This window comes from Loxodonta africana, chromosome 16 (genome assembly GCF_030014295.1).
Source record: "Loxodonta africana isolate mLoxAfr1 chromosome 16, mLoxAfr1.hap2, whole genome shotgun sequence".
NCBI lineage: Eukaryota > Metazoa > Chordata > Mammalia > Proboscidea > Elephantidae > Loxodonta > Loxodonta africana.
Genome location: NC_087357.1, coordinates 76,447,197 through 76,684,754, shown reverse-complemented (window position 1 = coordinate 76,684,754; position 237,558 = coordinate 76,447,197). Strand labels below are relative to the sequence as shown.

At 47.2% G+C, this 237,558-nt stretch overlaps 1 protein-coding gene across 2 annotated transcripts; it reads left to right on the top strand.

The window, feature by feature from the left end:
* Positions 1–55,235: 55,235 nt before the first annotated feature.
* DLG5 (discs large MAGUK scaffold protein 5) lies at positions 55,236–237,043 on the top strand. 2 transcript variants are annotated; one of them, XM_010589261.3, is made up of 32 exons: positions 55,236–55,539; positions 137,987–138,055; positions 149,136–149,298; positions 153,907–154,050; positions 154,741–154,924; positions 171,948–172,207; positions 173,927–174,239; positions 179,494–179,678; positions 180,848–180,973; positions 183,753–183,885; positions 184,352–184,479; positions 185,318–185,493; positions 185,833–185,936; positions 189,739–189,831; positions 191,474–192,493; positions 193,558–193,681; positions 194,058–194,202; positions 195,537–195,649; positions 196,258–196,347; positions 197,282–197,432; positions 201,314–201,476; positions 201,667–201,800; positions 215,373–215,519; positions 217,400–217,583; positions 218,213–218,361; positions 219,175–219,345; positions 219,862–220,055; positions 230,796–230,939; positions 231,265–231,392; positions 232,685–232,794; positions 233,436–233,545; positions 235,322–237,043. In XM_010589261.3, the coding sequence occupies exons 1-32, from the start codon at positions 55,236–55,238 to the stop codon at positions 235,423–235,425; spliced, it is 5,763 nt and encodes a 1,920-aa protein (XP_010587563.2). In that variant the 3' UTR covers positions 235,426–237,043. The 2 variants fall into 2 exon arrangements, with proteins under 2 accessions (XP_010587563.2, XP_064125836.1); XM_064269766.1 differs by lacking the exons at positions 55,236–55,539; positions 137,987–138,055; positions 149,136–149,298; positions 153,907–154,050; positions 154,741–154,924 and adding an exon at positions 164,554–164,657 and having other exon boundaries at positions 184,328–184,479; positions 235,322–237,039.
* Positions 237,044–237,558: the final 515 nt, after the last annotated feature.

Here is a 237,558-nt window from a genome sequence, read left to right as displayed (position 1 = left end):
GTAACCTAATCTTTAAAATGAAAATTAAACTCCCGGCCATGTCTGTGCTTCAGAGGGTCTTGTGAGGTATCTGGGAAGCCAGAAGGCCGGCTGCCAGTACACGTGGAAGGAGCCGGCTGCTGACAGGGCCTCAGTCTTCCAATTCCCTTCATACCTCACCCTCCTCTCGGGAATTGACCTGAGGCCTGGAGCCAGCCCCACACTGTGCCCAGGGGCCCCAGCAGCCACTGTGAGCGTGTGTGCTATACAGTCTCTCCTGACCTTCCGTAGCTCCCTGGCCTGGTTGATTTTCTCTGTAACACAGACCATCATGGAAGTCATTTATCTCACGATCTGCATGTTCCCCAGCAGTGAGCTCCATGAGGACAGGGCTTTCTGTTTGTTCAGTCACTGCTTTGCCCCAGTGCTTCGCACAGTGCCTGGCGTGCAGTAAACCAAAAAAGCCGGTTGCCATCGAGTCACCTCCCACTTGTGACCAATTGTGTCAGAGTAGGGTTGTGCTCTACAGGGTTTTCAGGGGCTGATTCTTTGGATGTAGCTAGAGGTGCTTGAAAAATACTAGTTATATAAATATGTAAATAAAAGACTGAGTTCCTTAAGTTCCCTTTTAAAAATTAGTGGCAGAAGCGGCCATCTAAGACGCGTCAATGAGTCTCAACCCATCTAGATCAAAGGAGAATGAACACCAAGCTCACAAGGTAATTATGAGCCCAAGAGACAGAAAGGGCCACATGAACTAGAGACTTACATCATCCTGAGACCAGAAGAACTAGATGGTGCCCGGCCACAATCGATGACTGCCCTGACAGGGAGCACAACAGAGAACCCCTGAGGGAGCAGGAGAACAATGGGATGCGGACCCCAAATTCTCATAAAAAGACCAGATTTAATGGTCTGACTGAGACTAGAGGAATCCCTTCTGTTGGCCCAGGACAGGAACCATTCCCGAAGCCAACTCATCAGACATGGAAGGGACTGGACCATGGGTTGGAGAGAGATGCTGATAAGGAGTGAGCTACTTGTATCAGGTGGACACTTGAGACTATGTTGGCATCTCCTGTCTGGAGGGGAGATGGGAGGGTAGAGGGCGTTAGAAACTGGCAAAATGGTCACGAAAGGAGAGACTGGAAAGAGGGAGTGGGCTGACTCATTAGGGGGAGAGTAAATGGGAGTATGTAGGCAGGTGTATATAAGTTTATATGTGAGAGACTGACTTGATTTGTAAACTTACACTTAAAGCACAATAAAAATTATTTAAAAATTAGTAGCAGAGAGAAGAGTAAGGGTTCAATCCCTGCTCAGTCTTGTTTGTTCTAGACTCACAGCCCCCCTTGTCCTGGCTCACAGCCTGTTGAGGGCATCCTTGTTGCAGGGTCTCTCTTCAAGGATTGCACAGCCTGACTGCTGCTTCTTGCACCCCCTCGCAAAAGGCAGAAGGCCCAGTGAAGGCCCTCACAGGGCCAGACCCTGCACGACCGGGCCGTGACCGCCCCTTCCCGTCTCCCCCGACTCCTGCCTGCCGGCCTGGTCCCAACCCTGGCTCCTGACAGGAGAGCCGGAGCCAAGCGCTCATAGCATATACCACCATGGCTGATTCATTTAAGGGTTTCCAAATAATCACTTAAGTGTAACCATGGCAACCTGAAGAGTTGCCATGGAGACTGGTGCAGGAAACGTCCCCATGGAGACCCCTGGGAAACTCTCTAGGAAATCATTACCAGGTGGACGGGGCTTGGGAAGGGGGAGCTGGACAAACAAGGGAGCCCCGCAGTTGTGTGTGCTGGCAAGGAGGGGGGCTGAAGGAACAAAGTGGGAGAGCAGCTTAGAAAGGCAGGCAGGTTAATGATCACAAACCAAGGACCAGCATGATAACCAGCTCCAGTGACATACATACACTGTGTGGGAGGAAAGACAGGAACCGAGTAACAGTGGTGCCCTGGGGAGAGGGGAGCTGGAGAGAGGCCTATTTTCCCCTGTATGCTCCTTTGTACTGTTTGCATTTCTTTTATCATAGCTATGTAAATACTAATTATTTCAAAATTTAAAATGAAGTTATTTACTGAGCATTTACTATGCTATCCTCAAAATAACCCCATGAGATAGGTATTGTCCCCATTATGCAGATGGGTAAACTGAGGTTCGGAAAGGCCCAGGAACTGACCCACAGTCACACAGCATTGGAAATCAGACCCAGGGCTCTGCGGCTCCCCTGAGCAGGCCTGGGCTCTCTGACTTCAGCCGGGCCCTGCCGCTAACAGCAAGCACCTTAGCTACCCTCATCCCTCTGGATCTCAGCTTCCTCACTTATGAATAGTTTGGTAGTTTGGGCTGGAAGAAGACAAAAGGTCTTCCAGTCTGACATCCTGTGACTGCGCCTCTTGAGAAGAATTTCTGAGGGCCGTGCTCATCCCCCTGCTCTTCCTCCTAATGACCGTCACCCACTCCATAATGCCCACCCGCAGCATAGACCTCCCTGGTTCTGAGGAAAACCCTTGAGGAACTCAGAGGCTAGAGGGGCCTTTGGACAACCTCTAGATGCTGTCTTAGCAGGGGAAGAGAATGTGGCAGGAGGGAGGAGAGGCGAGCCCTCAGGAAAATGCAGATCAAGACCACAAAGAGACACCTCTTCACACCCACTGAACAAGCTGTGTACGGTCACTTCTTCAGACTCATGGTGACCCCGTGTGTATCAGAGTAGAACTGTGCTCCATAGGGTTTTCTTTTTTTTCTCCATACGATTTTCTTTTTTCTCTCTCTCTATCCCCCTCCCCATAGGGTTTTCAGTGGCTGTTTTTGTTTTTTTTTTCCTTCAGATCACTAGGCCTTTCTTTCAAGGTACCACTGGGTGGACTCGAACTCCCAACCTTTTGGTTACCAGCTGGCGTGTTAACCATTTGCACTACCCAGGGATTCCTCACATTCATTAGGATGCCTGTCTTCAAAAAGACAGATAATAACAAGTATTGGCAAGGAGGTGGAGAAATTGACTCATACTCCGCTGGTGGGACTGTTAAATGGCGCAGTCACTTTGGAAAACAGTCTGGCAGTTCCTCAAATGATTAACAGAGAATTACCATGTGACCCAACAATTCCCAGTATATACCCAAGAGACATGAAATCCTGTCCACACAAAAACTCATACATAAAGGTTCATAGCAGCAGTATTGTTATGAATAGAATCATGAATAAATTGTTTCCCAAAACAATTAGGGAACATTTGGTTCGGAAGCAAGCAAAATGTCTATCAACTGAAGAGTCGATAAATGAAATGTGGGGTAGCCATACAGTGGAGTATTATCTGGCAGTAAAAAGGACTGAAGCACTGATACGTGCTGTGTGTAATACCGATGAACCTTGAAAATACGCTGAATGGAAGAAGCCATCACAAAGGACCACATACTGTACGCTTCCATTTACACGAAATGCCCAAACAGGCAAATCTGTAGAAACAGAAAGCGGTTGCCAAGGGTGGGGGAGGACGGTGAGGGGTTGAGGGCTAAGGAACGCAGAGCTTCTTTTTGAGGTGATGAAAATGTTCAAAGCAATCGTGGGGATGGTTGCATGACGTTTGTGAGTAAAGGCCGTATAATTGTATACTCAAAATGAGTGAATTCTGTGGTATGTGAATTATGTCTCAATAAAGCTGTTTAGAGAGAGAGGAGAGGATACTAGTCCAGGGTCACTCACCACTGCGTCGCTGCTCTAGGGGTCCGGCCTCCCAGCCGGCCTACTTTGATCACCTTCTGCACTCTACGAGGCCAGAAGTGTTTCTGCAGGGCCAACTCAGAGGCTGCCGCTGAAAATGAGGGGGTGCCAAGCGGTGGAGGCTTTGTGTTGTGCCCCTTGCCACTCCCTTCATGTTCAGCGGTATTCTTTAACAACTCAGGCTGCCCCGAGATTTTGTTTGGAGAAGGGTCCACTGCCAAAGTGAAAGAAAAAATAAAAGCTTGAAAGCCATCGTCCAGAGAATTATTGAGAAAGGATGACAGAGTGACTTGTGAGGCTCTGGTCTCATTCTGCCTGGTTCCAAGCTCACCCTAGCCCCAAGGCCAGGGGTCCTTTCCCCCTGTACTTCACCTTCCTCAGAGTCATGATATACGACTGTGCAGGCTATGCCTTGCCAAGCAAGGGCCAAAGTACAGCTACAACCCAGCCCTGTGCTGCTTCCCAAGCTGTAGGCCTGCTGGTAGGAACGGGCATCTTCTCCTCAGCTGATGTTGTTAGCTGCTGTCGAGTTGCCTCCAACTCATGGCGACCCCATGCACAACTGAACAAAACACCGCCCAGTCCTGCTTCGTCCCCATGATCGATTGTGGATGGGACCACTGTGATCTATAGGGCTTCTTTTTTCATGATTATGGGATTTATTAGGGAAGTAATAGGTTACAATTTAGGATCAGGATGAATTGGAAGTAACGGGAACAACTCAGGATACAGTTCTTTAATCAAAACAGCATCTTCTCTACCGTGCCCGTAGGCAGGCCTCTGCCAGTGGTCCTTGCTTGGCCCTGGCCTCTGCCCTCTCAGGCAAGTATTACAGCACTTTAGCTCCACTAAATAAGTGTCTAGAGGCACCCTACTTCACCAGGAAGAGCTCAACCCTTGCTCTGTGAGTCAGCAAGCCACACTGCAGCCACCTGGCTCCATGGACCAGGAAGCCCACCACAGCCGTCTGGTGCCAGCCTCCTGGTTCTCACCACTCATGCGGTCTTACGCTGTGTGTCTCCAGTGTTACAGCTTTCTTTGTCTCCTGAGTATAGGAGGTTCTTAATGCAGGGACTCCAGGTCCAAAGGATGCACTCTGCTCCTGGCTCTTCTTTCTTGATGGTAGTGAGGTCCCCCTCCATAGGGTTTTCGTTGGCTGATTTCTGGAAGTAGATCAACAGCCCTTTCTTCCTGGTCCATCTGAGTCTAGAATCTCCTGCTGAAACCTGCTCAGATCAAAGCCTCATGCAAGCCTCCACGGACAGATGGGTGGTAGCTGCACGGGAGGCACATTGGCAGGGAACCAAACCCAGGTCTTACACAGGGAAGGCAAGAATTCTATCACTGAACCATCAATGTGAAAAGGCTCAACTGGGCCAGCAGCAGCCCTCATCCACCTTTTCAGGCTGCTGTGAGGATTAAAAGAGGTATAAGAGTCAAAGTGTACTTGGTATATAGCACCAAGCACCCCAGAATGTAGTCGTCATTGTCTCCAGAAGGCAGGAGGTGGGGCTCACAGATACTGTGACAACTTCGAGTAAAGCTTCAGTTCTTCATTGCTGGGGGGAGGATGTGCACATCAAGTCAGTTTTATTTAAGCCTCAAAAGAAGGTGACCTGAACTGACACCAGGCTACAAAGGAGTGAATGCCTCACTTTTAGAAAAATTAATTTTCCAGATAATTAAAGAATACCTTTTTTAATTAAGTTTTTCTTATAATAAAACTAGTAAATGTTCCAGTATATAATTTAGAAAACATGGCTAAATAAAAAAGAGGAAATTAAAATTGCCCATAATCCCACCACCCAACAATAGCCATTAATAGTTTCATATATAATCTTCTAAGCTTTTCTCTCTATAAATGCACATATTTGTTTTATCAAAGTAAGAACGTGTTATGTATACCATTTGATGGTTTAACAAAACAATGAGTCACAAGCATCACTCAGTGTCTTCAAATAGTCCTCCACAAACCCATTGCTAATGTATGCAGTGGTCCCTTCTATTGGGTGTACCACCTTTTTTTTAGTTTGTTTATATTTAGGTATTGCCCAGTTTTTTCCTATTAGAAGGCTGCAACAAGCATCCCTGTAGTTGTTCTTTGTGCACATTTATATCGATTTCCCAGAATGTGTTGCCTGGACAAGGGGTATACACAACTGTAGCAAGGAAGAGCTTTGATTCTCGAATGAGACACCAGCGATTTCCCAAACATGCTGAATCATAAGAATTCCCTGAAGCAATTGTCAAAAATACCAGTTTTCAGCCTCAGCCCAAACCTAGTGAATCAGGGTGGCTTGGAGAGGCGTGTGGGAATTGGAGCATCTAGCAAGCAGCCCAGGGCTCCCTCAAAGCCAGATGAGGTCTTCACAGGCGGGCATTCACACCCCGTTCTTGTCCAGCGTCAGGACAGTTCCTCAGGACCATCCGTCAATGGTGTCTTGGCACCACGCTTCTTTAGTCCTTTCCAGAATTCTGTGGGCATCCCAGGGCAGGTTAGGTCACATGGGAGCAGAAGAGGAGAAGGAAGCCGGGTGGGGGGAAGCAGGAGTGGAAGGGGTGGGAGCATGGAAGCTCTGTAGACGATATTCCAAATGGTTCATGGCGTTCTAGCTGGCTGGTGGGATTATTGGGGAATTTTACTCTTTAAATTGTACATTTCTGCAGTGTTTTGTTTCTTTAACACTTTGTATGACGACTTCTGGAGTCCCCGGATGGTGCACAGTTAACACGCTCAGCTGCTGAGTGTTGGCGGTTTGAGCCCACCCAGACGCCTCAGAAGAAAGGCCTGGCAACCTGCTTCTAAAAAACCAGCCACTGAAAACCCTACAGAACGGTATGCGTGGAGAGTGTTGGGATGGCAGGTTTTTGTTTAACCGATCTATTTACTACGCTCTTAAAAAAAGTTTTTTTTTTAATCCTGTGGAGCAGAGTTATACTCTGACACAGATGGTGTCTCCAGGAGCTGGGATCAACTCCACCACAACTGGTTTGGTTTTTGGTTACAACAACTTGTGCCAGATGTCAGAAGCTGACTAGCACACTGCCATCGGGTGCAAACAGGGCCCCTGCTCTCTGGGAAAATTGTCCGGAGGGGAAGACACATTAATCCTACAACTGACCACGTGTGCATACAATGAGATGGATGCTTTGAAGAAACAGAACCGGACGCAGCACGGAAGGTCAAGGCCTCTTCCCCGGGATCTGAGGGCGGAGCAGATATTACCTAGAGGGAGAGCCTGAGAGGAGGAGACATTCCAACCAGACGGGGCAGCCCTGAGGTGGGAGAGGGGCTGAAAAAGGGTTTGCGTGTCTGAGGCTCGAGGAGTGTGCTGCAAGATAATAGCAACGGTCCTTTACGAGAATCTCTCAGGGTGCCAGGAGCAGTTTTGGTTCCTTGGAGTCATTATGTCATTTAGTACAAGCACCCTTTGAGGTAAGCCCCAGGAAGGTCCTCCAGTTTACAAAGGGGCCCAATGATGCAGGGTCATTTTCCTGTGGGCCAGCATCTTTCAAACTGCAAGTTAGGATCTGCTAGTGGGCTGTGAAAGCCGTTTAGTGGGTTTGAAACCAGCAATTTAAAAAAGTTTTTATTTTGTAATAGGAGTCCCTGGGTGCTGCAAACAGTTGAAGCTCTCAGCTGCTAATGGAAAGGTTGGAGGTTCGAGTCCACGCGGGGATGCCTTGGAAGAGAGGCCTGGCAAGCTAGTCCAAAAACCAGCCTTGGAAAACCTTAGAGAGCACAGTTCTCTGACACACGTGGGCTCATCGTGAGTCGAGAGTCAACTCAAGGGCAACTTGTTTTTCATCTATTTTGAAATAATATTGAAGTTATAACAACGTTACAGCAACAGTACAGAGAATTCCTGTAAGCGCTTCACCCGGCTTCCCCTAATGTTAACGTTTTACCTCGGCACAATACAATGAACTAAACCACAGGCTAGTAATGTCACTAATGTCCTTTTTCTGGTTCAGGGTCCAATTCAGGTACCACATTGCATTTAGTTGTCATATTTCCCTAATCCCCTCAATCTGTGACACCTCCTTAGTCTTTTCTTGTCTTTTGTGACCTTAGCAACTTGAAACCAGCATTAAAAAAAAAAATGGAATAGAATAGAAAATATCAGAGTGCAGCCATTTAGCAGATACTGTAACAAAAGCTTTTGTTTCAGTTATGTGAGTGTGCGTTCTGGATCTCAGTGTCAAATGTATTTTTGCCCAGTTACAGTTTGGAAAAAAAAGTGAAAATGCACCCATGTAGTCCATGGAAAGGCCTTAATCGTAAAAGCAGTGGAACATTATTGAATGATTTTAAGCAAGGCAGTAACATGAGTAGGCTTAAAATTTAAAAGCCCGCTTGGTGCCATGGGGAAAAGAACTGGGACTCTGGAAAGAATGAGGGTGTGCTGTCCAAAAGGAAGGAAGGACCTTGGCAGAGAGTGAGAACGGGGGGCAGGTGAGGGAGGTCTGAGGAGGAAAGACAGGGTGTGAGCTAGCCGTCTGGAGTTGGGCCTGTGGGCTGTGAGACGGAATGAACCAAAGAAGCACTTTATGCCGACCGGGCAGCACTGAGGGTTCACGGGAGGTTCGTACTCACAGGTCTAAAGGGCGACCAGTCAAGGTGACTGTGGGGTTTGTACCAGGGCAGCTGTCAGTGCAGGTACAGAGTGGAGGAGAGCTGGGTTGAGCCACACAGGTGACTTGTCCAGACAGTATGCTGAAGTTTTATACCCTACTTTTATCACTTAGTTTTACGTCAGGGCTTTTTCCCGTGTCATTAATAATACATGGTTATTAGCGTACATGCGGATATTTACAATAATTTGCTGAACTGTTTCCCAACTGTTGAACTATTAAATTGTTATCAGTTTTCGCCTGCATTCCATACTGCAATAAACATATGAAACAGTAAATAATAACTTAATGTTATATTAATAATGGATGTCTGGACACGTGTTAGTGTAGGTAAGAAATGATGGTGACTGTGTTCCAGGGTAATCCGAGTGCAGAAGAGAGTCTCCAAAAATACTCAAAAAAACTTCAGTATGGGAGATGACAGAGAACCCACGATGACTCCCAAGTTCCTGGTTCAACCACACCGGTTGGATTCTGATGCCATTCACTAAACTGGGGAATAAGGGGAGAAGACCAGATGTGTGGGGGACGGGGGCCAGCCATGAGCTTATTTTAAGACCCACGGATTTTGAAGTACTAAGTGGATATGTAGAGTAGGCAGAAGTATACACAGGTGTATAGGTGGAGTTCAAAGAAGGCTAGACTGGAGATAAAAAATTAGAGAAGCAACCCATGTGGCCAGGGATTAGAATGCCTAGTAAGAGGCTACAGAGAGCTAGAAGACGAGGACAGGGACTTGAGGGGCTCTAAAACTGGCTGAATAGAAGAGACAGAAAGAGAATGGCCCAAGAAGGAGGTGGAAAAACCAGCGTGCTAGCACAGAACCAGATGGAGAGCAGGACCACATACTGCTGAGAGGGCAAGTAGTTGGTGGGCTTAACAAGAGACACGTCCACGTCCGTGTATGGACAGAAACCAGACAGAACTGAGTTGAGGCGTGAGAGAGGTATTATTTTTGCAGCAGGCAGAAAGTTTGCGTTTTTGTAATCATTAATGAGCAATAATTAAATGAAATGTAAATCTCTTAATGACAAAAACATGTTAGATGATGGTATACGTATTATCCTACCATTTTATTAAAAATATTTCTATTTATAATGACATGGAACAGAGTCTGCAATAATGTGTGTGTGCAAATGACTAATAATCTTTGGTTGTAGAGTCATGGGTGATTTTTTAAAAATTTTTATTGTGCTTTAAGTGAAAGTTTACAAATCAAGTTGAACTCATACAAAAATTTATAAACACCTTGCTATATACTCCTAATTGCTCTCCCCCTAATGAGACAACACACTCCTTCCCGCCTCTATTTCTTTTCGTGTCAATTTGGCCAGCTTCTGACCCCCTCTACCCTCTCAACTCCCCTTCAGACAGGAGATGCCAACATAGTCTCATGTGTCTACTTGATCCGAAAAGCTCATTCTTCACCAGTATTGTTGTCTATTCCATAGTCAAATCCAATTCCTGTCTGAAGAGCTGGCTTTGGGAATGGTTCTTGTCTTGGGCTAACGGAAGGTCTGGGGACCATGACCTCCAGGGTCATTCTAGTGTCAGTCAGATCATTAAGTCTGGTCTTTTTACTAGAATTTGGGGTCTGCATCCTACTGCTCTCCTGCTCCCTCAGGGGTTCTCTGTTGTGCTCCCTGTCAGGGCAGTCATTGGTTGTAGGTGGGCACCATCTAGTCCTTCTGGTCTCAGGCTGATGTGGTCTCTGGTTTATGTGGCCCTTTCTGTCTCTTGGGCTCATAATTACCTTGTGTCTTTGGTGTTCTTCATTCTCCTTTGCTCCGGATGGGTTGAGACCAATTGATGCATCTTAGATGGCCGCTTGCTGGCGTTTAAGACCCAGACGCCACTCTCCAAAGTGGGTTGCAGAATGTTTTCTTAATAGATTTTACTGTGTCAATTGACTTAGGTGTCACGGGTGATTTTTATATTTACATTTGCCTGTAGCTTCTAATTTTCCTCTGATAAGTCTGGATTATTGGGTAGAGCATAAATAAACTTTAAAGATAAAATAGAATCTTAGATCCTGTCCACAGGGCACTTTTTAGACTGTACCTCTGGCATATAAAGGTCAGAATGATATGTACATTTTAGGAAATGAAAACAACAGAATTCTACACTGACTATTGTGTCATATGATTTTTAAGTTTTTGTCATTGCATATGCTTTACAGCATCGCTCTTGGTGGTTGCATGGTATTCTGTTATGTGCATGTGTTGTAATTTATTTATCTACAGGTTGGATAAGACTTTAAGAAGCAGGGCGAAGGTCATTGCCATCTTTGCTTTTCTTCATTTTGCACCATTTACTCTTGGTTCTTTCATCTCTACCCTCCCTAAATGACTTCATCCAGTGATGACTCCTACTTTTCTCTCTCTAGTCTCAACCACCTCACCGAGCTCCAGAATTTTGTATCCAAGTGCCCCCGCAATATTTCACACAAATGTTTAGAAGACAGCTCACACTCAACGTGTCCAAATCTGTATCTTGATTTCCAACACTCCTACCTGCCCGTCTCAGTCGTTCCCATCTCTCTAAGTGGTCACTCCAGTCTACCACTTGCTCAGGCCAAAACCTCGGAGTCATCTTTGACTCTTCTTTCTCCCACATTCACATCTCATCCATTAGTAAATTCTATCATCTCAACCATCACGATACGAGGGTAAGTCAAAAAGCATTACTACAAAATCCCTTTATTAAACAAAAATATCAAAATGTGAAGCTATTGTTTCTCCACGTACCCTCCATCTAGGTCTCTACACTTCTGAAGGCGGCCTTTCCCCCTCTCTAACCTTTCCCCGAAGAATTCTGCGCTCTTCAAATTACACCACGTCAGAACGGCAGTTTTGGCGTCCTCACAGGATTCAAATTCTGTTTGTTTTAAATGGTCTTTGAGTTTTGGGAACAAAAAGAAGCCTGAAGGAGCAAGATCAGGGCAGTAGGGTGGATGGAATAAGGCTTCCCAACCAAATTCTCCAACCAGCCCTTGCTGTCCTCGAAGAATGAGGAGCTGTGTTGTCATGATGGAAAACAAATTCCTCAGAGCAGCTTTCCTGGCCTTTTTCTCACCAACGCAGTTTTCAATTTTCTCAAAACTCCTTCATAATAAGTCCCCCAAGGTCGTTCTGTGTCCTTCGAGAAAATCTGTCAAGATTACGCCTTTGGAGTCCCCCAAACAGCTGCCATAACCTCCTGAGTTGTCTTCCTTCTCTTGGCTCATCTTGAGTTCTTCCTGACCTTCCTTAAAATGCTCGCTTCGTCTAAAAACTGTCATTTTATGTGGGGCAGCATTCCCATAAACTTATTGGAAAGCGTCAGTGATTTGGAAAGATGTCCACTTGAGTTTTGCTGAAAATTCTATATTAGCCCTGACCTCAAAATTGTTTTTTTTTTCCGTGGCTCAAAAGGTATCCTTTTTTTTTTTTGAAGGCACCCTAACAAGACTAAGACAAGTGCGTAACTGTGAGGACTTGTCCGTAGCCACCCACTGATTACAGGCTCATGTTAAAACACATTTTGTTTGGAAGAAACATGTGTGTGTACGAACTGGAACTCTAGTAGCGATACTTTTTGACTTACCCTCTTCCAGCCACAATCCATCCACTTCCAGCACCTCCACCTTCGCCATCCTAACCCAAGGCAGCATCATCTCCGGCCTAGGTTGTTGCAACCAGGCTCTGTCTTCCACCCTTGTGCCCCTCCTATAGTCTATTCTCTACACAGTCCCAAGAGAGAGCTTTCTAAAATGTAAGCCAGAAGACATCCCTCTTCTGCTCAAAACTCTCCAGTGGCTCCCATCTCATTGGGATTAAAAGCCAAAGGCCTCACCAGGGCCTACAAGGCCCTGTGTGGTTGACCTCCATGCCCTGAGCTCATCTCCTCCCTCTCTCCGCTTTGCTCTCTTTGCTCCAGTCCCCCAGCCTCCTTACTGACCTGAATATTCAGAGTAGTCACACGCCTCAGGGCCTTTCCACCTGCTGTTCCCTCTGCTTAGAACTTTCCCTCCTCAGATATCCTGATGGCTCTCTCCTTCATTTTCTTTAGTTTTCTGATCAAATGTGGCCTTCTCAGAGAAGCCTCTGCTGCAGTCCCCACCTTCACTTATTCTATCCCCTTTCATATCACTGACTGAAAAATGGTGGTAGTAGGAACCTGTCTAAATTCACGAGGGAGAATGATAAGAATCACTATCAGCACAAAGCCGATTCCTATGAGGTGGAGATCATTGTCCAACCTTTTTACCAATCCTGACACCAGCCGCGGTGTGATGGATTGCTTTTGTGTGGCCTTTCTCTCCGTGGTCTTGCCACTCCCACCCAAGTGATTAGGAGGGACTGTGCAAATAAGATAAATGTGGCCCACCTAAGGGGAATGGATAGCTTGCTAGTAATACAGATAAAGTTGGTGGCGCCCGTGGGCCCATGCAAAAAAATCTATGGAACCCCAATGAAGGGAATGGTCAACTTTGCCAACCTGCTAAGTTTAAAATAAGCCATCCCAGAGGCGGGAAGGAGAGGATCTCACCACCCCCAAGGAAGGAGAGCCAAGAGTGGAGTGCATCTTTGGACCTAGGATCCCTGAACTGAGAAGCTTCTGGAACCAGGAAAGAGAGCTGTAACACTGAAGACTGCTAGAAGCAGTGGCAGAGAAAGGGTAGCAGGAGAGACCGAAAGGAGATAGTGCTGTGGTCTGCCAGCCCACTGAGTGAGAAAGGAGGCTTGCTGGCAGAGTAGGACGCCTCCAGGCACTTGATGGAGCTAAATTTGCCAACCCAGGGAGCTAGCGCTGAATGCCTTCAGGCTGAGATTTACCGGCAGAGTGGGGTGCCCTGGGGCACTTATTGGCAAAGCTAAAAGACCTTTGTAAAACTTGCCCCAGCAGGGCAGAGATCGAGGAGCCAGAGAGAAGTGTGCCTGCAGGCACGGCTGAGAAGAGGCTGTCCGGATGGAAGAACTGTATCCTGGACATTCCTCAACCTGAACTGTATGTAGCCTGTTACTTCCCTAATAAACCCTGTAATCACGAGTATGGTCTCTGAGTTCTGCGTGGCAGTTACAATGTGTTATAGAGATGAGATGGATTAACACAGTGGCTGCAACAGTGGGCTCAAGCATAACAACGATTGTGAGTATGGCGCAGGACCGGGCAGTGTTTTGTTCTGTTGTGCATAGGTTTGTATGAGTTGGAACCAACTCGATGGCACCTAACAACAACAACAACATGGAACCCAGCAGAGAAGTAGAAAGTGACATGGGAGGGACAGTTGGTGTTAGAACTGGTAAAGATGGCAGAGACAGAAGACATATCTGACCTTCTTCTCATAGGAATCAGCCTTGGGCTGTTGATCTTGATCCTCCTCCCCCTTGTGAAGTTAGAGAAGGTCAGATGGCTCCACCACACCATTTTTACGATTGGTGTCAGGAGAGGGATTCTTAGCAATGGCTCCACACTCATGGAAGCATGGGACTTTGTAAAAGAAGAATGAAGGGGCTTAGGAAGTGAAACTTTCGATTCTTAAGATGGTTATTTTGATGTTATTATCTGTATTGTCTGAAAAGAAAGTAAGAAATGTTATCCTGCGGCTGAGGGGAGAAAAGTCCCATCTGGAGTGGCCTGGGGCAAAACCAGGACAGATAAGCAGGATAATTGATAACGGGCCACGATCTACTGGTTCCACCCAGCCAAAGGCCCAAGGCCACATGCATAGGAAGATAGTCCAGAGGTGGAAAAGATGAAATTGGAATGTTTTTTAAAAAGGCTATGTGTTTAGGATTAGGTGTTCAATTGAATGTACTATTGATATTGAATGTTTCTCCAATCCAGTGTTGTAAAACAAACCTAAATGTGTGATAGTAATGAATATTGGGTATTGTAGATTACAGAGAGTGTGTACTACACCTCCAGCCAAAACTTGATTGGATATGCTAAAAGGGGAAGTAGAATTTGCCCAAAAGAAATACACGCTGTTGATTTGAATGCAGTAGCCCTGTGTATGCCTGAGCCCTCCTTGAGCCCTTTGAGAGTCAGGAGATTTGCATTTGGAAACAGACGCAGAACCACCCAGAACTGCTGAGAGAACAGGAGATTTGCATTTGAAGGAAGGACCTGCACACAAAAAATATGACTGTTTTGCTTTTTAAGTTTTGAGCAAGCAATCGGTTTGCCTTTGGGTGCATTGAAACAGAAAATGTCAGCTTCCATCAGAACCCCCTTCCAGGACTGGAAATGAAAGGGAGCGAGTGAGTAGACAGGCTGGTATGCTCAGTATGCTCCCTTGTGGTGACCACCTGGGTCCACTCATGAGTGGAAGAGAGGAAAGTGCAGCAATGAAGCAATGGGCTGAGCTTGGACATGCTCCATTGGCACTCACTGACCTAGCCCACGGAGACTAGGGGTGAGAGAGAGAGAGAGAGAAAGGGCTGGTTGATCAGAAGTGCAGGGAGTTGTGTGGACTCCTGAGCTTATGGGTGGATGCCCGTTGACTTAGTCCTTGGAGGCTAGGGATAAGAGAGAAGGGGCTGGCTGGTCTGAAGTGCCAGGAGGTGTGGGTGAACTTTGAGTCTTCAGGGCTGATACCCACCATGAACTAGTTTGGACGGCTAGAGATGAGCCAACCATAACCCAACCAAATGAAGAGAAAAGTGTTTGACACCATCAGCTGGTGTAGATTGCTGCAATTTGATGGCTTGCACTGAACTGGACTTTGCTTATGGATACAGACGCTCAAAGCTCCAACTAAAACAGAAGATTCTTCAGATCAAAGAACGTGCTTGTCACAACTGGACTATACCAAAAGCAAAGAAGTTTCCTGAAGAAACTGAACACTTCGAAGGCTAGAGTAGCAGGGGCTGGGGTTTGGGGACCATGGTTTCAGGGGACATCTAGGTCAATGGGCATAATAAAAACTATTAAGAAAACATTCTGCATCCCATTTTGGAGAGTGGCGTCCAGGGTCTTAAATGCTAGCAAGCGGCCATCTAAGATGCAACAGTTGGTCTCAGCCCACCTGGAGCAAAGGAGAATGAAGAACACCAAAGACACAAGGTAAATATGAGCCCAAGAGTCAGAATGGGCCACATAAATCAAAGACTACATCAGCCTGAGACCAGAAGAACTAGATAGTGCCCAGCTACAACCAATGACTTCCATGACAGGGAGCACAACAGAGAATCCCTGAAGGAGCAGGTGAGCAGTAGGATGCAGACCCCAAATTCTAGTAAAAAGACCAGACTTAATGGCCTGACTGAGACCAGAGGGATCCTGAAGGTCATGGTCCCCAGACCTTCTTTTAGCCCAAGACAGGAACCATTCTTGAAGCCACCTCTCCAGAAAAGGATTGGACTGGACTACAAGACAGAAAATAATACTGATGAGGAGTGGGCTTCTTGGATCAAGTAGACACATGAGACTATCTGGGCAGCTCCTGTGTGGAGGTGAGATGTGAAGTCTAAGGAGGGCAGAAGCTGGCTGAATGGACACGGAAACACAGGGTGGAGGGAAGGAATGTGCTGTCTCAGTAGGGGGATAGCAACTAGGAGTATATTAAAAAAAAAAAAAAAAACCCACTGCCGTCAAGTCGATTCTGACTCATAGTGACCCTATAGGACACGGTAGAACTGCCCCATAGAGTTTCCAAGGAGCACCTGGCGGGTTGGAACTGCCGACCTCTTGGTTAACAGCTATGGCACTTAACCACTATGCCACCAGGGTTTCCAGAAGTATGTAAGCAGCAAGGCGTATATAAGGTTTTGTAGGAGAGACTGACTTGATCTGTAAACTTTCTCACTTAAAAAAAAAAAGAACATGCTTTTCTCCTCATGGTCCTGGTTTGATAGGGACATCACTGTTGTTAGGTACCGTCGAGTCGGCTCCAACTCGTGGTGACCCTATGTACTACAGGTCAAACACTGCATGGTGACCCTATGTACTACAGATCAAAACACTGCATGGGCATGGTGACCCTATGTACTACAGATCAAACACTGCGTGGTGACCCTATGTACTACAGATCAGACACTGCATGGTGACCCTATGTACTACAGATCAAAACACTGCATGGGCATGGTGACCCTATGTACTACAGATCAAACACTGCGTGGTGACCCTATGTACTACAGATCAGACACTGCATGGTGACCCTATGTACTACAGATCAGACACTGCATGGTGACCCTATGTACTACAGATCAGACACTGCGTGGTGACCCTATGTACTACAGATCAGACACTGCGTGGTGACCCTATGTACTACGGATCAAAACACTGCGTGGTGACCCTATGTACTACGGATCAGACACTGCGTGGTGACCCTATGTACTACGGATCAGACACTGCGTGGTGACCCTATGTACTACGGATCAGACACTGCGTGGTGACCCTATGTACTACGGATCAGACACTGCGTGGTGACCCTATGTACTACGGATCAGACACTGCGTGGTGACCCTATGTACTACGGATCAGACACTGCGTGGTGACCCTATGTACTACGGATCAGACACTGCGTGGTGACCCTATGTACTACGGATCAGACACTGCGTGGTGACCCTATGTACTACGGATCAGACACTGCGTGGTGACCCTATGTACTACAGCTCAAACACTGCCCTGTCCTGCACCATGATCACAGTTGTTGCAGCCACCATGTCAGTGCCTCTCATTGAGGATCGTACTCTTTTTCGCTGACCCTGTACTTTACCAAACATGATGTCCTTCTCCAGGGACTGATCCCTCCTGGTAGCATGTCTAAAGTACGTAAGACGCAGTCTCGCTGTCCTTGCTTCTAAGGAGCATTCTAGTTGTACTTCTTCCAAGACAGATTTGTTCTTTTGGCAGTCCATGGTATGTATAGTCAATATTCTTCACCAGCACCACATTGAAAGGTGTCAATTCTCTTCGTTCTGTCATAGTCATTGTCCAGCTTTTACATGGATAGGAGGCGACTGAAAATTTAAACATTGGCTATCTAAAATGGGGGAGATAAAGACATGAAGTAGCTGGCTTCCATGCTTTCATGGATGGGCTTACACTCAGAATGAGGGAGACAAGGGAGGATCCTCACTGAAGAGGTCCCTGTTTTCCTGATGAGTCTGGGGAAGGGTGGGTGGGGAGGACGCTGATACGGTTACGTGATTCAGGTGTGAGTGTTGATTGTTAACAGGGTTAATTGTGATTGTGAAAACTGTAATTGTAGAAGCTGTAACTGTGAAAGAGTGGACTAAGGGAGAGGTACTACCGGACTGCAGTACAGTGGCTGAAGCCAAGTCCCTTAAAGGTTTTATATGCTGACGCCTCATGAGACTCAGAGCAAGGGAATAATCTTCTCTCAGTTAAATTTTATCGGGCACCGGAAAGGACGAAGCCGGAATGACTTTTGGAGAGCCTGACCAGACCAGATGAATAGCTGCAGCAGACCTGAATGGCTGGTATCTAGCTCGTACCTGGTAACCTCATCCTTACGACTCTTTGGCCTATAGAAAGATTAATAGTTAATGAATGTTTTGGGGCTGGTAAAATGATTGGGACAGGGAAGTTTTCCTCCCAGTATGAAAGAACCATGGCTAGAAAAACCAGGGGTGGCCTGTGGTACATTGAATCACTTTTGTGTCTTTTAACTTTTAACTCCCACCCAAGTGATTGGGTGAGACCATGCAAATAAGGTCTCTGGAACTCTAACGATGGAATTGGTCAGTTTTGCCATCCCACTATGCATAAAATGAGCCATTCTAGAGGTGATAAAGAGAGGATTTCACCACTGACCAGGAAGAACAGCCAGGAGTGGAGTGCGTCCCTTGGACCCAGGATCCCTGTACTGAGAAGTGCCTTTGGGCAGGACACTTGCTGGTGGAATTGGGAGCCTCTGGACGCTTGGTGGAGCTAGTTTTGCCTACCAGCAGAGCTGGAGCTGAGCACCTTCAGGCCCAGGCTTATTGGCAGAGTGGGGTGCCTTTTAGCAGAGCTAAAAGAACTTTGTAACACTTGCCCGAGCAGAGCAGAGATCTAGGACCAGAGAGAGGTGTGTGCCTGCAAGTATGGCTAAGAGGCCGTCCTGATGGAAGAATACTACCCTGAGCATTCCTCAGCCTGAACTGTAAATTGTTACTTCCCTAAACCCCATAATCATGAGTACGGTCTATGAGTTCTGTGTGGCAATTACAATGTATCATGGAACTCAGCAGAGAAGTAGAGGGTGCTGTGGGAAAGACAGTTGGTGTCAGAACTGGTAAAGATGGTGGAGAGAGGAGACATGTCTGACCTCTGCCTCATAGGAATCAGCCTTGGGCTGTTGATCTTGATCCCCTTCTCCCTCGTAAATTTAGAGATGGTCAGACGTCTCCACCACACCATTTTTATACCAGCCATCCCTCCCATGGCACTATCTACTTCTTTTCTGGGCTTGATCGTCTGTTACAATGACCACACAGAACTACCAGACCATAACTACAGTTAAATGGTTTATTAAGGAAGTAAAAGGGTACAACTTGGGGTCAGGATCAACAGGCTACAACTCAGGATCAGGATCGGGAAGCATGTAGACAAGGTCTGGAATGCTCCCCCGAAGTGGAAAGTACGCCCCTCCTTTTTTCAGTGCAGGACACTTCTCTCAGGTCCTCTCAGCCATTCAAGCATGCAGACCCTTCTCTCTGCTGTGCACACCCTCTCTCAGCCGAGCAGAGCTTCTCTCAGCCCCCTCAGGACAGACTTCCCTGCCATCAACTCTGTTACAGGGCCCCTTCTGGGCCTGTCACCACCGGCTCTGCTGCTGGGCCACTTCCAGACCTGTTGCCACCTTCAGTGTTACAGCCCTTAAGCCATGTTACAGGTTTTTTAGGAGGTTTCTTGCCTCCTTGCTCTCTGCATCTTCTCTCTTCTTTCTTTCTTCTGCTTCTGTCTGCTTCCTATCTGAAAAACCTCTGTGGGGTTGGCTGTATATATACGCAAACTCCTCACCAATTTCAAGTCACGGCCCTCCCACCAGGGCCACAAACTGACCGATCGCCTCTTGGTAGGCCACAGGCCCTTCATTTACATAGTAGGTATAGTAACTTCATTTGCGTAGTCTATAGTCACTTCACTTGACTAGTCTATTGATCAGTTCCTGCAAGGTACATACCAATCACAGGGCGGGCTGCAGCCCAGGGCCACACAAAAAGTATCAAAACATCCTTGTTTATAGGTTACTGAAGAACTGTCAATCAACCTGGACAAAAGTAACAGATCTTTAGGGTAGAAAACTAGGGCAAAGGTAACTCTGCAGGGCTTAGGGAAAAAAATCTCTCAAGCTTTTTTTCCCAAAGAACCAAGGCGAAAGGCCACATAAAGGAACTCATTTCACCACGCTGACACTATTAGATATCTCATTGTTGTGGATTGAATTGTGTCCCCCCAAAATGCTTGTCAACTTGGCTATGCCTTGATTCCCAGTACTGTGTGATTGTCCACCATTTTGTCATCTGATGTGATTTTCCTGTGTGTTGTAAATCCTGCCTCTATGATGTTAATGAGGCAGGATTAGAGGCAGTTATGTTAATGAGGCAGGACTCAATCTACAATATTAGATTGTGTTTTAAGCCAATCTCTTTTGAGATATAAAAGAGAGAAGCAAGAAGAGAGACATGGGCAACTCATACCACCAAGAAACAAGAGCCAGGAGAAGAGCATGTCCTTTGGACCCAGGGTCCCTGTGCTGAGAAGCCCCTCAACCAGGGACAATTGATGACAAGGACCTTCCTCCAGAGCCAACAGAGAGAGAAAGCCTTCCTCTGGAGCTGGCGCCCTGAATTCAGACTTTTAGCCTACCGCCCTGTGAGAGAATAAATTTCTCTTTTTAAAGCGATCCACTTGTAGTATTTCTGTTATAGCAGCACTAGATAACTAAGACACTCCTTATTGATGTATTGACAATCTTTCTCCTCTAAAGTACAAGCTCCTTGAGTTGTGTTCACTGCTGTATCCACAGTGGCTAGAACAGTGCCTGGCACGTAAATTTTTGTTGAATGGATGAATGAATGAAGGGAGAGAGAGAGGAAGGGAGGGAGGAAGGAGGCATCATGAAAAAGGGCAAGGAAATGGAACACTGCATGCAGGTTAGCTGAATTGTACCTGCCCAGTCCTCGGGCCAAAAGGCAAAAAAGGTACCTGCAAAGTGAGTAGCCTTTTGATTTTTTGTTGATTTTTATTTTCCTTAAAAAGCACAGCCAAGCCATACTTCTCAACAAATCCATGCACAAGGGAATAATTAATGTTCCCAGAAAAATTGCTCAAGGCAGTGAGAAGCAAGCTTTGAAGGACTTTTCCAATAATGAGATCCTGACACTTCCACACCCTTGGGATTGGCCAAGGCTGAGAACTCTGTCTGTGACTTGTGTCACTTTGCTCCCTTGCCAACACCAGCTTTATAATATGGTTATACACACACACATAAATGTATATATGTATGTATGTAAATTATATGTACACATGTATGTATGTGTATATATGCAAAGATGTAAGTATGTATATGTATGTATGCTGAAAGTGAAGAAAACTTGAAGCAGTTATTGATGAAGATCAAAGACTACAGCCTTCAGTATGGATTACACCTCAACATAAAGAAAACAAAAATCCTCACGACTAGACCAGTAAGCAACGTCATGATAAACAGAGAAAATACTGAACTTGTCAAGGGTGGATCCACAATCAATGTCAATGGTGGCAGCAGTCAAGAAGTCAAACAACGCATTGCACTGGGCAGATCTGCTGCCAAAGACCTCTTTAAAGTGTCCAAAAGCAAAGATGTCACTTTGAGGACTAAGGTGCACCTGACCAAAACCATGGTATTTTCAATTGCTTCATATGCATGTGAAAGCTGGACAATGAATAAGGAAGACTGAAGAAGAATTGATGCCTTTCAATTATGGCATTGGTGAAGAATATTGAATATACCATTGGCTGCCAGAAGAACAAACAAATTTGTCTCAGAAGGAGTGCAAGCTAGAATGCTCCTTAGAAACGAAGATAACGAGACTTTGTCTCACGTACTTTGGACATGTTATCAGGAGGAACCAGTCCCTGGAGAAGGACATCATGCTTGGTAAAGTAGAGGGTCAGCAAAAAAGAGGAAGCTACTCAACGAGATGGATTGACATAGTGGCTGTGGACTCAAACATAGCAACGACTGTGAGGATGGCGCAGGACTGGGCAGTGTTTTGTTCTGTTGCACATAGGGGCGCTATGAGTCGGAACATACAACAACATGTATGTATAGTTGCTTATGTCACAGGAGAAAATGTTACCTCTTTCATTTGTATTTCTTTACTTACTCTTCAGGTTCAACTTTTTGTGGCCGTTTGTTTCTTCTTTCGTGGTCTCCCCGTTCTTAAAGCTGAGAGCATGACGAGGAGATGAAGTGAGCTAGCTTTGCTTTCTCAGCCCCACTGGCATAGCTCGCCCTGTCTTCAGTACCAGATGTATTAGCCGGAGCTCCTGGTAACAAGAAATACAAACCAAATCTGGCTAAAGAAGCAGAAAAGGTTCTGTTTTGTCCTGGTTTTGGAAACCCATCAAGCAGCTTGCAGAATCACCATGAAGGCTGGAGACCCAGGATGAGAACATGGGTAAAAACAAAGGGCAACTGGCAGCAGCAAACCAAGTTGGGTCAGAGACCTAGGCGTGGTTTGGCTGGGATACTGGGCACCATGCCACTGGACCTGGCACTGTCTCAGCCCCCATGGCCAAAATGAGGTTCTCCATCTCCCCCTGCTCCGCCCTGGCAGAAGCACCCAGGCAGCCATGCTGGCCACCAGGGATCAGGGGACAGGAATAGGACATATTTGTCATTTTGGGAATGGGAAAGAGGATGTCTTTACATCATGTACGAAGGGCGAAATTCAGATGCTGGGCTGCCCAGTAGATGGCAAATGTCCCCACGTTTTTGAAGTTCTTAGCAGGGCACAAAGCATCTTCATGTCCATAAAAATAACTAGTAATGGCCGCCATTTACTGGGTTTTGCTGTGTAGCAAGCACCCTGCTGAGCATGTTAAATGTTATATCTTGTGTGCAGTAGCTCTTATATCTAAGATCTTCTAAGGCTGTATTGCTCTCCTTGTTTTGTAAGTGAGAAAACCAAGCCCTGAGTAATTCTATCAGTTTCCCAAGGGCACCCCATAAATATCAGAACCAGAATACACACTTGGCTCCATCTGACTGTAAGGTCTCCTCCCTGTAGGGCCTCCCAAGGGATTGATTTGACAGTCACAACACACACAACACCCCTTGCACCCTTCCAGGTCCACTGACTCTATGTCCATTCTATAAGGACCTTTGGATTCTCTTCAAGACTCAGGTGGATTCCAAACACAATGACCCAACTGACGATCATAAGCAAAGACTCTGGTGATATAATTTTCGGCATGTTCCCTGTTTTAGCCAGCATATCAAGAAAATATATGTTTAGAAAAATACTTTAAAACCCCTGGTTCTAATACCATTTCACACACTCTAGGATGGCTATTATCAGAAAGATGGAAAACAAGTGTTGGCGAGGACATGGAGAAATTGGAACCCTCGTGTATTACTGGTGGGCGTGTAAAATGGTGCAGCTGCTATGGAAAGCAGTTTGGCAGCTCCTCAAAAAGTTAAACACGGAATTACCACGTGATCCAGCAATTCCACTCCTGGGTATATGCCCAAAAGACTTGAAAGCGAGCATTTAGACAGATACTTGTACACCAGTGTTCACTGCAACATTATTCACAAGATCCAAAAGGTGGAAACAACCCGGGTGTCCCCCAACTGATGGATGGATAAACAACATGTGGTACATACATACCGTGGAATGTTATAGGGTCATAAAGAGAAAAGATGTTCTGGTATATGATGTAATATGGATGAACCTTGAAAACGTTATGCTGAGTGAAATACGTTAGACACAGAAGGACAAATATTGCATGAGCCCACTTACATGAAATATGTATAATGCATAAAGACCAGAGTTTATTAGGGTTACTAGGAGTTTGGGGAATGGGGAAATGGGGAAGCTATTGCTTAATGGGTACTGAGTTTGTTTGGGGTGATGAAAAACTTATGGAAATGGTGGTGATGGTTCCACGACGTGGTGAATGTAACTAATGTCACTGAATCGTACACTTAAATGGTTAAATGGTGATTTTGTTGTTATATATATTTTACCACAATAAAATTTAAAAAAAAGAAAAAGGCTTTCTGGTTCCATGTGTAATAGAGTAGCTGGCATCAGACTTATATTTTCTTGACCCCTGCTGTAATACATATATTAAATAACTGCTTGTAAATGGAACATCCATCAGTAGTGGGCGACAATCATGGAGAGAAAGTCCACCTTGACTTTCATCCTGAGGGCGTTTTCTAAACTGTGGGAAATAGTGTCCAAGGGGAGAATGGGAGCCTTATTGGGTGGGGGAAGCAGCTTGAAGGGCAAGGCTCCCAAGGCAGCTGGAGTGGGAGAGGGGCAGGGTATAAAGGGGAAGAAGCCCCCAGAGAAAAGAGGCCCCAAAAACCTACTTAAAATTCCCCTTGAGGGCACAAGGAACCTTTTAGAGTGATGGAATTGTTTTACATTTTCATTGTGGTGACGGTTACACGCATGTTTACATTTGTCAAAGCTCACTGAACTGAACTTTAAAACTGGACAATCACGAAGTAGTAGTAAAACCATATTATTTGGAGAAATGGAGGGAAATGTCAAAAAAATGACCCATAAGAATGGAAGGTGTTTATCACTGATGAGGAGGTGGGAGAGGACTCTCTCATAGTGAGTCTTGTACCATTATTGGACGCTTCAAGCCGTGCAAGTGTGCAACTTTAGGAAAAGTGAAGACTTTGGTCTGATTTCTACCAGAAGCGACAAGCTGAAGCAGGCAAAATCAGGAAGCAGTGCAGAGGATGTGCAGACAAAGGATCCAAGGTCCTAAGAGGAAAGTTTAGGTGTCAACAGGCAAGAAGAGAGTACAAACAGGCAAGAGGAGCAATGGAACTTCCGAAAATGGGCAGGCCTGGCTGAGGATGGTGGTAGACCTCCACGGACTCATCCAGAACCACACACAACTCAGCCTCGGAACACGACCTTCCAGGATGCAGCCTCTTCTCCCAGGGATGGAAGTCTCTGGGGCCCAAAGCTGCCATTCCTCCCACCCTCTCCTGTTCCTCTCCACCCTCTGCCCTCCCCTGCAGCCCCTTCCCCACCATGACTCCTGTTTAGGGGTATTGACCAGGGCTTGTGCTTGCAGAGATCAAACTGGCTGAGGAAATTAGGGTGCACTTAAGAACCAGCTGGCCAGCCTGGCTTTGCTTTTGCCCCAGCATCCTCTATCCGGCCATGTTTACAATGTCTGGGCAGACAGTCAGCCAACCCACCTGCACAGCTTCCCCAGACATTCCACACCCAGACAGTGGTGCCCAGAGTAAAGCTGCAGAGAAAGGGACGGTATTAGGGGAGAATTAAGGTGAGGAAGTGACTCAACCCAGCATAAGCCTGCAGGCATCCGGAGGCTCTCTCAGGAGGCCCCAGCACTGCTTGTGTTTCAGCTTTCAAGGCTGCCTGAATGGGACTCGCTCCGCCCCTCTGAATACTGATAGGGAGGGCAGAGCTGGCTGGGCTGCTGCCCCCAGAGCCCCAGAGCGTCCCTGGCAAGCCTGGCGGGGTTGGTGATCCTTGGGTTGTGCATGTCAGTGGGTTGCTTTCTCCTGGATCTGTGCCTTGGGCCATGGATCCGGTGAGAGAAGTGACCCCTATGGAGGAACAGGCTCCCCACCGCAGAGCAGCCCACGTAGAACAGAGGTGGGTCTTGGGGCCTGGCAGGCAGGAACAAATCCCTGGGGCTCAAAGGAAAGCCATGTTCCCCAGAGCATGTGTGGCCTTGCAGTCAGACAGTTCAACTTCCGACTCTGGACCTTGGACAAGACACCTACTTCTTGGAGATTGTTTCTTTATTGAACAGACCCTGGAAAACAAAACTGCCTCATTTATTTGTGGTTGAATTCATTCATTCCTTCGCTCAATAAACACTTTGATATGCCAGACTCTGGGCTAGGCATAGCAAGAATTTTAAAAAGGCAAAAAGACAGGCTTTCTTCTACCAACATACCCAGCTCTAGCTGGGGAGAGAAACAGGAACACAGCTCAGCAACACGAGGCCTGGCACATAACAGGCGCCCGGTTACGATCCATTGAACACACATTGCAAAGCACCGTAAGTAAGAATGGACACGATACAAGGAAGCACAGAGAAGGAAGCATTTATTTTTGCTTGGGGGCGGGGGATGTCAGGAGTTATGGGAGAAAGGCATTTGAGCTGCACCTTGAAGGATGAGTAGAGTTTGACCAGACTAGAGAATTCTGGTTCTGACTCTTACCAGCTTGGAAAAATTTCCTGACTTTTTTGAGCCTCGGTTTTCTCATCTGTAAAATGGCAATAATACCAACATTAAAGGGTTGCACTTTGCATTGCAGGATGTAATGTATATCAATAGCCTAACACAGGGACTGGCACATAATACAGATTCATTTAATGTTAACTTCCAGTATCATTATTACTATAATCATTAATACCCCCACACCTTCCCCCAAAAAAGGTTGCCGTTGAGTTGTTCTAGTTCATGGTGAACTCAAAAGTTTCAGAGCAGAACTGCTCCGTAAGGTTTTCAATGGCCGTGATCTTTCAGAAGCAGATCTCCAGGCTTTCCTTCCAAGACGCCTTTGGGTGGCTTTGAACCACTAACCTTTCAGTTTGTAGCCAAGCACTTTTTGCACCACCCAGGGGCTCTATAATCACTAACATTATTTCTATATTTTGGTTCATGTTGGGCAATGGTTGTAGCTAAAGTTGAACAGGTAAGTCGTGGTCAGATTACAAAGGGTCTGAAGTGAAACTAGCAAGAGCTTGGTCACATTTTTTGGGCATTTAGGAGTCTTGGAAGGTTTTTGAGGCAGGGAGTTGCGGGGACGTTAGAAATGGGTTTTCTTGCAGTTAAGTTTATATAATTACTTGAGCTGGATGTGTGGGCTTTTTCGGCCATTCCATCGAATTTCAGCATAGTGTTTACATAGCTAAGGGACTTTAAGCACCAGTCCTTAGGAAAGGTCCGGGAGAAAAGCCCTAACCTTAAAAATCAAGAGTAGAGGACCCAGAGAAGAGAGTAACAAGGCTATTACCGGGTAAAACCCTTACTTTACAATTGGCCATGTAGGCACCACAGCTTCTAGGTGAACAGTGTGATGCTACGGATTGAACCGGGTCCCCTAAAAAGTTACGTTGAACTCCTAACCCCCAGTACCTGTGAACGTGACACTTCTTGGAAATAGGATCTTTGAAGATGTTTTCAGTTATGTTAACATGAGGTCATCCTGGAGTGGGATGGGTCCTAATCCAATATGAATGGTGTCCTTCTAAAAGAGAAGAGACTCTGTATGAAAAAGCAGAAATATAGACAGTGGAAAGATCAGTGGATGTCAGGGGAGAAGGGCGGATGGTGCATAGGGCATTTTTAGGGCAGTGAAAATATTTTGTATGATACCGTAATGGTGCACAGATGACATTAAGGCTTTGTCAAAACCCATAGGACTGTAGAACACAAAGAGTGAACCCTCAGGTAAACTATGGACTTTAGTTAATAATAATGTATCTGTCATGGATGGAATTGTGTCCACCAAAATTATGTGTCAACTTGGCAAGGCCGTGATTCCCAGTTTTGTGTGATTGTTCACCATTTGTCATCCGATGTAATTTTCCTCTGTGTTGTAAATCCCGCCGCTATGATGCTAATGAAACAAGATTAGAGGCAGTTATGTTAATGAGGCAGAACTCAATCTACAAGATCACGTTGTGCCTTAAACCATTTTCTTTTGAGGTATAAAAGAAAGAAGCCAGCAGAGAGACAGGGGAACCTCATACCACCAAGAAAGCAATGCTGGGAGCATCGTGTGTCCTTTGGACCAGGGGTCCCTGTGCTGAGAAGCTCCTCAACCAGGGGAAGATTGATGGCAAGGACCGTCCTCCAGAGCTCACAGAGGGAGAAAGCGTCCCCCAGACCTGGCGCCCTGCATTTGGACTTTTAGCCTACTACACTATGAGAGAATACTCTTCTCTCGGTTAAAGCCACCCACTTGTGGTATTTCTGTTACAGCAGCACTAGATGACTAAGACAGTATCAATATTGCTTCATCAATTGTAACAAATGTCCCACTCGAATGCAAGGTATAAGAGAAATGACATGCAGAGGCGTGTGGGAACTCTCTACTTTCTGCACAATATTTCTGTTAACTTAAAACTGCTCTCAAAACGAAGCCTATTAAAGACTTAAAAAAAAAAAAAAGAGTTTGTGAAGGGAGGCAGAGTACAAGCACAGTTTGAAGGCGGAGGGCAGAGAGGATGAGCGCCTTCCTCCATCTCCCTCCCTGTCAGCACTGATGACTCACTCCCTTCTGCCTGAATTACTATTAGCTGTTAACAGATCTGTCTCTCTCTGTCATTCATTTATTCATTCAGCTGACAATTACTCAAAGTCCCCAAAGTGTCAGGCTCGAGGAAGGGGGCGCCTGGAGGGAGTTGACAAATAAGGGGAACAAACCTGGTCTCTTTGCTCCAGCAGCTCACAGTCCAGTGGGGAAGGGTGACAAGTTCACAGCAACGTGGCCTTATTGGGCCCTGTCCTATCAGGGCCTGGGTTCTAATACAGGCGATGCCACAGGAGCTTAAGGAGTGAGTTACCTGAGGGACCCCACCGGGCTTCCTGCAGCTCCACATCCCTCACCGCCTAGCAAGGAGACAGACAGAGGCACTCAGGAGTATCACCGATTAGGGTTCACGTGCAAGTCAGCAAGCAGCTCTCCAAGTTTAAAGCGCAAGCCACTCCACTCTCCCTAGAAAGGTACTAAGAGAGGCCTGGCTCACGGTTTCCCAGACTTGCTGATAGAAGTCAGCTGGGATGCTAGTTTAAAACTCAGATTCTCAGGCCTCAGCTGCGGAAGGCCTAGGATGTAGGTGGAACCCCGGAATCTGGATGTTAAATTGGTCTCTCCCGTGTTACATACATTCTGAGGCATTGGTGGTTGCGTGGTAAAATTCTTACCTACCCTGCCGGAGACCTGGGTTTGATTCCCGGTCAACGCACTTCATGTGCAGCCAACACCCATGGAAACTTGCGACCTGGCGATCTACTTCCGAAAGTCAGCCGGTGAAAACCCTACGAGTCACAAAGTTCGATCTGCAACTGATCACTCACAAAGTTCGATCTGCAACTGATCACAGGAAGGATGCAGGACTGGGCAGTATTTTGTTCCCTAGGACATGGGGTTGCCAAGAGGCGGGCTGACTCAACGGCCACTACCCGCGACAACACACGTTCTGCTCTCCTCTGAATGGAAGGTACATTTATCATTTGGGAACCAGTGAAGGGATTGGTGGCGGATTAACAAGGCGGCCTCAGTCCAGAAAGTGCTAGACCTGAGAGGTGGAGAAGGCCTTATTCATCACTCTCTTCCCAGTACTTCTTCTTTTTTAAAAAATAACATTTTATTGCATTTTCGGTGAAAATTAACACAGCAAATTAGATTCCCCTTGAACAACTTTCATACAAATTGTCCCGGGCCATTCGTTACAATTTTTATAACACGTCAGCGTTGTCATTATTTCCATTCTGATTGTTCTGTTCCATTGATCTAGCTTCCCTTCCTCCCCTTGCCTTCTCCCCTTTGCTTTTGGGTAAATGTTGACTGTTTGGTCTCATATAGTTCATTGTTTAAGGGAGCACACTACTCACGGGTGATATTGTTTATTTTATAAGCCAATCTATTATTTGGCTGAAGGGCGGCCTGCAGAAATAGCTTCAATTCCGTGTTCAAAGGCTGTCTTAGGGCAGTAGTCTCGAGGGATTCCTGCAGTTTCTATCAGTCCTGTAGGTCTGCCCTTCTTAAGGAATTTGAGTTTTGTTCTACATTTTTCTTCCATCTTATCGGGGACCTTCTATCATGCCCCTGGTCAGAACAGTTTGTATTGGTAGCTGGGCCCCATCTAGCTCTTCTGGTCTCAGGTTTCAAGAGGTTGTAGTTCATGTGGGCTATTAGTTCTGTGGATTGGATTCTTCTTTGATCCTTTGATTTCCAGCATTCTCTTTTGGTCCATACAAGTAGAGACCAATAGCTGTATCTTAGAGCTTCCAAGTACTTCTCTTGAAAGTTGATGAATGTTTGTAGAACTAAACTAAGAATAAACGAGGGAGAATCCAGCATTTCTCCAAAATGTAAATAATTGTAGCTCCAAGTTCGGAACCCCCCAAAGATGCTTTCATTAACATTTGTGTTCATTTGTAAGCGTTCAGAGGTGGTATCCTGGGGTGGTTAAGAGCTCATCTCTGGACCTGGGCTTTAATCCCTGCTTCTCTACTTGCTAGTTGTGACTTTGGGCACTTCACTTGACTACTCTGTGACTCAATTTCCCCATCTGTGAAATGGGAATGCCAATAAAGGTATATAAGCCAGAGACTTGGTTTGAGGATTCAAAGAGCTGTTACGTGTAAAGCTGTCAACTTAGTGCAGGGAACATAATTGTGTTGCAGTAACCTGCCAGTGAGTTGATCCTGACTCATAGCAGCCCTCTAGGACAGAGCAAAGCTGCCCCACAGGGTTTCCTAGGCTGCAATCTCTACAGAAGCAGCTTACCAGCTATTTTCTCCTGCAGAGCGGCTGGTGGGTTGGAACCTCTGACCTTTCAGTTAGCGGCCAAGTGCTTAAGCACAGCATCACCAGGGCTTCTCAGGGCACATAGTAAGTGCTGAAAAAAAATTGTTGTCAGGTGCTGTCGAGTCGGTTCCAACTCATAGCAACCCTATGCACAACAGAAACACTGCCCTGTCCTGCGCCATCCTCACAATCGTTGCTATGTTTGAGCCCATTGCTACAGCCGCTGTGTCAATCCCTCTTGTCAAGGGTCTCCCTCTTTTTCACTGAACCTCTACCCTATCGAGCATGATGTCTTTCTCCAGTGACCAGTCCCTCCTGACAACACGTCCAAAGTACATGAGACCAAGTCTCCCGATAACATGTCCAAAGTGCATGAGACCAAGTCTCACCATCCTTGCTTTCAAGGAGCGTCCTGGTTGTACTTCCTCCAAGACAGACTCCTTCGTTCTTCTGGCAGCCCATGGTATATTTAGTATTCTTCACCGATGCCATAATTCAAATACATCAATTTTTCTTCAGCCTTCCTTGTTCATTGTCCAGGTTTTGCATGCATAGGAGGTGATTGCAAATACTATGGCTTGGGTCAGGTGCACCCTAATCCTTAAAGTGACATCTTTGCTTTTTAACACTTTAAAGAGGTCTTTTGCAGCAGATTTACCCAATGCAATGGGTCTTCTGATTTCTTGACTGCTGCTTCCACGGGTGTTGATTGTGGATTCAGGTAAAATCAAATCCTTAACAACTTCAATGTTTTCTCTGTTTATCATGATGTTGCTTATTGGTCCAGTTGTGAGGATTTTTGTTTTCTTTATGTTGAGGTGTAATCCATACTGAAGGCTGTGGTCTTTGATCTTCATTAGTAAGGGCTTCAAGTCCTCTTCACTTTCAGCAAGCAAGATAGTGTCCTCTGCATATAGCAGGCTGTTAATAAGTCTTCCTCTAATCCTGATGCCCCGTTCTTCTTCATATAGTCCAGCTTCTCAGATTATTTGCTCAGCATACAGACTGAATAGATATGGTAAAAGGATACAACCCTGATGCACACCTTTCCTGACTTTAAACCACACAGTCTCCCCTTGTTCTGTTTGAACAACAGCCTTTTGATCTATGTACAGGTTCCACATGAGCACAATTAAGTGTTCTGTAATTCCCATTCTTTGCAATGTTATCCATAATTTGTTATGATCCACACAGTTGAAAGCATTTTAATAGTCAATAAAAGACAGGTAAACATCTTTCTGGTATTCTCTGCTGTCAGCCAAGATCCACCGACATCAGTAATGATACCTCTTCTTCCACGTCCTCTTCTGAATCTAGCTTGAATTTCCGGCCGTTCCTTTTTGATGTATTGCTGCAACTGTTTTTGAACGATCTTCCACAAAATTTTACTTGCAGGGAATATTAATGACATTGTTCGATAATTTCCGCGTTCTGTTGGATCACCTTTCTTTGGAATGGGCACAAATATAGATCTCTTCCAGTCAGTTGGCCAGGTAGCTATCTTCCAAATTTCTTGGCATGGACGAGTAGGCACCTCCAGCACTGCATCTGTTTGTTGAAACATCTCAAGTGGTATTCCGCCAATTCCTGGAGCCTTGTTTTTTGCCAACGACTTCAGTGCAGCTTGGACTTCTTGCTTCAATACCAGCGATTCTCGATCATATGCTACCTCCTGAAATGGCTGAAGGTCGACCAATTCTTTTTGGTATAGTGACTCTGTATATTCCTTCTACCTTCTTTTGATGCTTCCTGCATTGTTCAATATTTTCCCCATAGTGTCTTTCAAGATTGTAACCTGAGGCTTGAATTTTTTCTTCAGTTCATTCAGCTTGAGAAATGTTGAGCGTGTTCTTCCCTTTTGGTCTTCTAACTTCAGGTCTTTGCACATTTCATTATAATACTTTACTTCGCCTTCTTGAGCTGCCCTTTGAAATCTTCTGTTCAGCTCTGTTACTTCATCATTTCTTCCGTTTGCTTTAGCTGCCCTACGTTCAAGAGCAAGTTTCAGAGTCCTCATTTTAGTCTTTTCTCTCCTGTCTTTTTAATGACCTTTTTTCTTTCTTCATTTATGATATTTTTTATGTCATTCCACAACTCATCTGGTCTTCAATCATTCATGTTCAATGTGTAAAAATCTATTCTTCAGATGGCCTCCAAATTCAGGTGGAATGTACTCAAGGTGGTATTTTGGTTCTCCTGGACTTGTTTTAATTTTCCTCAACTTCAACTTGTACTTGCATGTGAACAGTTGACAGTCTGTTCCACAGCTGGAAACCCTGGTGGTGTAGTCATTAAGTGCTACGGCTGCTAACCAAAGAGTCGGCGGTTCGAATCCACCAGGGACTCCTTGGAAACTCTATGGGGCAGTTCTACTCTGTCCTACAGGGTTGCTATGAGTCGGAATCGACTCGACGGCACTGGGTTTGGTTTTTTTGGTTTGGTTCCACAGTCAGCCCCTGGCCTCGTTCTGACTGAGCTTTTCCATTGTCTCTTTGCGCAGGTTTAATCAATCTAATTCCTGTGAGGCCCACATGCACGGTCACTGTTCATGTTGTTGAAAAAAAGGTATTTGCAGTGAAGAAGTCACTGCCCTTGCAAAATTCTATTATCTGGTTTCCAGAGTCATTTCTGTCACCAAGGCCGTATTTCCCAACTAAGGATCCTTCTTCTTTTTTTCTAACTTTTGCATTCCAATCACTAGTAATTATCAATGCATCTTGATCGCATGTTTGATCAATTTCAGACTGCAGAAGTTGGTAAAAACCTTCAGTTTCTTCATCTTTGGCACTAGTGGTTGGTGCATAAATTTGAATAACACAAACTGACAGATAAGTAGGGGGAGAAAAAGAATAGTAAGCGTTATTATTTGTGTTCCATTGATCTTTGTCCTGTGGCAGGAAGGTGGGGCCAGCCTTGGGTGAGTCATCCTCAGGAAAGGAGAAGACACTCCTTGGGAGCCAGTCGGCCACTGAAATAGGCCTGGAGAGGCTGGTGGGGCTTGTGCTCCCCTAAACCCAGGTGGAAAAATCCCTGTGGATGGCTGAGTGCCATGTGCAGGGCACAACTGGCCTCTCTGACTGGACTTGTCTGTGACTCCAGGTATCTCACTCCTGTGTGCATTTTTGCTCAGCTTAGACTTCTTCGGCCTCTCCACAGATGTCAGCTGAAACCTGTGGAGCCCCTGAGAAGGCCGATATGCTTGCTTTCAGAGTCTGGAGAGTTGGGGGGAAGAAATAGGAGCCCAAGAGCAGTTTCTCAGTAGCCTCTGGAGAAGAGGACCTTGGGCAGCTAAGCACTCCTCTGTCTGGACTTTAGGTTCTTCCCCTGAGAAAATGAGAGACCTGGACATAGGAACAGGCAGTGGTAACCTGATGTATTCAGAGCAGAGGGAAGTGGGTTATACGGGAGCTGAATTGAGATCAGAGATGTCCCGGGGAGTGGGGAAGTACAGGAGGCACTCCCATAATTTTTCTTCCCGAAAGATTTTACGCCAGAGTTATGACCCCATTTCACAGGTAAGAAAACTGAATCGCAAAGCGATTAGACAATTAGGCCTTCACGGGCTTGCACTCAAGCAGCTACCTCTGCTGATGCTGATGAGGGAACGTCTCCTGTGAGTGTGCTTGCCTAAGCCAGGCCTCCCATGGAGGTGCTTTCCCACCAAGGAGACAACATCCGGCAGGAAAACCACGCAGAGCTGGATGGTTCCCGCTACCAGATGAAGCCCAGCTGTGTCTCCAGCTGCTCCTTCTCCACACGGGAGGTCCGCTTAGAGAAGGCGGCCTCGCTGACACCTTTGGGGGTTGTTCCTAAGGTCGTGGATGTGGACCAGGATTCCTTCACTTTCCAGCTTCCTGATCCGGAGCAGGCTGACTTGCTTCCGAGCCTCAGGGTGGACACTGTTACAGCTACTCGGTGGAAAGGACGGGCAATCAAGGGAATGTGTGTGAAAGGACAGAGCCAGGTCAGTTGCTGAATGCCCTGTGAGGGCCCAGGCCCGGGGGGCTCTGACTGACCCCAGCCAGAATGCCTTGGTGCGCTACTCCTTCCAGCAAGCAGTGTCTGGCTCTAGGAAATGCTCACCACCCCCAAGAGTCTGCAGCTCTGGTTTCCTTTGCATCTGATTTACATACGTCTACATGGACATGTTGTTGGTTTCTAGTTTGCTCCCAAGGAATGGATTGGTTTCTTTGAAGCCAGGAGCAGTTTTGATTGCATTTTCAAAAGCTCTTTTGCAACTTCTAGGCCCCTCTACTCTGTTGTGTAAGGTCACTATGAGTCAGAATGGACTAGAAGGCAGTGGGTTTTCAGGCCCCTCCCTGGCACAGAGATTCACTCCCCTGTAAGATGGGAGATGCCCACAGCTGGGAGGGGTTCGCCAGGCAGGAATGCTGATCATCAGTCCCTCACCTGTGACGTGGAGCTGATCACAGGGCCTAACTAGGGGCTGGCTGCAGGGGGAGGATTTGGCAGGGTGCCGGGCATGTGCTCTGTGGTCGGTAAGGGGAACCTTGTTATTATTTGCTCTGTGACTGGGGTCACATTTCTCCCAGACCTGATCTTCTCAGACTGTTAGTCTCTGGGTCTAGGCTAGAGAAACGGGAGTGCCTGTGTTGGGGAGTGGCGGGGAGTGGCTGAGTAGAGTAACGGGGGAACCGGAAGCAGTAATCTCTCCTCCCTCCCTAGTTCATTCTTTCCACAAACCGTTCTGAGCCACTATCCTGCATCACAGGAGGCAGGGGGAAGCTTATACTCCAGTGGGAAGCAGTTGCTCAACAAAGAGTCACAAACAAAATAGTGTAAAATGCGACGAGTGCCAGCAAGGAAAATTACTGCTTGAAGAGAACGGAACCCAGTTTTGATAATTTGAGGGGAAGGCAGGGACGACAAGGGCCTCTGAGAAAGCGACTTTTAAACTGAGACCTAAAGGATGAAAAGATGCTAGCTCCCTTTGCCCCACTGTTCCTTGCCTGGGTTCTTTCTATCTTTTTTGAAATTTTATTTATTTTGTTGTTATTGTTGTTGAGACTATACACAGCAAAACAAACACCAATTCAACAGTTTCTATGTGTGCAATTTGGTGACATTGATTACATTCTTGGAGTTGTACAACCACCCTCACCCTCCTTTTCTGAGTTGTTCTCTCAACATTAACGTGAACTCACTGCTCCCTAAGGTTCCTATCTCATTTTTCAAGCTGCTGTCAATTTGATCCCATATTAAAAAAAAAAACCAAACCCAGTGCCGTCGAGTCGATTCTGACTCATAGCGACCCTATAGGACAGAGTAGAACTGCCCCACAGAGTTTCCAAGGAGCGCCTGGTAGATTCGAACAGCCGACCCTTTGGTTAGCAGCCGTAGCACTTCACCACTAGGCCCCCAAGGTTTCGTTTAGATCTTAAAGAGCATAACGCTCAGTTGCCTAGGTTCTTTCAACCCCCAAGTATTTCAGAAGCATCTACTACAGGCCCCACCATCTAAGGCACATGAGGGGTATTAAAGCAAAAGAAAACAACAACAACAGCGCACGGTCCCTGTCCCTTGGGGTTTGGGTGGCAAACACATCCTGGGGAAAAACCATGAACAACGCACGGCAAAAGGGGAGAAAGCAATTCTAAGCACAAGCCCATTTGGAGTTCTGGGGATGAATAGGTGGCGTCAGCTGGAGGGTTTCCTGGCCCTAAAGGATAGGATAGGAGCCCCGGTGGCGCAACGGTTAAGCACTTGGCTGCTAACCAAAAGGTTGGCAGTTCGAACCCACCCAATGGCTCCATAGGGGAAAGACCTGGCTATCTGCTCCCATAAAGATTACAGGCTAGAAACCCTACGGGCAGTTCTACTCTGTCCTGTGGGGTCGCTATAAGCAGGAATTGACTCCGTGGCACCTGACCACCACCACCAAAGTGTGAGAGTGGTTTGCACAGGCAACGAGGAACCGGAAGGTAGGGCTCTAAGAAGGAGGAGCACATTGTACTGGCTGAGGTCAGGCAGGGTCGGCCACCGGAGCATTTGGGGGAATAATCGGAGGTGAAGGTAGATGACAGCAAGGCTTGGGTGTTCAGCTGTGACTGCATTTGTCTGTAGGCAACGGGGAGCTACTGAAGACTCTTGAGCAAGTGAGGGGGGAACACAGGGCACTGAAGAGGTGATTCCTGCAACGCAGAAGCATGACTAGGAGGCTGCCCGGGAGATGATTGGCGGGATCCACTTGGATTTGCGGAGAAGGCTGCTCAGATCTTGGGCCCTTAATTCTGTAGGTTCCGCTCCGTTGTTACTAAACTGCCAATCCTCTGGGAGGGGTAAACCAAAAGATGTTATCACGTACTATCAGATTCTTTGCAGGTGTGACTTCAAGCTGGTTTCTACAGAAGAGACACACCTTGGGAGTGTTTTAACAGGAAGGAGAGACATGGGGAGAGGAGCCAGGGGGTCCGCCTGGCTGGATTGCTGAAGAAAGTTGTGTGGATTCCAAACTAAAACCAAACCAAATCCATTGCCGTTGAGTCGATTACAACTCACAGCAACCCCATAGGACAGAGGAGACCTGCCCCATAGAGTTTCCAAGGAGCAGCGGGTGGCTCCAAACTGCCCACGTTTTGGTTAGCGGCCGTAGCTCGCTGAAGCTCTTAACCACTGCATCTCCAGGGCTCCTTGTGTGGGTGCCGGGAGGAACTAAAAACTGAAGCTGAGGATCCTCAAGGAGGACAGGGGTTTGAGTAGAAAAAGCAATGAATTTAGGTGATGACCTTAAATTCTTGCCCCGGTTCTGACAGTTATTGGCTGTACGGTTTTGGGTAAGCAGTTTCTCAGTTCTTCATTTGCAAAGTGGACGAGCAGCCTTAGGGCCTAGCCCAGTGTCTGGCACACAATAAACACTTAATAAATACTTATTAATTAATTAACCATTAATTGATTGTTTCTAAGACTCTTTAAATGCTTTGATTCTCTGTTCTAAAAATTTTGCCCTGTCCCTGGTTCTCTGGGCAAGATTTATTACTGAGTATGGCCACTCCCACATTTCCAATTTAAAAATCGTAGGGCATTTTACTCTGTAATTCCTGAAGTAAGAACAAAATCAGCCTTGGAGAAATATATGTCTTCACGATTTGAGAAGCTATCAAGAGCCAAGTTTAAACTAATTTTTTTTTTCCTAAACAGGTACGATTCATGTCATAGTCATAACTAATAAACCTAACCCATTGTTATCCAATCGATTCTGACTCACAGTGACAGTGACAGTGACCCTGTAGGATGGAGTAGAACTGCCCTATAGAGTTTCCAAGGCTGCAAATCTTTACAGAAGCCGACAGCCCAAAGTGCCACCTTTCAGTTAGTAGCCAAGCGCTTAACCACTGTACCGCCGGGGTTCCTTTTACAGTCATAGCATTCCTGAAATGTTGTGCGAAATACGGCATTTTTATAAATAGAATTCCATTTTGAGCGCCCTGGGGGATTCATTATTTTAAGGAACTCTGCAAGGGAATCCTTTTAAATAGCTCGTGTTAGATGTTGGGCTGCTTGCAGTTCCCAGTGGGGTGGGGAAACCATTCTAGAAAGACAGCTTCTCCACCTGCACACCTCCGTGTTCACACTCTTTCCTCCACACCGTTTGTACTCACAGACACCCACTCACACCAGAGCTGTTCTACTCATATCCACAGTGCCCTGAGGCCCCTGTCATTGTGCACGCACATGCATGCACACACAACATGCACACACATGCCTATACCACACACTCTCCCAGGCATACTTGTTTGCTTCCAAGGGAGTTGGACCCATGGAGCCGAGCGCTAGGATCGCTTTCTGCAGGGAACAGCTGTAGCTTATCTATTAGGACATAAAATCCAGGGTCAGCAGTCCCCGGGGCCTCAGCTTGCAGAGAAAGCCCTGGTTTCTAGGTGTCTTTGTTTTAAAAAACTTCCCCTCCAACCACTGGTAGAGAACTAGATTCTGTTTTTCAAAAATACCATAAATAATTACCCTAAAAGCAAGGTCTGGGTGGAAGGGCAGGTTTCCATTCATTCATTCAAACAGGTTTTTTTTTTTTTTGAGCGCCTGGGCAGTGCAAACGGTTAATGCTTTTGGCTGCTACTCAAAAGGTTGGAGGATCGAGTCCAGCCAGAGGTGCCTCAGAAGAAAGGCCTGGCTATCTATTTCCAAAAAAATCAGCCATCGAAAACCCTGTGGAGGACAGTTCTACCCCGACACACGTTGGGTTGTCAGGAGTTGGAGGCCACTCCACGGCAACTGGAACCGTTTTCGTTAGGTGCTGTCTAGTCAGTTCTAACTCACAGCGACCCTATACACAACTGCGCCACCCTCACAATCGTTGCTATGTTTGAGCCCATTCGCTGCAGCCACTGTGTCGATTCATCTCGTCAAGGATCTCCCCTTCTTCGCTGGCCCTTTCCCAAGCCTGATGCCCTTCTCCGGGAACCAGTCCTTCCTGATAACGTGTACTCGAGATGAAGTCTTACCATCGTCAGTTCCAAGGAGCACTCCGGCTGTACTTCCAGGACAAACCTGTTCGTCCTTCTGGCAGTCCACCGTCTATTCAGCATTCTTTGTCAACACCGTAATTCAAATGCATCAATTCTTCTTCAGTCTTTCTTACTTGTTGTCCAGCTTTTGCATGCGTGTGAGGCGACTGACAATATCATGGCTGGAGTCAAGCGTACTTTAGTCCTCAAAGTGACATCTTTGCTTTTCAACATTTTGGAGAAGTCTTTGGCACCAGATTTTTCCCATGCAATATGTCCTTTGTTTTCTTGCCTGCTGATTCCATGGGTGTTGATTGTGGATTGAAGCAAAATGAAATCCTTGACCACTTCAATCTTTTCTCCGTTTATCATGATGTTGTTTATTTGTCCAGTTGTGAGGATGTTTCCCTTATGTTGAGGTGTAATCCATACTGAAGGCTGTAGTCTTTGATCTTCATCAGTAAGTGCTTCAAGTCCTCTTCGTTTTCACCAAGCAAAGTTGTGTCATCTGCATATTGCAGGTTGTTAATAAGTCTTCCTCCAATCCTGATCCTGTATTCTTCTTCATATAGTCCAGCTTCTCAGATTATTGGCTCAGTGTGCAGATTGAATAAGTATGGTGAAAGGATACAACCCTGATGCACATCTAATTTGGAGCCATGAAGTATCCCCTTGTTCTATTTGAACTACTGCCTCTTGGTCTATGTACAGGTTCCCCATGAGCACAATTAAGTGTTCTGGAATTCCCATTCTTTGTAATGTTATCCATATGATCCACACAGTTGAGTGCCTTTGCACAGTCAATAAAAACACAGGTAAACATGTTTCTGGTATTCTCTGCCTTCGGCCAGGATCCATCTGACACCAGCAATGATACCCCTCATTCCATGTCCTCTTCTGAATCCGGCTGGACTTCCTGACACTTCCCTGTGGATGTATTGCTGCAACCATTTTTGAATGATCTTCACCAAAATTTCACTTGCGTGTGATATTAATTATATTTTTTGATAATTTCCACACTCTGTTGGATTACCTTTCTTTGTAAAGGGCGCACATATGGGTCTCTTCTAGTCAGTTGGCCAGGTAGCTGTCTTCCAAATTTCCTGACATAGACAAGTGAGTGCCTACAGGGCTGCATCAGGTTGTTGAAACATCTCAGTTGGTGTTCCGTCAATTCCTGAAGCCTTGCTATTGGTCATTGCCTTTAGTGCAGCTTGGACTTCTTCCTTCAATACCGTCGGTTCTTGATTTTATGCTACCTCCTGAAATGGTTGAAAGCCTACCAGTTCTTTTTGGTACAGTGATACTGTGTATAGCTTCCACCTTTTTCTGATGCTTCCTGCGTCGTTCAATATTTTGCTCAGTAATAAAAAAAAAAAACAACCTACTGCCGTTGAGTCTATTTCAACTCATAGTGACCTTATAGGACAGAGTAGAACTGCCCCATACGGTTTCCAAGGAGCACCTGGTGGATTTAAACTCCAAAGTTTTTGATCAGCAGCTGAGCTTGCCTTCAAAATTGCAACTCAGCGCTTGGATTTTTTCTTCATTTTTTTCAGCTTGAGAAACGCCGGGTGTATACTTCTCTTTTGGTTTTCTAACTTCAAGTCTTTGCACGTGTCATTATAATACTTTATTTTGCCTTCTTGAGCTGCCCTTTGAAATAATATTCTGTTCAGCTCTTTTATTTCATCATTTCTTCCTTTTGCTTTAGCTGCTCGATGTTCAAGACCAAGTTTCAGAGTCTCTTCTGACATCCATTTTGGTCTTTTCATTCTGTCTTTTTTTTTTTTAAATAATTTTTATTGTGTTTTAAGTGAAAGTTTACAAAACTTATGTACACCTTGCTACACACTCCCAATTACGCTCCCCCTAGTGAGGCAGTCTGCTCCCTCCCTCCACTCTCTCTTTTTGTGTCCATTTCACCAGCTTCTAACCCCCTCTACCCTCTCATCTCCCCTCCAGGCAGGAGATGCCAACATAGTCTCAAGGGTCCACCTGATCCAGAAACTCACTCCTCACCTGCATCCTTCTCCAACCCATTGTCCAGTCCAATCCCTGTCTGAAGAGTTGGCTTCGGGAATGGTTCCTGTCCTGGGCCAACAGAAGGTCTGGGGACCATGACCACTGGGGTCCTTCTGGTCTCAGTCAGACCACTAAGTCTGATCTTTTTATGAGAATTTGGGGTCTGCATCCCACTGCTCTCCTGCTCCCTCAGGAGTTCTCTGTTGTGTTCCCTGTCATGGCAGTCATCGGTTGTGGCCAGGCATCATCTAGTTCTTCTGGTCTCAGGATGATGTGGTCTATGGTTCATGTGGCTCTTTCTGTCTCTTAGGCTCGTAATTACCTTGTGTCCTTGGTGTTCTTCATTCTCCTTTGATCCAGGTGGGTTGAGACTCATTGATGCATCTTAGACGGCTGCTTGCTAGCGTTTAAGACCCCAGATGCCACTCTTCAAAGTGGGATGCAGAATGTTTTCTTAATAGATTTTATTATGCCAACTGACTTAGATGTCCCCTGAAACCGTCGTCCTCAAACCCCTGCCCCTGCTACACGCTACACGGGCCTTCGAAGCATTCAGGTTATTCAAGAAACTTCTTTGCTTTTGGTTTAGTCCAGTTGTGCTGACCTCCCCTGTATTGTGTGTTGTCTTTCCCTTCACCTAAAGTAGTTCTTACCTACTATCTAATTAGTGAATACCCCTCTCCCACCCTCCCTCCCTCCCCCATCTCTTAACCACAAAAGAGTGTTTTCTTCTCAGTTTAAACTGTTTCTCAAGTTCTTATAATAGAGGTCTTATATAATATTTGTCCTTTCGCAACTGACTAATTTCACTCAGCATAATGCCCTCCAGTTTGCTCCATGTTATGAAATGTTTCACAGATTCCTCTGTTCTTTAGGTATGCGTAGTATTCCATTGTGTGAATATACCATAATTTATTTATCCATTCATCCATTGATGAGCACCTTGGTTGCTTCCATCTTTTTGCTCTTGTAAACAGTGCTGCAATAAACATGGGTGTGCATATATCTGTTCGTATAAAGGCTCTTATTTCTCTAGGATATATTCCGAGGAGTGGGATTGCTGGATCATATGGTAGTTCTATTTCTAGCTTGTTAAGGAAGAGCCAAATCGATTTCCAAAGTTGTTGTACCATTTTACATTCCCACCAGAGGTGTATAAGTGTTCCAGTCTCTCCACATCCTCTCCAGCATTTATTATTTTGTGTTTTTTTGATTAATGCCAGCCTCGTTGGCGTGAGATGAAATCTCATTGTAGTTTTGATCTCCATTTCTCTAATGGCTAATGATTGAGGACATTTCCTCATGTATCTGTTAGCTACCTGAATGTCTTCTTTAGTGAAGTGTCTATTCATATCTTTTGCCCATTTTTAAATTGGGTTATTTGTCTTTTTATAGTTGAGTTTTTGCAGTATCATGTAGATTTTAGAGATCAGGCACTGATCGGAAATGTCATAGCTAAAAACTTTTTCCCAGTCTGTGGGTAGTCCTTTTACTCTTTTGGTGTAGTCTTTGGATGAGCATAGGTGTTTAATTTTTAGGAGCTCCCAGTAATCTAGTTTTTCTTCAGCATTCTTAATAATGTTTTGTATACTGTTTATGCCATGTATTAGGGCTCCTAATGTTGTCCCTATTTTTTCTTCCATGATCTTTATTGTTTTAGATTTTATATTTAGGTCTGCGACCCATTTTGAGCTTGTTTTTGTGCATGGAGTGAGGTATGGGTCTTGTTTTATTTTTCTGTAGATGGATATCCAGTTATGCCAGCACCACTTGTTAAAAAGACTGTCTTTTCCCCATTTAGCTGTTTTGGGGCCTCTGTCAAATATCAACTGCTCATATGTGGATGGGTTTATGTCTGGATTCTCAATTCTGTTCCATTGGTCTATGTATCTGTTGTTGCACCAGTACCAGGCCGTTTTGACTACTGTGGTGGTATAATAGGTTCTAAAATCGGGTAAAGTAAGGCCTCCCACTTTGTTCTTCTTTTTCAGTAATGCCTTATTTTTCTGGGACCTCTTTCCCTTCCATATGAAGTTGGTGATTTGTTTCTCCATCTCATTAAAGAGTGTCATTGGGATTTGGATCAGAATTGCATTAAATGTATAGATTGCTTTTGGTAGAACAGACGTTTTTATAATGTTAAGTCTTCCTATCCACGAGCAAGGTATGTTTTTCCACTTATGTAAGTCTGTTTTGGTTTCTTGCAGAAGTGTACTGTCTTTTACATCTCTGGTAAGATTTATTCCTAAATATATTTTATCTTCTTGGGGGCTACTGTAATTGGCATTGATTTGGTGGTTTCCTCCTCGATGTTCTTTTTGTTGTTGTAGAGGAATCCAACTGATTTTTGTATGTTTATCTTGTATCCCAATACTCTGCTGAACTCTTCTATTAGTTTCAGCAGTTTTCTGGAGGATTCCTTAGGGTTTTCTGTGTATAAGATCATGTCATCTGCAAATAGAGATACTTTTACTTCTTCCTTGCCAATCTGGATGCACTTTATTTCTTTACCTAGCCTAATTGCTCTGGCTAGGACCTCCAACACAATGTCGAATAAGAGTCGTGATAAAGGGCATCCTTGTCTGGTTCCCGATCTCAGTGGGAAGGCTTTCAGGCTCTCTCCATTTAGGATGATGTTGGCTGCTGGGTTTATATAAATGCCCTTTATTATGCTGAGGAATTTTCCTTCTATTCCTATTTTGCTGAGAGTTTTTATCATGAATGGGTGTTAAACTTTGTCAAATGCCTTTTCTTCATCAGTTGATAAAATCATGTGATTCTTGTCTTTTGTTTTATTTATGTGGTGGATTGCATTAATTGTTTTTCTAATGTCGAACCGTCCCTGCATACCTGGTGTGAATCCCACTTGGTCTTGGTGAATTATTTTTTTGATATGTTGTTGAATTCTATTGGCTAGAATTTTGTTGAGGATTTTTACATCTAAGTTCTTGAGGGATACAGGTCTATAATTTTCTTTTCTTGTGGTGTCTTTAACTGGTTTGGTATCAGGGATATGGTGGCTTCATAGAATGAGTTCGGTAGTATTCTGTTCTTTTATATGCTCTGAAATACCTTTAGTAGTAGTGGTGTTAACTCTTCTCTGAAAGTTTGGTAGAACTCTGCAGTGAAGCTGCTCGTGCCAGGGCTTTTTTTGGTTGGGAGTTTTTTGATTACCTTTACAATCTCTTCTTTTGTTATGGGTCTATTTAGTTGTTCTACCTCTGTTTGTGTTAGTTTAGGTAGGTAGTGTGTTTCTAGGAATTCATCCATTTCTTCTAGGTTTTCAAATTTGTTTGAGTATAGTTTCTCATAGTAATCTGATATGATTCTTTTAATTTGAGTTGGGTCTGTTGTAATATCGCCCATCTCATTTCTTATTTGGGTTATTTGCTTCCTCTCCTGTTTTTCTTTTGTCAGTTTGGCCAGTGGTTTATCAATTTTGTTGATTTTTTTTAAAAAAAACAGCTTTTGGTCTTCTTAATTCTTTCATTTGTTTTTCTATTTTCCATTTCATTTAGTTCTGCTCTAATTTTTATTATTTGTTTTCTTCTGGTGCCTGTGGGTTTCTTTTGTTGGTCTCTTTCTATTTGTTCAAGTTGTAGGAATAATTCTTTGATTTTGGCCCTTCTTTTTGTATGTGTGCATTTATTGACATAAATTGGCCTCTGAGCACTGCCTTTGCTGTGTCCCAAAGGTTCTGATAGGAAGTGTTTTCATTCTCACTGGATTCTATGAATGTCTTTATCCCATCCTTAATGTCTTCTATAATCCAGACTTTTTTGAGCAGGGTATGTTCAGTTTCCAAGTGTTAGATTTCTTTTGCCTGCTTTTCCTGTTATTGATTTCCATTTTTATGGCCTTATGGTCAGAGAAGATGCTTTATAATATTTCAATGTTTTGGATTCTGCTAAGGCTTGCTTTATGACCTAATATGTGGTCTACTCTAGAGAATGTTCCATGTGCACTAGAAAGTATATTTGGTTGCTTTTGGGTGGATTGTTCCGTACATGTCTACGAGGTCAAGTTGGTTGATTGCGGCATTTAGATCTTCCGTGTCTTTATTGAGCTTCTTTCTGGATGTCCTGTCCTTTCACCGAAAGTGGTGTGTTGAAGTCTCCTACTATTACTGTGGAGCCGTCTATCTCACTTTTCAATGCTGATAGAGTTTGTTTTATGTATCTTGCAGCCCTGTCATTGGGTGCATAAATATTTAATATGGTTATATCTTCTTGGTGTATTGCCCCTTTAATCATTTTATAGTGTCCTCCCTTATCCTTTCTGATGGATTTAACTTTAAAGTCTATTTTGTCAGAAATTAATATTGCCACTCCTGCTCTTTTTTGATTGTTGTTTGCTTGATATATTTTTTTCCATTCTTTGAGTTTTAATTTGTTTGTGTCTCTAAGTCTAAGGCGTGTCTCTTGCAGGCAGTATATAGACGGATCTTGTTTTTTAATCCATTCTGCCACTCTCTGTCTCTTTATTGGTGCATTTAGTCTGTTTACATTCAGGGTAATTATGGACAGGTATGAATTTAGTGCTATCACTTTGATTTTTTTTGTGTGTGTTGTTGACAGTTTCTTTTTCTCACTTAATTGTATGTGCTGAGTAGATTATCTTTATATATTGTCCTTTCCTCATATTTGTTGTTGTTGATTTTGTTTTTGCTGAGCCTCTATTTTTTTCTTGTATTTTATTTTGATGAGTAGGATAGTTTGTCTCCTTTGTGGTTACCTTATTGTTTACCCCTATTTTTCTAAATTTAAACCTAGCTTTTATTTCTTTGTATTGCTGTGTCTTCCTCGCCATATGGAAGGTGTATGATTACATTTCTTAGTTCCTCTTGATTATTTTAATGTTGTCTTTTTTTATATAATAACATCGCTGTTAACTTACCCTGTTTTGAGCTTTTTTTTTTTTTATATAATCTTGCTTTGTTTTTTTGGATTTTTCTGTCTGGGTTGACTTCTGGTTGCTCTGCCCAGTGTTCTAGTTTTGGGTTGATACCTGATATTATTGATTTTCTAACCAAAGAACTCCCTTTAGTATTTCTTGTAGTTTTGGTTTGGTTTTTACAAATTCCCTTTACTTGTGTTTATCTGGAAATGTGTTAATTTCACCTTCATGTTTAAGAGACAGTTTTGCTGGATACATGATTCTTGGCAGGCAATTTTTTTCTTTCAATTTTTTAAATATGTCATCCCATTGCCTTCTTGCCTGCATGGTTTCTGCTGAGTAGTCCGAGCTTATTCTTACTGGCTCTCCTTTGTAGGTGACTTTTCATGTATCCCTTGCTTTATCTTTGGTTTTGGAAAGTTTGATTATAATATGTCTTGGTGACCTTCTTTTAAGAACTACCTTTTATGGAGTTCGATGAGCATCTTGGATAGATATCTTCTCATCTTTCACGATATCAGGGAAGTTTTCTGCCAACAAATCTTTAACAATTCTCTCTGTATTTTCTGTTATCCCTCCCTGTTCTGGTACTCCAATCAGTCATAGGTTATTTCTCTTGATAGAGCCCCACATGATTCTAAGGTTTCTTCATTTTTTAAAAATTCTTTTATCTGATTTTTCTTCAAATATATTAGTACCAAGTGATTTATCTTCGAGTTCAGAAATTCTAGCTTCTACTTGCTCAATTCTGCTCCTCTGACTTTCTGTTGAGTTATCTGCTTCTATAATTTTATTGTTAATCTTCTGAATTTCTGATTGCTGTCTATGGGTTTTTCCAGCTTATTAAACTTTTCATTATGTTCCTGAATAATCTTTCTAACTCTTTCAATTACTTTATTTGTGTGTTCCTTGGCTTGTTCTGCATATTGTCTCATATCCTTCCTGATGTCTTGAAGGGTTCTGTATATTAACCTTTTCTATTCTGGTTCTGGTAATTCCAGGAATGCACTTTCATCTAGAAGATCCCTGGATTCTTTGTTTTGAGAGCCTGTAGATGTGATCATGGCCTGTTTCTTTATGTCACTTGATACTGACTGTTGTCTCCGAGTCATCTATAAGTTATTGTATTAGTTTATGCTTGCTTACTGTGTCATAGCTTCTTGCTTTGTTTCATTTAGGTATACCCCTTTGGGTTGCTTGAGTGAGCTAGCTTGATTATTTTTGCCTTTGGAGCTCTGGTGTCCTGTCCCCAGCTGGCTAGAGCTGTTACCAGGTATATCAGTCTAGGAGTCCATTCAGTTTTCTTTCAGCTCAGGTTTCTAGGTAGCTGATCACCAAGTGTGTGGTACAGGCTCTGCCCTACAGTCTTAGAGGGGCAGGGGTACTTGGCATATATAGTGGTATCTGATTGCAGCAGGGGTCACACTCTGAACAAGGCAGGGGGGTGAGAACCGATCCCCGAGTGTCTCTGAGGAAAGCGCGTCCCTGTTCCCTAGAGCGTGCAGGTGGGTGGGCTCTGCAGATGGACCATGGGCACCCAAAGTTTTTGGTTGTAAGGACTGGGAGGTACCAGTTATCTTTGGACCCCTGTTGCAGGTGGCTGGGTGATCTGAGTGGACCTACCAGGCCTCAGGTCCCTGATGTGGGTAGGCGAGGACCCTGTTTAATAGGCAAAGTGGTGTCAAACAGCAAACACCCACCTCTCCACTGCACAGCTGAAATGGTTGGAGTCTGCCAACAAGGGCCTATTCTCCCGAAATAGGCCCACACAGGTCCATGCAGAAGGGAAAGTTGCTCAGAGTCCACATACTGTTTATGCCTGGACAGGAGCTGCTTCTGTCCTGAGCTCCCCCAGTTAGTGGAGCTGGCAAATGATCTTTTTCCCCAAATACAAATTTTTTCCTTCCTCAAGGCTGGGAGGATGGCTCTAGGTGCTAAACAGTGCCTATCTCAGGCCCAGGGAATTCAGCCTCTGAAGCTGGCTTGGGGGTGGGGAGGTGGGGTGCGGTAAAATACACGCCAGTACATAGCTTTTGCCGAGAGCGCCCATTCTTCCCTGGTTCTGGAGGTGTGAGTAGGCTGTGTGGCTGGTTGCTCCTCCCTGAGGAAACTGCAGCCGAACGCTAGGACCCGCCTGCCATTGCTGCCACCACCGTCGCTCAGGGAATGGTGTCTGAGGGCTCCCCGCGGTTCGGATCCAGTAACTCCTCTCTGCTTCTGAACAGTCTCTTCCTTCCCCTGCCGCTCAGCTCGTTTTTTAAGCTTGCCTTTGAAGCTCAGGGCTCCCAGCTTGTCACAAACGTATTTGTTTCACTTGTTTTTTCGGGTCTTTGCTGTAAAGAGGGTTCGCGGGAAGCGTCTGTCTATTCCACCATCTTGGCTGTGCCTTGTCTTTCCTGTCTTTTTAATGACCTTTTGCTTTCTTCATGTATAATGCCTTGATGTCATCCCACAACTTGCCTGGTCTTGGTTCATTAGTGTTCAACGTGTCAAATCTAGAGACGGTCTCTAAATTCAGGTGGAATATATTCAAGGTCATATTTTGGTTCTTGTAGACTTGTTTTAATTTTCCTCCATTTCAACTTAAACTTCCATAAGAGCAATTGATGGTTTTTTCCGCAGTCGGCCCCTGGCCTTGTTCAGACTGATGATATTGAGTTTTCCATTGTCTCTTTCCACAGATTTAGTCGATTTGATTCCTGTGTTTTCCATCTGGTGAGGTCTATGTGTATAGTCATCGTTTATGTTGGTGAGGAAAGGTATTTTCTATGAAGAAGTCATTGGTCTAGCAAAATTCTATTATGCAACCACCTGGGTCATTTCTATCCCCAAGGCCATATTTTCCAACTACAGATCCTTCTTCTTTGTTTCCGTCTTTTGCATTCCCATCACCAGTAATTATCAATGCATCTTGATTGCATGTTCCATCAATTTCAGACTGCAGAAGTTGGTAAAAACCTTCAATTTCTTCATCTTTGGCATTAGTGGTAAATCTGCATAACAGTTGCATTAACTGCTCTTTTTTGTAGGCCTATGAATATCCTATCACCGACAGAGTAGTACTTCAGGATAAATCTTGAAATGTTCCTTCTGACAAGGAATTCGAAACTGTTCCTCTTTAATTTGTCATTCCCGGCATCGTAGACCACATGATTATCTGATTCAAAATGGTCAATACCAGTCCATTTCAGCTCACTAATTCCTAGGATATCGATCTTTATGTGTTCCATTTCATTTTTGATGATTTCCAATTTTCCTAGAGTCACATTTCATACATTCCACGTTTTGATTATTAATGGATGTTTGAAGCTGTTTCTTCTCATTTTGAGTCATGCCACATCAGCAAATGAAGGTCCCAAAAGATTTACTCATTTATGTCATTAAGGTTGACTCTACCTTGAGGAGGCAGCTCTTTCCCAGTCATCTTTCGAGAGGCTTCCAACCTGAGGGGTTCATCTTCTGGCACTGTATCAATGTTTTGCTGCTATTCATAAGGTTTTCACTGGCCAAGTGTCTTAGAGGTAGACCTCCAGGTCCTTCTTCTTACTCTGTCTTAGCCTGGAAGCTCTGCTGAAACCTCGGCACCATGGGTGACCCTGCCGGCATTTGAAATACTGATGACATAGCTTCCAGCATCACAGCAACATGCAAGCCACCACAGCACGGCAAACTGACAGATGAGTGGTGGTATTGGTCCTGTTAACCTTAGTTACAAAACAGTGATGGTTCAGTGGTAGAAATCTCATCTTCCACGTGGGAGACCTGGGTTCAAATCCCAGCCAATATATCTCATGGGCAGCCGCCATCTGTCTGTCAGTAGAAGCTTGTGTGTTATGATGCTGAAGAAGTTTCAGTGGAAATGCCAGGCTAAGATAGACTAGGAGAAAAGTCCCGGTGATCTACTTCCAAAAGTCAGTCAATGAACACCCTGTGAATCACAACGGTCCGATCTGCAACCGACCATGGGGACGGCACGGAACGGAGCAGCGTTTGGTCTGTTGGGCATGGTGTCACTGTGAGTCGGGGCTAACTCTTCGGCAGCTAACAACAACCACCTTAATTCTATCTGCACAGTCTCTTTAGCCATGTGACAACATATTCACAGGTTCCAGGGACTAGGGTGTGGACACCTTGGAGGGGCCACTCTGCCCACCACAGAGATATAGAGAAGTAAACTGGCAACTCTAATAATAAACTTTGATGAATGTTAATAACGGAGAAGTGAAAGTGGCGATGCGAACCAACAACAGAGGCATCAGCCCCGTTTGTGAGGGGTTGGTCAGGCATGTATGGCTTCCTAAAGCGGGTGGCCCCCAAGCTGAATGTGAAGATTGAGCTCTGAGTTAATGCTCCCCGGGGCTGTGCCTGCAGGACTGCAGGTGCTCTGGTGCTTCTAGCTGGGGCATGGATTTCTGGGGCAGGGGTGACTTCAGCAGGGTCTGGAGGCCGAGCTTGTATGCAAGGTAAGGCAGGAAAGAGTGAGGCTCCCTGGTGCTTAGCCCCACTGGTGGCCACAGTGGCCAGAGTCCCGGGTGCCTGCAGCGAGCTCCCAACCAAACTCTGTGCAGTTTTCACTCTTCCTGCTACCCATTTCCTAGGGCATCACAGGGAGTTTCTGAGCCTTCCTCACTTTGCTTGTGTGGTCTCTCCTTCTTGAGGTGTTCTCCCTCCCCATATTCCCAGTTTTTAGCACATATTCTTTTTCTTTTTTAATTGTTATAAAAATATATTTAACACAGCATTTGCCAGTTCAACATTTTTCAGGTGTACAATTTCGGGGAGAGAAGGAGAAAAGGAGTCGACCCTGGGGAGAAAGGAGCCAGTGGAGCAGACGGGGGAGAGAGAACAAGAGGATGTTCTGAGGATGGGATGAAGCAGCCCAGAGGTGATGCTGGAGTTATGAAGGCAAGGCTTCAGGAGGCTAATGTGGAGAACCAGCTTTCTGTGGGGAGTTATGTTGAGAAGCTAGATATCAAAGCACCAACCAAGGAGTGAGAAGTCTGTGAACTTCTAGAGGTCCCCTAAGCGTCACACCGTGTTTCTCTCCTAAGTAAATGCGAGAGGGAAGGCTTTTGAGAAAGGGGAAGCCCCAAGCCTTCTGGTTGACATGAGTCAGAGCAGAGGGAAACTTGGACAGTGGGAGAAAGTAGGATAGCATATGACGGTGGAGGGTTCTGGAAAAGGGGTACGTGTGTGTCTTTGCGTGTGTGTAGCGTGCAGGGATTGCATCCAGAGCATGGAAGAGGCTGTTCTCTAAGGTGCACCTGACTCAAGCCATGGTACTTTCAATCACCTCATATGTATGCGAAAGGTGGACAATGAATAAAGAAGACCAAAGAATCGGTGTCTTTGAATTATGGTGTTGGCAAAGCATATTGAATATATCATGGGCTGCCAGAAGAATGAACAGATCTGTCTTGGAAGAAGTACAGCCAGAGTGCTCCTTAGAAGTGAAGTTGGCGGGACTCTGTCTCATGTATTTTGGACATGTTATCAGGAGGGACCAGTCCCTGGAGAAGCACATCATGCTTGGTAGGGTAGAGGGTCAGTGAAAAAGAGGAAGACTCTTGATGAGATGGGTTGGCATTGTGGCTGCAACATGGGCTCAAACAGAGCAACAACTGTGAGTATGGTGCAGGCCTGGGCAGTGTTTCGTTCTGCTGTACATAGGGTTGCTGTGAGTTGGAATTGACCCAGTGGTACCTAACAACAACATGGAAGAGGCTGTTCTCAAGGAGGAGACACCCTCTTTTTCTAAGACCAGAGAAAGGTGGAAAGGTGAGTAAATCTTCAGAAAAATACTTAGGCAGTTGAAGAGTGCGACGATAGTTTGATTTGTCCAATGGGGACACCCATCTTTGTCCTTCATACCTCCCCAATTGTGATGGGGCCCAAAGTAGATAGTGTGGGGGAAGGTGCCTGTCTTAGTGATCTAGTGCTGCTGTAACAGAAATGCCACAAGTGGACGGCTTTAACACACAGAAGTTGATTCTCTCCCAGGTCAGGAGGCTGGAAGTCTGAATTCAGGGCACTGGCTCTAGGGAAAGGGCTTTTTTTTTTTTTTGTGGCTCTGGGAGAAGGTCTTATTCCTCGGTTCCTTGATGATCTTCCTGTGGTGTAGTGTATCTCTTTTCCCACCTCTCTCTACTTGCTTGTTTAATCTCTTTTATATCTCTAAAGAGATTGACTCAGATACACCCTACACTAATCCTTCCATTAACATAACAAAGACAGCCCAATTCCAAATGGGATTGTAACTGAAGGCATAGAATTTAGGACTTACAACATGTATTTCTGGGGGACACAATTCAATCTGTAACAGTGCCCCAAAGGGTGTCAAGTGCTACAGAAATACAAGATCATACCAAGGTCACTGATGAAAGGAATCCTAAAGTAAATGTTTTTATAAAGTAAATTGTCTTCTCTAAACTGTATAATTTGCATAAAATCCTAGAGTTTCTATAAAGAAGGGTTTACTGAAAGTAGTTTCCAGCCTACTGAGAAAGTACTCTTAGCAAATGGGCCTGTTCACTGCTCCCATTAAGACTCACAGGGGAAAAAAAAACATACATGCTCCCCACCATCCTTTCAGGGGTCCTGGGAGACTGTGCCTCCCTCCTGCCCCTTCCTGTCTCGGGCACCCTTTGGATATCTGAGACTTATTCACAGTCAATTTTAACCATAAACCAAATTCGTGTCTGACTTCTTTCTCCCTATTTCCACCTTCCTCCCACTCCCTACACTTCTAGCTAATCCAGCTGAGAACAGAGGCTCCAGGTGTGTTCTGAAAGGTGGATGCCTTTGAGGATGGTTTAGGCTGTGCACTTGCTGTAAGGGAAGTCAGGGGAACCATCTCTCAGGTGGGGCAGGAGGGGGAGGAGAAGAGAGGGAGCTTGTCTAGAGTCCTGGCAATGTGCAACAGGCGATTTTCCTTCCCCTGAAAACTTGCTCAGGCATAGAAACTGAGACTGAGTAGAAAGGTATATTAACATAACTTAGTTTCATTTTGGAGTCCATTTAGGAGTCCATCTTGGGTTATGGAGGCCTTAAAGAACTTGATGAAAGTCAATATGGTTGGCTGGAAGGCTGGAGGCTTGAGTCCACCCAGAGGCGCCTTGGGAGAAAGGCCTGACAATCTATTCTGAAAAATCAGTCACTGAAAACCACGTGGAGCACAGTTCTACTCTGGCAGACGTGAGGTTGCCATGAGTTGGCGTCCACTCCATGGCAACTGTTAATATTTTTTTAATGGAAGCTTCATCCCAGAAAAATACATAAATGTCCACAAAAAAAGTTTCAGATAAAATCAAAAGCTTCATGGACACCTTCAGGCTTATCCACGGACCCAAGGTTAAGAACACCTGATCTAATAAACTCTCTCTGCCCCATTTTCCTGATGAGAAAAACAAGATCAGCAAGGATAACTGATTTGCCCCACAGCACTGAAGCCCAAAGGTCAAAGGGCAAAGATGTCACCCTGCAGACTAAGGTGCGCCTGACCCAAGCCATGGTATTTTCAGTCGCATCATATGCATGTGAAAGCTGGACAATGAATAAGGAAGACCGAAGAAGAACTGATGCCTTTGAATTGTGGTGTTGGCGAAGAATATTTAATATACCATGGACTGCCAAAAGAATGAACAAATCTGTCCTAGAAGAAGTATTTCCAGAATGCTCCTTAAAGGCAAGGATGGCGAGACTGCATCTTACATACTTTGGACATGTCATCAGGAGGGATCAGTCCCTGGAGAAGGACATCATGCTTGGCAGAGTACGGGGTCAGCGGAAAAGAGGAAGACCCTGAACGAGATGGATTGACACAGTGGCTCCAACAATGAGCTCAAGCATAACAACGACTGTAAGGATGGTGCAGGACCAGGCAGTGTTTCATTCTGTTGTGCATAGGGTCGCTATGAGTCGGAACCGACTGGAAAGCACCTAACAACAACAACAACAGCTGAAGCCCTGGTGACGTAGTGGCTAAGAGCTCGGCTGCTAACCAAAAAGTCTGCAGCCGCTCCATGGAAACCCTAACGGGCAGTTCTATTCTGTCCTAAAAGGTCGCTAGAGTTGGAATCTATCCCACTGCTAGACTTTTGGTGTTTTCTTTCTTTTTTTGGGGGGGGGGATATGCAGCTATTTAGAGGGAAAGTCAAAACCTAAGTGTAAATTCTGACACTCTTGCTCTAAGCACTATATAAAGAGTTTGCATCCATTAAATGAAAGACCACTCCCTGTCAATGAAGCAGGACGCTTAAGAAAACTTCTTTTTTGCTGGACTTGGCAAATGGTGATGGTGGGAGTGATGGTGTTAGTAAAAAAATCACGTGTGTCCCCAGCGTTTGTAAGTGAGATTCACTCTAATACAGACAAGTAGAAGGGGACCTGGAATCCCAGTCTAGAGCAGTGTGGTGGAGGTTACAGACAGCAATCATTTGGGATTCTACCTTTTAAGGAGCTTGTCCTCCAGGCAGGGCATTGCTGCGGTAATGGAAGGCAGAAAATCTTCTGGGGCTTGGAAATCGCAGAGGAGATTCTCAGTGAGATCTTCGGGAATGCAGGTTTCCACAGCCCATTGATTTGGCCCCTCCCGAGGCCAGCTAGACTCTGGGGTGACATCTAAGGGGGAGTGCACCTCTCTCGCGGAAAAGACGAACCATTCCACTAGAAATCCACCTTCTTCCTCGCCCAGCAACATTACTCTCCCCACCCCCACCTCCGCATCCGAACCCCTTTAGACTCCGAGACCAGCCCATCCTAAATAGGGGTGAAGGGTAAGGGAAGAGACCGGGAAAAATCCTGATTAACCGAGTCTCAGTTTAGGGGACTTCACTGGGAAATTCTCTAAAGAGCTTCTTGGAGTGGAGACCTCAGAGATAGGAGGGAGGTCCTAACTGGAGATGTCCCAGTTTAGGGGACTCCCCCCAGTTGTCTCCTGGCTTTACTCTGGAGTTGTCATGTTAGGAGACCCCGCCGAGCGCGCGCGGCGGCCCGCCTCCTCCAAGGGCCGGGAGCGGGGAGGCGGGGACCCCTTTCCTTCGCCCGTCCCCTCGGTCACCGCCTCCTCTGGGGGCAGACCTCACGGGCGCTCGGAGGGACGGCCGGGGGAGGGGAGGGCGCGGAGGCACCGGCTGGCGGCGGCGGCGGCCGGGGGGCCCCGGGGAGCCGGACCGGGACGCAGGGGCCGGGCAGGCCCGAGGCGGCCGCCGAGCCCGGGCCGGGGCTGTCGGGGGCCCTGCAAACGCCTCCCTGGCCACTTTTCCCTGGGAGTTGGAGTCTGTTTCGGGCCCCGGGGTTTCGGGGCGCGTTTTCGCGCGGAGCCGGGGAGGGAGCGCGCGCGGAGGGGGAGGGGAGCATGCCCGGCCGCAGCCCGGCCTCGGGGCGCGCCCCGGCCGCCGTCCCCACCTCCTCCGCCTCCTTCTCCTCCTCCGTCTCCTCCTCCTCCTCTCCCAGTCCCGCCGCCGCCGCAGCCAACATGGCTGCGCTCCTGAGCCCGGGAGGCGGCCGCTGCTGAGCGCCGCTCGGCTCCCCGGGCCGCAGCCGCCCAGGCCCCGGCCCATGGCCCCCGCGGCCTCGCGGCTCCCGGCGCGCTAGGGCTGCAGCCGGCGCTCGCCCGCCCGGCCGGAGGCGCCGCGGGCCCCCTGCGCGCCCCCTGCGCGCCCCCTGCGCGCCCCCTGCGCGCCCCCTGCGCGCCCCCTGCGCGCCCCCCGCCGCCCTCTGCGCGCCCGCCGCCCGCCGCCCCCCGCCGCCCCCTGCGCGCCCCCCGCCGCCCCCTGCGCGCCCGCCGGCCACCATGGAGCCCCAGCGCCGGGAGCTGCTCGCTCAGTGTCAGCAGAGCCTGGCCCAGGCCATGACGGAGGTGGAAGCCGTGCTCGGGCTGCTGGAGGCCGCGGGCGCGCTGAGCCCCGGCGAGCGGCGGCAGCTGGACGAGGAGGCGGGAGGCGCCAAGGCGGAGCTGCTGCTCAAGCTGCTCCTGGCCAAGGAGCGGGACCACTTCCAGGACCTGCGGGCGGCGCTGGAGAAGACGCAGCCTCACCTGCTGCCCATCCTCTACCTGAACGGCGTGGTCGGGCCGCCGCAGCCCGCCGAGGGCGCGGGTGAGTGTCGGACCCCCGCTCCCGGCCTCTGGCACTTGCCTTCCACGCCTTGTCTCCCCAGCTTCCCAGGTGGAGGGCCACCGATCTACCTGGCGCTGGCCTCGGGTAGAACCTTCCCGCCTTATCCCATCTGCGGGAGGGGACGATAGGTGGATCCCCCATGCACACCTGGTCCCCCAGTGCCACCGCTCGCTGTGATCAGTGCCCCGCACAGAAGGTCTTGAACCTCCTAGGTGCTACAGAAGCGGGTCCGTCGGAGGCCGCCAGATCCAGCCACCGGGGGACCTCAGACGGATGTCTGTCTGTCTGTCAGCCTCTTTCCTAATCTCTTCACCATCCGCTAGTCCCTGGGGAGCCTGTGCGAGCCTTTGATCAAGTCTGGAAGGCTGGGGAGGCCGGGCTAGGACTGGCGCTCCTGGATTTTGAGCCCTTCCACCCCGTCGCAGGATCACTTGTGCCTTTTCACTCTCCGGCTGTCTCAGCTCCCTTCCTCCCCCAGAGCTGTGGCTGATTGTGCACAATGCCGGCTAGGTTTCTGTGGGCCGGGAAAAGTTGGGGAAGTTGCACTGCACCATGGGAAAATCCTGGTAGTTGCTGCTGCGGCTCAGCTCTCTCCCTGACGGGACTGAGTTGCCTGAGCAGGAAAGGCTGGTGGGCCGGTTCCCTTGCTGGTGTCTTCAGGGCCCCCTGTGTCCTTGGTCTTAGGGGTGACCGTTTGGAGAGTGTGCCTGGCATCCGTGAGGGAGGGTGTGCGTGTGGGGGAGCTGCTGGGAGTTTGCCGCAAGCGAAAGGCTTGGCCTGGCCTAGTTGGGGGGTGTGTAGCCAGCCTCCTAAACGGGGGAGAGAGAGAACTAGCATTTATTAGGCACCTACTGTGTAGCAGGCATCTGCTTTGTCATTTCTTATTTAATTGTTACTGCTCTATGAACTTTATTAGTTCTACTTTGCTGGAAAGAAAACTCCGGCTCGGAGTCGTTAAAATGCTCATATTGGGCACCATGAGTTTTGAATGATGATTTCTTGCTTCATTTAACACATTTGAAGTCAGGGAACAGTGAGTGCCACCTTTTCCAGGTCTTGCCCCTGTTTTACGAGTGAACCAAGAGGGCTGAGAAATTGCTCTTAGCACTTACATGCAGAAGGCTGATCGGACCCATTTATTTGGCTGTTAAAAGCCTCACTTGTTAAGGGAATGATTTTATAAGCTGTTCCTCGTAGCGGCTCTGATGTGTATTGGCCATCCCAACCTCAACTTTTATAACTGAAGGAAACTGACATGCAGAGAGACTAAACTCTCTTGGCCACAGAGCAGGCTGTTTCATCGGCAGCCCTTCCGTCTCCAGTTTGGGCTTTCAACTCTTGTATTTCTGTCCCTCCAACCTGCATTCTGCCTGCTCAACTGTGGTTGGCATCTGGGTTGCTGGGCAAACCCAGTTCTCCCCTGGGATGGTGCTTTGAAAGATGCTGAGACTGTCAGATGTGGCCATGGGAGAGGACAGAGGAAGACATCATCCGGGTAATTTTTTCTTTTTAATTGCTCTTATTTATTTGCCTAAAAAAAAAAAAAAAAAAACACATATAACGTATAACAAATTATAGCTAACATTGTGGAGAATGGGAATTTTGGAACACTTAATTGTGCTTATGAGAAATCTGTACATGGATAAGAGGCAGCCATTCAAACAGAGCAAGGGGATACTGCGTGGTTTAAAGCCAGGAGAGCTGTGTGTCAGGGTCATATCCTTTCACCATACCTATTCAATCTGTATGCTGAACAAATAATCTGAGAAGCTGGACTACATGAAGAAGAACGTGGCATCAGGATTGGAGGAAGACTCATTAACAACCTGCGATACGCAGATGACACAACCTTGCTTGCTGAAAGTGAAGAGGACTTGAAGCCCTTACTAATGAAGATCAAAGACCAAAGCCTTCAGTATGGATTACACCTCAACATAAAGAAAACAGAAATCCTCACAACTGGACCAATAAGCAACATCATGATAAACGGAGAAAAGATTGAGGTTGTCAGGGATTTCATTTTACTTGGATTCACAATCAACAGCCACGGAAGCAGCAGTCAAGAAATCAAAAGACACATTGCATTGGGCAAACCAGCTGCAAAAGACCTCTTTAAAGTGATGAAAAGCAAAGATGTCACCTTGAGGACTAAGGTGCGTCTGACCCAAGCCATGGTGTTTTCAATTGCCTCAGATGCACGCGAAAGCTGGACAGTGAATAAGGAAGACCGAAGAAGAATTGATGCCTTTGAATTGTGGTGTTGGCGAAGAATACTGAATTGAATATACCGTGAACTGCCAAAAGAATGACCAAATCTGTCTTGGAAGAAGTACAGCCAGCATGCTCCTTAGAAGCGAGGATGATGAGACTTCGTCTCATATACTTCAGAAATGTTACCAGGAGGGATAAGTCCCTAGAGAAGGACATCATGCTTGGTGAAGCAGAGGGTCAGCGAAAAAGGAGAAGACCCTCGATGAGATGGACTGATACAGTGGCTACAACAGTGGGCTCAACCATAGCAACAATTGTGAGGATGGGGCAGGACTGGGCAGTGTTTCGCTCTGTTGTGCGTAGGGTTACTATGAGTCAGAACCAACTCCACGCCGGCACCTAACAATAACAGTAACATCTGTCTGCCTACCTATTTATAACCCCTGAGTGATGTAGTTTGTGCTCAGCTACTAACCCAAAGGTTGGCAGTTCGAACCCATCTAGGGGTGCCATGGGAGAAAGACCTGGTGATCTGCTTTCGTTAAGATTACAGCCAAGAAAACCCTATGGATCAGTGTGTAACACGTGGGGTCGCCATGAGTCGGCATTGACTTGATGGCAGTGGGTTTTTTGGTTCAATCTATCATTTTATGTATCTGCCTATCTATTTTTGAAGGAGGAAGTTTATCAGAGACCTATTTCCAGAACGCTTTCAGAGGAAGAATAGAAGTTAGAGTGCAGAATGGAAAATCTCCTTGGAATGTGTATGGATCCGCGCTAGTTTTAACCACTGCAAATCCGTGAATAAATTGCCATTAACAAGGTCCCATCTTTCCATGCCTGGTGGAGAAAGTGGGGCCTTCCTGGGTCAGAGTTCTAGGAACTAGTCCTGACCTTTAAGAAAAGGATGGAATAGGGTCTGGATTTTATCCCCTGGGGCAGTGAGTTCAGATCCTAGTTTTACCACAGTGCAGTTTTCTGGCTTCACAGAGGGTTATGAAATCCTCAGAAAGGTAATTTTCAAGGTGAAGTTAAGTCAATTTTAGTTAATGCATTAAAAAAAAAAAATTAGAATAGAATTCACTATGTCAGGATGCCACCTAGAGGTTCTAGGGGAGGGAGTGGCGTGGTGTGAAGGTTAGTAGTAGAGTTTTGGGTGCTTGTAAAGTTTGAATGGTTGTGCAGTGGTTTTCCAACTTTTTTTCCCTTTAGCCAGGGAACCCTACTTTTGGGCAAAAGCTCAGTGCGTAAACGAGCTTCTCTGGTTGAAGAGGTGGAGGCTCCTGCCTTGTCCTCAGGAGCCAAAGTCAAGGAAACCCAGTACTGCCTTCTGCCTCATTCCTCTCCCCAGCAGTGTCTGCTCTGCACGTGGGTCCGCATCTCTTAGTGTGAGCTGGCCTCGGTACAAGACCCTTGTGGGATCTCGAGAGAAGAACCAGCTTGCCTCCCCAGGATCCATCTTAGCAAGAGTAGGCCTCCGTCTTAACCATCCCTTCACATTGGAGGTGCCGTCATTGCCCAGTTAGGGTCCCCCTTGGTGGATTGCACACCTGTGTGGGCTCCTGGACTGCAGTGCCCAGTCCCCTGGAAGTCTGTGGTGCCCCAGGCCAAGGATGGCTGGCAGCCTGCCCATGGAGCCTGGAACCAGAAGGAAACTGGGGAGAACACGTGACCTAGGTGTTGGGCAGGTAGGTAAACCAAATCCATCTGGGCAGCTCCTGCTCAGTGAGGTCCCCAGACATTTATAGACCACCGTGCTCAGCTCCTGGGGGTGTAGAATGGAGTAAGAAACATCAGTGTTGTTGGTTTATTTTGGGGGTGGGGTGGGTGGGGACCCCTGTTCCAGGATTGATACTGTGTTGCCGTTAAGCATTTTGTGTCTTCTGATGCATGTTCATATCTGGCTTAATTCTTCTGGCAACCCTAGTGAGATGGGCTAGGTCCCTGGGTGGCACACATGGTTTGTGCTTGAATACTAACCGAAAGGTAGGCAGTTCAGAACCACCCAGCAGCAATGTGGAAGAAAGGCCTGGCAATCTGTTTCTGTAAAGATTATCGCCAAGATTACCCTGTAGAGCTCAGTTCTACTATGTAACACATGGAATCGGCATGAGTTGGAATCGACTCAGTGGCAACGGCTTTGGTTTTGGGTTAGTGTCTTAGTTATCTAATGCTACTCTAACAGAAATACCACAGGTGGATGGCTTTAACAAAGAGAAATTCATTCTTTCAGTCTAGTAGGCTACAAGCCCAAATTCAGGGTGCCAGCTCCAGGGGAAGGCTTTCTCTGTCTGTTGGCTCTGGAGGAAGGTCCTTGTCATCAATCTTCCCCTGGTTGAGGAGCTTCTCAGCCCAGAGACCCTGGGTCTAAAGAACATGCTGTTCGCCTGGCTCTTGTTTCTTGGTTGTATGAGGTCCCCCTGTCTCTCTGCTCATTTTTCTCTTTTATGTCTCAAAAGAGATTGGCTTAAATCACAATCTAATCTTGTGGATTGATTTCTCACCTCATTAACAGAGCTGCCTCTAATCCCATCTCATTAACATCGTAGAGATAGGATTTCAACTCACAGGAAAATCACACCAGATGACAAAATGGTGGACAATCACACAATACTGGGAATCATGGTCTAGCCAAATTGATATGCATGTTTTTGAGAGACACAATTCAATCCATGACAGTTAGCGAGATGAGTGTTGTTCAGTATCTGCATTACATTGGGTTCTGGGCTCTAACCTGAAAGATGGGAAGTCCTGCCAGCTGTCAAGGGCAGAAAGGTATCAGAGTTCAGGCTTAAATCTGGGGCTAAGCCTAGCGCTACTCATTCCTTGTCTGGGGCGGTCTGTCCTCTTAGCTGGTTAGACCCTCCCGCTACAATTTCAGGTCGCATCTTGATGTTGGGAACTCTGGGGTTGTGTAGCCTCTCCTTGTCCCGATGCATGGATCTGTAGGGAAGAAGTGGTCACCTTTGTCCCAGCTGGCAGTAGGGAGAGGAGAGAACTCTTGGCTTGAGTCTAGTGGTTTTTTCACAGTTGGACCAGAATCTTTTGTGGCACCAGAACCCATGCTGCCTTTTGTTTTTTCTCTTCGATTCTGTTAATAACGTCTGGGTTTTCTTACTTGAAGATCTTAACTCCCTGCCTGTGGAGCAGGGGCCTTTTCCTGGCATGAACCTCGGTGTCTTTATCTGTAAAATGGGGCTAAGAGTGCTTGGCTGCCTGCCTCAGAGTTACCAGGAGGGCGTCATGAGACTGGGAGAGTACGTAAGTGCCTGGTCCTGGGCTTGACCTGGATGGGGCTGGGGTGGAGACGGAGACAGAACTGTGTAAGATCTAATTCCAGACCCCAGCTTGCCACCTAGTTGGGGGAATGAGACTCTCAGGAGAGGGTACCATTATGAGGCGGATCATTTGAGTGGCACAAATGAAAGCAGGCCTTTTCCTTGTTTTAAAAACTCTGTATGCTACATAAGGAGCCCTGGTGGCACAGTGGTTAAGTGCTTGGCTGCTAACTGAAAGGTCAGTGGTTCAAACCCACCAGCTGCTCTATGGGAGAAAGATGTGGCAGTCTGCTTCCATAAAGATTAACAATCTTGAAAGGGCCACATAAGCCAGAGACTCCATCAGCCTGAGACCAGAAGAACTAGATGGTGCCCGGTTACCACCAATGACTGCCCTGACGGGGAACACCACAGAGAATCCCTGATGGAGCAGGAGAAAAGTGGGATGAAGAACTCAAATATAGGGTGGAGAGGAGGAGTGTGCTCTCACATTGCAGGGAGAGCAACTAGGGTCACATAACAATGTGTGTGTAAGTTTTTGAATGAGAAACTGACTTGAATTGTAAACTTTCATTTAAAGCACAATTTAAAAAAAGAGGGGGGGGGGAAAAAGATTAACAATCTTGGAAACCCTACGGGGCAGTTCTGATCTGTCCTGCAGGGTCACTATGAGTTGGAATCAACTCAGTGGCACTGGGTTTTGTTTGGTATACTACATACTTTACCCAGACACTCTTATTCATACCCATTGGCTCTAATTACTGTTTAAATGTGGAGAGTACCCCAAACCATTTCACCCCTAGGCCTCCCTTCTGAGGCAGAAAGGCAGAACTTGGTGACTGCTCACTGGACTTCTCTCCTGGTGTGCTCAGAGCTGAATATTTTCTTCCCTTTCCTTGGGCCTCCTGTCTAGCTTCCTAGCAGCTGGCTGACCTGGCCTTTCCAAAGTGAAGGGAGTGGAGATAGCAGCATCTGTTGAAAGCCGCGGAAGGCTCATGGAGGCCCTGGGACTTGAGCTGGGTGTTGAGGGGGAGCTGAATGCGCAGAGCGAGAGAGGGAAGACGTTTTAGGCCCTAGCACAGCCAGAGCTGAGGCCAAGTGGCGGAGGGGAGCAGTGTGTTTTTGGGGTGCAGTCATTAGACCAGTCTGAGGAGAACAGAGGGTTTGCATTTGCTCTGGGTGGAAGGAAGGTGGGGTTGGAGTGGAGGACCGCAAGGCTGCACTGAGGGAGGGGCTTAGCTGTTACTTGGCATTTTAGCAGTATGTACTGTTGGAAGTTCAAGTTGGAAAATTATTATTGTTTTTTTTATTGTGCTTTAGGTGAAAGTTTACAGCTCAAGTTAATTTCTCATACAAAAATTTATACACGTATTGTTTTGTGACTTCAGCTGCAATTCCCACAATGTGACAGCATACTTCCCCTTTCCACCCCTGGTTCCCTGTGTCCATTCGACCAGCTCCTGTCCCTTCCTGCCTTCTCATCCTGCTCTCAGACCAGAGCCGCCCATTTGGTCTCGTGTCCCGTAGTGGGGCAGTGGATCTGATTGAAGTAAGGAGCACAGTCCTCACGTGTGTTGTGTTTGTTTGCTAGTCCTGTCTAATCTTTTTCCAAAGGGTGGGCTTCGGGAATGGTTTCAGTTCTGGGTTAAAACTACGTCTGGGGGCCATAGTTTTGGGGATGGAAAATTCTTCTTCTTTTTTTAAGGAAATAAATCTGCCAGGCTTTTTCAGCAGGATAAGTGCAGGTGGGCTGCTGATTATCGGGTGTGGGTTATTTATTATTCAGAGGAGGTTACCTAGGAGCCCTGGTGGTGCAGTGGTTAAGAGCTGTGGCCTCTAACCAAAAGGTCAGCAGTTCGAATACACCAGCCGCTCCTTGGAAACCCTGTGGGGTGGTTCTGCCTGGTCCTATAGGGTCACCATGAGTCGGAATTGACAGTACCAGGTTTGGTTTTTTGGCTTTAGAGGTTACCTGGGCCTTTTGTTCTCGCTCTCTCTTCTTTGGGTACAGCCACATTTTCTTTATTCCGGAGGGTCAGCAGGGGAAGGGCCAGCAGTAAAAGGTCCAACTATTATAGTTTTCCTTTTGGTTCTTTTAACTGTGCTGTTTGAGAGGAATGGGTGGAGGAACTTGACACCAAGGGCTGAGAAGAGGTTTCCTAGTGAAGGGTGGATTTTATTTAGCCTTGTGTGTTTTCTTTCAAAAGTTCCTTGGTATGCAAATGGCTAAAACACGTGGCTGCTAACTGAAAGGTTGGAGGTTTGAGTCCACCCGGAGGCTTCTCAGAAGAAAGGCCTGTTGAAGGCAGTCTGCTTCTGAAAAATCAGCCGCCGAAAGCCCCATAGAGCACAGTTCTGCTCTGACACACGTGGGCTTTGCCATGAGCTGAAGTTGACTTGATGACAGTTGGTTTTGTTTTGATTTTGATATTCACTCAGGACACCTTCATTCTTAGCGACAGAAACTTAGCTCAGACTGGCTTAGGCAGAAAAGAGAGATTTATTATCTTATGTTACATTTGGGATGGCTGACCCCTGAGTGCTACAGGCTTTTCCCCTGGGCCTGGAGCGTGGCCTTATGCTCTGAGGTCTGGGCTTCCCTCCTCACAGCCGCTGACCTGAGAATAAGGGAGCTCTATCCCATCCGCTCCAGGCAGTGAAGTCTTCTGGGGTATTCTGATTGGTCTGGCTAGGGTTGTGTGTCCACCTGAGGCCAGCTTTTTGCAGTGAGACCAATCATTACGGTGAGGTGATGGGATGCGGTGATGGGCAGCCCGGGACAGTACTGCATGGATTTTTAGAGTAGGGCAGAAGCAGTTCTCCAGAAGAAGAAAAGCGGAAGGGATATTGAGCAGGCAAAGACAGTAGATGAATGTCCATTACACGTGGCCCCATCTTTGTGTGGTAACGCAGTCAGCAGATGAGGCCATTACAGGGGTGGAGTGGTGGGAAGAGGGGGTGGTGGTCAGGCCTTACAAAGTTTTAGACCTAGAGCAAGGCAGTTAGCCTCTCTGAGTTTGTCTCCTACTCTGCAAAACAATTACAGGCATACTTCATTTTGTTGTGCTTTGCTTTATTGCAGGGCCCCGGTGGTGCAGTGCTTAAGAGATTGGCTGCTAACCAAAAGGTTGGCAGTTCGAATCTACCAGCTGCTCCTTGGAAATCCTATGGGGCAGTTCCACTCTGTCTTATGGGGTTGCTATGAGTAGGAATTGACTCGATAAAGCAATGAGTTTTGCTTTATTACGCTTCGCAGATACAGTATTTTTTACAAAATGAAGGTTGGTGGCAACCCTGCGTCTACCAATTCTATCGGTGCCATTTGTCCAACAGCATGTGCTCATTTCATGTCTCTGTGTCACATTTTGGTAACTTTCACAATATTTCACACTTTTTCATGATTGTATCTGTTACGGTGATCTGTGATGTTACGAGGTGCCACGAGCCCTGCCCATATAAGATGGCAAACTTAATTGGTAAATGTTCTCTGTGTTCTGACTGCCCCACTGAACAGCCGTTCCCCCATCTCTCTCCCTCTCCTTGGACCTTCCTATTCCCTGAGGCATGATGATATTCAAATTAGGCCAGTTAATAACTGTACAGGGGCCTTTAAATATTCAAGTGAAAGGAAGAGTTGCATGTCAAAAGCTAGAAATGACTAAGCTTAGTGAAGAAGGCATGTTGAAAGCTGAGATAGGCCAAATCCTAGGCCTCTTGCACCAGACAGTCAGCTAAGCTGTGAATGCAAAGGAAAAGTTCTTGCAAAGTACTACTCCAGTGAACACATGGGTGATAAGAAAGCAAAACAGTCTTATTGCTAGTATGGAGAAAGTTTTACTTGTCTGAATCGATGATCAGACCAGCCACAAGATTCCCTTAAACCAAAGCCTCCTCCAGAGCAAGGCCTGAAGGCTGAGAGAAGTGAGGAAGCTGCAGAAGAAAGGTTTGAAGCTAGCAGTGGTTGATGGACGAGGTTTGAGGAAAGAAGCCATCTCCATAACATGGAAGTGCAGGGCGAAGCGGCAAGTGCTGCTGTAGAGCTGCAGCAGGTTATCCAGGAGATCCAGCTAAGGAAATTGGTGAAGGCAGCTGCACTAAACAACGGATTTTCAGTGTAGAAGAAACAGCCTTACATTGGAAGAAGATACTGTCTGGGACTTTCATAGCTAGAGAGGAGAAGTCAGTGCCTGCCTTCAGAGCTTCAAAGGACAGGCTGACTCCCCTGTTAGGGGCTAATGCAGCTGGTGACTTTAAGTTGAAGCCAGTGCTCATTTACCATTCTGAAAATCCTAAGGCTCTCAAGAATTATGCCAAATCTATTCTGCCTGGGTTCTATAAATGGAACAACAAAGCTGGATGACAGCACATCTGTTTACAACATAGTTTGCTGAATATTTTAAGCCCACTGTTGAGACCTACTGCTCAGAAAAAAAGATTCCTTTCAAAATATTACCGCTCATTGACAATGCACCTCATCGCCCAAGAGCTCCGATGGAGATGTATAAGGAGATTAATGTTGTTTTCATGCCTGCTTTTTTTTTTTTTTTTTAACATGACATCCATTCTGCAGCCATGGATCAAGGAGTAATTTTGACTTTCAAGTCTTATTATTTAATAGTACATTTTGTATGATTATAGCTGCCAAAAAAAGTGATTTCTCTGATGGTTCTGGACAAAGTAAATTGAAAACCTTCTGGAAAGGATTCACCATTCTAAATGCCATTAAGAACATTGATGATTCATGGGAGGAGGTCAAAATATCAACATTAACAGGAGTTTGGAAGAAGTTAGTTCCAACCCTCATGGATGACTTTGAGGGGTTGAAGTCTTCAGTGGAGGAAGTAACTACAGATGTGGTGGAAACAGCAAGAGAACTAGAATTAGACGTGGAGCCTGAAGATGTGACTGAATTGTCACAATCTCCTGCGAAAACTTTTGACTGATGAGGAGTTGCTTGTTGAGCAGAGAAAGTGGTTTCTTGAGATGGAACCTACTCCTGGAGAAGATGCTGTGAACGTTGCTGAAATGACAAGAAGGGATTTAGAATATCACATTAGCTTAGTAGAACAGGGGGAGGGTCTGAGAGGATTGACTCCAATTTTGAAAGAAGTTCTATTGTGGGTAAAATGCTATCAAACAGCATCACATGCTATAGAGAAATCTTTCATGAAAGGAAGAGTCAATCAATGCGGCATACTTCATTGTTGTCTCATTTTAAGAAATTGCCACAGCCACCCTAATCTTTAGCAGACACCACCCTGATCAGTCAGCAGCCATAAGCATTGAGGCAAGACCTTCCACCAACAAAAAGAATTATGACTCACTGAAAGCTCAGACGATGGTTAGCATTTTTTAAGAGCCAAGTATTTTTTAATTAAGATATGTACCTTGTTTATTTTAGATATAATGCTGTTGCACACTTAATATACTACAGTGCAGTATGAACAGAACTTTTGTATGCACTGGGAAACCAAAAAATTCGTGACTTGCTTTGTTAAGATAGTTGCTTTATTGCGGTAGCCTAGAACCGAACCTGCAATATCTCTGAGGTAGGCCTCAGGAGCAGTAACTGCTTCACTAGGCCGTTTGACAATCAGTTGTAAATAAAAAGGAGGGGCGTTTTGTTAGTGTGGTTAACAGCATGGCATAAACGTGGCAGGGGTGACTGGAAAGAGCATGGCCTTAAAAGCAGAGCGCTTGGGTTCTCCGGATATCCCAGAGGGTTATCGTGAAGATCATAATATGTAAGTGCTTCTTCTAAACTATTGTGAGTAGATGTCAGATGTCAGGTGTCGTGCTCACTGTGGCTGTAGGTCACTAGGAGTAGAATATAATGTCTGTGAGATTTTTGTCTGCCAGATTCACTGCTATACTCTTAATGCCTAGAATAGCACTTGGCCCAAGGTGGATGTTCAGTAAATATTTGTTGAATGGATGGATAGTCAGCTGTGTGTACAATGAGTTGTGTGTCCCCAGATCCTCTTCAGAAATATACATGGATTCCCACATGGTAACTTAAAAGTGGCAGGAAGGCTGTGGGAGAGGAGGAAGGCTGAGTAAGTCGCAGAGGCACACGCGGATGTCACCACCCCCAGTATGTCTGTGACGGAAGCAGGTGGTATGACACTGGTGTCTAAATTCTCCAAGGTCACCCATCAGGTTACCGGCAGTGTGAGGCTGGGTGCCAGGAGCCATGTGGAGCACCCACATTGCCTGTTTAGGTTTGAAGAGACTTTTCCTTTTTACACTGAGAATTTGAATGTCAGCTCGGTGCCTTGAAAAAGAACCCCGGGTGGGGACCTGGCCCCAACTGTGCAACATCTTGACCTTGGACAAGCTCTAAATTAACTTAGTCTTGGGTTTTTTCATTTCCACAGTAAAAATAGAAGAGGTTTAGCATTTACTGGGGACTGCTCAGTCTGGCGGGTTCTCAGCATTGCCAGGGTGACATGTGATCCAAAGAATCATGGCAATTGGGTTGGTCTAGATTTCTGAGGCCCCTTCTGGCTCTGCACCAAGATTACTATTATCCAATGTCATGTTAGTGTTGAGTGATTTTCGATGCTCTGTTTTTCTATTTCTTTGGGAATTAAGCAGAGTAGGAGAAATATTTCTTCTCAGTTTTTTGTCCCACCCCCTTCCAGCTGTCTGCACCTTCTGCAGGCCAGTGGGAGGGGCTCTTCAGGAGTTCCCAGAATCCTGGAAGATGTGAGCCACAGAGGCAGCAGGCATAGAACGAGGGGCTGAGCTGCGTATCCGCCTGTGAGGTGGGGATGCTGAGTACGTTCAGCAGGGAAGAATTGTAAATGGAATTGAGCTGGGGGAATTGGATCTTTTTTTCCCACTTTTTTTCCGGGGACAGATTGTCCCTGAATTGTGTGTCTCCATGGATCTTTTTGAGACAGATTTCCACTAAAGTGCAGCAGAAACATTTTAAACTAAACAGACGTGTTTGGAGTGTCCCATGTTGGTGCTCCAACCCTCCAAAATCTTGTGTAGATAATTGCAAGTCGACTGTTGACCTAGACGTTCATCTAACGCTAGAGGTCATAACTCAACTGCTTTGAGTTTTGGTTAAGGAAATCCATACTGCCTGTAGGACCGTAGCTCAAGGCTGGAGTCTTCTTTCCTTTTTTCGTTTAAACATTGTGTATTTTTATTTTTCCAAACATATTTTGCAAAGCACTATGGACTTTAAAGAAAGATTTTAACTTCGATAGTCACGTGTGGGTCTTTTGAGGCCATAAATTGTTAACCAGCACAATCACTGTGGCTTTCATATCTGGTAGCCAGGGGATGTTCACAGATTTCCTTGGTGTTTCCAGTACGACATCTTCAACCCCCAAAGGCGTTCAAGTACAGTCACGCACCCCATAATGTCTGTTCGGGCGACGTCCAGCCGCATGTATGTCCGTGATTTCATAAGATTACAATAGAGTTCAGAAATCCTAATCGCAGAACAGCACGTAGTAGATGCAACTGAATGTAGCGAACGCAACAGCTTCCCGCATCCAACAGGTGTATTTCACGTCTCTTGTATACAGAGTGATTGTGCTGTCAGGCATATAATAGTATAGCACATATACAACCTATAATACGTATATCTTGATAGGCATAGTCAACATCTGTGTTACTGGGTTATGTATGGACTGTACTGTACTTTCTATCATTATTTTAATGGAAACTTTCCCTACTTACAAATAAATAGTTTACCATATGTCTTAGTCATCTAGTGCTGCTATAACAGAAATACCACAAGTGGATAGCTTTTACAAAGAGAAGTTTATTCTTTCACAGGCCAGTAGGCTAGAAATCGGAATTCAGGGCACCAGCTCCAGGGGAGGTCTTTCTCTCTCTGTTGGCTCTGGGGGAAGATCCTTGTTATCAGCCTTCCCTTGGTCTGGGAGCATCTCGGCACAGTAACCTCAGGTCCAAAGGGCACACTCTGTTCCTGGCACGGCTTTCTTGGTGGTTTGAGGTCCCCGTGTCTCTTTGCTTGCTTCTCTCTTTTATATTTCAAAAGAGATTGGCTTTAGACACTATCTGATCTTGTAGGTCTCATGAACATAACTGCCACTAATCCATCTTATTACATCGTAATGATAGGATTTACAACACATAGGGAAATCACATCAGATGACAAAATGGTAGATAAGCATACAATACTGGGAATCATGACCTAGCCAAGTTGACAGGTATTTTGGGGGGATACAGTTCAATCCATGACATTCCACCCTTTGGCTCCCCAAAGTTCACATCCTTGTTACATGTAAAACATATTACCCCATCATATCATAGCATCATATCTTAGGGTCGCTATGAGTCGGAATTGACTCAACGGCAGTGGGTTTTTTTGGGTTTATCATAGCAAAAGTCTTAAATCAACTCCAAGATCCCAAAATTCTTCTTCATCCTTGAAGTCTAGAATGCAAGTTATCTGCTTCCAAAGTACTATGGCAGAACAGGCACAAGCTAGACATTTCCATTACAAATGAGAGAAATTGAAGGGAAAGAAGGCATAACAGGCACCAAACAAGCTAGCAGAACACATTATATTAGTCCTCAAGGCTTGAAAATAATCCTCTGTTCTCTGAGGCCATTTACACAATGGCCTTGCCCTCCAGACTCTAAGTATTAGCTACACTCTCCAGATTCTGAGTGGAGGCCCCTTGGCCCTGGGCTTCAGCTCCATCTTCTAGGCCCACTGGGACAGCAACTCTGCGCCCTCGGCTTTAGGTGCACCATTCTCCTAGTCCATCTGAGTGGTGACTCCACCCTTAGAAACACCAGAGGCCATGGCTCCACCTTTTGAAACCCCAGAGGTCGAGGCCATACCTTTTGAGACTGAGGGAGCTCGGCTTCCTGTGTTCCTTGGCCCCTTGGCCCCTCAGGCCTCACACCCACATCTGCCCTGGTGGAGCAAGTGTTCCAAAACTTGGTAGCTCAACCGATAAGTGCCTGAAGGCACCCCACTCCACCAGGAAGCCTCCTGCACATAGACACTCAGCTCTTTCGCTCCATGGGTCACCTCCAGCGCTGTGTGGCGCTGGTGTCCTGGTTCTGCTGCACCTGGTCCTCTACTGCTGTTTCTCACCGTCTGTGCCTTCTCCAGTGTTAACAGTTCTCCTGACTTCCGAGTCTTCAATCCGTTCACAATTTCAAAACCGCGTGCACATTTTAGGTATTTGTTAGAGCAGCACCCCACCCTCAGTACCAAATTCTGTCTTAGTTCTCTAGTGCTGCTATAACAGAAATATCACAGGTGGATGGCTTTAACAAAGGGAAGTTTATTCTCTCACAGGCCAGCAGACTGGAAGTCCGAATTCAGGGTGCCAGCTCCAGGGGAAGGCTTTCTTTCTCTGTTGGCTCTGGAGGAAGGTTCTTGTCATCAGTCTTCCCTTGGTCTGGGAGCATCTAAGCACAGGAGCCTCAGGTCCAAAGGACACACTCTGCTCCCAGCACTGCTTTCTTGGTGGTGTGAGGTCCCCATGTTTCCCTGCTTGCTTCTCTCTTTTATATTTCAGAAGAGATTGGCTTAAGACACTATCCAGTCTTGTAGATCTCATCAATATAACTGCCACTAATCCATCTCATTTCATCATAGTGATAGGGTTTACAACACATAGAGAAATCACATCAGCTGACAAAATGGTATGCAGTCATACAATACTGGGAATCATGACGTAGCCAAGCTGACAGATACTTTGGGGGAACACAGTTCAGTCCAGCACACTGTCTAACAGTGTATGCTTTGAGTCGTAGGCAGTAGCATCCAGTCTTATGTATCATACATCTCTTGAGTGTTATAACGTTACGTCTCTGTTTAATTTTCTTTCAAAAATATTGCCGTGAAGTATATCATGGCTGCCAAATAACAGCAAAGCCAGCGCTGTTATAGCAGCAGCAAGAGGCAAAGGAGAAATACCGATTTGGAAGTGCAGCAAAAGGTGTTAAACAACATGAAGGTGGAAAATCAGTGAGTGCTATCGCTAACGGTTTAGGCATGTGCATACAACGTCCAGTTCACATGACTGTAGTATTTGTTAACCCATTCAGGGTTGGTTTGGTTTTTCGATCTTGAATCCAGGGTAACTGGCTATGAAGATTTTCTTTCAAAAGACCTAGATCAGCATTTCCCGAGGAAACATTCTCTAAACATGCGTTGGTGTGACACTGGTGGTATAACTTGATAAAAGGGCTCTGTGGTCAAATAACTTTGGGCAGCGCTCCTTTGACCAGGCTACCTGGCTTTCTTTACTGCGGGACTCTGCAGAATACCAATAGACCAGCGTGCTTTGGGACTTCACTAGGATGGGTTCTTCATTGCAGCATTTCCCCAATTTTTTTGACCACAAAATCCTTTTTCACGAGCATCTTGCACCGTCATTGTTATGAGGAATGCACTTTTGGGAAACTTCAGCATCAGTGTGTGGAACCGGAATATCAATGCATACCCTTACTTATAGCTTTTTTTCTCTAGCTTTCTCACTTGGAGCACCAAAACCATAGACTTTCTCTTTCTTCTAAATCCTGATATCAGCTGAAATAATCACATATCATTTTGGGGCCAGAAGATGTGTGACCTTGGGCAAGGTACGTAACCGCCCTGGGCCTGTTTCCATGATGTGGCTGGACAGGAATGAAGTCTTTGAGATGGTTAACCTCTTTCAGTCTCTGGGACTGAGTAAGCAGGACTGGGCTTTGATCCACAGTCAAGGTTTCCGGGGGAGACCTGTCCTGGTTGTTTGGTGATTGTGGGTCCGGGGCTGCTTAACTGTTCCGTGAGTCTTTCCTATGCCCCGAGGTGGGGCTGGTGTGGAGAGCAGGGAAAATGGTGATCTCTGTCCTCAGTGTGTTGTGTTACTTCTGGGAAGAGGGGGGACATGGATGAATGACCCAGGTGGCCTGAGCATCACTGGCGGGTTTGGAGCCGAGGAGAAAGGGCACGGGATAAGACATAGTGTCATGATCCCAGTCTTGGGGACCCCACAGATTGGAGTTTAAATCTTGGTGCTTCCATTTAAAGCTGTGTGACTTCTGCAAGTCACTTAACCTTCCTGGGCTTTCTTTCTTCATCAGTAAAAGAGGGGATAAAAGTATCTCCTAAGGACTTTGATGAGATGATTTATATAAGTCGTGTAGCACCCTGCCTGGCAAGGGCAGTGGCTGCTGCTGCAGCTGTTGGGTGTGAATTGTCCTTGAGTGGAAAGCTGCTGCCCTGTTTGGGCTTGTCACCAGGAGGCATCTAAGGGCTCAGGCCTTACTTGGAGTGAAAGAATGAGATGCCCACAGGAGAAGTCTGGAGTTGCGCAGGACCAGGAGCACAGACACACTTACAATGCTTTGGTCCTGGAGCCTGCATCACCGTAAGTGGTGAGGAGTTCAGTCTGAAAAGACCTTGACAGAAGTTTATTCTGGAGGAAAGGAGGCTTGGAGGGGGCTTTGAAGGCCCCCTCTGTTCGTATCAACGCAGGGCAAATAATGATTTTCTCTTTTGTATTGTGGTAAATATATATGTAACAGCACATTTGACACTTCAGCGGTCTTCACATGTACGATTCAGTGACATCAGTTATGCTGATCGTGTTGTTCAATTGTCACCTGCACAGGCTCAGTGTCCCCTAAGCATTGAGCCCTCCTTCCCTCCTCCCTCCCAAGGCCTGCCCCTGGTAACTGTTAATCAACTGGTCTCTATATACTTGCCTATTCTAGATTTTTCATGTAAGTGGGGTTGTACCCTCGTTCTCCCAAAGGGCTGAAGGTAGGCTGATGGCTTGAAGATATTAAAGATAGAATTGAGCTCAACTTAAGGGAGACTTTGCTTTCCCTCCTTTTAAACTTTTTGCTATAAAAAATTCAAAAAGTTGCAGAAGTAGAGAGGATGATATAATGAACACCCATGTACCCGTCACCCAGCTTTCCTGACAACTTTTGTTTTCTCTAGTATTTTAAAGGGAATCCCAGACAGCATATCATTTCACCCATAAGCACTCCAGGGTGTAGCTCTAAGAGCTAAGGCCTTTTTAAAAACAGCCACAATACCATCTTACATCAACAATGTTAGGACTTTCTTAATGCCACCTACCCCCCACTCCGGATTCCGTCTGCCTTGTCTCCAGAATGTCTCTTTATGGATGGCTTGTTCACACTGGGATTTTCACAAGGTGGACGTGTCGCGTTTAGTTGATGTCATCTAGTAAGTCTCTTGTAATCTCTAGCAGCTCTCTTCCCCCATCTTTAAGTTTAGCAAGAACTTTTTTAAAATGATTTTTTGATTTAGTGGAATGGACTTCCCTTCCCTGAAAGTGTCTTCGTGGAGGTTGGAAGAACACAGGATGGTTGTTCAGAGAATGGGCTGAGCAGCCTGGCCATAAAACTGTTGAGCCTGTTTCCTCACAGGGTTGTTGCAAATGATGAAATGAAATAACACATGTAAAGTATAAGTGCCCTTTCTGTTTTAATTTTTTAGCTGTGGAACCATTTCCTTAACTGAACTCTGTAGGTGGAAGTCAGATGTATGAAACAGACAGAAGACGGGGTTTGGTGATTAGGAGGGGAGGCCTTGTAACCTCCTCGAGGCACCTCCACAGGGTTCCCCAGGGTTCCGTGGAACACACTTTGAAAACCACTGCCACTGCCCTGGATGGTTTTTTTTTTTCCCCAAAGGTGCCCCCATGCTGAGAGAGGGAAGAGCCTCCTGAAAACCTCCCCTTGCCTTTCCTGAGCCAAGCTGAGTTGGTGATTCAGAGTGGGACCCAGAGGCTGTGTGGTGGCAGCCGTGTTTCCATGGAATACTCTTGTCTTTACCTGCTTCCCCTGTTTATCTTCACAGGTTTCCTTTCGGGATGAACCACACTCTTAAAAATGACAAATGACCATGGTGTGCTAATAAAAAACCACTCTCTGCTGCTCCGTGATGTGGGAGGAGCAGAGTGAAACCCTATCAGATGGTCAGTTGCCATGAGAAGTGGTTACCTTTTTTGAGTCACTTCATTATTATTATTAAAAATATTGTCACTAGTTGGCCCTAGCCCTACCCTGCATAAGAGATTGGGAACCATCGATACATAAATAAGCCTCTGCCAATATACAGCCTGCAGTGGGCAGTGGGCTGCCTGTGTGGAGACCAGTGCTGTTGTGGGTGGAACTGTGTCCCCCAGAAATGTGTGCCGGCTTGGCTAGGCCATGATTTTATGGGTGCAACTGTGTCCCCCAGAAATATGTGCCAGCTTGCCTAGGCCATGATTTTATGGGTGGAACTGTGTCCCCTAGAAACGTGTGCCAGCTTGGCTATGCCATGATTTTATTGATGGAACTGCGTCCCCCAGAAATGCGTGCCAACTTGGCTAGGCCATGATTTTATGGGTGGAACTGTGTCCCTCAGAAATGTATGCCAACTTGGCTAGGCCATGATTTTATGCGTGCAACTGTGTCCCCCAGAAATGTGTGCCAGCTTGGCAGTGCCATGATTTTATGGGTGGAACTGTGTCCCCCAGAGATGTGTGCCAGCTTGGCTAGGCCATGATTTTATGGGTGGAACTGTGTCACCCAGAAATGTATGCCAACTTGGCTAGGCCAGGATTCCAGTATTGTGTGGCTGTCCACAGTTTTGTGATCTGATGTGATTATCCCATGTGCTATAAATCCTAACCTCTATGATGTTAATAAGGCAGGATTAAAGACAGTTATGTTAATAGGGTAGGACTCAGTCTACAGGATTAGGTTGTATACTGAGTCAGTCTCTTTTGAGATATAAAAGAGAGAAGCGAGCGGAGAAGAGGGACCTCATGTCACCATGAAAGAATCCCTAGAAGTGGAGTGCGTCCTTTGGACCCGGGGTCCCTGCACTGAGAAACTCCTAGATGGGGGAAGATTGATGACAAGGATCTTCCCCCAGAACTGATGGAGAGAGAAAGCCTTCCCCTGGAGCTGGAACCCTGAATTTGGACTTTTAACTTCCTAGACGGTGAAAGAATAAATTTCTGTTTGTTAAAGCTACCTATTTGTGGCATTTTTGTTACAGCAGCATGAAATAACTAGGACAAGTGCCATCTGAGATCTGTGCCTGCAGCTCAGAGCTGCTGCCCTGGTACTGGCTGAAGCCGGGTGTTTTCTGTGCCCACAGTGGTTTCATAGGTATGGCAGGTCTCTCTCAGGCGGCGTTCAGGCCTCTCTCTCAAAGTCCACTTTGGTTTACTTACCTGAATGGTATCTCGGACTTTTTAATATGGCCCTCAGGGCTCTCAAATGAATCTTTTTTTTTTTTTGGTAGTAAAAATATATATAACAAAACATTTGCCATTCTGGTGTTTTTTCCATGTACAATTCAGTGACATTAATATGTACCTCAGGTGGTGGGACAATCACCACTGCCCGTTGCCAGATTTTACGTTTCCCCTTAACAGAAACTCAGTACCCATTAAGCAGTAACTCCCCCTTCCTGCCCTCCACCCTACCCTGGCAAAGAAACGAATCTTCTGGTACCTCCCTTTGACCATTGCGCACCTGCGCTCCAGATGGGATGAAAATCTGCCCAGCCGATGTTAAGTGACGTGATAACAAAACAAATGGAATGCAACAATTTTATTTGTACGTTTTAATGTAAAAAGTTATACTTGATTGCTTTTTAAAAAAAATGTAATGACCCTTTCAACACTCATGGTAACCCCTGTTTCTTCTCATCCGGTGAGAACATTCTTTTCCTGTTTACGTTTCATAAGCAACCAGAGGTTTTTGAGCACTGGGACTGGAAGGAATCTTAGAGACCACTTTGCCCAAACTTCTTATTTTACCAATGAGAAACAGTAGCCCAAAGACCAAAGCGACTTGACTGGGATCTTACAGCATGCCTCTGGCAGTGCTGAACGTAGGATCCAGGTCTACTTCTGAGGCTGGGGCTCCTTCTGAGGCATCTCTTCCAGGAACAGGCTGGGTGGGGAGTCTTGGAAGCCTTGGCTGGTTTTTCCTGAACTGGACCTGGCTTTGTAGGACCAACTTTTACAGTAAGGGTGAGTAAGAAATGAAGCATCACAGCTCACTGAGTTATGCCATAGCTCCTCACTCCTGATCACCTGAAAAATCTTTATCAGCTCGTGCAGTTGCTGTTTACATTCTACAGACGAGCAAACTAGGCCCAGAGAAGTTCAGCAGCTTGTCCAGGGCCACCAGCTGCTGGAGTCCTTGTCCAAAGGGTCTAGCTTGTTGATACTTGCTGTGGAGCTGGCCCCAACCCATGGGGACCCCGTGTACAACGGGACGAAACGTTGCCTGATCTGCTGCTGTCTTCACGGTCATGGGTATGTTTGAGTCCATTGTTGCAGCCATGAGGTAGTACTTTTTAATGTCGGGGGCTCGTCTTCCAGCACTGTATCGGACAATATTCTGTTGTGATCCATAGGGTTTTCACTGCCTGATTTTCAGAAGGAGCTCGCCAGGCCTTCTTCCTAGTCTATCTTAGTCTGGAAACCCAGAAAACCAAACCCAGTGCCGTCGAGTTGATTCCGTCTCATAGCGACCCTATAGCTGGAAGCGCCACTGAAACCTGTCCACTAGGGGTCACCCAGCTGGTCTTTGAAATAATGGTGGCATAGCTTCCATGACCGTAGCAACATGCAAGGCACCCCAGTATGACAAACTGACAGAGCAAGCTACCACAGTATGACAGACTGACAGACGGGTGGTGGAAAGGGTCTATACAGAGGTCTAAAAAAAGACCATGTTTGCTCTTGTCCTGTAGGCTGTCCGGGGAAGGCTCCTTGAGATTTCTCTGTCCTGAGCCTCGGACACCCTTCCCTTTCTCATCTCAGTGTTCATTCATTCAGTACATGCATTCCAAGCACCTGCCATTTGGCGGGGCACTGTTTGGATGCAGACACGGGACTGACATCTAAATTTAGTGCTGAGTCAGAGGACGGGTTTGGAGTTGGCAGGAGTAGCTCCATGTCTCATTCTTTCTGTGACACAGCAGAAACGTGGTGCTGACTGCTGTGGCTTTTTATTACTGAGTCACAGGTTAGAGTGCAGGCAGGAAAATGCCCCAGAGGAAAAACCTCTAGTAAAGAAAGATAAGAGGGTAAAGGCCCCCACCCTCATGGCCACCCTCAGTAAGAACTGGATCCAGGGAACAGTAAACAAAGCCAACAATGTGCTGGTTCTCAGTCCTTCCCCTGAGGACAGCATAGCTGAACAGTGGACCCTTAGAGATTAGGGGCTTTCGTGTGCACTTCTGGTTCTCCTAATGCGCCTTGGGCAGAAAATGGCAGGAATGCCTTTCTGTAACCTGTCATATTTCTCCCTCTACTGTATGGGCCCAGGCAGGTGGAACAAAGCAGCGACCAGCCATTCTTGCTTCCCCTGAGAAGTGAGATTACAGGGAGGTTGTGAAATTTCATGTAACCTCGTTCTTCTGCCTTTAGACTCCCTGGCGTCAAGGTTCTCATGAAAACTCAGGGGGGCTGGTCACGGTTTCTTCTTATGTGGGGCCACACAGCCTGTAGGGTGGAGCCCAGACAGATTGGGACCCAGATTTTATCTATCCAGCCAGCATGCACGTGGTCAGTGGTGCGCACCAGACTCCATGAAGTGCTGAGCCTATAGATGAGGAAGGCATTAGCACCATCCAAGAACACCCCAGATCCATGCCGAACCCCTAAACTGGTTTCTTGTGTTCGTGGAAATACCTGTCCCTGTTGTTTATCAAAGGCCTTCCTGGGTGATTGCCCTGTCTTGTTCTGGAGCTCTGGGAAATGCCACAGAGAAACTAGCCCAGCTTATTTCCTGACATTCTACTTAACATCTTTTATTTTTGTGGTTTATAGCAAATGGTTTTTTTCTTAAAAATTTGTGGCAATATATATATATATATAACAAAAAATTTGCCATTTTAACCATTTTTAAACGTACAATTTGGCGACATTAATTATATTCATTGTGTGGTACAACCATCACCACCAGGCAAGAGTTTTTGTGTGCAAAAATCTCTAAGAAGGGTGACAAAGAAGGTGGTTCCCACACCCAGGAGTGTGCTGTCTTGTGGGAAAGTCCAGGCTCGAATGAGCAAACATCCTTAATATAGATTGTTGGTGACAAGTGATGCTGGTGGACTTGGGGACACCCAAAGGAGGGAAGTTACAGGGAGCTGAGATGGATGCCGGAGAGGAGGCGGCAGGAAGACAGCCTGGGGGGAGCACTGCAGAGGCAGTTCACACTGGAACCTCGGAGGAGAACCTGTTCTGTGAACAGTGGGTCTCTACGGGAAGCCGGGGCTTCTGATGGGGGCCCGCACTCAGCAGCCACTGGGAAAACTGAGGCCAGGCCACCCAGGCTCCACTGCAGCCCTGACGACACAGGGCCGGCCTGCAGGTGCTTCTAGTCATTCTCCTGTGGGCCGTCCTCTGGCTAGGCTGCTTGAGCCAGGGCTACAGAGGGGAATAGGCAGAACTGGGGTGGCTGGGAGGGTGGGCTGTGGAGTGTGGGTGAGGGCCCTGGGGCCAGAGGTGGGTGGGGTGGGGGGTATGGACAGACTGGCCTTCCCAGCATTCCCCGCACTGTCTCATTAGCTCCCGTCAGGTGTCAGGTGGATCGAAGGCCATTTTATCCCTACTTTTTGTGTCTGAGAATGATAGCTGGGGTGTTTGGAAATCCCAGGCTGTGAGTCCTCTGGGGGGTTTGAGTCAGTTCTGATCTGCTGGCTTTTTCTTTGGGGAGGAGAGGGGAAGTGGTTCAGGGCATGAATGAGCATTGCTGTCTGTGGTGTCCCGTGGCCACTTCACATAACCTGTCCAAGCCTTGGTGTCCTCTTCTCTGAAATGGGATCGTGATATACCGCCTTCCCCCAGAGCTGCTGTGACAGGTAGGGGTGGTACAGGTGCAGATGATAGGTGTTCATATTGCATGCTCTGCCTTGCCTGTAATTTTTGTATTTATTTTCTTGTATGATCTCACCGCCAGCCTACTTGGGGGTCATTACCTGCCTTACAAGTAAGGAAACAGGTGGGGCAGGCCAGGTAACCTGGGAGTCAGTTTAGTAGAGTGGTTAAGAGCCCGGACTTGAGCTGAGGTACTGGGTTCAAATCCTGGATCCGCCACTTTCTGTAACTGTGGGCAAGTCACTTGCACTCTCTGTGCCTCAGTTTCCTTGTCTGTGAAATGGGGATAACAAGAGGACCTTGTGTTGCGAGGATTAAAGGAGTCAGTGTTTGTGAAGTGTTGAGAGCAGTACCTGGCACTTAGTAAGCTCTGTGGAAGCTTGAGCTGCTCGGATCCTGTGGCTGTTTAAGTGCCACCATGGGGCCAGACCCCAGCTGTGACTTCCAGGTCAGATGGATTGTTTGTTCCCTCAGCTCTGTCCGGCGGCACTCAGGGTGTAGTCCACAGACCAGTGCTGAGGTGAAATAAGTGTGGAAATTGAGAATAAGCATTTAGAAACCTTCGGAGCAGTTTACCTTGCAGGGACTCATTGAGCAGGTGGAGGCTGTTTCAGGTGTTGTCAGGTCACGTTGTGCTCCCTGTGCTGAGTGAGAGTCACCTGTTGTAAGCCATGTGATTGCAAAGAAAAAAAAGCATAGTGGCTAGGCTTGATTGCTGCCCACGCCCAAAAAGTCCATTTCCTTAGGAGGAACCTCCAGCCAGTGGGAGCCAACCGGGTAGGCATTTTGTAGGCAGGTGTGTGATGTTTGTGCTCAAGCCCAGGTGGTCTCCCTGGCGGAGACTTGTATTAATGAGCGGTTGTTTCCGTTCAGCTCTTTTGATACCGTGACCTTTCTTGCAGTTCTAGCAGGCATGGTTCCTGCAGGTATGGTGAGAGTCCACATCACAACATAGCAGTGAGCACCATCCTTTTCTGCCTGCTAGACTGGCGGAACCTAGAGAGCTGGCCTCTGCTGACCAACTGTGGGTGTAGGGTGTGGGAACCCTGAGCCCTGCTCTGGCCACGTTGGAGCACCTGGCAGACCAGCAAAGCGCTCAGCCTGCAGACCCTTTCCTGGGTATGAAGCCCCCACATTCTCATCCAGGTCCCCTGTGGGGGCAGGCCCAGGGATGCTCACTAGGGCTGTGTGGCTGAGGCAGTTCAGGTGTCTGTCCATTCCTGTGAGAGCAAATGGGTGAAATGGGTGGACGTGCCTGGAGTCCTCAGCAGCAGTTACAAGCAATTGGTTAAATGTATGGCTCCTTGGTGGTGCAGTGGTTAAGAGCTTGGCTGCTGACCAAAAAGGTCGGCAGTTCGAATCCACCAGTCGGTCCTTGGAAACCCTAGGGGGCAGTTCTGCTGTGTCCTGTAAGTTTGCTATGAGCCAGAGTCGACTAGACAGCCATGAGTTTGGTTTGGTTAAATGTATGTATGATAACATGAAGGATATTGTAAGCATAGTGCTGAGTTAACAGCAGGAAGGCAGTGGGGTAGATACAGTTGGCATGGAGTCGATTCCCACTAGAACTAGTAGAACCGTGACCATAGGGTTTTCATTGGCTGATTTTTCGGAAGTAGATTGCCAGGTCTTTCTTCCAAGGTGCCTCTGGGTGGACTTGAGCCTCTAACCTTTAGGTTAGCAGCTGAGGGCGTTAACCATTTGCATCATCCAGGGACTCCTGCAGGATAGATAAATCAATAATACCAAACAATACCCCTTTTGTAAAAAAGAAAAAAGTTAAGTGTCTTGGTCATTCCGTGCCACCATAACAGAAATACCACAAGTGGATGGCTTTAACAAAGAGAAATTTATTCTGTCACAGTCTAGTAGGTTACAAGTCCAAATTCAGGGTGTCAGCTCCAGGGGAAGGTCTTCTCTCTTTGTTGGCTCTGGAGGAAGGTCCTTGTCCTCGATCTTCCCCTGGTCAAAGAGCTTCTCAGGCTCAGGAACCCTGGGTCCAAAGGATGCGCTCTGCTTCTGGTGCAGCTTTCCAGGTATGAGGTCCCCAACTCTCTGCTTACTTCCCCTTCCTTTTATCTCTTGAGAGACAAAAGGTGGTGCAGGCTACACCCCAGGGAAACTCCCTTTACCTTGGATCAGGGAGGTGACCTGAGTAAGGGTGGTGTTACAGTCCCACCCTAATCTTCCAAACATAAAGTTACAATCACAAAGTGGAGGACAACCACACAATACTGGGAATCACGGCCCAACCAAGTTGATACACACACTTTTTGGGGGACGTAATTCAATCCATGACAATAAGCATGAAAGAATGGCTGCCTGTGGGTGTGGGGAAGGAGAATGGGAAAGGAAATGGGAATAAGAGGAAATAAAGTGCAAGGGCGGGGGCCGGGGCTCCACTGCTCTCCCTGCTGGGCGAGCCTCCGGGCTGTTGCAGCTTCTGCTGTACCCTGACCACTGAGCTTTTGTCAGGGTGACTGTGTCTTGGCTGAGCTGGCAACCCCAAACAGATTGTTCACCCTCAAGTGTCCTTAATAAAGAGTTATCTATACTGTCCCTGGGGGGAGGCAAGGAGGGCAACTGCAGTTCATGGAAAAAGTGACTCAGTAGGGAGAAAAGGTGTTTTTAACAGTCACCTCTGTGGGTTGTGTGAAGGTGCATGTACAGTTCTCACAAAGACCTACCTCTTCTTCTTGGCGGTGGTAGGTGGTTCGGTGTTATTGAGCATATGATAGGGCAGACTGGATTAGGCAGGGAGATGGGATTTTAGCTCCTGGAAAGGTAGCATCCTGCTCAGGAGAAAGAGCAACTTTTTAATTACCAGAAACTACTGCCATGAGGGAAACCGTGGTGGTGAAGTGCTACGGCTGCTAACCAAAGGGCCGGTAGTTCGAATCCACCAGGCGCTCCTTGGAAACTCTGTGGGACAGTTCTCCTCTGTCCTGTAGGGTCACTATGAGTCGGAATTGACTTGACGGCACTCGCTTTGGCTTTTGGTTTTGGTTACTGCCATGAAGGAAGGGAGTGATCACCGTTGGGCTGGAAATAAAAGTAGAACCTGGGGGATGGCAGGGAAGGAATTCTCCCATCTTGGTGGTTGAAATGGGTGCCATCTGCAATTCCTTCCAGCTCTGAGCCAAGTTTTAGCTTGTAGGACTATGCAAAAAAAGTTACTTGGTTTAAAAAATATATTGTATAAATAACCATGTTGATTGTAGAGAATTTAGAAAAAGAAAAATTACAGGTAATCTTATTAATCAGAGATAAATATCTTTTTTTTCAACATTTTATTTTGTTTTAGGTGAAAGTTTCTTGCAAATTAGTTTTCTAAACAATAATTCATATGCAAGTTGTTTCATTATATTGGTTGTAATCCCTGCAGTGTATCAGCGCTCTCCCTATTTCCTCTCTGGGTTCCTGTTTCCATTTCTCTGGTTACCCTGTCCCTCCCTGCTTTCTCGTCTTTGGTTTTGGGCAAATGTTGCCCTTTTGGTCTTGCATAGTTGTTTGTTCTGAGGAGCACATTCTTTTTTTTTTTTGTATTGTGCTTTAAGTGAAAGTTTACACTTCAGGTCAGTTTCTCATACAAAAACTTAAACATACATTGCCATGTGGCCCTAGTTGCTCTCCCTGCAATGTGACAGCATACTCCTTCTCTCCACCCTGTATTTCCCGTGTCCATTCAACTTTTTTTTTTTTTATTCAACTAGCTTCTGTCCCCCTCTACCTTCTCATCTCGCCTCCAGACAGGAGCTGCCCACATTGTGTGCTTGAGCTAAGAAGCACACTCCTCACCAGTATCATTTTATGTCTTATAGCCCAGTCTAATCTTTGTCTGAAGAGTTGGCTTTGGGAATGGTTTTAGTTTTGGGCTAACAGAGAGTTTGGAGGCCATGTCCTCAGGGGTCCCTCCAGTCTCAGTCAGACCATTAAGTCTGGCCTTTTTACTAGAATTTGAGGTCTGCATCCAACTGCTCTCCTGGTCCATCAGGGATTCTCTGTTTTGTTCTTTGTCAGGGCAGTCATTGGTGGTAGCTAGGCACTGTCTAGTTCTTCCGGTCTCAGGCTAATGGAGTCTCTGATTTATGTGGCCCTTTCTCTCTGTTGGGCTCATATTTTCCTTGTGTCTTTGGTGTTCTTCATGCTCCTTTGCTCCAGGTGGGTTGGGACCAATTGATGGATCTTAGATGGCCGCTTGCTAGCATTTAAGACCCCAGACGCCACTCACCACAGTGGGATGCAGAATGTTTTCTTAATATACTTTGTTACACCAATTGACCTAGATGTTCTCTGAAACCATGGTCCCCAGACCCCCGCCCCTGCTACTCTGTCCCTGGAAGTGTTTGGTTGTATTCAGGAAACTTCTTAGCTTTTAGATTAGTCCATTTGTACTGACTTCCTCTGTATTGTGTGTTGTCCTTCCCTTCACGTAAGATAATTCTTGTCTACTAATTAGTGAATACCCCTCTCCTTCCCTCCCCTGCCTCATAACCATCAAAAAATGTTTTCTCCTGTGTTTAAACCTTTTCTTGAGTTCTTACAATAATGGTCTCATACAATATTTTTGCAACTGATTTCATACAGCATAATGCTTTCTAGATCTCTCCATGTTATGAGATGTTTCGTGGATTCATCATTGTTCTTTATCCTTGCATAGCATTACATTGTGTGAGTATACCATAATTTGTTTATCCATTCATCCATTGATGGGCACCTTGGTTGTTTCCACCATTTTGCTGTTGTAAACAGTGCTGCAGTGAACATGGTCGTGCATATATCTGTTCGTGTGAGGGCTCTTATTTTTCTAGGATATATTCCAAGGAGTAGGATTGGTGGATCATATGGTACTTCTGTTTCCAGCTTTAAAAAAAAAAAAAAAAAGCTTTTTAAGGAAGTGCCAAATCAATTTCCAAAGTGATTGTACCATTTTACATTGCCACCAGCAGTGGGTAAGTGTTCCAGTCTCTCCACAACCTCTCCAACATTTATTACTTTGTGGTTTTTTGATTAATGCCAGCCTTGTTGGGGTGAGACGGTATCTCATTGTAGTTTTGATTTGCATTTTTCTAATGGTTAATGATTGTGAGCGTTCATATATCTGTTAGCTACCTGAATGTCTTCTTTGGTAACGTGTCTGTTCATATCCTTTGCCCATTTTTTGATTGGGTTATTTGTCTTCATGTTGTTGAGGCTTTGCGGTATTTTGTAGATTTTAGAGATTAGACGTTGATCAGATTTGTCGTAGCCAACATTTTTTTTCCAGTCTGTAGGTTGTCTTTTTACTCTTTTGGTGAAGTCTTTGGCTGAGCATAAGTGTTTGATTTTTAGGAGCTCCCAGTTACCTAGTTCCTCTTCTGGTGTTTGTGCATTGTTAGTAATGTTTTGTATACCGTTTATGCCATGTATAATGGCTCGTAGAGTTGTCCCTATTTTTTCTTCCATGATCTTTATTGTTTTAGATTTTATATTTAGGTCTTTTTTTTTTTTTTTATAATTTTTGTTGTGCTTTAAGTGAAAGTTTACAAATCAAGTCAGTCTCTCACATAAAAACTTAAATACACCTTGCTACATACTCCCAATTACTCTCCCCCTAATGAGACAGCCCACTCTCTCCCTCTACTCTCTCTTTTCGTGTCCATTTCACCAGCTTCTAACCCCCTCTACCCTCTCATCTACCCGCCAGACAGGAGATGCCAACATAGTCTCAAGTGTCCACCCGGTCCAAGAAGCTCGCTCCTCACCAGCACTCTTTTCCAACCCATTGTCCAGTCCAATCCATGTCTGAAGAGTTGGCTTCGGGAATGGTTCTTGTCCTGGGCCAACAGAAGGTCTGGGGGCCATGACCACCGGGGCCCTTCCAGTATCAGTCAGACCATTAAGTCAGGTCTTTTTATGAGAATTTGGGGTCTGCATCTCACTGCTCTCCTGCTCCCTCAGGGGTTCTCTGTTGTGTTCCCTGTCAGAGCAGTCATCGGTTGTAGCCAGGCACCATCTAGTTCTTCTGGTCTCAGGATGATGTCGTCTCTGGTTCATGTGGCCCTTTCTGTTTCTTGGGCTCATAATTACCTTGTGTCCTTGGTGTTCTTCATTCTCCTTTGATCCAGATGGGTTGAAACCAATTGATGCATCTCAGATGGCTGCTTGCTGGCGTTTAAGACCCCAGATGCCACTCTTCAAAGTGGGATGCAGAATGTTTTCTTAATAGATTTTATTATGCCAATTGACTTAGATGTCCCCTGAAATCACAGTCCCCATATATTTAGGTCTTTGATCCATTTTGAGTTAGTCTTTGTGCATGGTGTGAGGTATGGGTCTTGTTTCATTTTTTTGTAGGTGGATATTGAGTTATGCCAGCACCATTTGTTAAAGAGACTCTTTTCCCCATTTAATGGACCTTGGGCCTTTTTCAAATATCAGCTGCTCATGTGTGGATGGATTTACGTCTGGATTCTCATTTCTGTTCCATTGGTCTGTGACTCTGTTGTTGTACCAGTACCAGGCTCTTTTGACTACTGTGGTGGTATAACAGGTTCTAAAATCAGGTAAAGTAAGGCCTCCCACTTTGTTCTTCTTTTTTCAGTAATGCTTTACTTATCGGGGACCTCTTTCATTTCCATATGAAGTTGGTGATTTGTTTCTCCATCTCATTAAAAAATGCCATTGGAATTCGGATTGGAATAGCATTGTATCTGTAGATTGCTTTGGGTAGAATAGACATTTTCACAATGCTGAGTCATTCTATCTGTGAACAAAGTATGTTTTTCTGCTTATGTAAGTATCTTTTGGATTCTTGCAGTAGTGTCTTGTAATTTTCTTTGTATGGATCTTTTACGTCTCTGGTTAGATGTATTCCTAAGTATTTTATTTTCTTGGCAGCTATTGTAAATGGTATTGATTTGGTGATTTCCTCTTCGATGTTCTCTTTGTTGGTGTAGAGGAATCCAGTTGATTTTTGTATGTTTATCTTGTATCCAGATACTTTGCTGAACTCTTCTATTAGTTCCAGTAGTTTTCTTGTGGATTCTTTAGGGTTTTCTGTGTGTAAGATCATATTATCTGCAAATAGAGATACTTTTACTTCTTTAAGGAGCACATTCTTCATGGGTGTTATTGTTTATTTTATAGTCCCATCTGTTATTTGGCTGAAAGATGGCCTCTGGGAGTGTCTTCAGTTTCAAGTTAGAAGATTGTCTTAGGGCAATAGTTTTGTGGTTTCTCTAGTCTCTTTCAGACCAGTAAGTCTTGTTGATAAATGTCTTTTTAACAGAATTAAAAAAAAAATCACTTTTAGTGGGTGCATGGTATTGTTAAGATTTATATAACCATATCCTCTTGATTGGAAACCCTGGTGGCATAGTGCTTAAGTGCTACAGCTGCTAACCAAAAGGTCGGCAATTCAAATCCACCAGCTGCTCCTTGGAAACCCCGTGGGGAGGTTCTGCTCTGCCCCATAGGGCTGTTCTGAGTTGAAATCAACACGATTGCGACAGGTTTGGGTTTTGGTATCCCCTTGATTGGAGGGAAAGACATTTTCCGTTTTTATTTGTATGAATAATGCCACAGTGAATGTCCTCATGAGTACATCTTTGTGAACTTTATTTCCTCAAGATAAATTCCTGGAAGTGGCCCAGTTGGGTCGAAGGGTGTGAACATTTTTAAGGCTATTGGTACAAATCGCCAAATTGATGGCGTTGGTCCTCAGCCACTGCTGGGTATCTCCAGGCACAGTCTTTGGGCCATTTTCTTCAGAATCACCTGGGAAGCTTCTGAAGAAAGAAGACTTCTGAGCCCTACCTTAGACCTCCTGAGTCAGAACCTGGGGGTGGGCTGGGCACAACAGATGCATTTCTTATGAGGTGATTTTGTTCCCTCTGAGTTTGGGAACTGGATGGTGGCATTTCCTCAGCCTCCTCAAAGGGGGAGCTGCGATGTTAATGCAGGTCAGGGAGGCAGTGGTGTGAAACCAGCACAGTTCAGGGCCTTACCTCCGGGCGCCATTTTCCTTCTCTAAAGTCAGCATTTCAGAGTGGCTTTGATGAGTACAGAGTGCTCTAGAACATAAATAGATAAGTGAGTATTTCTTGTACTAATGCCCCAGGGTGAGAAGGGCCTCCCTGTTGGCTTTGGGACTGGTCTGGGTCAGATCTGGGAAGGCAGCTCCAGGAAAAGTGGGTCAGGATGGAGAGCTCGTCTTTCCGTCTCTTCCCCACAGGGACCTCAGGCTGATACACCCTGTGGAGCAGGGTGCTGTTGGCCAAGGCCCGCTCCAGGCCATGGCGTCTTTCTGTCCAGGTCAGGAAAGCAGAGCTGCTTCTGCCCCTGGATCGCCGCTTCCTTTGTCTAGGAGAGAGAGTGCCAGGCAGGAGGCCTGGGGGTCTGAGCCCGGTGTGGGCCACCCGGCTTGTGTGGTGGAGGGAAGGTGAAGGCCTGGCCCCCATCAGTGTGAATCGCAGAAATCACTGAAGGTGCCTTTCCAATGTGACACAGCAGCCTGTCTTCTGAGGGACATAGCTTCACCTGGTGATGTGCTACTTCTTAAAACCGAAACTGGTCATCTAGACGGGGTTGCTCAAGTGTACCCAGCCAGGTGTAACCTTCAGGAAGCTACTTTAGATGGGCTGTTTACCGTTTGTCCCTGCAAAGGTCCAGTCTTCCTATGGCTGCCCTCTGTTTCTTTGTCTGAGAGTCTAGAAGGGATATCATTCATTTGCTTACTCAAGCAAACGTGTTGGGCTGCAGCAGTGTCAAGATGGATCTACATCAGGGAGCTGATTGCAATGTGGCTGACTTAGGACTGTAAGGAGCGCTTGGCTGTGGGTAGAGACAAGGTGCCTTGGAATCGGCTCCAAGGAAGGTCTTATGGAGGGAGAAGTAGGGGGTAGGTGAAAGGGGGGTAGGGGAGGAAGGGTTAAGATAGGTGGAGAGCCGGGCTTTGAGGAGTGAGCAGGAATCATCAGGCCACCTGCATTCCAGGCAGGGGGAGTGGCAGCTTGGGGACAAGCAGTGAGGCTGGAAGGAGCAAGTGGCCTGGGCAGGGAACAGTTGGGGGAGGTGAGCTGAGAAGGAGGCAGGAGCTGGGCCATGGACCAGCCTAGGGCTCTCACAGATCTGGCCTCCAAATCTGGTTCTTCCGCTTCTGAGCTGTGTGTTTAGGTCAGGCGCCTGATGTTTCAGAGCCTTGGTTTCCTCATCTGTAAGATGCGGGTAGGATTCCTGGGGTGGTGCCAATGGTTAGTGCTTGGCATACAAGCCAAAAGGTTGGCATTTTGAATCCACCCAGAGGGTCCTCGAAAGAAAGGCCTGGTGATCTACTTGTGAAGAGCTCACAGTCATTGAAAACCCTGTTAAGTGCAGTTCTACTCTGACACACGTGGGGTTGCCGTGAGTTGGAAACGAGTTGATGGTAAAGTAATAAGACTAACTTTAAAACAAAACAAAACCAAAAACCAGGGCAGTTGCTGTCAAGGTTGGTTTCTACTCATGGCAACCCCATGTGTCCGAGTAGAACTGTGCCCTGTAGGGTTTTCAAAGGCTGATTGTTGCGGAATTAGATCACCAGGCCGTTCTTCCGAGGTGCCTCTGGGTAGACTTGAACTGCCAGCTTTCTGGTTAGCAGCCTAGCGTTAACCGTTTGTACTACCCAGGGACTGCACACCAACTCTAGACGTGAACTGTTATGAAAATTAAATGATAAAACATGGACACAGTGTGTATCGAGAGCTTGGCACAGAATCAGATGCTCAGTCAATGTTTGTTTCCTCCCTTTAAGTGCTAGAGCGAGATTTTTTTGCCTTATCCTGGTAGGCCGAAGGGAGCTGTGGAAGGTGGTGGTGCGGGGAGTTGAGAAGATGAAGTCTGTTGCTGTTGTGTTCGGGCGTTTGTGTGTGTGTTTACTGTAGGATTCTGTTCCGTTTGTATGAAATGTCCAGCACAGGTAAATCCCCAGAGACAGAATGCAGATTGGTGGCTGGCAGGGGCTGGGGGTGGGGTGGGCTGGCAGAGAGCAACTGCTTAATGGGAATGGGGTTTCCTTTTGGGGCGATGGCAGTGTTTGGGAGTTAGAGGTGGTCGTTGCGCAATATTATGAATGTTCTAGGTGCCACTGAGCTGTTTGCTTTATTTTTTAATTTCTTTTCTTAAATAATATTCTATTGTGTTTTTGGTGAAAGTTTACATAGCAAACTAGGTTCCCATGTGATAATTTCTGCACAACGTGTTCAGTGACATTAGTTACATTTTTTACGGCGCATCAGCACGCTCCTTCGTTACATGGTGTTTGTTCCCATTCCAGTGCTCTGGCTTCCTGCCCCCTTATCCTCTCATCTTTGCTTTAGAGTGATCGTTGACCTTTTGGTCTCATAGTGATGGTTTTTTACTGGAACGTCGTATTCACAGGTAATATCCTTTATTTTGTGTGCCAGTCTGTTATTTTGCTAAAAGGTGAATTCAGGGGATAGTTTTTCTTTCTTTCTTTTTTTGTTGTGCTTTAGGTGAAAGTTTATAGCTCAAGTTAGTTTCTTATATAAAAATTTATACACACATTGTTATGTGACCCTAGTTGCTATCCCTACAATGTGACTGTACATTCCTCCTTTCTACCTCGGTTTTCCTGCGTCCATTCAACCAGCTCCTGTCCCTTTCTGCCATCTCATCTCACCACCTGACAGGAGCACCCCATTTAGTCTCTAGCTACTTGAACTAAGAAGCACATTCTTCACAAGTATCATTTCATGTCTTATAGTCCAGTCTATTCTTTGTCTAGAAATTGGCTTCGGGAATGGTTTTAGTTCTGGATTAACAGAGCGTTCAGGGGCCGTGTCTTCTGGGGTTCCTCCAGTCTCAGTCACACCATTAAGTCTGGTCTTTTTACTAGAATTTGAGTTCTAGACCCCACTTTTCTCCTGCTCCGTCAGGGACTCCCTGTTGTTTTCCCTGTCAGGGCGGTCATTGGTGGTAGCCGGGCACCATCTAGTTCTTCTGGTCTCAGGCTGATGGAATCTCTGGTTTATGTGGCCCCTTTTGTCTCTTGGGTTCATATTTTCCTCGTGCCTGTGGTGTTCTTCATTCTTCTTTGCTCCAGGTGGGTTGGGACCAATTGATGCACCTTAGATGGCTGCTTCCTAGCTTTTAAGACCCCAGACGCCACTCACCAAAGTGGGATGCAGAGCATTTTCTTAATAAACTTTGTTCTGTCAGTTGACCTAGATGTCCTCAGGGGATAGCTTTTAAGACAGCTTTGGTGGCCTGGTGGCAGATACTTTGGGATATGGGTGGGTGGGTAGAGACCTTCCTTATCACATCCCTTGCCTGGGGACCATGCAGCTGTGGTGGGCTGCTAGGCTGCTTGCTGGAGCTCTGGGCAGAGGTTTTGGAGGGAGAAGCCAGGGTTTGAAATGTGTGCCCTAGTGACTCAGTTGCCCGTGAGGGAGTCTACAGAACTGGGCACTTGGCACTTGAGAGTCTGGTAGTGAGAAAGTGGGTTGAGAGAGGCAGAGCCCATGGAAATAGGCCACGAGAGCAGCAGTATGGTGACCAGTGACCGTCGAGCCAATTCCAACTCATGGCGACTGTGTGTGTTTCATAGTGGAACTGTGCCCCTTGGGGTTTTCCATGGCTAATTTTCAGAAGTAGATCACTAAGCCTTTCTTCCAGGGCACCTCTGGATGGACTCAAGTCTTCAACCTTTCAGTTAGTAGCCAAGCATGCTGATGTTTGCTCCACCACAGACTCCGATAGTACCCGTAGTAGGCATTTATTGACCCTCTGATCGTTTCAGCCACCCTAAGATGAAGGACTGTTATTTTCCCCATTTTACAGATGAGAGAGCTGAGGCAGAGAGAGGTTAAGTCACTTGCGAAGACTCTCAAGCTAATCAGTAATGGATCTCACCCTGGGTGGTTGGAAACCAGAGGGCACGCCCTCACCCTTTCCCCCTGTTGCCTCTCCTGAATTAGACTGAGTGGTGGTGGAAGTCCAGCGGGCTTCTGGTTTGGAGTTAATGGCGACTAGTTCCTGTTGGCAGATGTCTGTTCTCCACAAGGGCAAGCGCCGGGCGCGGAGCACTGGTCAGTGACAGGGCCTGGAGGGCTGGATGGTAATGTCAGGGATGCTTTGGGAGTGGCGAGGAGGTGTGTCGGTTCCTTCATTGTTAAAGAGATGGGTGACATGCCTCCCTCGTCCCTGCCAACCTCAAGACTTTGTGATTGATGCCCTTCCTGTTTTGCCCCCTCTTCCCTTACATCCTCCAGGAGCTGGTTTTCAAAGTGGGGCAAGAGGTATGGGGGGACATGGTTGCTGCAGGCCTGGGCTTGCTGCATCTTAGAGAATGCTGCCACCCTCTCCTGGTGGCCCCAGGGTCCTCAGGAATCAGCCCTGCAGATGGGCACATGGGTGGGTGAACTCCGGGGGAAGCGTGAGTTGTCAGAGAGCATGGGCAGGTCTGTGGCAGTACCCGCCTGTCGTTCCTCCTGGATCAGTCAGGGTGCTCCCCCCGCCCAGTGCCCAGGCAGCCAGTGCGTCCAGTTGATAGCAGCTGTCCTTGAGCTGCAGACCCCTTTGCACATCTGGATAGAAGACCGACCCAAGGGCTGCTGGCTCGTCCTGGCAGTTGCCAGCCTCTCGGTGACCTGGAACGAGTGCCCCCCTTTTTGCATCTAGCATTCAGTGACCCTGCCCAGCACAGCAGAGTCCTCAGCTTCTTCATCCTCCCAGGCGTGCACAGGCCTGCCAGGAGCCAGGCTGTGGAGGGGCAGGGGCCACCCTTCCTGAGGAGCACAGGCAAGCCCCGGCCTGAAGGACAGACCTGGAGCTCAGCCTCGTGACTCACTTGCCCTCAGGAGCTGCTTCCCTGCTGGTGCCAAATGGTGTCATGGGGGGCGAGGGGGAGGGTCGGATTAAAAGATAACTATATTGGCAGGAGGGATGCAGCTTCAGTAACCAAGCCTGTGGCTAGGGTTCTGCAGGAGGCTCCTGGCCCCTGCTTCGGGTCCCTTGGTTCTCCTCTTGCCCCCTGCTCAGCCCTGCCCCTCCCCCTGCCCAGTCCCTGGAACCTGGCCAGGAGAAGCTTGTTGTCAGATGGTGCTGCCACCTCCACCCCCTCCACCTCTGTGGAGAAGTTGTGAAGTCGTAGTAAACAGCAGGATTCGCTTCCCCTTTTTTTCCCTCCCCGTTCAGGAAAAGCAGTCCCAGCGACCTGAGAGGTGCAGCTGTAGGGGCAAAGAGGGCATGGGTGGAAGCTCCATCTAGGCCTTTGGGGAGGCCAGGGTGCTGCCTCGGGTGACAGCAGACTGCTATGAGGCGCTCGGTCACCAGTGTTGATGGAGGAGGCTGTTTTGGCTCTTTGAGGCAGGAAGAAGGCCCCAGGAGGAAGGTGTTTGTTGAAGCAGGTGCTGTCCTGAGGCCTAAGCTTCCTGGCAGCTGTGGGGGGTTGTGAGTAATCTTGGGTGGGCCCAGGCTCCTGGACTCTGCATGGGTACTTATGGAACTTTTAGTACCCAGAGTGCCCCAAAGGGCTGTACTGTCTGTGGGGAGTGAAGCTGGAGGGGAGATCTTTGCCTGGAAATAGCCACTCTCGCTGTTACGGCTACTATCAGGGGGCCCAGTTTAAGGGGACCAGAGAGCCTCGTCTGATAGATTTTAAAAATTCTCCCCACATCTCCTGTCTTTGTACAGGCCCTTAGATTGGGAATCACGTACTTCTGTGTATATGTGTTATTACCTCTTTGCCTAAGCATTAATTTATTAGAAGGAAATTCTCTTTGGGTGTTTTCCCTCTTGGGTGCTAAAACTTGGCCACACATACACAGCGTCATTCACCTATTTTTAAATCAATAGTTTTAAAGAATTATTTGGCCAGTGAGATTATAAGTCATTTATGTTTTTCTTCAAACGTTTTATTATTTTCTTAAATTTTGATTTAGGTGAAAGTTTACAGCTCAAGTTAATTTCTCATATGAAAGTTTATATACATATTGTTATGTGACATTAGTTGCAATTCCTATAATGTTACAGCACACCCTCCCTTTCCACCCTGGGTTTCTTGTATCCATTCCTGCCTTCTCTTCCTACCTCTAAACAGGAGCCACCCATTTGGTCTCGTGTATCTGCTTGAACTGAGAAGCAAACTCTTCATGAGTATTATTTTATGTTTTATAGTACAGTCTCATCTTTGAAGAGTGGGCTTCAGGAATGGTTTTAGTACTGGGTTAACAGAGCGTCCAGGGGCCATGGTTTCGGGGGTTCCTCCAGCCTCAGTCAGACCTTTAAGTCTGGTCTTTTTATGTGAATTTCAGTTCTGCTGCACACTTTTCTCCTGCTCTGTCAGGGACTCTGTGTTCCCTGTCAGGGTGATCATTGGTGGTAGCCGGGCACTATCTAGTTCTTCTGGTCACAGGCTGTTGGAGTCTCTGGTTTATGTGGCCCTTTTGTCTCTTGGACTAATATTTTCCTTGTATCTTTGGTGTTCTTCATGCTGTTTTGCTCCAAGTAGGTTGGGACTAATTGATGCCTCTTTCATGGCCGTTTGCAAGCTTTTAAGACCCCACATGCCACTCACAAAAGTGGGATGCAGAACATTTTCTTAATAAACTTTGTTATGGTAATTGACCTAGATGTCCCCTGAAAATGGCCCCAGCCCCTAGTCTTAGCTACTCTGTCCCTCAAAGTGTTTGGTTGTGTTCAGGAAACTTCTTAGCTTTTGTTTTAGTCCAGTTGTGCTGCCTTCCCCTGTATTGTGTGTTGTCCTTCCCTTCACCTAAGATAATTCTTGTCTAGTTAGTGAATTTCCCTCTCCCACCCTCCCCACCCTCTAACCATCAAAGAATGTTTTCTTCTGCATTTAAACCTTTTCTTGAGTTCTTATGATATTGGTCTCATACAATATTTGTCCTTTTGTGACGTGACTAATTTCATTCAGCGTGATGACCTCGAAATTCATCCATGTTGTGAGATTTTTCATGGATTCATTGTTGTAGTGTAGTATTCCAGTATATACCATAATTTGTTTATCCAATTGTCTGTTAATGGGTACCTAGGTTATTTCTATCTTTTTGCTGTTGTGTACAGTGCTGCAGTGAACATGGGTGTACATATATCTATTTGCGTGACAGCTCTTACTTCTCTAGGATATAATCCAAGGAGTGGGATTGGTAGATCGTATGGTAGTTCTATTTCTAGCTTTTTAAGGAAGCGCCAAATTCATTTCCAAAGTGGTTGTACCATTTTACATTCCCACCAGCGGTGTGTAAGTGTTCCAGTCTCTCTACAACTTCTCTAACATTTATTATTTTGTGTTTTTTGGATTAATGCCAGCCTTGTTGGAGTGAAATGGAATCTCATTTTAGTTTTGATTTGCATTTCTCTAATGGCTAATGATTGTGAGCATTTCCTCATGTATCCGTTAGCAGCCTGATGAATGTCTTCTTTGGTGAATTGTCTGTTCATATCCTTTGCCCATTTTTTAAATTGGGTTATTTGTCTTTTTGTTGTTGAGGTTTGGCAGTATCTTGTAGATTTTAGAGATTAAACGTTGGTTGGATTTGTCATAGCCAAAATTTTTTTCCTAGTCCGTAGGTTGTCTTTTTTACTCTTCTGGTGAAGTCTTTGGCTGAGCATAAGTGTTTGATTTTTAGGAGCTCCCAGGTATCTAATTTCTCTTCTGGTGTTTGTGCAGTTAGTTATGTTTTGTATTGTGTTTATGCCATGTATTAGGGCTCTTGGAGTTGTCCCTATTTTTTCTTCAATGATTTTTATCGTTTTAGATTTTATATTTAGGTCTTCGATCCATTTTGAGTTAGTTTTTGTGCATGGTGTGAGGTATGGGTCTTGTTTCATTTTTTTTGCAGGTAGATAGCCAGTTATGCCAGCACCATTTGTTAAAGAGACTGTCTTTTCCCCCGTTTAATTGACCTTGGGCCTTTGTCAAATATCAGCTGCTCATAGGTAGATGAATTTACGTCTGAATTGTCAATTCTGTTCCATTGGTCTGCGTTTCTGGTGATGCACCAGTACCAGGCTGTTGTGACTACTGTGGTGGTATAGTAGGTTCTAAAATCAGGTAGTGTGAGGCCTCCCACTTTGTTCTACTTCTTAAGTAATGCTTTATATCTGAGATCGCTTTCTTTTCCATATGAAGTTGGTGATTTGTTTCTCTAACTCGTTAAAAAATGTCGTTGGGATCTCGATTGGGATTGCATCATATCTGTAGATTGCTTTGGGTAGAACTGACGTTTTCACAATGTTGAGTCCTCCTTTCCATCAGTATGGTATGTTTTGCACTTATGTAGGCCTCTTTTGGTTTCTTGCAGTAGTGTCTTGAAGTTTTCTTTGTATAGATTTATTCCTAAGTATTTTATCTTCTTGGGGGCTATTGTAAATGGTACTGATTTGGTGATTTCCTTTTTGAAGTTCTCTTTGTTGGTGTAGAGAAATCCAACGGATTTTTGTGTGTTTATCTTGTATCCTGATGCTTTGCTTAAATCTTCTATTAGTTCCAGTAATTTTATTGTGGATTCTTTGGGGTTTTCTGTGCATAAAATCATATCATCTGTGAATAGGGATACTTGAACTTCTTCCTTACCAATTTGGATGCCCTCTATTCCTTTTTCTTGCCGTGCCGCTCTGGCTAGGACTTCCAGCACAATGTTGAACAAGAGTAGTGATAAAGGGCATCCTTGTCTGGTTCCCATTCTCAAGGGGAATGCTTTTCTTCAAACTTGTTTTTTAAAAAATTTCTGATAGTATTTTGTCTGCAACATTTTGTTTGGACAATTTTCAGACCTGTGGAAAAGTTGAAGGAAGAGTACAATAAATACTTGTATAGTTTTACCTAGATTCACCAATGGATAGCAACCTACTATAATTGCTTTTTTACTTTCTCACTCTTTCCATATATGTCTATGTATATATATATATATATTTTTCTCATCCATTTGGAAAAAAGCTGTGGCCATCATGAGACTTCATTCCTGAACACGGAAGCGTACATGACCTGTGAACAAGGGCATGTTCCTACAGTTACAACACAACACCATTCTTACACCCAAGAAATTCAACACTGATGTAAAATATCTAACACATTTTCAAATTTCCCCAGTTGTCCTAAAAATGCCTTTTATAGATTTTCTAAAAATCCAGGATCTGATGACATGTAGTTAGTTGTTATGCTGATGTTATTAAAACCAAGCACAGAGTATAAACTTGATTATCAGTGATTGACAATGTGTCTTTAGAACACGTTGTTATAATATAGACTTGTGTACTCACTCTCCTTAAAAATGAGGATGGCAAGACTTTATCTCGCTGACTTTGGGCTTGTAATCAAGAGGGACCAGTCACTGGAGAAGGACATCGTGCTTGGTAAAGTAAAGGGTCAATGAAAAAGAGAGAGACCCTCAACAAGATAGATGGACGCAGTGGCTGCACCAGTGGGCTCAAACATAGCAATGATTGTGAGGATGGCACAGGACCTGGCCGTGTTTGTTCTGTTGTACATGGGGTTGCTTTGACTTGGAGCCGACTGGAGGGCATCTAAGAACAACAACATACACACACTACTAATAGCCTCTAGGGAATCTTTGAATTCATAAAACTGGGGAGCAACCTGGGACATCTGCTCTCCTCTTTTTCCAGAACCTGTCAGAACAGTCGAGACTCAGCACCCTCCTGTGAACCACTGACGTTGAGGTCTGCTTATGTGTTCTGAATTTTTTTCAGTTTACGAAACCTGACACCTCCAAGTCTGGACATTTTAAACTGTCCTGCTGAATTCTTTAAAGTACTCGGGGCTCAAATGCACCATTGCCTGGAGTGTTATAAGTATTTGGCATAAAACAGAGAAAAACCAGTAGCATCTTCTATAAAGCTCAAAACCTCCTCCTCCCCCCTCCCTCTTTTAGTATGGGGTCACTGGCCTCCTTAGCTCTGAGTACCCTCAGAAGGGCTGATCCCTGCCTGTGGGACCAATGGCAGGTCCAGATCACAGCCATGTAGGAGGCAAATCTGGGAGAGGCAGAAGGAGAGAATGTGAGCAGTGAAAGGCACTTGAAGGGGAGAGAGCAGAGAAGAGTTGGCCCGGTGGCCTTGCCATTCTGCCCTACGGAGTCCAGCTGGCTCTGTTGGCCAAGGGCCTGTTCTTTGCCTCCCTCGGGGAAGCAGTGTGGGGCAGTAGGATGAGCCATTGATTAGAATTGGTCAGACTGGGTTCAGTTGGCATGACTGGCTTGTCACTTTATTTTCCTGAACCCCACTTCCATGTCTCATAGGGTGGTAGTGAGGGCCAGGAGGAGAAGTAGGGTGAGTACTTCGAAATTACAGAGGAAGGAAGATCCCCTTGGCCTCAAGACCGTCCAGCTGGGGGTTGGCAGCTCCTTACCCCTGGACCTGCCAGAACCTGGTACAGGTTGGGCTTGTCCTGGGTGAGAGGGCAGCCAGTGTCCCCGAGGAGCCGGAGAAGCAGTACTGGCTTCTTGGAGGAGGTTGGACTTGAGTCTCTCTGGATGGGCAGAGTGGGAGTCAGGGAGCAGAAAAAGCCAGGGCTGCCCAGGGCAGTAGAGCCCTTGCCCTAAAGGAGACTCCCCTAAAACAAACCCATGATGAGAAGCCTTTAGCTGTGTGTTGTCTGGAGGAAGGAGTTACTTGGAATTCTGAGTTGGTCTTCATACTGTGTCTCAAAAAAAAAAAAAATTTGCTGACAATACAGCATACCCATTCATGTCTAAAATTCAATTAATAAAGAAGGAAGAAGAAAAATGTACAAAATCCCAGATGCAACCCTATTAACGTTACTATATACCAGGCATTGTGCTAAGTGTTATTCATCCTCACGGAAATCCTGGAGGTGGGTTCTGTTACATCCTTGTTTCACGGACAATTAGAGTGAGGCTCAGAGTGGTTAGGTAACGTGCACTGGGCCACACAGCTAGGAAGTACTTGAGCTGGGGTTCCTGACCACACAGGGCTGCTTTGCCATACTGAAAACAGGTATCCTGCTAATCCGTGTGTACGTGGAGGCCCTTACACACACACATCCTAAGATGCAGGTTATAAGGTGCGGATTCTAAGTAGCTGATGTAGGCGCTGAACCACCAGGTGGGAGAGATGGAAGCGTGTTGCCCTTCTGTGCCACCTTCCACCCCACAGCTTGCTTTGGCCTGTGGCCTGGGATTTAGAAGTGACAGTTTTGCCCACAGGCTTTGGCTGCCTGCAGGGCAGAGAGAGGTCATCCTTTGAGAAGGCCCCAGGATGGCCATTATGGGGAAGAGGGAGCTGGTGGGGAGTAGATGGATGGCCCTGGATAGTGAGAAGGGGTTCGGGCCCAGAGGGTAAGGATGGGGTAGGTGGCGCCAAAACTGTTGTACCCCTCACTCCTTATTAGTCATGTGTTTCCTTCAGGGAGAATTAGAAAACCAAGTAATGGTGTCTGCAGTGATTTCCAGCCCACAGGGGTGGGGTTATTATTTTTATTTTTTTTTACTGGGCTGGTCTGAGCTTCCTAGGCCTTTGTCCTTTTGTCCCAAGGTATGGGTGGTCCAAAGCTGTTGCCTCCCTCTGGCATGCAGGGACAGGGTAGGAGAGGTGGGATTGATGGATGTTGCTATCGGGTTCAGGGACTCCTGGCACCCTCCCTGCCTCCGCTGACCGGGAGCAGTTGCTGGAGCAGGGAGAGCGCAGCGGATGCCAGAGCCACTGCAGGACCCAGCGCCGCTGGGAGGGCTGGCGGGCAGCAGGAACTAGCATGGCCTCTTGGGACCTTGTTTTCCCATCTGTAGAGTGGGCTGATGATGTCTGCTCTTATCAGTGAGCTGATGGGCAAGGAGATGCGGCTGTCCTAGGGGGCTCCCAGGGACATACCTTTGCCTCCCAGTAGCCCCATTTGTGTGTCGTTGTGCTTTAACTCTTCAATGCCTATCCACGGTCCTACTTTCTCTCACCTTGACATTACTGGCAGGTAGACAAGGTGAGGTTTATTTATCCTTCGATTTAGAATGAAACAGACTGAAGTTCAGAGTGAGGTAGCTTGCTGGTCATGTCTCGCACAGCAGTGTCAGAGGCAGGGCTTGAACCCAGGACTGGCCCCTGTACCACACAGCTTACTGGTCTTGCTTTTCTGAGGTTTTTATTCCTTCACCCAGTTAGCCAGCACCTACTGCATACAGTCTGAGAGAGAAGGAGGAAGGCCAGGTGACACCGGAAGCCAAGGCTTCAGATTCACCTTTGTTTGCCCGTGACTGTGTGGCGTTGGGCCATCTCTCTGGATCATTCACGCAGCAAACGTTTATTGAGCACCTAGTAATTGCCTGGCCCTGGGCTGGATTCTGGGGCAGCAGAGGTGGGTAACGTAAGACCCTACTCTCAAGGAGCTCGCAGTCTGGCGTGGGAGGCAGCTTGCAAACAGTCAGTGCTGATACATTGCACCAGCGTAATGTCCAAGAAGGGCACTGAGGTAGGCAGTGCCTGACCCAACCGGAGCTTCGGTTTTCCCATTTGTAAAGTGAGTGCACTGGACTCCTTGATCTTTGGGGTCCCTTCTGTCTTTAATATTTAGTGACTCTGTATGTAAACAGTGTGAGTTTAGGGGTTAGACTCTATTTAGTGCCAACCAAAATTTGATGTTTAAAGTGCTTGCAAGTTGCATTGAGAGAGAGGAGTATATTGTGAGCCATCGAGTTGATTCTGACTCATAGCGACCCTACAGGACAGAGTAGAGCTGCTCTGTAGGGCTTCCTAGGCTGTAATCTTTATGAGAGCAGATTAGATCTTTTCTCCCGCGGAACTGCTGGCGGGTTTGAACCCTCGACCCTTTGGTTAACAGCCAAGTGCTTAACCATCGCACCACCGGGGTTCCTTGAGAGGAGCCTACTGTTCTATATGTTTGTCTTCACAAAAACAATTACTCATTCTCTGATGGGCCAAATGCGTTTGTTTTGCACAGCCAGGGAATGTTTTTCTCACGAGTTGGCTTGGCTTATGGACCAGGTGTTAGTGCTAGCAGGCTGTTTATGGGTCGTGGGTAGGGAGGGTTTAAGGGCACGTGTCAGATGTACTGCCATGGATCTGAACCAGGACTGGGTGTGATTCTGCCATCCCAGGGAAGCTGCCACCATCCTGATTCTTAAGGCCTTGTCTGCCCTGTGGGTATGTCTTTCCTCAAAAGCCTCAGACTTGTGGACAGCACAGATGTGGGCTTTGAGAGCAGGACGTGATGATCATTGTGGGCCTGAGTCCCTGAGCAAGGCTGCCTGAAGGGGCAGGGGTGGGGCTGGGCCTTAAAGAGGGGCAGGCATGGAAAAGGCCAGAGAGGGCCCTGTACCCAAGCCACAGCTGTCTGCCCTGAGAGAAACTTTTTGTGTGACTAGGAAACACTGAGATGCAGCCTTTTAAAGAGAATCCAAGGACCTTTTCCATGATGTCCTGTGGAGTGATGTGTAATGGGGATAGGAGTGGGACCTGGGTGTGGGGAAAGATCTGAGGTGAATTGCTGTTTTCCTCTCTGCTCTGTGTGTGTGTGTGTGAGAGTTGAGCTCACTCGCCAGCATATGAAAGTGCTGCTCAAGGTGGCAGGGACGTTTGTTAACTGCCCACCCAGAGCAAGAGACATGGGGAATTACCTCCTGTCCTCCTTCACTGAGTCCCTATTGTGTACCAATCACCACTATGTGCTGTGGGAAATATGGAATGAATACAATCCTCGTCCTTGAGAAGGCCTCAGCTGGACTGCTACCTCGTTTGTGCAAAATGGAGAATGCAGGGCTTCTTGTGCATAAGTTACTGAGGATTTCAAGATGGTGACCACAGAGCGTTGAACCAAGCATGGGGCATGCTTATGAAGCTGACCTGGGTTTCCAGTTTCGTAGGTGAACCTAGGCCCAGTAGAGATCAGTTAGAACCCTAGGGAGGTATCCCCCCGCCGGCTGCCATCAAGCAGGGTTATAGTAGAACAGATCATTTCCAGGGAACCTGTTAAAAATCAGTTGGTGTTGAGTAGACCCTGACTCATGGCGACCCCATGCGTGTCTCAGTTGAATTGTGCTCCGTAGGTGAAGAACGCCAACCCACAGAGCGAGAGATCTATATGATCTTTCTGGCCCTAGGTTTGTAGTTCTACCAAGAAGATTTGCTAGGCCACAGTCTTGCATAGGGATTGGACAGTTTACTATGCAGATAAGGTGACCGTGGCCTACCTAGGGGATTGGTCAGTTTGTGGTCTTGGTGGGAGGAGTGGGCCTATAAAACAGCCAATTCCACAGAGGTTGAGGAGCACCCCCCTACCATCAAGAAGAAGAGCTAGGAGTGGAGTGAATCCTTTGGACCTGGGGTCCCTGTGATGAGAACCTGTAGACCTAGGAGACAGAGCTGTAACCCTGGAGACTGTGCAAGACAGTGTAAGCGATAAGAACTAGGAGACCAGCATGAGATGGCTATGGTGGGCTTCCTGGACCACAGAGTGAGGCAGCCGCAGTGGGCTTCCTGGACCACAGAGTGAGGCAGCCGCAGTGGGCTTCCTGGACCACAGAGTGAGGCAGCCGCAGTGGGCTTCCTGGACCACAGAGTGAGGCAGCCGCAGTGGGCTTCCTGGACCACAGAGTGAGGCAGCCGCAGTGGGCTTCCTGGACCACAGAGTGAGGCAGCCGCAGTGGGCTTCCTGGACCACAGAGTGAGGCAGCCTCAGTGGGCTTCCTGGACCACAGAGTGAGGCAGCCGCAGTGGGCTTCCTGGACCACAGAGTGAGGCAGCCGCAGTGGGCTTCCTGGACCACAGAGTGAGGCAGCCGCAGTGGGCTTCCTGGACCACAGAATGAAGCAGGTGCAGTGGGCTCGCCGACCCACAGAGCGAGAAAGTGTAGCACCTTTGAACAGGAGGCTTGCTAGTGGAGTGGGGTGCCTCTGGGCCACTTAACAGCACAGCCAAAAGAGCTGTAGTACCTGCCCGAGCAGAGGCCAGTGGCAGAGGCCAGGCCCGAGTGGGGGCAGAGGTCTGAGTGGGGCCCGATGTCTGAGCGGGGCCCAGCCTGTGGGCACACCTGAGAAGCTTGCCTGCCTGTGGGCATTGCCAAGAAGGAGCTGAGAGCTGTCTTGGTTGGAAGCTGTTCTGACTGATGAACTATATCCTGTCTGCTGAGTTGTACCTGTTGTTTCCAAGTGGATCCTGATCCCGAGCTGTGGCCTCTCACTTCCCTAATAGACCACTTAATCGTGGGTATGGTCTGTGAGTTCTGTGTGGCCCTTTCAGTGATTTATCGAACCCAGCCGAGAAGTAGGGTACCGTGGGGAGGACGGCTGGTGTCAGAATTGGTACAAAGGTTGGAAAGTGAGCGTATATCTGACCTCTGCCTCGTGGAAATCAGCTTTGGGCTGCTAGTGATTCTCATTCCCTCTCCAGAAGTTAGAGAACTTCTGATGCTGCTGCATTACAATAGGGTTTTCAGTGGCTGATTTTGTTGGCAGTAGATTGACAAGCCTTTCTTCTGAGGTGCCTCTGGGTGGACTCGAACTTCCAACATTTTTTTTTTTTTTTAATTTTTATTGTGCTTTAAGTGAAAGTTTACAAACTGAGTCAGTCTCTCATACAAAAACTTATACATACCTTGCTATATACTCCTAGTTGCTCTCCCCGTAACGAGACAGCACACTCCTCCCCTCCACTCTCTATTTTCGTGTCCATTTGGCCAGCTTCTGTCCCCCTCTACCCTCTCATCTCCTCTCTAGACAGGAGCTGCCCACATAGTCTCATGTGTCTACTTGATCTGAGAAGCTCACTCCTCACCAGCGTCATTTTCCATCCCATAGTACAGTCCAATCCCTGTCTGAAGAGTTGGCTTTGGGAATGGTCCCTGTCTTGAGCTAACAGAAGGTCTGGGGACCATGACCTCCGGGGTCCTTCTAGTCTCAGTCAGACCATTAAGTCTGGTCTTTTTATGAGAATTTGAGGTTTGTATCCCACTGCTCTCCTGCTCCTTCAGGGGTTCTCTGTTGTGTTCCCTGTCAGGGCAGTCATCGGTTCTTCTGGTCTCAGGCTGATGGAGTCTCTGATTTATGTGGCCTTTTCTGTCTTTTGGGCTCATAATTACCTTGTGTCTTTGGTGTTCTTCATTCTCCTTTGCTCCAGGTGGGTTGAGACCAATTGATGCATCTTAGGTGGCCGCTTGCTAGCGTTTAAGACCCCAGGCTCCACTCTCTGAAGTGGGATGCAGACTTAATAGATTTTATTATGCCAGTTGACTTAAATGTCCCCTGAAGCCATGGTCCCCAAACCCCCACCCCTGCTACGCTGGCCTTCGAAGTGTTCAGTTTATTAAGGAAACCTCCTTGCTTTTGATTTAGTCCAATTGTGCTGACCTTCCCTGTATTGTGAGTTGTCTTTCCCTTCACCTAAAGTAGTTCTTATCTACTATCTAATTAGTGACTACTCTTCTCCCACCCTCCCTTCCCACTCTCATACCCATCAAAGAATATTTTCATCTCTGTTTAAACTATGTTTTGGTCAAACTTCCAGCCTTTTGCAGCCAAGGGTGTTAGCCATTTGCACCACCTGGAGACTCTAATTTCCAGGTAGAGGAATGTATTATTTTCCTAGGGCTGGCATGGCAAGTTACCTCAAACTGGGAGGTTAAAAAAAAAAATGACTTTGAGTCGATTCTGACTCATAGTGACCCTATAAAACAACCAAACCAAACACATTGCTGTCGAGTTGATTCCGACTCATAGCGACCCTAAAGAAAAGAGTAGAACTGCCCCATAGAGTTTCCAGGGAGCACCTAGGTGGATTCAAACTGCTCACCTTTGGTTTAGCAGGGGTAGCACTTAACCGCTGTGCCACTTATCCTCTAACAGTTCTGGAAGCTGGAAGTCCAAAATCAAGGCGTCAGCTCCTGGGACTCCTTGACTTGTGGCAGCGTCACGCCAGTTTCTGCCTGTTCGCGTGGCTTTCTCCGCATCTCTGTGTATCCGCTTCTCATAAGGGCGTCAGTCGTCGGATTTAGGGCCCAGCCTCATCCAGCATGCCTTGTCTTAATTATGTCTACAGAGACCTATTTCCAAATTCTGAGGGTCTGGATGAACATGAATTTTTTTTAATTTTAATAATGTATTTTATTGAATCCAATATAGCCAGAATTATACCATTTCAGCATGGGATCTATACACAAACAATACGAACGAGGTATTACATGTTTTTTTTTTTCGTTCCAAGTCCTCAACATCCAGTGTGTATTTTTCCCTTAATAAAACAAATAAGCAGTTGCTGTACAGCTGATTCTGAGTCATGGTGACCCCGTGTGTGTCAGAGCAGAGCTGTGCTCCGCAGGGTTTTCAGTGGCTGACTTTTTGTAAGCAGATCACCAGGCCTTTCTTCCGAGGCTCCTCTGGTAGTCTTGAGCTTCCAGTCTTTTTTTTTTTTTTTTTATCATCAGATTCTTATTTATTCTTCTCATCTACACAAAGTAGGGAAAATGAAGGTGGAGCCACTATTTACCCCCGGGTGGCTTTCTGGACATGAATTTTTGGGGGACACTCTTCAACCCAGTCCAGCAGATCTGGGAAGGCTCCTTGGAAGGATCGCGTTTAAGCTGGGCCTGGATGTTGATGGAGGTGGTGATGGTGGGATCAGCAGTGAGGCAGGAGCACGTGGGCAAGGACAGGGAGCAATGAGCGGCACCTTAGTTTGTCTGGAGGCCCGAGTGATGGTAGGAGGTAGTGGGAGGGGTACACACAGGCTAGGCCCAGCCTGAGGAGACCCTCGAATGCTGGCCTCAAGGCAGGTTTTGTTCTGCAGCCTTGAGAAGAGCTGGGCTCTCCCAGGAGTGTGGAGGTGGTGCTTGCTGACACTTCGATAGCTCAGAGTGACTATGCAGCGGCTACGTTGAGACTCCTGACATTGTTATTCGTTTAATCCTCTGGGAGTCTTTATAGATGATGAAGCCAAGGTACAGGGAGGTATCGCCTGTGTTGCACCCATAGTGGTAGGTGGCAGACCCTCCAGACTGGAGGTGAATTGGGAAGTGGATGAAATAGTTGAATTGAGACAGGTGTCCCCAGCATGGAGGCCATGGAGAGGAAGTGAGGAGTGTGAGGGACTGTGGAAGTAGGACAGGTGGATGCTGGCAACCGATAGGGTCCCAGAGCCCAGCATTCCCGCCAGCTGAAGACACCCTGCAGTCCTGGTGGGTGGTCGTCCTGCTGCAGCACAGATAAGTCTGTGACTTTCAGAAGCTGCTTTCCTTTCTCATCAGTGAGTTCTGCCAGCTGTTGCCTCTTGTTCTTTGAGCCCCAGTCTGCCTCTTTCCCCTTTTGATCATTATCACCCTTTGGGCCTACAAAGACAGTAGTCTGTTCCCTCAGGTCTTTTATTTTTATTCTCTTTTTGCAGCTCCTGGTTCTTTGCTACCTCCTGAATTTGTTGCAGCTCTAGGGCCGAACGCAAACCTGGTGACGTAGTGATTAAGAGCTGTGGCTGCTAACCAAAAGGTTGGCAGTTCGAATCCACCAGCCGCTCCTTGGAAACTCTATGGGGGCAGTTCTACTGTGTCCTGTAAGGCTGCTGAGTCGGAATTGACTCGACGGCAATAGGTTTGGTTTGGCCTTTTTGGTAGTGCTGAGTATAGTGGTTCAGGAATGGCCAGGACACCTGGGTAGAGGGACTGACTCTCTGTGGGTTTTTGCAGATGCTGTTGGCTGTTGGATCTGCCTGCACTTTGCAGGTTCTTCACGGCCTCTGGCCTCCACCCACCAGGGGCCGGGAATGCCCCTTCCCATCATTGTGCCAACTGACCCGTGTCGCTATACATTTCCAAACACCCCCAGAAGGGCTGTCAACCTCCCCCCTCCCTCCACTCATGTGACAAGTTCTGCACTCCTCCCTATGGTCGCCTTTCCTCCTGCCCCCCACCATCAGAGGATACAGTCTTTAGTGCAGAGACGGGGACAGAAATGAAACATTCTGGAACTGACCCTGGCTGACCCCGTCCTGGGCATCCAGAAACTGAATCTTGCAGGCCTCCCAGCAGTTCTGGGCTCTCCTGGCAGGTGACCTGCTAGAACTTGGTAACTTGACACTGCCTTGCTAATTAATTGTCTGCTGAGGTCACAGTGAGCTCTTGTCACCACCCATCCACCAGGACCACAGCCCCTGACTGGGCCAACTGGTTGAGCCACTGTTCTGGGCAGTCATGGGAGACAAGTAGCCTTTGTGGGGAGCCGGCGAGCAGAGTGCACTGTCAGCATGGGCTGGCGCGGCCAAGGGATGTGGCCACGGCACGAGGGCATCTGGGCTGGGCTGGGCCCAGGGCGGCTGGCTGTGAGCCAGGAGGCCCAGAACAGACCCCTTTTTTCTTGACAGTGGCGGGCACAGAGTTGCAGGGAATGATCTCCTCTTTTTGTTGGTACTAAAGACAGTGTTCTTTAGTGTTTTTATAGTGACTGGAAACCAGGCAAGGAGCCCTGGTGGTACAGTGTTTAAGCACTCAGCTGCTAAGCAGAAGGTTGTTGGTTTGAACCCTCCAGCTGCTCTGTGGGAGAAAGATGTGGCAGTCTGCTTTCATAAAGATTACAGCCTTGGAAACCCTATGGGGCAGTTCTGCTTTGTCCTGTAGGGTCACTAATGAGTCTTAATCGATTGGATGGCAGTGGGTTTGGTTTTTGGTTTTTGGTTTGGAATGAAGGACTGTCATAGGATCTTCTGCTTGGCCCAGGCCTGGGAGCTTAACAGTGGACTATGTTTTTTTATTTTGTCCCTTTGAAACACAAACAGAGCAGACCACTGTCTCAGAGGAGGTTGAGAGTTGGAGATTTAAATGTTTTAGTTTTGTTAATTCTTCCTCAGTTATCTTGAGGGAGTCTATCACCTCCCCCACCCCCAAACACACACACCCAAAACTTACCACACACCGTAAAGGAATTTAGTAAATATCTGTTGACTTGGTCTAAATAGGCTTACATTAAAACTTGTGAGGAATATTATTTATTAAGGGTTAGGACTATCCCTCCCCCACGTGTCTGTCAGTTTGTCATACTGTGGGGGCTTGCACGTTGCTCTGTGATGCTGGAAGCTATGCCACCGGTATTCAGATACCAGCAAGGTCACCCATGGAGGACAGGTTTCAGCTGAGCTTCCAGACTAAGACAGACTAGGAAGAAGGACCCGGCAGTCTACTTCTGAAAAGCATTAGCCAGTGAAAACTTTATGAATAGCAGCGGAACATTGTCTGATATAGTGCCGGAAGATGAGCCCCCCAGGGTGGAAGGCACTCAAAAGATGACTGGGAAAGAGCTGCCTCCTCAAAGTAGAGTCAACCTTAATGACATGGATGGAGTAAAGCTTTCAGGACCTTCATTTGCTGATGTGGCAGGACTCAAAATGAGAAGAAACAGCTGCAAACATCCATTAATAATCGGAACGTGGAGTGTACGAAGTATGAATCTAGGAAAATTAGAAATTGTCAAAAATGAAATGGAATGCATAGACATTGATATCCTAGGCATTAGTGAACTGAAATGGACTGGTATTGGCCATTTTGAATTGGACAGTCATATAGTCTACTATGCTGGGAACGACAACTCGGAGAGGAATGGTGTTGCATTCATTGTCAAAAAGAACATTTCAAGATCTATCCTGAAGTACAATGCTGTCAGTGATACGAAGACCAATTAATATGACTGTTATTCAAATTTACGCACCAACCACTAGGGCCAAAGGTGAAGAAATAGAAGATTTTTATCAGCTGCTGCAGTCTGAAATTGATCGAACATGCAATCAAGATGCATTGATAATTACTGGTGATTTTAATGTGAAAGTTGGAAACAAAGAAGAAGGATCAGTAGTTGAAAAATACGGCCCTGGTGATAGAAACAATGCTGGACATCGAATGATAGAATTTTGCAAGACCAACGACTTCTTCATTGCAAATACCTTCTTTCACCAACCTAAACGACGTCTATACACATGGACCTTGCCAGATGGAGCACACAGAAATCAAATTGACCACATCTGTGGAAAGAGACAATGGAAAAGCTCAATATCATCAGTCGGAACAAGGCCAGGGACCGACTGTAGAACAGACCATCAATTGCTCACATGCAAGTTCAAGCTAAAGCTGAAGAAAATTAGAGCAAGTCCATGAGAAACAAAATATGACCTTGAGTATATCCCACCTGAATTTAGAGACCATCTGAAGAATAGATTTGACGCATTGAACACTGGTGACCGAAGACCGGATGAGTTGTAGAAGGACATCATCCATGAAGAAAGCAAGAGGTCATTGGAAAGACAGGAAAGAATGAAAAGACCAAGATGGATATCGGAGGAGACTGTGAAACTTGCTCTTGAATGTTGAGCAGCTAAAGCAAAAGGAAGAATTGATGAAGTAAAGGAACTGAACAGAAGATTTCAAAGCATGGCTCGAGGAGACAAAGTAAAGCTTTATAATGACATGTGGAAAGAGCTGGAAATGGAAAACCAAAGGGGAAGAACACGCTCGGTGTTTCTCAAGCTGAAAGAACTGAAGAAGAAATTCAAGCCTTGAGTTGCAATAGTGAAGGATTCTATGGGGAAAATATTAAATGACACAGGAAGCATCAAAAGAAGATGGAAGGAATACACAGAGTCATTATACCAAAAAGAATTAGTTGATGTTCAACCATTTCAAGAGGTGGCACATGATCAGGAACCAATGCTACTGAAGGAAGAAGTCCAAGCCGCTCTGAAGGCATTGGCGAAAAACAAGGCTCCAGGAACTGATGGAATATCAATTGAGATGTTCCAACAAACAGATGTAGCGCTGGAGGTGCTCACTCGGCTGTGCCAAGAAATATGGAAGACAGCTTCCTGGCCAACTGACTGGAAGAGATCCATATTTATGCCTAGTCCCAGGAAAGGTGATCCAACCGAATGTGGAAATTATAGAACAATATCATTAATATCACACGCAAACAAAATTTTGCTGAAGGTCATTCAAAAACGGCTGCAGCAGTACATCAACAGGGAACTGCCAGAAATTCAGGCTGGTTTCAGAAGAGGATGTGGAACCAAGGATATCATTGCTGATGTCAGATGGATCCTGGCTGAAAGCAGAGAATACCAGAAGGATCTTTACCTGTGTTTTATTGATTATGCAAAGGCATTTGACTGTGTGGATCATAACAAATTATGGATAATATTGAGAAGAATGGGAATTCCAGAACACTTAATTGTGCTCATGAGGAACCTTTGCATAGATCAAGAGGCGGTTGTTTGGATAGAACAAGGGGGTACTGACTGGTTTAAAGTCAGGAAAGGTGTGTGCCAGGGTTGTATTCTTTCATCATACCTATTCAATCTGTATGCTGAGTGAATAATCTGAGAAGCTGGACTATATGAAGAAGAATGGGGGGTCAGGATTAGAGGAAGACTCATGAACAACCTGAGTTATGCAGATGACACAACCTTGCTGAAAGTGAAGAGGACTTGAAGCACTTACTAATGAAGATCAAAGACCGCAGCCTTCAGTATGGATTGCACCTCAACGTAACGAAAACAAAAATCTTCACAACTGGACCAATGCGCTCCATCATGATAAATGGAGAAAATATTGAAGTTGTCAAGGATTTCATTTTACTTGGATCCACAATCAACAGCCATGGAAGCAGCAGTCAAGAAATCAAAAGAGGCATTGCATCGGGCAAATCTGCTGTAAAGGACCTCTTTAAAGTGTTGAAGAGCAAAGATGTCACCTTGAATAGTAAGGTGCGCCCGACCCAAGCCGTGGTATTTTCAGTCGCATCATATGCATGTGAAAGCTGGACAGTGAATAAGGAAGACTCAAGAGGAATTGATGCCTTCGAATTGTGGTGTTGGCGAAGAATATTGAATATGCCATGGACTGCCAGAAGAATGAATAAATCTGTCTTGGAAGAAGTACAACCAGAATGCTCCTTAGAAGCGAGGATGGCGAGACTACGTCTTACATACTTTGGACATGTTGTCAGGAGGGATCAGTCCCTGGAGAAGGACAGCAGCTTGGCAAAGTACAGGGTCAGCGGAAAAGAGGAAGACCCTCAACGAGGTGGATTGACACAGTGGCTGCAACAATGAGCTCAAGCATAACAATGATTGTAAGGATGGCGCAGGACCGGGCAGTGTTTTGTTCTGTTGTGCATAGGGTCGCTATGAGTCCGAACCAACTCGACGGCGCCTGACAACAACAGGACTATCCTGTCACATGTCCTTGCTTTAGAATTTCAAAGGAGTCCCTGTGTGGTGCAAACAGTTTATTACTATCTTCGTTATCTAGTGCTGCTGTAATAGAAATGCTACAAATGGGTGACATTAACAAACGGAAATTTATTTTCTCAAAGTTTAGGAGGCTATTGTTATTGTTGTTAGGTACCATCGAGTACGTTCGCACTCATAGTCACCCTATATACAACTCAACGAAACACTGCCTGGTCCTGCACCATCCTCACAATCGTCCTTATGCTTGAGCCCATTGTTGCAGCCTCTGTGTCAGTCCATCTTGTTGAGGGTCTTCGTCTTTTCTGCTGACCCTCTACTTTACCAAGCATGATGTCCTTCTCCAGGGACTGATCCCTCCTGACTGTATGTCCAGAGATGTGAGATGTAGTCTTGCTATCCTTGCTTCTAAGGAATATTCTGGTTGTACTTCTTCTAAGACAGATTTGTTCGTTCTTTTAGCAGTCCATGGTGTATTCAAGATTCTTTGCCAGCACCACAATTCAAAGGTATCAGTTCTTCTTAGAGCTTCCTTATTCATCCTCCAGCTTTCACATACATATGAGGTGATTGAAAACACCCTGGTTTGGGTCAGATGCACCTTAGTCTTCAAGGTGTGACATCTTTGTTTTGAGCAGTTTAAAGAGGTCTTTGCCACAGATTTGCCCAGTGCAGTGCATCTTTTGATTTCTTGACTGCTTTTACTTCATTGGGTGTTGTTTGTGGATCTAAGTAAAACGAAATCCTTGACAACTTCAGTCTTTTCTCTGTTTATCATGATGTTGCTTATTCATCCAGTTGTGAGGATTTTTGTTTTCTTTATGTTGAGGTGTATTTCATACTGAAGGCTGTGGTCTTTGATGTTTATCAGTAAGTGCTTCAACTCCTCTTCATTTTCACCACACAACGTTGTGTCATCTGCATCATGCAGATTGTTAATGAGTCTTCCTTCAATCTTGATATCCCATTTTTCTTCATATAGTCCAGTTTATGGGATTATTTGCACAGCATACAGATTGAATAGGTACGGTGAAAGGATACAACTCTGATGTACACCTTTCCTGACTTTAAACCATGCAGTATCCCCTTATTCTTTTTGATTGAGTGCCTCTTGATCTATGTACAGGTTCCTTATGAACACAATTAAGTCTTCTGGAATTCCCATCCTTTTTAATGTTATCAATAATTTGTTATGATCCACACAGCCGAATGCCTTTGCATAGTCAATAAAACACAGGTAAAGATCCTTCTGGTATTCTCTGCTTTCAGCCAGGATCCGTCTGACATCAGCTATGATATCTCAGGTTCCGCATCCTCTTCTGAATCCAGCTTGAACTTCTGAAAGTCCAAGTTCATGGTGCCAGGTCTAGGGGAAGACTTTCTGTCTGTGTCGGTTCTGGGGGAGGGTCCTCCTCTCTTCAGTTTCTGCTTCTGGGTGATCTTCATGTAGGTTGGCATCTGTCTTCCTCCCTCTCTGCTTCTTTTTTTGCTTGTTTAATTTTTTTTTTATATGTCAAAGAGATTGACTCGAGATATACCCTGCACTAGTCTTGCTTTGTTAACATAACAAAGAGACCCCATTCCCAAGTGGGATTATAACCACCGGGATGTTGTTGTTAGGTTCCCTGTCAATATACGGCTGTAGCCATTTTTGAATGACCTTTAGCAAAATTTTTCTTGTGTGTGACATTAATGATATTGTTTGATAATTTCCGCATTTGGTGGGATCACCTGTCTTGGGAATAGGTATAAATATACATCTTTTCCAGTCGGTTGGCCAGGTAGTTGTCTTCCAGATTTCTTGGCATAGATGAATGAGTACTTCCAGCGCTGCATCCATTTGTTGAAACATCTCAGTTGGTATTCCGTTAATTCCTAGAGCCTCGTTATTCACCAATGCCTTAAGTGCAGTTTGGACTTCTTCCTTCAGTACCATTGGTTCCTGCTCATATGGTACCTCCTGAAGTGGCTGAACGTCAACCGATTCTTTTTGGTTCAGTGACTCTATGTATTCCTCCCGTTGTCTTCTGATGCTTCCTGAGTCCTTTAATATTTTCCCTGTAGAATCCTTCATTATTGCCACTCAAAGCTTGAATTTTTTCTTCAGTTCTTTCAGCTTGAGAAATGCAGAGCATGTTCTTCCCTTTTGGTTTTCCATCTCCAGGTCTTTGCAAATGTCATTATAATACTTTGTCTTCTTGAGCTGCCCTTTGAAATCTTCTGTTCGGCTCTTTTACTTTATTATTTCTTCCTTTGGTTTTAGCTACTCGAGTTCAAGACTAAGTTTCAGAGTGTCTTTTGACATCCATTTTGGTCTTTTTCTTTCTTTCCTGTCTCTTTAATGACCTCTTGCTTTCTTCATGTTTGATGTCCTTCCACAGCTTGTGTGGTCTTTGCTCATTAGTGTTCAGCGTATCAAATCTATTCTTGAGATGGCCTCTAGATTCAGGTGAGGTATATTCAAGATGGTACTTTGGCTCTCATCGACTTGTTCTAATTTTCTTCAGTTTCAACTTGAGCTTGCGTGTGAGCAATCAATGGTCTGTTTTGCAGTCAGCCCCTGGCCTTGTCCTGACTGATGATTTTGAGCTTTTCCATTGTCATTTCCCACAAACGTAGTTGATCTGATTTCCTGTGTATTCTATCTGGCGAGGTCCATGTGTATAGTCACCGTTTGTATTGGTGAAAAAAGGTATTTGCAACGAAGAAGTCTTTGTTACTGCAAAATTCTATCATGCAATCTCCTGCATCGTTTCTGTCCCCAAGGCCCTATTTTCCAACTACTGGTCCTTCTTTGATTCCAACTTTCACATTCCAGTGACAGGCATAGAGGTTCGGATTTACAGTACATTTTTGGGGGATGCATTTCAATCCATAACACTAAGAGGTTGGTGGCTCGAATCTCCCAGTGGGGGATGGAAGAAAGCCCTGGTAATCTATTTCCATAAGATTGTAGCCGCTGAAAACCCTATGCTCAGCTCTACCCTGGAATACATGGGGTCACCTGGAGTCAGAATCAACTCGATGGGAAAAGGTTTGGTTTTTGGTTAAAGGTGAATTTGGAACATACTTATCTATCTTTTGAGACAATTTTAAGAGGCTCCAATGAATGAACTTAGCATGAAAAAGTGACTGACCCTTTAAAATGGCTCCTGAGGAATCAATATCACTTACTGTCTGAAAGCTCTGCCTTTAACCCCCTCCTTCTCTCACTCTGTTCATACAGGAGTTCTCGTTTCCTCTGTCGTGACCGTTTTATTGCCCCCACCCCTGACCTTGAAGCAGCTTGCTTCTTGCATATTCTTTTGTACCATTTCCTTCTCTAAGGCCTCACAGGTCATCTAGAAGGGAGAAGTCCTAATACAGACTGGGCCTATCTGAGCAGGGAGCTGCAAGAGAGAAAGGGATTGCTGCTCTGTCTTCCCATGTGGAGCCAGCCAAAGTTATTTCTTTATTGTTGACCCTTGAGGGAGGTGAGCAAATAGGCTCCGACTGCCTTTGGACTCCTAGGAATTCATGTGGATCTCCTGGCACTTCGTGTTTGCTCTGTTCTTTGCTGCTCCTGACAGCCTTCCCCACCCTGCCTCTCTCATCTTTGATGTAGTCACCCACGGACAAAAAGCTCTGAAAATGAAAGACCAAGTTGTAGACTCAGAATGTTTGCCCGCAAGGAAAACGCATGTTTGCACAGAATCCCGCCTGACAGTTTCCATTGAAACGAAGAAATTGGGGGCGCAGCAGGCCCTATGAAATATGAAAATTGGTGCTTTGCTGGGCGGAATGCTGATGGTAGCTGGGTGTGTGAGCCCTGTCCTCCTCTAGAGATCTGAATTTTCCAGATGAAAACTGCTGGCTGGCGGCTGCTGTTGCTGCAAGGGCCTGTTGCTGCCTGTGGCTCCCAGCCAGCTCATTTGCCCCTCAAGGACTCCTCTTTGTTTTTCTGAAATATGATGAAATGGACCATGCTTTTAAAAATAGATATTTTCTGGAAATGGCTTGGATGGGATTACTGGCCCAGTCAGTCTTCCTTCTGCCCCCTGAATGCCTCATCTCATCCCTGCTGACGGGACGCTGGCCAGGGCTGCTCGCAGTTTTTAAAATCTCTTTTTAGTCTTAATATTCTTTCTAAAAACATTCCCTTTAATCACTTGTTTATTTGCACAGAGGCTGGAGAATCTATAGGCGCCTTTAGCCATCTTAATTTTTTTTCCTCAAAAAATTTTTTCCTAATTACCAAAGCAATACAATGCTCATTAAAAGAAAAAGATTCCAGAAATAGATGCAGTAGAAAGCATGGTGCCTTAGTTTACTTGGGCTGCTGTAACAGAAATACCAGAGGTGCATAACTTTAGGAAAGGAAACTTACTTTCTCACAGTTTAGGAGGCTGAGTCCGAATTCAGGGCACCAGCTCTAGAAGAAGGCTCTCTGTCCTGGGCTTTGAGGGAAGGTCCTTGTCTCAGTTTCTGTAGTCCTGACATACCTCAGTTCCTTGATAATCTCCATGGGGCGTCTATCTTCCTCTCGTTTTCGCTTTCTTGTCTCTCTGTATTGCTTCCTATAACTCAGAAATGATTAGGTCTAGATGTAGTTTATAATGATATGGCCTTATCAACATAACGAAGAAAACCCTATTCCCAAATGGGATTACATTCACAGATATAGGGGTTAGGATTCCAACACAGATTTTGGGGGACACAGTTCAGTCCGTAAGACCTGGGTTCCCTTAGTCATCTGCTGGGGGCGTGATGCTGGGGGAGATAGGCTGTGTAAGACAACTCTCCTGTAGCTTACCCTGTGGCTGCTGATGGTTGAGGTGAGGCAGGAAGGGAGAAGGGGTTTAGGATTTAGAGGCAGCTCAGCAGTGAAGGGCACAGGGCTCTGGAGTGAGCAAGTCTGATTTCAAGTCTAGCTAAATGCTCTTGAGTTAGTTCTCTGACCTTTCTGGGCCTCAGGGTTCTTGTCTGTAAAATGAGGCTAATACCAGCCCCCTTCCCTGGGGTGCTGTGCATTTTAGGTAAGACATGCATCAGGCAGTTTTCACAGTGAGGGTCCCGGCTCTCATGCGTGACGCCTGTATTAGAAAGCATCCACATGGGGCCTGTTGCAGCAGGACACGCAGTCAGTAGTGGCGACCGTTTACTGTTATTCCACAGTTCCGCATAATGGCGGCCTCCGAGGATGGCCTTGGGAGCCCTGGCATGTCCAGCTGAGGGGCAGTGTGAGGGTTCAGGAAGCTCTGGGGACAGAAATGGCTGTGGAGACTGGGCTGCTTATCAGAGTCATCTTAAAAATCCAGGTCCCTGGGCTGCCCCCCTGGAGGTGCTGATTCTCTGCTGTAGGAAGGTGTTAGGGATTGAATTGTATCCCCCGAAAATGTGTGTCAGCTTGGCTAGGCCGTAATTCCCAGTGTTGTGTGATTGTCTACCATTTTGTCATGTGATGTGATTTTCCTGTGTGGTAAATCCTGCCTCTGTGATGTTAATGAGGCAGGATTAGAGGCAGTTATGTTAATAAGACAGGACTCAATCTACAAGATTAGGTTGTGTTTTGAGTCGATCTCCTTTGAGATACAAAAGAGAGAAGTGAAGGGGACCTCATACCACCAAGAAACAAGAGCCAGGAGAATAGAGAGTCAGAGAATCCTTTGGACCAGAGTCCCAGCAATGAGTAGCTCCTCAACCAGGAAAGATTGATGGCAAGGACCTTCCCCCAGAGCTCAGAGAGAAAGCCTTACCCTGGAACTGGCACCCTGAATTCAGACTTTTAGCCTCCTAGACTTTGAGAGTATAAATTTCTCTTTGTTAAAGCCATCTGCTTGTAATATTTCTATTACAATACAGCAGCGCTAGATAACCGAGACAGCAGAGGACCTGGAACTCAGCATTTTTAAAGAGCGGCTTGGGTGATTCTGTTGGGTGGCCAGGTTTGAGAGTCACTGGCCAGAAGCCACACTGGCCAACTGGTCCTCCCCTGTGGGTCCCACAGCACCAGAGTGAGGCTGCCGAGGACACCCGTGGCTTTAGTTTCTTGGCCCACAGGTGCGAGCACCCTACTGCCTTCATCCCCTGCTCTTCCACTTCCTGTCTGTCAGAGTTGTGGTTGCCTGTGGACTAGAAGTTTATCTTGATACTGTCACCAGCTCGCTCTATGACCTGGCTAGGCCATGTCCCTTCTTGACGTCTGTAAAATGTCAGAGCCACCTTAAGCTCTGAGGAGACTGAAGTTCAGCTAGAAAACACAAATCCAAAACTTAACTTCTCATGCTTTAAGTGTTTGCCTTGAACTTGGGTTTGGGGTAGTAAGCCCAGTGATCCAGGGTTGGTGGCTGCCCTCAGGGAGCTTCCAGTCCAGATGGGTGTGTACTGGGCAGTGCCCCATCTGCTCCCTGCAGATGGCCAGTGGCCTAGGGGTTAGTAGGAGACTGAGATCTTTGGGGCTGGTGCACTTTGGTCTCATTTGTTCTTCATGGTTCTGGATGGGTGGGTTTGAGGCTTTTGTTTTTTTCCCCTTGCACAAGATAGCAAAATATTTTCCCTTTTTACTCAAGATCAACTTTCTCTCCTGAGGGCTGCTTATGTGTGAATGATAGCCCACATCTTTTTTGTGCGTTTGAATTGCCTCTCTGATCTCCCCGGTTTCCTGTGGTTGACCTTGTGGTAGTTTGAAGGCAAGGCACTGTGTGAGCAGATTTTGGGCTCCTCTTTCTTCATTGGAGGAAGGACCGGGGTCTGTTTTCTGAGCACTGGAGTATAAGACAGGCTGTGCATCAAGCTGAAGGTGAATGTGAACGCTCGGACTCACTGAAATGATGTGCTTGGAAGGGGAGCATGATGGAAGGGTTTGCTGTTGGAGGAGGGTGCTTCCTGGGCATGAGGCTGAGATGCTTCATCTTTCATTGGTGAGGAAGGGGTGCCTGGCAGGTTAACCAGAGGGACACCCACTGACGGGGTGTGTCGGTGCCATGGGTCTGTAGCTCAGCATTTCTCCCCTGCTGAGTGTGACAAGGAGAACGTTCCATACCAGGTGAGCGTGTGCAACTACCCATTGGTAAAACTTTGTCCAAGGTCTCTGTGGTTTGGGGGATGGACTCTTCCTGTTCTGAAAGTCACCTTTTCCACAACCCATACAGTGCTGTGTAAGTGAGAGGTGGACCTTCCTTGATGGTGCTGCTGTACCCAAGAGGAAGGAGGTAGATAGCAAGTGTCCCAAGGCCCTTCTTGAGCCTGAAAGCCATCTGCTTTGGGCTGGGCCTCACCCAGCTCTCCCGAAGGACCAAACTCTTATTTCTATTCTATGTTTCCTAGGGCCTCGAAGAAAGAATAGATGGAAAAGGTAATTTTATTTCTCCTGAGGGTACTTTCAGTCCCAGTAATGTAATGAATGCCGGAGGAGCAGAGGGCTCAATTCCAATCAGTAATGAATTATAGTAAGCCTGCTGAGAACCTAGCACCTTGAAAGAGTGCGTTTGGAGGTGGAGGGCCTTTAGAAACCACACAGTCCAGAGATTACACCTGCCTTCCTGCTTCTCCGTGCAGATGTCACTAGTCCATCATGGGCTGCTTTCCTGGTGGGCCTAGATGTAGCCTCATGCCCTTGTTTTTTTAAATAAAAAAAATTATTGCAGTTAAAGTATGTATAAGAAAATTCACCATCTTAACCTTTTTTGTTTTTTCAATTTTTAAAAATAGCGATAAAATATATGTAACATTGCCATTTTATTTGCCATTTTAACCATTTTTAAGTGTACAACTCAACGGCATTAATTATATTCACACTGTTGTACAACCATTGCCATTATTTATTTCCAAAAAATTTTTACCCCTCCCCCCCCAAACAGAAACTCAGTACCCACTAAGTGATAACTCCCTATTCACTCCTCCCCTGCTCAGCCTCTGGTGGCCTCTAATCTACTTTCTGTCTCTCTACATTTGCCTGTTCTAGATATTTCACAGAAGTATGATCATAACAATATATGTCCTCTTGTGTCTGGGTTAAGAGCTTGACTGCCAACCAAAGGTCAGCAGTTGGAATCCACCAGCCCCTCCTTGGAAACCCTATAGGGCAGTTCTGCTCGGTCCTGTAGGGTTGCTGTGAGTTGGAATTGACTTGATGGCAATGAATTTGGTTGTTTTTATTTTTAATAGTAGCCCCACAATCTTTTAACACAATACTTCAGGCAGTTTTTTTTTTTAGGTTTTTATTGAGATAAAAATACATATAACAAATCTTTTGCCAAATCAACAATTTTTATGTACAATTCAATGATTGTGAGGGTGGCGCAGGACTGGGCAGTGGTTTGTTCTGTTGCACGTAAGGTCGCTTTAAGTTGGAACCGACAGGACGGCACCTAACAACAACAGCGTAATTCAGTGACGTGGATTATGTTCATCGTATTGTGCAGCCATCACCCCTATCTGCTCCCAAATTATTCCACCACCATTAACAAGAAACTCAGTGTCCCCCAAGCTGTGACTCCCCAGGCAGTCATTTTAAATTGAACCTCGTGCCTTTTCTGACCTAATTCAAGCTCTTCAGTTGTTGGATGAAGGAATCAAGGCTGATCAATTGCCTCACTTAATGGGCTTCCATAGCAGGACATCATTGACCTCCAGATGACCATATCAGATGTCTCTTTTCCTTCTGCTTCCCTGCATGTCCCTCAGCACTTGATGTGGCAAACCACCCTTCCTTCCTCCTGCCATCCCGTTGCCTTCTCTGACACTTCATTTTCTTGCTCCTCCTGCCTCCCTGAGTGTTCTTTCGCCATCTTTTCTGTGTCTCTCCCAGAAACTCCTATTTCTTTCCCCTGTCCTCACAGCACAAGGAGCCCTGGTGGCGCAGCAGTGGTTAAACTACTTGGCTGCTAACTGAAAGGTCAGTGGTTTGAACCCACCAGCAGCTTTTTAGGAGAAATATGTGGCAGTCTGCTTCTGTAAAGATTTACAGCCTTGGAAACGCTGTAGGGCTGTTCTACTCTGTCCTGTAGGGTCACTATAAACTGGAATTTACTCGATGGCAGAGGGTTTGGTTTTTTGGTGTCTTCGCAGGCAGTGCTTCCCAGGATTCTGCCCTATAAATGCCTAGATCAGCACTTACCACCTGGTAGCTGTTCAGTAAGTCCTCAGTCCCACCCCCCTGTTCCCCTACTTGTTTCTTCGGTGGCTTCACATTCCCAGTTGGAGACTCTGGGCGTTTCACATTCTCCAGGCTCTATGGGATGACTCCCAAATGGAATGTGTTAGCCTGAAATATTCCCTCTACCTCCAGGCTCTGGTTTCCAACTGTCAGCAGGTGTCTTCACGGGGATTTTCTTTAGCACATTCAACCAGTTGTATCTCAACACGATCTCATCGTCCCTCGTAACTAGCTCTTCCCTCTTCAATTCTCTGCTTCTTTTAACCGTATAACCTTCTTCCGGGACACCCAACCGAAAAACCCCAGCATCATTCTTGTCTTCTTCCCACTTCTGACAGTCTCTTGTGTTCTCTCTCCCCCACTCCCCCTGTACCCCCTTGACCACTGGTCCAGGAGCTCTTGCAGTGGCTGCAAGAGCCTTCTAGCTATTCTCTTTACTTCCAGGTCCTCCCTCTTTCCTTCTTTCTTGTTCATGGTTGCTGGAGACAGCTTCCTGCGGGTCATCCCTGCTTACTTACTTCTGTGCTCAGACATCTCAGGTATTCTTGAATTCTAAGGTGAAGAAGCTCAGGCTTTGGTTTATGTTGTTGCTGTTGTTAGGTGCTGTCAAGTCGGTCCAATTCATCGCGACCCATGTACTATAGAACGAAACACTGCCTGGTCCTGCGCCATCCTCACAGTTGTTGTTACCCTTGAGCCCATTGTTGCAGCCACTGTGTCAATCCACCTCGTTGAGGGTCTTCCTCTTTTCCGCTGACCCTGTACTTTGCCAAGGATGATGTCCTTCTTCAGGGACTGATCCCTCCTGACAACATGTCCAAAGTATGTAAGACGCAGTTTCGCCATCCTTGTTTCTAAGGAGCATCCTTGTTCTACTACTTCCAAGACAGATTTGTTCGTTCTTTGGCAGTCCATGGTATATTCAGTATTCTTCGCCAACACCACAATTCAAAGGCGTTAATTCTCCTTCAGCCGTCCTTAATCATTGTCCAGCTTTCACATGCATATGAAGCAATTGAAAATTCCATGGCTTGGGTCAGGCGCACCTTAGTATTCAAGGTGACATCTTTGCTCTTCAACACTTTGAAGAGGTCCTTTACAGCAGATTTGCCCAATGTGATGCGTCTTTTGATTTCTTGACTCTTGCTTCTATGGCTGTTGATTGTGGATCCAAGTAAAATGAAATCCTTGACAACTTCAATCTTTTCTCCGTTTATCATGATGTTGCTCATTGGTCCAGTTGTGAGGATTTTTGTTTTCTTTACGTTGAGGTGCAATCCATACCGAAGACTATGGTCTTTGATCTTCATTAGTAAGTGCTTCAAGTCCTCTTCACTTTCAGCAAGCAAGGTTGTGTCATGTGCATAACGCAGGTTGTTAATGAGTCTTCCTCCAATCCCGATGCCCCATTCTTCTTCATATAGTCCAGCTTCTGGATTGTTTGCCCAGCATACAGATTGAATAGGTATGGTGAAAGAATACAACCCTGGCACACACCTTTCCTGACTTTAAACCAATCGGTATCCCCTTGTTCTATCCAAACAACTGCCTCTTGATCTATGTAAAGGTTCCTCATGAGCACAATTAAGTGCTCTGGAATTCCCATTCTTCTCAATGTTATCCGTAATTTGTTATGATCCACACAGTCACATGCCTTTGCATAGTCAATAAAACACAGGTAAAGATCCTTCTGGTATTCTCTGCTTTCAGCCAGGATCCATCTGACATCAGCAATGATATCCCTGGTTCCACATCCACTTCTGAATCCGGCCTGAATTTCTGGCAGTTCCCTGTTGATGTACTGCTGCAGCTGTTTTTGAATGATCTTCATAAAATTTTACTTGCGTGTGATATTAATGATGTTGTTCTATAATTTCCATATTTGGTTGGATCACCTTTCTTGGGAATAGGTATAAATATGGATCTGTTCTAGTCGGTTGGCCAGGTAGCTCTCTTCCAGATTTCTTGGCACAGACAAGTGAGCACCTCCAGCGCTGCATCCGTTTGTTGAAACATCTCAGTTGATATTCCATCAATTCCTGGAGCCTTGTTTGTCGCCAATGCCTTCAGAGCAGCTTGGACTTCTTCCTTCAGTACCATCGGTTCCTGATCATATGCCACCTCTTGAAATGGTTGAACACTGACTAATTCTTTTTGTTGTAATGACTCTGCATATTCCTTCCATCTTCTTTTGATGCTTCCTGTGTCGTTTCATAGTTTCCCCATAGAATCCTTCACTATTGCAACTTGAGGCTTGAATTTCTTCTTCTGTTTTTTCTGCTTGAGAAATGCCAAGAATGTTCTTCCCTTTTGGTTTTCTATCTCCATCTCTTTGCACATGTCATTATAATACTTTACTTTGTTTTCTTGACCTGCCCTTTGAAACCTTCTGTTCAGTTCTTTCACTTCATCGTTTCTTCCATTTGCTTTAGCTGCTCAACGTTTGAGAGCAAGTTTCAAAGCCTCCTCTGACATCCATCTTGGGCTCTTCTTTCTTTCCTGTCTTTTCGATGACATCTTGCTTTCTTCATGTTTGGTGTCCTTGATACCATTCCACAACTCATGTGGTCTTCGGTCATTAGTGTTCAACGTGTCAAATCTATTCTTGAGGTGGTCTCTAAATTCAGGTGGGATATGCTGAAGATTGTATTTTGGCTCTTGTGGACTTGCTCTGCTTTTCTTCAGTTTCACCTCGAACTTGCATGTGAGCAATTGATGGTCTGTTCCACAGTCAGCCCCATCCTTGTTCTGACTGATGATACTGAGCTTTTCCATCATCTCTTTCCAAAGAGGTAGTCGATTTGATTCCTTTGTATTCCATCTGGCAAGGTCCACGTGTATAGTCGCCGTTTATGTTGGTGAAAGAAGGTATTTGCAATGAAGAAGTCATTGGTCTTGCAAAATTCTATCATTGGATCTCTGGCATTGTTTCTGTCACCAAGGCCATATTTTTCAACTACTGATCCTTCTTCTTTGTTTCCAACTTCGCGTTAAAGTCACTAGTAATTATCAATGCATCTTGATTGCATGTTCAATCAATTTCAGACTGCAGCAGCTGATAAAAATCTTCTATTTCTTTATCTTTGGCCTTAGTGGTTGGTGTGTAAATTTGAATAATAATCAAATTAAATGGTCTTCCTTGTAGGCGTATGGATATTATCCTATCACTGACAGTGTTGTACTTCAGAATAGATCTTGAAATGTTCTTTTTGATGATGAATGCCACACCATTCCTCAAGTTGTCATTCCTAGCATAGTAGACTGTATGATTGTCCGATTCAAAATGGCCAATAGCAGTCCATTTCAGCTCACCAATGCCTAGGATATCAATGTTTATGCATTCCATTTCATTTTTTGACAATTTCCAATTTTCCTAGATTCATACTTCATACATTCTAATTATTAATGGATGTTTGCAGCTGTTTCTTCTCACCTTGAGTCATGTCTCATCAGCAAATGAAGGTCCCGGAAGCTTTACTCCATCCACATCATTAAAATCGACTCCACTTTGAGGAGGCAGCTCTTCCCCAGACATCTTTTGAACGCCTTCCAACCTGGAGGGCTCATCTTCTGGCACTATATCAGTGTTCCACTGCTATTCATAAGGTTTTCACTGGCTGATTCTTTTCAGAAGTAGACTGCTGGGTCCTTCTTCCTAGTCTGGAAGCTCAGCGAAAACCTGTCCTCCATGGGTGACCCTTCTGGTATCTGAATACCGGTGGCGTAGCTTCCAGCATCACAGCAACATGCAAGCCCCCACAGCACAACAAACTGACAGACACCTTTGGTCTATAGGAGCTAAAATTATCGTAGGATTGAGTGGAGCCTGGTGGGGGGTTTGAACCACGTATGGGTCAAAGACTTAAGTAAACAGTGGTTCCGAAACCTTATTACCTTATTCCATTGCCTGCTACCTTCTGACCTGGGGTGGAGATATTTCTCTAGCTTGTTTCAGAGACTGTACTTGTTTCCCCTGTGTGGACCTGAAGAAGTTGATGGCTGGAGGAGTGATGGGGCTGGGGTGTGGGTTTGAAGCCAAGACCAGAAGATGAGGCTGGCATCTCAAGATGTGCAGCAGAGATGATGGGAACCCATCTTCTTCAAGCTTCCCAGCGTTAGAAAGGATAGCTCTGGCCACAGTGTTAAATGCTGGCCTGTAAGCCACTCCTGGCACACCTGCTATCAGAGTTACTGACCCCGTGAATTGTGGCTCCTCTCCTCACCTGAGCATCATCATCGAGCAGGGGGATGGCAGCTCACATTCTCTGCTGTTAGTAAGAGTTGTGTTTGCATTTGGACCCACCACTTAGCTTTGTGGTCTTGGCCAAGCTACTCAATCTCTCTCAGCCTAGGGTTGTTAGGAGGATTAAATGAAATAATTCATATAAATGGTGCCTTTCCTATGACAAGTGCTCAGTAAATGTCAGCTGCAGAGTATAGTAGTAAGTTCAAGAAAAACTTGAGCCATGACTTGTAAGATGTCTAGTAAACACTGGAGTCTCTTCCTGGACTTACTTCCATCAGTTTCCTTGATACCCAGGGAAGTTCAGGTTTAGGTAGAGTGCAGGTACAGTTTATCTCAGGAGTCAGGAGGGCTGTGTGTCTGTCTTTACCATTAGATAGCCGGGGTATATCAGGCTGTTCTCTAAGCCCCTGACCACATGCTGTTGTGTTCATTTTCTTTACTTGGACTCTTGGCTCTTCTCCTACCCCACTTACTACTCCTCTGTCTTCTTGGTTGCTTCTTCTTCTCATCCTTCAACTCTGAATGTTCAGGGTTCAGTTCTTGGACCTCTTCTCTGCCTTCCCTATCACTCTCCCTCCTTGGGTGATCTCATCAAGTCTCCTTGCTTTAAATACCAAGCATATGCTGACATTCCCAAATTATATCTCTATTCCCAACCTTGTCCCTGAACCTCAAACCCATACATTCAGCTGCATACCTGGCACCTCCACTTGGGTGTCTTTAGGCACCTCAGATGTAATCCGGCCAAACGTGAACTCAGACCCCCAGCTCCTCCACCCAACTGTTCCTTCGGCAGTCTTCTCCATCTCAGTGAATGACCAGGCCCATTCTTCCAGTTACCAGGCCAAGAACCTTGGTGCCATCCTTGGCTTCTCTTTCTTTCCTGTTCCACATTTACTGTGTTGGCAGACCCTTTCAGCTCTACCTCCAAAATACTCCCCCAAATCCAGCCACTTCTCACCAGTCCCGCTATTGTCACACTGGATCAAGTCACTAGCGTCACTGCCTTAGATTACTGCAGTTGCTGTCCTGCTGGTTTCCACCGTGCCCTACCTGTAGACAACATTCAGCTAACATCCAGCGATCCCGTTAAAATGTGAGTCAGATCACGTCTCTCCTCTACTCTAAACCTTCCAGGGGTTTTCCACACATGGAATAAAGCCCAGCGCCCTCACTGTGGCCCACGAGGCCCCACATGAGCCAGCCCTGCTCTCCCCCTGCATCCCCCGGCCGTTCACTCCACCCTGATCACATTGGCCTCCTTGCTGTTTCTTAAGCTCACCCCAGGGGCTTTGCATTTGCTGTTTGTCTGCCTGGAACCGTTTTCCTCCAACATTCTTTGTTTTCTTCAGATCTCTGCTCAAATGTGACCTTCCCAGAGAGGCCTCCACTGACCACTGTACCTAAAATAGCCACTTCTCCTCCCCTTACTCCATCATCCCCCATTTTACCCTGCTGGATTTTTCTTCATAGCCCTTATCAGCTGACACAGTGTGTGTTTGTTTACTGGTTTATTTCACGCACACGCACGTGCTCGTGTGAGTGCCGTGAGGGTGGGGACTAACTGTCTTGATCTCTGATGCATCTCCAGGACTTGGAACAGTGCTCAGTAAGCATTTGGTGGATGATTGGGCTCAGGCTTCCTAGAGCAGACTTGCCCATCAAGGAGTGGTGTCTTGCCGAGAGCTATCCTTGTCTGAGAGGGCTGGCTGCCTAAGGCCCTATCGTGAGCACTGGAGGAGAAGGTCGATGCAGGGTTTGTAGGACACTGAGCCCATGGCAGCACTCCTCTTGGTTCTGTTTGAATCAAGAATCAGTCAGGGAGGCTTTGGATGGCTTGGAAGTGGCCACAGCTGGGCAGAACAGTGGACGGAGAGAGAAGAAGGAAACCAAGGAACAGGGCTATGTCCAGAGAGGAGAATACTTATGAGAGGAAGAGCTTTAACTGTCTGAGGTGGGTGGTATCAGGAGAAACACAGGTGACATAATAAAGAACTGAACACCAGCAACACCTTCCAGAAGCCAAGGGAAGGCTGAGCGGTCATCTGCCAGGCCCACTTTGTAGTCTGGGCTCTGTGGAGGCTGCTGTACGTTCTGCCTTCCTTAGAAGGGTGCAGGCAGGGTCAGGGAGTGATAATGAGAGCTAGTGTCGGTGGATTGCTAGCTGTGTTCTAAGGGCTGTATGTACCCTTTCTCATTTAGTCCTCATCAGTTCAGACTCTTGGTGACCCCGTGCATGTCAGAGTAGAACTGTGTGCTCCATTGGGTTTTCAGTGGCTGAGTTTTTGGACGTAGATTGCCAGGCCTTTCTTCTAAGGTGCCTCTAGGTAACCATTTGCACCATCCAGGCACTCCTTAGTCCTCATAACCTACCATTATTCTTCTTGTTACACAGACAATGAAACAAGGCACAGAAAGTTTAAGAAACTTGGTCCCACTCACACAGCTGGCAAGTGGTAGGTTGAAGCCCAGGTGATATGGCCTCAGAGCCTGAGCCTGGAACAGTACCGTCTTAGTTATCTAGTGCTGCTGTAATAGAAGTACCACAAATGGATGGCGTTAACAAAGAGAAATTCATTTTCTCACAGTCTAGTAGGCTACAAGTCCAAATTAAGGGCATCAGCTCCAGGGGAAGGCTTTCTCTCTTTGTTGGCTCTGGAGGAAGGTCCTTGTCATCAGTCTTCCCTCGGTTGAGAAGCTTCTCAGGGCAGGGACCCCGGGTCCAAAGGATGGGCTATTCTCCTGGCTCTTGTTTCTTGGTAGTATGAGGTCCCCATTGTCTCTCTGCTTGCTTCTTTCTTTCATATCTCAAAAGAGAATGGCTCAAGACACAATCCAATCTTGTAGATTGAGCCCTGCTTCATTAACATAACTGCCACTAATCTCATCTCATCAGCATCCTAGAGGTAGGATTTACAACACATAGGAAAATCACATCAGATGACAAAATGGTGGACAATCACACAACACTGGGAATCACAGCCTAGCCAAGTTGACAGATATTTTTTGGTGACACCATTCAGTCCATGACAAGTGCCCTGAGGTGATAAGTATCAGTGAGCTACGTAGTACAGCATATGAGTGAGGGAGGCCGCCCTTGGGACCAGAACCAGGAACTGTGGTGCCAGCTGCCTTTCAGAGACCTACTGCCTGTCTGTAGCGTCTTCTGTTGCCTAAAAAAAAAGGGAGGTTTATTCCAGCAGACGTGCCCCACACAGGGTGCCTGGCTGGAGCATAGGGGGTGCTGGCTGCCCCTGCTGTTTGTGCAGCTCGGGTTCCTCCCCTTCCTCTGTGTGTCTTCTTTGCCACTTTGCAGGGGCATGAGCTGTACCGAGGATGACAGGACACTGCTCTGCAGCTGCTCCTCCACCTCTCATCTGTGTTCCTCTTTTTGGGGGTGCCGGTCAGATGTGGCCGTGACCATTGATAATGACCCTGTCTTCTGATATACTTGCATTTTAGTAGGGAACTCTTTTTTTTCAATTGTTGTAAGGATATATATACACAACATTTGCCAATTCAAAACTTTTCAGGTGTACAATTTAGTGATCTCAATTACATTAATCTTATGCAACCTTCACCATAATTGTTGCCAAATTTCCCATCACCATAAACAAACTTTCTGCTTCCTAAGCAGTGACTCTAGTAGGGTGCTCTTGAAGCCTGTTCCAATCTTGTCCCCCACCCTTGAGGGCATAAATGATGGCTCAGCTGCCCTTTGGTGAGTTAATCAGACTCTGCTTTGGGCCCCCTTTCTGTCCTTTCTGCATGCAAAACTGTCACCCAACCTGGGCAGGAGGTGACAGCAGAAAGCAGGGCTTGTTTTTGGTGATAAAAGCCAGAGCCGAGATCTGGTCCCATCTGACGCTGGGTTGATGGTCCCAGCTCCCCACACTGCTCCCCTTCCTTTACCCCTGTCCTGGAGCCCAGGACCTCTAAGAGGGAAAAGACAAGGAGGGGTAGCTTTCGTCAGACACACGCTTTGTGCTGATCCGAAAGCCTCCTTGTCGTAGCTAATGAGGGAAAGCCAGCTTTCTGCCTGCTGACTGTTTTTACCTTTGGACATTCAGCAGTCCTCCGTCTTTCCTTCTTCATGTGCCAGGAAAAAAGCCAGTCCAACATTTGGTGGTACAGAATGATTAATTTGGGTGTGTGTGTTTTTATTTTCTCTCCCTTTTCATATTTTTGACTTGGGGCATTTTAGGCAGGGTGGAGTGTGTGTGAGGGTGGGCACAGATGGTGAAATGGACATCTGAGGGTTTCCTCAGGATCAGGTAGTTCAGTGCCTTTGTTTGTAGATGACCCCAAGAGTTCAACGAGAAAGACTTACGGAGGTTCTTCTTCAGGCCGCCCCATGTGGACTCCATGTGCACACCTCAGACGTTAGCTGACCGGTCACCTGGGCGTGAAGACCCCCATTCACCTTTTCCTTTTTAAATTTTATCATGGTAAAATATATATAACAAAACATTTGTCATTTTAACCATTTTTGTATGTATAATTCAGTGGCATTAATTACAGTCACCATGTTATACAGCCCTCACCCTATTCACCTTTTAGAGATAGACCCATTTAGAGAATGACCTGAGGTAGAGATAGACCCGTTTAGAGAATGACCTGGGGTAGAGATAGACCCATTTAGAGAATGACCTGAAAAGGGGGAAAATGGCATCATTACTATGCTGTCTGAGCAGTTTGAGTGTTCTTGTTCTAAAACTTTGCTGAGAACACGACAGGTGTATCTCGGTTGAGAAAACTAAGACCTAATGAACTTGATACTTTGAGGGGTGGGTCTTCGCCCAGCCCAGGGATAGCCGGTGGCACCCTCTATGTGACCACGTCCCTGCTGCATGTTTCCCCACCCGAAGGTGGGCATGTGGGATGTGTAGCACAGGACTTCTTGATGAACACACCAGGCTCTGTGGCCACTTGACTCCCAGGACTGAGGGTAACCCCACACCTCCCTGAAATGCCGGGCCTCCAGGTGTGGTCTCAGCATTCGTAGCCTCAGGCCGTGCTTAGAGGAAGGACCTCGGAGACTTTGGGATGAGGCCATGGCTCTAGTGAATATACTTTTACAAGAGGGCTTCACTTTTTATTTCTTTTAAAGTTTTTATTGTGGTGAAATAATATGTAACATAACATTTCAACCACTTCTGCGTGTTCATGTCAGTGGCATTTCACCATGTTGTACAACAATCACTACTGTCATTACCCGTAACAAATGTGTACCGCGTAAGCAATACCCCGCATTTCTCCCTCCCACTTACCTGACCCAGACCAGACCCTTTGCCGTCGAGTGGATTCTGGCTCATAGCAGCCCTGTAGGACAGAGCAGAACTGCCCCACAGAGTTTCCAAGGAACGCCTGGTGGATTCAAACTGCCGACCTTTTAGTTAGCAGCCATAGCACTTGACCACTACGCCACCAGGGTTTCTTAGGTAACCACTAATGAACTTTGGTCTCTAGGAATTTGCCTGTATTTCATATAAGTGGAGTCAGACAATATTTGTCCTTTTTTGTCTGACTTATTTCAAAATAATGTTTTCATGGCTCACCACGTCATAGCGTGCATCAGAGCGTCGTCTCTCTTTATGGCTGAGTAATAGTCCGTTGTGTGGCCAGACCATGTTTTGTTTATCTCTTCACCTGTGGACGAACTCTTGCGTTGTTTCCACCTTTGGGCTATTGTGAATAGTGCTGCACTGATCGTTGGTGTATAAGCGTCTGTTAGCATCCCTGCTTTCAAGTCTTTTGGGTATATCCCTAGGAATGGAATTGCTGGGTCATAAGGTAGTTCTGTGTGTAACTTTTAGAAGTCACTAAGTTGTTTCCATAGCAGCTATACCATTTTACACTCCCACCAGCAGTGGGCTTCTTAGCAGCCGTAGGAGCTCACCCTTCTGACGTCCTGGAGGTCCTCAGAAGCAGGGAGGCGCACTGTTGCAAGAGGTGACCAGCGCGTGTACTTTTTCACCCTCTCACCTCCTCACCTCTGCAGCTTGTGAAATCTAGTGATTCTTCAGGGAGGGTTGGCCTGCCCCGTGGGACCTTGCCGTACACCTAGTACAGGCATGGGGTTGGGGTGGGCAGGAGATGGCAGAGCAAGTCAGGGGCCACAAAGCCACGCTCCTCCCCTCTCTTCTCATTTTTAGTCCCGATTCCTGGCTCAACTCAGAATCTCTGTTGGGCTTCTTCTCAGTGTAGGAAGGAGAGTAGGGAGAATTCACTCCCACCCCAAGAGCCGGGAGGCCCTGGGGCGAGCCTGCCCTGCCCTGCCACTTCTCACGTGCACAGGGGCCAGGTTCTCCCTGTTACTTCCATTCCAGCTGAGCTGGTTTCTCCTGTGCTTCTCCAAGTGCACCGTCCTCCAGGCCTGCTCCTGGCCCTTTCTTGGTGAAGTCTTCCCTGACTGCTCCTGTACCTTTAAGCCGGGGGCAGGATTGTTTGTAACAGTTAAGAGCACAAGCTCTGGGGTAGACTGTTGGGGTTGGTATCTCCTGTTGGCCCTGTGTTACTTAATTTTTCTAATCCTCAGTTTCCTCTTCTGTAAAATGGGCCTAAAGGCAGTCTCAGGGTTGTTATGGGAATTAAATGAGAGTGCTTGCAAAGTGCTCAGCACAGTCCTGGTACATCTTAATAAAAACCAAAAAACCTAAACCTGTTGCCGTTGAGTTGTTTCCACCTCATAGCGACCCTAATATTAAAAAAAAAATTAGCTGCTGGAATTATTACTGTCATCCGTGGACTGTTTGACCTCGTCACTCTAGTGCAGCTTTCCATTCGGTGATCAAAGGATGGAGAACGGCCAAGGTGGAAGGGCCCTCAGCATGGTCTGGTTTGACAGTAACAACAGGGGCACACTTAGAGCGCTGTTTCAGGCACTCGTCCTATATTAACTCAGTTGACCCTTGCAACATCTCTATGAGGTGGGTTCTTCTGTTACCCCATTTTACAAATGAGCAAATGGGGGCACAGAGAGGCTAAGTGACTTACCAAAGGGCACTCAGCCAGTAAGTGGCAGAGTTGGGAGTTGAGCCCAGGTAAGCTGGCTCCAGTGTCCCTGTTCTGGTCACTACAATGCTCTGCCTCATTGTATAGGCTCAGAGAGGAGAGGGGACTTCCCCAAAGTGTCACAGGCCCTGGCTTGTCTTCTTTCCACCAGAGCTGGCCCAGTGCCTTGCGGGGCTCTGGGCACGTGTCAGGAGCCTGACAGACATATGTGGGGACAGGAATAATCTGGGTGCCACGGTCACCCTGAGTATCGGATGGGGTTCCTCATGGTGTGTGCTGGGGGAGGGTAGCGGATGGGGCAAGTGCCCTGGTGGTGAGTGTCCCTGGGGGCCAGTGGCACCTCCCTGTTCTATCTCCACAGATCCTGGGGGAAAGCAGCTTTCCCTTCCTTCTTCTTCCCAGGTGCTGGGGATGGGTGGGGGGGCATGTCCTCCCGGTGACCCTCTGGTCAGTGTGGCCAGCGAGCTGACTTCTAGAGGACAGGGAGAGCTCTGTGTGCTGGGTCAAGGCTGGAACAAGTCCCTTCAGCCAGGCCTGAGCTTCAGTGGGAGGAAACGTGAGTCACCAGGGCCTTAAGAGGCTCCAGGTGAATGAAGTGTGTGTTAAGGGATGTGCCCTCATCTCTCTTGGGCCTGGCAGGGTGCGGGAAGGGGCCCGGGAGGGCTGGGGTGTCCTTTGTTCGCATGAATGGTTTTACTGGAAGTTCTTTTGAAGTGGTCTCTGTGACCCAATGTAGGCCATATAGAACCAATTTAATCCCTTCTGACAGTCCTGTTTAAAGACAGAACACCTACTCAAGCCCCTAGTCCGCTTCAGTCCAGGCTAAACACCCTCAGGTTCTTCAGTGATGCCTCAGAAAATTCGATCATGAGGCCGCCGGCCATTTCTGGCCACTGTCCTAGTCTTACCATTACCCAGGTCCTTTTTTCTTGCTTTCTTCTTGGCACTTTTGTCTCTCTCTTTTTTTAAAATTTTAGGCAAAACTTTATAGTGCTCATTACTTTTTCATTGAAAATTTTATACACAAATTGTTTTGTGTTGTTAGCTGCAATGCCCGCAATGTGTCAGCAGCACTCTCTTCCCCTTTCCTGTTCCACCCTGGGGTCCTCAGTGTCCATTCATCCAGTTTTCCTGTCCCTTCCCACCTTCTCGTCTTTGCTTTGGGGCAGGCGTTGCCCATTTGGTCTCGTACACTTGATTGAACTAAGAAGCATGTTCTTCATGTTGTGTTATTGTTTGTTTTATTGGCCCGTCTAATCTCTGGACTTGGGGAGTGGCTTCAGCTCTGAGTTAGCAGGTTTTGGAGGGGGCATAGTCTGTTGGGGGGGTGCCTCCAGTCACTGTTACACCAGTAAGTCTGGTTGTTTTTTTTTTAATTTGAATTTTGTTCTACACTTTTTTTCCTGGCTCTGCCTGGGACTCTCTACTGTGGTCCCCATCAGAGCAGTCTGGTCTGTGGTGGTGACGCGGCACCATCCAGTTGTGGGCTCAGGTGAAGCTGGTGGAGGCTGTGGTTCATGTGCTCCACAAGTTCTTTGGGCTCATATTTTCCTTGTGTCTTTGTCTTCATTCTCCTTCTTTCTGAACATGCTGGGACCAATAGATGTATCTCAGATGGCTGCTGGCAAGCTTTTAAGAACCCAGACGCTACTTACCAAAGTGAGATGTGTGCCAGTTGACCTAGATGTCCTTGAGACCACGGTCCCAGCCCTCAGCCCCGGTAACTTGGTCCCTCAAGATGTTTGGATGTGTCTAGGAAGCTTCTGTGACTTTGCTGTGGTCAAGTTGTGCTGATGTCCGCTATATTGTGTGTTGTCTTTCCCCTCACCAAAGTTAACGATTGTTTACTGTGTAGTTAGTGATTTCCCCTCCCCATACCTTCCCTCCCACGTAACCATCAAAGATTGTTTTTTTCTGTATGTAAACCTTTTCTTGGGTTTTTGTAATAGTGGTTTCATACAGTATTTGTCCTTTCATGATTGACTTACTTCATTTAGCATGATGCCCTGCAGATTTATTGATGTTGTGAGATGTTTCCTGGATTCAGCATCGTTCTTTATCGTTGTGTAGTATTCCAGTGTGTGTATGTATCATAATTTGTCTCTTCATCTGTTGATGGGCACTTAGGTTGTTTCCATCTTTTTGCTGTTGTGAATAATGTTGCAGTGAACATGGGTGTGCATATGTCTATTCGTGTGATGATTTTTATTTCTCAAGGATATGTTCCTAGGAGTGGGATTGCAGGAACATATGGTATTTCTATTTCCAGCTTTTTAAGGAGGCACCATATCATTTTCCATGGTGGTTGTACCATTTTACGCTCCCACCAGGAGTGTGTAAGAGTTAGAGTCTCCCCACAACCTCTCCGACATTGGTTATTTTCTGTTTTTTTGATTAATGCCAGGAATGTTGGGGTGAGATGGTATCTCATTGTCGTTTTGGTTTGCATTTCTCTAATAGCTAATGATTTGGAGGATTTCCTCATGTGTCTGTTAGCCAGCTGAATGTCTTCTTTGGTGAAGTGTCTGTTCATATCTTTTGCCCATTTTTTAATTGGGTTATTTGTCTATTTGTTGTTGAAGCATTGAAGTATTCTATAGATTTTAGAGATTAGACCCTTGTCGGATAGGTCATGGCCAATTTTTTTTCCCCAGACTGTAGATTCTCGTTCAGTGAACGTCGTGGTTAATATTCAGGAGTTCCCGGTTATCTAGTTTATCTTCTGGTGTTTGTGCATCGTTAATTGTAGTCTGTATTATATGCCACGCATTAGAGCTTCTAGCGTTGTCCTTATTTTTTTCTTCCATGATCTCTATCATTTTAAATTTTATATTTAGCTTTTTGATCCATTTTGAGTTACTTTTTGGGTATGATGTGAGGTATGGGTCCTGTTTCATTTTTTTACTGATGAACATCCAGTTTTGCCAGCACCGTTTATTAAAAAGATTTCCTTTTCCCCATTTAATGGACTTTGGTCTTTGTCAAAGATCACCTGACCGTAGGTGGATAGATTAACATCTGGGTTCTGGATTCTGTTCTGTTGGTCTATGTGTCTGTCTTTGTACCAGTACCAGGCTGTTTTGAGTACTGTGGCTGTATAGTAGGTTCTGAGATCAGGTAAAGTACTGTTGGTATTTGGATCAGGATTGCATTATATTTGCAGTGGACATTTTTACAATGTTGAGTCTTCCTATCCATGAACATGATATGTTTTTCCATTTATGTAAGTCTCTTTTGAGTCAGGGTTGTATCCTTTCACCATACTTACTCAATCTGTATGCTGAGCAAATAATCAGAGAAGCTGGACTGTATGAAGAAGAATGGGGCATCAGGATTGGAGAAAGACTCATTAACAACCTGAGATATGCAGATGACACAACTTCTTTGCTGAAAGTGAAGAGGACTTGAAGCACTTCCAGACGAAGACCAAAGACTACAACCTTCAGTATGGATTACAAATTAACATAAAGGAAACAAAAATCCTCACAACTGGACCAATAAGCAACATCATGATAAACAGAGACAAGATCAAAGTTGTCAAGGATTCCATTTTACCTGAATCCACAATCAATGCTCATGGAAACAGCAGTCAAGAAATCAAATGACACATTGCATTGGGCAAATCTGCTGCAAAAGACCTCTTTAAAGTGTTAAAAAGCAAAGATGTCACTTTAAGGACTGAGGTGCACCTGACCCAAGCCATGGCATTTTCATCGTCTCATGTGCATGCAAAAGCTGGACAAATAATAAAGAAGACCGAAGAAGAGTTGATGCCTTTGAATTATGGTGTTGGTGAAGAATATTGAATATACTAGGGACTATCAGAAGAACCAACAAATCTGTCTTGGAAGAAGTACAGCAGAATGCTCCTTAGAAGCGAGGATGGCGAGACTTCGTCTTACATACTTTGTACATGTTATCTGGAGGGACCAGTCCCTGGAGAAGGACATCGTGCTTGGTAAAGTAGAGGGTCAGCAAAAAAGAGGAAGAGCCTCAACGCGATGGATTGACACAGTGGCTGCAGCAGTGGGCTCAAGCAGAACAACAATTGTGAAGATGGTGCAAGACCAGGCAGCGTTTCGTTCTGTTGCACACAGGGTTGTTATGAGCTGGAAGCGACTCGACAGTGCCTAATAACAACAACAAAGATCTTTTTGGTTTCTTGCAATAGTGTTTTGTAGTTTTCTTGTATAGGTCTTTTCACATCCCTGGTTAGATTTATTCCTAAGTATTTTATCTTTTTAGAGGCTATTATAAATGGCTTTGTTTTCCTGATTTCCTTTTCGAAGTTCTCTTTGTTGGTGTGTAGGAATCCAACTAATGTTTGTATGTTCATCTTGTATCTTGGCACTCTGCTGAATCTTCTATTAGTTCCAGGAGTTTCCTTGTGGAATCTTTAAGGGTGTCTTTGTATTGGATCATATCATGTAGGAATAGGGATTGTTTCACTTCTTCCTTTCAATTTGGATGCCCTTTCTTTCTTTTCTCTAGCTAGGACTTCTAGCACAGTGTTAAATTGGAATGATCGTAAAGCGTATCCTCACCTTGTTCCCGTTCTCAGGGAATGCTTTCAGCCTCCGTTGAGAATGTTGCTGGATGTTGGTTTTGTATACCAAAAACAAAAACAAACAAAAAAACCCAAACTCCTTACTGTTCAGTTGATTTTGACTCATAGTGACCCTGTAGGACAGAGTAGAACTGCCCGTAGGGTTTCCAAGGAACAGCTGGTGGATTCAAACTGCCAACCTTCTGGTTAGGTGAGCTCTTAACCACTACGCCACCAGGGCTCCTGGTTTTGCAGGGCTCCTGGTTTTGTATAAAAAAAAAAAAAAAAAATTTTTTTTTTTTTTTTTTAGTTTTGTATAGATGCTCTTTATTATGTTGAGGAATTTCCCTTCTGTTCCTGTGTTTTAAGTTTTTGTCAGGAATGGGTGTTGGACTTTATCAAATGCCTTTTCTGTGTTGATCGAAATGACCATGTGATTCTTTTCTTTTGTTCTATTTATGTGGTGGATTTCGTTGACCAATTTTCTAATGTTGAACCATCCTTACGTACCTGGTATGAATCTCACTTGGTCGTGGTGTGTTATTTTTTTGATATGATGCTGAATTCTATTTGTTGAGAATTTTTGCATCTGTATTTATGGGAGATAATGGCCTTTAAATGGCCTATAATTTTCTTTTTTTGTGGTACCTTTACCTGGCTTTGGTATCAGGGTTCTGCTGGCTTCACAGAATGAATTTGGGGGTGTTCTCTCCTTTTCTATGCTCTGAAATAGTTTTAGTAGTACTTGTGTGAACTCTTCTTTGAATGTTTGGCAGAATTCTCCAGTGAAGCTGTCTGGTCCAGGGCTTTTTTTTTGTTGGGAGTTTTTTTCTATTACCTCTTCAGTCTCACCTCTAGTTATGGGTCTGTTCAGATTTTCTATCTCAGTTTATGTTAGTTTAGGTAGGTAGTGTGCTTGTAGAAATTTGCCCATTTCCTCTACCCAGACCCAGTGCCGTCGAGTAGATTCTGACTCATAGCGACCCTATATGACAGAGTAGAACTGCCCCACAGAGTTTCCAAGGAGTGCCTGGCAGATTTGAACTGCCGACCCTTTGATTAGCAGCCGTAGCACTTAACCACTACGCCGCCAGGGTTTCCCCCATTTCCTCTAGGTTCTCAAATTTCTTGGAGAACAATTTTTCACAGTATTCTGTTATGATCCGTTTTATTTACGTTGGGTCCGTTGTAATGTTCCCCATCTCATTTCTTATTTGAGTTATTTGCTTCCTTTCTTTTGTCAGTTTGGCCAGTGGTTTATCGATTTTGTTGATCTTTTCAAGGAAGCCACATTTGGCCTTGTTTGTCTTTTCTCTATTTCATTTATTTCTCCTCTAGCCTTTATTATTTCCATTCTTCTGGTGGCTGTGGGCTTCTTTTACTGTTTGTTTGAGTTGTAGGGCTAACATTTCGATTTTGGCCTTGTCTCTTTTTTTGATGGCGTGAGTATCACCTCACCTGCACCTTAGAGTTAGGCTCTCTCTCTGTCCCCCCGATGGGTTACCCTGCAAGGTCTCTTCTTTCTTTTGGGGTCTCCCTTGTTCCCCTTGCACTATCCCCTTTCTTTCTGCAGGTCTCCCCATCTTTTGATGATCTTCCCCCCCTCAGATTCTCCTCCCTTTGAGTCTCCCTCCCCCTCTTCCTCCCATCTCTTCATCTCTCTTCTTTCCCTTCTGAAGCTGTCCAGAGTTGACATGGAAGAGAACCCCTTAAGTTTGGCTCCCACATTTCTCTTCTCATTAGTTTTTGGCAGCCTTCTGTCCTTAAAGCCCTAAGGCTTGCTGAAAGGCTTTATTGCAGAAAGCCCACCTCTGGCTCACCCACTTTGTCTGGTAAATACACCCTTTCCTTGCCTAGTTCTTTTGGTTCTAAGTACAAAACATGCATTTTCCCCATTGTCTGATTTTTTGACCCATGATCTCTGCATGTTGTGCTTTTTTCGACTCCCAATTTAGTCTGTCATTTGGTTTGGCTTCCCTCTTAATTTTGTGTCACCTGTAGTCTAGGTAGTCTGGATAGGCAAAGCACACCTTCTCTCTCTAAAACCACTAATCAATGAAGTAATGTAAGTGCTGAAATGGAACAGGGAAAGGTCCTCATAAATCATCTGGTTGACCCCTTCATTGTGTAGACCAGGAAACCGAGTTCCAGCAAACTGAAGGTAGTTGCACAGCAGGACCCAGCGACTCATACGTGGGCATAGCTGGGTTCAAAAGTTTGGTTTCCTGATTCTGAGGTTTTCCTAGATGCCAGGTAGGTAATATCCTGGCTTGGAGGAAAATATTTGAATTCAAACCAACCCGTCGTGGGTTGTGTGTCCACAGGCCAGGAGTTAACAACATTAAATGTTGACCAAAAAAAAAAAAAAGCACACACCACTTCCTGGCTTTGGTGATGGTGTAATTGCTCATAATTTTATGAATAGCTTAAATAAGAGGGCAGACACTGGCGAGATTACTAAGGCCTCAGCTTGAATACAGTTAGGATGTAAGAGCAGGACAGTCTGGCACAAAGAACAAATGGTTCTGTTGATGTTTCATCTGTGCTCTGTTACCCTCTGCATGGGAGCCAAAGTCATCCTGATACAAATCTGCAGGAAATCCCCTGGCCCCCTTCTAACCTGGGGCATGTTCCTTCCTTGCTAAGCCTTTCCCCAGATCTCCCAACAAGGAGCTAGCTACCTGGTTCCAAGCTCCACCTCTGCCTGGCGGTGAGTCCTCCAGAGCAGTAGCATGGTGGACCGGAGAGGCGGAGGGCCTTGCAGAAGCACCAAGACCAGACCTTGCTGCCTGCACCTTCTCTGCCAGCCCCTTGAGCCTGAGAATCTGTCCCTGGTACAGTGCTGGTTTCCGTGGCCCCGTGTTAACCGAGGATAGACAAGTGATCCCTTTGGAATTAGTAACAAATGGTCTCCCCTTCTGTCCCCAGGCTCCACCTACAGCGTCTTGTCCATCATGCCCTCAGACTCCGAAAGCAGTGGTTCCCTCAGCAGTGTGGGTGAGTACCACCGGCCTGGGTGCCAGACGGGTCAGGGTCTGGGTGTCAGCCCGAGCAGCCCAGGGCGCATGAGGCGGCTGTTGGCCCTCACTCGTCAGATGATTTATGGGAACATCTGTTGATTCCATTCACATTTTCTCACATCAGCAGTAATCCTCTTAACAGAGGAGGGCAAAAACCTGGCTCTGGTGTTAGAAGGGAGGCAGGTGCTCGGGGAGGCCCATGCTTCACCATGTCCTCACTCTGTCAGGGCATAGGGCTGCTCAGTGTGCCTGTCGCCTCCACCTCCCCTCAGAGGCCTTGGAGGCACTCAGTGACCACTGTCCATGAGCCTTGTCCCCTTTGAGACTCTGTAAGTGGGAACAAACAGCCTACGGGGCAGTGTGCTGCCATGGGTACAGGAGTAGCCAGTCCATGCTGAGTTGGACATGTCTCTTGGAACATGGGGTTCAGAAGCCCATAAGGTGAGGCCCTGCTTTTGTCTCTGAAGACATACTAGCAGGAGGGTCAGAATGGTCTCTCAGCCTTCTAACACCTCTATGACCAATTCGTTGTGTTAAATCCGCTCTATTTAACATCCCAGGGGTCCCTGGGTAGTATAGACAGTTAAGGTACTTGGCTGCTAACTGCAAGGTTAGAGGTTCGGGTCCACCCAGAGGCTCCTTGGAACACAAGCTGGGACATCTGCTTCCAAAAAATCAGCCACTGAAAGCCTTATGGAGTGTGGCTCTACTCTGACACACATGGGGTCTCCATGAGTTGGAGTCAACTCGACAGCTGCTATTGAACACCCCTAGTGTGGTTTGTGTTGTCTGATTGGACTCTGAGGGGTACACCTTCAGTGGTGAGTCCTGGAGTTTTTGAGTCAGGAGGGCTTACAGAGGTCATCTGGTCCAATTATTTCATTTTCCCTCGTGTGGACGGACATATGGGGAAATTGACACCAGAGAGGGAAAGTCTCATTCCTGAGATTCCAGAACTGGCCAGGGTAGACCTTTCACACGGTGATTTGACCAGCGTTTCCTGAACCCCTCCAGCATGTCAGACGTGGTTCCAGTGCGTGTGGACCTTCAGGTCTGTGGGGGAGACAGTTAAATAAGGAATTATAACACGAGAGAGCAGTGTAGTGAAAGGGAAGACAGCTACCAGCAGGGTCCCCTCATCCAGTCTAGGGACCAGGAAGGACCCTTCTGGAACCATGATTTAGATCTGATGTTCTTGTATCACTTTGTCCTGCCTGCTTTGGGTGCCTGGAGACACATCACTTGCATGATGGAATTTTTGGAATGTTGAACATTGGACAGACCCCCTCAGGAAGTACACAGGGGTGGGCAGTCAGGGTAAGCACAGGAATAAGGTGGGGCTTTTGTGGGCTGGGGAAGCCCTGAATGTACCCCTGTTTCCTCTCTCATGCCTCGCCCTTCTCGGGCTCCCTCTTCCCCTTGGGAATAAGGAATGATGATCTAACAGTTACCTGACCCACTCCTTCACGCTACAACTTCAAAGCCCAAAGTTTCACCTCTTCTAGGAGCATTTGTATTTTAAAAGGGGACTCCAGAGAGAAGCATGCATCACCCACAGCAGCGATTGCTAATGGTGGAATTACAAGCGACTAGGAAGCTACTCTTGTGCAGCTGTACCTTTGCAGACCCTGGAAGAGGCATCATGTCTGGGACCCCCCAGCCGATTCTAAGCTCACGGGAGGCTGTTTCAGCTTTGGGGTGGACGAGTCAGCAGTGCCCCCAGCTAGTTCTCGGAAGTCGCAGGCAGGCAGAGAGCAATGCTCTCTCTGATGTGCTTCCTGTAGTAGCCTGAGCCTTCACTGTCTGTGACCAGATCTGTAATGCTGAGAGAACTGGTTGCATCCCTTCCACTCAAACTCTCTACATTCACAGGGAACTGAGGTTTGCTCTCCTCTTTGCAGCTGATGTTGTCTTTGGGTATGTAGTCCCGTTTTTCCACAGAAGGCCTTTGGCTATGAGCAACAGCAGACTCCTACTCAGACTGTGTTAAACACTCAGGAAATGTATTGTCTCACATAACAAGCAGTCCGAGGTGGGGCCCAGGATGTTGGGATGTGGCTCTCCAGGCTCTGCCCTCCGCTGTGTGGTTTCTCCCCCTCAGGCTGCTGACACGGTGCCTATACCACCAGCTCCAGCCATCACAGCCACACCTAAAGGTGTCCAGAGCTGCGATGTCCAGTATGGTCAATACCAGTAACAGGTGGCTATTTCAATTTAAATTAATGAAAACAAAGTCAAATTAAAAATTCTAGTTTCTCAGTCATACTAGCCACATTTCAAGTGTTCAGTAGCCACGAGTGGCTAAACCCAGTGAGGCTAGTGGTTGCCATATTGGATGGTGCAGATGTAGAGCAAATGGCCCTGAGGAGGAAGAGGTCGTCTCCTCTGGCGTCTCCTTATGAACTAAGCAGCCTTTCCCAGAAGTCCCCTGGCACAGATGAACCTCTCCTCTCGTAGACCACAGTTGGGTCTGTGGCTCGTGAAGTGTGGCCGTTAGAGCCACAGCACTGAAGCACTTGTTAGAGATGTAGGCTCTCAAGCTGCACCCCCACATCTGCTCGTGAGGAACTCTGAGGGGTTCCTGCATTCTGTGTTTCAGCAGCTTTCTAGGCGTTGTAGCCGCAGGCTCAAGATTTTTTTTTTGATTGTGGTTAACATAGTTTTGCCATTTGAACCATTTTAAGTGTACAGTTTAGTGGCATTAATTATATTCACAAGGTTGTTCTGCCATCACCACTGTTTATTTCCAAACCTTTTTTTCACCCCAAACAGAAGCTCCGTGCCCATTAAGTAATAACACCCCATTTCCTTCCCTCCTGCCCCGTGAGTCCCGAGTAACCACTAATCTCTTTTTGTCTCTATGCATTTGCTATTTGCCTCTTGTAGACATTCCATGTAAGGGGGACCGACCACACAATGTTTGTCCTTTTGTGTATCCGGTTTCTTTCACTCAGCGTGATGTTTTCAAGGATCATCTGTGGCGTACGTAGCATGTATCAGAGCTTCATTTTTCTTTATGGTTGAGAGAAATCTCATTATCTGGATATACCAGGGGTCGGTCATGGTTCAGTGACAGAACTCTCACGGGAGATCTGGGCTTAATTCCCTCCAAAGCATCTCACACATGGCCACCACCCATCTGTCGGTGGAAGCTTGTGTGTTGCTGTCACGCTGAACAGGTTTCAGCAGAGCTTCCAGACTTAGATGGACTAGGAGGAAAGGCCTGGCGATGTACATCCAAAAATCAGCCAATGAAAACCCTGTGGATCATGACGGTCTGCAGTATAGATCATGGGGATGGTGCGGGACCAGGCAGCGTTTGTCCTGTTGTGCGTGGTTCACCATGAGTTGGGGTGGACTTGATGGCGGCTAACAACAGTGCAGTATATGGATATACCACGTTTTGTTTGTCCGTTAATCTATTTAGGGACACTTGGGTCATTTCCACTGTTTGCTCTTGTGAACAGTGCTGCAACGAACTTTGGAGACACGTGCTCAAGTTTGAGATGCATTGGCTTAACCTAATCCCTGGCAAGGACACTAGGATGTCTGACTGGTTTGAACCAGTTTCTTGGTGTGCAGTGAAGGTGCACTGGCCACAGGACCTCTTTAGTGCCTACTAGAGAAGGTTGGACAGGGGCACTGATGAGGTCAGGTGAGGACTGGCTGATGTCATTTGTTTGGTCTACCTTCAAGAACCTAAAGAAAGCCAAGAGTAAGGTCCCTATACTGAAGACATTGCCTCCACTTTCTCTCTTGTATCTCCCTAAAAAGAATATTTGGGCAAAGATGGCAAATTGTATTCAGCTGAAGAGAAAACTGGTGAAGACTTGGCGATGGTGTTACCCAGCAGTAGCTGATGCCTGGTGGGCTCACCTGGTTAGCCGGAGGTCCTAATGCGGCCCCTCCCATTTCACACCTCCAGCTTGACCCTGCTTACAAGACATCACACCTTTGCTTCCAGCCTTAAAGGTGGCAGGGTCTTCCTCCTGAGGCCTTTTCAGGCAGTCTTCACCAGCAAGCACACGTGGCTTCCCTGAGGGGTCCCCCACCCCTACTTGGCCATTCTGGTAACCTGGCCTCAACCCCACTGGCCCGTAGAATTCATGGTCATTTCAGGCAGTTGATATTTTTTCCTCCCAATTCATCTTGTTCTCATTTGCCTTTTATTTCTCATCTGGGATGTCTGGGGAGGCTTTAAGGAGGGGAAGAGAATTCCTAAAGCAAGCAGCATTCCTAAAGCAAGCTGTAAATTCCATGCAAATTGAAGTAACAGGAGCCATGACTTATTAAACAGAGAGGTCTCCAGCTTGTTGGCAGCAGGAGGATCTGAAGGGCTTCCCTGGTATATCTGTGAAGATTCCTGGAAAGTGTAGCTTCTAGTTGATGGGAAGGTAGGGGTGAGTCATTGGCGAGGCAGGGCTGCTCCTGGAACTTGTTGGAACTTGTGCCTTCGGACCCTTCCTTCCCTGGTCCTTCCTGTTGAATCAGGCCTCCCTTTTGGGAAGCCGGTGTTCTTTGTCTTGTAGCACATGCCCGGTGCTCATGTGGACCACAGGGGTGCGTGCTTCCTAATCGTAGTCTAGCCAAGGAGACAGAGAGGTCAGTGAGTGGCCATTCTGCCCCATGCAAAACAAAGGGAATGAATAGCTCAGGAGAAGGAGCAATTCGTTCTGCTGAGGGGAATCAGAGAAAGCTTCATGGCGCTTGAGCTGGGCCTTCCAGCAGCGGTGCTCCAGACGGAGGGAGCAGTGGGGAGCAAGGGGCACCGTTGCTTGTCCTGGTGTGGGTTTCTGCAGTAGCAGAGCCTGAGTCAGATTCCAGAGCAAGCGGAACATCTGGGAGGAGATGTGGAGCTTGGCAAGGCTGCAGCTGCTGCGCGGGCATCTGGACTCCCTTTCATCTTTACCCCTCTCATTCTAAATCCTGGGAGGGTGCTGAGCAGGGGCCATGTGCAGACTGAATATGGAGGGTGTCCCCTGTAGACTTCCGTAGTTGGGAGGGTAGGAAGGGGTGGCACTGCCTTTTATCAACCAAGGATTCCTTCCAATGTAGTGGCCACTGGACAGCCAATGAAGCAAGGGAGAGAAAAAGCCCACTTTGGCCAGTAAATGAAACTTTGGTCCAGACCAGTGGGTCTGAAACTTTAGCGTGCAGCAGAATCACGTGGCCACCCACTGCCGTCGAGTCGATTCCGACTCATAGCGACCCTATAGGACAGAGTAGAACTGCCCCGTGGAGTTTCCAAGGAGCACCTGGTGGATTCGAACTGCTGACCTCTTGGTTAGCAGCTGTAGCACTTAACCACTACGCCACCAGGGTTTCCATCACGTGGAGGGCTTGTTAAAATACCACCTGCCCCAGGGTTTCTTATTGCGTGGGTCTGGGGCCTGAGAATATGCATTTCCAACAAGTTCCTGGTGTTGCTGAGGCTGCCTGTTGGGAATCACTTTAAGGGTCACCGGTCTGGGACATGGGGCTTTGTCTTTCCTGGATGGCTCCAGCTCCCTAGGTCAGGGTGGCTCGGCTTTACTCCACGTGCCTCTGATGACCGGTATCTGCCGCTGCTTCCCTTCTCCCCTGACAGCCAGTGCCTGGAGCTTATCGGGGCCACCCAGTCCAGCTGACCACACGCCAGTAGGGTGCTTGGGGATTAATGGGATAATGATGGGGTGCATTTGTTAGAGAAGCCAGCACCTTGGCTGTGCTCAGTGAATGCCAGTTGCTCTCTTCACTGCCTACGCAATCAGTGGTCCACCCAGCTGAAAGCCAGGGAGCCAGGCTCATCCTTCCTGGGCATGAGGCACAAAGCAACGGCTGCTGCGAGGTGGGCTGCGAGGTATCCAATGAGTCCCACTGCTGGGGTGCCTCCTTCCGTTGCTTCATTTGCAAAATGGGTGAAAATTCCTCACTGCCCAAAGGCGGGTTACTGGGCCTGCTGGTGCCTTTCCATTCTGTGATTTGATGTTTCTCTGAAACTTCTTGTCCTTGATTACAGCAGAGAACAGAAGTTCTCGAAGTGTGGTAGAGTGTCCCTGGGGTCTTGTCAGGAGGTTCGCAAGATCCAAACTGTTTTCAAAATAATAATAAGATATCATTTGCCTTTTTGCGGTCTCATTCTCCACTGGGGTGGAGTGGAGTTTTCCAAAGGTTCCATGCATAGTGTGTGATGCCGCAGCAGACAGGACAACCTCGCCACCTAGTCTGCTGTTCAGCCAGGTGCCGCAGAGCTTTGTACAAATGTAAAGAATGCCATTCTCACTGTGTTTTTGTTTTGTTATGGAAAAGATAGTTACTTTTTTGTTAAAAAATGTCATGCTAATATGTAGTGGGTTTTTGGTTATTTTTAAATGAGTTAGTAAACATTTCAATTATTTTTCTCTATTTAATTTCTAATCAGGTAGATATCGATAGATTAAAACCCATGTAAACAAAAAGCTCTTTGGAGTCCTGAATAATTTTTTTTTTTTTAATTTTTTTTGTGTTTTAAGTGAAAGTTTACAAATCAAGTCAGTCTCCCATACAAAAATTTATATACTTGCTATATACTCCTGGGGAAACCCTGGTGGCATAGTGGTTAAGTGCTATGGCTGCTAACCAAAGGGTCGGCAGTTCGAATCTGCCGGGCGCTCCTTGGAAACTCTATGGGGCAGTTCTACTCTGTCCTATAGGGTCACTATGAGTCGGAATCGACTTGACGGCACTGGGTTTGGTTTGGTTTTTGGTTTATATGCTCGTAGTTGCTCTCCCCCTAATGAGACAGCACACTCCTTCCCTCCACTGTCTATTTTCGTGTCCATTCCGCCAGCTTCTGACCCCCTGTGCCCTCTCATCTCCCCTCCAGACAGGAGCTGCCCACATAGTCTCATGTGTCTACTTAATCCAAGAAGCTCACTCTTCACCAGTTATCATTTTCTATCCCATAGTCCAGTCCAATCCCTGTCTGAAGAGTTGGCTTTGGGAATGGTTCCTGTCTTGGGCTAACAGACGGTCTGACTGAGTAATTTTTAAGAGTGTAAAGAGGTCTGAAGATTAAAACGTTTGTGAACTTTTAGGTGAAGACCTTGGGCTCTGGGGGGAGGTAGAACCACCAAAAACAAACAAACAAAACAAAGCAAGACCGAAGAGCCAGTTACTGTTGACTCCGTTCTGACTCACGGCGACACCACATGGGTCAGAGTAGAGCTGTGCCCCAGAGGGTTTTCAGTGGCGGATTTCTCAGAAGCAGGTCACTAGGCCTTTCTTCTGAGGAGGCTCTGGGTGGACTTGAACCGCCAGCCTTTTGGTTAGCAGAAGAGCACTTTAACCATTTGCACCACTCAGGGACTCTGGGGTCAGATACAGAGGTTCAAATCCCAGCTCTGTCACTGGCGCTGAGACCTGGCCATGCCAACTTTGGTAGGGTTTCGTTTCCTTATCTGTAGAATGGGGATAACAGCAGTGTCTTCCTCATGAGTATTAAATGGAATAATGTGTGAAAAATACTTCAAAAACTGTTGGACACCAAGTAAATCAGTTGCTGTTGAGTTGACTCCAACTCACGGTGACCCCACGTGTATCAGAGTAGAACTGTGCTCCATAAAGTTTTTGATAGCTGATTTTTGGGAAGTAGATTGCCAGGCCTTTCTTCTGAGGTGTCTCTGGGTAGACTTGAAACACCAATCTTTCAGCTAGAGTGTGTTAACAGTTTGCACCAGCCAGGGACTCTGGGCACCAAGTAACTGCTACCAATTGTCATTTGGGAGGCATCAGGGTTGTGGTGAAGGCATGTGCTCTGAATCCAGGCTGCCTGGCCTCACATTCCAGTGCCACCACCGTTATTGGTGCGAGTTTGATTCAATTGTCTAACCTTGCTGCGCCTCAGTTTTCTCACCTGTAAAATAGGATGATAATAATAGAACTCACCTCTGGGTTTGTGGTAAGGATTAAATTAACGCCTGGGCCATCATAAGCACTGAGTAGAAGTCTGTCCTGTGAGTTGGCTGTTGTTGTGTGGGTTGGCCGTGATGTGCAGGTTGAACCCCCCTTTTCTGGGTGCTCTTTGGGAGTTTTTCTAACCTATCTGCCTTGGGTTTGTCAGTCCTCCATACCTAATTTTCTCCTGGAATTGGTTAGAGTATGAGTAGTAGGCACCTCCAGATGGGATATCAGACGTTCACCTAAGGAAGCCCCCCTTGACAGAAAGTCAGGCGCGTTACTACAAGCCAGATAATTCAGTGGTGGAACTGACCCTGGGCCAGAACTTAGAAAAGTATGGCTCAGCCTGCACAGAGCTGTAGCCAGCCTGTTTGCCAAAACTCCTAGGGGCGGGTGAGGATCCAGGGTCTTTTGGGGAGAGGCGAAGAATACTTCTCAAGCTGTAGAGTAGGATCACGTTAAGGGGGAGAATGTCTATGGGAAATGCTGATTCCGGGCCCTATCACAGAGAAGACTCTGATCCCAAAGGTCTGGGCTGGAGCACAGCAACCCTGGTTGTTAGGGTCCTAGAGGTTTTTAATGACATTCACCTCAGGAGGTACTAGATTCAGGTGTTGTTGCTGTTTGTCGTTGGGACCCCGTATGACAAAGTAGAACTGCCACATTTGGTTTTCTTGGCTGTAATCTTTCTGGAAACAGATCACCAGGCTTTTTTCCTACAGAGCCACTGGGTGGGTTCAAACCACCAATCTTTCGGTTAGCAGCCAAGTGCTTAACTGTTGCACCCCAGGGCTCCTTACTTTCAGGTGGTACCAGCTTTGAAAAATGCTGAGCTGAGAGCTGAGTCCCACCTCATACCATGGTCTAGATTGTCCCCGCAGTGTTGCCTCATCCTCCTGGCCCCCCGGAAGGCGCAAGGCCATAGCTCGTGTGCCCATCTTTTGTCTTGGCTGGGGGGGAACACTTGGTTTGAGCAACCAGTCAACCAAGGAGGCTTTATTGAACTTTCTGAGTCTAAGGCCTTTGCTTGTCCCTGCGGCAGCTGAGGGTGGTGGTCAGGATGGTACAGGGAGTCAGAAGATATCCTGCTTGCCCTTCACACGGTCTTCAGGTCCACTGTGGGGACAAATCCTGTGTCCTTGGGGCAAGTCAGCTCCCCCGGATCACATCCGTAAAATAGGATTGCTGAAGCCACTGTGACCCCACGGAGCACCTCGTGAGGGCAGAGGAGATGGCAGGGAAACATGCGTGACAGCCTTCAGTATAAAAGCACAGTGGGTTCCACTCTTTCCCAGGGCATTTCAGTGAGGTGCTTCCTTCCTAGAAATGGATTCGTTGCATGTCAGCGGTGGTGCCGGTGCTGGTGCTGGTGCCGGTGGTGGTGCCGGTGCTGGTGGTGCTGATGGTGGTAGTGCTGGTGCCGGTGCCGGTGGTGCTGGTGCCGGTGGTGGTGGTGGTCCTGGTGGTGGAGGTACTGGTGGTCGTGGTGGTGGTGCTGGTGGTGGTCGTGGTGCTGGTGGTGGAGGTGCCGGTGGTGGTTGTGGTGGTGCTGGTGGTGGTCGTGGTGCTGGTGGTGGTGGTGCCAGTGGTGGTCGTGGTGCTGGTGGTGGTCGTGCCGGTGGTGGTCGTGGTGCTGGTGGTCGTGGTGGTGGTGCTGGTGGTTGTGGTGGTGGTGCTGGTGGTGGTCGTGGTGCTGGTGGTGCTGGTGGTCGTGGTGGTGGTGCTGGTGCCGGTGGTGGTGCTGGTGGTGGTCGTGGTGCTGGTGCTGCTGGTGCTGGTGGTCGTGGTGCCGGTGGTGGTGGTGCCAGTGGTGGTCGTGGTGCTGGTGGTGCTGGTGGTCATGGTGGTGGTGCTGGTGGTGGTCGTGGTGCTGGTGCTGGTCGTGGTGCTGGTGCTGGTGGTGGTGGTGCTGGTGGTGGTCGTGGTGCTGGTGGTGGTGGTGCCGGTGGTGGTCGTGGTGCTGGTGGTGCTGGTGTTGGTGGTGGTCTCGGTGCTGGTGGTGCTGGTGCTGGTGGTCGTGGTGCTGGTGGTGGTGGTGCCGGTGGTGGTCGTGGTGCTGGTGGTGCTGGTGCCGGTGGTGGTGCTGGTGGTGGTCGTGGTGCTGGTGCTGCTGGTGCTGGTGGTGGTGGTGCCGGTGGTGGTCGTGGTGCTGGTGGTGGTGGTGCTGGTGGTCGTGGTGGTGGTGCTGGTGGTGGTCGTGGTGCTGGTGCTGCTGGTGGTCGTGGTGGTGGTGGTGGTCGTGGTGCTGGTGGTCGTGGTGGTGGTGGTGGTGGTCGTGGTGCTGGTGGTGATCTTGGTGCTGGTGCTGGTGCTGGTGGTGCTGGTCCTGGTGCTGGTGGTGGATGCTGTTTTTTGTAAGAGCATAAGGCCTGGGGTTCCCTCAGGACGTTTTTAGTCTTGGGGACAGGTGATTAGGATCCGCTCCGACTGGGCAGCTGGAGGCCCTGACCGACCTGCATCATGTCCTGCTCACCTTGCCTGCGGGTGACCCCTCCAAGCCTGCACAGCTGGCCTGGTTGGGCAGGTCGTGCAGGTTGTTGGAAGGATCGGAACGGGAGCTTTTGCAGCATGTCTGGCCTGGTCGGGAAGGAAAGGGACACAGCCCCTGGGCCCCAGCTTCAGAGCCAGCTGCCTCGTCCCTAGGAGCTCTGCTGGGCTCCCTGTGAGTCGTCCTCCCTGGCTGCGTCTTCAGCTCTGCTGGGCGCTCAGGTCGACCTCTCCTGCCCCACCTGCTGGGCAGGATGCTGTGCTCAGGGGTCAGTGACAGCCTGTATTCCCAGACCAGGCGAGGATGCGAGGATTAGGGCCAAGACAGTACCCTCCTGGAGGTATCAAAGCCAGGTTGGGGATGGAGGGGATGTCCTCAGGGTCCTGAGCCATGTCCACCTGAGCCAGTGACATAGTTTGGGATGGTTGCTAGTTGAATACATGCCAGCTGGAGCCAGACTGTCTGGGCTCAGTCCTCAGTTCTAGCTCTTCCTTGCTGGGACCCAGTGTTCCCTGTGTGGAAGGGGCACTAGCAACACCCATCTCACAAGGGGTTGTGATCAGCTGACACAAGGCAGGACCCCACAGCAGTGCCTGGCACACCACGAGTGCTCTCTCCATGTGAGTTCACACTCTTGTTGTCCTCCCACCAGGCACCACTGGGAAGGCACCATCCCCGCCACCCCTCCTCACCGACCGGCAAGTCAATGAGAAGGTGGAGAACCTCTCCATTCAGCTACAGCTGATGACCCGAGAGAGGAATGAGCTGCGGAAGCGCCTGGCCTTTGCGACTCACGGGACGACCTTTGACAAAAGGTAGTAACCCCAGCCGGCTCCCCCCCAGCCGGCTCCCCCCCAGCCGGCTCCCCCCCAGCCGGCTCCCCTGCCCAGGCCCAATGGGCAAGGATGACTACCTGATACCAGTGCTGTCACCCGCACGCACTCACTCTTAGCAGCTGGGGGTCGGTGCTGCACCCCTCCCTCTCTTCCCTGGCCTGCACCTCACATCGGGCTCAGCGAGCATAGGCTTGTTCTGCTTTCTCCAAGACAAAGCAGGAGCCCATTGCCGGCACCGTAGGGCTGAAAGGTGTATGTGTGCATGCATGCATGTTTGTGCACGTGTGTACGTGTTTGTGCGTGCATGCGTGTTTGTGTGTGGGTGCGTCCCATCACACACCTGGAGATGCCCCTGACAGTGGTGTGCTTGTCTTTGTGACAGAAGAGCCTGGCCAGCCTCCTGGCCCTTCCCACATGTCTCTGTGGATGATCATTTGGTGGGTGGTCTGGGCAGCAGCTCGAGGAGCCTGGTCCTGCTGTGGTGTCCCCTCACTGGTTGGATGGCCTTGGGTCATCACTCGCCTTCTGTAGTCCTCTGCCTTCCAGCCCTGAGAGAATAGGCTTCCCTCTTCATCCCCATCACGTTCAAATCCACCCCTCGCCTTAATAGATATGTTTATCCCATTGGTGAGCCCATCTGTGTTGTGCCACTGTCTCCGAGAAGACCCCAGCCTGCCTCACTATTGAGTGGATCTTTGTGTAGTTTGTAAACACATGAATTGTCCCCTTGCCACATATATTCCACTTTGTTGTTTTGGAAGAAAGTCTTTGACCCCTTCTTTCCCGGAACCAGAGATAGGTACCAGAGAGGACGGCCATAGGGCGACAGAGGAAGAGCCTTTATACACCTGCACGATCCAAGAGGGCTTGATGGGGGAGGAGGAGGGATGCAGGGCAGTTTATCCTTGTATGGTGATGCTAGTGGGGACCTTGAGGGAAGAGGGGAATCTTTTAACCCCCTTGATTTAACGTCTTTCCTTTAGGAGCATCAATGATCTGTGCCTTGTCCTGAGGAATGATGTCAGGACTGCAAAGCCTGATCCTGGAGATGGTTTTTATGAGAGTATGGCCCTCAGTCAGATGTCACAAGGCAGGAGGAGCGAAGACACAGGCTCTCGAGCAGGAGTCAGCCAACTGAGGCCTGTGGGCCAAATGTGGCCCACTGCCTGTTTTTTATGAATAAAGTTTTATTGGAACACAGCCATGCTTATTCATTTACATACTGTCTGTGGAGCTTTCATGCTGCATTGTCAGAGTTAAATGGTTGTACAGAGATTATTCTGTCCTAAAAGCCCAAAATATTTATTACTTGGCCTTTTATAGAAAATGTTTGTTGAGCCCTGCTGTAGGGCAGGAGTTCTCCAGCTTGAGCATGCATCAGAATCACCTGGAGGGCTTGGTAAACACAGGTTGCTAGCCGTCCCTACACAGCCTGACTCAGGAGGCCTGGGGCTGGGCCTAAGAAACTGTATCTCTAACAGGTTTCCAGGTGATGCTGGTGCTGCTGGTCTGGGAACCCCCACTTTGAGAAACACTGCTCCTGGATAGTGTTCTCAGCCTTGGCTGCACATTGAGATCGCCTGGGGGATTTTAAAAAGCCCTGAGGTCTGGGTTCCACCCCTAGAGATGCTGATGTAATTGGTCTAGGCATTAAAAAAATAACAATTTATTTATTTTTGTTGTTGAGAATATACACAGTGGAACATACACCAATTCAACAATTTCTACATGTGCAGTTCAGTGACATTGCTTACATTCTTCAAGTTGTGCAACCATTTTTACCCTCCTTTTCCAAGTTGTTCCTCCTCCATTAACATAACTCACTGCCCCCTAAGTTTCCTACCTAAAGTTTTTTTTTAAATGAAAGTTTCCGAATCAAGTCAGTCTCTCATACAAAATCTTATACACACCTTGCTGTGTACTCCTAGCTGCTCTCCCCCTAATGAGACAGCACATTTCCTTTCTGTCCACCCTGTATTCCCATGTCCATTTGGCCAGCTCCTGTCCTCTCTGCCTTCTCATCTTCCCTCCAGACAGGAGCTGCCCACATAGCCTCATGTGTCTGCTTAATCCAAGAAGCTCACTCCTCACCAGTACCGTTTTCTGTTGTATAGTCCAGTCCAGTCCCTGTCTGAAGAGTTGGCTTTGGGAATGGTTCTAGTCTTGGCCTAATAGAAGGCCTAGGGACTGTGGCCTCTGGGGTCCTTCTAGTCTCAGCTGCCTAATCTTTTGAGTAGCTATTGTCAGTTTGATCTCATATAGATAGCTCTTAAAAGAACACAATGCTCAAAGCAGACATTCTTTACTAGTTAAGCTAAACTGTTGTTTGGTCAGGGGATTTTTCGGTTTAAGGTTTAAAGATTATCCCAGGGCAGTAGTTTTGGGGATTCATCCAACCTCTAGGGCTTCAGAAAATCTGTTGAAATTCTCTTCTGCTTTTTCTCCCTTTTGATCAGGATTCTTCTATAGAATCTTTGATCAAAATGTTCAGTAATGTAGCTGGGCACCATCCAGCTCTTCTTTTCTCATGGCAAAGGAGGCAGTTGTTCATGGAGGCAGTTAGCCACACATTCCATATACTCCAATGCCTGACTCCCTTTTTCCTCTGTTGCTCCAGGTGAATAGAGACCAATTGTCTGTGGTTTGCAAGCTTTTAAGACCCTAGGCACTACACGATGAACTAGGAGGTAGAACAGAAGCACTAAAGATGATATTAGGCCACTTAATGGGGATGTGTCATGAAACCATGACCCTAAACCTCCAGACCAAGAAACTAAATCCCATGAGGTGTGTGTTTGTACGTAAGTAGCTTTAGTAGCTACTCTGTTGTTGTTGTTGTAAATATATCTATTACACAACTTTTGCCAATTCAGCTTTTTGCAGATGACATCTTATTGACAGCAATTTCATTCATCGGCTTTGCTTTTTGTTTTAATTTTTGTTGTTGTTGTGAATATAGACCATACTCAAATCCACAATTTCTACACGTATAACTCAGTGACATTGATTACATTCTTCACCCTCCTTTTTCAGATTGTTCCTCCCATTAGCATAAACTCACTGCTCCTAAGCTTCCTGTCTAAGTTTTTGAGTTACTATTGTCAGTTTGATCCCATATAGATAATTATTTTCCACCATCAGAATTAATTTATCACTGTCCTATTTGTGCATAATTGTTTTCATTTGATCCCATACAATTTTTTAAAAAATATAATTCATTTTTGTTGTTGTTGAGAATCTACACAACAGACCATAAAGGAATCCAACAATTTCTACATGTACAATTCAGTGATGTGGATTACATTCTTTGAGTTGTGCAACCATTCTCACTCTCCTTTCTGAGTTGTTTGTCCCCCATTAACATAAACTCACTGTCCCCTCAGTTTCCTGTCTAATCTTTCAAGTTGCTGTTGTCACTTTGATCCGATAAAGACAGATGAAAGAGCACAGTGCTCAAGGCAGACATTCTTTACTAGTTAAACTAAACTATTTTTGGGTTTTAAGATGACTTCAGGGGGTATTTTTGGTTTAAGATTTAAAGATTATCTCAGGACAATATTTTCAGGGGTTCATCCACCATCCATGGCTCCAGGAAGTCTGGAGTCCATGAGAATTTGAAAACCTGTTCTGCATTTTTCCCTTTTGACCAGGATTCTTCTATAGAATCTTTGATCAAAATGTTCCGTAATGGGAGCCGAGCAACATCCAGTTCTGGTCTCATGACAAGGTAGATAATTCTTTAAAAGAGCACAGTGCTCAAGGAGACAGTCTTTACTAAACCAAACTAAACTGAAACCAAAAAACCAAACCCATTGCTGTTGAGTCGATTCCTTCTCATGGCGACCATACCTATAGGACAGAGTACTATACCACAGCGTTTTTAAGGAGCGCCTGGTGGATTGAAACTGCCAGCCTTTTGGTTAGCAGCCAAACTCTTAACCACTATGCCACCAGGGTTTCCAAGCTAAACTAGTGTTTGATTTAAAGAAGACTTCAGGGAACATTTTTGATTTAAATTTGAAGGTTAAAGATTATCTCAAGGCACTAGGTTGGGGGGTTCATGCAGCCTCAGTGGCTCCAGAAAATCTAGATTCCATGAGAATTTGAAATTCTGTTCTGCATTTTCCCCTTATGGGCATTGGTATTTTAATGTGTACCCAAGATTGAGAATCACTGTTCCAAAGAGGACAAACTTCACCCCTTGTGGGGACTGCTGGGGTCCCACCACAGGTTTGTGGGCGGACCTGCTTTGTGTTGCAGGCCTGTTGCATGGTTTCTTGGAAGCTTCTAGTGAACAAGACTATACCTTCTCAGCTTTCTAGGTGTATGGGGGAGCTCAGACAACCAAGGCTATCTTCATTTGGGGGTTCCGATTCTGATGGTGTGGGTGAGGCCCAGACATCTGGGTTTATCAAGCACCTGGGTGATTTTGTTGGATAGGAGACCAATATTTGGGAACTGCTGGGCCAGAGTAACGCCAGAAAGCTTTGTGGAGGGGGCAGGGCATGCTTCCCCAGTTGAGAGACACCGATTGTCAGTACAAATCTAGGGCCTGTGTTCACGGGGCTGTTTTCCTCTCTGGGCCAGGCCCTACCACAGGCTGAATCCTGACTATGAGAGGCTGAAGATCCAGTGTGTTCGGGCCATGTCAGACCTGCAGAGCCTCCAGAACCAGCACACCAACGCCCTGAAGAGGTGCGAGGAGGTGGCCAAGGAGACTGATTTCTACCAGTGAGTGGGGTCTGCTTGGCAAGGGCTCCCAGCGTCCATGCAACAGCTGCCCTCTGCCCTTCTGTGTCTCGACTTGGAGCCAGGAGTCCTGGATCTGGGCCTGTCTCTGTCACTTAAGAAGCATTCAGCCCTTAGCAAATGGCTTTCTGCTTTTGGGCCTCAGTTTTCCGAAGTGTAAAATAAGACTATTAATCCTTCACCCCATCTTACTGCCTGCTTCAGAAGCATGGTAGACGTGAAATTGATGTAAAACACTTGGCAGCGGGCCAGGCAGGTGACTGGCTTCTCAGTCACTGTTCAGGGACTTTGCTGCAACACGTGGCCTCATGGCAGGCAGGTGGGGCAAGTTCCCCTCTGGTCTTCTGGTGCCCCTCAGAGGGTGTACCTGCTGATATTTGCCCAGGCCTCAGAACTGGGAGGTGCCAGGTTTATAGAGGTAGAGGCTGATCTCCTTTTCTTGATCTCATACATGTGCCTTTTTTGGTGTCAAATTTTAAAAAATTGGTTTGGGTCCTTCTGAAATTTGGCCGATCCCAGGCTTTGGCCTGCCTCTGAGTCCCGAGGACCTGGCTGTGGTGGCTCCCGTCTCGTGTGTGGGGAGTATTGGCACCTTGAGGGGCTGGTGATGCCTTTGCGGGGGAGTGGAGGCTGGCTGAGGCTCATCTGTGTGTGTGTGGCGGGGGGTTTCAGCACACTCCACAGCCGGCTTCTGAGTGACCAGACCCAGCTGAAGGATGATGTGGACATGCTAAGGCGGGAGAACGGGCAGCTACTGCGGGAGCGGAACTTGCTACAGCAGTCATGGGAGGACATGAAGCGGCTCCACGAGGAGGACCAGAAGGAGATTGGTGACCTCCGGGCCCAGCAGCAGCAGGTAGAGCTGGGCTGGGTGGCTGGGGGTAGATCAAGACTGGCCATCCATTCACTCATCCATATACCCACTTGCCTGCCCATCTGTCCACACGTCCACCCATCCATCTGCATGCCCTCTGTCCATCCATCCATCCATCCACCCACTCACCCACCCATCCATGCACCCACCCTCCTACTCACTCACCCGTCTATTGATCCATCCATCACCCATGCCATCCATCACATGCCCATCCACCCATCCACCCACCCATCCATCCATCCATCACCCATGCCGTCCATCATCTGCCCATCCATTCATTCATATATCCATTCACACAGCCACTTGCCCATCCATCCATCCATTCATCCAACCATTTGTTCATCCATGTGATCATTTAGCCAGTCTTCTTGGGGTGTCTGCTGTGTGTGAGGCACTGGGATATCGGTGAGCAAACCCTCAGCCCTTGCTCTCCTGAAGCCTGCAGTCCAGTGGGGGAGACAAATACTAAATAAGTAATCACACATTGCACTCTATAGTTATGATTATTCCAGGTCTATCAAGGAGATGGCACAAGGTACTGGCAGTGTGTAACAGGGGTTTGACTTAGCCTGGAGGTCTGTAGCTTATTTCCTTTGTATGGACCAGGCAAGATTATGGATGGAAAGAAGCTTGGAAATATTAAAGCCTTGTGCAGATATGAGCTAGAACAATTAGCTATTTTTCTGGGTGAGAGTGTGGCCCTCTTGCTGCTTTCTCCATTCCAAGTTAGTGTCTTCACTTTGTTCAGCTCTTGGTTCACTTTGACTAAAGGCATGAGTAGCAGGCTAGTCAGAACATGGGCCTGCCATGAATGATGTTGGGCAAGGGGATAAGCATTCTGCAAAACAGACTTGCCAGAATCTCAGCCATTCATTCAGCAGTGATTTATTGAGCCCCCCCCTTTTTTTTTTGTGCTGGGTGCTGAATATACAGTCGTGAAGGAAACACAAGCTGTTTACCTCTTGTAATTTATAGTCTGGAGCTGTCTGGGCTGCCCAAGGATGTGGAAAGGGCTGAGGATATGTTCTGTGTCTATAGATGCTTCGGATGTTTGGGGTTGGAAGGCAATCCCAGTGTCCTTGGAGCACTGCAACATAGGTGGTGATTAAACAGAGAGTCCCATTCCCATTGAAATAATTTATGGTCCCTCCTGAGTTAAAACAGGACTGTTGGGTCTTGCTGGTAACAGTGCTGGTATGTAACAATCAGAATTTATCTGATAATGTAGCACAACATATTTATTGTTTTCATTTAAACAGGTTTTAATTTTTAATTTTGGAACTATTACAAATTTACAGAAAAGTGACAGAAACAGTACAAAGACTTTTTACCTCACCCCGCCCCATATCATTCAAGAGTAAGTTGCCTTTTGTTTGGAGGGCATTGAGTTTATGTTAAAGGTGGTGGTATATTTTAGACAAGGATAGCTGTAATGGTGGCACAACGGGAAAAATGTAATCAATGCCGTTAAATTGCAGGTGTGGAAGTTGTTGTGTTGGTGAAAGTCTTGGTGTATATGTTTTCACCACACACAAAACAAAACGGTAAGTTGCCAACCTGTTGCCCCATCACCCCCAAATACTCTAACGTGTATTTCCTAAAACAGGGATATTCTCCTGTCTAACAGCAATACAACTATCGGTGTCAGGAAATTCACATTGATACATTACTACCATCTCATCATCAGACCCCATTTGAGTTTTGCCAGTTGTCTGAATAATATCTTTTATAGCAAAAAGATGCAATTAGAATAAGCGAGTGTATTTTGTTGTCATGTCTCTTTGTTGTTGTTAAGTGCCGTCGAGTCAGTCCCGACTCAAAGTGACTCTGTGTACAACAGAAGGAAACACTGGCTAGTCCCGTGCCATCCTCACAATCGTTAATATGTTTTAGCCTATTGTTGGAGCCACGGTGGCAGTCCATCTCAGTGAGGGTCTTTCTCTTTTTCACTGACCCTCTATTTTACCAAACATGATGTCCTCCTCCAGGGACTGGTCCCTCCTGATAAAATGTCCAAAGTATATAAGACGAAGTCTCTCCATCCTCGCTCCTAAAGAGCATTCTGGCTATACTTCCTCCAGGATAGATTTGTTTGGTCTTCTGGCAGTCCATGGTGAACAGATCCTCAGGCTTTTCTTGACCTTCCTGATCTTAAAGGCTTGATGCCAGTTGTTTCGTAGGATGTCCTTGAACTTGGATTTATCTGATCCTTATGGTTAGAGTCAATGTATGCATCTTTGGCAGGAATATCACAGAAACGATGGTGCCTTATTCTCACTACCCCCTATCAACTGGGACGTGGTTCCATTTGACCCATTATTGGTCATGTTCGCTTTGATCATTTACTTAACTGAGGTGGTGTCTTCAGGCCTCTCACCTTTTTTCCTTCGTAATTTGTAAGCATTTTATAGGGAGGTCTTTTGAAATTATAAATATCCCATTCCTCATCAACCTTGCATGCCATCCATCCACCCACCCATCTTTATGGACTTGTGATCGGTTTTATTCAATGGGTTATAATCCATGATGACTTGTGGGAGTCTCTTTAAGTTTGCGTCTGTGTCTTCTTGATGTTTTCCCTCGTTTTTGAGCGTTTTCTTGCTCTCTGGCACAGCAAGGTATTCCAGGCCCATTTTATACTCTACCTGCCCTTGCCCTGGAAATCAGCAGTTTCTCTAAGGAGTTCTCATTTCTTTTAGCGGAGGATGATATTTAGAAGCTATATCTGGATATGGGCGTGCTCCTGCTGTTGGGGTATCGCTGCTCTAGGCCCTTTCAGCGGACAGAAGTAGGGAACGTCTGTATGTACATACATGTTTTCGTTGTTAGTTGCCATGGAATCTACTCTGACTCATGGTAACCCCGTGCACAACAGAACAAAACGTGTCTGGTCCTGCGCTGTCTTCACTATTGTTGGTATGCTGGCCATTCTTGTGGTCACTGTGTGTTTTGAGTGCCTTCCAGCCTACGGGGCTTATCTTCCAGCACCAAACCAAACCTGTTGCCATTGTGTCAATTCCAACTCATAGTGCCCCTATAGGACAGAGTAGAATTGCCCCATGAGGTTTCCAAGGAGCGCCTGGTGAATTCAACTGCTGACCTTTTGGTTAGCGGCCAAGCTCTTAAACACTATACCACCAGGGCTCCTCCAGGAGTACAATATCAAACAGTATTCTGTTTTGATCCATAGGATTTTCACTGGCTGATTTTCTTCCTAGTCTGTCTTAATGTGGAAGCTCAGCTGAAACCGGTTCACCATGGGTGACCCTGCTGGTGGCGTAGCTTCTAGCAACATGTCACCACAGCACGACAGAGTGGCAGATGGTGGTGGGTATACATACATACAAACATACATACCACACATATTTACATCTGTGCATCTATGTCTAGGTAAAACTCTTTGAGTTTATTCCGACTTGTAGTGATCCTATAGGACAGAGTAGAACTGCCCCATCGTGTTTCCAAGGAGTGGCCTGGTGGATTTGAACTGCTAATCTTTTTGGTTAGCAGCTGTAGGTCTTAACCACTGCGTCACCAGTGCTCCAAATCTGCATATATGTACCAAAATCCATGAGTTCACACTGACATCTCCAATTCCGGTTGAATAGGGTTCATTCTAGCTGTCCCCCTTTCCGTTTTTGTAACTCCCTTCTCTGATAGTGAGAATCCTGGGTCCTGTTGTCATTAGCGCACTTGCCTCCTTGATCAGTTCCCTGTATACCCATCTCCATCTGCCGTGCACTGCCCTTCCCCACACGTGGCTTACCTCTTACCAGTTGATGGACGTTTGGGTTGTTCCCACTTTTTGGCTATCACAAATCATGCTGCCATGATTGTTTGTGCATAAGCTTTTGTGTGGACATACGTTTTCATTTCTCTTGTATATAATATATACCCAGGAGTGGAATTCTTGGATCATATATTAACAGTGTTTACCTTTTTGAGGAACCCCATGCCAGCCCTTCTCATCCTTCAGGGCCCTCACACACTGCGGAGGCCCCCTCATCCCTTGCACACCCTGGTGCCCCCTGGGCCACTTCCCCTGTGCTCTGCTGTACCTAATGGCGTTAATGGTTAAACTTCAGAAAGGGGAAGGGAGGGACTTTCTTTTAGTTTTTATACTATTGTTATTTTCTGATTGCAAAATTAATATATATTTTGTAACAAATAATAAAAGAATCAAACAGTATAGAAATTTAAGAAATAGAAAGTAGAATTCTTCTTGTAGCCTCTCTCACAGAAATAACTATTAGAGAACTACCAGTGAAAGGTCTGAGGCTTCTGTCTGTACATACAGAACCCCTTTTGCCTTACTTATTTTACAAAAATGGAATCATACATTTTGTTACTCAAAAAGTTATTTTGTTTTTTTGATTAATATGTAATGTATCTGTTTCTGCCTAGTACATGGTCTTCCTCATTGTTTTTCACTGCTGCAGAGCACAGTGTTCCTTAGCAGTTGCTGTTGGTTGCCCTCAGATTGGCTTTGACTCATGGCGTCTGTCTTGGTTATCTAGTGCTGCTATAACAGAAACGCCACAAGTGGATGGCTTTAATAGAGAAAAGTTTATTCTCTCACAGTCCGGTAGGCTACAAGTCCAAATTCAGGGTGTCAGCTCCAGGGGGAAGGCTTTCTCTCTGTCAGTTCTGGAGGAGGGTCCTAGTCCTCAGTCCTCCCCTGGTTGAGGAACTTCTCAGGCACAGGGACCCTGGGTCCAAAGGATGCGCTCTGCTCCTCGTGCTGCTTTCTTGATAGTGTGAGGCCCCCAACTCTCTGGTTGCTTCCCTTTCGTGTTATCTCTTGAGAAATAAAAGGTGGTGCAGGCCACACCCCAGGGAAACTGCCTTTACCTTGGATCATGGAGGTGACCTGAGTAAGGGTGGTGTTACAATCCCACCCTAATCCTCTCAACATAAAATTACAATCACAAAATGGAGGACAACCACACAATAGTGGGAATCATGGCCCGACCAAATTGATACACATATTTTTTGGGGGACATAATCAATCCATGACAGCGACCTTACGTATAACAGAACGTTGCTCGATCCTGCACTGTCTCTGTCATCCTTGATGTATTTGACCCCATTGTTGAGGCTATTGTGTTAGTCCATCTCATTGAGGATTTTCCTTATTTTCACTGACCCTCTAGCAAACGTGATATCCTTTTCCAGCAATTGGTCTTTCCTGTTGACAAGTTCAAAGTAAGTGAGTCAAAGTCTCCTTGCTTCTAAGGAGCATTCTGGCTGTATTTCTTCTAAGTCTGATTTGTTTGTCCTTCTGGCAGTCCATGGTAGTACCATAGTTGATTTAGCCAGTCTCCTATTGGCTGACCTCTGGGTTGTTTTCAGTATTTTCCCATTATAAACTACATTCTGGTGAAAGATTTGCTTCTGTTGTCTATTTTCATTTTCTGGTATATACTGAGCTTTGATCTGCTTCTGAAAGGCCACATCCTTAAAAACCCAATGGAGTAGTCCTGCTCTGCACACATGGGGTCACCACGTGTTGCAGTCACCTCAGTGGCAATGGTTTTACTTGCAAACCCGGTGCAGGCTCAGCAAGGGACCCAGAGATGAATATCCTTTGAGATATCTTAAGTCTTTTTTATGGGCACACTATTTGGGGGACTTGGTTGGTTGAGATCAGACTTGGAGGAAGCTAGGCAGGGCTGGCATTTATCTGTAGGCCTTAACTGACTCTTGGTAATGGAAGAGGCTCCTGGAGGGGGAGGCTAGTGTGGGCGAGGCCAGCAGGAGTGCCTTTGGGGGCAGAGGCCCCGTGTGCAGCGGGGAATGCCCTAGACCCTGCAAGGTCGTCATGTCAGACTCAGAGCTGGTACTGCCTGATCTCCGAGAAGCTGCTTCAACACTCTGGGCCTTCCTTCCCCATCCCTCTGACAGCATTGTTGAAGGACAAAGTGAGATACCCGGCAGACAGGCTGTACTAATAGGTGGGAAGTACCACCCTGCATCCATCACATGCCCTGCAGAGGACCCTTCCTCCTGTGGGCGCACCGAGCTCCCTATTGCAGCCACTTAGGCCTGTGGGTTCTCAACTTTTCAGAGGCAGAATATTTTAACTGCAAAAGAAACCCTTTGCAGAGTCCAGTGTGTGAAGCAGGTAAGGATGGAGCCGCCGGGGCCAACCAGGGCCAGCCCTGCCCCTGCTGCTTAGGGACTCAGTTTGAAACCACGTGTTGATGGAGGCAGCTAGAGAGGCAGTAGCTGAACCCTGCTGAAGATTTGGCCACTCCTCAGCACTGGGGCTCGAGTGGGCGCAGCCATCTGAGGGTGGGCGGTGCCACTCTGTCTCCTCCCTTGGCCCACCTTTGTGTTGGTGGCCATCTGCCTGCTGACGTTTTTTCACACTGGTCTAATTGACTCACATCACCTTTTGCTTTGGGCTTCAGTCTGGATTTGATTCTTCTTTGAAAGATTCATAATTTCAAATGCGCTAGCAGTTCCAGTTACTGGAATCCAAGGGACCTCCCACAGTAGTGCTACAAATCAGCAGAGGAGGGCTCTCCCAGCGTAGCAGAACTTACCTCACGACTGTTGTGGAGGTGAAATGAGATGTTGCAGATAACGCGTCTGGGATGTATGAAGCACTCAGTCTGTGTTTGTTATTATTATTATTATTCCAGTCCTATCAAATCTGGACTAAAATCTGCCCTCATGCAGGAGGTGGAGAAATTGGAACCCTCAGATATTGCTGATGGGAGTGTAAAATGGCATAGCTACTTTGGAACACAGTTTGGCAGGTCCTCAAAAAGTTTAACAGAGAATTACTCTATGACCCAGCAATTCTCCTAGAGAGAGATGAAAACATGTTTACACAAAAAGTGGTTCACAGATGTTCAGGGCAGCATTATTTATAATAGCCAAAAAGTAGAAAGATCCCAAGTGTTCACGAACAGATGAATGGATATATAATGTGTGGTATATCCATACAATATTACTCAGCCATAAAAAGGAATGGAGTCCTGGTACATGCTACGATGTGGGGGAACCTTGAAAACAATATGCTAAGTGAAAGAAACCAGACACAAAGGGCCACATATTAGATGATTTCATTTATATGAAATACCCAGAATAGGCAAGTCCATAGAGACAGAGAGCACTCGAGTGGTGGTTGCGAGGAGCTGGGGTAACTGCTTGATGGGTACAGTTTCCTTTTGGGGTGATGAAAACGCTCTGGAGTTAGATAGTGGTGGTGTGAATGTACTAAAAACCACTGACTGAACACTTTAAAAGGGTAAATTGTATGGTGATTTATATCTCAACAACAACAACAAAATTCTAGTTATCTCCTCCTAAAAACAGATCTGCCCTCATGAGGCATAAAGTTTCCTTAGGATTTAGAAGGCTGTTACAAGCAGTCAGACTGAGATAATCAGCTCCCATCCCCCTTCTCTTGCTCATTCCCTTCTGTTGACCCCACAAATGAAGTGGGAAGGTTCTCCCCCCTGCCCAGATTCCTTGCATCTCCTTCCTTTTTCTGGGGCTAACCCTTAGAGGGGAGGGCCACTGAGGTTCCCAGGTCTGTTCAGCTGGACTGGAGCCTCTTAGGGAGTGCCACCTTGAGACCTCACAGAGAGGAGGCCCCTGCTGCCACAGGGGAGGGGTCCCTGAGCTGCCCAGGGTAGCCTGCTCTCTCAGGCCTCTGTCTTCTCCTCACCTTTACCAGGTCAGGGCCTAGGTGCCCTGACTTTGGGAAGTTCAGGCAGTAGTAGGTTAGCAGCAGCAGAAGCAGTGGGCAGGGTAGGAGTGGGGATGGGGACGGGGTGGGGGGGAGTATAGTGACCAGGTTTGCTTCCCACCAGGCCTGAGGGCAAAGGTCTAACTCCCAAGACAAGGCTGGTTTTGTTGCCTGGTTCCTCCCATGCCTTGTTAATGTGAAGAGGCCCTTGCTGGGTAAATGGTGCTGTTTGGCTTGGGTGTTTACTTGAGGGATTTGTGGGGCCCTCCTGCTCCCTGTATGATTTATCCCAGAGGAAATGAGCAGCCCTGAGGGGCAGGGGCACCGTGGACCCGAGGCTCGGTCCCCTCCCACTTCAGAGTGCTTTGCCCTCTGGGGTGGGGGGAGGTTGGGGAGGGGTCACAGCCTGTCAGTTCTATCTCAGATTCCTCTGGGCCCTACCTCCTGGAATGCCCAAGAGATCATGGGCAGAGACTGCCAGGTATGCTTGGCCAGCACAGTAGAGGATGTTTGCCTGTCTTGTCTTTACTAAGATAACACATGTTCTTTGGTGGAAAAGGAAAAAAAAACATCAAATAATAATGAAGTCCTAATCCCCACCTCAGCCCCAGACTTACTCCCTAGGGGTGACCAAGTTCTGTGTTAACCACTTGGGATAGCACCTTGTAGGTGGGTTTTCCTTGCCATGTTTAATACACATGTAAACTTCTATTTTTATTTTCTGGACCTGGTCTTTGTTACCCAGGGGTCTCCTGACGTTTCCTGTGGATTCAGGAGATCCAACAAAGTGTTCCATAGTCTGGTTGTCAATAATATTCTCACTCCCTTCTGTGTGTGTCGAGGGTCTTGGCTGTGGACCTTTTTCGTGTTACAGTTTCTCAGTGCGTGCTTACCTATGTCCTTATGCTCTTTTGTGCATAAGCTTGTTCGCTTTTTGAGGTAAAATTGCTGGGGCCACCACCATGCGCATCTCTTTTTTACAGGTTCTGCCCATTTATTTGAGAAATTTATGCTCCAGAAGCTTCACTCTCCTTTTTTGCCCTACCCCTGTAATTCATGAAGGTCGACTTTCTTTTCCCGGGTAGCCCAGGTTAATGCCCTTTCAGGGATCTGAAGGAAGGAAGGAAAGAACAGAGGGAGGGAAGGAAGAACGGAGGAAGGAAGGAAGCTAAGGGGTTTCTCCTCTGAAGGGCCTCCCTCACCAGGGAAACCCACACAGAACAGCGTTTCTGGCCGATCCCGGGCGCAGACGCGGTTCCCGGGCGCAGACGCGGTTCCCGGGCGCAGACGCGGTTCCCGGGCGCAGAGCCGATCCCGGGCGCAGAGCCGATCCCGGGCACGGACCCGGGCAGTCCTCGGCGGCCGCCGTGGAGGAGGCAGCAGTGCTGTGTGGCCGGAACCAGGCCCTGGGCTTGCCTCCTGCGTGGCCCCTTCCAGCCCCTCCTCGCCATCGGCTTCGAAGACTGCTGCTGCCTGCTGGCGGTGGCGACGTTTACTTTTCTCTTTTAGAATTCTGGACCCAACTTAAACGTTTGCCCTGATTTAGACTCACATTTGCCTCAGGTTGGAATGCTAAATGAGCGTGTGTACGTGTCCGTCCGTCTGTCCATCCGTGTCCGTGCGTACTGTGTACGTGCACATGCGTACGTGTCTACGTATGTGTACGTCACTGTACGCACCTGTGTACGTGCCCATTCGTATGTGTGTACGTGTCTTTACCTATGTGGGTGTGTGTCATTACCTATGCGAGTACGTGTCCTTACCTCCTTGGGTACGTATCCTTACCTGTGTGACTACGTGTCCTTACCTGTGTGCGTATATATTTATGCACCTGCCTGCTCGGAACACAGTCACCTAGACCCTGGTGGCGAAGTGGTTGAGAGCTCGGCTGCAAACCGAAAGATCGGCAGTTCGAATCCACCAGCCGTTCCTTGGAAACCCTATGGGGCAGTTCTCTTCTGTCCTGTAGGGTCCCTAGCAGTCGGGATTGACTCGACGGCACACCACAAGAAGGTAGGATGGTTTTTCACGTTCTCTGGCGTTAGCTAAGGTCCTGATTTCCCCACATTTCCGCAGAGACTATCAATGACATAGCACAGACCTGATCTAAGCTCAGTGCGTAGAGAAAAGTTGCAAGTGTTTAGGGGCATTTGAGCACCAATTTGAGTATCTGGATGCTGTCCTGTGGAAAAGAATTATTCTATTGATTCCAGGGCTAGGATGAGAAAGAGAGGTTAGAAGTTACCCGGAAGTGGGTTTCAGCTCAGAGTCGGCAAGACCTCCTTGTAGGGTTTTCTGCTGTGGGGTGAGTGGTGTGTGGAGTAACTGTGGCAGGAACAGTGCAGGGCAGTGGAAGATCTTCCCCAGGCCCCCTCCCCACCTCCAAGAAACACTTATCAAAGCTGGATTGAGCATCAGAGAGGATGCCCGGGTCTGTTCTGGGGTTTCGCCTGGCCATCCCAGCAGCCTTGTTTGCTTGGCCCTGAATTGTCCCTGGGGTATCACGTAGGGCTAGATCTAAGCTCCTCAAGGTTGGGGCATACTGGGTGCTATTTCCCGTGAAGAGATACCAAGCCCTGGCATAGACTCCAGATTCTGTTGTGGACTAGTGAAGGTGGGCTCTGCTGGGTAACAGGCCAGAGTGAGTTTTTTGCTGCCAGTTCAAGATGCCTTTAAAATGCTTTTTCTCTTAGCAGACTTGATGGTCTGACTGAGCCTGAAGAAAGCCCAGAAGACTGTCTGTTAGTCCAGTACTAGAAAAACCATTCCCAGGGCCAACTCTTCAGACAAAGAATAGACTGGACTATAAGACAAAATGATACTGCTTCATAGGCCGAGTAGATACATGAGACTAGATGGGCAACTCCTGTCCGGAGGCGAGAGGAGAAGGCAGAAGGGGACAGGGGTGGTTGAATGGACACAGGACATCCGGGGTGGAAAGGAGGAGTGAGCTGTCATGTTAGAGGGATGGCAGCTAGTGCCATGTAACAATATATATAAAAATTTTTGTTTGAGAAACAAACTTGAGCTGTAAACTTTCACCTAAAGCATAGTAAAAAAAGAGGAAAAAAGTAATATAAAGGAGAAAAAATAATATAAAGGAAAAATCTAAAGGATAAAATAATCTAAAGGAGAAAAAATAATATAAAAGAAAAAAAAGATTTGTCTCTTAAGGAAGCTTGGAAGGGCAGGAGAACTAGAGGAGAGCATTTGGCTGGTCTACTCAGGGCTGCCACCTTGTGCCCGACGCCAGGAATGACAGCTGACCCTTCGCCCTGCGGCAAACCCAAAAACAAAAAACCCCAAACCAAACATGTTGCTTATGTAGTGGATTGGGACTCATAACGACCCTATAGGACAGAGTAGAATTGCCCCATAGGATTTCCAAGGCTGTAATCTTTACGGAAGCAGACCGTCACGTCCTTCTCCTGCAGAGTGGCCGGTAGGTTTGAACTGCTGACTTTTCGGTTAGCAGCCTAGTGCTTTCACCACTGTGCCACCAGGGCTTCCTTATGGCAAACCAGGCTCCACTTATTTGGAGCCAGTGGGATTCTCACCTGGCTTAGGTGATGTTTAGTGAGTAAAACATTGAAGTAATTATTATTTGAGTTTTTGAAATATTGTTCATGAATAAGGGCAATCCAGTGTAGATGCTAGACTTATTCCAGCCTTGGTTAGGAGCCATCGACCGACTCAGAAGTCAGGAGGGCTGTTTATCTTCCGCCATCGGCTCAGCGTGTGGTCACGGGTAGGCCCCTTCCTTCTCACCTTTCAGTGGGTCAGTGCCTCAGGTGAAGCCTTGGTACCCCCCGTTTCTCACTGTGCTTGAACAAAGGCACATGTCTCAGTTTGTCACGGACTCATGGCCCAGTTCTTACTGGTCAGGTGATATAAGGAAAAGAAAAATGTTACATCTCCATTTCATACTATACCCAAAAATATATTCCAAATCAATTAAAGAGTTAAACGGAAGGGTAAAACCTGAATATTTTCAGAAAAAACAGTAAGTGTGTATTTTTATAATCTCAAGGTACGAAGGAATTTCTTAAAGAGCCAAACCACAAACCGTAAAGGAAATGATTTGAAAAGTGTGTATAACCAATAAACATATGAAAAATTGCTCAGTTTCCTAGTAATCAGGAATTTGGGTTTATTAAAAAAATGCATTGGTGATAGTTTAGTCAGTCTGACCATGTGAAAACTTGGTGAGGATGTGTTGGCAACAGTGACCCTCAGAACTCCTCTCCACAGCTGGGGGAGGGGGTGTAAATTGATATAACCTTTTTGATACTATCTAGTAAATGTGAAAAAGTGCATACCCCAAGACATAGCCAGTCCACTTCTAAGTCCACCCCACAGAAAAAGCTCACCTTGGTCTATCATAGAGTGGAATGTTACTCCGCCATAAAGAGACATGAAGTCCTGGTACATGCTACAACATGGATGAACCTTCAAAACGTTATGCCGAGTGAAGTAAGTCACTAAAGGACAAATATTGTATGATCCCACTTATATGATTTATCTAGAAAAGGCAAATGTATAGAGACCAAAGATTATTAGTGGTTACCAGGGATGGGCCAGAAAAGGGGAAGGGGGAGTCATCGCTTAGAGGTCACCGCCACCTGGAGAATGTGCCATCTTGTCTTTCTTGCTGGCGGATGGAGCAGTCCTTATCGGCATTTTGTGCCTAGAGGGTGCAAGGGGGATGTGTCTAGATTCAGCCCATTTCTGCATTGCTGCAGCTCCCCATGTGGACTCAGTTTCATGGACCCGATTGACTATCTCAAGTGAACGTACCAACAGCACAGTTGCTGATTCCAGTCGTCTTCAGATCTAGGAAGGGGGTTCTTCTGATGGGCGTTGACATGTCCTGCTCTAATGTGCTGTCTGAATTCCCAGAGCGCTTTCTGTAGGTCCATGCCCCACCTGAGTGTCCCCTTAATAGTCCAGTTTTCCATCGCCCATTTGCCTGACCTTGTAGTCAAGCCATTGGTCGCTGCCCATGAATTGGTAAAAATCCAAACATATGGGCTCTCGCCATTGCGCAGTTCTTCCATTACCTCTAGGAAGACAGCGTGCAGTTCAGCCCATTGAGCTGACTGTTCTTACCTTCTTCAATCAAGAGTCTTTCCATCTGCTGGTCTTACTGTACAGCAGCTTTCCACAACACATGTTGTCCCTGTACCCTGGAACTGCCAACCGTGAGCCAAGGAGCCTTCTGGTGGTCAGCAGAAAGTTGTTCACAGGGCACTGTCCATGTAGCAGTGGACTTTGACAGTCTCTTAGATGGTTCCAGGGTAGGACCTATAGGAAAAGAGGCTCCCTCTCGTGGGTACAATGGGTACCTCCCTGCATTCCCCCAGTAACTTATTCTTGTATGAACCACTTCCATTTTATTATGGAACTATCTTGGACACCACCTTCCTTATCAGGGTGTTTCTCTGATATTATCCAAGATACTATGGGTATCTCATGTCTCATGATGATTTTATGTCCTCTCTCAACGAGGCAGTTTCAGGCAACGCCCAACAGCAGGTAAGTAATTGCTTTACAGATGGCATGTGTCCTGCTGTAGCATCTGGAAATTTTCTAGTCCAGAGTCCCAGTGGTCGCTGTAGGGTGGCATTCTCAGGTTTTTGCCGTAAGCTCCAGTTTTCGTAAGCACGTGTGGCAAACATCTCCAAAATCATGTCTGAATGTGGATCATAAGGGCCTCAAGGCAGGGAGAGTGAGACTGTTTTCTGAAGTTCAGACATATTGCCCTGGCCCCCTCTTGAAAAGTTTTCTTCCAAGTGGTTTTATGAATGGGGGTCAGCAGGATTCCCAGATGTGGAATATGCGTTCTCCAAAATCCAAATAAGCCAATCAAATGTTGGGCTTCCTGCTTAGTCCTAGGGGTAGGTAGTGACAATAGCTTATTCTTGGTTGCCTGCAGAGTGTCACCGATGGCTCCTGCCCACGTTATTCTCAAGGATTTCACCATTTAGGTCGGGCCATGGATTTTTGCTGGATTTGTTAACTACTGTCTGTTGGTCATGTGGGCCACCACTGTATTCAGGTCCGCCCTAGTCTGCTCTTTGTTTTTTGCGTTATTTCTTGGAGAGGTGTTGGATTTTCCTGTAGATTTGAGAGAGTAGACCTTTGTTGGATTTGTCATAGCCAAAATTTTTTTCCCATTCTGTAGGTTTTCTTCTTACTCTTTTGGTGAAGTCTTTCGATGAGCATAAATGTTTAATTTTTAGAAGACCCCAGTTATCTAGTTTATCTTCCGGTGTTTGTGTATTGTTATGGTTTGTATTCTGTTAATGCCGTGTATTAGGGTCTCTAGTGTTGACCGTATTTTTTCTTCTATGGTCTTCATAGTTTTTAGTTTTATATTTACGTCTTTGATCCATTTTGAATTAGTTTTTGTGTATGATGTGAGGTATAGGTCCTGTTTCATTTTTTTACAGATGGGCATCCAGTCTTGCTAGCACCATTTGTTAAAAAGACTGTCTTTTCCCCATTTAATGGACTTAGGTCTTTCTCAAAGGTGAGATGTCCATGGGCGGATGGATTTACGTCTGGATTCTTGATTCTGTCCCTTTGGTGAATGTGTCTGCCATTATACCAGCACTACCAGGATGTTTTGACGACCTTAGCGGTATAGTAGGTTCTGAGGTCTGGTAGTGCAAGTTCTCCTACTTTATTCTTCTTCTTCAGTAGGGTTTTACTTATCCGGGGCCTCTTTCCTTTCCATATAAAGTTAATGATTAGTTTTCCCATCTCATTAAAGAATGCTGTTGGTAGTTCGATCTGGATTACATTGTATTTGTAGATTGCTTTAGGTGGAATTGACATTTTCATAATATTGAGTCCACCTATCCATGAGCATCATATGCTTTTCCATTTATGTAGGTCTTGTTTGGTTTCTTGCTACAGTGTTTTGTAGTTTTCTTTGTATAGATCTTTTCTGTCCCTGGTTAGATTTATTCATAAGTATTGTATTTTTTTAGTGGCTTTTTATAAATGGCATTGTTTTCCTGATTTCCTTTTCATAATTTTCTTTATTGGTGTATAGGAATCCAACTGATTTTTGTATTTTATCTTATATTATGCTACTCTGTTGAATCTTTCTATTTTTTCCCAAAATTTTCTTGTGGAGTCCTTTGGGTTCTTATGTATAGTATCATATTATCCACAAATAGGGATACTTTTGCTTCTTTCTCATTAATTTGGATGCACTTGATTTATTTTTCTTGCCTTATTGCTCTAACTAGGACTTCTAGCACAGTGCTATATAGAAGTGGTGATAAAGGTCACCCTTGTTCCTGTTCTTGGGGGGACTGTTTCCAGCCTCTCGCTGTTGATGACAATGTTGGCTGTTGGTTTTGCATAGATGCCCTTTATTATGTTGAGAGATTTCTGTTCTATACCTATTTTATTGAGAGTTTTTGTCAGGAATGAGTGTTGAATTTTATCAAATTCTGTTTCTGCATGGATTGAGATGATCATGTGATTCTTTTCTTTTGTTTTATTTATGGGGTGGATTACATTGATTGATTTTTCTAATGTTGAACTGTCCTTGCATACCTGGCATAAATCCTCTGGTCATGGTGTATTATTTTTTTGATACGATGCGGAATTCTCTTGGCTAGAGTTTTGTTGAGAATTTTTGCATCTATATTCATGAGCGATTTTGGTCTGTAATTTTCCTTTTTTGTGGTGTTTTTGCCTGGCTTTGGTATTAGGATTATGCTGGCTTCATAGAATGAATTGGGAAGTATTCCTTCCTTTTCTATGTTCTAAATAGTTTGAGTAGTACTCCCTGGTGGCATAGTGGTTAAGAGGTACAGCTGCTACCCGAAAGATCAGCAGTTGGAATCCACCAGGCGCTCCTTGGAAACCCTATGAGGCAGTTCTACCCTGTCCTATAGGGTTGCTATGAGTTGGAATTGACTTGATAGCAACAAGTTTGGGTTTTTTTTGTTTTGTTTTGTTTTTTTGGTGCAGGCTGTTCTCTGAATGTTTGGTAGACCCAACCTGTCAGTGAGATTATAAGGCTTTCTGGCTAACCCCCCTGTGGTTTCCATCCCAGGGTACAATCCCCACTGTGAGCCTTGAAGCGTGATGGGCCCACTTCTCCATCTTCTTTAGTACCCCCTCCCGCTCGGACAGTTGGCTCATCACTGCCTTGCCCTTTGCTTTGTCCCTAGACCGCATCAGTTTGTTGCTGCCTCAGGGCCTTTGCATTTACTCCCCTCTCTGCCTGGTGTGTTCCTGGCTGCTGCTCCTCAGCATTTGTGTCTTAGCTCAGGAACCGCCTTCTTAGAGAGGCCTCCACAGGCCTTAGCCCCTCGCACAGCCTTCCACCTGCTGCTCAGAAGTCTCTCTCTAGCCTGTTCTCCTATTCTGTCGTTAATTTTCTTGGTAGTCCTTTCCATGCTTTGACATTATTTTATGCTATTTTATTATTTATTTATTTGGTCCATTCATCTACCTACCTACATACCTACCTGTCTCCTCACACTAGGATAAAAGGTCCATAAAGGTTCATAGTCTTTATCAGTCCTGTTCAGGGTCACCAACACCTACAACATAGGAGGGACTTCCGTTGGGGTCCCCAGCACCAGTCCCCTGAGGCGTTAGGAGGACCCGCAGGACTTTGCACGTAGTTGTAGTCACGCCTGAGGTTTAATGTGGTGGCAGGATGCAGAGCAGGGGCAGCAGAGGGGGGGAGGCTCGGGGCGAGGTCCAGGGGAGAGCTGGCGCAAGTGTCCAGGAGTCCTCTCCTGGACTCTGTTAAATTCTCCAGCATCAAATTGTGACAATGGTGTGAGGTTGTTTACCAGGGAACCCGTTAGATACCCAGTGCCCAAGGGTTTTATTGGGGGCTGGTCATGTAGGCACCTCTACCTAGCATGTACCAAAATTCCAGGGCCCCAGAAGGAAAGCAGGTGTTGAGCACCTGCCACGTCATATAGTCTGGGCACCATGAGCCATTCTTACCGTTTACGAAAAGTTGTATGTCAGTGTACGGAACGGTTTAGCAGTTGCCAACCATGGCTGACCTTGCATGCAGGCCTGAGGATGGGAGCCTGCTGTCTTAACCCTTTTCTGCACAGGACTTAATGAATGCGTGTGAAGCAGTGACTGAATGAATCAGCCCAGTGCGACTCGGGTCCTGTAGAATTTGACAGGAGGTGGTGTGGCCTGTCCTCTCCCTCCTCAACAGTCCCATGCAGACTGGAGAAAGAGTGGCGAGCTCTGCCCTCTCCCGCCAGCTCCAGGCCTTTGGTGAGCGTGACTCTCTCTGCTCTCCAGGTGTTGAAGCACAACGGGTCATCCGAGATCCTCAACAAGCTGTACGACACGGCCATGGACAAGCTGGAGGTGGTCAAGAAGGACTATGATGCCCTGCGGAAGCGGTACAGCGAGAAGGTCGCCATCCACAGCTCGGACATGAGCCGCCTGGAAAAGCTGGAGGAGGAGAACCAGCGCCTGCTGAAGCAGACGGAGATGCTGACCCAGCAGAGGGACACGGCCATCCAGCTGCAGCACCAGTGCGCCCTCTCCCTGCGGAGGTAGGAGTCAGGGCCGTCCCCCCGCCTCCTGCTCTTGGAGACATCCAGAGAGCTTGGGGTATCTGCTGTTCTGCTGGGCCCCTCTCCTTTGTGGGCTTACGGTTGTCTGCAAGGCTCCCAGCCGCTTTCAGGGAGTAAAATCAGCACAAACTATTTTGCTTTTTCAAGGAAAAAAAACTTATCTCCAGGAATGTTCCCAGGAAACCTTGTTTTGGCACTCTTAGTTACCTAGGGTTGCTGTAATACAGATACCACAAGAAGGTGGCTTTAAAGAACATACATTTATTTTCTTCCTTTTCTGGAGGCCAGAAGTCCACATCAGGGTCTCGGCTGTGGTATTGATTTCCTTCTGTGAGCTTCGCTCCTAGTATCTAGTGTCTGGTGGCGATCTTTGGTGTTCCTTTGCTTGTAGACGGTCCTCACATGTCATCTGTCTCCCCTTGTGTGTATCTCTTTGTCGGCTCTGGTGTTTTCATAACTCAAAAGTGATTAGGTTTAAGATCTATCCTACATTGTTACGACCTCAACTGATTGGTTGATCACATTCCTTTAGATTACATCATGAAAGGTAATCTCCTGTACCTACGGCCAGCTGATTTAATCACATGTAACTACTCCAGGGCAGTAAGTAGACTAGTGTTTAGCCAAACCACTGGGAACCCTAGCCTAGTGAAGATGACCCATAAAATGAACCATCAGAGACACTCTGTGTGTCTTGTGATTATGATTCCTTGTTCCCATCTGAACAACTCTCTTGTGTTTTGAGCATCCTGTGTCTTAGGGTTTCCCACAAGCCCCTCCTGTCTTTGTCAGCCACCCACCCAGCAAATAGGGAAGTTCATTGTCCTGGGCATTGTTTCTTCTATGGCTGTATTTTATATTAGAGAATATAATCTTCCTTGGAGGTATGATCCCTGCACATGAACAGTGTTTTGTAAGAAACATTCCTGTTGAACAGTAGTTCTCTGGAGCTTTCCTTGGTTTCATGTGAAAAAGGTGTTCTCTGGATAAGGAGGCTTGGTAATTCCTGGGTCACACACAGTTTTCTTTACTGCAGGACTTGTCAGGGCCTTTATTCTGGTATTGTACAGTAGGACTCTACAAGAGGGGGACCCAGAATGCAATGTTTCCCAAGCAGGAAGTCATCATGGAACACACTTATAAGCGGAACCCTTGCCACATTGACGTTCTAAGGAACGCACTTCGAGAAACGCTGCTCTAGAGCTGCAGGCTCAATTTGCAGGGCTACCTGTATGGAAGGTGCTTCCTGGCTTGGGAGGACTGGGCTGTGACCTTGGGCCAGTCACCGACCGCCTCACGGCCTTACTGTCTGTATTGTAAATGAGGTGTTGGACTAAATGATTCTTAAGGCCGCTTTCATCTCTCATATGCTGTTTTTTTTTTTTTTTAAAGAGTGTAGCCTAGTAGCGCAAAGGGCATGAAGTCCTTAGTTAACGTGTGGTATTTGTAAGAGGCTGAGAAAATTCCAGGTCCAGGGACACTGGTCCTCCATGACTTTTCAGTTTTGGGGGTGCTGGAAGCTTCATGCTTAGCTGTCCAGCATGGCCAAGTGGCTGGCCCCATCCCCCCCACATCCCAGTGCCTGTCTCCCCAGGTTCGAGGCCATCCACCACGAGCTGAGCAAGGCCACACCGAGCGGCCCAGCAGCTGACTGGCAGGGCCCCATCCCCGCCCATGTCCCTCTGCCTGTCTCCCCAGGTTCGAGGCCATCCACCACGAACTGAGCAAGGCCACAGCCCAGAACAAGGAGCTGCAGTGGGAGCTGGAGCTGCTGCAGTCGGAGCTGACAGAGCTGAGGAGCGCACAGGCCAAGACTGCCAAGGAGTCAGAGAAGTACAAGGAAGAGCGAGACGCGGTGTACAGCGAATACAAGCTCATCATGAGCGAGCGGGACCAGGTCATCTCCGAGCTGGACAAGCTGCAGACCGAGGTGGAGCTGGCCGAGTCCAAGCTCAAGAACAGCACATCCGAGAAGCAGGCAGCCAGCGAGGAGATGGAGGCGCTGCGGCAGGTGGGCTGGCGGCAGACAGGTGGGGGGCCTTGCAGCATCTCTTGAAGTGGCCAGGGAGGAACGAGCTGCAGAGCGTGTGCTGTTCGGCTTAGGAGCCCTCCTCTGAGTCGGAGTGAAGGGCCTCTCATTTATAGGCCTGAATGCTAGCTGGGTTATTGGGCACTGCCCAGGTAACTGCTGAGTCTGTGCTCAGTGCCCAGCTCTGGGCTGGGGCTGGCTGGGGGGAACACGATGGAGGCCTAGCCACGTTCCTGGGCTTCTGGAACTTACAGTCTGGGAAGAAAGTCGGATGGCACACACAGACACCTTCTTACTCACACCCATGTCCAGAGCCAGGCAATTGTAGGTCAGTCTCCTGCTGATAAGCCAGGGGATATCTCAAGGGCTTTCGCATTAAGAAACAAGATTCCAAGACCAAGTTCCCAAAGCCGTAGCCACCTTTACCCCTGTGATTTGGAAGTGCACCCTCAGGGGCTCTTTGCCACCAGTGGCATGTGCCTCTAATGGAGATTGCCCTTTCAAGAGGGTGGCCCAGGCTTGTGCTGGGCCCAGGCTGAGCCGGAGGCCTGTCTACTAAAGCCGTGCTCCCTGACGGCCATGGCTCCATGGTCAGGGGGACGGGCGTGTTCAGTAGCATCGGATTAGGCTGCTCAGCTGGACTGCTGCATGAGCAGTGTGGATGTCCTGCACCCTTTCCACCCAACCATGCCAACCTCGTCACTGGTGCTCCTCACCCTGAGCCTAGGTTGGTTCTGCAGCAGTTTGCATGGGCCTGTGGACTCCTCCTTCCCATCCTGTCAGTCAGTGCTGCTTAGAGCTGTTGACCTTGATCGTAGCAGATCTTCTCCCCAGCAAAGTAGTCCTCTCTTCATGTCTCTCTGTCATTCTTGTCTACAGCTCAGTTAGAATGCGGGTTTTAAAATTGGTCTATGAGAGGCAAAAAGCAGGGTGCTGAGGCCCAGGTGAATTGGCAGGGGGACAAAGTGCTTTGGAGGGGATAGCCAGACCCCTCTCTGCCCAGCACATGCAGAGCTGATGCCCGTGGCAGCCAGCGCCCTGTGAGTCTTTGCACCGGCAGTCACACCTCCTGTGCCAGGCTGTGTGAGGGGTCGGGGAGTCAGGCCTCATCAGTCCACCCTGTCTTAGCTTCTCTATGCCTTAGTTTCCTGATCTGCAAAATGGAGATGATAATAGCATGTGCCTCACCGGGCCGTTGTGACGCTCAAGCAATTTAATACCGGAGAAGTGCTTAGAATCGTGCCCCACATCAAGTGGGAATGGTTTGAGTCTTTACTTTTGTTATTAAGGTTATTATTATCTGAATTATTACTGTTCCTATCTGAGTTATTATTATTATTACTATCTGAATCTTAACTGCCCTGTTAGTTTTAGGGTGAACCCTATGAAACTGCTTTTATAGGTAAAAAGAGGTCAAATGATGGCCATGTTCTATAAAGGGGCTGAGACTTCTGTAGACCATTGAGTTGAAAACCGATGTGGTATACTCTTGAAAAGGAAGAGCTACTTAGATGAAATTTTAAAAAGACATTAAAAAGCAATTTTTGATAAGCAGAGATAATGTCTTGTTGTTGTTAGGTGCCGTCAAGTCCATCCTGACTTACAGCGACCCTGTAGGACAGAGCAGAACCATCCTGTAGGGTTTCCAAGGAGCGGCTGGTGAATTCGAACTGCCGACCTTTTTTGGTTAACAGCCAAGCTCTTAACCACTATGTCACCAAAAGAACTTAGTAATTCTCCTAGAAAAACCAGCAACTCCTTTTTATATCCTGGAATCTGAGCTGCTTAATTGTTGGAGGAGAATGCCCATATCGGATGAGGAAAACAGAATGACTAAGAAGAAAACTGAAAGTAACTAAGTCGGTAACTAAAACAAAGGGTCAGGGAGTGTCTTACACAGGTGAGCCTGTGGTAGGACAGTGAGGCTGTTTGGGCGGGTGTTTGAGCTTGGAGAGGTCAGAGGTGCTTTCTGGGGATGTTTGGAAGGCACGGAGCAGTGTGAGGCAGAGTGCCAAATTCCCTGCTTGCTGGCCCGTGATGAGCCTTGCTAACACATGTCTCCTGCAGCCTTTGGAAATGGTGTCTAAGTGCTGCCACCCTTCCGCAGGCTGTGCTGTGCCCTTCAGACCGAGTCCAGTTCCCAGGCCTACGCGGGGGACATTGGCTGGGCATCAAGTCTCCTGTTAGCTGAGGCAGGAATCTCTCCTAGACGCTGTTCCGTGCCAGCAGGCAGGCAGGAGAGCCCCACCCCTGCCTCTGCAGCCGGGTACTTGCGGAGCTGAAACCCTCCACTTCTTCTGAAGTTTGTTCGGCTTTACGGGCAAGACTACTTCCCACCCGCCCATAGGCGGCCAATGCTGTGGCCTGTGCCATCCTGGCTCTGAGGCTGGATGGGGAGTCTTGACTCCCTCCTGTGGCCTGGTGAGGTTTCCTGGGGTTGTCTCCTGGGTACCCCACTCCAGGCCTGTCCAGCAGCTGCTTGGTTGGGGCCTGAGCTGAGGAGGGCCTTTAGCCACTCTGACTCCTCATCTTAGAAACGTCCTCATTCTGCTCAGCTGAGTGAGTGTCCCCTAGTCCCCTGTACTTTGCCCTCCTCCCTCTGCTGCCGCCTTTCCTCTCTTGCCGCCATCACCTTTCTGAGGCCTGTCTCCTGGGTGGGTGGGGTCAGGGAGAGGGCAGGGGGCAGCACCAAGAGGTCCAAAGGCCTGTTGGTGCCTTTCCTAGCTCTGGACCCTAGGTGTGCTCTGCCTTCTCCCCTCCTACTCTGAGGGCGTGCCAGAGCAGGTGTACCCCGGGAGTGTCTCTTGCGTGGAACACCCCCTGGCCATCAGCTGACCTGGTCCTATCAAGGCTCATAGCCTTTAGGAGGGCTCAGTAACTGCCTGGGGCAGCTGGGTTGCCTCCTAGGAAGCTTGGGGGACACTGCCTCCTGTTATAGAAGTTCTCCTCAGGTTCCAAGTCACTTCCCAAGACAGGCGTCTCGGAAAGAGCCCCCAGAAAGGCCAGCTCTGTTGTCCTGGCAGGCACTGGCTCCCTGGTCCCTGGTCCCTGGTCCCTGCCTCCCTGCTGCCTCTGAGTGCAGATGCGCATTTAGCTATCAGTCTGCTTTAGGCAGTGAGCTCATTTTGGTGGAGAGGGACCAAACCGTGTGTGCAGGAGGGGAAGCACTGCTCTGAGCAGAGGGCAAGGCAGAGGAGCAGGAGGGATATTCAAGGGCTTGGAGGCTGGGGAAGCAGCAGCAGGTGCTGCCTGAGCAGGAGAAACAGGTGCCCGGACTCACTCTGGCCTGTGACCCTGGAGTGGGCTCTGCCTTGCTGGGTGGGGCTGCAGTCCAGAGGCCTTTCTAGTTAGCCACATGCCCGGGCCAGGTGAGGGTCATGGCAACCAGCCCATTTCTCCCCAGGCCTGTGGCCCCAAGACCACCCAGGGCAGGCAGAAAGAGTTCTTGGATAGCACTCTTACAGAGCGGGAGTCAGCATTGGGGGATAGCATGGTGCAGAGGAAGGGGCCCTGCAGCAGGAGGCAGGAGACCTCTGCCACTAGTTGGCAGAACCGTGGCAGGTCACTTCTCAGAACTTGAGGCTCCTCCTCCGTACAGTCAGGAATCTGACAGGGGTCTCCTGGGTCCTGCTCCTTTGAAGTGACCTCATTCCTCCTCTTCCCTAGAGGGAACTAATTATAGTACTTCTTCATGCTTCTCACAGGGAAACAGTCTTTGGGGATGAGCTCATTTTGGGGACCAATAAAGACCAGGGTCCCAGTGAGAAGGAAGGGGAGATGGGGAGAGAGGAAGAAGCCACCCAATTCCATCTCTGGCCCTCAGCTTGAGACTAGTACTGTATCAGAGCAGAATGGAAAAGAATTCCCAGGAAACTAAATATGTATTTCAAATATAAAACTGTATACACATGTCGTAAATATTAAAAAATGTCATTGTTACACGATCATAATAAATTCTTGACAAATAAAATTAATAAAAGTGTTTTTGTTTTTAAAAATAGCAAAGTAAACCCAACACTCAACACTGCATAAAAGTGAGTAAAATAGTAGAAAATTGGAACTATAATAATTTAAATTGATCTTGTGGAAAGTGAGACCTGAACAGTATGTCAATGGCATCTCTCTCAAGTTACGACAAATATTTTGTGCACAGTTTTTCCAGCTCTTTCTGATTGAGGGGTAGTTATATTTTCCTCTGTCTCCTTCATCCTTTTGTCCCGATTGGAAGGCAGTTGATCTTTTTGACCTTGTTTTTGCCAAGGCTGCCATCTTTTAGCTCTGCTCTGTAGCGTTTTCAGTGGCTTATTTTTCAGATCAGAAGGCTTTTCTTCCAGCGCACCTCTGGGTGGAGCCTCTGGGTGGACTGGAGCCACCAACCTTTTGGTTAGCAGCTGAGCGTCAACTGTTTGCACCACCCAGGGACTCGTACGGAGCACAGTTCTACTCCGACACACAGGGGGCGCCATGAGTCTGAATCGACTCCACGCCCACTGGTTGGTTGATTGCTGATTTAAATTCTCCACTGGAGAGTGGCCACACGCCGTTTGTCTTCCTCAGTCTTCTCGTGGGGAGGGGAGATCTCTGGTGCAGAGGTAACCAGTCTCAGCCCCGCTGGGGGCGTGTTCATGTTTGACTTGTTCAGAAAGCCTGGACTGGAGTTGGAACGGTCCTCAAAAATACCGGTGCATTGTATTTAAAAATTACTCAGTATACCAGAGTATAAAGTCCAGTATTGCAGACACAGAGGGTGGGGAAAGTACGATTTTTCTGCTTCGAGCATGGCCAGTGTCTGCACCCTCCACTGCAGCCCGGTCTCAGGTAACTGTATTAGGAGAGTTCTTTAGAGAGCCACAGCAGACCCTGGGGAAGGTGTGAGCCAGGGAAGGGTGACCGAACCTCTAACGAGGATGCTACAGGAGGCATTGTCCTGGGTCCCTGAGGTCTGTGGCTGACCAGAGGCTGGAGTTCCGGCCCAGGGCTGTGTGGGGTCCTGAGAGTTTGGACTGGACCCTAACTCAGCATCACTGGTGATCTGGCTATGGACTTGGGTGTGTAGTTGTTGGGGGTGCAGGCTCAGGAGGGGTGGGGGTGCTAGGACGGGCTCCGGATATTATCTAAGTGCTCCCCACCGCTCAGCTCCCTCGAGCCTCAGGCCAGACCCTGGCACTGGTAGGGGACACTTTGGGGCCAGAAAGCTCAGTGAAAGGTCCCCTCTGCTTGTCCCCATGCCCTCCAGATGAAGGACACAGTGACAATGGATGCTGGGAGAGCCAACAAGGAGGTTGAAATTCTCCGAAAGCAGTGCAAGACTCTGTGCCAGGAGCTGAAGGAAGCCCTCCAGGAGACAGATGTGGCCAAGTGCCGGCGGGATTGGGCCTTCCAGGAGCGGGACAAGATCGTGGCAGAGCGTGACAGCATCAGGTACAGGGCCGCCCACGCCCTCGGGTTCCCCTCCTGTGACTTAGGTGGGGTCTACGGGAGCGTCAGGTTGTTTGCAGGTGTGCAGGAAGGTAGGGACTCCTGGCCAGTCCCTTCTCACACTTGGTGGAGGGCCCAGCTCCCCTCCCTGTTTCCCTGTGGTCTGTCCTTCCCACATCACTTTACCCTGGATGTCCCGAGCTGCTCCCGCCCATAGTCCCTGTGAAGTGGCACAGCTGTCTTTCCTCTGTAAGGGGCTTCTGATGAGAGCACACTACCGAAATGCATTCTCTCAGCCAGTATTCATTGTGCGCCTACTGTGTGCTGGGTTCTTAGATCTCTGGAGCAAGAGGGCAGGGGCTGGAAATGGCCTCTGAGGCTGGCAGACATGTATGATGTGTATGAGGGGCTAGGTGCCGTGTGGGGCCTGGGCCAGATCTGTAGGGCAGGGCAGTGGGGAGGAGGGTATGGGCATGGCAACGCCAGGGTAGCAGGGTGTGGGGTGCCATGTGCTCTGCTGTCCCAGGGCACCGGGGAGGAGGTTGTGTGCATGGCGATTCCAGGGCAACGGGGAGAGGGCACGTGCCTGGTGATTGCAGGGCAACCAGGAGGCGGGCGCGTGCATGGTAATCCCATAGCACCGGGGAGGAGTGTGTGTGTATGGCCATTCCAGGGCCCTGGGGAGAGGGTGTGTGCATGGTGATCCCAGGGCAGCCAGGAGGAGGGCGCGTGCATGGCGATCCCAGGGCAGCTCCCAGCCTAGTGGGCAGCAGCTCTAGAAGGCCCTGCGTTTGGGTAGTTAGGAGACCCCTGGTGGATGCCGGCACACTTGTTGCAGGAGAGCCCCCCTGCCAGGCGTTAGAGTAGTGAATGTGTGTAGGAGGGCGAGGGGTGGCTGTTGCTAACCCCAGGCACGGTGAGGGTAGAGTCGTGGGAAGAGCCCTGGACTGATGCGCATTGCCCAGTGATCTTCCCCTCTCGAGTTCTCAGTGTTCCCCCCGTCATGGGACAGGGTGGCCTTGATCTCACCCAGAATCCCAAATGCTCCTTCTGTGTGCACCTGGGACAAGGCAGGAGTCTTGAGCGTTTGGGAGCCAGGGCTCCTTCATGAGTCCCCACCTTCACCTGCCCCTGATGCAACCTTGCCCTCTGCCTCTGCCTCCCTCTGCCAGGACGCTATGTGACAACCTGCGGCGGGAGCGGGACCGGGCCGTGAGTGAGCTGGCCGAGGCCTTGCGAGGCCTGGATGACACTCGCAAACAGAAGAATGACGTCATCCGGGAGCTTAAGGAGCTCAAGTAGGCCTGGGGGGCACCTGCCTGAAGATATGTATGTGCCTGGGAGTGGGTTCCCTGCTCCCATCAGGGCGAGGCATCCTTGAGCTCATCGGACTGGCCTCAATATGGCCGTCCGGTCACTCGGCCTCACTCTGTCAGCCTATAGAATGGGTCCAAATGCCTCCGGGTTGGAAATTGATTAGAAACTCTTAGACTCTGCAGGAGATGGCACCAGCCCTCTGATTAGCACATGATGATGGTGCCGGGACACATGAAAAGGCACACAGCAAGGAAACCCTGGATGTGAGATGTGGCTCTTGCCGTCTGGGGACGTGGAATCACTTACTCGTCCTACAGATTTCTCTGTAGGGTGTCCTCTGTGTGGGCCAGGCCCTGTGAGAAGCCCTGGACAGACAGTGCTGACCAAGCAAAGTCCCTGCCTTCGTGGTGCTCACGGTCCACAGGAGACAGACCAAAGGCGGGCCATTTGAGAATCAAATACATAAGTGAATCTAATTGTAGATTGTGGTTTGTTGGTCTGAAGGCAGCCCGTGTAATTTAGGAGAGATGGTTGGGGTGTGAGACAGCCTCCCCTCGGTTACAGCACCACTTCTAAGGATGTCATTTAAGACTTGGTGGCCTGAAGCAATGGGTTGAAAACACAAAGATCAAAGTTTAGCAGTAAACACTGGCAGAGCCTAAGAGCCGCCAGTGTAGTCTAGAACAGGACTGTAGTAGAGAAGCGGTGACTGTCTGTCACCTATTCTTTGAAGTTCCCCAAGCTGGTGTGTGGGGCAGGGGCAGTGAGCTTGTGTGTGAGTGTGAGTGTGTGTGAGTGTACACACCCCGAGAGATGGCTGTCAGAAGGGAGTGACGGTCTGCTTTCCCTCCCCTACTCAGTAAAATCTACCCTAAGATAAAGGGCTTTGTCATTAAATAAAAAACCCAGAAGCCCTGGGGGTTTTCATGCTCCTAGGATCGTCCCAGACATTAGCAGGTGAAGTGGCAGATGCTCTCCCAGGGACCCACCTCGACTCCAGGAAGTGATGGAATCAAATTAAATCCTGGCTCCTCTGGGGCTTGAACATGGGAGGAGGTTTTGCGTTTTAATTGAGTAGGAGACCTTCGTTCCCTTGTTGGTTCAGCACATTTGTATTCACACCTTCTTTCTGCTAAGTTGTCAGGCTGGTGGGGTACTGAGGAGGGGTCAGCACTGCCCCCAAGGAAGCCCTGCTCTGTGGATGCTCATGGGCAGGCCCCAGTCATCTGCCGAGGCTTTCAGTGCAGAGCTTGGAGGGAAGAACCCTTCACCGGGCTTGGGGGGGCAGGGACGGCGGGGGAGGCGGCTCAGGAAGAGGAGGCATTGGAGCATTCTAGAGGAGGCCAGTGAGCGCACAACCCAGGCACAGGTGTGGACACCGGGCACGTACACTGGATCAGGGAACCAAAGTGGGCCCCCAGGGTGCAGGAGCCTAGTGGGCATCATCGATGAGCCTGGAAAGGCGGTTTGGGTCCAGATTTTAGAAAGAAAGATGTTACGTGGGGAATATCAAAAGGTTTCTGAGTCTTTTTAATCCTCTTAACATGGTCTTTCACAGAGCTAAAGTTTTTAATTTTGAGGAGTCCAATTTATCAATTATTATTATTTTTATTGACAGTGTTACATCTAAGACCCTTCACCTGTCCCTGATCTAAAAGATTTTTTTCCTGTGTTTTCTTCTAAAAGATAAAGAGTTTTCCGTTTTCCGTTTAGATCGTCTTGAGTTAATTTTTATGTAAGGTGTGAGGTTTATTTTTTTGCCTATGGATGTCCAGTTGCTCCAGCACCATTTGTTGAAAAGATGATCCTTTCTGCCCTGAGTTGGTTATACACCTTTGTCAAAAATCAGTTGACATACTTTTGTGGGTCTGTTTCTGGGTTCTCCATTCTATCCCTTTGATTCGTGTCTGTGTTTCCGCCAGTACCACGCAGTCTGTAACCGTTTAGGAAGCCTTAGTACTGGGTGGAGTGTTACTCCCACGTTTATTCTTGACTCCTTCAGATGTTTTAACTCTTCTGGTTCCTTTGCCTTTCCGTGTAGATTTTAGAATGGTCTTGTCTGTATCTACAGAATATTTTGCTGGAATTTTGATAGGAATTGCGATAAACCTGTAGATCAGTCTGGGGAGAAATGCTGACTTTTTAAAAATAGTCAGTAACCACCATGAAAACCCACTGATCATGAAGAAGTCTTGACCTGACCCTCTAGGTTTGCTGGGGGCTAGTTTTTTTTTTTAGAGTGAGGTCCTATAGGGTCGCTATGAGTCGGAATCGACTCCACGGCAGTGGGTAGTGTGAAGTCACAAGGCATTGGTGGTTCAGTGGGAGAAGACGCCTTCTGTGTGGGGGACCCTGGTTCAGTTCCCAGCCGGTGCCCCTCGTGGGCGGCTGCCACCTGTCTGTCAGTGAAGGCTTGCTTGTGTATTGCTGAAGAGGCTCCTGGGGCGCTTCCAGACTTAGATAGACTAGGAAGAAAGTCTGATGATGTACTTCCAAAAATCAGCCAGTGAAAACCCCGTGGATCACGACAGTCCAACCTGTAGCTGATCGTGGTGATGGCACCGTATCAGGCAGTGTTTCGTTCTGTTGTGCATGGGTCGCCATGAGTTGGGGGCCGACTTGACAGCAGCTAACCGCAGCATGAGGTTTGGGGGAAGGAGCCCACGTAGCACTCACAGGTGGCCAAGCTTGGCTTGCAGCCTTGAGAATGTAGGAGCCTTGCCTCTCCGAGAGCCTGTGTCATGTTCTCTCTGTTCACAGGGAGCAGATGGAATCCCACCTGGGAAAGGAGGCCCGGTTCCGGCAGCTGTTGGCCCACAGCTCCCATGACTCAGCCATCGACACGGACTCCATGGAGTGGGAAACGGAAGTTGTAGAATTTGAGAGGGAGACGGTGAGTTGCCTTGACGGTTCCTTCTCCCCATTCTTCTTGGCGTGAAGACTTTGGCCTGGGGAGTGAGGGGGTAGGTGGCCTTCTCGTAGCGTCCCCCAGTCTCATGGTTGCTAATTTCGCGGCTCAGTTTTTCCTCCCAGGGGTGTGAACACATCCTTTCCTGTCCTTGTCAGAGTGAGGTTGCAGCAGGGGGGTGTCTTTGTGTCACGTGGCAACGCTGACATGGTGCCTGGAAGCTGAGGGAAGAGCAGAGCCCCAGAGGAGACAGGGCGGATGTGTGTCTGTCTCCAGTGGCTAAGGGGTGGATTGTGCCTGTCCATAGGTTCCCATGTTGGGGGTTGCGTGCCTATCAGACACGACACGGTGACGGGACTGTCACCCACGTTGGAGTGAGGGTGTGAGGGATTGCGAGCCGAGTGTTCTTCAGCGCTGCTTTTAACAGGTGCTGCTGCTGCTGTCTTCACAGGAGGATATTGACTTGAAGGCTCTTGGGTTTGATATGGCAGAAGGTGTGAATGAGCCCTGTTTCCCAGGGGACTGTGGCATATTTGTCACTAAAGTGGACAAAGGAAGCATTGCTGATGGCCGATTAAGGTATGAGTCTAGGAGGCCCACACCCTAGGTGTAAGGTGGGCCTCTTTAACCCAGTGCAAAGGCCCACAGGCCCAGAGGAAGTTAGGGAGCATCCCAGGACCTGGAGACCCCCACGAGTCTGTGCAAAACCTTCAGGTGCAACTGCTAATATTGTTCTTAAACGGAACTCCTGCCTGTTGGTTGCCTCTGAATCTGGATTTTCCCCAGTCACCAGGGTGCTGTCTTTTGCTTCTCTGGGTGGAGAAGGGACCAGGCAGTACCTATGAGAATTCAAGGTGTGCCTGCTCATTCCATGAAATAGTGGTGATAGTAAGATAACACGTATTTAGGGTTTGCTGTGTGCTAAGTGGGGTCCCTGGGTAGTGCAGGCAGTTAACGTACTTGGCTGCTAATCAAAAGGTTGGAGGTTTGAGCCCATCCAGAGGCACCTTGGAAGGAAGGCCTGACAATCTATTCCCAAAAAATCAGCAATTGAAAACTATATGGAGCACAGTTCTACTCTGACACACGCAGGGTTGCCGTGAGTCGGAGATGATTCAGTGGCAGCTGGAAAAAAAATGTGCTAAGTACCACTTTAAGCACTTTATATACGTTAATTCTTTAAACTTTACAGTCCTCTGAGGTAGGTACTGTTATTACCCCATTTTACAGATGAGGGCACTCAGGCACAGAGGGCTAGTTCACTTGCTCAGGGTCACATGGCTAATAAGTGGTAGAGCTAGATCTTTCTGAATATGTATGTGGGCGCTCGCTTTCTGCCGTTCCCAGAATGGGAGTGGCGGGCTGTGCCAGCTGGTCTCACACCTGCGTGGGTGCTGACCCAGCTTTGCCCCCTCAGGGTCAACGACTGGCTGCTGAGGATCAATGACGTGGACCTCATCAACAAGGACAAGAAGCAGGCCATCAAGGCGCTTCTCCACGGGGAGGGGGCCATCAACATGGTGGTGCGGCGGAGGAAGTCCCTTGGGGGCAGGGTTGTCACACCACTGCACATCAACCTGTGCGGACAGAAAGGTAGCGGGCTGTGGAAGGGGCGGGCCTCCTTTCAGGAGTACTTCCTTCCCAGGGATAAGGCATTGATGTCGTAGAAACACCTATATGCTTTCTGGGTGGGAGACCGTCTGTGTCCTGGGTCTTGCTTGTCTGAGTGTTTGATTCAACTCAATGGACCAGATGTGTATTGAGCCGCCTGGGTGCTCTGACCTTGCCGGGTGCTGGGATAGTTGGCCAGGGTGCATCTGCCAACCTCCACTTTTATTAGTTAGTCAACAAAGACGAGGTGGGGAGACCAGAGGGCAGGGTGGCTTGGTGGCCGGAGCTCACTGGTGACCGTTGTCTGCCTGTGGCTTGCAGACAGCGGCATCAGTCTGGAGAATGGAGTGTACGCTGCTGCCGTGGTGCCCGGAAGCCCTGCCGCCAAGGAAGGGTCCCTTGTGGTGGGAGACAGGATCGTCGCGGTAAGTCTCAAAGATGAGGCCAGGGTGGTCTTCTACAAATAGTTAAATTACACTGGGGAGGTTTGAGAAGGAATCATGAACTGACTGAGTTTTCATTTTCGTGTTCTTAGGTATTATTCCATGTGAACATTTAAAATTGATTTTTTTTCCTCACGATAGGTTTACATTTACTGTAGAGAATTAGGAAATACAGAAAAAGTTTAGGAAGAAAATATAAAAATTGCTTACATTGCTGCCACTGGTAGATAACCTTTAGTAGCATTTTTATTTATTTCTTTGTAGCTTTTTTTCTATAGCTGTAGGTACATGTAGGGCAGTATCTATGTATCTATCTGTCTAAGAAATTGATGTCATTCTGAGTATAGCTTTTTGAATCTGTTTTACTGAATATTTATCTTTTTTAATTGTTTTATTACCAAAGTAACACTTGTTTGCTGTAAAATTTTCAAGCAGTACGAGATCATATAAAGTGAAAGTGGTCGTCCCCCTTTAGTCCTGTCCCCAGAGGTAATCTCTGCTCCCATTTGGTGGGTGTGCCCACAGACCTTAAATGCATATACAAACCTGCATACACTTACACAGAGATCTGATTTTTGTTTTTAAAATATAATAATGGGATCATACTATGTTATTTGATAGTTTTGCATTCTACATTGTGGCTGTCTTTCCAAGTCAGTCCTCATTATTTTTATCTACCCCGTAGTGTTCTGTTTTTGATTACATGTAGCTTGAATTTTCCCCCATTTGATGGTTATGTAAGGTGTAGCTTCAGTTTTTGCAGTTGGTAACAGTCCTGCAATGAGCTTCCCCTGTGTGCTTTTCCACTGTGGGGACCCCTAATGCTGTCTCTGGAGATGAAACTCCTAGAAGGGCTGTGAGATTGCTGAGCTATAGGGCAGGCACACTGAGTATACCCTATTCTTACATAAATAATGCACGCCTGCTACGTTAGTTTGCCCAGGCCTTCCCTCCTCAGGGTAGTTACGTAAGTTCCCTGTGCTCATTTTGTCTTTTCAGCAGCAGGGATTACACCGCAGTTTAGTTTACCACTGGACAATTTCTATACAGATTGCTCAGTGACATTGGTTACATTCCTCACAATGCGTGAGCATTCTTGTTGTTTCCATTCTGGTTCTTCCCTTTCCATTAATGTAGTTTCCCTGCCTCCTTACCTTGTCATCTTTGTTTTAAAATAATTGTTGACTGTTTGGTCTCATATAGTGATTTTTTTAAAGGAGCACAGTACTCAAGGGTGATATTCATAATTTCACACTTAATTTATTTTTATTTTTATTGTGCATTAGGCGGAAGTTTACAGAGCAAATTAGATTCCCACTCAGCAGTTTGTACATAAGGTGTTCCGTGGCCTTGGCTTCGTTCCCCACAGTGTGTCAGCACTCTCCCCAGTTCTGCCCTGGGCTTCCCGTTTCCTTTCATCCTGATTTTCTACCCCTTCCTGCCTTCTCGTCTTTGCTTTTAGGCAAATATTGCCCTTTGATCTCTTATAATTGATCTAAGGAGACGTTCCTCTCGGTTGTTATTGCTTGTTTTATGGGCTTGTCTGTTGGGCTGGAAGGTGGTCTCCAGGACGGCTTCGGTTCCAGGTTCTCTAACACACTTAATATTTTTAACTAACTTTTTATACATTCAGAAAGTCATACATTTTTTTCATGGTACACACAAAATTCCAATCATGCAAAAAGCAGATGGCACCCATCACTCTTCCACAGTTCTAGATGCCCCGTCTGCCAGCCGGGCAGCTACTGTTAACAATTTAGTGTGTTTTCTTTTAAAAACGTTCAAAACATGTATCTCCCACTTTTCTTTTTTAATCCAGATGGGATCATAACATAGTTGGTAACTTTGCTTCACAGTTTTTAGCAGTGTGTCTTGGAGGTTCTCCATATTCGCATCTGTAGGTCTGCCTGAGTCATTTCAGTAACTGTGTGTTGCCCCTTAGCGGTGGCAGTTTAAGCCGTTGAAGCAGCCCCCTCCTGATGGACACTCAGAGTGTCTTTGCCTTTACAAGTAACGTTGCCGTGAGCACCGGTACATCCTTGCATGGGTGCCCACGGGAGAATGCCTGAGGCAGATTGCTGGGTGGAATTGTGGGATCTGAGGCCCTATGCATTGGCCAGTGTTGGGGCCTTCCCATAGTGCTCTGTCGGGGTCATGGCATTTTCTCATGCGGCTTATGAGAAAGCTTGTTGCTTCACATCTTTGCCGAAGCATTTCAGCCTTTTTATGAGCTTGTTTGGAAAGCAGTATTGCCATTGTGAAAAAAATTAAGATGTAGATAATTTATAAAGAAAAACCCCAAATTAACCTACCACTCCAAGATAATATTTTTTAAATTTTGGTTTTGAAATAATTATAGATCCATAGGAAGTTGCGAAGATGGCACAGAGAGGTCCCATGTACCCTTCACCCAGTTTCCCCTCGTGGCTACGTGTTATATAACTATAGTATCAGACCAGGAAGTTGACATTGGTGCAACGTGTGTGTGTAGCTCTATGTCATTCTCTCACATGTATAGTGTGGTGTAACCACCACCGTGGTCTGTTCCATTACCGCAGAGGCCTAGCTCATGCCGTTCCTTTCATTGTAACACCCACACCTCTGCACCCACCATCCTTAACCTTGGCAACCACTAATCTGTTCTCCATCACTATGGTTTTGTCATTTCAAGAGTCCCCAGATGGTGCACATGTGCTCGGCTGCTAACTGAAGGGTTGGAGGTTAGAGTCCACCCAGAGGCACCTTAGAAGAAAGGCCCGACAATCTGCTTGGGAAAATCAGCCACTGAAAACCCCAGGGGCACAGTTCTGCTCTGATACACATGGGGTCGCCATGAACTGGGATCGACTCCACAGCAACTTCTTTTTTTTTAATATAAATGGAATCATGTAGCAAGGGACCTTCTGAGATTGGTTCTTTTCATTCTGCACAGTGCCCTTGAGACCCATCCAATTTGTTGTGTCTGTCACTAGTTTGTTCCTTTTTATTGCTGAGTAATGTTCCATGGTGGGGTGTACCCATTTGTTTAAACATTCACCTGCTCACATATAGCTTAAAAAGATTTGAGCATGTCTGTAGGGGATATGGAGCCCTGGTGCAGTGGTTAAGAGCTATGGCTGCTAACCAAAAGGTCAGTGGTTAGAATCTACCAGCCACTCCTTGGAAACCTTATGGCGCATTCTACACTGTCGTGTAAGGTTCCTATGAGTTGGAATCGACTCAGTGGCAACAGGTTTGGTTTTTTTGTGGGGGGTGTGGACAGAGAGTCAGGGACCAGGGTTGTGAGATGCTTTGGGGACCGTGATGGTGCTTCATTTCACATGGCACTCTGTAGTTTACAGAGCTTGTACATGTCTGTGATCTCACTTTCAATGTCCTTACTATCCCTTGAGGCAAACATGTTTATGTCTAGTTTTTACATGGAGGAGCGAGACTTGGAAGTGGGGAGCCGTGGTCAGCCATCACACAGCAGGGAGCAGCAGGGCTGAGCCCGCCCTCCAGGGTCCTTGGTGTTCTGCTCCCAGATGGAGGACAGCACCTTCCCCTAGAATGCTGATGAAGGCACGTGACTCATTCACCTCAGAAGCACCATGGCCGGGCTTCTTGTGCCTTCCTGGGGGCGGCTCGCTCTCTCCTTTGCCAGCTTCAGGCTTGGCACCATACAGAACCCGGTCTTCTGTCCAACACGAGTTGGCTGGCTGGGCACAGCTCACGTCCCAGTGGGCCAGTGAGCCCAGGCTGGCCATGCTGTTAGTGGGCCTGACTGGCTCTCTGTTGACCCTAGATCAATGGCATTGCCTTGGACAACAAGTCTCTGAATGAATGTGAGTCTCTGCTGCGGAGCTGCCAGGACTCCCTGACCCTCTCCCTGCTGAAGGTAAGCCCCGCCCAGGCCTGGCTCTGTGCTCGCCCTCTGGGGTGGGCAAGGCCTAAGCCTCATGTGCCCAAGCTCCTTTGTGGCATCACCGGTACCCTTTTGGTTTACAAAGGTGTATATACCTAGGAGTGGAATTGCTGGGTCATATGGTGATACTATGCACGAATCTGGACTGGATCCTGGTTTAAAAACAGAAACCAAGAACAGCTTTAAAGGAAATTTTGGGGACAATTGGCTATAATTGAATATGGGCTGGGTAATTAGGTGATATTAGGGAATTATTAATTTCTTTGGGTGTGATGATTGTATTACAGTTATATAGGATAATGGCCTAGTTTGGGGAGGTACATGTTAAAGTTGTTAGGGGTGAAATGTCATAATATTTGTAACTTACTGTCAAATGTTCTTTAGTACAGACACAGATGGTAGGTAAAAACAATGTGATAAAATATTCTTTAACCCAGAAAGTGAGCTTATGAGTGTTCTTTGTACTTTTCTGCAGTGTTGAAAAGATTTATAATAGAAAGTTGGAAAAAATAGCACCATCCATTTCGTTAAGAAATGCATTTTTTTTAATTATGGTAAATACACATATATATAACATGAAACTTTTTACCATTTTAACAGTTTTTAAATGCACAGTTCAGTGGCATTAATTACATTCACGGTGTTGTGCAACTATCACCATTATTTGTTTCTAGAAGTTTCTCATCACCTCGAACAGAAACTCTGTACCCCCAGCCCGTGGTAACCACTAACCTACTTTCTGTCTCTATGCATCTGCCTATTCTAGATATTTCATAGAAGGGGGGTCATGCAGTATTTGCTCTTTTGTGAGTGAATGACTTCAGTCAGCATAATGTTTTCAAGGTGCATCTATGTCGTAGTGTGTTTCCGAACTTTGTTTCTCTTTATGGCTGAGCAGGGTATTCCACTGTATGGATAGACTACATTTTGTTTTTTGTCTGTTGATGGAAATGTGTTGTTTCCATCTCTTGGCTGTTGTGAATAGTGCTGCAGTGAACTTTGGTGTGCGGTTATCTGTTCGAATTCCCTCTTTCAAGTCTGCTTGGTGCATACCTAAAAGGGGAATTGCTGGGTCATACGGTAATTCTGTATTTATCTTTTTGAGGAATCACAAAGTGTTTTCCACAGTGGCTGTAACCATTTTACATTTCCCCCAGCAGTGCGTGAGGGTTCCAACTAAGAGATATGCTTTTAATAACGCATTTGTTTCAGAAAGTGCTCAAATGCAAAAGAACTCTTTGGCTCTCCTGTGAGTTTAAAGCAGGGCTTCAAACCAGAATGTTCCCAGGAAGTTATACGTAAGACTCACCTAGGGATCTTGTTAAAATGTAGATTCTGACTCAGTATACCTGGGGTGGAAATGCACATTCTCAGCAGGAATTGGAACCAGTTGAAAGACCTGGTTCAAAGTGGCCAGGGCAATGAAAATAGCAGGTGGACAGCCCCACCTGTCAGAGGGAGAGGTGGTATGTGCACGTGTATGTGTGCGTGCGTGCGAGACTGTCTGTTAAGGGTGTGTGTGGCCCATTCCTGATCACTTCTCTGCCCACAGGGATGGTCTGTGATGGCAGCTTAGCCATCTCACCCTCTCTCACTCTCTGCCATCCCTTCCTAGGTGTTCCCCCAGAGCTCCTCCTGGAGCGGCCAGAGCATCTCTGAAAACCTCAAGGACTTGGAAAAGGTGTTGAGTTTTCGAACCCAGGGTCCGGAGGTCCAGGCTCACAGCAAGCGAAGCTTGTTGCAGCACAACAACTCCACGCAGACAGACATTTTCTCCCTGGACAGGCTGGAGCACAGGAAGGAGGCAGGCCCCCCAAGAGGCAGCAGCTCCTTCCTGCACAAGCCCTTCCCTGGGGGACCCTTTCAGGTCTCACCCCAGGCCTGCCCCAGCGCCTCTGAGCGCAGCCTGAGTTCCTTCCGCTCAGACCCCTCTGGGGAGAGCAGCTACGGGCTGGTGGAGGGTCGCAGCCGGCGGTCCCTGCTGCCGTTCGAGGCTGAGGTGAGCACTTGTGGGGCGGCAGAGGCCCCCCTGGACAAGACGGAGCCCGAGAGCTCCAGCAGTGGTGGGACCTGGCCCAAGGCCGCGCTTAGCTCAGGGCCAGAACCTGAGAAGCTCTCCGTGTACAAGAAGCCAAAGCAAAGGAAGTCCATCTTTGACCCGAACACTTTCAAACGCCCCCAGACGCCCCCCAAAATAGACTACCTGCTTCCGGGCCCTGGGCCTGCTCGCTCCCCCCAGGCCTCCAAGAAAGTGGGGCCTCTGACACCCCCAAAACCTCCCAGAAGAAGTGACTCTATTAAGTTCCAACACAAGCTAGAGACCAGTTCTGAGTCGGAGGCCACTCTGGTGGGCAGCTCCCCGTCTACCAGCCCCCCGATGGCCCTGCCCCCCAACCGGGACCACGCAGAGTCCATGCACGCATCGTCCCCTCGCAAGGGCAGGGTCCGCATTGCTTCCAGCCACCACCCCGAAGGCGATGGGGACGCCTCCTGCCTACCGGCCAAGAAGTCCTGTGATGAGGACCTCACCTCCCAGAAGGCAGACGAGCTGGGGCAGAAGCGCCGCAGGCCCAAGTCTGCTCCCGGGTTCCGTCCCAAGCTGGCTGTGGTGGACGCTCCCACCCAGTGCCTGGAGGTAGAGCTCTGCCCCGGGGTGGGGTGGGGCCTGGAGGGGGCAGAGGGTCACAGTCGCTCCACAGAGGGGCTGTGCACCACCAAGGGGTGCTCAGCCTGGTGCCTTTGCCTGGATGGGAGGACAGGTGGAGGCCAGTGGAAAACAGCAGGAACACAGACCCTTCCGCCAGAGGCTGGATGGGATGCGATGTGGGGTGCGCACACTAGGGGGCATATGAAGTCAAGAGAGGAGCACTTTCTTGGGTGTAGCATTTGAGTGACTTACTCAGCAAGCAGCTTTTGCACTTCTGCACCAAAACCCAGTGGCTCAGGCTTGCCTCGAGGGGTGTCGGGGGACAGGTAGCACACATGGTGCTGTCGGCTGAGGGTGGGACAGCAGGGCTGCCTTTGTGTTGTGATCGTTTCCAGAAGGGAGGGGATGCTGCAGGCTGCCCCCTGCAGGCAGAACGTTTGAGACAGGTGTGCAGCTTGTGTGGGGCTGTTGTACGTGCCTGGTGCACGTGTGTTCCTGCCTTTTACACACGTGTGGTGGTTGTTAGCTGCTGTGGAGTCAGCCCCTGACTCAGAGTGACCCCATGTACAACCGACATGCACTGTTGTCATCTGTAGGGTTTTCATGGGCTGATTTTTCAGAAGTATATCCCTGGCCTTTCTTCCTAGTCTTAGCCTGAAGCTGCTGAACCTGTTGGGCCTCATAGTAACACACAAGCCTCTACTGACAGATGGGTGGTGGCTGTGCCTCTGCGTTGGCTGTGAATCGAACTGGGTCTCCCACATGGAAGGCGAGGATTTTACCACTGACCCACCACTAGCCCCATTCTACACGTAATACCTTTTATTTGAAAGAATAGAGATTTTTTTCTCAGAGTCTTCTGAAGTAATTTTAAAGGAAGTGCTTGCTTCCCAGGTGTGTAAGGCAACACAAATGACCAGTGACCTCTCTCCCGACCTTCACCTTGTGTGTTCAGGTGGGAGGAGCTGGCGCCTGGGGAGCTGAAGTCCACATGCGCACGTGTCCTCCTGTTGTCCCGTGTCCTGCAAACACCTTTTACCTTGGTTCCGCAGGAGCAGAAGGGCATCCCGGCCAGTGGCGAGCTCCCTGCAGAGCTCCAGGAGTGGTCTCCTTACTCGCCAGTGCATTCCAGCCGCCATAGCAACCTCCCGCCCTACCCCAACAGGGCCTCTCTGGGTGAGTCAGTGGTGGGCTGGCGGAGGGTCGGGGGGACTCGCAGGCCCGCCTGTCTCAGGAGAAGGAAGGCAGCAGTTTCAGGATATTGCTGTTGCCTTTGGCCTTCACGCTCAAAGAACTAGGAATTGCTGACCTGCCTGTGACATTTTATCTCGCATCTCTGACGTTTGGGAAGCGGGAAGCATTACAGAGGGCTGGAGATGGAGAGTGGAGAGTAGCCCAAGGGCAGATAGCAAATTGGGGGTCAGAATGCAGGTCTCCCCAGTCCTTTTCCCAAAAGACTCTGCAGCTTCTTCCTGGGATACAGGGAGAGGGTCTGCAAGTCCAGGGCTACATGGGCGCTTTGAGCCATATTCTCACTTATCCCCTTTCCAAGGCACTGTTCCCCGGAGCGTGACGCTGAGCACCACCGTAAGCTCCTTCCTGAGGGACCCCGTCTACGCCATGCGGAGCCACAGGATCGGCCTCTGCAACTCTCCATCCGTCCCCAGAGAGGGTGGCACCCAGGGTTTTCATCCCAGGTAGGTGAAATCATGGCACCCTAGCCACCCAAGCCCGCCTGGAATTTTACACAGCAAGTGGCTCACGGGCAGAGAAGCTTCCTTGTCTAATCGGGAAGGGGCTGGTTAGATCAGTGCTGGGATCGCAGGGAAAGTGATTCTCAAGATGGTGTCTGCATTCACAACACGGGTGTGGAAAGGTGAGAGTGATGGCGGCTGACAGTGGGCGCTCACGTGCTGGGAGCTGTGCTCAGACCTCTGTAAGTACTATCTCATTTCATCCTCACGGCCAGTTTGTGAGCTAAGTACTTCCTTTTTTTTTCCTTGTACTTAAATGAAGCGTTATACAACAAACTAGTTTCTCATTAAACAGTACACATATTGTTTTATGGCATTGGTTAACAACCCCATGACATATCAGCACTCTCCCTTCTCAACACTGGGTTCCTTATTTAGCTTTCCTGTCCCTTCCTGCCCTCTTTTCTAGTCCTTGCCCCTGGGCTGGTGGGCCCCTGTAGTCTCGTTTTGTTTTATGGGCCTGTCTAATCTGTGGCTGAAGGGTGAGCCTTGGGAGTGACTTCATTACTGAGCTGAAAGCGTGTCCGGGAGCCACACTCTGGGGGTTTCTCCAGTCTCTGTCGGGCCAGTGAGTCTGGTCTTTGAGGGGCAGAGTGGCTGGAGCATGGCAAGGGACGGTAATTTGGGAGAAGGTCATAGGTCATAGCGACAGACCCTGTAGGCCCTGCAGGCCGTAGTAGGGTGTTGGTTATTATGCTGTGTGCACTGGAGACCTTCAGACGGTTTTAAGCAGGGGAGAGGCATCATCTGCTTCACGGCTAGAAGACATTGCTAGGATTTGGCCACAGGTTAGCTGACTCGGGTGATCCCTGTGCTCTCTGTCTGCTCTCCCAGCTATGCTTCCCTGAGTGAGGCTCACGGGCCCCTTCCCCCAGGTCCTCGGAGCCCACCCAGCCTCTCGCCTGTATCCTCAGAGGAGAGGTTCTACCTCCCTGGTCCACCAGGTTTCAGAGCCCATGTTTTTCCCTATGGCAGTGCCTTCTTTATGGTAAGCTAAATCCCGATCCCCCTGGCTGAAGTGGATTTGACCCTGGCTGCTCCATCTGTGTGGCCCTCTTACTGTGCAAAGGGCCTTCATCGGATGCCACCTCTGAGAAGTGACTCGGTGGGCAGTGAGTGCACTGTTGAGGGAGGGATTTGCCAATGAGTGGCAGAGGCTTCGCACCAGGGGCTCCCTCCCACTGGCTCTGGGAGGCATTGGCCCCAGCCCAGCCTAGGGCCCACCTCCAGCCCCGGCCTTCCTCCTGAGCCCCCTCACCTCTCTGGTTCTCTCCTAGTGTCCAGCACCAAGTACGCCTGAGCCTGGACCTGAGCCATAGGATCTGCAGTGACCACTCGGAGATGAGAGCCTGTCACGGGTCCAACTCCCTGCCCTCCAGCACCCGCCTTGGTAAGGGTGCTGGGGGACCTGCCTGCTGTATCGAGCACCAGGCTTTTTTCATCTCCTCCCCGCATCCTTGTGCACACATCTCCCGATGGCCTGCCCGCCGAGCTCTCCTCCGCTCACGGAGGCTGACCCCTTCACGGGATGGCCTCGCTCACACCGAGATTTCCTCGGTGGCTCCTAGGTCTTCCCAGGTGACCCCTTGGCCTAGGAGCCTTGCTTCCCGCCCCTGAGCTTGTTGGTTGTTCTGGGGATTTTGAGTTGCACTTCACTTCCAGAACGTGTAACCCAGAGTAGAGTCTCAAAGTTACCCATAGAGATGGACTCTGAGTGGGGCTGTCTCTTCACCCAAGTTACTGTTGGGGCATGCAAGTGGGACCTGGGTTCCTATCCCAGGGCAGCCTTTGCCTGCGGAGTGTATTCAAACACAGAAGGTCCGACGTCTCCTTTTCTTGATTGCCCCACGTTAGGCCCCCTTGGGGATAAATCGCAAGGCTCAGCTTTGAATTTGTGTCAGAGGCATGTCCCTTTCCAGACTAGCAGAGTGGTGGTGAGGAAGCGAGGGATGGGGTGTAATCACAAGGCCTAACATTCTGTTCTTCACGCAACAACAGGCTCTTCGAGTAACTTGCAGTTTAAGGCAGAACGCATTAAAATCCCATCAACGCCAAGATACCCCCGGTCTGTCGTGGGCTCCGATAGAGGTAAGAACTTCTCAGCACTTCCCTCCCTACCTGCCTGTGCTGCTGTTTGACTTTATTCTCATGCTGAGTCTCTGGTGCTTTTGCTCACTTGAGTCACTCAGTAAGTGCTCATCAAGCCCAGCCCCACGGAACCCAGCTCAGTGATATGGGTATAAAACAGCAATATATCTTTGTGTCTATACAACACAAAGAATGAGCCCTAATTAAAATACAGACTTTTAGGTAGTGATAAACCCAAACCAAACCCACTGCTGTGAGCTGATTCCAACTCATAGCAACCCCATAGGGTCTCCAAGGCTGTAAATCTCTGCGGAAGGAGACTGCCCCATCTTTTTCCCTTGGAGCTGCTGGTGGTTTCGAACCACCAACTTTTTGGTTAGGAATTGATTGCTTTAGCCACTGTGCCACCAGGGCTCCTGTTGGTTAGTACTGATTTATCAACACTGGCTTGTCAGTTGTAACGACTATACCATATGAACGCAAGGTATAACTAAGGGAAACTGGGTGGAGGGGGAGAAAGGGGTTATGGGGACTCTATACTTTCTGCAAAACCCTGGTGGCGTAGTGGTTAAGAGCTACAGCTGGTAACCAAAAGGTCAGCAGTTCAAATTCACCAGGCGCTCCTTGGAAACACTATGGGGCAGTTCTACTCTGTCCTATAGGGTTGCTATGAGTCAAAATTGACTCGATAGCAGTGGGTTTTAGTTTTTATACTTTCTGCACAGGTTTTCTGTGAACCTAAAACTCCTCTACAACATAAAGTCTGTTTCTTTTAAAAAAGAAAGCAATGTGGAGCCGAGCATCTGAATTTAGGACTGTGTGGTACTGTTGAGATATGAAGTCATGTGTCTGGGTCACGTCTTCCTCTGGGTCTTGGCTGCTGGAGAACTGGGTGTGAGATCCAGGCCCCGGTGACCTGCTTTTCTCTCAACAGGCTCCTTGTCACATTCGGAATGCAGCACTCCTCCTCAGTCACCCCTGAGCATCGACGCCTTGTCCTCTTGTAGCCAGTCCCAGGCCTCGGTCTCCACATTGCCTAGAATTGCTGTCAACCCTGTGTCCCTTGGGGAATGGAGAAAGGACAGGTGAGCACAACCTGGGCAGCATCTGTAATGTGGCCAGACCGGTGGCCACTATCTTCCTGTGGTGGCCAGGGCCCTGTCAAGTGGAGGGACTTGTTGGTAGGGGAAGTAGGGGTTCTCTTTTGGGAACTCTAGTGTGGGTCACCTGGCATTCACTGGAGTCTTGCTCTGGCATGTCATTAATAAGTCCTGTGGGTACATGACACAGGGAGGGGTCAGATGGAAAGGTAAGGAGCAGGGTGGGCTCCTTCTCTTGGGTGCCCACAGGAGGTTGGTGGGCCTGCTTGGAGCTGGAGACAGATCTGGCTGTGACGATGGGGTAGGGGCATAGCTTACTACTGTGCAGGCACTTTGTCTAAGCACCATGCATGTATTAAATCGGGAAATCCTCACACTGACCCTATGGGAGTGTTATTATTAGCCCCATTTAAGAGATGAGGAAACTGAGGCCAGAAAGTTGGAGCGACCTGTCTGTGGTCACTGGTTTTTGACTGGCCTACCTAAATTAGAGTCAGGACTCAGTCTTTGCGTTTTGGCGCTAGAACATGGCTGCATCTCTTGGTTCTTTTTTTTTTTAATTATTATTTTTTTTAAAGCTTTTAATTGTGAAACATAGACATAGAAAACAGGACATAAAGCATAAATATACAACTTAGCCAATTACTGGTTCACTTTTAAATGCACGGATCTTAAATGCATCTGAAAAGACTTCAGGTTCATTTTAGGCTCGCTGTCAGTCCAGAGGCACCTCTCTAAGGAGGCCACCATGCCCCTTCAAGCACACCGCTCTACACACACCACGTCCCTCCCTGCCCGTCCCCAGTGTGGAATTTCCTGGATCGTTTTATGTTTAAAAAACATAGGTTTGAATAAACTCAAACTTGCCTTTCTTTAATCACATAAAAAGAACACAGATACTCTCATCCAGTCAGACCCAAAAGTCTGATGGTCCTGTGTAGCTCTGCACATCGGAAGGACCCTTGCTGGGTGGGCCGTCCATTTAGAAAACTCGTATTTGACTTGAAAATCTGACTTGTAAAACAATAAGCCTAGCCAGTATTAACCTGAGAGCCTGAGGGAGAGCAGAAATTCACAGAGACCCCAGTACCTGGCCCCAATAACAGAACAGGGCACAATTTATATGGAATGTTGGTGAAGTTCCCACCCTGTGATGCAGGCAGGGACACACAGCAGCTGTGCTGAGTCCATGGTTGATTTTCTTAACCTCAGCTCTGGTCACTGAGAGAACGGGCTCTCCCCCTGAAGAGAGTGAGTTCCTTAGAAGCGGAAAGGCCTCATCACCTTGCAGTCAACCTTCCTGTAGCCCCTACAGTGAACAAAAAGCCAGGAACTGATCTACGAGGGAAGTGTCAGCGATTCCTGCCCCCGGGATGCTTGTGTTCTCTGATCTCATTAGAGCCGTAAAAGTTAATACGTGTGATCTGACTGAGGAATGGGTGAAAAAAACCCATTGCTGTATAGTTGATTCCAACTCACAGCAACGCTTTAGGACAGAGTAGAACTGCCCTGTAGGGTTTTCAAGGCTGTAATCTTTACCGAAGCAGACTGCCACATCTTTCTCCCTTGGAGCAGCTAGTGAATTTGAACCACTGACCTTTCTATTAGCAGCTGAGTGCTTAACCACTGTACCACCAGGGCTCCTGAAAAATCGTTCACACATTAAAAATAATCCTTTTTTCCCCCCGATTCTGAAGTACACGATCGTGTAAGTATTATAGAAAATTGGGAAAATTAAAAAAGAAGAAAAAAAACACATATAATCTCATCAATCAGAGATTCAGTTGCTTTTAACCTTTTGATTCATAGATACATTTTTGTGCATGCTTTGTTATTTATTGGGGAGCATTTTACATACGTATTCACACCCCGCTTAATATTATGTTTTTTTGTTATTTGTCATATTATGAAGTATACTTTATAAACCTCTTGAAAAACAGCCTTATCCTGAGAAAAATTATTTGTGCTTATTGTGAAAAATTCAAATTATTTAGAAGAAAAGGGGAAAAAAGTAGCTTTTACTCCAAATGCTCCCACCTAGGGAAACCATTGCTAACATCTGGGCAATGTCCTCTATAAACAACAACAGAAAAACCCAGTGCCGTGGAGTTCATTCCAACTCATAGCGACCCTATATGACAGGGTAGAACTACCCCATAGGGTTTCCAGGAAGTGGCTGGTGGATTCGAACTGCTGACATTTTGGCTAGTAGCCCGAGCTCTTAACCACTGCGCCACTAGGGCTCCAGCGTTCTCTGTGGAAATCTCTTTATGCATAAATATGCATGTAAATGTGTGTACAAGTTTACCTAAGTGGCATTGCAGTACAGCAGTTTCTCCTCCCACATCGTGTCCTCTGCATCTTCCCACATCCTCATTCCTAACAGCTTCGTGGCCTCTGTTGTCCGACTGTTCCTATAACTTAGTTATCTGCTCCTCTGTTGAGATAAGCGTGTTGTTGGGAGGTGGGAGAGTGGAAAGCCATTCCATGAGGAAGGAGGAGTCCCAGACTGGACGCGCAGGGGTGAGCTCAGGGAGGCACCTTAGGACCGGGGAATGAGGACATTGTTGGGTGCTTGCTTTCCAAGGGTTCTTACAACTCTAGGGTGACATTCTAATATGTGTGGCATCACGGAAGTGAATGTGGGTGCAGACTGTGAGTGTGGGTGGGGCTGACCTGTCTGAGCTGGACGGTCAAAGGAAGTACTGTAGAGCAGGTGAGCTTGGAAAGGTGAGGACAGCTGGGAGGGTAGGAGAGGAGAAAGGACAGCTCTGAAAGAATTTTCATCTCAGCCATCATAAACTTGGCCTCAAGCAGTGGGGACCCGACCCAAGGCCTGGTGAGTACCTTGCCTCTAGGTAGTAGGCGGTGGCGTGGTTTAGATGCTCCTACTCACCACACAAGTCCCCCGAAACCGTGTGCTTCGGAGGGGGAGCCTGACAGTGGAAGTCAGGCTTGCTCCTGCCTTCCTCTGTCGGCCATGATTTTATCTTGGGAGGAAGAGCCCAGGGTTTGCATGCTCTGGGAGGATAAGGCCCAGGAGCACGAAGCACCAGTCCCTGTAGGAAGGCTCAGCCTCACTTGGTTTGTCTTTCTTTCTGTTACGTTTCGGGTGTCTGTGGTTGTCTTCCTTCTCTGAGTTCTTCTCTCCTTTCTAACCTTTGCCCCTTGCAGACGTCTGTACCGCCGCAGATCTCTCCTGAGACTGTCCGTGCCTGCCAGGCCCAGGTCCTCCTCACTGAGGAGTCTGAGGTTGGCCAAAAGCCCCCACCCCTCCCAGTCCTCTCATGCCCCCCCAGGTGGCAGCAAGTGCCTGGTCCTCTGGACGCTCCTGCTCCTGCCCCATCCCCCCTTTTAATGGCCTGGGTTTGCAGCAGCTTAATATCCACGCTCACTTTGTGTCATGCTGGGTGGTCAGGCAGTGTGAAAACTGACACTGTCTGTTGTCTCTCCTTGGGTGAACGTTGTCCCAGAAGCTCTCTTTTCCTCAGAGGGGGTCTTGAGATCCCATTGGGGTTTGTAAATTGCATCTTGTGTGAGGCAACTGTGCTCACCTAAGGAGACTCTGAGTGTTCTCTGCATATATCAGTGTTTATAGCTCACATGACCATTCTTTTTGCCTTAGGAACTGTGTGCCTTGGGGTCCATTTGGGGGTACTGTGTTTGTATTGCATGAGGGTACGGGGATGTATTGTCATCTGTCATGGGAAAGGGCCAGTCAGTCGTGTTCCCATCTAGCTGCGCTCGTTACAGGAGGGTCCTGCGCTCCATGGCCTGTTCTCATAGCCTAGTTGCATACCTGACTGGGAACTCCTCCCCCAGCCTTTCTCTCAGGTCTGAGTCCTGAAACTGTTGACTTTTTCCAGGCCTTATGTAGAGGAGCCACGCTACGTCAAGGTGCAGAAGGGCTTGGAGCCGCTGGGGATCTCCATTGTGAGTGGAGAGAAGGGCGGTATCTACGTCTCCAAGGTGACCAGTGGAAGCATCGCTCACCAGGCTGGCCTTGAGTACGGAGATCAGTTACTCGAGGTAAGAGGGAGCTGACCTCTGCCCTGTGTTCACAGACATGCCCGCCCGTCTTCCCTTCCCCCTTTTTTCCTCTCATTTCTCCCTCGGGAAAGCACTGCTCCCCAAGCCCCTGGGGCCACCTCCATGCCCACACCACCCAGCCCTCCCTTAGCCCCGCCACATCACTGAGCCGTTGTGGCTGTGTCCCCAGTTCAACGGCATCAACCTGCGGAGCGCCACAGAGCAGCAGGCCCGGCTCATCATCGGGCAGCAGTGTGACACCATCACCATCCTGGCCCAGTACCACCCGCACATGCACCAGCTCAGCAACCACTCCCGGTCCAGGTGAAGGCGGAGTGTCACTCATGGAGGGGCGGGGAGATCCCGGGTGCAGCCGCAAGTTCGGGGGATTCTGCTGCTGGTGAGAAGTGTCTTGACGGGCCCCGGATTTTGGACAACAGGCATAGAGAGGGAGAACGTGTCCTCCTGGAATAGGGTGTGGGAGCCGGTGGCTGGGGTCCCCCACCCAGCAAGAGGCCTTATGTGTGCAAGTGTGTTAGCCTGGGGTGGGATTATCACAGAGCAGTCAGGTGACTGTCCACGTGCAGAGACGCTTTCCCTGCTGCCTCTGTGCTATGAGTTAGGGGCAGATGGGAGAAGCGCAGACATGGCCCTGCAGGGCAGCACGTCACAGCTCAGTGGGGACAAGATTTGTAAACAGGAAAGGGCACAGGTCACCCAGGAGCTCCAGACGCTAGGCCAGAGACCTTTTTTTTTTTTTTAACTTTTTACAGGTGTACAGTTTATTGACACCAGTTATAATAATCGGCTGTGCAACCCTACCTTTAATCAATATGGTATTTCCATCACTGTTAACCCCCCGTCTCCCTCCCTCCTGCCCTTGGTAACCACTAATAAACTTTGTTGTCTATACATTTGCCTTTTCTTGTTTTTTTATATAAGTGAGATCATACAGTTTGTCCTTTTGTGATTGACTTACTTCAGTCAGCATGCCATTCTCCACCTCCATCCGTTCTGTAGGAAGGCTTCATTTCTCCTACCGGCTGAGTACTGTTCCATTATAGCCATGTACCACATTGTCTTAATCCATTCATCTGCTGATGGACGTTTAGGTTGTTTCCACCTTTTGGCTATTGTGAATAGTGCTGCAATGAACATTGGTGTTCAAGTCTCTGAGTCTCTGCTTTCAAGCCTTTTGGGTGTATACGTAGGAGTGAAATTGCTGGGCCATATGGTAGTCCTGTTTCTAGTTTTTTTAGGAACTGCCATGCTGTTTTCTACAATGGCTGTACCATTGTTGTTAAGTCAAAGTTTTATATGTATTTTGGTTATTAGATTCTTGTCAGGTGTCTTAGTCATCTAGTGCTGCTGTAACAGAAATACCACAAGTGGATGGCTTTAACAGATTTATTTTCTCACAGTCTGGTAGGCCAGAAGTCCAATTTCAGGGCATCAGCTCCAGGGGAAGACTTTCTGTCTCTGTCAGCTCTAGAGGAAGGTCCTTGTCATCAATCTTCCCCTAGACGAGGACCTTCTCCATGCAGGAACACTGGGTCCAAAGGACGTGCTCTGCACCCTCACTGCTTTCTCGGTGGTAGGAAGTCCCCCCTCTCTGCTTGCTTCCCTTTCCTTTTATCTCTTATAAAAGGTGGTGCAGGCTACATTCCAGGGAAACTCCCTTACATTGGATTAGGGATGTGACCTTAGTAAGGGTGTTACAATCTCACCCTAATTCTCTTTAACATAAAATTACAGTCACAAAATGGAGGACAACCACACAATACGGGGAATCATGGCCTAACCAAGTTGACACATATTTTGGGGGGACACAATTCAATCCATGGTATCGGCTGTATGGTTTCCGAAGATACTCTCCCAGTTGGTAGCTTATCTTTTCACTTTTTTGGTCATCTTTTGATGAACAAAATTATTTCATTTTTATGAGGTCCCATTTATTTAGTCTTTTGCTGTTTGTGCTTTTGTTATTAGATAATCCATTGTTAAAAGCTAGGTCTGAGAGTATTGCCCCTGCATTTTTTCTGAGAATATTATGGTTTTCATAACTAGCAACACACAAACTCCAGAAGATAAGTTATATAACTGGAATCTTCTAAAAATTAAACACTTATGCTCATCAAAAGACTTCACCAAAAGGGTAAAATGAGAACCTACAGACTGGGAAAAACTTTTAGGCTACTACAAATCTGACAAAGGTCAAATCTCTAAAATCTACAGGAAAATCCAACACCTCTACAACAAAAAGACAATCTGATTAAAATTGAGCAAAGGAAATGAACAGAACTCACCAAAGAAGACATTCAAGTGTCTTAAGACACATGAGGAAATGCTCTCGATCACTAGCCATTAGAGAAATGCACATCCAAACCACTATGAGATACCATCTCACCCTAGCATTACTAGGACAAATCAAAAAAACAGAAAATAACAAATGTTGGAGAGGTTTCAGGGATATTGGAATCCTTACGCACTGCTGGTGGGAATGCAAAATTGTACAACCATTTTGGAAAACGATATGGCGCTTCCTTGGAAAGCTAGAAATAGAAATACCTTATGATCCAGCAATCCCACTCCTAGGAATATATCCTAGAGAAATAAGAGTTGTCACACGAATAGACATATGCACACCCATGTTCATTGCAGCATTGTTCACAATAGCAAAAAGACGGAAGCAACCTAGATGCCCATCAACAGATGAATGGGTAAACACCCTGTGGTACTTACACACGATGGAGTATTACGTAGCAATAAAGAACAACGATGAGTCTGTGAAGCATCTCACAACATGGATGAATCTGGAGGGCGTTACGCTGAGTGAAATCTGTCAATCACAAAAGGGCAAATACTGTATGAGACCACTACTATAAAAACTCATGAATTGGTTTGCAGACAAAAAGAAACAATCTTTGACTGTTACTAGGGAGGGGAGAGGTGGGGATGGAAAAACACTAAATAGACAATAAATAAGCGGTAACCTTGGTGAAGGGTAAGACAGTACAGAGTACTGGGGAAGCCAGCACAACTTGTCCAAGGCAAGGTCATGGAAGCTCCATAGACACGTCCAAACTCCCTGAGGGACTGAATTACTGGGCTGAGGGCTGTGGGGACCATGGTCTCAGGGAATATCTAGCTCAGTTGGCATAACATGGTTTGTAAAGAAAATGTTTTATATTCTACTTTGGTGAATAGTGTCTGGGGTCTTAAAAGGCTGTGAGCAGCCATTTAAGATACTCCACTGGTTTTACCCTTTGGGAGCAAGGGAGAATGAAGAAAACTAAAGACACAAGGGAAAGATTAGTCCAGAGGACTAATGGACCACAACAACCATGGCCTCCACCAGACAGAGTTCAGCACAACTAGATGGTGCCCGGCTACCACCACTGACTACTCTGACAGGGATCACAATAGAGGGTCCCGGACAGAGCTGGAGAAAAATGTAGAACAAAATTCTTATTTTTTATTTTTATTGTGCTTTAAGTGGAGGTTTACAATCAAGTCAGTCTCTCATACAAAAATTTATCTACACCTTGCTGTATACTCCTAGTTGCTCCCCCCTAATGAGACAGCACACTCCTTCTCTCCACCCTTTATTCCTGTGTCCATTCAGTCAGCTCTGTCCACCTCTGCCTTCTCATCTCCCCTCCAGACAGGAGCTGCCCACATAGACTCATGTGTTTACTTGAGCCAAGAAGCACACTCCTCACCAGTATCATTTTCTATCTTATAGTCCAGTCCAATCCCTGTCTGAAGAGTTGGCTTTGGGAATGGTTCCAGTCTTGGCCTAACAGAAGGTCTGGGGACCATGACCTCCAGAGTCCTTCTAGTCTCAGACCAATAAGTCTGGTCTTTTTATGAGGATTTGAGGTCTGCATTCCACTGCTCTCCTGGTCCCTCAAGGGCTCTCTGTTGTGTTCCCTGTCAGGACAGTCATCGGTTATAGCCAGGCACCATCTAGTTCTTCTGGTGTCAGGCTGATGTAGTCTCTGATTTATGTGGCCCTTTCTGTCTCTTGGGCTCATAATTACCTTGTGTCTTTGATGTTCTTCATTCTCGTTTGCTCCAGGTGGGTTGAGAACAACTGATACATCTTAGATGGCCATTTGCTAGCATTTAATACCCCAGATGCCACTCACCAAAGTGGGATGCAGAATGTTTTCTTAATAGATTTTATTATGCCAGTTGACCTAGATGTTGCCTTAAGCCATGGTCCCCAGATGCCAGCCCCTGCCACTCTGGCCTTCGAAGCATTCGGTTTATTCAGGAAACTTTGCTTTTGGTTTAGCCCAGTTGTGCCGACCTCTCCTGTATTGTGTGTTGTCTAAAATCGTTCTTGTCGCCTATCTAGTTAGTGAATACTTATCTCCCTCCCTACCTCCCCACCCTTGTAACCATCAAAGAATATTTTCTTCTCTGTTTAAACTGTTCCCTGAGTAGAACAAAATTCTAAGTCACAAAAAAAGACCAGACTTGCTGGCCTGACAGAGACGGGAGAAACCCCAAGAGTATTGTCTCTGGACACCCTTTCAGCTCAGTAATAATGAAGGGTGAAGTTCACCCTTAATCCAAAGATTGGACAGGCCTATAAAACAAAATGAGACTAAAGAGGCACACCAGCCCAGGGCGAAGGACTAGAAGGCAGGAGGGGACAGGAAATCTGATAATAGGGAACCCAAGGTCGAAAAGGGAGTGTTGACACGTGGGGTTGTTAACCAGTGTAATAAAACAATATGTGTATTGTTTACTGAGAAGCTAGTTTGTTCTGTAAACCTTCATCTAAAGTACAATAATTAAAAAATTATGGTTTTAGCTTGTACGTTTAGGTCCTTAATCCATTTTGAATTTGTTTTTGTGTATGGTGTGAGGCATGGATCCTGTTTAGTTTTTCTGCATGTGGAAATCCAGTTTTCCCAGCACCAGTTATTGAAGAGACTCTTCTTTCCCCATTGAATGGACTTTAGCCCCTTGTCAAAAATCAATTGACCATACATGTGTGGGTTCATTTCTGGACTCTCAATTCTGTTCCATTGTGTGTGTGTCTATTGTTATACCAGCACCAGGCTGTTTTGATTACTGTAGCTATATACCAAAACCAGACCTGTTGCCAGAGTTGATTCTGACTCATAGTGACCCTATAGGACAGAGTAGAACTGCCCTGTGGGGTTTCCAAGGAGGGGCTGGTGGATTCAAACTGCTGACCTTTTGGTTTCTTCATTTTTTAAAATTCTTTTATCTGATTTTTCTTCGAATGTATTAGTACAAAGTGTTTTATCTTTAGTCTCACTAATTCTGCCTTCCATTCCCTAAGTTCTGCTCTTCTGACTTTCTACTGAGTTGTCTAATTCTGATATATTATTGTTAATCTGAATTTCTGATTGCTGTCTCTCCATGGATTCTTGCAGCCTGTTAAATTTTTCATTATGTTCTTGAATAAACTTTTTAATTTCTTCAACTGCTTTATCTGTGTGTTCCTTGGCTTGTTCTACATTTTGCCTGATTTCATTCCTGGTGTCTTGAAGAGCTCTGTATATTAATCTTTTGTATGCTAGATCTGGTAATTCCAGGAAAACACCTTCATAGAGAAGATTCCTTGATTCTCTGTTTTGAGAGCTTGTTGAAGTGATCATGGTCTGCTTCTTTATGTGATTTGATTTTGACTGTTGTCTCCGAGCCATCTGTAAGTTCTTCTATTAATTTATTTTATGTTTGCTTATTGTATCCTAGCTTCTTGCTTTGTTTTGTTTTGATATACCCAAATAGGCTGCTTGAGTGAGCTAGCTTGATTATTTTCACCTTTTAAGCTCTAACATTCTGTTACCAGATGGCTAGAGCTGTTACCAGGGATATGAGCTTAGGAGCCCATTCACTTTTCTTCTGTGGATTCAGCTTAGGTGTCCAGGTAGTTGGTCATCAAGTGTGTGGTACAGGCTCTGTCCTACAGTTTTAGAGGGGCAGGTATGATTGGTGTAGGCACAGGTATCTGGTTGCAGCAGGGGGTCATGCTCTGAACAAGGCAGGGGCTGACAACCATCTGAATGTGAGGAAGGTGCGGCCCTGTTGCCTAGAGCACACAGGTGGGTGGGTTCTGCAGATGGACTGTGGGCACCCAATGCTTTTGGTTGTAAGGACTGGGAGGTACCACTTATCCTTGGACCTCTGTCACAGGTGGCTAGGTGATGTGGGTACAGCTACCAGTCCTTAGACCCCTGATGTGGGTAGGTGAGGACCATGTTTAATAGGCAAAGTGGCGTCAAACATCAAAAACCCACCTCTCCACCATACTGCTGAAACAATTGAGGTCTGCCAACAGGGCCTATTTTCCTGAAATGGGCCCACACAGGTCCATGCAGGGGTGAAAGTTATTTGAAGTCCATGGACCGTTTGTACCTGGACAGGAGCCACTTCTCTCCTGAGCTGCCCAGCTTAGTGGAGCTAGCAGATTATCTTTTCCCCAAGTTGTGAATTTAGCCCTTCTCGAAGGGCAGCAGAATGACTCAGGGCGTGCAGCAGGACCTCTCTCAGGCCCAGGGAAATCGACAGCCACTGAAGCTGGTTTGGGGGCTGGAGGCATGGTAAAATAAGCACAAGTACTTAGCTTTTGCTGAGAATGCTATCCTTTTCTGGTTCCGGAAATGTGAGTAGGCTGTGCAGCTTACTGTCTCTCGCTGAGGAAACCGTGTCCAGAACACTACCACCAGCCCTGCCGTGGTTGCTCCAGGGGATTGTGCCTGAGGATTCCTATGGAGTCAGGCCCAGCAACTCCTCATCGCTTCTGAACCATCTCTCCCTCCCCCTGCCACTCAGTCCATTTTCTAACTTTGTCTTTGATGTTCAGGGCTCCTAGCTTGTCACATGTATAATTGTTTCACTTGGTTTTTTGGGTCTTTGTTGTAAGGGATCACCAGAAACATCTGACTACTCTGCCATCTTGGCCCCGCTTCTCTGCTCACCTTTTTGTTAGCAGCCGAGCTCTTGGCTACTTCACTACCAGGGCTGTGTAGCTGTATAGTACGTTTTAAAATTAGGAAGTGTGAGTCCTCCTACTGTATTCCACTCTTTCAACATTACTTTAGCTATTTAGGCCTCTTGCTATTCCATATAAAATTTAGGATTTTTTTTTTTCTTTTTCTGTAAAGAAGGCTGTTGAAATTTTGATTGGGAATACATTGGGTATATATACTGCTTTAGATAGTATTGACATCTTGACAATATTAAAGATGTTCCATGAAGATGGAACATCTTTTCATTTTCTAAAGTCTTCTTCAATCTGTTTCAGCAATGTTTTATAGTTTTCATTGTAGGTATTTTATTCTCTGAGATGCTAGATACTACTGTAAGTGGAATTTTTCCCTAACTCCCCTTTCGCTTATCTCATTTGCTGATGTATAGAAACCCGACTGATTTTTGTTTGTTGATCGTGTACCCTGCAACTTTGCTAAATTCCTCTGTTAGCACTGGAAGTTTTCTCGTGGACTCTTCGGGGATTTTGTATATATAGGATCATATTCCCCCCATGTGTCTGTCAGTTTGTCTTCCTGTGGGGGCTTGTGCGTTGCTGTGAGGCTGAAAGCTATGCCACTGGTATTCAGATATTCAGATGCTAGCAGGATCACCCATGGCGGACAGGTTTCAGCTGAGCTTCCAGGCTAAGACAGACTAGGAAGAAGGATTCTTCTGAAAAAAATTTGCCAGTGAAAACCATGTGAATGGCAATGGAACATTGTCTGATACAGTGCTGGAAGATGAGCCCCTCAGGTTGGAAGGCATTCAAAAGATGACAGGGGAAGAGTTGCCTCCTCAAAGTAGAGTCGACCTTAATGACATAGATGGAGTCAAGCTTTCAGGACCTTCATATGCTGATGTGGAACAACTCAAAATGAGAAGAAACAGCTGCAGACATCCACTGATAATCATAACGTGGAATGTATGAAGTGTGAATCTAGAAAAATTGGAAATCTTCAAAAATGAAATGAAATGCATAAACATCAATATCCTAGGCATTAGTGAGCTGAACTGGACTGGTATTGGCCATTTTGAATCCGACAATCATATAGATCTACAAGGAAAACTAGTTAATACAACTGTTATTCAAATTTACACACCAACCACTAAGGCCAAAGATGAAGAAATTGAAGATTTTTACCAACTTATGCAGTCTGAAATTGATCAAACAGGCAGTCAGGATGCGCTGATAATTACTAGTGATTGGAATGCGAAAGTTGGTAACAAAGAAGGCTCAAGTTGTTAGAAAATATGGCCTTGGTGATAGAAACATGGCCAGAAATTGCATGATAGACTTTTGCAAGACCAACGACTTCTTCATTGCAAATGCCTTTTCTCATCAGCATAAATGGCAACTATACACATGGACCTCGCCAGATGGAATACACAGGAAATCATATCGACTCTATCAGTGGAAAGAGACGATGGAAAAGCTCAATATCAGTCAGAACAAGGGTACAGGCCGACTGTGGAACAGACGATTAATTTCTCATATGCAAGTTAAGTTGAAACCGAAAAAAATTAGAACGAGTCTATGAGACCCAAAGTACGACCTTGAGTATATCCCACCTGAATTTAGAGACCATCTCAAGAACCGATTTGATGCATTGAACACTATCACCCAAAGATCAGATGAGTTGTGGAATGACATCAAGGATATCATATGTGAAGAAAGCAAGAGGTCATTAGAAAAACAGGAAACAAAGAAAAGTCCAAAATGGATGTCAGAAGAGACTCTGAAACTGGCTCTGGGATGTCGAGCAGCTAAAGCAAAAGGAAAAAATGATGAAGTAAAAGAACTGAAAAGAAGATTTCAAAGGGTGGCTCAAGAAGACAAAGTGAAGTATCATAATGACATGTGCAAAGAGCTAGAGATAGAAAAAAAAAACCAAAAAGGAAGAACGTACTCGGCATTTCTCAAGCTGAAAGAACTGAAAATTCAAGCCTCGAGTTGGGATTTTGAAGGATTCTATGGGGAAAATATTAAGCGATTCAGAAAGCATCAAAAGAAGATGGAAGGAATACACAGAGTCATTATACCAAAAAGAATTGGTCGACGTTCCGCCATTTCAAGAAGTAGCATATGATCAGGAACTGATGGTACTGAAGGAAGAAGTCCAAGCTGTACTGAAGGCATTGGTGAAAAACAAGGCCCCAGGAATTCAGGGAGTATCAATTGAGGTGTTTCTACAAACGGATGCAGTGCTGGAGGTGCTCACTCATCTATGCAAAGAAATATGGAAGGCAGCTACCTGGCCAGTCGACTGGAAGAGATCCATATTTATACCTCTCCCCAAGAAAAGGAATGCAACCAAATGCAGAAGTTAGCGAATAACATCATTAATATCACATGGAAGTAAAATTTTGCCAAAGATCATTCAAAAGTGGCTGCAGCAGCATATTGACAGGGAAGTGCTAGAAATTCAGGTCGGATTCAGAAGAGGATATGGAACCAGGGTTATCATTGCTGATGTCAGATGGATCCTCGCCAAAAACAGAGAATATGAGAAAGATGTTTACCTGTGTTTTATTGACTATGCAAAGACATTGGACTGTGTGGATCATAGCAAATTATGGATAACATTGCGAAGAAAGGGAATTCCAGACAATTGTGCTCATGAGGAACCTGTACATAGATCAAAAGGCAGTCGTTTGGACAGAATAAGGGGATACTGCGTGGTTTAAAGTCAGGAAAGGTGTGCATCAGGGTTGTATCCTTTTACCATACCTATTCAGTCTGTATGCTGAGCAAGTAATCTGAGAAGATGGACTATATGAAGAAGAGTGGGTTGTCAGAATTGGAGGAAGACTCATTAAACAACTTGCATTATGCAGATGATGCAAACTTGCTTGCTGAAAGTGAAGAGGACTTGAAGCACTTACTGATAAAGATGGAAGACCACAGCCTTCAGTATGAGTTACACCTCAACATAAAGAAAACAAAAATCCTCACAGCTGGACCAATGAACAACGTCACGATAAACAGAGAAGATTGACATTGTTAAGGAGTTAATTTTACTTGAATACACAACCAATAATCATGGAAATGGCAGTCAAGAAAGCAAATAATGGATTGCATTGGGCGAATCTGCAAAGGACCTCTTTAAAGTGTTGAAAAGTGAAGATGTCACCCTGAAAACCAAGGTACCCCTGACCCAAACCAAAACCAAACCTGTTGCCGTCGATTCCAACTCAGCCACCCTATGGGACAGAGTAGAACTGCCTCTTATGGTTTCCAGCGAGCGCCTGATGGATTCAAACTGCCAGTCTTTTGGTTAGCAACTGTAGCTCTTAACCCCTACCCCACCAGGGTTTGCGCCTGACCCAGCCATGGTGTTTTCAGTCGCATCATATGCATGCAAAAGCTGGACAATGAATAAGGAAGAGGGAAGAAGAATTGACGCCTTTGAATTGTGGTGTTGGCGAAGAATGTTGAGTATTCCATGGACTGCTAAAGTAAAGTGCAAGTCTGTCTTGGAAGAAGTACAACCAGAGTGTTCCTTAGAAGCAAGGATGGCGAGACTGCATCTTACATAGTTTGCACATGTTGTCAAAAAGGATCAGTCCCTGGAGAAGGACATCATGCTTGTTGAAGTACGGGGTCTGCGGAAAAGAGGAAGACCCTCAAAGAGTTGGATTGACACAGTGGCTGTGACAATGGGCTCAAGCATAACGATCATTGTGAGCACATGCAGGACCAGGCAGTGTTTCGTTCTGTGGTGCATAGGGTCGGTTTGAGTCAGAACGGACTCGACAACACCTAACAACAACAGGATTATATCACCTGTGAATAGAGATCATTTTACATCTTCTTTGCCAACCTGGGTACATTTCATTTGTTTTTTCTTGTCTTTTTGCTCTGGCTGATTTCTAATACACATTAGAAGCGGTGAGAGCGGGCACCCTTGTCTTGTTCCTGATTTCAAGGGGGAAACTCTCAGTCTTTCTCTTTAAGTATAATATCAACTGTTGGCTTTTCATGTATGCCCTGACACATATTGAGGGATTTCCTTTCTATTGCAATCTTCTTTAGGTTTTTCATCAAGAAAGGGTGTTGGATTTTATCAGATGGTTTTTCTTCATATCTAGGATGGTCATGTGATCTTCCTTTGTTCTCTTGTTGTGGTGTTTTATGTTGATTGATTTTCTAATGTTGAACCACTCTGCATTACTGGAATAAATCCCTCCTGGTCTTGGTGTATGACTCTTTTAATATGCTGTCGGATTCTGTTCTAGGATTTTTGCATGTATATTAATAAGAGATATTGGCCTGTAATTTTCTTTTTGCATGATGACTTTGTCTGGTTTTGGCATCAGGGTTATGTTTGCTTCATAGAATGAATTAGTGAGTATTCCTTCTTTTCCTTTCTTCTGGAAGAGTTTAAACAGTATTGGTGTCAATACTTCTCTCAGTGTTTGTTAGATTTCCCCAGTGTAGCTGTCTGGTCCAGGATATTTTTTGTTGAGAAGTTTTTGATCACTGATTCTATCTCTTGCTATGGGTCTGTTTCCTTTTGTGTCATTCTGGGTAGGTTGTGTGCTTCCAGGAATTCGTCCATTTCATTTAGATTATCCAGTTTGTGGCCATGCAGTTGTTCATAATTCTCTTTATTTCTGTTGGGTCAGTTGTAATGACCCTGCTTTCGTTTTTATTTTGCTTATTTGTGTCTTTTGTCAGTGTAGCTAAATGTTTATCAATTTGTCTTTTCAAAGAACCAGTGTCTGGTTTAATGATTCTATTTTTCTGTTTTTTATTTTATTTATTTCTGCTCTGATCCTTATTTCCTTTCTTTTGGTAGGTTTAGGCTTAGTTGCTCTTCTTTTTCTAATTCCTGGAATTGTCAAGTTAGGCTGTTGATTTGAGATCTTTCTTCTTTCTTTGTGTAGGCATTTATTGCTGTAAGTTTCCCTCTGAGTACTGCCTTCTCTGCAGCCCATAAATTTTGGTATGTTGTGCTTTCATTTTCATTTGACTCTAGGAAATTTGTGATTTCTCTTTTGAATTCCTCCTTGCCCCATTGGTAGTTTAATAGTGTGTTGTTTAACTTCCATGTTTGTGTATTTTCCAGTTTTTTTTTTTTTTTTTATGATATTGTTTTCTAGCTTTGCTCCATTGTGGTTAGAGAAAATACTTTGCATGATTGCGGTCTTTTTAAATTTATCTAAATGTATTTATTTAAATATATATCTTCCTGTTTTTTGGATTCTACCCCAAAACAGACTTTTTAACTAGTCTGTTAAGTCTAGTTGGTTTATAGTGTCATTCATGTCATCTGTTTCCTTGTTGACCTTCTTTCTAGATGTTCTGTCCAGTGTTAAAAGTGGTGTATTGACGTCTCCAACTACTATTGCAGTACTGTTTCTCCCTTCAGTTCCATCAGTGTTTGCTTTGTATATTGTATATTTAGGTGTCCTGATATTGGGAGCATATGTATTTATGATTGTTAAATCTTGATTGACTCTTTTATCACTATATAATGTCCATCTTTATCTCTTCTAACAGGTTTTGTCTTGCAGTCTACTTTGTCTGATATTAAGACTGCCACCCCAGCTCTCTTTTTAGTTTTTTTTGAATTGACTATTTTTTCCCTTCCTTTCACTTTCAACCTCTTTGTGTCCTTGGATTTAATGTGTGTCTCTTGTAAATGGCATATAGTTGGATCATGGTTTTGTTTTTTTTTTTTAACCTATTCTGCCATTCTTTGCCTTTTAAGTAGAGCTTTAGTTCATTTACCTTCACTGTAGTTACTGATAAGTGGCTTACTTCTGCCGTTTTGTTATGTGCTTTTTTGTGTGTCTTAAGCCTTCTTTGTCTTTGCATTTTACTACTGCTTGCGTTTGTGTTTTGTTGGTTTATTGTAGTGAGCCTCTTTGGTTCCCTTCTCATTTCCTTTTGTGTGTATTTTTTATATGTTTTCTTACTGGTTACCATGAATATTACATTTAAGAGCTTGTGTTTATAACATTCTAGGGTAAGTTGGTACCAACTAAACATTAGTAACATACAAAAAATTCTGTATCTATATCATTCCTCCCTGTTGTTGTTATCACTAATTACGGCTTTACATTTCATGTGCCCTGTAGCATTATTTTATCCTTGCTTTTTATGTATTTGTTATTTAAAAACATGAAGGACAAAACATTTAGAATTATCAAGCATGAGTACCTTATTACAGGCCCTCATACTTGTCCACGCATTTCCCTTTGTTAGGGGTCATTCTTTTTACCTGCGGCTTTCAGTCACTTTCTAGTGTCTTTTCCCTTCCGTCTGCAGAACTCTCTTTAGTGTTTTTTGTTGGCCTGGTCTGGTTGATATGAGCTCTCTTAGCTTCTGTTTGTCTGGGAATTTTTTAATTTCACCTTCATTCTTGAAGGACAGTTTCATGTGGCACAGTATTCTTGGTTGACAGTTTTTTTTCATTCTGTGGTACATAGGGTCGGTATGAGTCAGAACGGACTCGACAACACCTAACAACAACAGGATTATATCACCTGTGAATAGAGATCATTTTACATCTTCTTTGCCAGCCTGGGTACATTTCATTTCAGCTCTTCAAATATATCATTCCATTAGGCCAGAGACGTTTGAGAGGATCCAGGGTGGAGTTTTTTTTTTTTTGCCAACCTGGGTACATTTCATTTCAGCTCTTCAAATATATCATTCCATTAGGCCAGAGACGTTTGAGAGGATCCAGGGTGGAGGACACAGTAGGGCCTGGACAGGCAGGAGGAGCAGACTGGGGGTTCCTGTGGGTGAATGAGGCATTTGCCTCCCCTCAGGGCTTTAGGGCCATGTGGGCCTGGTCCCCTCCACAGCCCACACCTGCTTCCTATAGGAGAGGGCGAGGCTCTGACCTTACTCCTCCTGCCCCTCTCCAGTTCCCACCTGGACCCTGCTGGCAACCAGTCCACTCTGCAGGCCAGTGGCACCACCACCCCAGAGCATACGTCTGTCATCGACCCACTGATGGAGCAGGATGAGAGTCCAGGGACCCCTCCAGCCAAGCAGAGCACATCCAGCTCCAGGTTAGCAAATGAACACTGGCACCTTCACTGTCCACCACGGCTGGCAGGGCCACGCACATCCTTCTGCTCTCCTAACTTCGTTCTGCTTGGCCTGTTAGACTTGGCCTCAATGTCCAGAGCGCTGTTCTTCCAGGAAATGTTTACTGAGCAGCTTTGATAGACCAGGAACTGCAAAGAGATGGCCCCTTGCCATCAAGGCACTCACCATCTAGTCCTGGAAGAGAGTCAATGGTTTTGGGACTCAGACCTAAGGGCAAGACTTGGGGAATAGTTTATGGTCAGGCATGCTATAAGGCTATGCAGAATAAGCCACAGAGCGCAGGACGCACGTGTGATGAGCACAGCTAGATGGTAACATAATGGGGAGGGTAGGCAGCATCTGTGCTGCAGGTGACAGGGCCAGCCCCCAGGGGCTGGGTGGGGGCGTCCATGCTGCAGGTGACACGGCCAGTCTCCAGGGGTTGGGTGGGGTTGGCTGTGCTGGCTTTCCCCTACCCGCCGCTTCCATTTTTTTGTCTTCTCTCTTGTTCTCTTATTGCCTCTTTATTGGTCCTATTTCTTTTTCCCCTCTGTTCTCGTCTTCTCCTGTCCTGATCTGTCACCAGCTCACTCAGCAGCTGTCATCCAAGGGCCTCCTATGCTGGGCCCACAGGGCAGTTTGCCTTCACGGAGCTCTGGGCTTCGAGGTGACAGTCAGTGTCCAGGGGCACACAGCACAGAGGGGATGCTGCGAGGGTGCTCTGGGCCACGAGGGGAGCAGCTTGCTCAGAAAGCAGTCGGCTTTGTGCTCTCTGCATCAGGACCAGTCACGCTGGACTGTACCTGCAGCAAATTTTTTTTTTCTTTAATTTTTATTTTGCTTTAAATGAAAGGTTACAAACCAAGTCAGTGTCTCATACAAAAACTTATATACACCTTGCTGTATACTCCTAGTTGCTCTCCCTCTAATGAGAAAGCACATTCCCTCCCTACACTCTATTTTCACGTCCATTCGGCTGCTTCTGACCCTCTCTCACCTCTCATCTCTTCTCCAGACAGGAGCTGCCCACATAGTCTCATGTGTCTGCTTGATCCAAGAAGGCCACTCTTCACCAGTATCATTTTTCTATCCCATAGTCCATTCCAATCCCTGTCTGAAGAGTTGGCTTTGGGAATGGTTCCTGTCCTGGGCTAACAGAAGGTCTGGGGACCATGATCTCTGGGGTCCTTCTAGTCAAAGTCAGACCATTAAGTCTGGTCTTTTTATAAGAATTTGGGGTCTGCATCCCACTGCTCTCTTGCTCCCTCAGGGCTTCTCATCTTTTTCCCCCTGCAGCAAAATTTTAATCACAGGCTGGCTTCTGCCTGAGGTCCCTTTTTCGGTCTCCATTGCTGCCCCCGTTTTTTCCCTCAGCTTATTTTCCCTCCTAGATTGTAAGTTCCTTGATGGCAAGAGGCCATCTCTTCGCAGTTCCTGGTCTGTTGTAACTGCTCAGTAAGCATTTGCTGAATAAGTTGCGCTCCTGGACTGTGAGGCCAAGTCTAACTTTAGTTAAGCAGAACAGAGGAGAGTGAGTGCCATATAAGCAGGAGAGACGCAGCCCAGGTGTGTGGCTGACGGCTGGGGCCTTGATTTTGGCTCTGTCACTGGCTGGTTGTATGATTGCTTTGGGCCCTCTCTTCATCCCCTCTGAACTTCGGCTTCACGCCCTGTAAAATGAGTCCGTAGAACTAGCACTAGTGATGAGGCCAACCTCTCACTTCCCTGTGGTTCCCAGACTTCCTCCTCAGACGCCACGAATCATGCAGAAAACAGTTAGGGGCTTCGCCACTGCCTGTCTTTTGCATGCCCTGCTCCCTCCCAGAGCACGACTGAGGAACTTTATTTTCCTTCCTGAAAGGACTGCTGGTGACACCAACAAGAAGGCCCCAGAGCCACGCATCGTCTTCGTCAAAAAGCCTCAGCTGGAACTCGGGGTGCATCTATGTGGTGGGAACCTGCACGGGGTGTTTGTGGCTGAGGTGGAAGACGACAGCCCTGCCAGGGGCCCTGATGGCCTCATGCCGGGGGACCTCATCCTCGAGGTGAGTGCTGAGCTATTAAGCAGGCTGGGCCCCTCTCCATCCAGTCCTGGAGATGGAGGAGCACACACTCTCACATGGTGGCTCCTTCAGTGCTTTTGTCTAATGCTTATAACCACAGGATGCTGCAGAGACCCGCAGGGTAGGTCTCTGGGAAGCTCAGCAGCTCACAGGCAGCCCGCTGAGGGAGCCTGAGGGCAGAGCCTGGCCTGGGCACAGGGAACCTGGTGGGAAGTTGCTCTGCTCTTGTGAGCAGTATGACTGATTGAATGGGGGACTGTTGTCTCCCCATCACTGGGTCCACTGCTTGATGGGAAAGGTGGCTCGCTCATACGTATTTAAAGGTACGCATAGGATAAGCAAAGTGAAGTGGCATGTTTTGGGTATCCCATACCTGATGGGGACTAGTGCAGAGTTTTCCCTGGGACAAGCTCTAGATGTCATGGTGGCCAGAAAGTGGGCATAGGACATGGGCCCCGGTGGGGGAGACCACATGGGCCAGCCCCACCTCCAGGGAGGAGGCAGACAGGCTCAGGTAAGGGGGTGTTGAGCTTCTGCCTTAGCGCCACACTGGGCCCTTGCGGCTGCGACGGGGTCTGCCCTCTGGCCTCACCCCGCTTGTTCCTGGGCAGTACGGCACGCTGGACGTGCGGAAGAAGACAGTGGAGGAGGTATACGTGGAGATGCTGAAGCCCAAGGACGGCGTCCGCCTGAAGGTGCAGTACCGCCCCGAGGAGCTCGCCAGGGTCAAGGGCCTGCCCGGGGACGGCTTCTACATCAGGTACCAGAGGATCCAAGGCTGGGGGCCGCAGGGGAGCGGGCTGTCAGTGGAAACCCTATCCCTAGGAAACGTCTCTGTACTTGGTGCCTGCAAAGGTGGGGCTGTGATAGTCATTACTTGGCTGTCTGGTCCACAAGCTCCTGGTAAGATGCTTGTGACTTGAGGGCTTAAAGGACTAGGCTCCCCTATTTGGGGTCAGGGCCTGGGGAATTCTGATACCACGGGTCCCATTTTCGTCCGGATTGCATGCCTCCCCTGACGCAGGGTTGCAGAGCCCTCTGCAGGGTGCTAGTGGACTTCACGGCATCCTCAGTGTCCTGGAATGTTGTGGGTGGGTGGGGACAGGCATCAGGCATTTCCTAGGAGGGGCTTGTGGCTTCCTTCACATTTTGTAAGATCTGAGACCACAAAAAGAATAAGAACCACTGATCAGCTAAGTACCATGAGGTACGATTTCCTGTGTCTGGGCGCCCCTGATAGTGAGAGATGGCATAGTTCTATTCAGTGCGTTTCCATCGTAGGAGCCATGGTTCTGGATGGGGAAGGCACGGTCAGTTCTTCATCAGTGGCCTGAGGCAGCTGCTGTTCTCAGGAGCCCTCACTCTTAGGGAGCCGTGCTTCCTGTCTGCAAGGAGGGCACATCTTTGTCCTGTTATGTCAAACGTGTGGCCTGTGGGAGCCCCCAGCAGAATGGGGAAAGGCGATTCCTAACCTTAAAGTAACAGATTCTGGTCTGGAGAAAGTGTAGAGCAGGATGGTAGCCGCAGAAGGCTAGGGGCTCCTCTGACGGGCCTCCCACCTCGCCTTCCCCAGAGCCCTGTACGACCGGCTGGCAGAGGTGGAGAATGAGCTGAGCTTTAAGAAGGACGACATCCTTTATGTGGACGACACCTTGCCCCAGGGCACATTTGGCTACTGGATGGCCTGGCAGCTGGATGAGAACGCCCAGAAGATCCAGCGTGGGCAGATTCCCAGCAAATATGTGTACGTGTGCCCCAGTGCTAGGCTTGTGGTGTGGGTGGGAGCAGAGGGGCCTAGAGCCATCCCATGGGATGCCTGCGGGGGTTGGGAGTACAGAGAGGACTAATTCTGCAGCTTCTCGCAGCCTCTGGCATATCCACTTTGCCGAGATTGCTTGTCCAGAAAGCTGCTCCAAGCATGAGTCCACACCGTGCAGAGCGCAGTGACAGCTCAGGAAGCGTAGCTTTCAAAGTCAGCTAGCAAGGGCTGTCCCAGCAGTTCCTGTCGACACTGACCTGAATGTCGTGGTTGAAACTGGTCTGTTCTGAGAGCTTGCCCCTGACACTGGTGTTCATGCCACCCCACAGCAGGGGTATGAAGGGGCTTGTGGGGTGTGGGAGATGGAGCTGTGAAGCCCACAGAGCCATGCTGGGGTAGGCCTGGACTCTGCCCCAGCTCTCACCCTCTGCACCGTGGCAGTGTGGGCATGGAGGTGGTGCCTGCAGCCTTTCCCAGCACTGCTACTCTCTGTGACTACAGGATGGACCAAGAATTCTCCAGGAGGCTCAGCATGTCCGAAGTCAAAGATGACAGTGCCGTCAAGACACTGTCAGCAGCTGCGCGCAGGTCTTTCTTTCGCAGGAAACAGAAACACAAACGCCGTGGATCCAAAGATGGGAAAGACCTCCTTGCCGTGGACACCCTCTCCAATGACTCTCTTCCCCTCTTTGAAGGCAAGTAGCTGGGCTTGCTTTTCCAGTGGGCTCTCAGATAAGGTTTACTGTTTGTCACAGTAGCCTCAAGACTGCGACCTAAACAAAGTGGAGGTTTACTTTTCTGTCACCCAGAGCAGCCTGGCAGTAGGTGTCCAGGTTGGTACAGTGGCACCAGTTTTCACAGCCTTTGATCATTTTGCTGCCTCCATCCTCAAGTCTTCCGTGGCCACCACAGGTCACTGGTGCTCTAGCCATCTTGCCCATGTTTCAGGCAGCAGTAAGGGGGAAGGCAAAAGTGTGTCTCCGCTGAGTGGGGTTGGGCATCTGCTTCCTGGCTCCCACCTATGTCTCTTAGCATCTGCAGGGAGGCTGAGAAAGGCAGTGTCTCATCTGGGTGCATTGTAGGCTCAGTGACACAGACTTCGTTAGGAGGGGAGCAGGCGGGAGGGCGTTGAGGAGGCAAAAGGTGGTCTCTGCTCAGTAGTGGTGTTTTAGTGTGTTTGAGGTATTACAGGCTGCTTGGTGCTGGCCAGGGGCCGCCAGGTCTCTGCAGAGCTTTGGCCTTTTCCAGCTTCACTCCTGTGTTATTTCACAATTTCTACGAGATGCTCGCTGGGTAGGATGCTGATGCAGGGCTAGAGTGGAGTGTCCGGGGCATCGAGGACCCCTTGTGGGCGGCCCTGTGGAAAGGGCGCATTTGTCCTGTAAAGTGGGAGGCCCTTCCGAATGCTGCTCCCCGGACCTTTGTGTGTGTCTGCCCCCCTAGAACGTGCACCCACCAAGTGCTTAGGGTGTGTGCGGCCAGGGAGCGGCAGGGGGTAGGACAGCCGGCTTCCTCCTTTCCTCTCTTCTTTACTTTTAAAGTCAAGACCTTCAACCCCTGGCAAGCTGAGTTAATCACACCTTAGTTCATGGCCTGCTGTCACCGTCAGGACGGGGGTTTCAAACTACAGCCCGCTGCCTGGATGTGGCCCACCACCTGCTTTTGGGTGGCCTGTGAGCCAAGGGTTGTTGCAAAATTTTTGGAGATAACAGTTGGCTCCATTTTTGCCTTCAAAGTCTCAAATATTTACTCCCTTGTCCTTTACAGAAAAAGTTTCCCATCCCCTCATTTGGGGTTAGGTTTCTTTTGTTTTGTGCCCCTTCCTCCATTCCTTTGATCTCCGCTCTCACATCTCCCCTCTCCCCTTCCCGGTAGGCACCATCCTGGTGTGTTTGGTGCCTGTCCTTGGGTGTGTGTGTATCTTAGAAAAGTAACCAAGTGTCTCTTCTTCCTTTTAGTTGTTCACTGTTGTATTGTACAGTGAACCCATGAGAGCTGGAACTCAACGGCACCGCCTTGTTTTCCTGGGTCTCTCTTACAAGTTTTCTGCCTTTGACAGGGTGCAGTATTATCACTTTTCTGTTGCTGGTTTTAGTGGAAAATATTGGCGTTTTCCTTCTCTGACAGGCTTCTAACTCATACAGTTTCTGGCTGTAGCAGGCTTCACTGTCTATTTTGAGGTTGTCATTAGGTGGGTGTACTTTTTGAATTGTTCTATCATCCTGGGAAATTGACCCTTTTATCTTTATGAAATGTCTTCATTTCTAGTAGTATTCTTTGCCGTAAAGTCTGTTTTGTCTCACGTAATCACCGCACCAGCTTGCTTTTGGTGGCTGTCTGTACAGTTCTTTTTACTATCAGGTTTTTTGTACCTTTATATTTAAATGTTCCTTATAAGTTTATAAGTAGTACATTTTTTTTTTTTTAATCCACTGTGACAATCTTTTTTAAAAATTTTATCGAAGTGTTATGTCTGTACAGGAAAGTACACACACGTTCACAGAAGAGTAGATAGCACCCGTGACAGTTCTTATTTAGAGCATTTAATCTCTTACATAAAAGACAATTACTGATGTATTTGTAATTACACTGACAGTCTTACTCTTTCTTTTCTTTTCGGCTTACCTGTTTCATGTTTCCTTTTCTCTCCTTTCGTGGTTTATTTAATCGAGCATTTTTGTAGCTATCCTTCCCCTCTGTTGCCTGCAAGTTGCTTTTGGCATATTCTCCTGGAGATTACAGTAGATCTCACAACATGTATCTTTTTTTTTTAATTAAAAAAAATTTTTATTGCACTTTAAGTAAAAGTTTACAAATTAAGTCAGTCTCTCATACAAAATATTATATACTCTTTGCTATGTACACCTACATGCTCTCCCCCTAATGAGACACATTCCTTCCCTCCACTCTGTATTCCTGTGTCCATTCAACCAGCTTCTGTCCCCCTCTGCCTTCTCATCTCCCTTCCAGACGGAAGCTACCCACATAGACTCATGTGTCTACTTGAGCTAAGAAGCACACTCCTCACCAGTATCATTTTCTATCTTATAGTCCAGCCCAATCCCTGTGTGAAGAGTTGAGTTTGGGAATGGTTCCAGCCTTGGCCTAACAAAAGGTCTGGGGACCATGACCTCCAGAGTCCTTCTAGTTTCAGTCAGACCATTAAGTCTGGTCTTTTTACGAGAATTTGAGGTCTACATCCCACTGCGCTTCTGCTCCATCAGAGATTCTCTGTTTTGTTCCCTGTCAGGGCAGTCATTGGTTGTAGCTGGGTACCATCTAGTTCTTCTGATGTCAGGCTGATGTAGCCTCTGATTTATGTGGCCCTTTCTGTCCCTTAGGCTCATAGTTACCTTGTGTCTTTGGTGTTCTTTATTCTCCTTTGCTCCAGGTGGGTTGAGACCAATTGATGCATCTTAGATGGCAGCTTGCTAGCTTTTAAGGCCCCAGATGCTACCAAAGTGGGATGCAGAATGTTTTCTTAATAGATTTTATTATGCCAGTTGACCTAGATGTCCCCTTAAACCATGGTCCCCAGACCCCTGCCCCTGTTACTCTGGCCTTCGAAGCATTTGGTTTATTGAGGAAATTTCTTTGCTTGTGGTTTAGTCCAGCTGTGCTGATCTCTTCTATATTGTGTGTTGTCTTTTCCTTCACCTAAAATCGTTAGTGAATACCCCTCTCCCTCCCTCCCTCCCTCCCTCCACATTCTCCTAACCGTCAAAGAATATCTTCTCTGTTTAAACTATTTCCTGATTTTTTATAATAGTGGTCTCATACAATATTTGTCCTTTTACAAGTGACTAATTTCACTCAGCTTAACGCCTTCCAGATTCTTCCATGTTGTGAAACGTTTCACGGATTTGTCATTGTTCTTTATCAGTGCATAGTATTCCATTGTGTGAATATACCATAATGTATTTATCCATTCATCCATTGATGGGCACCTTGGTTGCTTCCATCTTTTTGCTATTGTAAACAGTGCTGCAATAAACATGGGTGTGCATATATCTGTTTGTGTAAAGGCTCTTATTTCTCTAGGATATATTCCAAGGAGTGGGATTGCTGGACAATATGGTAGTTCTATTTCTAGTTAGTTAAGGAAGCGCGAAATCAATTTCCATTTTACATTCCCACCAGCAGTGTGTAAGTGTTCCAGTCTCTCCACAACCTCTCCAACATTTATTATTTTGTGTTTTTTGGATTAATGCCAGCCTCGTTGGAGTGAGATGGAATCTTATTGTAGTTTGATTTGCATTTTTCTAATGGCTAATGACATTGAGCGTTTCCTCATGTGTCTGTTAGCCACCTGAATATCTTCTTTAGTGAAGTGCCTGTTCATATCCTTTGCCCATTTTTTAATTGGGTTATTTGTCTTTTTGTAGTTCAGATTTTACAGTATCGTGTAGATTTTAGAGATCAGACGCTGATTGGAAATGTCATAGCTAAAAGCCTTTTCCCAGTCTGTAGGTTGTCTTTTTACTCTTCTGATGAAGTCTTTGGATGAGCATAGGTGTTTGATTTTTAGGGGCTCCCAGTTATCTAGTTTTTCTTCTGCATTGTTAGTAATGTTTTGTATACTGTTTAAGCCATGTATTAGGGCTCCTAGCATTGCCCCTATTTTTTCTTCCATGATCTTTATCGTTTCAGATTTTATATTTAGGTCTTTGATCCATTTTGGGTTAGTTTTTGTGCATAGTGTGAGGTATGGGTCTTGTTTCATTTTTTGCAGATGGATATCCAGTTATGCCAGCACCATTTGTTAAAGAGACTGTCTTTTCCCCATTAAACTGACTTTGGGCTTTTGTCAAATATCAGCTGCTCATATGTGGATGGATTCATGTCTGGATTCTCAATTCTGTTCCATTAGTCTATGAATCTGTTGTTGTACCAGTACCAGGCTGTTTTGACTACTGTGGTGGTATAAAATATTCTAAAATCTGGTAGTGTGAGGCTTCCCACTTTGTTCTTCTTTTTCAGTAATGCTTTACTTATCTGGGGCCTCTTTCTCTTCCATATGAAGTTGGTTATTTGTTTCTCCATCTCATTAAAAAGATGTCGTTGGGATTTGGATCGGAATTGCATTGTACCTATAGATTGCTTTCGGTAGAGTAGACATTTTTACAATGTTGAGTTGTCCTATCCATGAGCAAGGTATGTTTTTCCACTTCTGTAGGTCTCTTTTGGTTTCTTACAGTAGTGTTTTGTAGTTTTGTTTGTATAGGTCTTTTACATCTCTGGTTAGATTTATTCCTAAGTATTTTATTTTCTTGGGGGCTGCAGTAAATGGTACTGATTTGGTGATTTCCTCTTCAATGTTCTTTTTGTTGGTGTAGAGGAATCCAACTGATTTTTGTATGCTTATCTTGTATCCTGACACTCCGCTGAACTCTTCTATTAGTTTCAATAGTTTTCTTGAGGATTCTTTAGGGTTTTTTTTTGTATAAAATCATGTCATCTGCAAATAAAGGTGCTTTTACTTCTTACAAATCTTTATCTAGCCTAATTGCTCTGGCTAGGACCTCCAGCACAATGTTGAATAAGAGCGGTGATAAAGGGCATCCTTGTCTGGTTCCCGTTCTCAAAGGGAATGCTTTCAGGCTCTCTCCATTTAGAGTGATGTTGGCTGTTGGCTTGGTATAAATGCCCTTTATTATGTTGAGGAATTTCCCTTCTATTCCTGTTTTGCTGAGAGTTTTTGTCATGAATGGGTGTTGAACTTTGTCAAATGCCTTTTCTGCATCAATTCATAAGATCATGTGGTTCTTGTCTTTTGCCTTATTTATGTGATGGATTACATTAATGGTTTTTCTAATGTTGAACCATCCCTGCATACCTGGTATGAATCCCACTTGGTCATGGTGAATTATTTTTTTGATGTTTTGTTGAATTCTATTGGCTAGGATTTTGTTGAGGATTTTTGCATTTAAGTTCATGAGGGATATAGGTCTGTAATTTTCTTTTTTTGTGGTATCTTTACCTGGTTTTGGTATCAGGAATATTCTGGCTTCATAGAATGATGTTTGGGAGTGTTCCACCCTTTTCTATGCTCTGAAATACCTTTAGTAGTAGTGGTGTTAACTCTTCTCTGAAAGGTTGGTAGAACTCTGCAGTGAAGCAGTCTGGGGCAGGCCTTTTTTTTTGTTGGGAGTTTTGTAATTACCTTTTCAATCTCTTCTTTTGTTATGGGTTTATTTAGTTTTTCTACCTCTTTTTGTGTTAGGTAGGTAGCGTGTTTCTAGAAATTCATCCATTTTTTCTAGGTTTTCAGATTTGTTAAGAGTATAGTTTTTTGTAGTATTCTGATATGATTCTTTTAATTTCCTTTGGGTCTGTTGTAATATCGCCCATCTTATTTCTTATTCAGGTTATTTGCTTCCTCTCCTGTTTTTCTTTTGTCAGTTTGGCCAATGGTTTATCAATTTTATTAATTTTTTCAAAGAACCAGCTTTTGGTCTTGTTAACTCTTTCAATTGTTTTTCTGTTCTCTATTTCATTTAATTTTGCTCTAATTTTTATTAATTGCTTTTTTCTGGTGCCTGAGGGTTTCTTTTGTTGCTTATATGTATCTTTTGACTTCACTATTAATATGAATTATTACTTTAATCACTTCCCTAATAACTCTAGAACAGCAGAACACTATAACCCTGCTTACCTCCCTCCCACCATCTCCATGGTTATTTTAATTCTGCATATATTTTAAACTCTGGGCAGTATTGTCAGCTTGACATCAGTTACTCTTTGTCTATTCTAGTAATTCTCTGTTTTCCTCTGGTTTCATTTTCTTCCTGCTGAACAACGCCCTTCTATGTTTCCTGTGGTGCAGGTTTGTTGGTGATGAATTCTTAGTTTTTGTTGGTCTGGAAACGCCTTTTCACCAGTGTTTTTGAGGAGCGTTCCACCAGGCATAGAATCGTGGAGTGGCAGATAGATTACGTGAGCATTTGAAGACGTCGTGCACTGTTGTCTGGCTTTGCTTTTGTCTTAGTTTCCCAGGGCTCCCGCAACAAGCTGCCACAAACTCTGAAGCTTCAAACAACAGAGATTTACTTGCTCACAGTTCTGAAGGTCAGAAGTTCGAAATCAGCTTCACTGGGCTGAAATCAAGGTGTCAGCCAGCCACACCCCTGCAGAGGCTTTAGGGGAGAGTCTGTTCTTGCTTCTTCTGGCTTCTGGCAGCCGCCGACACTCCTTGGTGGGGCCACGTCAGCAGCATCTTTACATCTCTCCCTCTGCTCTTTCTTCACATCACCACCTTCTCTGTCTGTGCCTCTTCCCAAATGCCCTCTGCCTGTCTCGTAAGGATACATGTGATTGCACTTAGGCCCACTCAGATAATCCAAGATGTGCTCCTTCTTGTGAGGTGATTAAGTTAACGCTCTTAGTCATCAGATCTTTGGCTGTATAAGGTGGTATTCACAGGTTCTAGGGATTAAGAGGTGACTGTATCTTTGGGGGACCATTTTTCAGCCCACCACACATAGTTCCTGTTGAGAAACATTTGTCATATTGTTCTTGTCATTGAAGGCACTGTGCTTTCTTTCCCCTTCCCCTCAAGCTGCTTTCACAGTATTTTTCCATCTTCAGTTTTTAGTAGTTGCACTGAGTGAGTGGTCACTGTGCGCTAAGGATCCGCATGAATCCAGCCCCCTCAGTGTGCGGGTAGATCCATTCCTCACCTTCTCTTCTCCATCCTAGTCACCAGGCATCCAAGTGGCATTGTCTCTCCAATCCTAGCCAGCTGGAGCTGGGACAGAGCTCACAATTTCAACAGATACCTTCTTTCAGACGAGCTTCCCATGTAGTATTTCTCTGACCCTAGCCACTTGGAGCTACGTCAGACTCACAAGTGAGAAGGACACCTACTTTCAGACTGCCAAGTAGGCGGAGGCCAGCCCCTGCTGGCTCTCAACTACCCCTATGGGTTCGTTAATTCACTGGAATGACTCACAGTGTCTACAGAGAGCACAGAAGGTAAGGCTACAGATCTGTTACAACCATAAAGGGTACAAATGAAGAGACCCATAGGGTGAGGTCTGGGAGACGTCCCCTCTCCCACGCATGGTCACCGAACAGGAAGTTCATCTGAGCCTCAGGATTCAGGGCTCTTATCAGCCTCACCATGTAGCCAGGATAGATTGCTTCATGCCCTCTGAGGCTGGTCAGCATTGGGTCCCCAGGTTGTCCCTCTTGGTCTGGTCAGCCCCCATTCATTAGCCTTAGGTGTGGTCCTTTTAGAAAGAACTGAGAACACAGGCCAGGTTGCTTTCTGCCGTTTTCTTTAATGTGGCTGTGGTTGGTTGGTACTTCTTGAGTCTGTAGCTTGATGTTTTCGTCAATTTTGGAAAACTCTTGGCTAATGTTTCCTTAATTGGCTTCTGTGTTCTTCTCATCTTTACTTCTGTAGCGTAGTTTTTTGGGGCCATAACTATCTTAGTTACCTATTGCTACCTTAAAAAATACCATAAGTGGGTGGTTTTAAAGAACAGAAATTTCTCTTCTCACAGTCAGGCGGCTTCTTGTTGTTAGTTGCTGTCGAGTTGATTCAAGTACTGAATCCAGGGTCTCACTCTAGGGGGAGGTCCATTTTTCTCTGTTTCAGTTTCTAGTAGCCAGCAGTCCTGAGCATTCCTGGGCCTATAGGTGCATCTGCCATGTCAGTCTGTCTCCATGTGGCGCCTTTCTCCTGTTTTTGTCTCTGTGTCTTTTCTGCTCTTTTTATAACCCAGAAGTGATTAGGTTTAGGATTCAGCCTCCTCTGACATGGCCACATTAACACTGCAGAAGAAAACCCTACTTCCAAACAGGATCGTATCCACGGGTACAAAGGCCAGGAATTCAGTACGTACTTTCGGGTGACACAGTTCTATTCTAAGTGTCCCACGTCTCTCACACTTTTTTCCCTTGGATTTTCCATCTCTTTTTTTTTCTCTCCATGCAAATCAGCGTGGGGATTTTCTACGGACTCTGTTCCTCTTCGTAAGTCCACTCTTCTTCTGTGTTTCAGTATGTTTCTTAACTTCAGAATTTTTTTTTTGCTCTATAATTTTCATTTCTTTTTTCTTTTAATTGACTTTAATTTTCTGATGAAAATTTCCATTTCATCTCTTTTGTTTTGCATATTAATCATATGTGAAGGCTCTATTTGGTAGTGTCTAATGTCTGGTTATCTCTGAGTCCTTTTCTGCTGTGTCTGTTTTTCTTGGTCCTGCCCTTTGGCACGCCTGGTCATATTTTACTGAAACGTCAGAGATCACGTATAGGAAATGGTCAAGGCTCTGGATCATGTTCCTATCGTCACGTCAGTGGTGTCAGTCAGCTCCATCTCAGCAGAGGCTGAGCAGCCCCGAGGCTGTGCTGCAGCTTTTGTGTAGCCATGGTCTACCCTGCTCCTAGGCCGTGACCCTGCGGTGGTCCCATGAGGGCCAAGGTTCTTTCCCAGGGCCCCTCCTCCTAGGGATCCTCAATGCCCAGTTTTGGTCTCGTAGTTCCTATGTTCAGTGTTTCAGTGACTCAGACTCCTTGCTTCTTGCTCCTCACAGCTTAATTTGGCAGATGAGTTTAGGGGCAAACCTCTGAATATCAGACTTTTTTTCTTGTCCCTCCTTCTCTCTGCAATTGTGACCTCACAAGTCCCAGCTCCCTGGCCGCCCTAACCTCCGTGTTTGTCTCACCTGCCTTGGAGATTGCCAGAGGCTTCGCTAGCTCTCTGCCTGGCTTCTCAGCCCGTCCTAACTCTAGAAGTCTGCGCTTGCCCTGGTGGGGAAGGAGGCCTGTACAACGCAGGCTCACGGCTCTGTGGCTCCCTTCTCTCCAGGACCTGACATCTCAAATCCTGGCTGCTCTAACAGCCCTGTGATGCCCTCACAAAGGTATTGCTCTTTTTTATCCAGGTTTTCTAGTTGCTCTCAAAGGTGTGCCGCATACTCTTCTATTATACCTGGGAGCAGAAATCCCTACGTAATTTTTTAAAGCTCTCACGTGATTCTGATGCACGGTGGGGATTTTAAATTCCTGCTTTAGTTTGTTCTCCTGACTGCTGCAGGGTCTCCTGGTCTCTGGTAGCCTTTTTACCTCTGGTGCTCCTGGTACTTCACATCTCTACACCACAGAGTACACGGGTGTCCTTGTCCCATTAGTGGCCTGTGCCCCAGTGTCTCTGGAATATGTGCAGAGGCCTGGTGTGTCCTTTATAAGAAGGTTGTCGCAGCATGGACTAAGACTTGTAACCCCTGAGATCAAACCTGTGCTCTGTGTGTCCCTGATGGGCCACTTTTCTTCTCTGGCCCTCTCACTCACCTGGTTGCGTTGCCTGATTGGTAAGATGCATTCCAACTCTATGGTTCTGTAACTGTGAGGACTCCTGATGATGCAGGTTATCCAGGGAGGAACATGGAATGTTAATAGTCATCGAGGGAGAATATTCTTTTTCGAGTTGAGGGAATACCGACTTAATGTCCTGAAAGAGGGGGGTGGATAAAATACACTCAGTGTACCCAAGCAGCGGGACACTCAGGAGCAGAGAGATCTGCTGTGTGAACCAACACGGGCACGTTTCAGAAGGACAGCGTCGAGCGACAGGGTGATCTGCTGAGTATTGCAGTATTACATAATGTTTGTCAAGTACACACACACATCACGTGTGCCAGCGAGCATGTAAATATCAACACACGACAATGACAAAATGGAAGGGCATGCTTCCGACTCATCACAGTGGTTACCTCCGAGGAGGCTAGTAGGGAGTCAGGGTTGGGCAAAGGGCGTAGCAGAGGACTTTATCTGTGATGCTCTGTGCTTATCTTTTCCCGGAGGAAGTTCTTTACCCTGAGGCTCCTCAGAGCCGTTCCTCAGAAATGTGTGGGCATCCCTCAATGGTGAAGGTGGTGTAGGTAGTGTGTGGAATTTCTCAAAGTTATTGGACCACTAAACACTCCCACCGCTGTTCAGAAACAGGTCATCTGTGCCTCTGGTCTTTGGTGGAACTCTAGATTGGGAAATGCTCTTTAGAGCCACATAGACAAACTGTACATGGATTTTGTTACTAGAGAGGAAGACGTGGACAGTGGGGGAGTTAAGCAGGCATGTTAAGACACATGAAGAAGTGTTGGGGCAGGGGGAAGTCCTGGCGTGTCAGATATGCGCAGTTGGGGGGAGGCTGCACTGAACGCCAGGAAGGACTGGGACCTGGCTCAAGGGTGACCAGCTGGCCTGGTTTGCCTGGCATGTGGGAATTTCAGGGCTGAAACTGGGAAAGTCCCAGGCAAACTGAGATGAGTTGGTCGTCCTACCTGGCTCTGGGTTTGTGGCATGAAGGGGGTGGATTTCCCAGGGAGGGGAGCACATATGAGCAAGTTGGAGGGCGGTGGGCCCCCAGACCTCTATTTCCCTCCATGCCTAGCCGATGCCCTGGTGACGTTGCCTCTCTCTCTCGCCAGATCTGGTGAGCCTGGCATACCAGCGAGTGCAGAAAGTGGACTGCACCACTCTGCGGCCAGTCGTGATTTTGGGGCCCTTGATGGATGTGGTGAAGGAAATGCTGGTGAATGAGGCACCCGGGAAATTCTGCAGATGTCCCCTTGGTAAGGGGTGTCCACTCGCCTGCTGGATCGTGTCTGTCTGTGTCTGTGTCCCTACCAGCTCCGCCCTGCATGGCGTGTCAGCTCCAAGGCAGGTCAGACAGTGGTTCTCAGGCGCTTCCTGAGAAGGGACGACCTGAGGCTCAGCAGACGAGACCTGGCTCAGATCAGGGCATGACCTAGGTCCTTTCTCCTGAGGAGAAGACATGGCCTGCATTCCTGAAAGCTGCTGTGGGACATTCTCTGCTGACGTTAGGGCCAGGATGGGCTGCGATACCAGGGCATGGGCCAGGGCGCAGTGTCCTGACCCCGTGTTTGTGCCTTGCAGAGGTGATGAAGGCCTCGCAGCAGGCCATTGAGCGGGGTGTCAAGGATTGCCTCTTTGTTGACTATAAGCGGAGGAGCGGCCACTTCGACGTGACCACAGTGGCTTCAATAAAGGAGATCACGGAAAAGGTACCTGTTGCTTTTGGCTGGGGCTGCAGGCACCTTTTTGGGCCTGAGGCCCGGGCTCCCTCAGTGTGTGTCTGGCCCTTGTGCCCCGGGTCTTCTCCCTGCGTGTCTCAGGTCACAGTCTATCCATGCGTGTCAGCCGGAGTGCCTTTTTCTCTCTGCCCTTATGTGCTTTGTGAGCTCAGGTCCTTGCTTCTCTGTGCTTCTGCGTCCCTGAGATCCTGGGCAGGGAGTCACCCTGTACACTCGCCACCTCCCCTGTCTGAGGGCTTTGTTTGAACTTGGGCCGGCGGGGACCTTTGCACAGGGAGTTCTGAAACAGGGTCCCAAGTATGCCTGCTGAACTCGTTTGCAGAATTTTACGTTTGTGGCCTTATTTTGGGGAGAGGAACACAGGCTCCATCGGGGGTCCCTGTTCCTGAAAGAGCTGGGAACTGTTGGCTGTGTGTCTCTCTTGGGCATAGTCAGCTTCGTTTGCAGTATGAAAGAGGGGATCTGTAAGGTGTGGGAAGGGCAGCGCTGTGCCCGGCCCCATCCTTGGGTGGTCAGTCCCCCTCGCTGGGCTGTGGCTCCCTTGTGGGTTGGCTTCTTACAGCTTTCAGTGCACCTTGCTGAGTTGAAGTGGCGGGCCTCCGGTCAGGGGTGGCCCGCTAAAGGTAGGAAGCTTGCCAGTGATTGGGCCCCTGAGTGGAGCCTCTGGATGGGTGGGTGGGCGTTACAGGGTGCTTGTGGCTGTTCTCTGGCTCACACTCTGCCTGGAGGCTCAGGGCCCCGGGAGCATATTTCGGTCACAACCATGTAAAGACACAATCTCTTCCCCCGCTGCAGCGTCCTCTGAAGCTGTCTGATTATTTGCTCAGTCTGGCAGAAATAAGGGTCCTGAGTCTAGGGTGAGGGAAGGTTTTAAGAAGGTCCTGCTACCTGGGTGAAAACAGGACAGGAGTTTGGACAGTTGGCCGTCCAGACCCTGCTTGGCCCTGCTCCCAGCCTGGCTGTCTTTGCAGCTAACAGCCAGCAGGGAGATGTTTCTTTGGGTAATGTTTCTACACAGTTTATCGTGTATGGTTTTCAGGAAAGCTGTTCACGGTTAGAACCTTGTGTGTTCCTTTACGGAGTAAGGAAGAGGCGTAGGCGGTGAGAGGTGGGGCCCTTTGGCAGCAGGAAGGAGTTTCTTGCCTTGGATAGGAGGCGGGCTGGGGGTGTCCTCAGAAAGGCACGGCTCCATGCGCCCGCCCAGCCCTCTCCTCCCGCCCCCCGCCCCGCCGTGGTGCTCACCGGCCTGTCACCTCCTGCAGAACCGGCACTGTCTCCTGGACATCGCCCCTTACGCCATCGAGCGGCTCCACAGCGTGCACATCTATCCCATCGTCATCTTCATCCACTACAAGAGTGCAAAGCAGATCAAGTAGGTGCTGGCTCGGGCGGCCCCAAGCAGCACGGGTGTGTGCGTGGGGGTGGAAGAGCCAGAGACACGGCTGTCGGCCTTGAGATAGGCCGCGTGTGTAGGAAAGGACCGCCCCTGCTCAGGCCCCCGACTGTTTAGGTGCTGCCACAACCCCAGCTTTGTCTGCACAGATCCCCGCCTGCCCCTCCTTGCCCTTTCCTCTTCCCTTGGCTCTCAGCCCGGCGCTTAGAACACAAGGCGTGAGGAGACCTGGGCTTGGCCCAGCTCGGCTCTGAGCCAGCTGACTTGTGACTTTGGTGAGCGTTTGCTTTCGTGAACAAAAGAACTTTGCTTTCCCTCATTGGTTGGACCGGCTGCACGTGAGGCCCCTTGCCATTCCCCCTTCCTGTGCTTTTAAGCTCTGTACCCACAGTCGGGGGCCAGCTGGCGTGTCCTCTCTGTGTGCACACACGGGGGCACCCATCTTCCCCTTCCTGCCCAAAGCTCCCTCAGGGGCCCGAAGCTGCTGCTGTGTTTTCTGAGGGGTGCATACAGGGGTCCCCCACCACAGTGTGGCCCCATCTCAATGGTGACAGAGGGAGGGATGAGGAGGGCCTAGGAGAGGTGAGAGGCTCATTCTGGCTTCCTGGGTATCCCAATAGGGAGCAGAGAGACCCCGTCTATCTGCGGGACAAGGTGACCCAGAGGCATTCCAAAGAGCAGTTTGAGACGGCTCAGAGGATCGAACAGGAGTACAGCAAGTACTTCACAGGTAGGTGGGCGTTGGGCCCTGGGAGAAGCCATAAGCAGGATACAGAGGCTTTCCAAAGACGTCTGCCTCAAACACTGCACTCACAGGTACTGACTAGGTGCTTAGCCAACGCCCTTGTGGGCACTTCCATTGCAATGAGATGTTCTCATTTCACCACCGGTCAACCCCAGGAATTTACAGGTTGGAATTTAAAGATAAATAGTTTTGGCATCGAGTCATGGTCCAGCGTTTTCCGCTTGGGTTCTTACCTGTGCAGCAGTGGGTCTGCCTACAGCACAGGTACCCTGCCATCAACTCTAGTGTCTATAACAGGTTGGAACCGGGGGCCCTGGTGAGCCCGCAGCGCGAGTGGCAATGGCCGGCCGTCAGCCCCTCAGTGTCCTCAGGGGAGGCCAGCTTCATGATGGGGTTTTGTGAAGCCGCAGACTTACCGTCTCTGGCCTTGGAGAAAAAACTAGCCTGACTCTGATTTACCTGTTGCTGTTTGACTCCCTGGTTTGCAGCCTCTTCCATGGAATCAAAGGGGCCCTGGTGGTGCAGTGGTTAAGTGCTTGGCTGCCAGTCAAAAGGGCAGCGGCTCAAACACACCAGCCGCTCTGCAGGAGAGAGATGTGGCAGCTGCTTCTGTGAAGATTACAGCCTTGGAAACCCTAGAGGGCAGTTCTCCTCGGTCCTCTAGGGTTGCTATGAGTCGGAATCGACTCAGTGATTTTCCACAAAAATCAGTCATTTGTAGGAGGTGTAGTGTGGTCACAGAGAGGAATGAACGGTGGTTTTACTGATGGGAAGTGTTGTGAGCTAGTATAATGCTTCTCACGTGACCTGCGGTCCAGGACCAGCGTTTTGGGTATGTGCGTTAATTTCTGATCCACCACAGACCAGTACTCTGTCACATACATGAAAAATGAATTACTAGAGAACTAAAATTGAGAAACCCATAGACTTACAAAATGCAAGCCCAGGTATTTTTTTTAGTAGATCTAGCACATGTAAAATTACTTTGCGAAGTTTCTGTAGCAGTTTCTGAATGTACCTGTCACAGCCAGAAACAATTTGTCAGCCAGTGCCAGGGACAGACTACCCAATAAGCAAGGTACACACCAGTTTAATTGTGTTTACTTACTTATCCGTAGTGCACAATTTCACACGGGTTTCACCGTGTACCTCGCTTTTATTGTAAGCTGGTGCAGACCGTGCCTACTGGTTAATCTGCTCCTGGCCGGTGCTGTTTGGCGGACCCTCCTGGGAGTGGCCCTGATCCTGTCAACCAGACCCTCGGTGTTGGAGCCTGCAGAGCAGACCTGGGCCAACGTTTGATCCATTTCCTTGTCTTTGCCAAGAATCTACTCTGGGCTATAGCACACACAGCCTGTCTGGGTCCAGGCCGTGGGATTTCTGATTCCCTGAATTCATCGTTTTCTGTAGAATCCTTCTCTTGATTGGATTGTCACAATATCCGCCATGCTAATGGCTTTCCCATGTGCTGCGATCCCCACACTGTGAGACCAGTAGGCAAACCCAGCCCAGGGTATTAGGGGGCTGAGGGTGGGCAAATCATGGTCTTCACATTCCAGCAGCCGGGGAAGCCTGACGAGATTTGACCCCAAGTTGGCCAGAGGGACAGAGAAGAAATAGAACTGACGTGCGCTCCACTCTTTCTTCCTCAGCTTCTTGCCGATGGACGAGAGTGGGGTGGGAGGGGGCCTCAGAACAGGCAGCAACCTAGGTCTCGCTCTGAGCTGAATGACGTGTGCGTTTGGGGGGGCTCTTTTGCAGGAATCGTCCAGGGAGGGGCCCTGTCGAACATTTGCATTCAGGTCCTGGCCACGGTCACTCAAGAGCAGAATAAAGTCCTGTGGATCCCGGCCTACCCGTCGTAGAGCACTGTGCTGTGGAGGGCTGCTGTGACCCCACCAGCGGAAATGTGGAAATAGGGACACGTCTGTACATAAATGTGGAGGGAAGGACGGGGGGCAGCGGCTGAGGCAGCCCCCGGCCCAGGCCAGCAGACAGCATTCCTCTCACTTGCGTGCTTTAAGACACAGCCAGCCAGCGACACAACAGACGTTCCATAGCGGTCTCAGCAGCGGCTTTTCTTTGGCCAGCCGACCAGAGGTGCTGCGAGGATACCCTTCCATCTCACAAGTTTACAAGCCTCTGTCAAGCATTTGGTGGTTTATGTTTACTTGAACGGCTTCCCGTTGTCAGTGCCCATCCCCTGTCCCCTCTGCCCACCCCTTCTGTCGCTCTGGCACTGTTTTTTGTTCTTGTTTTCTGTGAAACAGCTCTGCAGCCTCACTGGGGAGCTGCTTTGCTTTAGGGGGGTTCTAGTTCTGTGGGACCAGCGCTCTGACTCGGCGGCGCCCCCTCCTGGAAGAGCGATGTGGTGACAGCACATGCTTAGCCCGTGGGAGGCAGCCGAGCCAGGGCCTCTGTGGGGTCAGCCCAGCAGCGTCCTCCTGCACGGGGAAGATGACTGTGGCAGCCTCACAAACTCGTCTCGGACTTTCTCTCCTGCCTTCCATGTCCTTGCGTTTTCTTTGCATGTGCACTTATTATTTAAGCGCTGCATCTGGTCCCCCGAGCCCTGGGGGTTCACGATGACACAGTGAGGCTCAGGCAAGGGGTTAAGCTCGGGCTGATGTGTGCCACGGGCCCCGTGGTAGGTTCTGTAAATACTGACAGCCTTTGTCAGCACCATTTTTGCAGGGTAATTCATAATCTTTATGTTTGAGAGGGTGGCAAGGATGTCAGCCCTTTTTAACATGAAAACATTCGTATTTCAGACTTTGAATCATCAGCTTTGAGGGGAAGCAGCATGATTTGTGTTGCCACTGTCACAAGTAAAAACAGGGGTCTTTTTAGTCTGGGTCACAGCCCTCAAGGCACACCCCCTGCTCTGTGAGCATATCATCGTTTGGGGTCTGTTTTTGCACTTCGATGCTGGGTGGCTCCGGCCGAAACCGTGTGTCCCACTCTGAGGTACCGTACTGGGCCCCTGTGTCATTGGAGCCAGGCCCACGTTTTAAAACTGTTCCTGACATTTCACTTTATTAGCAGGAAATCTCTGATTTCATTTTTTCTTTGTAATTCTAGGCGCTAGATTGTAGTTTAGCAATTACTGACATTTTTAAAAAAGGGATATATTTTCTTGCACAGTCGTTCAAAAGAGAGAAGTTTCAGTCCTCAGTGCTGTCCTTTGTTTGACAGGTACACGTTTTCTAGCTCAGACAACTAAGAAAAACTGTAGACTATGTCTCCACCTATTCCTTTGATACCCTTGGGAGGGGGGTTTTCTAGATTGTGGATAGGGTGGGACAGCGATGGTACGCAGACAGGTACTGTTCAGACAGACTGGCATTTTCTGTACTAAAATGTTACTTTGTATCAAAAGCTAAACAGACTTTAGTACAACAAATAAAGGTCAATTTCTGTAACTGGTTGTGAACGAAGATGTCTGTGTTTCACTTGTACTTCCTCTCTCCTGCTCTCTCGGTGTCCTTTATTCCCACATCTGAGACAGCTTTCCATCTCCGCAGAAGGTAGCTGGAAATGGCTGCTGTGTGAGGTCCTGTCTAGCTCTCATGATGAACAGAGTCCCTTTGACCTGCACAAGCCTCTCTCTGACTCCCTCCTCCCCTCCCATCCGTCTGTGTCTGTCCACGCAGGCTGTGGGGATTTGTGTAAGGCCCACAGGGCCCACACCCTGCCCCCAGGTGCATACACTCAGGCCTGCAGGTATGGGCTGGGCTGCAGAAGGCAACGCAGAGTATAATCTAGTGCTGTGGGAATTTGAAAGACACTGAGGGTCCCATACTTTCTCAGTCAAGGTCCCGTCTGCAAGGGTTAGACAAGGCCTGGCCCAGGCCCCAGGGTGGGAGGGATCAGGCTTGGCCTCAGGGCTGCATTGGGAGGGAGGTTCTGGGCAGCCAGCAATGCAGGGCTCTCCAGAGCAGCCTGTTTGAGCCTGAAGGTCCATGTTCCCAGGTGGTGGGGAAAGCTGGGAGGCTTCA

Coding starts and splice junctions, on each gene's coding strand:
- DLG5 (XM_010589261.3), top strand. CDS start 55,236: ATGGAGCCCCAGCGCCGGGAGCTGCTCGCTCAGTGTCAGCAGAGCCTG. Junction 183,886..184,351: donor TAGAATTTGAGAGGGAGACG/GTGAGTTGCCTT, acceptor CTGTCTTCACAG/GAGGATATTGACTTGAAGGC. Junction 193,682..194,057: donor CCCCAACAGGGCCTCTCTGG/GTGAGTCAGTGG, acceptor CCCCTTTCCAAG/GCACTGTTCCCCGGAGCGTG.